The sequence below is a fragment of the Moschus berezovskii genome, chromosome 9, assembly GCF_049115385.1.
Source record: "Moschus berezovskii isolate FMDL1 chromosome 9, NW_MosBer_1.0, whole genome shotgun sequence".
In the NCBI taxonomy this organism is placed as follows: Eukaryota; Metazoa; Chordata; class Mammalia; order Artiodactyla; family Moschidae; genus Moschus; species Moschus berezovskii.
The window spans coordinates 51,153,610-51,394,078 of NC_142468.1; the positions used below are offsets into that span (position 1 = coordinate 51,153,610).

The 240,469-nt window shown below is 44.4% G+C and overlaps 1 protein-coding gene and 1 non-coding gene across 4 annotated transcripts; one reads left to right on the forward strand and one right to left on the reverse strand.

Moving 5' to 3' along the window:
- The first annotated feature begins 21,297 nt into the window (after positions 1 to 21,297).
- On the forward strand, positions 21,298 to 197,569 carry CGNL1 (cingulin like 1). 3 transcript variants are annotated; one of them, XM_055435541.2, is made up of 19 exons: positions 21,298 to 21,405; positions 83,033 to 84,625; positions 85,875 to 85,969; positions 87,773 to 87,878; positions 90,179 to 90,280; positions 91,384 to 91,532; positions 97,710 to 97,845; positions 106,152 to 106,364; positions 160,471 to 160,677; positions 161,622 to 161,726; positions 168,307 to 168,459; positions 169,362 to 169,532; positions 173,822 to 173,983; positions 177,018 to 177,107; positions 187,752 to 187,835; positions 188,769 to 188,893; positions 192,979 to 193,087; positions 193,349 to 193,512; positions 194,567 to 197,569. In XM_055435541.2, exons 2-19 carry the CDS (start codon positions 83,048 to 83,050, stop codon positions 194,700 to 194,702), a joined length of 3,885 nt encoding a protein of 1,294 aa, XP_055291516.2. In that variant the 5' UTR covers positions 21,298 to 21,405; positions 83,033 to 83,047; the 3' UTR covers positions 194,703 to 197,569. The 3 variants fall into 3 exon arrangements, with proteins under 3 accessions (XP_055291516.2, XP_088695774.1, XP_055291515.2); XM_088839648.1 differs by having other exon boundaries at positions 87,776 to 87,878; XM_055435540.2 differs by lacking the exon at positions 21,298 to 21,405 and adding an exon at positions 40,069 to 40,166.
- LOC129563664 (U6 spliceosomal RNA) lies at positions 130,516 to 130,622 on the reverse strand. Its single transcript, XR_008687404.1, has one exon. It is a non-coding gene; the product is annotated as a U6 spliceosomal RNA (small nuclear RNA).
- Positions 197,570 to 240,469: the final 42,900 nt, after the last annotated feature.

The window sequence follows — 240,469 nt, forward strand, 5'->3', positions numbered from 1 at the left end:
ACCTTGACGTACACCTTTTCCTATTTGGAACCAGTCTGTTGTTCCATGACCGGTTCTAACTGTTGCTTCCTGACCTGCATACAGGTTTCTCAAGAGGCAGGTCAGGTGGTCTGGGATTCCCATCTCTTTCAGAATGTTCCACAGTTTATTGTGATCCACACAGTCAAAGGCTTTGGCATAGTCAATGAAGCAGAAATAGATGTTTTTCTGAAACTCTCTTGCTTTCTCCATGATCCAGCGGATGTTGGCAGTTTGATCTCTGGTGCCTCTGCCTTTTCTAAAACCTGCTTGAACATCTGGGAGTTCACGGTTTACATACTGCTGAAGCCTGGCTTGGAGAATTTTGAGCATGACTTTACTAGCGTGTGAGATGAGTGCAATTGTGCGGTAGTTTGAGCATTCTTTGGCATTGCCTTTCTTTGGGATTGGAATGAAGACTGACCTTTTCCAGTCCTGTGGCCACTGCTGAGTTTTCCAAATCTGCTGGCATATTGAGTGCAGCACTTTCACAGCATCATCTTTCAAGACTTGAAATAGCTCAACTGGAATTCCATCACCTCCACTAGCTTTGTTCGTAGTGATGCTTTCTAAGGCCCACTTGACTTCACATTCCAAGATGTCTGGCTCTAGGTCGGTGATCACATTATCGTGACTATCTTGGTCGTGAAGATCTTTTTTGTACAGTTCTTCTGTGTATTCCTGCCACCTCTTCTTAATATCTTCTGCTTCTGTTAGGTCCATACCATTTCTGTCCTTTATCGAGCCCATCTTTGCATGAAAAGTTCCCTTGGAATCTCTAATTTTCTTGAAGAGGTCTCTTGTTTTTCCTATTCTGTTGTTTTCCTCTATTTCTTTGCATTGATCACTGAGGAAGGCTTTCTTATCTCTCCTTGCTATTCTTTGGAACTCTGCATTCAGATGCTTATATCTTTCCTTTTCTCCTTTGCTTTTCGCCTCTCTTCTTTTTACAGCTATTTGTAAGGCCTCCTCAGACAGCCATTTCGCTCTTTTGCATTTCTTTTCCATGGGGATGGTCTTGGTCCCTGTCTCCTGTACAATGTCACGAACCTCCGTCCAGAGTTCATCAGGCACTCTATCAATCAGATCTAGTCCCTTAAATCTATTTCTCACTTCCACTGCATAATCATAAGGGATTTGATTGAGGTCATATCTGAATGGTCTAGTGGTTTTCCCTACTTTCTTCAATTTAAGTCTGAACTTCGCAATAAGGAGTTCATGATCTGAGCCACAGTCAGCTCCTGGTCTTGTTTTCGCTAACTGTATACAGCTTCTCCATCTTTGGCTGCAAAGAATATAATCAATCTGATTTCGGTGTTGACCATCTGGTGATGTCCATGTGTATGTGTTAGTAATTCTGAAATTACCGTAGGTGTAGACTGTGTGTCCTAATTCACTAAGTTGTGTCCAACTCTTTTGTGACCCCATGGACTGTAGCCCACCGGGCTCCTTTGTCCAAGGGATTCTCCTGGCAAGAATACTGGAGCGGGTTGCCATTTCCTTCTCCAGAAGATCTTCCTGACCCAGGGATCTAATTCATGTCTCCTGCATTGGCAAGCAGATTCTTTACCACAAGGCCACCTAGGAAGCCTTGAACAGATAAGTCAATACATTATAAACAATGAGAGCCAGGTTTCTCACTGACAGAGAAGGAAATTACAAGTAAGAAAAGGGGGAGGCTAGAATGAACCCTGTGGTATTGGATTGAAATCTGGGTTATCAGTATGAATGTATTATATACATATGTGTGTCATATATATAATATACATTGTATGTATACAGACAGGTAGGTAGATCCAGGAATATGGATGTGTGTGAATGTGTGGGTTAAAATATAATATGTTCTGGTCTCTTAGAGGGCCTAGAAGCATAACACCAGTGAGATTAAGCTCACCTAGTGCTCAGATCTTCATTTCTAAATGCAGCCAGTTTTTTTGTAAGTGTGGTTGATTCCTGGTCTTGGGCAGGGAAAATATAAGAAGAGCCTAGAGCATCTTGCTTTCATGCTCAGTCACTCAGTTGTGTTGGACTCTTTTACGACCCATGGAGTAGCCCCACCAGGCTCCTCTGTTCATGGGATTTCCAGGCAAGAATACTGTAGTGGGTTGTTATTTCCTTCTCCAGCGGATCTTCCCAATCCAGGGATCAAACCCACATCTCTTGCGTCTCCTGCATTGGTAGCTGGAGTCTACCACTGTGCCACCTGTGACAGAAAGTAAGTAAATGCTCAAAAAAGATCAGGAACACATTAAAAGGGAGCAGAAGACAGCCTGAAGGAACTCCCAATGACCAAGGCGGAAACAGAGTAACAAAATAATGATAACATTAGAGTATAACACATAGAATAAAATAAATATGCATGAGTTCATACTTATAAGCAAATAAGCAAATAGATGAGAAATGACAACTCTTCTGTTGAGAGAGTTTCAATTCTTACAATAATTAATAATAAGAGAATAGCATAATACCCATAATTATTATTATTTAACTGTGAAGATAGCTGATTGCCAAAGAATTGATACTTTTGAACTGTGGTGCTGGAGAAGACTCTTGAGAGTCCCTTGGACTGCAAGGAGATCCAACCAGTCCATTCTAAAGGAGATCAGTCCTGGGTGTTCATTGGAAGGACTGATGCTAAAGCTGAAACTCCAATACTTTGGCCATCTCATGTGACGAGTTGACTCATTGGAAAAGACTCTGATGCTGGGAAGGATTGGGGGTGGGAGGAGAAGGGGACGACAGAGAATGAGACGGCTGGATGGCATCACCGACTTGATGGACATGAGTTTGAGTGAACTCCGGGAGTTGGTGTTGGACAGGGAGGCCTGGCGTGCTGTGATTCATGGGGTCGCAAAGAGTCGGACACGACTGAGCGACTGAACTGAACTGAATGAGGTGCATATAAAATCATTAGACAAACACAATAGTAAAAGTTTAGTGTAGGCATGATTCATAGAAATTAAAACTGGTGGGCAAAATTTGAAGGGAAACAACAGGTTATCTGCATAGCCTCAAAGTAGCTCCTTTAAGTTATTTATTAACTACAAAAAGAAAAATAGTAACTTTAGAGTGAAAAAGGCCAGCAGGCACCACCTTAACCAAATGGTCAGGGTTAATATCACCAGGAATGAGACATAGAAATGTCATAACCCCCTGACATGATGCATTGAGGGCCCATTTCCTTTGTACTATTGTTGGCAAAAACGGATAACTTCAGTCTAACCACCAGAAAACATCAGATAAACCCCAAATGGGGGACATTCTACACAATAACTGACTAGTATTATTCAAAAGTGTCAGGATTGTTAAGACAGGGAAAGATTGAGGATCCATCCAAGACTGGAAAAGACCAAGGAGACAAATGCAATGTGACATCCTGAAGGATCCTTAAGAGGAAAAAGGACAGTGGATAACTAGAGACACTTCATGAAAATGTAATAATGTCTGTAGATTATAGTGGTATTGTACCCATGTTAATTATCTGATTTTCATAGATGTACCATGGGTGAAGTGGGATGTTAACATTTGAGAGATTTGGGTGAGGAATTTTGGAAATTCTTCCCCCCCACCCCCAGCTTTATTGCTACAATTGACTTATTATGTATGTTTAAGGTGTACCCTATGATGATTTGATGCACTTATATATCACAAAATGATTACCACAATAGGGTGGGTAATCCATCACCTCACATAATTATGCCTTTTTTTGGGCTGGGACTTATCTACTGTCTTGCAACTTTCATGTATATAATACAGTATTGATAACTATTGTCTTCCCTGATAGCTCAGTTGGTAAAGAATCCACTTGCAATGCAGGAGACCCCAGTTCGATTCCTGGGTTGGGAAGATCTGCTGGAGAAGGGATAGGCTATCCACTCCAGTATTCTTGGGCTTCCCTTGAGGCTCAGCTGGTAAAGTTCTTCCTGCAGTGTGGGAGATCTGGGTTTGATCCCTGGGTTGGGAAGATCCCCTGGAGAAGGGAAAGGCTACCCACTCCAGTATTCTGGTCTGGAGGATTCCATGGACTGTATAGTCCATGGGGTCGCAAAGAGTTGAACATGACTGAGCAACTTAAAAAAAAAATTGATAATTATAGTCATTATGTTGTGCATCTTAGATCTCCAAAACTTATTTTCTAACTAGAAATTTATAGCCTTCAACTGACATCTCCCCCTTCCCCCAATGTCCAGCCCTTAGCAGCCACCATTCAGTTCAGTTCAGTTCAGTCGCTCAGTTGTGTCCGACTCTCCGCGACCCCATGAATCACAGCACGCCAGGCCTCCCTGTTCATCACCAGCTCCCGGAGTTCACTCAAACTCATGTCCACAGAGTCGGTGATGCCATCCAGCCATCTAATTCTTGGTCGTCCCCTTCTCCTCCCGCCCCCAACCCTTCCCAGCATCAGAGTCTTTTTCAGTGAGTCAACTCGTTGCATGAGATGGCCAAAGTATTGGAGTTTCAGCTTTAGTCCTTCCAATGAACACCCAGGATCGATCTCCCTTAGAATGGACTGGTTGGATCTCCTTGAGGTACAAGGGACTTTCAAGAGTCTTCTCCAACACCACAGTTCAAAAGCATCAATTCTTCGGCGATCAGCTTTCTTCACAGTCCAACTCTCACATCCATACATGACCACGGGAAAAACCATAGCCTTGACTAGACGGACCTTTGTTGGCAAAGTAATGTCTCTGCTTTTTAATATATTATCAAGGTTGGTCATAATTTTCCTTCCAAGGAGTAAGCGTCTTTTAATTTCATGGCTGCAATCAGCATCTGCAGTGATTTTGGAGCCCCCAAAAATAAAGTCTGACACTGTTTCCACTGTTTTTCCATCTATTTCCCATGAAGTGATGGGACCAGATGCCATGATCTTTGTTTTCTGAATGTTGCCACCATACTACCTTCTTTTTCTATGACTTTGGTTTGTTAAGATTATAGATATAAGTGAGATTGTATAGTATTTCTCTTTCTTTGTTTGACATTTCACTTCACATATTGCCCTCAGGGTCCACTCATATTATGGCAAAGGGCAAGATTTCCTTTGTTCTCATGACAGAACGATATTCCATCATGTGTGTATATACACAAACATATGTATATATACACACAAACACACAAACCATATCTTCTTTATCATTTCATCCATCAACAGACCTTTAAGTTGTTTTCCTATCTTGGCAATTGTGAATAATACTGCGATGAATGTGGGAGTTCAAATATTTCTTTGAGATCCTGATTTCATTTCCTTTAAATATATACCTAGAAGTGGAATTGCTGGCTCATATGGTAGTTCTACTTATAATTTTTTGAGGCTTCACTAATTTCCATTCCCATCAAGAGTGCACAAATATTTCCTTTTTCCTAAATCCTCTCCAAATCTTTTCTTTTTGAGCATAACCATTCTAACAGGCATGAGATGATATCTCATAGTTTGCTTTTAAAAAAAAATGCTTATTTATTTATCTGGCTGCATCGGACCTCAGGTGCAGCACATGGGATATGCACAGTGTCATGAGGGATCGTATGGACTCTAGTTGTGGTATGTGGCTTAGTTGCCCTGTGGCATGTGGGATCTAATTCACTAACCGGGGATCAAACCCACATCTCCTGAATTGTAAGGTGGATACTCAACCAGGGACGTTCTTCATACTTCAAAAAATTTTTTGTTTTTTATTGAAGTATAGTCGATTTACAACATTGTACCAATCTCTGCTGTACAACATAGTGACTTGATTATACACATATAGACATTCTTTTTTAGTGTATTCTTTTCCATTATGTTTTATTACAGAATATTGAATATAGTTCCCTCTGCTATCCAGTAGAACTTTGTTTATCCATCCTCTATATAATAGTTTGCATCTTCTATCCCCACCCTCCCACTCCATCCCTCCCCTACCCCCTCCCACTTGGCCACTGCAAGTCTGTTCTCTGTATCTGTGAGTCTGTTTCTGTTTTGTAGATAGGTTCGTTTCTGCCATATGTTAGATTCCACACATAAGTGACATCATATGGTATTTGTTTTTCTGACATACTTCACCTTAGTATGATAATCTTTAGTTGCATCCATGTTGCTGGAAATGGTATTATTTTGTTCTTTTTTATGGCTGAGCAGTATTCATTGTACATATGTGAGGGGTTTCCTGGTGGCTCAGATGGTAAAGAATCTGCCTGCAATGTCTGACTGACTTACTTCATTTAGTGTGATAATGTATAGTTGCATCCATGTTGCTGCAAATGGCATTATTTCATTCTTCTTTACAATTGAGCAGTATTACATTATATATATGTACCTCATCTTTTTAATCCATTAATTGACTTTAGATTGTTTCTGTGTTTTGACCATTGTGAATAGCGCTGCTATGAACACATGTGCGTGCATGCTAAGTCGCTTCAGTCATGTCCAACTCTTTGCGACCCTATGGACTATAGCCAGCCAGGCTCCTCTGTCCATGGTTTTCTCCAGGCAAGAATACTGGAGTGGGTTGCCATGCCCTCCTCTGGGGATCTTCTTGACCCAAGGATCGACATGCATCTCTTACATCTCCTGTGGGTTCTTTACCACTAACGCCTCCTGGGAAGCCTGCTGTGAACATAGGGGTATCATTTTGAGTTACAGTTTTGTCCGAGTAGGTGATCAAGAGTGGGACTGCTGGATCATATGGTAATTCTGTTTATAGTTTTCTGAGGAACTGCCACACTGTTTTCTGTATCTCACTGTAGCTTTGAATCGGATCTTTCTGAATATTAGTAATGTTGAGTAACTTTTTCTGTATCTGTTGGCCATTTTTATGTCTTCTTTGGGAACATGTCTGTTCAGGTCCCCTGCCCATTTTTAATTGAATTTTTTGTTTTTGTTATTGAGTTGTATGAGTTTTCAATATATCTTGGACCCCTTATCTGATATATGGCTTACAAACATTTTCTTTCATTCTGTAAGTTGCCTTTTCATTGTATTGATAGTTTCTTTTACTAGTTGGAAGTTTTTAGTTCAATACAGCTCACTTATTGATTTTTGCCTTTGTTACTTGTGATTTTGTTGTCATATCCCAAAAACATCATTGCTAAGACCCATGTTAAGGAGATTTTCACCTATATTCTGTTCTAGGACTCTCAGGTTTCAGGTCTTACTTTTAAGTATTTAATCCATTTTGACTTAATTTTTGTGAGTCATTCAGGGTAAGAGTTCAATTTCATTTTTCTGCCTGTGATTATCTAGTTTTCCTAACACTATTTATTGAAGATACTATCCTTTCCCTATTGAGTATTCTTGATTTTCTTGTCAAATATTAGATGTTGTATATTTGAAAGTTTACTTCTGGGCTCACAATTCTGTTGCATTGGTCTATGAGTTTGTTTTCATGCCACTGTTTTGGTTAATACAGTTTTCTAAAATAGTATGATATTGGGGAGTGTGGGGCCTCCAGCTTCTTTCAGAATGACTATTCAGTCTTTTGTGTTTCCACATTAACTGTAGGATTGATTTTTGTATTTCTGTAAAAAATGCCATTGATATTTTGATAGAGATTACACTGAATCCATGTATGCCTTTGGGAAGTACAGACATTTTCATTTTAACTCTTCTGATCCCTAAACCAGAGCTATTTTTCCATTTATGTGTGTCTTCATTAATTTCTTTCTTCAAACTCTTATAGTTCTTAGGAAAAAGATCTTTCACCTTCTTGGTGAAAGTTATTCCTAATCACATTATTCTTTTTTGTTGCTATTATAAATGTTTTTTCTGTATTTTCCAGGTATTTCATCATTAGTGTATAGAAACAGAACTGATTTCTGTACATTGATTTTGTATCCTGAAACTTTACTGAGTTCAATGATTAGTTCAATTCTTTTTTGGGTAGATTCTTTAGGATTTTCTATATATAAGTTCATGTCATCTATAAGCAGAGACAGTTCTACATCTTTCTTTCCAATATAAATGCTTTTTATTTCTTTTTCTTGCCTAATTGCTCTCACTAGGACTTTTAGTACTATGTTGAATAGGAATGGTGAGAGTGGTCACCCTTGTCATGTTCCTAATATTATAGGAAAAGCTTTCACTCTTCTACCATTGAGTATGATGTTAGCTGTGGGCTTTACACGTAGTTCAGCACATACCTGACCTTGTGTGCCAAGTCACTTCATTTGTGTCCAACTCTTTGTGACCCCATGGACTGTAGCCCACCAGGCTTCTCTGTCCATGGGATTCTCCAGGCAAGAATACTGGAGTGGGTTGCCATGCCCTTCTCCAGGGGATCTTCTGACGCAGGAATTGAACCCGCATCTCTTACATCTCCTGTATTGGCAGGTGGGTTCTTAACCATTAGCACTACCCTTAGCTCTCTCTGAGTTCTCAGTAGCAACTGTTATAGCTATGTTTCCATTCCATTTGGGGGTGTTGTCTTTCATTTATTTCCCTGTTTGTAGTAAAAGGGAATGTTTCAGTCTGTGCTCATTCACCCATCTTGACCTGGAAGGTCTAATTACTTTTATCATGGAAAAGAAGATACATTGTAATATAGACATTATGTATAAGACAGGCTAGTGCTATCCACATATGGTGTATCACAGAGATTAAGCTCATAGCCTCTGGAGTTGGTCTGACCTACTTTGGGATCCTAGCCCAGCCACTTGCTAGCTGTGCAGTCTTGAATAAATTGCCCTAAACTTCGCATTCCACTTTCCTTCTTGCACAAGGAGTATAACAATATTGTCTGGGTTATTGATAGGACTGAATGAAATAATGAATGTAAAGCCCTGGACAGTGCCTGACACAGAGAAGCTCTGCCCGCTGCACCTCCCAGGTCTTTACCTATTGAAACAGACAGCAGAATCAGGCAGAGAAGACGGAACTGGCATTTTTATTATTGGTGCAGTTGCTGGAGAAAGGAATATTAGGTAATAGATATCCTTCCAGAAAATTATGCCTCATGCCATCCATCCATCCCAACAAATTGTGTTATAATATCCAGGTCTATGTACAGATTGTATTATGTATCTTAATACTTCTTTGTTGAGTCCCTTCCAATAGTTCAACTGAATAGCAAACAATTTTAAAATATGTTGGTAACTTTTGGAGGGTTCATAAGATGAGTTTTGGGTTTGGGTGTTTTGAATGGTAGGGACCAGGTATAAGACTAGAGGAAAGCATGAGAAGGTGGGTCTTGAACGAGATGCTGCTGCTGCTAAGTCACTTCAGTCGTGTCTGACTCTGTGTGACCCCATAGATGGAAGCCCACCAGGCTCCCCCTTCCCTGGGATTCTCCAGGCAAGAACACTGGAGTGGGTTGCCATTTCCTTCTCCAATGTGTGAAAGTGAAAAGTGAAAGTGAAGTCGCTCAGTCGTGTCCGACCCTTAGCGACCCCATGGACTGCAGCCTACCAGGCTCCTCCATCCATGGGATTTTCTAGGTAAGAGTATTGGAGTGGCTTGCCATTGCCTTCTCTGGAACAAGATGCTAAATGTTATAAATGATTCTGTGATTCCTTTTCTTAGTATAATTAGCCTGTAATATCTTATAAAATAAGGTTCAAATTTCCTACATTTCTCAGGTGCTTTCACAAGCTCACAAGGTCTTGTGAATATGCAGCAATGTTCATATTGTACATTTCCATCAGCCAGATACGAATAACCAGAAAACTATTTTTTAATGTAAATATAATCTCTCTTCCTTTTTTCATATGTACGTATGTACACACTCACACACACACATAAAACCACAAACACAATGCTTTTGTGTTTTTTCCCTCTTGCAACCTGGACTCACGTGCTCTTTATTCTTTTTTTTTAAACTGTAATAAAATTCACAAAACAAAATTTACGTACACTATTTTTAAGTATATACAACATTTACACTGTTGTACTATCACCGCCATCCATCTGCAGAAAATTTTCACCAAAACACAATGTTTGAAAACTATCAATTTTATTAAGTACCTTTCCTTCAAATTGTAACAGCTGAAGAAAGAAATGTAGACTTTGGCAACATTGGCACTCAGTGCTACTGTATTTCAGAAGCAATAAAATATCCTTTTTCAAAAAATCTCTTCCCATTTTATCATTCCTTGCAAAGTCCATAGTAATGTTGCTTTATGAAAACAAAATTTAAAACAGGAAATAAATGCCTTGTCCCCTGCTGATATATAACAACCAAAGTTTTTAACAAGGTTAATTTATAGCCCTCCAGGCCGGTTAAAACTACAGCCTTCCTGTTGTGTTCTATCTTATGGACAGGTATGTAATTAAGATAGATGGTGTGTGATCCTAAGAGCTCCCTTACTGGAGAATGTTCTGGCCAAATTCAGTTTGTTACATTACACTGTTCTTTTTTATGTCCCTTAATGTCATACTTAGCAGTCTACAAAATATCAAGTGTAGGTCACTTCCTTCCTAAAATGTTTTCAACCTTTGTTGCATCCATTAAGGAAGTTATAATTCTAAGGTGTCTGAATTTTAGTGCTGAATGGAGAGATCTTTTTCTGATATTAAGTGTGAGTATGAAAGCGATGAAATGATTTGTGAGAGTCATCTTTCACGTCTATATTTTCTAAGAATTTTGTAATTCCAGGAAAATATCCAGGACATCTTGTTAGAGCGTGGTGTCCTAAATTCCATCCTTCTTCTTGGGGCTTAACAATGTTCTAAACTATTTTTATTTATTTATTTGGCTGCATCAGTTCTTAGTTGTGGCATGCGGGATCTAGTTCTCTGACCACGAATTGAACCCAGGCCCCCTTCATTGGGCTCTCAGAGTTTTAGCCACTGGCCCATGAGGGAAGTCCCTAGATTATTTTACAGTGGGAGTGGAGCACTCAGGATAAAGAGATGGGGAATGCACAAAATCTCTGGCATGAGTGGGTATCCCCCTATTGGGTGGTCACCAGGCAAAGGGCTGACTGTGAGGAATGGCAGCTTCACCCCCACCCAGAGGTTAGGGCAGCTGGCAAGTCCTGGGGGCAGGCTGGCGTGGAGGCTGCCTGGCTCCGAGGTGCGCCCTCAAGTCCCCAGTGGTGACCCTTACATCCATTTTTTTTTCTTATTTCTCATTGAATGGTTTCTGCACCCCGCTTCTGGTAAGTCTCCCCTCCTCCCCACCTTCCCCTCCACAAGCTAATCTAGAATATGTTTTCTAGTGTCCCAGAACAAATCCCATACATAAGCTCCATATTTCTGCACCTTTTGGTATACGCCCAGAGACTCCCAGTCCAAAGGCCTTTCAACGCCCCCACTCTGAGTTTCTTTTATCTTCTACCTTCCAGCCTGTCACATCCTACCCTGAAGACAGCAGGCAACAGGAGCTTAAAAAGGAGTTGTTGTTCAGTTGCTAAGTCGTGTCCAACTCTTTACAACACCATGGACTGCAGCACGCCAGACTTCCCTGTCTTTCACTATCCCCCAGAGTTTGCTCAAACTCATGTCCATTGAGTTGGTGATGCCATTCAACCATCTTATCCTCTGTCACCCCCTTCTCCTCCTGCCCTTGATCTTTCCCAGCATCCGGTCTTTTCCAATGAGTTGGCTCTTCGCATCAGGTGGCCAAAGTATTGGAGAGGGAGGGCTACAAAGAATAGAAGAGGGAGTGGGGTATGTGGGGCTAATATTTCAAATACATTGTCCCACTGATAGAAATAAAATATAATTCAGTTTTCTGCTTGGAAAATTGATGTGTAAAACAGTGGCCCATCTTCAGCCTCAAAGGATAGTCTCTCAGTTAAAAAAAAAAAAAAGCAATGGAGAATTTTCTATTGAGAAACTTAAGGTCCTGTGAGGAAAATATTATTAGAATGAGGATTACAATCCTGTCTGCACATTGGAATCACCTGGGAGATTTTTTTTTTTAATGCCACAAATAGAGCGTCTTGACCCGCCCCTGGAGACTTCAATTAAATTGGCCTGGAGTATGCTGCTGCTGCTGCTGCTAAGTCACTTCAGTCGTGTCCAACTCTGTGCGACCCCACAGATGGCAGCCCACCAGGCTCCCCCGTCCCTGGGATTCTCCAGGCAAGAACACTGGAGTGGGTTGCCATTTCCTTCTCCAGGCCTGGAGTATAGCTCCATGCAAAGTTCTTTAAAGTTTTTCCCAGGTACTCAGGGTAGGACAGAAACTCTCAGGATACAAACAGGGCCACCACAGTGTCTGAACATAACGATACTTTCAGGGCTCCACAAAAATGTTTACTTTCTTTTAAAGTTAGGAAAAAAAAGCAAACTTTAAGGTGGAAGAAAATGTGTTACTATATATTATCAAAATAATTTTCTTGACACCAATGCCTTCATAAAACAAAATTTTATACACATACTAGTTATATATAAAATCACGACTTTCTAGGTGGTGCAGTGGTAAAGAATCTGCCTGCTAATGCAGGAGACAAGGGTTTGATCCCTGGGTTGGGAAGATGCCTTGGAGAAAGAAATGGCAACCCACTCTAGTATTGTTGCCAGGAAAATTCCATGGACAGAGGAGCCTGGCAGGTCACAAAGAGTTGGACATGACTGAGCGACTGAGCACAGCACATATATAAAATTATGCATAAACAATATATAATATATATATAAAATGCCCAGGGCCCGTGAAAGTCAAAATGTAGCCATGTATTAACACGACCAGCATAAGGGTACCCCTCTGACTCTCCCTAGGTATAGCATTCAGTCGGCATTAAGGTAGCACACTGAAATACAGCAGTGATGTCTGCACTTTGTATTGGTAATAATGAGGCCTGTATTTCCCTTTGTCATGCCCTCTCCCTACAGATGATTCAGGGGGTCTCCATCCTATTTCCACCAGCTACTTGTAAATTTTCCTGTGTTGCCAGTGACAGTCTGAAAGTCATTCTTAAGTGTCTTCTCTTCCATCCAAACATCCACTACCTTTCTGATGTTTGATTCAAAGCTACTGACTGGGTCCCCAAGGTCAGAACCAATTGGAGGCCTCAGGGGAAAAGAAAAAAAAGAAACTTTGGCCCTGAGCCAGAGGCCTGGGCAGACTCTGGCCCCCACCCATGTAGGGCTCTCAACCTGGGTTATGTCAGCCTCTCATGCCCCAGTTCAGCTCCTGCCTGGCCCCTCCTATGGGCAGCTTCCTAAGACTGAGGGACACACACCTTGCTGCCCCCTTGCCCTGTTTCCATGTTTGAGAAAGTGATCCTCATCATGTTGGTGCAAACTCTGGAATTCTCATGGCAAGGGAAAAACCTATGGATGTCATCAGTCTCCGTGCCCTTGAATTTGATGGAAGGGGTTGGGGCACAGATCAGTGCTGGGCTCCACCGGCGCAGGGGGGCACTCAGAGGAGGCTGATACCCATGAGAGCCATGTGTGAAACTGATGCATAGAGAGAGAGAGACTTGGGGAAACAACCCATCTCAGAACTCTCTGTAGCCGTCCTGGGTGCTGAGGTCTGCCCTGACCCAGGCTTCCCACTGGGAGCTGGAGAGGAGGAAGCCAACTCTGGTCTGAAATGAGTTGAGGGTGGGATGAATCATCCCCTAGGGACTTCCTAGTCTGCAATCTGTGATTCTCCAGCAGAGCTCAAGTCCTGACAGATCCAGGAGCATGTAATGAAGAATTTGATCTTAGGCAAGTTTTGTGGCTTTTCTGAACTCCTTCATTGGTAAAATGGGGATAAGAAGATCTATCAGGTTGTTCTGACATTTAAATGTTAAATGTGAGATTGCTCAAGAATTCCGAGTTCCTGGTAATCACGGTCACCTTGATCATGGGTCTGTGGGTACCAATCTGTGGCCCTCAACCTGCTCCTTGAGTTGACCAACTCATGAGCCCTAAGATAACTCCTTACACTTAAGTTTTAGAAAAATAAATCATATCTACTTCTGCAAGATAAACTAAACTCTACTTTTCATTATTTCAAAGCCTAGCCACCAAATGGTCCCAGCTGGTTACTTTAGCTAAACACACCCAAGAAAAATGTGTTCTGGAAGAAGAAATTCCTTGTTACAAGGCATTGGCCATAGTAAATGAGCAAAAATGCAGCATTTAAAAATGTTTGATCTGGTATTTTAGGTCTTGTCTGTTGCCAAGTTGGTTTGAGAATGTGGTCTTCAAGATGGCTTAGGTCATCTCTGACCAAATAAATCGCCTCCCTCCCCCAAATGGTTAATTTGCTACAGATAAAGTGTGGCCCACAGAGTGAAAAAAGAAATTAAAAAAACATTTTTTAAAAGTTTTTTTTTAAACCTTGAAGTTTGAGCTATCCTGATTTTGGCCAAAACACAATGGAAAAGGGGAAATCATATCCTGAAGTTGTTTTAACATAGCCAGACACACTTTCAGGATTGTTGTTCAGTCACTAAGTTGTGTCCGACTTTTTGTGGTCCCATGGACTATAGCATGCCAGGCTTCTTGATACCCTGAAAGTAATATCTAATAAATGCATCTTCATTGAATTAGTATCAGCTCGTAGCTTGGGGATGACTGAGGAGACAGGGATTGTAAACTTGTCCTGTTTCTTAATTAGTCTTCCCTCTGCAGATGGACTGAGCTTTGCCGTTCCTACTTTTTTTTAAAATTTCTGCTTTATAGTGGAGTATAGTTGATTTGCAATGTTGTGATAATTTCAGGTGTACAGCAGAGTGATTCAGTTATACAATTATACATGTATCTATTCTTTTTCAAATCCTTTTCCCATTTAAGTTATTACAGAGTACTGAGCAGAACTCCCTGTGCTATACAGTAGGTCCAGGTTGGTTATGTTTTAAATATAGCAGTGTGTACATTGACATTCCTACTCTTCTTCTTCCAGACAGATAGGGCTTCTAGAAAGCCCTGCCCTGCTTGGGTACAGATAGGGCTTCTAGAAAGCCCTGCCCTGCTTGGGTCCAGCTGATCCACAAAGAGTATATAAAACACTTTGGTTATGCTGAATCCCTCTGTAGTTGCTATTTATGGTCTCTTGATTTTTTGGTTTTTATTTTGAACATGCTGTGCAGTTTGTGGAATTTTAGTTCCTTGACCAGGGATTGAACTACCTGGGCCCTTGGCAGTGAGAGTGTGGAGTCCTAACTACTGGACTGCCAGGGGATTCTCTTCACTTTAAAAAAATTTATTTTGCATGTTGGAACATCTCTGGGAAAAATCTGTGATCCTCTTAGAGCAAATGGGGAAGGGCAGCATGGAGTCAAACTCAAGCCTTGCTTGATTTTTCTTTTTTTTCTACTAAGAAGCTTCACTCCTGTATGATAGGGATATCCTACATTTAAAGTGAATAAATAAATAATAAAGGAATGCTTTATTTATTTCCCAGTCTCCCACTGAGTAAGAATATGTTAATGGCACCCTCATTACCTTACTCCATACTGTACACAAACACATTTGTTTTTCCAAAGTCTACTTAGAACCTTTAAAATAGTAATTAGGCTGTATCTTTTCGCTGTGGGGTACATGAATATCACCTCCCTTTATGAACTTTGGGATCCAGGTCATAGGGAGATTAGGTTACTAGTCCAAGGCCAAAAGCCAGTTTTTATTAGAATTCATTCAGATGGGCTGGGTCATTCCTTTGTCTGTTCACAAGACATGAGCTCAGAACTTGTTCTCTGTAACATTTCTTTTTTAAAAAAATGTATTTATTTATTTGTCTGCTCTGGGTCTTAGTTGCAGGGTGCAAGATCTTTTAGTTGTGGTATGTGAACTCTTACTAATAGCTGCAGCATGTGAGATCTAGTTCCCTGACCAGGAATTGAACCCAGGCCCCCTGGATTGGGAGTGCAGAGTCTTGGCCCCTGGACCACCGGGGAGGTCCTTCAGTGGCATTTCTTGATAGCCATGCAGGTGTGCACTGGCCAGCATATGTTCATTCATTCATTCAACCTTTACTGAACAGCTGTCTGTGCTGGCGGCTAGATCCCCAGGATCTCACCTGCTCCCTGCAGTTAAGGAGCTCCCTGTGTGGGGGGGCTGAACTACAAACAAGTAGGTGCTGTGATAGGGGCTTCCCAGGTGGCGCGGTGGTAAAGAATGCACCTGCCAATAGAGGAGACGCAAAGGACAGTGATAAAACCAAAAAGGAAGAACAGAGGAGGAAAGACGAGTTAAACCTTTAAGGATTCGAGCAAGAGGGAAGGATATTCTCAATGAAGGAGACTAAAGAGCAGCGTCAGAGTGTAGGGGTTGAGTGGGCAGGGCGTGGCCCCCATGTTGAGTTTTCTGGGTGAGCATGTGGGGCTTTCCATGTCTTGCCTGGAGTTAGTGTTTTCTATAGACAGAAAGAAGACCTGCCCAAGGACTCAAGAACTTCAAACAGAAATTGAATGGGTCTGGTGTATGAAGTCCCTTCCCCTAGCACGTGTATGCGTGAACATTTTGAGAAGTGAATAAAGACAGATTCTTAACTTTATGTGGGAAGCACAAATAATCTGAAAATGAGACTGGATATCCTCTCTCTCCTCTGCCCTGGCTCAGAGCCAGGCTTTGTGGGAAAGCGTGGTTGGGTCTCACTGGGTGTCAGAGAGCTATTGTGGTGCCAGCCCCAGAGGGACTTGCTGGAAGTCTGATCTCTGGGGTTCTGGGAAAAACTGTTCAAGGGCAGGAGGTTTCTTGCTGGAGTCACTCCACTGTGAGATGGGCAGGATGGATGGAGTGGGGAGATAGCTTTGGGAGAAGCCACGGCTACTGTGTGCTGTAGGAGGCCAGTGCTGGAGGAATGCTGTGCAAGCCAGGTGGTGGACAGGGTGAAGTTGCTGGGGCATTTCCACCCAAACTCAGTGTCACTTTATGCTGATGACTTCTCACTTCAAGTGAGCCTTGTGGCCCAGGGAGCCCTCTCAGGATGGGAGCTGGGGTGACTGGTGAGTATAGTCCTCAGGGGCAGTCCTGGCTTGAGACTTGAAAAAATAACTTCACCCCCCCTGCCCTTCAGATAGTTCATTCAGGGGGGCATTGAGCACGCTTCTCAAGGGGCCCATTGCAAGCAGCACCTGTCTCATCAGCACACCCTAACAGTGGCTTCCTCCTCCTCCTCTATTTCACTCTTCCTGCTACTTCATTTCTGCTTCCAGGGATCTCCAGTCCCATCTCAGGCTCTACTCTCAGGCCAACCCAAACCAAGGCAGCTCCTTCTAAAGGCTTGGACCAAGAGGGCTCTTGTCAAGTGCCCTCCCTCACCCCATCTTTCTTCCCAGCATAGTTTCTCCACTTCAACCAAACACACCACTCTGCTTTGACTGTTTCTTCCTGCTTCCTATCTTCTGTGAATGCCCTTCCACTCTCTCTGTCATCCACATTCACTGCATTCTCCCAGTGTGACCCCCAGGAAAATCCGTGATGCTGCTTCCCTTCTATGGCCGTTCCTGTGTTCTGCTTCTTTCCTTGTATGTCATTGACACCCCACAGCACTTCTCTTTTGCATCACGGTTCCCATGTACACAAAATCTGGGGAAAAAAGAGGTGATTTTTCTCTATTCTTCCTCCTGAATATTCTCCTTTGGCAAGTTGCTGCAGTGGGCCAAAAAGTCTCTTTCTACAGGCTCAATAACAACATCCAAGGGAGCAATAAAAATAAAGGGAGGATGCCTTTCAAAATTTCAGAAGCTTAGCTGGGGCGGGTGGGAGTTCATTTTCAGCCAAAGTTGAAATGGCTTGAACTGCAGCTTGACAGTAGAAGCCTCAAAAGCAATTCCTCTAATAAACTGATTTCTGCTCTGCATCTCTTTTTGCCCCCAATAGCTCCCCTTATTTTTGCTACCAGGAAAAACCTGCCTGAAGTCAGGGTCAGTTGCTGATTAAAACTTTTTAAACTATTAACTAATATGTATTGTCTACTAAGTACAGCTCCTTACACAGGGGTCTATGGGAGAAGTGGGTTAGTGATATTCTCTTTCATGAGCTTAGTTTTTGTGTGTGTTAGTCACTCAGTTGTGTCCGACTCTCTGCAACCCCCTGGACTGTAGCCTGCCAGGCTCCTCTGTCCATTGGATTCTCCAGGCAAGAATACTGGAGTAGGTTGCCATTCCCTTCTCCTGAGGATCTTCCTGACCCAGATCCATCAAAAGCTTCCCTGCTTCTTCCTGACAGCTCTCAGGGATCCTTCTCCTCCCTTGGTTGGTGCCTCCTGCTTCCTGAGCCCCAAGTGAGGGCATTTCACTTTCTTCTGGCACCTGATCTGGCCCTTATTCTCCTTTGCCTTCTACTTCCAGCCCCTCCTCCTGCTGCCTGTGGGGGCATTTACACTGAAAAGTGCCATCATTACCTCACAGTCCATGGAAACTTCAGCCTCTCTCATTAAAAACTCATGCCTATTTAGGGTGCTCCAAGCCACCAGCCTGGAAACCTCAGCTTTGTGTTTGCCCTTTCCACTCTCCCACTGCACACACTTGCTCCCCAAGTTCTCAGGGTCTTCTCTGGAAATTTTTTCTTTCCTATCCCTCCCTGCTGCAACTGCCCCCATCACTTGTCTGGTTCCTGGGCTGCAGGTGTCTGCCATCCCAAGTTCCCAGGGTCATCTAAGTACCCTCTGTTGGATGCAAGTTCCAATCCAAACATTTTGAGATGTCCAAGTACTGTGTGGGTAACTTGAGACCCCTCACTTTGGTATTGGGTGCCTTTTCCGCCATCTGGCCCCATCACCCTACCTAGTATTCATCCAGTGACCCCCAGCAGGCAGCCTCCATTTGGGAAAAGCTGGACCACACTCTGAACAGTGTTCACACACCCCATCCACACAAGTGTCTTCCTAGACTCACCCGCACCTGGATCCATGATTTCTAGCATAGCACAACTCCCCACTTTCTCCAAAAAGACTCTTTTGACCATGGCTGCTTCCTTTGGATAAGTAGACTCCAAATCTCCCCACCACCCCATCAATATTACTTTAAATATTTATTTATTTATTGAGGAATAATTGACCTATGGCACTTCATTAGTTTCTGGTATACAATATAATGATTCGATATTTGTATATATTGCAATATTGTCACCAAAATAAGTCTAGTTAACATCTAGTTACAAAAGTTTTTTTCCCTTGTGATGAAAACTTTTAGGATCTAATCTCTAAGCAGCTTTCAGCTATGCTGTTTTTGTTCAGTTGCTCATTCACGTCTGACTCTTTGTGACCCCATGGACTGCATGCAGCACGTCAGTCTTTCCTGTCCTTCATCATCTCCCGGAACTTGCTCAAACTCATGTCCATCGAGTCGGTGATGCCATCCAACCATCTGGTCCTCTGTCATCCCTTTCTCCTCTGGCCTTCAGTCTTTCCCAGCATCAGGGTCTTTTCCAATGAGTTTGCTCTTTGCATCAGGTGGCCAAAGTATTGGAGCTTCAGCATCAGTCCTTCCGATGAATATTCAGGGTTGATTTCCTTTAGGATGGACTGGTTTGATCTTGCAGTCCAAGAGACTCTCAAGAGCCTTCTCCAACACCACATTTCAAAAACATCAGTTCTTTGGTGCTCAAATATGTAATCCAGTATTGTTAACTATAGTCATCATGCTCTACATTACATCCCATGACTTATTTTATGACTGAAAGTTTGTACTTTTTATTCCTTTTACGCCCTTCATCCTTTTCAACCACTCCTCAGTTCTGCCACCCAGTAACCACCAATTGGTTCTCTGTATATATGAGCTTGCTTTTTAGTTTGTTTTTTAGATTCACATATTAGAGAAACCATACAGTGTTTGTTTTTCTCTGTCTTAATTTCATTTAGCATAATGCCCTCATGGAGAAGGAAATGGCAACCCACTCCAGTGTTCTTGCCTGGAGAATCCCAGGGAAGGGGGAGCCTGGTGGGCTTCCGTCTATGGGGTCACACAGAGTCGGACACGACTGAAGTGACTTAGCAGCAGTAGCAGTAGCAGCAGCATAATGCCCTCAAAGTCCATTTATGTCACTGCAAATGTCAGGATTTCCTTCTCTTTTTACAGTTGAATGATACTCCATTGTATGTTTAAACCACATTTTCTTTAGCCATTCATCCATCAAGGACATTCAGGTTCCTTCCACAGCTTGGATACTGTAAATAATTCTGCAGTGACATTGGGGGTACATAAATCTTTCAAGTTAGTGTTTTCATTTTCTTTGAATAAATACCCAGAAGTGGGATTGTTGGATTTTATGGTAGTTCAATTTTTAACTTAGGGGGAATCTCCATACTGTTTTTCATAGTGGTGGCACCAACGTACATCCCCATATCCTTACCTATACTTGTTACCTCTTAACCTTTTCACACCTATTCTGAACAGGTGTGAGGTGATAACTCATTGTGGTTTTGATTTGCATTTTCCTGATGGTTGGTGATGTTGAGTACCTTTTCACCTACCTGTTGACCATCTGTACATCTTCTACGGAAAAATGTCTATTCAGATTCTCTGCCCATTTTAAAATCAGATTGTATTTTTTCTAGAGTTGTATGGATTATTTATATATTTTATGTTGATTCCTTATCAGATATGATTTGCAAGTATTTCTTGCATTCACTATTACTTTTAAAGTTTTTTTTTATTACTTTAAATTATTGAATTTTAAAGTCTCTATTTCATTCCATGTGTCAGCATACATTACTTATTACACACAGGTGATGTGCTATTCCATTATCACAACATGGTGGAGTGGGTATCCTCCTCCTACTTCACAGATGAGAAAACTTTTTTGCTCAAACTCCCACAGCTGGTTAGCGTTATTCTGCAGTTTCCCATGGAACGGGCCTCAACAATGCACCAGAAATCTGACTGTTAATCCCAGTTCTACTGCCATCAGCTGTGTGGCCTTGGGCATCTCACTTCCCGGCCTCTCTAACAGGGACGGACATTTATTCTTGGCGACCTCTCCATCAGTATTTCTAGACTTAATAGGTGCTCAGTAAATACTTGTAGCTTTGGTTGTGGTAGGAGAAAAGTTATACACTAAAGTTTCTGTCTAGGTCGGCGAAAAAAAGCTGCCTGGAAGGGTAGGGAGAAAAGGGGCCGTGGGCAAGGGACAGAGGGGAATCGGGGGTGCGAAACAGGCAAGACTCCCAGGAATTTGGAAGTGCCGAGGCTCCAGGCGAAAAGCACGGGGGAAGGCGGAAGGGAGGTGGGGGGACATTCCGATCTGGGGAAGGGTGAGGAGAAAGCGTTGCTGGAGAGGAGTGTGAGGCCCGACGGGGTGGGGTGGGGAAGAGGTGCCGGCGGAGGGGCGGGCGCGTCCCATGCCGAGCCGAGGAGGGGCGGTGTCGGGGTGCGGGGAGACGTATCCCGAGGACCCGGGCGGATCAAGGGGAACCGCGCCAGGCGGCTGCAGAGGGCGGGCCGGGCCGGGCCGGAATCGGGCCAGGGGGCGCCGGCCCCTCCTCCCCGGGGGCGGGGCCCGGGCTCGCCCGGCCTCTAGGCGGCGCCGCGGACTCCGCACTCGAGCCGGGCTCTGCTGGAGGCGGCGGGAGCGGGACCGGGTAGGCAGCGGTAAGTGAGCCGAGAGCGGGTGCGGGGATCAGGGGCCGAGGTGTCGCCGTGGGCGGCGGAACCCTGAGGGGCTCGGGTCCGCCGTCGGAGCCCCGCGCCGCGCAGTTTGTGCAGCGTCTCCCCTGGGGCTGGAAGGTGCGCTTCAGGCTCCCGCGCGCGCGCCTGGCTGGGAGGCGTGCAGCACAGACGGTCGGGTTCCTGGGGGACCCGCGTTGGGGCCCCGGGCGAGGGAGAGTCTCTGGAACCGCCATGCAGCGAAGGGCGCCTGGCAGCCTTAGCACCCCCTGCCTCGACCCTCGGTCTTGAGTGACAGCTGCGAATGAGCTAGGGTTCCTTCCGGACCCAAACGAGCACCTCTGTCCCTGTCCGACCCTGTTTTCCCTTTATTTCGGGGCGTGCTGGTCCCAACCATCCCTGGAAAAGAAAGGGCGGGTGGGCGTCTTCTCCTTGGAGTTCCCGGTCTAGGCAGGTCGTCCTGAAAGCCCCCGCCTGGCGTATAGCACACATCCTAGCTTTCCAAGGGACTTTTCCAAGTTGCATCACTGTTTGGCCTCTTCACAGGTGCTTGGCTGTCATGCTGGAGTTAAGTTACACAGGATTTTTAAAACTTTGTATGTTTACTCGGTGTATACCCCTTCACCCCAAGGCTGCTGTACCTTTCCAACGCTGCTCGCAACGCACTGTTCAAAACACATTGGGAATTCTTTGAGGTATTGGTTCTCAAAGTTGGCTGCACATCTGGAGAGTTGAAAAATTGCGGTGCCTCCCTCCCAGCTCTAGAGATCCAGAGCTGGGGTGCAGCCTGAACAATGGCGTTTAAAGCGCCAGGTGATTCTAATGTGCTTTGGGGGCGTGCTTTTTGCACTACTAGAGGAGCTCTTCTCAGCTGCTCTTGATTCCGTCTTCTGTAAACCACCCCTCTACCTGAAGAGCCTGTGGGCTGGTGCTTTCCGACTTTAAACTGCAGATGGTGCCTTTTTCTGGAGTTCCCTTTGCTTCTGCCCCTCTGTTAACAGAAAATACTGCTAGTGCACTTTCTGCCAAGGAGATGGGAGTGTAGCGATTAAAGTCATGAAGTCCTTGCAAGAGTCAGTAGGGTTGTCTTATTCAGGGAAACTAAGTGATAGTTTGACTTGTCCTGTTTGGAAAGGATTTCAGATTAAAAGGAGGAAACATAATTTAAGAATCTGTCAGCTTTTGGAGATCCTCTGGCACAGATAATGATTCTACATAAATGTGGGGAAATCTTTTAAGAACGCAAGATCTGTATTTTGTATTTGATATGGTGTTAATATGTGTGTTAGGCTTCATTGTGTAGATTGGGTTTATTCCCAGTATGTGATTAAGCCCAGCAGATGTAAGTAATAACACAGTGTATATTTCTTGTTGATAGAATAATATCTGAGTTAGAAAATTGGTGCCTACAGTAGCATGATACATCTGAGGTGAGACCTTCACCACTTGTCGAATGATTGTAAAAATGATAGGGAAATAGGACTAAGGAAATACTGAATATATGTATACATTGACTGAATTTGATCATATGTTTTCTTAAAATGTGTTTGTTGTTGTGACAGTCTCCTGGGATCTTGGTTAATTTACTGTGGTACCTAAGTATGATGTTTGTATGAGATTCCCACCTGTCTGTGACCTGGCCACAAACCAGTGGATTTTATTTTTTTCTTAGGCACTGTCCCTCTATATTACATTTGTGTTTGTAGTGGTGTGACATCCTTTTAAGATAATGCCCTCCAGAGCTGGGGGAAAGTTTGTGTTCTAGTTTCCTAATGTGAGTCAAAAGAGCATTCATTTTGAAACATACAAACCGTAGCATTGTTTTTTCTCTTTTCCCCACCTTCTTCCACTACCATGCTCTGCTCCTGTCACTGTTCAGTTGCTGCAAGTGGGGATGCTGTGGCAGCCGGCTTAATTGTCTTGTCTTGAGAATAGAGGTTATGTGGAGTGCATAGTCTCACAGGGTGGCCCCTGACCCGAAACCTCAACCTTTGGGGGAAGAAGACCATATGGAAAGTGTTTTCCTGCTGTTGAGTTTTTTGTTTTTTGGACCAGGCCAACAAAATGAAGCCATGTTATTGACTGGTTTAACTTACTAATCTTGTCTCCATTTGTGGGGCGGGGGGTGAGTGGGGTGGGTATGTTCATTTGAGGATACTGTTGCACTCTTAGTGTCTGAAAAATTGCATCTGAACAGCAATAAACTGTGACTATAATGGTACATTCTGGAAAAAAAGAAAAAGTATATGTAAATATGGACCTAAACAGATTTATGTAAACATTTCTCCCTTTGGAGTAGCAGCTATAATATTCTAGAGATTAGAAGAAAGTAAGTGAAGAAAGAGTTTGGGAGGGTCTTCTTTATTTAGAGAAAGCATATGTGTCATTTCGGAAGAGTGATCTTTGATTTGTGTTCGGAATAGATTGCCCTATTAACTTCTTTTTTCTTTTCCCTTCAAATAGGGGCAGTTAATTTGCTTGTGCCATGGGGTAGGAGGTCGTTAAAGAATTTAATGGCCTCCTTAACTTCCTCAACTCCCCCCCCCCCGCCCCCGCCCAACCCCAACCCATTTATCTAAGAGATGCCATTGATGCTTTTAAAAAAAATGCAACTGATTTTGTGCTTTTTCTTTCTTTTCTTCCTCTGATCCTGGCACTAAAGGGCGGTGAAATGGCTGAGAGGTTGGCATCAGAGAAGAAAAACAAAGTTCAAGGGAAATTTAAAATTGGGTAATTTCCCCTGAATGTCCAAGTTCTGTTCTGTTCTGTTCTGTTCCGTCGCTCAGTCGTGTCCGACTCTATGCGACCCCGTGGACTGTAGCCTACCAGGCTTCTCCGTCCATGGGATTCTCCAGGCAAGAATACTGGAGTGGGTTACCGTTTCCTTCTCCAGGGGATCTTCCCGACCCAGGGATCGAACCCGGGTCTCCCACATTGGAGGCAGAAGCTTTAACCTCTGAGCCACCAGGGAAGCCATGTACTTAACTTTATTCTGTCACATGACATTGCTGTTATCAAGAATCAAACTATGCTGTGAAAATCCTGAAAGTGGAAAAAAAATAAAAAGGGGATTTGATGGGACCAGCACCAGTATTTCTGGTTTTCACATGGGGGAGTTTATTGGAGTTTTTAGTCAATCATCCCCGTCCAACTCCCCTTTCCCTTTTTCCTTAGCCACTGTCTTCTGTTCCTAAACCAATATCCCTGGGGGAGAGAGAGCGTCATCTTAAATTTCATATCAAATTTTTGTTTTTGTTTCATTGCTTTATTCACTCTTTTAACAAATGTAGTTCATATAAGGTCCCCACTCTTGGCATAGCTCTGTAGTGCTCGCTGGGTGCTAGGTAAACAGGGTACAGTCCATGACTTATGGAGCTTGAAATTTGGGGGAGATGTAAACCAGGGTTGATAGTGAGCTGGGAACTCTTACCCTCACGATAAGTGTGAAGAACTTTGGGGGCAGCTGGGTACCCTGGTGGCTGACACCACCAGGATAGATAGATACTTCTCAATTCACTAGCACAGCAGGCATAAGAAAAGTTTTTCTTAGGTTTAAGCTATGTTAAGTCCCTACGTCAAGTTTAACCAATTTCAGATACTTTCTGATGGACTAGAGGGAAGGGATTGTACACAGGTCATGCCAAGGGGAAGTGAAGAAAGAGGAGGCATGATTCTGGTGGATGAGATTTCCTTAAGGAGTACTTAGTTAAGCAGTGTGGGGACATGATCTGGGGTGGTGAAGCTGGTGGAGAATGTGACTGGATCCATTTTTGGCGTGTTGGTAACTGGCAGCCTAAGCTTGGTGAGCAGAGGCCACTTCTGTGCACAGAGCTGGAAGGAGTGTACAGCAGCCATTGTAAGACGTTACAGAAAAACTCGAAGGAACTTTTTGGCCAGCCTAGTACTTTGCGAGCAGGTGGTTTGCTTCTTGTCTATGGCTCTGGCCATCGTGTGGATGTTGGTTCTTTATCATGCTCTTGTTCCTCTAGCTTCTATTTCTTGGGACGGACAGGAAATGACTTCACAGTGTTCCCTTTGGGAAAGTGATTTCCAAACTGCTGACCCACGGGGCTAATAACCCCAGGGTTGAAGAGGAGTCACATTTGTTGACTGACTGCCTTTCACATGTCAGGTAGCCAGCTGGGCCCTTGGGCTCTGTCTCTAAAACCCGTATGTTCCCGAGAGGGAGGTGGCAGCACCCTCATTTTACAGATGAGGAAACTGAGGCCCAAAAAGATCCCGGGGAGCTAAGATGCTCGGAAGACATGGTAGAGCTGAGGCTCGAGAGCACCCTGTTTGCCTGAATTCAAAGCTGAGCCTTTTCACTGCTCCTTGAGCCTCTAAAGCAGAACTGACTGAGAAATTATGTTTCCTGTGCTTTGTTTTTCTAACACCACAGTCCCCTTCGATCTGGATTGATTTACTGTTTTCCTCTACGAGACGATGTGTAATATTAGACTGAAAATCACTGAAGTCTTGTCATCTCAAGGGAAATTTTATGAAATTCTATTTTTTCTGGCTTTTTAAATGGAGAGGATAGATTAGGCTGTTTAGAAATGCTCTGAATGGATCCCAAATCCTGGGTTAGAGGGACGTCATCTCCACATTTCTTCAAGTTCTGCAAACCTTTGAATTTCTGGAGATAATTGGTTGTTAGGTAAGAGATTAAAAACAAAATTCAGTGTTGAACATTCTGGAGCAAAATGAAGCTGTGGACATTCAATTCCTGTTTATGTGGTACTCGCAACAAAAACAAAACCTTGCTGCATTGTAATTACCTCAAGCTTTTAAAATTATAGGTGAGAAGGTTTTAGAGGTGCGTGGAGCTGTAATCAGGAAAGGTGAGTTGCAAACAGGGTTACTGTGTGAGTGTCCATTACTGCAGTGGGCTCTAGCTTTTTATTTCACCCTAAGAAGGATTGGTTAGGTGGAGAGGGTCGTCTTGGATTTAGTGTTTGGGATTAGAGCACAGAGCATTGGTTGTGAAGGTGGAATATTCCAGCCAGCCTGCCCGTAGTCTCTTGTTTATAGGGCAGATTCTATCCCTTGGTGCCAAACACAGGACTTTTTGCTTGCCTTTGGTAGAGTATATAATGGCTTAGGCTGTTAACTTTGTAGTTTTCTTAAGTCTATAAAGCTCCTTTATTATTTATATTTTTTCATTATTGCTTATCTCTTTTTCCAGAGGACTGAGGCAAAATTATTCAGATTTTCTAGTTTTGGCTTCAGTGATTCTTTTGAGTTTTACCTCTGACCACCGCCCCCCCCCCCCGACTTTCTTGCCCCGAATTTTGCTGCCTGTGAAACAGGCACTCTGTTTTCCCTTGCAGATTGGAGTCCATTCAGGGAAGAGGACCCTGAGACTAATACTCCTTCCACAGATCCAGCAATGTTTGTATTGTTGGTCCCGTTTTTTTCCAGGTGAGGGACCTGGTGAGTTCTGGGGTTTGCAGATTCCAGTTCAGAGTTTGAGCTGCTATAACGGCTGTCCTGTTTTGATTTTATTTCAGACGGAAAAGAAATGGTCCAGTTTTCAAAGTTATGAAGAGGTTCTAGGATATCCTATGAACTAATCTATATTCTTGAGCTTTGTTTTAGCTGTATTACAGATAGCTTTTTGTAAACAACAAAAAAAATTGCTTTGCCACTATTTTTGCCTATGAGATTTTTATCGTCCTTATTAAAACAGTGACTTACTCAGAATTCCACAGCAGCAACTGAAAAGTTGATTAGCCTCTCTCCTTGCCCTCGTCAAATATCAAAAACCTGGAAAGTTTACTGAGAGTGGTGATTACAGTAAAAGCTTTTGGAGTTGGAGAGGAACTGATAGAGAAAGAATGGAAGGAAGGAGATAAGAGAGAGTAGTTTGCAAAGGTTGGAGAAGGAAATGGCAGCCCTCTCCAGTTTTCTTGCCTGGAGAATCCCAGGGACGGGGCAGCCTGGTGGGCTGCCGTCTGTGGGGTCGCACAGAGTCGAACACGACTGAAGCGACTTAGAAGCAGCAGCAGTTTGCAAAAGGCTAGCTGGAGTTTACCAAATTTAAGATTTTTTCTGACTTCAGGGTTGGGACTTGAGCACCTTTGTCCTATAGTCAGACCAGCTCAGCCCTAGCTCGTCTCCATTGCCCTGAGCCACCTGTAAGCTGTTTTTTTTTGGTGGTGGTGGTGGTGGTGGTAGAAGGAAGTGTAAGGTTAGAGGGAGAGGGGAAATAGGGAAGAAGGGAAGATTGGAGCCTAGTTTGTCAGGTCTGGTCTGCTCAGGGTACCACCACCTCTCGCTAAGAATCTGGATAACTGCAATGAGCCCATTGTCCTGGATGTCAGGCAGCTGCTGCTGCTGAGTTGCTTCAGTCGTGTCCGACTCTGTGCGACCCCGTAGACAACAGCCCACCAGGCTCCCCCGTCCTTGGGATTCTCCAGGCAAGAATACTGGAGTGGGTTGCCATTTCCTCCTCCTTCCTCCTGGGGATCTTCCCGACTTAGGGATCAAATCTGAGTTTCTTCCTTCTGCATTGCAGGTGGGTTCTTTACCACTGTGCCACTTGGGAAGCCCGGACTTCTCAGGAGGACTGCCCAAATCAGTGATTTGCATAATAATAGTAAATGCTTCTAGAGCCTCTCCCTCCAGCCCTGTCTGAGAGTGTTCAGCCTAACTCTGTGGGATGGATGCTATCATAAACCCACTTTACAGGTGAGGGAAGAGAGGCCATGAGAAACTGGGTCACTTGTCAGATTTGTGCATCTGCCAAGTGGTTGGATCAGGGGTTCAAACTCTCCTGGCCCTGAGCTTTGCTTCTCCGGTTACTGCACAGCCTCTTCATTCATCCCCTCAAGTCACCGCTCATTCATTTCTTCACAGACTGTTGACTGCCTGCAGATACCTTTATCTCAGCAATTGGGACACGGTCAGTGCCCTTTGCCAACATGTTGGAGGAAGCACCCTCCTGCCCCCCAAAAAAGCCCTGTAAACAAATATGCAAAGAGGAGGGATCTCTTGACTGACCTTGCATCCCTGTGTGTAGCAGGAAATAGATGCTCGATAAAGTATTGTAGGAGGAGGGATGGATGTCACTCAGCCCATTGAAACGTGACGTCTTATATTTCATGTCTCTCTACCAGTATCAGTGGTTTCTAAACAGAAAAATAGATGAGGGCTAAGAAGAGTGAGATGGAGAAGGAAATGGTAACCCACTCCAGTATTCTTGCCTGGAGAATCCCATGGACGGAGAAGCCTGGTAGGCTACAGTCCACGGGGTCGCAAAGAGTCGGACACGACTGAGTGACTGAACGGAATGGAACGGAAGAAGAGTGAGAATGTGGCCGGTGGGGGGGCTGTTTCACCAAAATAATCGGGGAATTCTTGATAAAAGCATATTTTAAAAGTGTTTCAGGCTCTCATGATCAGAGATAATGCTGTTTGTGTTCATGCTTAAAGCATTTATTATTCAAAGGGCATGCCTACCCCCATGCGGATTACTTTGTGAGTCAAGGAGGCCCTTCAACCTTCCAGGCATTGCTGAGACTGTTCTTGCAAGCAGAGTGTATTTTCTTTGGAGCTGGGAGCATTCAAGCCCATGTCCATTTTCCTAGGGCAAAGCATAGTTTTAATATTTTCAATACACAAGCTGGTAGAAGATAGATCCACCTCTGGTTTTCGCGTTCTGTCTGCCTACTGTAGGGTGAGAGTGTAAAGGGTGTCTCACCTGCTTGACTTGGAAGTCACATTGTCCCTCGCAAGGAGGGTGGTGTTCTGGGCAGGTTCCTCATTCATTTTACGGCTGTTACCTCATCTGTAAGATGGGCATATAACTCTTACCTTGTAGGTCTGTGAGGGCCACATCTCTCTGACATAGTACAGTGGCTCTCAAATGCATTTGGCAGTATCTAGAGACATCCTGGTTGTCACGACCTGGGGGTAGTGGTGGCTACTGGCATCTAGGAGGTAGAGGCCAGGGTTGCTGCTAAATTCCTTACAATGTGCAGGACAGCCCCCCAGTAAATACTTCTGTGTTAGTTGTTAGTCGTACCTGACTCTTTGCAACCCCATGGACTGTATCCCATCAGCTCCTCTGTCCATGGAATTCTCCAAGCAGTTGCTATTTCCTTCTCCAGTGGATCTTCCCAACCCAGGTCTCAAACCCCAGTCTCCTGCATTGCAGGTGGATTCTTTACCATCTGAGCCACTAGGGAAGCCCCATAAAGACTTATCCAGTCCTAAAAGTCAGCAGTGGGGGTCTGAGAGCCCTGGGAGGGTGGCATCTCTAAACCCCGGTGGTAGCTTTTAACATCTCTTACCAAAGAGAGCTGTTGACCAGAGGCAGAGAGTCCTGCTTTCTTAAGTGGGGTGGAGGGAATGGAATTCAACTTTTTGTGGGTGCTTCTGGGTTACCCCACAGGTGCCCCCGAAATGTAGGAAGAGCTGCTTTTCTCTCCATTAAACTGCTCCTTAACTTCATTTGTAATTGTATGCATCTATTTATGTATAAATATACATACAGATTTACATATACATAACTTATATGTTTAAAAAAAAATATTCCTAAAAGTCTCAGAGTAGTTAAACCTGGCTCCTCAGGAAGACAACAGCGTGGGGCACGGAGTAGAAGCCAGGCGCCTGCACCCACCGTGTGGCCCGAGGTCAACTACAGACCCTCGGCAGGTTGCTTTTTTCCCCAGGAAAGGACAGGTAATTGCATCGCCCTCCTGTTTTACCACATTGTTCCAAGGACTAAGAGAATAAATCAGAATACATGAAGATAACTCTGTCCAAGTGAAGTAGTTCTACAGACATGTGATTTTGAATGTGGTTTTTCCAGAGAACTTGGTGCATAAGTGGCCACTTAGGAAATGCCACTGAAAAGGGATTACGGCTCAACAACCAAGGGATGTCAGTATTGTGGGCAAAGTGGGAAACCAGGCCCAGAAAGCATTCCGGTGGCAGAGCGTACGATTCTGACTCTGAGTTTGGGTGTAAGCTCCCTGCTGTGCTTCCTCTGGGTTCATCCTTTGGCTTTTCCCCTGTTTGCCTGCTGACCCTGGGGCAAGCTCCTGGACCTCCTTGTGCTTTGGTTTCCTCACCTGTAGCATCAGGCTAATGATAACACCACCTACCTAAAGACAGGTGTGGGGGACGTGCTGTAATCTTCAGAAGTGCTTAGCGTACTTGGGAATTTCAGCTCAAGAAATGAGTTATTAGTAAAGTAATATTATTTATTACTTTGCTTATGTATTTGCACTCAGGTGAGGAGGTGATTGCTCCTGGGTTAGGATCTGAAAGAGGGTTTTTCTGAGATTCCTGTTGTTTTCTGTTTTGTTATGGTAAAACTCATACAGTATATAACTGACCATTTTAGCCAGTTTAAAGTGTTCAGGTCAGCGACATTCAGTGCATTCACAGCATTGTGCAACCACCACCACTAACTCCAGGGCTTTTTCATCACCCGAGAGGGAAACCCTGTACCCAGTAAGCTGTCATTTCACGTTCCTATCTCCCCGCAGGCCCAGGCACCACCAGTCTACTTTTTGTCTCCGTGAAACTGCCTACCTGGCTACCTTAAATAGGATCATACAACATGTGGCCTTTTTGCCCTGGCTTCTTTCGCTCAGCATCATGTTTTCCGGGTCCATCTATGCACTGTAGTGAGCCTCAACTCTTCTTTCCTTTTATTTGGTGTCTTTGTAGAGTGACCCAAGCCTCAGTTTCATCCGACCTGTTCTACCACATCATGTCCTTATTTCAAGCTTTAGAATATCTTTCTTCGTTAATTTGGGTCCTTTTAGGCCAGCCTTAATTTTCCTACTTTTTCTGTCCAGTGATTCTAATGACCCTTGAAATGAATTTTGGAATTAACACTGTCATGCTGAGTTCTCCATGCTGCTAGGGACTAGGTCTTATTATTTTTTATTTCTGCTGAAGAATTAGCAGCCAGGGCACACACCAGCCCCAGGTGGTGCTTCATTTCCCCAGGACAGCATGGCAGATTTAAAGAAACAAGTGTCTGGAAAACCCCCACCAGGTCTTTTTCTTCCTCCCAGTAAAAAGCTTGCCACATGAGAAGTGGCCCTCAATTAAGTCATTTAATAAAAACCTCCCTCTGTTTTAAAGCTTTCTGGGGAAGTGTTTACATTTAATGCCACTGCAGGCTTCTAAATGAGGAGCTGTGGAGTGAGGGATCTTTAACCTGTGACTTTAATAATATCCTTCGCTTTAGATTTCCAGGTGGCGGCCCTGGGCCAGATTTGTAGCGTGTCATTGACCCAGACAATCTGGATTCTCTCCTCCCCCACCGGTTCAGCCACCCAAGATGGAAGATTTTAGTGAAGCCCGAAGCCCCATAGAGATGTAAAACTAGCTCCTGGAGAGAGACTAGAGTGAAAGGAGATGGTGTGTCAACGCCTGTCCCCCACCAACCCCTCACCTTTCCTGCACTTCTGAGCTTAGTAACAGGGTGGGGGCTTCAGTAAGAAGAGATTGAAGCATTTAGGAGAGCAGCTCAGGGCCCTGAGAGGCCGGGCCCTTCAGGCAAGGCCTCCAGCCAGGCTTCAGGGCATTCCTGGTTATGGCCGTGGCCCTTCACTACAGAGGAGGCTCTTCTTTTTGCTTTGTTTTTGGAGTGGTGAGCAGGCCCTGCCTAGAGGAAGCTGGATGTTGGCAGCTTTAGGGGGGGCTTACGAGCTCCTTTTGTGGGAAACACTAGAATTTATCCCAGAGGAGTGTCCAGGGAAAAGCTGTGTCTTGAAATAAAGGACATCTCTAGGATGGCCTTCCCTCTCTGCTTCTTTCCTGGGGATCGTCATCGAGCTGGCTGAGGACAGGCTGGTAGGGAAGCCCAGGGTCGCTGGCACATGTTGGGATTTGCAGAGGCTGCAGGGCCTGGAATCTGTCCCTGGACTGCTCAGGTCCACTCCTGCCTCTGGGGTTCTGTGTTGTATGAGTGAATCTGCATAGAGTGCTTGGAACAGGTCTGCATAGAGAGGGATATGCATGTATGGTCTTATTACTCTGACGCTTCCCTTTTGTGACTCCCACTTAGAATCAGGGAATGCTTCTTCTTTTCAGAGCTAATTCACCTCCATGCCCAGCAGGCTTGTGCAATCCATGGGAGAGGGTGAGATCACAGGACCCTTCAAAAAATCATGATGTGCGGATGGGGAAATCATGCCTGATGAACCTGTTACATTCTTTGAGGGAGAAAATAAATGTGGGGAGAAGGGCAAACCAGTGGATGCAATTCATTTAGATTTCCGAAAGACCTTTGAAGACTTCATGCCAAAGGTTATTAAATGTTGAGTCCCCCACACCTCTGTGTGTGGCAGTGAATGTGAGGAGTGCGGTTGACACCCATCTTCTCTGTCCTCGATAAAAGAAGAGGAAAGATGGTGAAGTCACCACATTTGCAGGTGGGGTGGAATTCTTCTGTTTATTATTTTTTAAAGTCTTTATTGAATTTGTTGCAGTATTGCTTCTATTGTTTTTTATGTTTTTGGCTGCGAGGCATGTGGGATCTTATCTCCCTGACCAGAGATCAGTCTTGCACACCTGGAATGGAAGGTGAAGTCTTAACCACTGGATTGAAGGAAAGTCCCTAGAATTCTTTTAAAAGTAAAATTGAAAGAAGGCATTGGAGTTAAACTATAGGAATTTTTTTTTATTTTTATTAAAAAAATTTTTTTAGATACTACATGGAGCTGTCAACCATAATTTTAAATAATTCTTTTGTGGTCAGTGGTACACCTTGGCAGCCAGGGGTTGGGGCTAGGAATTGTGTGCGTTGCTTCCTAGCACAGGTACCAATCATCTGTCTGGAGTATCATAGGTGCTCAGTAAACATATGTGGAGTGAATAAATGAAGATTAATAGAACAAAGGAGTTCATTAAAAATAATTCAAGTTCTTTACAAAAGAGTTTCTAGTTTCTGTCTTTAAGAATATATTTATAGAAGGAAGTAGATTTCACCATTAATATAAGTATGAGGATCAGATCCTTAAATACATAGATACTGAATTTCATCCCTCCTGTGATGTAACCCAGGGCAGTGAAGGAATGAATGAAATGAACAGAAGCTTTGTCAGCATGGACTGCTCTCCTCCAGTAGAATTTAGGAAGCTTGGGGATTTGCTACACTAAAAAGATACTTGTAGGAATGATTACTTTCGTTATTTTTCATTATGCTCAGCTTCTTGTGAGGCTACTGTGGTGCCTTACGTGTAGGAGTTCTCTGTACATGTATGAATGATGAATGAATTAAAATCTCCTTAAAATAAGAACAAATATTTTATTATTGCTTGATTACTTGGTGCCAGGCAAACTTACCATTATATTTGCTCTTAAGATGTTTGTATTAGGTTACTATATGATGTTGCTGCATAACAATCCCTGATCTCAGTGCCTTACAACCACAGGGATTTATTTTTCTACTTAGTTGATCATTTGGCTTTGAGTCTATTCCACATGTGCTTATTCTGGGGCCTAGGGTATGCTGGAGAAGGAAATGGCAACCCACTCCAGTGTTCTTGCCTGGAGAATCCCAGGGACGGGGGAGCCTGGTGGGCTTCCGTCTATGGGGTCGCACAGAGTCAGACACGACTGAAGTGACTTAGCAGCAGCCTTAGCAGCAGGGTATGCTCACCTTATGGCAAATGGCAGTAGCCTAAGAGGGCAGGTGGAAATGCATGATGCCTCTTGAGGCTTTGGCTCATAACCATTAGTCAACACAAATCACATGGCCAAGCCCAACATCAGTGCAGTGGAGAAGTATACTCAGGCCATTCTCATGGGAAGTACTGCAAAGTCACATGGCACAGAAGAGGGACATATGACCCCATTAGGTAGGGGAGTGGAGTGCAGAAAACAGTGATTGAATCCATCGCAATGATCAAGAGTGAATGAGAGGGATGAGAAAAGCATGGGCCAAACTAACCTTTCGGAAGTTTGCTCAGAATCATACACGCTTTGCCCAGGTGCCAGTCTGAGCCTTAGTAATCCCTGTGAGTGACCCTGGCAGGCACGGACTCTCGGCTGAATGTCGCCTCACTTTCACTGACCGTGATGCTGCTCCTGGGAGCTCAGCTTATCTGCGGGTGGAGTGGAAGTGGTTGGGTTTTCTTCTGGTTATTAGTCCTGGCCTGACAGGCTGCCCACAGATGGCAAGAGCGACAGGGAGAGCCGAGAGGGCTGGAGACAGGCAATCCGTCTGCCCTTGGCCTGGCCCCCTCTCAGCATAGATCTGCGGGGATCAGCCTCACTCCTGACTCTAATAGTCTGTGACAGTCTGTCACCGTCACACGCCCTGTCCCCATCTTATCCCAATAAGGACCCTGGGCCCTAGTTTAAGGTACCCTCCTTTTACATTCAAAGAATGTGGAATGGGAGGTTGGGTGACATCTCTTCAGGCAGCCAGCTCATAAGTAGCAGATCTGAACTAGGTCATCCAGGTTCCAGGCTTGGGCTGTCCTTCCACACCCTGGTGACTGTCCCAGCCTAGCAGAGTCAGGTGTGACTCTAAGGCACTGGAGAACGTACGGCCCAGGGTGACAGTGTCTGCTCTTCTGAAGGAGCAGGTGAGCCTGTGTCTCAGTGCTGTGTCACAGATGAAGCAGAATGAAATACTGGCTGTCTTCGGGTCACCTTTTTGCAGTGTGCCCTTATTTGGGGAAAGAGCTACTAGACTCTCCGAGGAAGAAAGCACTCTGGCCATTAAGAGAAAATACCCTGAGAACACATGGGGACTAAACCCCGGTGAAGCCAAGGCTGTGAGGGGACAGGTGCTTTCATATGTGCCCTGGGTGGGATTGTAAGTCCAGTGGGCTTCTTTTTAGAGAACAGCTGGGCAGTGGGAATACTTTCACTTGCAAGTAAACAAAACTCAGTTAAAAGTGGTTTAAATCGTAAGGATCTTTATTATCGCATGTAAACAAGTCCAAAGTTAGCACAGTTTTGGGGGTTCGTTAATGAAAGGCTCAGCTAAGTTTCCTCTTTGCCAGCCTCAGTGTTTGACATTTGACCTCCAGCTTGGCTCCTTGTGTTCCCAGCCACCATATCCTCGTACACAGGTGATGTGTGGTGTCCAGATGCAGGAAGAGAGGAAACCAGAGAAAACCTTTGCTGGGAGCCCCACCCGCAGAACCTCTCCTGGGCCCCATTGGCAAAACTGGGCCAGATGCCCACATCTCATCTGATGACTGGCATGGAGAGAGGAGGCTCCCATCACTTGCTTAGACCAGTCTTAGGGCCCAGCTTTCTCAAAGCAGGTAGGCACTGGTTTGCTGGCCAGAAGGAAAGGCAGTTGCTGTGAGCAGGTGGCCCCTGGTGTTGGCCACAGCGTCTATCTTCTCTCTCTTCCCCTTCCTTCCTCCTTCCAGCCCTCTCTCCTTCCTTGCTTCCCTCTCTCTTTCCCTCCCTCCTTCCCTTTCTTTATCTCTCTTTTTTTCTAACATTAGCTTTCAAAACTAAAAAGTCTATACACATTCCTGCTACAGTTAGTAGTTTATCTTACGAATATACCTGTGAAAGTGTGCTGGCAAACATGCAAAGATAGTCACTGCAGCATTGTAATAGAGTAACAGTAGAAATAACCTAAATGCCTTTCAAAGGGACTGGTTAAATGCCAGATAAGCACATTATGGAATTGGGCAAATCTGTGAGTACTGATACAGAAAAATTCATGAAACAGACTTTTTTTTTCTTAAAAAACGTGCACATTAGTTTAAGATCCCATTAAAAAAAAAAGTCTCAATTCTTGGTTTGCAAATGTAAATCTCTGGAAAAAATCCTAAGAAATGTGCGTATTTCTGGGCTGTGGGGTTGGTGGCATGGTTGGAAAGGAAATTTTCATTTCATGCCCCCCTTGACTGTTTGTATTTTATAAAAAAGCAGTATGAGTTAACCTTCATAATAATAAAACAATAGTTGTTCTCTAAGTATTCACAGAGGCTTAAGGAGAGTAAAACAAGGGCCCTAAATATGGTTGTGAGGGGATGGAAGTGCCATTTGTCTCTGTTCGGTGCGAAGGGAGGTTGTAGAAAGTAAAGAGTTCGGGAATGAAATAAGGTCATTTTTTAATCTCCCTTGGCACCTGGCATAGTGTCTTACACATAGTAGAGTCAAATACGTATTTGAAGGACGACTGTTTCGATCAAGACCCAAAGCAACTTTATGAAATGCCAAAACCTAACCAGGCAACTCACATCAGCAAGAAAGTAGACCCTGCTGGGATTTTTATTTTGCAAATAAAATATGGCTGCCATTACCTGCTTTTCCCTTGAGCTCCCAGAATGTAATTCATTGCTAGGAATCAACCTGAGTATGCAACTTTCTCCTCCTTATCTGTCTCATACTGAAGGCTGATGTGCCAAGTTCTGGATAATAAAGCTGAACAAGGTTTTTCAACTAAAGGTAGAGCATAGATAGGTGTCACAGTCACCCCTGTTGGCTGTGTCTGTGGCTTCAGTGGAGAGCTGTCTGGGTGTCCTAAAGTCTGTGACATACAGAACGAACAGTTATTTTTTAAGCAAAATGAAATTTTTTGATACCCTTGACTAGTGAATTGGAAAAGTGCTCTCAGTGGGAAGGAGGCTCAAGAAAGAAGGGATATATGTATACTTAAGGCTGATTCATGTTGTTGTACAGCAGAAACTAATGCAACACTGTAAAGCAATTATCCTCCAATTAAAAATAAATTAAAAAGATAGAAAAAGAAAATTGTTGCCTTACGTACGTCACTCTGATAATAGAGAAAAACCACAGGTAGTGAGATAGGGGTTTCGGATCTGACTGGCTAGTGTTGGTAGAAAGGTGTAAATGTGCCTACTGGTGAAGTGCGTTATATGTAGTAATCTTTTCAAGCACAGTTCTCTTCCACTTAGAAAAGCAGAATACTGTGGCTATTGAAAGGCTTTTTGTTGGGAGAGGTAGGGGGAGGGGAAGTCAAGTGCTACCCTTATGTTGTGCTGGATACTCTTCATAATTCCCTTGCTTGAGGGTTCTCTGTCTCTGTGTTTGATTCTTGCAAATCAAAGAATGAATGTTGTAACTGACATTTCCACTGAGCAGCTTTTAACTTTTATACCCTTGGGTTTTAGCATTTAGTCCTGTCATGGCCACCGGATGCCGACTCGGTTCAGACAATGATGATATCATTGAGCTGTGTTAAGATCATTTCCTTTGGAACAAAATGAAAAACTTTCTGTGCTCACAATTGGAGGAAAATGTAAGGTTTTAGTAGGTCTCCTCTGCTACAGGTTGAAAAGAGTCCATGTTTGAATATCATCCACTCAGCTGTTCAAGTGTGCTATGGAAAGATTCCAGTTTTTGAAATGTGAAAGGCAAACACGCCTTTTCAGTGTGTGTGCTTTTAATGGGCCCTTGGAAATGTTCGGAAGAAGAGTAACATTTCACACCTTTGTTGGGATTATCTTGGGATCAGAAGAACTTGGGATCATTGGCACATTCTGTTCTAGAGGGACTGAAATTACTTGTGAGAAGGAGGAGGAGTTTGGAAGGGTTGGGTGTTTGCACGCGCGTGTGTGCACATACAAACCATGAATTTTCATATTTACTTGACATGATCTTAGTACACAGCTTCCTCTGGATATTAGACAGTCTATCCTATATCTGCACAGTCTGTGATTAAGTTTCACAATTTTAGATGAATTTTGTCTCTTCATCTGAAGATTAAGAAGTGATGGTAGGAACACTTTTATAGCACTTGGTATTGCCTGGGGCTTTTATGCACTTAATATCTATTAACTCATTTACTCCTTTTAATAACCTGATTATTATCCCATTTTCCAGTTGAGGAAAATGAGGCACAGAGAGATTAAGTAACTTGCCTGAGGTGGTAGAGCTAGAAAGTGATGGGGGCTCAGTCAAGATACAGGTGCGCTCACTTTCCTTAGTTGAAAGCAAAATAGAAGTTAATGGAAGCTAAAATTCATGATATGTTGCTGCTGCTGCTAAGTCGCTTCAGTCGTGTCCGACTCTGTGCGACCCCATAGACGGCAGCCCACAAGGCTGCCCCATCCCTGGAATTCTCCAGACACGAACACTGGAGTGGGTTGCCATTTTCTTCTCCAATGCATGAAAGTGAAAAGTGAAAGTGAAGTCACTCAGTCGTGTCCTACTCTTAGTGACCCCATGGTGGCTACCAGGCTCCTCTGTCCATGGGATTTTCCAGGCAAGAGTACTGGAGTGGGATGTCATTTCTTTCTCTGCATGATATGTTGAGTCATTCCTAATCTTGGTTGATCTTCTAAATTGTAGACTATTCTCCGTTTATAGTGTTTCATTTCACTAAAACTGTCTTGTATAATCTGAGTCTCTTGCTTCATGACCAACATTTTAAATTACTTTTATACAGCAGGCCTATACTTTAAAAATTATTTTAGTTGTAAATCTGAAATATATTAAAGGGCAGTAAATTTAGCCAGTCAACATAGAAAATCCTTCAACAGAGAGTGACTTGTCTCTTCTCTTTCCTTAGGAAAGAAAGATGAGCTCTTCCAGTTCCCAGATGACTCCTCAATTTAAAATGAGTTATTCCACTGGAATAACTTTCTCCCCCTGCAGAAAGCAGCTACTACTTTCAGAAACTAAATCCATTTTTCTTTCCAGTAGTCTGTGATTAATCCTCATGTGTGCCTCCTGCCGGTTCGTTTCCTTTGAGACCTCAGCAGCAACATAACTAGTGATTCCTCCTCCTCCTCAGGACCAGTGCTTGTGGTTGATGTCCTGCACAAACCATTTCTGAAAGCCTAGCTCACAGCCTGCCCTTCTGGCCTTGGGTTGTATATAAGAACAGGACTGGGAGAGGAAGCGCGATGCCCGCCAGTGCATAGTAAGACCTAGGGGATGTTTGTCCAGCTTCTGTTGTTATGTACTGTGCACTTGCCTTGTGCTGGTGACTGTGTTAAACACTAAGTGCATCGCCTTGTTTAATTCTCATCCCGTTTACAGTTTAGAAACTGAAACTTGGAGAAGTTAAGAAATTTGCTCAAGGCCACACAGCTAGTGAGCTTCATTGGTGGTCAGTGGTAAGGAATCTGCCAGCCAATGCAGAAGACCCGAGTTTGATCCCTGGGTTGGAAAGATCCCCCGGAAAAGGAAATGGTAACCCACTCTGGTATTCTTGCTTGGGAAATCCCATGGACAGCCGATGGGGTCGCAGGAGAGTCGGACATGACTGAGCAACTGAACAACACCCAGCTAGTAAGCAGTTAGAGCTATGGTGCAAATCCAATTTCTTCTTCTTTTTTTAAAGTAGGAAGCACAGATATGAAAAATGTTTACTATCTTCCAGAAGTTTTCTCTTGCTTCCTCCCCGTCATTGTTTTTCCACAAAGATCAACGGTATCCAGTTTCTATCACCATAGGTAAATTTGACTGTTCTTGAACTTCATAAAAATGGGATCATATTCATATAGTATGTACTCTTTTAGTGTCTGGCTTTTTTCATTCAACACTGTATCTGGAATTCATCAATGGATGTGCATATAGCAATAATCTGTTCTTTCTCATTGTTAAATACATTGCTAAATTTTCATTGTGTATTTCATTGTCTTACTATTCCTTGATAACTGATATATCTGCTGTTGATGGACTTTTGAGTTGTTTATAGTGCTTGGCTGTTATTGATAGTGTCACTTTCTTTAGGTGTATATCTAAGAGTGGAGTCGCTGGGTCTTCATATATGTGGAGCTGTTGTTGATCCCAAAGTGGTTGTACCAGCTGACACTCCCGCCTGGCAGTGAGTGAGTTTCAGTGGCTCCACTGTCAACACTTGGTGTTGTGTGTCATCTTCATGTTGATCATTCTGGGGAGTATGTAGTGGGACTGTGTTGTGTCAGATAGTTTTGAATCAGCAGATGCTTATTGTAAAACATTTGGAAAATACAGAAATGTATAAGATAAAAATTAAAAGCTGTTTCCAGTTCTCCTGTTAAGATACACGATTACCACTTTGAGGTGTATTTCCTTTTTATTTTCCACTACTTATATGTATGTGTGCTAAACACACAGCTGGAGTTGTTTTGGTGCAAGTAAGGTTCTGTTAAAGGGGGAATTTTGGGTGCCTTGTAATGAAATAGGAGAGCAGTGAATGGAAGGCCCAGGAATAGTCTTAGTGGTATTGTAAGCATGCGTCACACTGCCATTTTTCTATTATATTTGGAGTGAGGAGGAAAGGGGAAAGGAAGCCAGCGTTTATTGTGTACCTGCCATGCCTAGCCCCTGCGTTGCTGGGAAGTGCTGCACGCTTCAAGAGTGGACTTGAGTCTCGTGAGAGCCGTGTAACCCACCTGGCAGCCATATAATGTACGTGCAGGATGTTTGAAATTAAGTCTTATTTCACACCTAGTAACTGAGCCTGTGAAATACTGGACTTGTGGTGTGAATGGAAGTTAATTAAACTGGCAAATTGTTTGCACAGTTTTGAAAGCTCACAAACGTCTATTGTTTCAGCTCACCTGAACACTCACACACAGAAAACAACACTCTGAATGGAGAATACTTGGTGCATACCGTCCTTATTTATAACAGTTGTCCTGTTTCCTTCAAATGCATCAAATCTAGCGGTTTGTTGATGTTCAACATGGAATCTAATCAGAATCCTAAGTATAGTTCTGTATTTGAATAATTTGCATTATTGGCTGAAATGTTGGTTCGTTAGTTTTTTGAAAAGTAGAACCTCTTTCTTTGAACTGTGCTTAAAACTCTTAAAGACCCAGGGTTGATTTTTGTTGCCAATAAAAATCCTTTGGGTGACAAATAGGAAAAAAAAAAAAAAGGAGGTACAGAGTCAATCAGTAGAGATCTCTTGCCTTTCTTGTAAAAGCAGAGTGTATGGAATCGTTCTGTTGTGGATTGCTGGACTAAGGTAAAGTTCTCAAGTTCAATTTGGATGTTTGTGGGAATTACTTTCAATATTAATGGATATTTAATCCAGTGGGTTTAAAAAATAAAAACCAGAATTCATAAGTTTTGTTCATTAAATACAGCCTAAACATATTGAGTTGGCCAAAACGTTTGTTCGGGTCTTCTGTAAGATATGGAAAACAAGGAACGGACTTTTGGGCCAAGCCAATAGATTACTTGTAGAACATTTTGGGTAATTAGATATTTTACACTAGTTCATTTTCCTGAATTTCAAAGTTTATTTTTTCAAGTGGTAAGACTAAATGTTTAGCTTTTTGCTTAAAATTTCAATAGGAACACATTTCCCTGAACTACTAAAACCTAGACATGAAATACAGTTTACCATTTCGTTCTTACTAGTCTTATTTGTCGTGTGGCGATGTGTTCAGAGGCTCTTAGTGCATAAGACTTGTTCCTATGCTTGATGGTTGTGGAAATTGCTGGGCTTCTCGTTCTGGGGACTGGTCTTTGCGACTCTTCTGCCGTCTTCTGTAACTGATGTGCTTGTTGGCTTCTGGAGCAGCTCGCCCTTTTGTGTTATTGGTTCTACTTGACTTTGGGTAGGGATTTTAGCTTTCAGCTGTGTGTGGTTGTGTGTAAAAAGAGGAGGAAGGAGGAAGTTCATGCTGAATTGTGTTCTGTGTTGGGTGCTGGATTGCCTGTTGCCCTAAACGGAAACCATGGGCTTCCCAACACCACTGTTTTGCATGTTCAAAGGACATTTCAGCTTCCATTTATATTTATTTTTTTCTTATTATTGTAATTACTTGTTTGTAATGAAAACTGAAGCACTACAGAAATGAATGACTTACATGGAAGGCACCCTATTTTATCTCCTCTAATTATAATTGCTGTTAAGGATTTGGTAAATTTTTTTTTTTAGATGTTAATATAATTTTATACATGCAAATTATTTTTTAGAAATGAGGCTATTCTCATAATATATCTCTCTATACATTGTTCTGATACCTTTAAAAACAATGTATCTTTATTTATACTTTCCAAGGCTGTGTACATAAATCATGAAAAAAAATAGTTTTCTGATATTCCATGATATGGATAATTTAGCCAAGCTCCTAATTTTTTTTAAGCATAGTTTTTGTTTTTTTAATTGAACTGTGGTTGACTTACAATATTGTATGAGTTTCAGGTGTACAGCAAAGTGATTCTTTCATATGTATGCATTCTGTTTTAGATTCTTTGCCATTGTAGGTGATTGGTAGCCAAACTCCTATGAATGGACATTTACGTTATTAGAAATACTCGGTACATGTGAAGTTATATACTTAGAAGTATGTTTGTGTAGTTGTTCTGTTCAGGGTTAATTACTAGGAGTAGAATTGCTGGATGAGGTGGTGTGGACACTTAAAACTTGGTATTGTCTGCTACAAGTGTACCAGTGTGCACTTTTGTTTCCCCACCCTTATCAAAGGCAGTTTCTGCATGTCTCCTTGTGTTTTCAAAGCACAGCCAAGAGTGTCAGGTTGTTTTTTTTTTTTTTTTTGAGTTTTACCTTCTAGACAAAAGAGATAGCTTTATTTCTTGGATGTAACGGGCAAGAAAGAGGAGAAATGGATGCTTTTCTGTCAGGAAGGGAGGCAGACAAGACCAGGAGAGAGAAGAGGAAGAATGGATGGAAGAAAGAGAGGGCCGCGGAGGAGATGCTGGTCGCTACCCCATCAGATCCCTTCTGGGTCCTCTGGTCTCTGCCTTGCCATGCCTAGCCTGAGTGTCTTCCTTTAACCGTTGTCCCCCTTCCACACTTTGGGTTATCCACTTATCCTGAGACAGATAACCTCTGGAGATCTGGAGCCCTCCCTACTTCCTTGAGGACATTAATCCTGGGCCTTTTATTTTTAGCAACAGAAACTAACCCTGATAGATCTAAGCTGCTGCTGCTAAGTCACTTGAGTAGTGTCCGACTCTGTGTGACCCCATAGACGGCAGCCCACCAGGCTCCCCCGTCCCTGGGATTCTCCAGGCAAGAACACTGGAGTGGGTTGCCATTTCCTTCTCCAGTGCATGAAAGTGACAAGTGAGAGTGAAGTCGCTCAGTCGTGTCCGACTCCTAGCGACCCCATGACCTGCAGCCTACCAGGCTCCTCTGTCCATGGGATTTTCCAGGCAAGAGTACTGGAGTGGGGTGCCATTGCAGAGACCATCTATTCAGCACCATGATGATGCAGTGAGACTCATGTGACTGGGGCGGTGGGGACCAGGCTGTGGAAATGGGCTGGAACCTAGGGAAGCCAGGTAGGTAGGACCACAGCCTGATCCCACCAGCAGCCACACTGCTGTCAGGACAGTGGTCCACCCCCACTATGGTTGGGTAGGGGCTGAGATGAGAGTTTGGCTGTTTGATTCCAACCAATTGATGGTGGAACCTGCCTTATTTGGATTCGCCTCCACTTAGTCGGGAAATCCCCAACACAGGAAACGACTGCATTCACAAAGTGTGGCTCACTGCCAGCCTCTGTTCTTTATCCCTGGCTCGTGCCTTTTACCTCCTTCCCAGGGTCTTTGAGATGTCAGAGAAGGGGGCTGTGGATGTGGATGTGTAGATGCAGATTCATGCACACGTTGTGCGTACATACTTATTTTAACCCCTCCTCGAGTTCCCTAGTGTAGGTGGTATTGAAGCACCAGGAAGCATGTGTCTCTGAATGCTGGGTCTGACTGCAGGGGTGGGGATTCAGCTGACCGTTGTACCATGTTTGCTGGTGGGTAGGTAACTATAATTTGGATGGATGGATCTAACCTGGAATCTAAGACCTCTGGGGGATGGTTGGGTGATCTTAGGGACCCTGGACGAGTCACATGATTGTTGTAAATTGTCTCCTCATGTTTGAAATGAAGATTTGGATGAAATCACTGCTTTTGAACCAGACTACCCATCGGAGGAATTACCTCAATTGCTTGTGTGTGTGTGTACAGAATTTTAGGCCTCAACTCTAAACCATCTATCACAATTTCTAAAAGTGGGGAATCTTAGGGATTTGTTTTTAAAAAGCTCTTTTGTGAGTCTGATGGAGCCACTGTTCTAGAATGCCTAAGAAACTTCCCTTTGAGCTGTAATGTTTCATGAAGTATGTTCAATTCAAAGGTGGATAGTTCTGGGAAATTGGTTTTATTACTTGTTCATAACACCTCCAACTTAGTAAAGTTTTTAGTTTCCATGAAGTATAATATCACTTGAGCCTTCAACCCTCAATACCTTTTCTTTTTTTCCTACTTCCAACTGTTAAACTTAGTAGACCTCCAGATTGGCTTATCTTCAAATTCTCTTTCTATGTGTTATGTGGCAAAGGCTGCTAATTTTACATCCAGTATCCTATCCTGCTTTCTCAGTAATCAAAAGCCTGACTTTTTGAGTACAGCAATGTGCCAAGCTAAAAGACTTTATTTCCCAGCCTCTCTTTCATCTGGCTATGGGCCAGCGACTTAAGCTTTAGTGAGTGAAAGGCGAAGTGTGATGTGTGGCTTATAAGACGGTTCCAGGGACTGACTTGTATAGACAATGCGCCCCTTTGGCTTTTTCTCTGTCCTCCAACCTACTGCTTGGAACATGGACACAGTGGCTGAAATGCAGCAGCCATTTGGGATCATGAGGTAACTGTAGTGTTGGAAACCCTGCTCTAGTTTAGCAGAGCACAAAGAAAGGAGGAGCCTGGATCCTTGATGACCTTAGAGCCATGGTACCAGCCCTGAACTGCTGCTCTCCATGCTTATTTCTGACTGAGCCAAAGTTGTTAGCTGAACCTAACCTGATTCCTCTGCTGTGTGGAGGCTTTGCAGTATGCCCTCTCCACCATCTTGAAGGTGACTTGCACATAGTAGGAGCTCTGTGTTTGACAAGTTAAATGCCCAGTGGCACTGAAGTGGGGGAGTTTTAAAGGCTCCAGCTCCTTCACCCTCTGCCCTTCCTGCTGCTGCTGCTGCTGCTGCTAAGTCACTTCAGTCGTGTCCGACTCTGTGTGACCCCATAGATGGAAGCCCACCAGGCTCCCCCGTCCCTGGGAGGTTAAATTACTCATGGGAGCCTTTTGTGTTTTCCATCCCATCCCTCAGGGAAAGTATTTCCCAACCCTCAGTGTTTAGGGCTACAGGCCCAAGTATTTTGACGAGGCAGTGGGTCTTTGAGATTCCAACTGCATGCCTGCATTAGTTTAAATGAAAATCTAAGGGTTGGGCACTTTCCTGGATCTACTCAAGAGATTGGAGGTGGTAATTCCAATGATGTCAGAAAAGGCCACCATGGAATCCTGTGCTATCATTTGGAGGCAGTTCTTTCCACTGTGCCTGCCAGGAACTTGATGTCAGAAGAGTCTTCTGAAAGTGACTCTTAAGGAACTTTGACTGCCAGCTGTTGACAAGGAGGTCTGCCTTCTCAGTGGCAGCCTCAGAGGTGGTCTTGGCCAGACCAACCTGCCCCTGACTCATGCTGAGCTCTGTCGGCCAGGCTGACACACCCCTCTTTGGGGCCCAGTACAACGTGCTGGTTTCCTGGAAGCCTTTAGGCCAAGACTGTGCTGCTAAGAAAATGATATTATTTTGCAGTATGGCCTAAAAGGAGCATGTTTAAAACCCTCCTTCCAAAGTGAGGCTCCTTTCAAAGAAATACGGGGTTAAAAAAAAACAACCAAGAAACAAAAAGCCAAACCCAAGAGGTGAATTAACACTTCACTGATGCTGAGGGGTTTATTTCAAACCAGATTTCACTGATGGTGGGGCTTTGGGGGCCCACCCTGTCGCACACCCACAGAGAGCAGGGGCAGAGGCGGACCGACACCCCGCTGTGGGAAAGTGAATTCCATGGCAAACCCTAGTGGCTCGAAAGTGTTTGCTTCTCCTGGAAATAATTATAGAAATACGCAATCCTTGAAAGGCAGCATCTGGCTGGATGGAGGCAAGCTGGCAAATACTCAGTCTAGATAGATGGGGGTGACGTTGTGCAGAAGCAACAGCCTGAGAAGATGGCCAGGGAGTGGTGGGGCCCCTGCCTTTCTTGGAGGCAGATGCCTACACAGCCCAGAGCCCTGGTACCCGCCCCTGCCCCTTCTGAGGCCCCCATGGAGGCAAGCGGTCCCCCACAGCACTGGTGGGGCCCAGAGCCCAGATGTGTTTGCTGTCCAAGGAGTGCGCTGGACCCATCTCTGCGGTCAGCCCTGACTTCTCATTGGTTTCCATTGTGCTGAGAGGTGTTGACTTAGACTGTCAGAAACACCCCTTCCCCTCGTGCTTTCTCAAGGCAGCCTGGGTGCTTGTTCTGTGCCTGGGATCTGTGCCTGGGACCTCTGAACTCTGCCGTGCTTCCAGGAAAGTGGCCTATGTCTGCACTCCCTTCTCCCTGCCGAGTTTGGAGGGCCCAGCTTTGGACCTCTTGGAACTCCAGGAAAAATCCTTTCTTTTCTCTGTCTTCATTTTTGCATCTACCAGAGCAGCATCTTTTTGGATTTATTTATGAATGTCAGAGATTTTTTTTTTCTTTTTTAATTGCACATCAGATATTTTCAAGTAAGAATGCAGTTCTAATCAATTTAATGAACCTGCCATGCGTTTTCTGAACCCAAGTTTCCATGAGAGTGATGGTAATGGCATTTTGAAAGAACTTATTGAAAAATATGAGCCCTTATAACAAGTTTTTGCAGAGGGTGCATTTTCACATAAAAATACTTTCAGCAGCAGTTTTGTTTTATACTCTGCAGCCTCTTGCTGTGGTTTTGCAGAGCCCTGAGGCAACAGTTTTAAAGGCCTGGGCTTGACTTCTATTTGGGCTTTTCAGCTTTTGGCCACCTTAGGGAGGCTTAGAGAAGGCCAGATTTCTCCCAAGTCAAGAGAGTGTGAAATAAATCTCTAGAGGAATTTGGGGTGAGGGGGGTAAGGGGTATCCTGCTTTTGAATAGTTATTTGCATTCCATGGATTAATCACTTGTAGTGGGGCCTCAAGAATCAAGTTCATTTGGAATTGAGGGAGTCTTCAGTCCTTGTAGCAGGTAGACCCTTTAAGTTCCACCTCTGCTTGTTTGCTGTGCAGTCTTGTAGAAAAGTCACTTGGCTTTTCTGAGCCTGTTTCCTTATCTGTAAAATTTTACTGCCTGCCTTACTGGCTTTTATGTGAATCAGTAAAGTCACGTTGTATTGATGCTTTAAAGTGTAAAATGCAGTGCAAGTATTAGTTACCAAAAGATGGCTCTTTCACTTCATCCATCCTGTCGTTTCCATTGTCAGTGGTGACATCAACATCATTGCTCCCATGATCTCTGGGCTGGGCCACTTTCCGTCCTGGGCAGTGTGTATTGCTCTTGACTGTGTTGCTCCAGTTTTGGGAGCTGTGACCTTTCCTTTTCCTGCCCTCAGGTAAGGTTTTCCTCTTCCAGAGATTCCTCTTCTGACTCTGCCTAGGTTTTCTGTAGCATTCTTGTTTTTTGTAGCATCGTGTTTTCTGTAGCATTTTTGGCTTTGTAAATTGCATTCTTCAGCTCTTTCCTGTCTTTCAAGGATGTGCAGTGGGCAGGGAGGAGAGGGAGCTGACTCTGGTCTCCTGGGCATGAGCTGGGGACCCCTGAGAAGGTGGTCTACTAATCTGACTACTTCTATGCTCCTTCTGTGTTCCCTTCCCCCAGCCCAGACTTAGTGTCTTTTCCCAGGGTGCTTCAGAGACAGGAAGGGTCTTGGAGACTGTGGAGCTTTATCACCCCTGTAGGGGTGCAACTTGCATGTAATGCAGATGTTGTTTACTCATTCATTCATTTAATACAAGTGTTTACCAAGAGCCCACTGTGTGCCAAGCCCTGCGTTAATCCTAATGATATGGCAATGTCCTTAGCAAAGCGCCCATTCATGGCAACTTGAATTCTAGTGACAGAGACCTAGCAGGGGAGATGCCAGTAAACACAAATAAACAAACTACAGTATATCAGCAGATGACCAGAGCCAGAAGAACAGTGCACCAAGATGAGGTGGACTATGAGGATGGCGGCAGGGGATGGTGGAAAATCCTACTTAATGGGAGTAATCTTTTCTGAGAGAGAGATTTTTTTCTATGAATTGATAACCAAGAAGTTGAGACCCAAAAGTCTGGAGCTTGGCTACATGGGGGAAGGGTATTGGGAAAAAGGACAGGGACACCAATGGCCCTAAGGCAGAAGGCACAGGGGCAGGAGGGTGTTTGGTGTGTTCCGGGATCAGCAAGGTCAGTGTCGGTGTGGCTGGAGCAGAATGAATGAAGAAAGCATGTTCTGTCAGTTGGTGGTGGGGATGGGGGACAGTGATGGACTTTGCATGTCATCTTAAGGATTGTTGTGATGGGAGCAGGAGGCCAATTGAGGGTTTGGAGAAGGGAGTAGGTGGGAAGTCCAGTTAGGAGCCCAGAACTCTGGAATTTGTTCTGCAGTTACAGCAAGGTGACCGTGGTATGGGGACGTGGAAGAGTGGGGTCAATGATGGGTCAGGGCCCTGAGGGTGGGAACAAAAGGTCTGCAGTGAGTACTTCAGGAAACAAGATGCCTGCCAGGTGTAGAGGGTGCTCCTCTCAAAAGTGTGTTTAAAGATGCCGATTAAGCACAGGAGAGCATACTAATCAGACTCACTTGAGAGTGCCGTGTAAATTTAAAAGTTATTAGTATGCATACTGAACTTGGAAGATCTCCTGGAGAAGGGAATGGCAACCCACTCCAGTATTCTTGCCTGGAGAATTCCATGGACAGAGAAGCCTGGCAGGCTACAGTCCATGTGGTCACAAAGAGTTGGACATGACAGAGCAACTAACACACTGAATACTTTCTGAAACAAGTCATTTTTTCTTACATGCATTTATTTATCAAAATACTGTTTACCGAATAGTAGTAACCCAGTGCTTACTGTACCAGTGGATAGTAAAATTTGTGATTCTTGTCATTGCTGATTGGTCCACAGTGTGCTTGGAAGGTGGGCTGTCTTTGAGACAGGAGGGAAATGGGCAGGGCACAACCTTGGAAAGAATAACATAGCCGTTAAAGATATGACATAAACCGATTAGAACCAATGAGGCCCAAGATGGCGGAAGGTTCGACTTCTGGTAGACCCCGAGCCTCATTGCACGCTCATTGTCTAAATGACACCCACAAGTGCCATGACAGTTCTGAGGCCAGAAAGTGGACGATAGCCCAAATCGTGGAAATCTCTGCCCCTTCTCCAAAATATTTGGAATAATCCTCGCATTCATTAGCCTATGGAATCACCCAGCCCATGAAAGATAACCACTCCATGTTTTGGGGCTCATGGATACGTGAGAAGTTTCAAAACATTCTGTTACAGCAGTGAGAACTAAGATTTAGTGTTTATAGGAGGTCTTGACTCACTTGCTGTAATTTACCTGATGTCTGGATCTATTTTTTTTGATTTTAGAAACTGTTAAAAGATTCCTCATCTCTTGTTTTCTGTATCACTTCTAGTCTTACCACACAAAAAATCGTCAAAAGAAGTAATTGTGAAAAACAAGACTAGAGTGGATGAGTTTTCTTATCAGAAAGCTCATTAGAATAATGTGTGGCCTTTTTGCTACTGAAAATAAAAGGTCCCTTTTGATAATATTTAAATTTTTAAGTTCAAAAAAGGGGGTTCTGACTGTTCATTCCATATCTGAAAGTATTATTATTCTATGTAGTATCTTCAAAAGACAAGGAGCTGAGAGGGTGGGGTGGAAGTTAAGTGACCTGATTACATGTCTGAGTCCTGCTGAAGTCTTAGGGCACATGGGATGCTTGGAAAGAAAACAGACCAATCCCTGAAGTCATTTCTGAAAGCAACTGAGGACGGAACACACCCTGTTAAACATTTATTTTGGTAACGGGGAAACCATTAGGTTTCCCCTGGGGCCTCAAGTGTCAGGGCTGATGAAAACATACATTCATAGGCTGAAATCATTTCCTTTGATGGAGACCTTTGTCCTGAGAGCCTCATTCAGAGATGAGTCTCCTTTCTCTAATATGGGAGCTCAGTTGTTCTCTTTGGACTCACTGAATCAAGATTATTCAGAAATGTGACTCTGAAACTTCAGAGCAGAGCTTGGGCAGCCTTCCCTGAGCTAAACTTCTGGAGCCTTTGCGCTTATCCATCAGTCAGCTTGGGGTGCGCTCTTCACATTGCCCTTTGACCCTTTGTCACATGTGCCTTCATTGAGGGTCATTGAGTACTAAACACTATAGAGATGAAGGGGCAGGCCCTCCCTCCAGGAGCCCCTGCACTGTAATGGGGAAGTAGAGAAGGAAGTGGACAGTCTCGGTCAGTGTTTGTGCTGAGAAGGGCACTGTGGTGTGTGTGTGTGGTGAGGGGAACACAAGGCAGGAAACCTGGCTGGGGACTCAGGGAAGGTGAGGTCTGAGAAGAGTCGGGGTGGCCAGGCAGGCTTACAGAAGTCACGGAGTCTGGAGCCTTTGCAGACCATTGATCCATGGTCTGTGCCTGTCAGGGGCCTGGCCTTCTATGCTGGATGAAGAAGCTTGTATTATTATCCTTAACTCAAGGGAAGTAACTGTTTGAATACTTAAGCTGAAGTGCAAATGAACAGACAAATCTGAAAAGACCACACAGGTGTGTGGACAGGGGGTTGGAGGAAGATAAGAGTGAAGGCTGCAGGACAGTTGAGGCCACCGCTGATACGTGGATGGGACACACATATGGTCCCAATTAGGGGACTGGCATGAGGATGGGAAAGAGCGGCTGAGATATTGGGGGGCAGGGTCGAACAGAAGTAACCACTAACTGGGGTCGTGCAGGAGGTGGAGAGAATCTACGATGCTTCCAGGTTGCTGAGAGGGGGTGGGGCTGACTGATGCCCCTCCCTTGGGAAGCCAGGCGTTCATAGAGAGGATCAAATGGTCGCGGGAACATTCTTGCTGTTAGACTGTGTGGATCACAATAAACTGTGGAAAATTCTGAAAGAGATGGGAATACCAGACCACCTGACCTGCCTCTTGAGAAACCTGTATGCAGGTCAGGAAGCAACAGTTAGAACTGTACATGGAACAACAGACTGGTTCCAAATAGGAAAAGGAGTACGTCAAGGTTGTATATTGTCACCTTGCTTATTTAACTTATATGCAGAGTACATCATGAGGAATGCTGGGCTGGAAGAAGTACAGGCTGGAATCAAGATTGCCGGGAGAAATATCAGTAACCTCAGATATGCAGATAACACTACCCTTATGGCAGAAAGTGAAGAGGAACTCAAAAGCCTCTTGATGAAAGTGAAAGAGGAGAGTGAAAAGGTTGGCTTGAAGCTCAACATTCAGAAAACAAAGATCATGGCATCAGGTCCCATCACTTCATGGGAAATAGATGGGGAAACAGTGGGAACAATATCAGACTTTGTTTTTCTGGGCTCCAAAATCACTGCAGATGCTGATTGCAGCCATGAAATTAAAAGACGCTTACTCCTTGGAAGGAAAGTTATGACCAACCTAGATAGCATATTAAAAAGCAGAGACATTACTTTGCCAGCCAAGGTCCGTCTAGTCAAGGCTATGGTTTTTCCAGTGGTCATGTATGGGAGAGTTGGACTATGAAGAAAGCTGATAGCCAAAGAATTGCTGCTTTTGAACCGTGGTGCTGGAGAAGACTCTTGAGAGTCCCTTGGATTGCAAGGAGATCCAACCAGTCCATTCTAAAGGAGATCAGTCCTGGGTGTTCATTGGAAGGACTGATGCTAAAGCTGAAACTCCAATACTTTGGCCACCTCATGCGACGAGTTGACTCACTGGAAAAGACTCTGATGCTGGGAGGGATTAGGGGCGGGAGGAGAAGGGGACGACAGAGAATGAGATGGCTGGATGACATCACTGACTCGATGGACGTGAGTTTGAATGAACTCCAGGAGTTGGTGATGGACAGGGAGGCCTGGCATGCTGTGATTCATGGGGTCGCTAAGAGTCGGACACGACTGAGCGACTGAACTGAACAGCAAGAATAGGTGTGGTTGTGTTGAATCCACCTGGGAAGTTGTTTTTCTTCTGAGAAAAATGTAGAGAAACAAGTCCAATAAAATATTGTTTGGTTTGAGAAACCAAACATCCAGAAGGGAGTTAGGAACAGCAAGTTCCCCGAGGACCATCTTTACTGTGTGTTGCCCGGCTTGGGCCTTGCCCTTTCCTAGGTTGACAGGGGGTGATGGCTCCCTCTGTTTTGAAAGACTCAAGGCAGGAGCCATCAGCCTAGAAGGTATTTTAGCCAAGACAGTCCAGGGTTCTGAGCAGTGTGTGCTCACCTGTTCAGGTGAGTGGAATTGCCTCCTGGTTGGGGGATTCCCTATTAGAGGCATGCAGATTGTGTGCTGAGAGTTAGCAGGGTCGGTAAAGTGGGCAAACATGGACTTGAGTGGGACAAACCTGGTGCTCTCAGAATCCCAGCTGTGTCATCTGTTAGCTTGTTCAGTTCAGTTGCTCAGTCGTGTCTGACTCTTTGCAAAACCATGAACTGCAGCACACCAGGCTTCCCTGTCCATCACCAACTCGCGGACCTTACTCAAACTCATGTCTATTCAGTCGGTGATGCCATCCACCCATCTCATCCTCTGTCGTCCCCTTCTCCTCCTGCCTTCAGTCTTTCCCAGCATCAGGGTCTTTTCTAATGAGTCAGTTCTTTGCATCAGGTGGCCAAAGTATTGGAGCTTCAGCCTCAGCTGACATCAGTCCTTCCAATGAATATTCAGGACTGATTTCCTTTAGGATGGACTGGTTGGATCTCCTTGCAGTCCAAGGGATTCTCAAGAGTCTTCTCCAACACCACAGTTCGAAAGCATCAATTCTTTAGCGCTCTGCTTTCTTTATGGTCCAACTCTCACATCCATACATGACTACTGGAAAAACCATAGCTTTGACTAGACGGAACTTTGTTGGCAAAGTAATGTCTCTGCTTTTTAATATGCTGTCTAGGTTGATCATAGCTTTTCTTCCAAGGAGCAAGTGTCTTTTAATTTCATGGCTGCAGTCACCATCTGCAGTGATTTTGGAGCCCAAGAGAATAGTTTGTCACTGTTTCCATTGTTTCCCCATCTATTTGCTATGAAGTGATGGGACTGGAGTTAGCTTGTTATATGTCTGAATTACTGAAACTCATCGTCCTTCAGTTTTCCCATTTTACTAGGTTGATAGGGAGATTAAATGTGAGCCTAGACAGGGTGCCTCAAAGAACTCCTGACCCATGGTAGCCACTCGGTAAGCTGTAGATTCTTTTCCTTAGTTAAGGTGGGAGCTGCTTATGTCACTGTTGGATGGGAATATTGGCTTTCTGCTTGTGACTAAATGATGCTTGGATCCCTGAAGAGAGAGCTGTCTTCTTTCTCCTCTTCTACTCCCTGCAGCTGGTTCGGCCAATAGTTGAAGGAGGACTTTGGGAGTCTTCCCATCACTTTTCCCCCCCTATTTTGGCTGTGCAAGCTCTTGGTTGTGATGCATGGACTTCTCCAGTTGCATAGCATGGGCTCAGTGGTTGTGACACAAGGGCTTAGTTGCTCCATGGTGTGTGGAATCTTAGTTCCCCAATGAGGAATCAAACCTATGTCCCCTGCGGTGTGAGGTGGATTCTTTAACCACTGGACAATCGAGGAAGTCCCTATTTTTTTCTTTTGAGGCAGACATTTCTGTGTGTACATGGTGCCAACGTGTGTGTGTGTGTGTGTGTGTGTGTGTGTGTGTGTGAGAGAGAGAGAATGTTGGGGCAGGTGGGGAAGTGAATGTGAGGCTCAGAATAATAATTGAAAGAGAGGAAGAAATCAATCTAAATGTATCTGTTGCTCTATTATTTGTTAAAAACCTGTAAACAGTCTTGTTAACTACTAGAGAAACTAAATAGAACCTAGCAAAACTACTTTTCCCAAGTATTAAACCTTTGCTTCCCAATTTTATCTTGGTGTATGTGCGTGCTCTTCAATTCTTGCATGGAATACGATGCACTTATGTGGCTTGTTTTTTTCTCTTTTGCTAAAAAGACAAAATGCAGCCCTTTTCTTAGCAAAGTTTATTGTATTTGAGCCTTCTCAGATTCAGAGGAGAAAATGAGATTTAATTAAAAATGGCAGGATAACATATTGGTGGACCTTATATTTTAAGAGTCTGAAAATAACCTGTGGCAGCTTAGAGAACACAGAGACCACATTAAAAAACCCAGTTTTCGAAGTTCACTGAAATTTATTAAATGTATACCATACTGAATGGTGCTATTGGCAATGTTCTTCTCAATATCAAAATATTACAGAACAGTGTCATGAGTAGGGACTCCATCTATAGACACAGAGACTTGTCTGACCAGAGCCAGTTTCTGAGTCTTCATGAGAATTTGAGTCCATCTTCTACCAGAATTGAGAGTCATCCTGAGCTATCTGGAGGCTCTCTTCATCCTCTCGAGGACTTGCTCATGGCTGGCTCAGCATTCATTCATACATCCCTCGATTTCACCCACTATACTCCCAGTGGGCAGCCCAAACCAGATCTGCTCATACTTCCACTTAAGGTGCTTCCACTTTGGCAGTTCTGACATTTCTGCTGTCTCTTCTGCTCCCGCTGGTTTTCCTCACTTTCCTCTTCAGTATGGATACTTGCATTGGGCTTTGGTTCAGCTTCTATACACAGTTTCTTCAGTTCAGTTCAGTTTCTCAGTCGTGTCCGACTCTTTGCGACCCCATGAATCACAGCACGCCAGGCCTCCCTGTCCAACACCAACTCCCGGAGTTCACTCAGACTCACGTCCATCTAGTCGATGATGCCATCCAGCCATCTCATTCTCTGTCGTCCCCTTCTCCTCCCGCCCCCAATCTCTCCCAGCATCAGAGTCTTTTCCAGTGAGTCAACTCTTCCAATGAGGTGGCCAAAGTATTGGAGTTTCAGCTTTAGCATCCAGTTCCTTAGTATCTTGTAATGACTCCCTGAGAGCCTCCAGGTGCTTTTCTACCTCTTCCTGAGTATTGAAAGGATAGATATTGTCAACCATGAGTTTCCAGTGCTTCTTGGAAAATTCCACTAGGGCTCGTGTTTTCTGTATTTTCTGTCCATTGTCCAAAAGCATTTACAGCTTTTAATGTGGCATCCCAGGTTTCCTTTGGGGCAGGCTAGAGTTAGTTGATTTCCTTCCTCTGCTGGGTGGGCAACCAGCAAATGATGATTTGGAGTTGGTGTTGGGATGAGTCTGGTGTCAGGGCTGTGTCTAGGTTGACTCATTCACTTCCGGTCCAGGCTGGAGTCCCTCAGACAGTGGGTGGCAGCCAGTGGGCCAGAGCACCTCTCCACCACCACCCCAACTGCAGGCAGGAGTAGCTGCACCCAGTCAGCAGGCTTGTTCTCAAGTCCATTCTGTACATATGAAAACCCAGGATAGGATCTGGGGAAAACCTTGTTCTCTGGTTTTCTGTTATCTTTTTCCCTCTTAAAGAGTGTGCGTGGCTGTTCTCACCACTGTGCTTCCTGTCTCTGGGATGACTGTCTGATGTTTTGTCTGATATGTAAATAGATGATTGTTAGTAAATAGGAGAGGGAGTCATTGACTCTACAGATTTGGAAGAGCCCTCCCTTGTTGATGGATTGACCCTGGAATCGCCTTTTAAACCCATCTGTGAACTGGCAGCCCTGCCCTGTTTGCATTCCTCCACTGAAGCAATGCTGTTTACCTTCAAGCATTGCTGTTAGAACACTATTCCTCCCTTCCTTTGTATTGGAATCTGTGTCCCTGGCACATCTGCTCATCGTTCCTTGTTCTGCCCTTTGGAGTCCCACACAGCAAGCTTAATCCCTTTTTCACATGACAGCCCTTCTGATATTTACATTTGGTGACAATTTATCCTGTTTGTAGCACCCCTTCTCCTGTAGCTGGTGCCTTCTCCTGGGTTCTTGTTCCTGAAGTTACCCTGGCTAAACTTTTCTGACACTAGGCTCCTGCTGATCATCCCAAGCAGAGGGAGCTTCCAAACTCACCAGGGAGGGAGATATGATGGCACCACTTAGCCGGGTTCGTTTGGCTATGGTCACTGCTGGGTAGGTGGCACGTTTGTCCTCAGGACTCCCTGCATGTTGCCCTGAGACTGCGTGCTTGGGTGAAAAGACACATTTCTGAAGTAGTTGGGGGAGTTGTTCTTAATTTCAGGGGTGTCTGCAGTATGGTTAGCTGCCCTGCCCTCCTGGATCCCTCCTGGATATGTAGTTTTCAGAGGTCGTAGCGATCTTTTGACAGTCATCTCACAGTGAATGTGTTCTCAACTATGATCTCCAAGTGTTTTTTTTAAAACAAGGTTTGCTTCTGTGCTTCGCCCATCCTGCAGTCAAATAGTTGGTTTCTTAAGGGCCTTCATTTCTCCTTGTTAAACGTGATTTGTTAAGCTTGACCGTTCAGTCCAGTCTGCTGACCTGCTCAGCTCCTTAAGTTTCCCACAGATTGTCTGTGCTTCCTGGGTGCCTGTGGTTTGGGACACGGGCTTTAAAGTGAGAGAGCCATGGGTGTAAATCTCGTGTCCACCACCTGCTGTGTGGTTTGGGGTGAGAGCTAAGTGAATCTTCTGAGACAACTGGTAGAGCAGATGAGTGGTGTCTCAAGAAATTCAAGGACAAGAGGCAGCAGGTCAGGAAAGCAGAACTGGGGAAGCTGGGGGAAAAAAATATCCTCTCATCCCTGCTTTTCTCTGAAGGGTACCCCCCACCCCTCACCTCACTGCGTGGCGTGTAGGATCTTACTCCTTGACTAGGGATTGAACCCACTCCCCCTGCATTGGAAGGCAGAGTCTTAACCACGGGACCTCCAAGGAAGTCCCATCCCTGTTTTTCTCTGAATATTAATTTTTTTTTCTGTTTTGGGGCCTGACTTTCCCTGCCCATTTAGGTGGTAGGGAGAATAATGCCTCCCCTGCCCCCAAGATGTCTGCACCCTAATTCAGGAACCTGTGCATGTGTCACCTTACACGGAGAAGGGAGTGTGACTAAATTAAGGAAGCTCAGGAGAGGGTCCTTATAGGGGAAAGAGGAAGAAGGAGAATAAGAATCAGAGGAGAGGCTGTGAGGAGGGGAACAAAGTCAGAAGATGCTGTGTTGCTGGCTTTAAAGATGGAGGAAGGGGCCGAGAGCTGAGACCTGCAGGCAGCTTCCAGCTGGAAAAGCCAAGGGAAGGGATTTTTCCATTGATGCCTCCAGAAGGAATGCTTTTAGCCTTGTGAGATTTAACCTCCATTACAGTGAAAATAAATGTGTGCTGAAGCCAGTGAGTTCACGTGCCTCCTTGACTTCACGTCTTCCCAAGGCCACCCACTCTCTTGTAGTAACGAGCTCCCCATTGCCTCTGGAGGCCTTCCCACTTCCCTCATCTGTTGTCTGCTCAGGGTCTAGCACAGACTCTTGGTGGGTTGGGGTCTTGGATATGTCTTTGACACCAAAGCTCCCAAGAGAAACCTGATGGTGCCTTTCAGAAATCCAGCCATGCGACTGTGGTTCTGTGACCTTGTAGCTTTGGCAGCCCTGCCAGAAGAGGAATAAGTCCAGTGTGCAGTGAACTCTGAGCAGGCTCGGGGGGGCTTTGTGTCCTGAGTGTTCTTTCACCATGCTTGGAATCTGCTCTCGAGCCCCTGTGTAGCAAATCTACTTTGGTTCAGAGGCTGAACTATTGCTATGTTTTTATACTTGTCAATACCAGAGGTTGGATTAAAAAAGAAATCCACAGATATATGGTTTTGATGCCTTCTACTCTATTAATGTGTGTGGTGTGTGTGTGTCAGTAGCTCAGTTGTGTCCGACTCTTTGCGACCCCATGAACTGTAGCCCTCCAAACTCCTCTGTCCATGGAATTCTCCAAGCAAGAATACTGGAGTGGGTAGCCATTCCTTTTACCAGGGGATCTTCCTGACCCAGGGATCAAACCCAGGTCTCCCACACTGTGGGTAGATTCTTTACCATCTGAGCCACCAGGGAAGCACCTACTGTTTTATACTGCAGTTGAATAAGTGCTTCCATATTCATGGTCTCAGTGAAGCCCCATGGTGGCCCCGTGGATTGGCCAACTTCTTTTCAGCTTTTTGTATGTGTGTGAGTGAGGGTGGAAGTGATGACATCCAGACTCTTTACATGGACTGGGAATCCGCCATCCCTTTTGATGGTCAGAGTCTGGGGTGGCGACATGCCCAGTCTCTCTGCATATGTGGGCAGAAGATGTTTCTGGTTCCTTTTCCCAAGGCTATTGGAACCACAGCTTACCACTCCTTTATAATTGTGAAAAACAGTCTCATTTTCCCCTTAGAATTAATTCTGCCTCCTCTCCACACTGAAGCCAGCGTCCTCACCTGACTTCCTCTGTCCCTGCTTCTTTGCATGACCAGCTGGGCCTCCGCAGGTGGTCTCCAACCGGGGAATCAGATAGTTTACTAAAGTTTATTTTGCAATTAGTCTGTTTGGAACTAGAAGGCGTCTTCCTGGGGATTCAGTGTCATAAATGGTGGCTAGATTCTAGGCCCCAGCTGACATCTGTTGCTCCTGTTACGTAGCTAAACTCTGGAGTAGTAAAGAGAAGGGGCTTTAGAGTTAGACAGGCCTGGATGGCTTGTGACTCTGTCACAGCTACCTGGGTGACTTTGGACAGGTGACTGAGCCCTCTGAGCCTCAGTTACCTCACCTGCAAAAGAGTGATAAGAAATAACTACCTGGCAGAGTTGCTGAATAATGTCTGAAAAGGGTATAACATAGTGGTTGGCACTTCGTAAATGCCCAATGATTGCTTGGTATTATTTGCTGTGTGAAGTCACTTCAGTCGTGTCCAACTCTTTGTGACCCCATGAACTGTAGCCCGCTAGGCCCCTCTGTCCATGGGATTCTCCAGGCAAGAATACTGGAGTGAGTTGCCATTTCCTTCTCCTTCTTTCCAATTCGGGGATTGAACCTGCGTCTCTTACATCTCCTGCATTGGCAGGTGAGTTCTTTACCACTAGTACCACCTGGGAAGCCCTGCTATTATTTATTACTATACTACTAATTATGTATCTGGTTTGTTTAGTAGCACCAGACTCTTCATCATTATTTATATCACCATTTCTATGGGTAAACTGACTCCCAGGTCAAACTCTGTACTAGTCACTTGGGATTTTTTTCTTTATTTTTTAAGATTAATTTTATTGGAGTATAGTTGCTTGGAGAAAGAAATCGCAACCCACTCCAGTATTCTTGCTTAGAGAATCCCATGGACAGAGGAGCCTGGTGGGCTACCATCCACAGCGTCGCACAGAGTCGGATGCAACTGAAGTGATTTAGCATGCAAGCATGCATGCATAGTTGCTTTACAATGTTAGTTTCTACTGTATGGCAAAATGAATCAGCTGTACATACCACAGTGTATTAGGTTGAGTTCCCTGTGCTCTTCAGTAAGTTCTCATTGGTTATCTACTTTATTGTTTGTTTTTAGTCACTAAGTTGTTTCTGACCCTTTTGTGATCCCATGGACTGTAACCCGCCAGGCTCCTATGTCCAGGCAAGAATACTAGAGTGGATTGCCATTTCCTTCTCCAGCCCAGGGCATTGGCAGTTGGATTCTTTACCACTGAGCCACTGGGGAATCCCCATCTGTTTTATAAGCAGTATCAACAGTATGCATGTGTCAATCCCAATCTCCCAGTCATTTGGAATTAAAATATCCTCTTTTGCTTCTGAAGGTCTCAGATTGCTTGGGGGAGGGGTGGAGAGGGATGTTTTCATCCATCCATGCATTCATTCATTTAATTCATAAACAATTGCACTATGTTAGGCATGCTGTGGAGCCCTGGGGCAAAATGATGAGAAAGCCAATAGAGTTCCTGTTCTCATGGATCTTACAGTCTGATAGGGGAGACAGACATTAATTAAAATTTTTAAAAAAATTGTAGGAATGTGGAGGTGGAGCTGCTGTGAAAGAACAGTACCTGGGGGGGTCTCAGGGGCATTACCCGGGTGTCTGGTAGGTCTGTGGGTTGGGTTGATGTCCTTGGGTGGCACACACTCACTGTCTTAACTGTTAGTTTGGGGCCTTGGCAGCATTGAAAGAAAGAAAAGAAAGTGAAGTTGCTCAGTCATGCCCGACTCTTTGCAACCCCCATGGACTGTAGCCTACCAGGCTCCTCCATTCATGGGATTTTCCAGGCAAGAGTACTGGAGTGGGTTGCCATTTCTTTCTCCAGGGGATCTTTTCAATTCAGGGATTGAACCCAGGTCTCCTGCATTGCAGGCAGACACTTAACTGTCTGAGCCACCAGGGAAGTTCCTGGTTGGCAGCATTGGGTTCAGATCAAAGCAGGGGTGGTGGTAGCCTGGGTCCAACAGGCTACAGTGTAGGGTGTCTGCAACATCTGAGACTCGGTCAGGGTCAAGAGCATCTGTAACAGAGGAGCAGCTGGGGAGCAAAGGAGCCTTCCAGCTCTTGGGTCAGGGAGTTCGTTCTTACTGGTGCTTATTAAGGGATGTTTGAAGTGGAACTTTAATTTGGTCTCTTTATATTCAACCCAAATAACACCCCATTCCATGCTTCCTGTCACTGTGACTTCCTGTGGCTAGACAAGTTGAATTAATCTTTCTCCCTATAATTGCTCCCATCTCGCTTTTTTTACTACTTCTTTCTTGCTCCCAATCCCTTTGTAATTCCTCTTTTTCCTCTTGTTTGGTTTCTCCCATTCTGCTCTGTGACTGAATCTGCTCTTCTGTTTTTTATCCAAGTAACATCCAATGTCGGAGAAGGCAATGGCAAGCCACTCCAGTACTATTGCCTAGAAAATCCCATGGATGGAGGAGCCTGGTAGGCTGCAGTCCGTGGGGTCGCTAAGGGTCGGACACGACTGAGCGACTTCACTTTCACTTTTCACTTTCCACTTTCACACATTGGAGAAGGAAATGGCAACCCACTCCAGTGTTCTTGCCTGGAGAATCCCAGGGATGGGGGAGCCTGGTGGGCTTCCGTCTATGGGGTCACACAGAGTCGGACACGACTGAAGTGACTTAGCAGTAGCAGCAGCAGCAACATCCAATGTCATTCTCTGATGTGGAAGAGGAGGGGAGTAGAGCTCTGTCTTTATGAGCAGCATTGGTGCACATGTTTTCTTTAATGCTCCCACTTAAACTCTGCTCAGATGCTACCTTCCCTGGGGAATGTGTTTCTTCTGTGTTTACCCAGTTTGCTAGTTATTTCTTTTCCCTTCCACAGCATGAGGTTTGCAAGTTTGTTAGTTAGTTCTACTCTTTGGCTTGTGGGAAACTGTCCACAGCTCATAAATTTTCACCACGTAGATCACCTTCTCACCCCACCTTGCGCAGGACTCTGAGGTCATGAACTGGCTGGATGCCTCTTTGGGTAACTGTGATGTGATGCTCTGAGTTCTCTGGGTCTTGGAGGATTGTTGGCCCTGTTCTTCCTGGCAGAGGGATGATCCAGGAGCAGTATTTTGAGACCTAACCAGGATGCTGTGCCCGGTGACCGAAGGACACTGGCCACCCAGCAGGCCAGAGGTGGAGGGTGAGTCAAGTATCCCAAGTGTTGACTCTGGAGTGAGCACACTGACCACAGCCATGAGTCAGACCAGTGGTTTTTTTTTTTTTTTTTTTACCCTTAAGTAAATTAAAACTTAAAAAAACTTTTTAGAGTAGTTTCAGTTTTATGAGAAAATTATGAAGATAGTACAGAGAGTTTTCACATACTCCCCAGTTTCTTCTGTTAATGTCATACATTTGGTCTGGCACAATTAAGAAACAGATGCTGATAAACTATTAATTAGAGTTCATACTACTACTAGTTATGCAGTAGTCATGTATGGGTGTTAGAGTTGGACCATAAAGAAGACTGAGCACTGAAGAAGAATTGAGGCTTTTGAACTGTGTTGATGGAGAAGACTCTTGAGAGTCCCTTGGACTGCAAGGAGATCCAACCAGTCAATCCTAAAGGAAATCAGTCCTGAATATTCATTGGATGGACTGATGCTGAGGCTGAAGCTCCAGTACTTTGGCCCGCTGATGGAAAGTGCTGACTCATTAGAAAAGACCCTGATGCTGGGGAAGATTGAAGGCAGGAGGAGAAGGGACGACAGAGGATGAGATGGTTGGATGGCATCACTGACTCAATGGACATGAGTTTGACCAAACTCCAGGGAGATAGTGAAGGACAGGGAAGTCTGGGGTGCTGTCGTCCATGGGGTCACAGATAGTCAGAAATGACCGAGTAACTGAACAACAACAAGAGTTCATACTTTGAGATTTGCTTAATTTTATCTAAGTTTTATCTTAGATTTTATCTGTGTTCCAGGACTCAATCCAAGAGGCCATACTACATTCAGTTGTCATGTCTTATTGGGCTGTGATAGTTTCTGAGATTTTCCTTGTTCTTGATGATTTTGACAGTTTTGAGGAGGACTTGTTGGGTATTTTATAGGATGTCACTGTATTAGAATTTGTCTTTTTTTTTCATGATTGCACTGTGGTTAAGGGTTTTCAGAGGAAGACCACAGAGGTGCAGTGCCATTTTCATCATTGTATGATGAATCTTTTTTAAAAATTTATTTATTTTTTTGGCTGTTCTGGGTCCTTATTGCTGCATGCAGGCTTTTTCTAGTTTTAGTGAGCAGGGCTTTTTCTTCATTGCAGTGCATGGGCTCTAGGCTTACAGGCTTCCATTGTTGCATCTTGCAGCAGGAGGGCTCAATAATTGTGGCGCACAGACTTAGCTTCTCTGGAGCACGTGGGATCTTCCCGTACAAGGTCTGGAACCTGGGCCCTCTGCATTGGGAGTGCAGAGTGTTAGCCACTGGAAGACGAAGGAAGTCCCTTCTGCCTATCACTATTGATCTCAGTAAAATAGGGACCTGGCTGACCAGTCATGGTTATTTATCTCTTTCTCCTTGTAAAGTTATTCTTTTTTCTCCTTTCCATACCGTTCTCTGTGGAAATTACTATGTGCAGTCTATGCATAGGGAGTGAGGAGCTTTGCTCCCCTTCCTTTAGGGCAGAGTATCTAAATCAATCATTTTGAATTCTGCATGGGAGGTTTGTCTGTCTTTCCCATTTATATCCTGGAGAAGGGAATGTCCTGAAGAACCCACTTCAGTATTCTTGCCTGGAAAATCCCATGGACAGAGGAGCCTGGTGTGCTACATCCCATGGGGTTGCAAAGAGTCAGATATGACTGAGCATGCCTGCACGTCCCATTTATGTATTTATTCAGTCACTTGTTTATATCAGTATAAGCTCAAAGATATTCATTTTTATATTTTGAATTGAAAAAAAAAAAAAATTGGCCATGCTGCACATCTTGGGGATCTCAGTTCCCCAGCCAAGAACTGAACCCGGGCTACAAAAGTGAAAGCAGCAAGTCTAACACTAGACTACCAGTGAAAGTGTTAGTCATTCAGTAGTGTCTGATTCTTTGTGACCCCATGGAGTGTAGCACACCAGGCTCTTCTGTTCATGGAATTCTTCAGGCAAGCATACTGGGGTGGGTAGCCATTCCCTTCTCCAGGGGATCTTCCTGACCCAGGGATCAAACCCGAGTCTCTTGCAGATTCTTTACTGTCTTAGCCATCAGGGAAGCCCAGACCACCAGGGAACTCTTTAATTTTTATACTTTGGATTTTAATCCAATATTGTTATTGAGTTGCTAAGTCATGTCTGACTCTTTGTGACCCCCATGGGCACACTAGGCTTGTCTGTTGTCCACTGTCTCCCATTGCTCAAACTCATGTCCATTGAGTCTGTGATGCTGTCTAACCATCTCATCCTCTGCCGCCCCCTTCTCCTTTTGCCTTCAGTCTCTCCCAGCATCAAGCTCTTTTGCAGTGAGTTGGCTCTTCGCATTAGGTGGCCAAAGTATTGTGGGAGTTTCAATATCAGTCCTTCCAATGAATACTCAGGATTGAGTTCCTTTAGGATTGACTGATTTGATCTCCTTGCAGTCCAGGGGACTCTTGAGAGTCATCTCCAGCATCATAATTCAAAGGCATCAATTCTTTGGCACTCGGCTTTCTTTTATAGTCCAACTCCGTACATGGCTACTGAAAAATCATAGCGTTGAATCCGAGACCACTTTGTTTATTTTGTTGCTCAAGGTGTTCTAGCTTTGGCCCCTAGGGACTCCAAAGTCTCTTTGACATTCCTTCATCATTGTGGCTTTTTTTTTTTTTAACTTTAAAAGCCTTTTCTACTTTTTAACACCACAAGATGCTCCAGGCTTAGCTTATATATTTCCTACCCCTGTCCTAGAATCAGCCATTTCTTTAAGGAGCTCTGGTTCCTTTAGAGGGAAAATTTATTGATGTTAGAAACCAAGATTTGGGCCCCAGGTATGCTCACTGCAATAGAAATGTTACTGCTCCTAAGCAATCTTGGCTTACAGAGCAAGGGAAAACGTGTGTATTGTGTATAAACATGTTTATAAATATGTAACCGTCTGTCTTTATTAAGCTAAACATGAGTTTATACTGATGTCTATTGTTCTAATCTCTTATCACAGGGATCATTCTAGTCTTCTCCCATTGCATGTCTGTAACTCTCCACTCCAACAGTGAGAAATGGGGCTCCAACACCTGCCATCCGTTTACTTGTTCAATTCCCGTGTATATATTTAGTGGTTTCAGAATTGCTAAACCATCCCTCTGTGGGAAGCAACTTTATTGGCAACAGTGAAATAGTATGGTATTGTTCCTTTTGCTTTTGTATTTGGAGACTCCACTCATTTCCAGAGTTTCTTTTTCCTCACATGCTTTAGTGAGGTGGTTTCATGTATTTGTAATCCAGTTAGATTCTTTTAATCTTACGACTTTTTGAAAGAGAGAAATTGGAAGATAAAGACTCGACCATCAGGGCCCTGAGTTAGAGAAAGCTTGTGAGTGGTTCATTTTCTTATATCTATTCAATGTTTGGTGGCTCCACACGACTGGATGATAGGGTTCTTATAATCTTTTCTCCCTTCTGCTTGCTTTGGTTCCTACCTGGTTGGTATGGACTGAATGTTTATGACCCTGACAAAATAAAGTGTTAAGGTCCTAATGTTTAATGGTATTTGGAGGTGGGGCTTCTGGGAAGTAATAGGATTCGATGAGGTCATGAGGGTGGGGTCCTCATTATGGGATTAGTGGCTTTAAGAGAAGAGGGAGTGAGAGATCTCTCTTCATACACACACATGTGCTGAGGTGAGGACGAAAGAGACATTCTCCATCTGCAAGAAGCCGGGAAGAGATCTCTCCTCAGGAGCTGAATTGGTCAGCACTGTGATCTTGGAATTCCCAGCCTCCAAAACTGTGAGAAATTTCTGCTAAGCCCACTTACTCCATGGTGCTTTGTTACCATAGCCTGAGCAGACCAACACACCATTATATGTAGAAATAGGAGAGGCACCCCTGGGCTGTTGAGGAACTCTTTTCTTTTAAAATTTATTTATTTTTAATTGGAAGATAATTGGTTTATAATTGTGTTGATTTCTACCATACATCAACATGAATCAGCCGAAGGTATACATATGTCCCCTCCCTCCTGAACCTCCTTCCCGTCTCCCACCCCATCCTGCCCCTCTAGGTTGTCACAGAGCGTTGGGTTTGAGCTCCCTGCGTCGTACAGCAAATTCCCACTGGCTGGCTGTTTTACATATAGTAATGTAAATGTTTCAATGCTGCTCTCCCAATTCGTCCCATCCTCTCCTTCCGCTGTTGTGTCCACCAAGTCTGTTCTCTATGTCTGCATCTCTCTTTCTTAAACCAAGTTCTGCTGATTCCCTTTCTACCTTTAAACAACAAAGGGACCTCTCTTTCTCCCAGGGCATCTGGGATAGGAGTTGGGTCCAGGTGGCTCAGATCGTAAAGCATCTGTCTGCAATGCGGGAGACCTGGGTTTGATCCCTGGGTTGGGAAGATGCCCTGGAGAAGGAAATGGCAGCCCACTCCAGTATCCTTGCCTGGAAAATCCCATGGACCACGGAGCCTGGTGGGCTACAGTCCATGGGGTTGCAAAGAGTCGGACACTGAGCGACTTCACTTTTACTTTCAAGGTTCTTAGTGGTGCTCCAGGGTAAAGCCTCTCCTGAGGATATCTGATGGGACACCTTTGACAAAAACCAGCAATAGGATCAAAGGAATACTTGTCAGGGGAAGGATTATAATTACGATCTTTGGAGGAAAGCATAACGTTTTTTCCCAAGAAGAATGAGGCCAAGTGAGAGAAGGACCTGGTTTTAAAAGCAGGAAGCTGATTCATGTCAATGTACGGCAAGAACCACTACAATATTGTAAAGAAATTAGCCTCCAATTAAGATACATTAATTAATTAAAATCAGGAAGCATGCTGAGCAGTGTTGTGGTGTGCACTCACAGATGGTTCAGAGCTGGAATCCAGTCCCAGCCACTGGGTGCAGTTGGCTGTACTGCACTGAGGGCTGCTCTGTTTGGTGGGATCAGTGGCAGGTCCTGTCTGATGAACCTGGAGGCACTTTGTCAGCCTTAACATTGCAGTGTGGATGTGAATGATGGTCCAAATTTCCAAGTTAAAAGCCTCAGCTTTCTTGAGGCAGGTTTTTCCCCCAGGATGCTGAATGTGTGTTTTTAGCTGCTTTAGACAAGTCATTGTGTCTTTGCCCTAGAACTCTCTAGTCACTTCATACAAATAGAGAAGTCATAGGAACAGTCACTAGCATAGGAAATAGAAGGAAGCCTGAAGCTTGGGAGAATGTGTCACCCTCGATTTTTTTTTTTTTAAACCCCTCAACTTCCAGGGAGGGACTTCCTTTCATTGTCCCCCAGCTGTTTCTTCCTTTTCCTCTTCATTTTTTCTCTTTTCTTTGTAGTGCCCTTTTTTTTTTTTTGGTAAACCATGTCTAGGAGTTAAAAAAAAATTACTTTTATTGCCTGTTTCATTTCACAGTTTGGCACCTGTTTTGATATGAGTGTCTGCTTCCTGCTGCCCTCAGGACAGTTGAAGGGTGCGGAGTAAATTTATGTAGGGCTTGACACCATGAATTCTACTGCTGTGACCCAGAGAGTCTCCCATTGGAGAGATCTACCCAGAAAACAAATTACACTTTGGTATTGAATGCCGAATCTTTCTAAATTGAGCCCCTAGGAAAGAATGAAAACACTCAAGTACTTTCTCTTTTTGCTGTTTTGTCCTGTGTGGTCATCATTTTAACCACCCAAGTTAAAGTGTATGTGTTAATGTTCTACATTAGGCTAATGTCTGGAGGTTCATTTTGGACGTTACCATTCAGAGTAGCTTAATGTTCAATATACAAGCATCTAGAAGAGTTCTTAGTACATAGTCCGAGTATTTAAAAATTAATTAGATCATCAGTATTTTTTAATATATATTTTTAATTTGTTTATTTGGCTGCACTAGGTCCTGGTTGTGGTATGCGGGATCTTTTTTAGTTGCAGCTTGTGAACTCTCAGGGTTTCCCTGGAGACCTGGGTGAACTCTCAGTTTCAGCGTGTGGGATCTAGTTTCCTGAGCAGGGATGGAACCTGCCCCCCACCCCCATCCCCACTTAGGGAGCAGGAAGTCTTAGCCACTGGACCACCAGGGAAGTCCCATTATTATTATTATTATTACTACAAGATAAAGAACTGCTCCCGTGGTCCATGTTGTGGGGCAGTAAGACAAAGATGGGGCTTGGGACCTAACATCAGTATTCAGTGTAGGTGGAGAAATAAACTGAAATTGCTGCTGTGTGTTACCGGCTTGTGAGATATGATGGTGGGCGTGGGAATGATCCCTGAGCAGAGATTTGGGTTCTGAAAACTTGGAACTAGGGAGCTTTGAAAGTTCTCATGTAATGAAAGTCAGGGTATATTAGATGATCTCTGAAAGCCTCTCTACCTTTAGAATGTGATTCTATGTAGCTTCCTCCCTACTTGGAGTAGAAGAAGGTGAGGCTGGGGGTGAGCACTGGGAGGTTAAGGCAGCGGCCCCCAAAGTTTTTGGCACCAGGGGCCAGTTTCATGGAAGACAGTTTTTCCATTGGGGGTGGGGCGGGGATGGTTTGGGGATGGTTCAAGTGTGTGACATTTACTGTGTACTTTATTTCTGTTATTACATTGTGATATACAATGATATACAATGAAATAAGCATACAACTCACCATAATGCAGAATCAGTGGAAGCCCTGAGCTTGTTTTCCTATAACTGAATGGTGATGGGAGACAGTGATACCCCAAGTGTGTTGTGCTTCTGTGAGAATCTAATGCTGCTGCTGATCTGACAGGAGGTAGAGCTTACGCGGTAATACGCGTGATGCGCAGTGGCTGTAAACATAGATGAAGCTTCCCTCTGCTGCTCGCCTCCTGCTATGCAGCCTGGTTTATAACAGGTCATGGACTTCTATTGGTCTGTATCCCAGGGGTTGGGGACTGCTGGGTTAAGGGATTTTGTAGAGGAGAAGGAAAAGGAGTGACTTTTTCTTCTAGGTTGGTTTCTTTTCTCAATGTATTTTCTGGCGTTCTCAGAGTAAGAGGAGTTTCCATATGCTTCTGCAATTGGTGTTAACTAAATGCAGACCATACCTCTTCAGCCCCTCTTGGCACACCCTTATAGGTTCAGCTGCAACTCGGGATAATGGGTGACTGCCAGAGGGAGGGAAAAAAGTAATATTCCATAAAATTAGGTAAGGTCTGGCTTAGAATTCTTTGAACATAAAGGCCAGGTTATCCGTTTTTATTTGCACTCTAGCCCCCTGCCCCCACTTCAAACACATCCCTGGGGAGAGGAAACCAGCACAGCAGAGATTTTGTACAGGGGTGAAAGGGAGAGAGTTGGAGGTGAGCAAGGGAGGCATCTCCATTTTCCATGACTGCCTTTTATTTTTGTGTTTTAATTTTTGTGGTAATTAGCACTCCTTGAAGGGCGATAGTGGTAAGAACTTGCCTGCCAATGCAGGAGATGCGGGTTCCATCCTTGGTTTGGGAAGATCCCCCGGAGTAGGAAATGGCAACCCACTCCAGTATTCTTGCCTGGAGAGTCCCATGGTCAGAGGAGACTGGTGGGCTACAGTCCATGGGGTCACAGAGTCAGACATGACTGAAGTGACTTGGCATGCACGCATGCACAGCACTCCTTGAAAGAGTTGACCTTACTCCATTATCTAGTTACCCACTCTGGTTGGGCTCTCTGGCCTTCCGCTCCAGTGCCGAAGTTCCTGCAAGGTCACCTTTGATCTCCATCCTGGTCTTCCTCTGTTTATCAGCAGTGTTTGGCTTATCTGAGCACTCCTTCCTTCTTGAAACATCAGCCTCTCCCAGCCTCCGGGCCACCACCCTCTCCTAGTCTCCTCCTGTCCCACTGGCTACTGCTCCTTCTCTTCTTGACTTCTTGGTGTTGGGGTGCCAAGGCCTGGACCTTCCTGTGGATCTTACTAAATGCAGGTGATGATTCAGTGGATCTGGGGTGGGATGTAGGATTTTGCATTTCTTTTTTAAAAAATTAATTTTTGGCTGCATTGGGTCTTCGTGGCTGTGCACGAATTTTCTCCCGACAAGCGGGAGCTCCTCTCTAGTTGCGGTATGCAGGTTTCTCATTGTAGTGGCTTCTCTTGTTGGAGAGCAGAGGCCACAAGAGAAGCCTGGCTTGGAATAACACCTTGACTCTTTCTGGTGAGTTTTCACCCAACTTGGGTTAAGACCCAGAGTCTTACTGAGGCCCACGGACCCTCATGGTTTGTGTCCTGCCCTCTGCTCTGCCCTCCCACCCTCCTCTGCGTATCTCCCTTGTGTTTTGCCCAGGTTTGCTGATTCTCTGAAGCGCCCAGCACATTCCTTCCTCTGTGGCTCCAACCTACCCTCTACTTGGCCCTGGCTTACCTTACAGAGATCTCTTCCTCTCTTTCAAATCAGATGTTCCTTTCTCAGAGAGACCTTGTTTGCCTGCTGTATCTGATGACGGACCTTCGCTCCCACCACCACCTTGCTTGCTCTCCTCACCCTGCTCTTATTTCTTCATGGCACGGGCCACTGTGAGTTACTTGCTATCTCTTCCCTTCCCCTCAACCCCTTGAATGTAAGTCTAAGAGGGGACTCCGGCTCTTCTCGGAACTGTTCTAGGAGAGGGTCTAGCATGGCTCTCAATAGGAACTCATTAGAGATTAAATAAAACATTAGTACCAGCATATCCTGGATGAGCTGGATGACCACTGGTCTCTATCTTTCATTCCAGTGCCTCGTTTATAATGGTTTAGGTTGCAGATTATGTTTTAATTGTTCCAATACTTTGGCCACCTCATGAGACGAGTTGACTCACTGGAAAAGACTCTGATGCTGGGAAAGGTTGGGGGCGGGAGGAGAAGGGGACGACGGAGAATGAGATGGCTGGATGGCATCACCGACTCTGTGGACATGAGTTTGAGTGTACTCCGGGAGTTGGTGATGGACAGGGAGGCCTGGCGTGCTGTGATTCATGGGGTCGCGGAGAGTCGGACACGACTGAGCGACTGAACTGAACTGAACTGAACTGAAACTCTTGGGAAAGAACTGAGGTGGACTGGGCACACAAGTGAGGCCGTTATACCACGAGAAGAACCGGTGTTTTTGTGGCAGCCTGCACAAGTGAAGGTTTCTGCCCTGCAATGGTGACTGTCTTCCTGTTCACAGCATGTATGGTGATTTAATTTCAGCAAAATTTACATTATCATGCATTTTAAATTCATGTGGTGAAGTTGGATTGTATTGGTTTTTCAAATCATATATTTAACGTGCAGATTTGTCTTGATTTTCTTGTGTCATAAGAACTAAAATAGTCTTATATTTGCATGCTAAGTGAACACGAAGGGTCTGTCAGAATTTTGTTTCTTTAAAGGCATCTGTACATTATGCAAGCATGTGAAAGACTAAATAGGAATTAATCAGTATTACAAATGTGGCTGAGGACCGGGACACCTAGGAACAGGTCTTAACTTCTCAAAGTGCTTGTGAAAAGCTATTTTTGACAAAACAAGGATAATATAGTCTCTGAGTGGGCCATTAAATTTTAGCATGCTTGCAAGAGAGAAATTTTAAAATACATTCGTATGAATTCAAAAGAATATACATACTGACAAACCCTGAAAGGCTTGAATATATAACACTTTTGTTTGTTTATATAACTGAAGCTTCAAGTTCTGATTACTGATTCAATTTCTGGCTATTGAAAAACAGTATGAATTGTGAAACTTCTTACTGGAGACATCTGTATCAAATATAGATATTTAAATATAAGATAGAGATGATGGAGTTGATAGCTTTTGCCCACCAGTGCCAGGGCCTGAGTTAGGAAGGCATGCAGGAGAAGCTCCCAGTTCTAGTTTTTCCCCAGAACTTTCTGCCATCCCCTGGCTCCTGGAACAAGAGCAGAAGGGATTCTGTACTTAGGAATGGGGCCCAAGAGGGAGACAGATTCTTGCTCTAAGGAGAGCAAGAATGATGGTTGCCCCACATGTGTTTCATTTGTGTATATGTGTTCATTTATATCCTGATCACTGATGTCATAGTCCCTTTGGGCTGCTCTAATAAAACCCCAAGGCTGGTGGCTTATAAACAACAGAAACTTATTTCTCATTCTGGAGGCTGAAGGTGGTAGCATGTGGTGTTCTGTCTTCTTGGTTCATAGCTGGTGCTCTCTTGCTGCGTCCTCATGTGGTGGAAGGGACTAGGCATCTTGGAGTGGTGTCTTTTTTAAAAGGCCACTGGTCCTATTCACAAGGGCTCCATCCTCATAATCTAAACCTCTTCCCAAGGCCCCACCTTCTAATGCCAGCATGCTAGTAGGGGGGATGTATGCGTTAGTATTTCAGCGTTTGAGATTGGATTTTGGGAGGACAGACATGCAGACCATATCAGCTTCCAGGTAGAATCTGAGGCTGTCATGTTTACAAGTGAGCCCAGTGGTGTGGAGCTGTGAAGTCACGGAGACGCGGTAGGGCAGAAGACAGCAGAATGTGAAGTCAGGGACAGGGTGGGAGTGCTTTGGGAAAGGAGAGAGGGAGCCAAGGATCGTGGCAATGTTCAGATCTGAAACTTCGGTCAGCTCTTCAGTTATCTGAGTAACTGGTGAGAACATGACGCCAGTGGTTGGGTGACTTTGAGGTCTGGGAGAGTTCCCCCCTCCGCTACCCACCCAGGACAATTCTGGGGACGAAGATTGCACTGGGGAACAAAACCCCTGGTGTCATCAAACTTTGGGATCATAACTGTCTTGAAGAATAGACAACCTGAAGTGATACATATGGGAATCTGCTAGGTTTCTATTTTATGTGTTTATATTTTGTTTTTGGTCACACATCAGGATTTCAGTTCCCTTACCAGGGATCAAATCCTGGCCATAGCAGGTGAAAGCTCTGAGTCCTAACCACTGGACTGCCAGGGAATTCCCTTAGGTTTCTAAGGCTAATTTTAGCCTTTAGAAGGCTAATTTTAATTTTATTTTTTAAATTTTGGGTGACTTCACAGTATCATCATCTTTTTGTTTTTAATAGTCATACTGTATGATATTCAGTAGGTTCCAGATGTCTGTTATTCCCAGTATAATCTTTCTGGGTTCCATGCAAACAAACGACTGTGACTGATACATTTTTGAGATTGGGTGGTTTGTGAATTGATGCCCACAGGGATGTCTCTGGACCCTTCTCTTCCAGGGTGCTCTGGATTTTGTAATCATTTGGACAAGTTTGTTCAATGATGCCATCTTCCTCAATTGTTTTCCCTGATGAGGACGAAGATGGACAGATTTTTCTGGTTTGATCTTTTTTTGAGGACCAAGAACTACTTTGCAGAGGGTGTCACATACCTTCCAGGGGAGGATGTTTAGCTTTGGAATTCACTTTGCAGAAATCGTCTTAGAAGAGGCTCCAGGAATGAGGCTTTTTACAACTGGCATTGTTGAAATTCCAGAGGGTTCCTTTACTCCCTTTAGGAGATGCTTGATAACCCCAGGACCTATTTTCTACTTTTGGAACACACACATTTTGTGAACGTGGCATCTGGAGGTGGGAAGAAAAGCCACAGTGATGCTGACAATCAGAGTTTAGTGTTTTAAACAGTGAAACACATTCCAGTTGGAGGTAGTGGGCTTGCGAAAAGGGAACGTATGGGGATTTGATATGGAAGCCCTTGACTTTATTGTTTTAATTGTTGAAGTTTTAAAAAGGGATTCAGAGCTGTTTGCATCATATATGATTTATTAATTCATCCATTCATTTATGGGTGCTGGGATATGGCGAACAGGAAGGCCATCCTGAGGAGTGACTCATCCACTGAGTTTGGATAGACAAAAGACCTCTCTGCAGTGGGACATGGTGCCGTGTTCTGGTTCACAGACATCCAGTGACCATGTCAGGATAACTACCAGATGCTGTGAAAGTGTTAGTTGCTCAGTCCTGTTCAACTCCTTGTGACCCTAGAGACTATAGCCTGTCAGGCTCCTCTGTCCATGGAATGCTCCAGGCAAAAATACTGGAGTTGCCATTTCCTTCTCTGGGGGATCTTCCCAACTGAGGGAATCAAACCCCAGGTCTCCTGCATTGCAGGCAGATTCTTTGCCATCTGAGCCATCAGGGAAGTCTACCAGATGCTGTGGGAAGCCGAAAAATGAAAATGTGGTTCCTGCTCAAGAAAGAGTGCAGGTCTTAGGGACAGAATGTCTGGGTCTTAATCCTGACACTGCCTCCATGCCAGGTATGAGACCATGGGGGCAATTACTGTCCCTCAGAGCTTATGCATCTCTAATGGGAGAAATTATCAATAGACTCCCTCACAAGTGGGGCTGCAAGGATCTGACCAGATAAGATGATGTAAGGGAGAACCTGGTGCAGTTGCAGCCTGGCTGGTCCTTGGGGTCACAAAGAGTCAGGCACGACTGAGCGACTGAGCACACACACTGATTGACGGACAGTAACTGCATATGTGTGGTGTTGAGGGGGGCTTTTGAAGTTAGATTTGGACATAAAAATGCAACGACAATGCTGTATTGATATGTTTTGTGCTCAGGCTCCATATGGAAACTGTAGCACATATGTCATGGATCTGTTATGTCTGGTTAAGAACTTGTCTGTGGACCTGGCAACATAAAGACATGCATTTATTCAGTCAATAACTATTTATTAAATTTCCACTCTGGACAGAGCACTGTGCTTTAGATTTCTCAACCCTCTGGTTTCTTAATTAGTTAATAAATTATTTCAGGATGCTGGTGGTTAATGCTGTTTGGTTAACCAGTGGGGTTTTTAGCCTCTGCCTCAGGGGTATTTAAAAACATTTATGATCAAAGTCAGCTTTCTTGTGGCCATAAATGCCACACGGCACTTCTTTTGCACTTATTATTTCCTACTTCATTTAGCATACAATCTGTGATTTAATTTTCCCAAGCACGTTGTGAAGTCACCATTAATAATCTGACTTTAGAGATAGGAAAACTCTCAGAGAAGTTAAACAACTTGTCCAGAGCTGGAATTTAATCTGAGTGCAGAGTTAGACCCGTTTCTGGCCCCTGCACCTGGCTGTTCTCTCCATTACTGGTCTTCAGAATTGCAAACTTGGTGTCTTAGCTTTGCCTTGGTGGAAGAACTTTAAAAAAAATTATTAATTTATCTTTGGCTGTGCTGGGTCTTTATTGTTGTGCAGGCTTTTTACTAGTTTTGTCAAGCGGGGGCTCCTCTCTAGTTTCATTGTTTGGACTTCTCATTGCGGTGGCTTCTCTTGAAGCTCTGCGGGCACACAGGCTTCCGTCGCTGCAGCACGTGGGCTCAGTATTTGTGGCTTGCAGTTGCTAGAGCACAGGCTCAGTGGTTGTGGTGCACTGGCTTAGTTGCTTCGTAGCATGTGGGATCTTCCCGGATCAGGGATTGAAATCCACGTCTCCTGCATTGACAGGCAGATTCTTTACCACTGAGCCACCAGGGAAGCCCTGGAAGAACTTTTAGAAATCATTTCAGGGTTCAAGAGGGGAAGAAGGATGAATAACGTTTCTGAAACATTTTTTGGATGTGAATTCTGATTTCTTTTAGACCATGTGAAGTATAAAATACCACTGAGTTTTAAAAGTAAAGTGGGGAATGTGAAAGAGGAGTGGGATCAAAACCAACAGAAGTACAGCAGAGACTGACGTGGTGGGGGACCATCCATGGGGTGGGGCACTAGAGGGCTGCACCTCAGAGGTGAGGTGAGGATCCCAGGGAGGCCAGCTTGGTGCCCATGCTCTGCCCTGACTGTGATCCGGGTAGTGAGTCCCTGTGACCCCTGATCTTAAGACCCCTGGTTGATTCTCCAAAGTCTACAACCATAATATAAAAGGAACCAGGCTTTTCTTTTCTCTTTGCCACCCTCCCTTTTGTGCAAGGTGAGTTTCAGGGGAAGTTACAGCACTCAGTATTGTAATTCCCATCACCCTCCCCACCCCAGGTAGAAAAGTTTTGGTCATCATGCTCATTTAAGGACATTCTTAAGGACATTTAAGGACATTTAAAGACATACTTAAGTCTGTAAGGTAAGACAGCCACTCTGCCATCATTTTCAAGCCTTTGAAATTGTTTTCTCAGGGAATTCTGAAGACTTGTGTGTGAGACATTTCCTTTGAAATCATATAAGTTTGGTTAGTTTCCTTTGTTCTTGTTTTTTTCCCCCTACAGAATGGATGGATAGAGGGATTGATAGATAGGAAGAAAGAAATAGAAAATAAAGCTTACTTTAGGCAAGGCTGCCTCTTTCTGTCCTATTTGGGAGTACATTGAAAGATCAGGATGCACTTTGCTTTGTCAACAAGAACAGTCAACAAGACTGTTCCCCACTCTGATTTTCACTTTTATGTTGTTGAGGGTCTAATGTGGCTACTCCTGCACACAATTCATATCTTCCCACCTGTCCTACAGGCTAGTCCTTTTGGAGTGAACATTTTGTCCACTCATAAGAAGTGTTAACTTGTATTGTCAGACTGGCAGTGACTTTCCTCTGAATGAGGCAGTCACCAAAGCCCACTCAGGGGATATTAATTTTTGGTTGGTGGCTCATTTCTTATTTTCTGGAATCAAGTTTATGACTGTACATGGGCTCGTCAGCTCCCTGTCCCTACTTTAAACAATCTCTTAAATGACTTGCATAATCAGAATTATTCATTCCAAGCTAATGTCCAAAGATAGAGTCCCTGTCCCGGTGCCAGGTGCCCTACTGGGTGCTGGGGCTTGGCTGATAGGGACTGCTATGCTCTAGATGGAGGGCAAAGCACTGTGGGGAGGTTTCTCATTGTCTGACTGCATATCTTCAGTAGCCATGCAGGCCTCTGGGATGGGCCGGAGGTGGAATGGACTGGAGGTAGCACTGGGAACTTGAGTAGGGTGGTGGGAGTTCTGGCCTAGCATTGTGACTAATCAGTCTCCAGGCTCAGCTGGTAACACGTGATGGCCCAGAGAGGAAATGTTTCTATCTGGCATATGTTCATAGTTCTGCCAAGTGCTAAGCTCTTTGTTCTTACACACACACTCATTGATCTTGCTAACTAAAGCAATTATCATCATTTAGCGGTCTTTCCCAAAAGCATTATTTCCACTCCAGAACACCTCTTTTATTTGCCAAGTGCCACAATGTTGCATCCTGGCAGTTGGTCAGCATTTACTGCCAAATTATGTAAGTCCTCGGTTGGGTTTAGTCCCTGACTGAACAAGGGGCTGTGGTAGAGTGCATTAGGAGGGTGATACAGCCTGGTGGCTGAAGACGGAGATCAGCTGTCCTTAAATCCATTCATTAATTCAGTGTTTACACTGTGATTGGGAAGGAAATCCACATTTGCTTATGACACCCGTGCCCAGCTGAGAAATGTCATTCTGTGAAAATCCCGGATTGAGGTCTGTTGTCAAGGAAATGTAAATTGTGGACATTTCTTGAAATTCACATATGCGGATTAATTTGCTAACAGGGAGCTAAGAATGTAATAAACCAAGGTGGCCTTACTCAAAGATTGAAATGTAATTAGTGTTGACTGTAGTGCAGCAGCTAATGAAAAGGACCACAAACCTTAGAAAAGAATTTTATTAATAAATATTAGGAGAAATATTTTCATAGAAAGCTCAGCCTCAGTGTAAGAGGAGATTATGGGTAAAATGACTTCATTTAGTAAATATTTTAAAAAAACATCACACTGAATAAATTTTTACAGAAGCTCTTCTGTTAAAAATAATATTTGTTATAAATTTTAATGAGTATGGACTCTACTAGAGATGCAGAATAAAACATGCCAGCACTGTTTGGAAATGAGAGGTCAAGACACACCCCTTGGTCATTGTGGTCTTGGCCTGCGTACGTTGTTTCATCTAAGCCACATTTGCTGTTCTTGTTTGTTCTAGGATTAAGTGTTTTACAGACATTATTAATTTTGTCCAGTTGGATATGCTAGAAATCCCCTTTACAAAAATCCCACTCAGGGACTTCCCTGGTGGTCCAGTGGTTAAGACTGTGTGTTGCCAGTGCAGAAGGCTTGGGTTCGATCCCTGGTCGGGGAACTAAGATCCGACATGCTATTTGGCGTGGCCAAAAGAGTGAAAAAGAAATCGCACTCAGAAGATAGTAAAGGAATAAAAATTAAACCTCCAAAGACAAAGAATGGCAGTGGAGACTTAGTGGAGGAGAGCTCTGAAGCAAGTGGAGTGGTTATTATTAACAGCAGGGTGAGAGATGGTTCATCCTGAGGTACCTGCAGTGTATAAATGAGGTGATTTGCCTGTGGAGCTGCTGAGTGGCTCAAAAGTGGAAGGCATTAGGTTACTGTGGAAGGCAGGGTTCAGGGCCAACCCGATATGTAGGCGCTTTGAGAACTGGGGCAGTTAGATTTCCAGGGTCTCCACTGTGTACTGGATATCTGGGCATCCCCTGCCCTTTCCCCCACCCCCCAGCTGCAGATTAGAACTCTGGGGAAACTGAACTGGAATGATGTTGGAAGCAGGCATCTTCAGACTGAAAACAACTGCTGAATTCACGCTGGGACCTCCATGTTGCTCCCCTGTCCTGTCCCAAAGGCCAGCAGCCAGCCCTGTTGCAGCCCCAGCAGTGGACTGGAGGATTCTTGGGAAATCAGTTGGCTCGAGAGAAAAATGACCCCAGATACTGAAATGTGCAAATCCTTTAGTGGAAAGCTCAGCACTTTCCCTTATACATAACTTGGAAGTTTGCCAGTTAATAATTCATCTCCATATATACAGATCCTCAAACCTGGTTTTACTATTATATTAATATTTCCCTCTTAAATAGGATCAGGCAGCCAAAGATCCGAGTCATATTAGGAAGGCTTTCAACATGAAAGATGGGGGCCCAAACACCAGAAAGGAGAAAACTTGCAGAAGATGGAGATGTTGCAGACAGCAGAGAAACTGCATTTTTTTGAAAAAAGTTATGGTATAATATACTATAATAAAGAGCTTCTCAGAGTGAGAAGCTGTTTTCATGTTCAAAATGCGAACAGCACTTAAGAAAGAAAAACAATTAGAGAAGAATAAAGAAATCATGGAAATTAAAAATGAAATACTTGAATTTAAAAGGATTTGAGGATGTATTTCTCAAAAAATTAGAAAAAAATGGAGCACAGGAGTAGATGAGAAAAGAAATATGAAAAATTGAAATTCAGACTAGAAGACTCAACAGTACTGATAATGCAGACACCAAGAACAGAGTAAAATGATTCTCTGAACAGTATCACAGCAAGAATGTAAGAACATGTCATAGCGCTAAAGTGAATTTCCAGATTGAAGGACTACATTAAGTGCTCATGTTTTGTAAAAGCACCAGTTGAGTAAAATCCTCATGAGGAATGTCATTTTGAAATTTTGGAACACCAAGGACAAAGAAAAGGTCCTAAAAACTTTCAGAGAAAAATAAACAGGGCATGCACAGAGGAAAGGATATGATGATAACATCAGAATTCTTAATAGCATCCTTAGAACCTAGAAGATAATGAATTAATACTTTAAAATCTGATGGGAAAGTTATTTTTAACCAGGATTCTAAATCCAGCTAGACTGTCATTCAAAAGTAAGCATAAAGTCGTTTTTCACAATACAAAGACTCAAACAATTTTTTCCTTTTCTTTAAAAGTAATTGGAAGGGATTCTCTGGTGGTCCACTGCTGAGGGCACAGGTTTGATCTCTCGTCAAGGAACTAAGATCCCACAAGCTGTGGGGTGTGGCCAAAAAAAAAAAAGTTATTGGACTTGTGCTTCATCAGGACAGTTCAGTAAACTAAGAAAGAGGAAGACATAGAACTTGGGAAACAATATAGCACAGAGGGGAGAGAGCAGCTGAATCCTAATGTTGGGGTAGAGGGTAGAAGTTTGAAAGGGAGGTCATCGTGGGAGAAGATCACCAAATAATCTGATACTTTTATCATCTGCAAATTAATACTGGAAAGCATCTAATGGATGTGATATAGCTGATGAGATTTAAGGGTAGGCATATAGAAAACAAGCAAAAACAGCAGTTACTACCTCTAGAAAAATTTAAGTTATAGGAGGAAGGAAAAATAATCCGAGTCTACAATTTGGCTCTTCAGTATAGTATTATCACAGTAATGTAAACACAATTGGCTCTTGATTTTATTGTTGGGAAGCTGACAGAATGAGAAATTCATGTGTAGTGTGTGTGTGTGGCATCCACAATATGTAAAAATGATAGATTAAGAAATTGCAGCTAGGTATTTTACTCAGCAACATGGAGGTAAGTAGTAGAAAAAAGAGCTACAATTTACAATTGGTTTCCTCTGAGGAATGTGATTAGGATTGGGGATTCTGTTCTGTTCTGTTCAATCGCTCAGTCGTGTCCGACTCTTTGCGACCCATGGACTGTAGCCTACCAGGCTTCTCTGTCCATGGGATTCTCCAGGCAAGAATACTGGAGTGGGTTACCATTTCCTTCTCCAGGGGATCTTCCCGACCCAGGGATCGAACCTGGGTCTCCCGCATTGGGGCAGACGTGTTAACCTCTGAGCCACCAGGGAAGCACCTACTTTGGTTAAAAATTAAATTATTTAAGATGTTAGTAATATCACTCTGAAAATGCGAGTAGACATTATAAACTCATTGGAATCAGTGAGATGATGAATACTGCAGGTACATGTATCTAAGCTGTTCCTGTCTGTTAAATGAGAGGTGATCTCTAACGTGGTTTACATTTAAAATAATTATCAAGCAAACTGATGGTGCTAAGCTAGTGGTAAGAGACAAATATATCCAGGAAGGCCCAAGACAAATCAAAGAGACAAATGAGGATGGCTCCCACAATGGCTCAGCAAGTAAAGAATCCACCTGTGATGCAGGAGACCCAGGTTTGATCCCTGGGTTGAGAAGATCCCCCTGGAATAGGAAATGGCAACCCACTCCAGTATTCTCACTTGAAAAATCCCATGGACAGAGGAGCCCGGCAGGCTGCAGTCCAAAAAGGATTGCAAAAAGTTGGACATGACTGAGTGGCTAAGCATGAACGCATGTGGTATAAGTGAACTAAATCATTGGTAAGGGTATATCAAATGGATATATTGCATTGGCAGGTGGGTTCTTTACCACTAGTGCCACATGGGAAGTCTATACTTTTTAAATGCCATTGCTTAAAATAGAAACCACATCCAGCACCAGTTAAACATTGACAAAAATTATCTATGTATTTTCCTACAAAAGAAATCTCAATACATTTAAAAAGAAAGAAATAATAGTGACTTCACTTTTTTTTTTTTTTTGACTGCTCCACGCAGTTTGCAAATCTTAGTTCCCCAACTGGGAACTGAACCTGTGCCTTCAGCACTGCAGTCCTAACCAGTGGAAGTCACAGGGAACTACTGTGACTTCATTTTCTGACCATAGTGCAATGCATAAGTTAACAACATAGATAAAGATCCTCCAAGCCAAAATAACACAGCAAACACACTGGATATGCAAAAACTTCCAAATTTTGTCAAAGAAATCAAAACCACGAATTAAAACTATCTAGAAAATAATAATAGAAACATTTCCATGGTGGAAACTACTGGCTGTTTTCCCAATGTCCCATTCTCTCTTTTTACCAACAGAACATTGACTTTGAGAGTGTCAATGACCAGCTTAAAAGAAACAAAACCCTATTTCCCAATCCTTTCTTGTAGGTGGGGATGACCGTAAGATTAAGTTCTCACCAATAAGGTGCAAGGGATTACAGGTTGGTGAGCCCTCCAACAAAGCTCTTTAAAAGGTTGACGCATCTGGTCTAATAAACTTGTGTGTGTGATGCTGGATCAGCTATCTTGTAATTATAAGTTGTCTAATACATGCTAAAAGTAGATGAGCAGAAAGATAAAAGAGATATTCCTCAGAAATATCCTAGCATCTATTCCAGCTCTGAACTTCCTATCTCTCTGGGGGAAAATATCCTAATTCTTAAGTTGCTATTTGGGGTCCGTTCATTAGGAACCAACACTATTCCTGACACAGTCACACATAAAAATTGTGGACTATGATAAAAGAGTGAAAAACAAATGAAGCATGCAAGTCAAGAAACTGGAGACATAACAGAATAAAGGAAAGCAGAAGGAAAGAATAATTATCAAACTAGACCTCAGTAAATTAGAAAATTAAGAAAAAAAGAAATGAATGATAAGTCTAAGCTAGTTCTTTAGGGGAACAACAATTTAAAAAAAATATGTAGACATGTATTTTACCTGCAAAAGCAAGTAATACGTGAAGAAAGCACAAATGAAACTAGAAAGTAAGAAATATAGAGGAGACGAAGTGATTTATACATTGCAAAATTCTCTGCAACTAAATTTGAAAATGTGGATCAAATAGATGATTTTCTTGGAAAATAGGCTACTAGAGTGACTCCAGAATAGAAAGAAAAAAATGCTGCTAACAGTGAAAAAAATAAGATAGCAGTTTTCTGTGACCAGTTGTTTTTGTTCTTCCTGCCTCTCCATGGCTGTCGGGCGTTTTCAGAGTGAGAGTAGTGAATTTCTGATGAGAGAACCTCTGAGTGTGGGGTGGCTGGGGTGACCTGCCTAATGATCTGTATGCAGTCTCTTGACAAGGGTGGTCACACACCAGAAGGGTGAAGACAGTGGTTCTTGGCATTAGGACCCATCGGAAAATAAAGAGACCTGAATTTTCATGTTTTAATAACATTTTTCAGGTCCTTATGTTCCTTAAACTTTTTTGTTTAAAAAAAATTATTTTTAATCATTACTCTCTGATTCCTTAAAGTAAAAAATGTTTTAAACAGTGTATCCAAATAAATAATGATAAAGCTTTCAAAGCAGCATTGTGCATAAAGAAGCTTGAAAGGGTTTTGACAGGAAAATTAAGTTTTGAGAAAAAGAGAAAAATGTAAGCATCAGAATACCTTAGCTCTTATTAATTATTTTCATGGAAAAGTATCTTGTTCTCAAATGCTGGTAAGCTGGAACACCCTACTGGTTAAAAATAAATAGATAAAGTGTGAGGAAATGAACTAAGGGAAAAAACAGGGCAACCGGCACAGCTAGAGAGAATAATTAAACTCTGCTAAAGGCGTCAGGTCATTTTGCCAGTCGTCTCTCCTAAGGCCAGGGTTCATGCTTGGTGTTGACAAACACCACGGTTACGTGGGCCCACTGGCATCCAGAAAGGCCTGTTTGAAAGAGCATTTGGTTCTGAGGTGTCCTTGCTATTATATTAAAAGTGCTTTGTTTTCCCTGAACTTTGAAAGTTTTCTCTCAAATCTTTATTTAAAGCGATGTAATTTTAACTTAACATCCTCTTTTTACCCCATCTTTTTCCCTGGCAGTGGGACCAGTGAACCATGGAGCTGTATTTTGGTGAATATCAACATGTGCAACAGGAATATGGTGTCCACCTGAGACTCTCAAATGATGAAAGCAGAAAGTCCAGGAATTCCCAGCATGCTAAGGCAGGCTCCTACGGTGTCAGTATTCGGGTCCAGGGCATTGATGGCCACCCCTACATAGTCCTCAATAACACAGAGCAGTGTCTGGCAGGCACATCTTTTTCTGAAAACGGGCCACCCTTTCCGGCTCCCATGATAAACAACCTGCCTCTCCATCCCAGCAAGGGATCTGTGGTGGAAGAGAACAGTGCAGAAGAACTGCAGCTCCCAGAAAACCCATATGCGTCACCTGGCCCAGTAAGAAACCTGAAACAGCCCTCTCTCTTTGAGGGCAAGAATGGGGCTCTAGAGCGCAAAGAGGAGCCAAGGAAGGCATCCCCTGTGCTGAACTTTCAGAGGCATCCAGAGCTTCTACAGCCCTATGATCCTGAAAAGAATGAGTTGAGCTTGAAAAATCACCAGCCTCCTGAAACCAGTTGGCTGAAAGCTTTAAGAGAAGAAGGGACCAACAATAAGAAGGCCTGGACTTGCATGCCCAAACCTAGCCATTCCCAGCCCACCAGCCCTCCCTCGGAAGACCCGACCAGGTCCAATGTAACGGCCATCCGTCTGTGCAGCTCCGTGGTCATTGACGACCCCAAGAAGCAGACCTCGGTGTGTGTGAATGTTCAGAGCTGCAGCAAGGAAAGTCTGGTAGAGGAGGCTCTTGCCCCTAGCGGGAGGCCCCTGCCCACCTCCAGCCTGCAAGCCCACCCCGAAGCCAAGAAAACCAGACCAGATGTGCTTCCCTTCCGGCGTCAGGACTCAGCCGGGCCGGTGCTGGACGGAGCCCGGTCACGGAGATCCTCCTCGTCATCCACGACTCCCACTTCGGCCAACTCTTTGTACAGATTTTTACTCGATGATCAAGAATGTGCCATCCATGCCGACAATGTGAATCGTCATGAAAACAGAAGGTACATCCCCTTCTTGCCTGGAACTGGGCGGGATATTGACACGGGGTCGATTCCTGGCGTGGATCAGTTGATTGAAAAATTTGACCAAAAACCTGGGATGCAGAGAAGAGGCAGGTCTGGGAAGAGAAACAGGATCAACCCAGAAGACAGGAAAAGGTCCCGAAGTGTGGACAGTGCCTTTCCTTTCGGTCTCCAGGGGAACTCTGAGTACCTCACGGAATTCAGCAGGAACCTGGGCAAGTCCAGCGAACACCTGCTCCGGCCATCACAGGTGTGCCCGCAGCGTGCTCAGGAGCCCCGGGGGAGGCACGGCGCAGGGCGCGCCTTCGCCAGGCTGCTGGGCGCCCAGCCCAGGCCGTCCCTGCAGAACAAAGATGGGAAAGTTCCAGAAAACAAAGGTGCTCAGGAAAGTCCGACTGGGTGCACATCCTCCCTCCCAGCACAGACTAAGAAGGAGGAGGAAATCAAAACAGCCACGGCTACGCTGATGTTACAGAATCGGGCGCTGGCGACTTCCCCTGATTCAGGGACCAAGAGGGTTTCCGTGAAGACGTTTACTTACACCTCAAACACTCAGGTAATACTGGTGGGAGTCATTTTGTTTCCCTTCTAAAGGATCTAGATCCTGCCTGTAGGAATACCTGTCTTCCATCTTGAATCAGTAATTTCATCATCTTGAGTTAGTATTATTTTTTAGAGTTTTCCCCTACAGATTATGACCTGCCAGTCATTCATTTTTCTAAACTAAGTAACCTTAGATTCCTGTTGTGTTCTTGTTTGTGAAGTAACTTATCAGACACAATTGAGAGACTCGATTTTTCTTTTCGTGTTTGTGTAAAACCTGAAAGGATGCAGAATTTGTTTTCAAAAAACAAAGAGAGGCTCCATGCTTAGATTTGTTTTTAGATGTGTTAATTTTCCCCATGACATTGAGTGACTGGATTAATTTCTGTCCTGAGAAATTCAGTTCAGTTCAGTTCAGTTCAGTTCAGTTGCTCAGTCGTGTCCAACTCTTCGCAACCCCATGAATCACAGCACGCCAGGCCTCCCTGTCCATCACCAACTCCCGGAGTTCACTCAAACTCATGTCCATCGAGTCAGTGATGCCATCCAGCCATCTCATTCTCTGTCGTCCCCGTCTCCTCCCTCCCCCAATCCCTCCCAGCATCAGAGTCTTTTCCAGTGAGTCAACTCGCATGAGGTGGCCAAAGTATTGCAGTTTCAGCTTTAGCATCAGTCCTTCCAATGAACACCCAGGATTGATCTCCTCTAGAATGGGCTGGTTGGATCTCCTTGCAGTCCAAGGGACTCTCAAGAGTCTTCTCCAGCACCACAGTTCAAAAGCATCAATTCTTCTGCGATCAGCTTTCTTCACAGTCCAACTCTCACATCCATACATGACCACGGGAAAAACCATAGAAATTAGGTTAATCCTAATTTAGGTTTATCCTGAAGTGATGGAATTTCTTTAAGTGGTACATTTAGTGTTTTGGTAGTAACAATAAAAAGATAATGATAGTGATAAAATCGATTATAAGGTTGGTAAGTGCCAGGCACTATTTGTTGTGTATTATAGGATCTCACCAACCCCGTGAAGGAAGGTGTTATTAACTTCTATTTACAGGTGAAAAATTGAGGTGAGGAAAAGTTAAGTACCTTGCCCAGGGTTACAGAGCTACTAAGTGGTGGAACCAGTTTTAATGAGCATCCTTACCTGAGGAATTCTTTCTGGAAAGTAGGAATGTGTTTGGAAGCTTCTGCTGTGGGGTGTTGCCTTCTTCCTGGAAGCTTCATCCTGTGATCTAATAACAGACATTGTGTTCCAGGCCACACCGGATCTGTTAAAAGGCCAGCAGGAGCTCACTCAGCAAACCAACGAGGAGACGGCCAAGCAGATACTTTACAATTACCTCAAAGAAGGGTTAGTGATTTTCCTTCAAGGAGCAAAGTATTGTCCTTTATGGTGGGCCTCTTACTTTTCTCTTCTGAGACCTTGTGTTTCGTGCTCCCTTCCTGCCCTGTGTGAGCCATTTCAGGGTTTGGGCTCCATGGCTGGAGTTTTCATAGCGTTTGAGACGGGGGGAGGAGGGTAAAGAAGGGGAAGGAAATGTAGGGAATGACATCATACTTTTAAAGTTCAAAATGACTGTGACTCTCTACTATTTTAGAAACAAATTCAAAGATAGGAAGACAGTCTATTCAGTTTTGAATTGAATCAGTCATTGACACGAGTTTGCCTCTGTATACACAAATGTAATCAATCGTTCCTTATAAGTTACAAATAAAAACACCTCCTTCTCTCCCCAGAGTTGACGTTGGTGGGGAGCCCCTGCTTCCATTATTTTTAAAGCATGTATATGAGTCATTTGAAAGCTGTGCTTTCCACTTACTTATCTGGGAAGGTTGAGTTTGAATAATCTGATTTTCAGTCCTTACTTAGATACCAAATAAGCTGGAATTCTAGGCCAGGAATTTGAAGTTTCTGTTCTCTCATCAGATATGATTAAAAATAAGAAAAGCTTTATACTCTGACATGACTGAAAGTCACTTGGCAAAAATACTCATTGGTATCAGAACACTTCATAGTTTTGTATTGTGGCTTACAATTTTCTGTCAGTAATGTAGAGCTGACGGAATCATTCAAAATATAAGACAGGGGCTCTTTTGAAGGAAAAAAAAGGAAAGAGATTCTTCTAAGAACTAGTTATTAGTGTCTTTCTGTGAAGGGTTTTACCATGAGAAAATTAAAGTAGAAGAACTTTTAACGTTTAAAATGGTGTCTCTACATTCTTTTGTTTTTTTGGCCCTTGATTTATTGAGAGACTGAGACAGACTTTAGTGGGAGGCACTTCTTTAAGGAAACTTATTAATGTTTCTTAAGTGTCAGGTATGTACGATAGAAGGTGCAGGGCGGGTAGCTGTTAATAGCACTTTATCTGACCATTACCTGTGAGCGTCTAGACAGAAGGCTGCCGTTTTGACAACCTTGGCTTGGGGATTTATTTTTTTAAACAAAGGCTAAAACAAATTTAATATCATTGTGGAGCATTCGTGGTGTCACACACATATAGGAGAGATTCCGTTTTGGAATAAATATTTGTCATTTAATTTAGGCAAGAAATAGATGACTAAATTTTTATTGGATGTCATCTTCAAACTTATTTAGTATGTACCTGTGTCTCTTTCACATGTCTGGAAATGAAAACCTCTCTCCCAAATCAAGTGGTAAAATAGAACCAATTATTTGGAAAAAATGCACTATCTATCCTGTTCTCCTCACATAGGTTCTGTCAAAACCTTAATTTGTTCCTCTTGCAATTTATCTTTTTTTTTTTTTGGTTAAATTTTATTTTTTATTTTTGTCTGTGCTGTGCTGGGTCTTTATTGCTGCGCGAGGGCTTTCTCTAGTTGGGGCAAGCAGGGGCTACTCACTAGTTGTGGTGCCTGGGCTTCTCTTGTTGCAGAGCATGGGCTTTAGGCATGTGAGCCTCAGTATTTGTGGCGCATGGGCTTTGTTACCCTGTGGCATGTGGAATCTTCCTGGACCAGGGACTGAACCAGCACCCCTGCATTGGCAGGCAGATTCTTAATCACTGGATCACCAAGGAAGTCCCAGTTTATCTTCTTAAAGGGCTTATTGTTTGTGTGTCATGGCACATAAAATAGTCTGAGACTAACGGTTATGCCTTCATTTTTTTTTTTTTTTCTGCTGCGTCTTTTCCAGAAGCACCGATAATGATGATGCTACTAAGAGGAAGGTCAACCTGGTGTTTGAGAAAATCCAGACTTTGAAATCTCGAGCAGCAGGGAGCACGCAAGGAAATAATCAAGTAAGGAGAAGCTTGGTGCTTTGTAGAGGGCATTTCACATGGAGTATGGCAAGCAGATTGCTTTCTTCAGTCTGTACTTTTGGTTGCAGCAGGAAGTGGGGAGTTTGCCATGTAGCAGGCAGTACCAAAGATGGAACAGCATGCTTTAACTGTTGGTAATTTGCACCCTGCCTTTTTTCTAGAAAGGTTGTAAGAAATTTTACTTTTAAAAAAATCTGTAAAATAAAATAGGACAAAGTGATAGGTGGTAAAATTTAGAAAGGGAAAAGAAGACTAGGAAAAATGAAGCATTTAGGCAGGTCTGAAAGGTTAAGTATGAATAGGCTTGGACACAAGTTCTCAAACTTCAGAGAATAAGAAATAAGAGAATCAAACTAGAGAATATGAAAGACTGATGGGCTGACCTGTGTGGGATGAAGGGAGAGGAAGGAGTGCAGTGGGCCAAAAAAATTTTTTTTTTAAGAAAAACTGCCTGTTATTTATTGTATTAGATCTGAGTTGGGACTTGGGAGATTTTTTTGGTTAAAGGAGTCGTCTCTTATTTAGTGAGCATCTACTAGATGTTGGACATACTTTGTGCCATGAAAGGAAGCAGGATTTATGAGGGGGGACTAAAATCTTGTCTCTCAATTCTGTGCCACCTTGACTTGGGCCCATTTCTTGCTTGGGCATCTTCCCTTTTCCCTTGTTGGGGGTTATTCTGCACTGGAAGGAAAGAGGAGATATCCAGAGGCAGGCAACAGGGAATATGTCTATAGGTTCTTTTTTAACTTTGGCAACATATGAATGAAGAATATTTTAAGGCATCAACTATCCTTTTTCCTCTGTTGTTCAGTATTCCCATGACTGCTGCTCTGGCATCAAATAAAAACATTTAAAAGTTGAATTGATTAATATATTACATATAACTGTTTATAGTTACAGATTTATATATTATATATTTATTTTTAATATATTCTGTTGTATATTATGTATTGAATTTGTAAATATATAAATTATATAAATGCTATATGTGTTATATAAGTTATATAAACACTGGCACACAGTTCCCACTGGGGAACCATTAAATTGTATACTATGCTGTAGGCAGGCTTTAGGAACTGAACAGTTTTTACAATTAGGTTAGAATTTTTTTGCTGAAACTTTTACGTATAAATCATCACCACGACTGTTGCTTTTCATTTACCTGCATATTCTCGTGGAGAATGCATCCTTTGGTCTTGATGTTCAGATTGTCATTGTGGTCCCAGATGAAGGGTATCCAGCCTTAACTGGGGAAGTCGGGGTAGCCCTTCTGGAGTCAATAACTCTAATGCTGCTTCAAAATATCATAGAATTCTCCCAGACAAGGGGGAAAGGCAGGGCATTCTAGGTAGAGGGAACAGCACAAAAAAACGTAAAATATGAAGAGATGTGCACTTGTCGTGTTTAGTGGACTGGAGGTAGTTTAGTGTAGCTGGAGGAGGGAGCTAGGATGTGGGGACCAGGCACCAGAAAGGAAGGACCTTGTAAATCATGTCAATTTCAGGCAGAAGGTGATAAGCTAACACTGATGGACTTTTAAATCGCCATGAGTGGTGTTGTGTTTGTAAAAATTCATTCCTTTGTAGCTTTTGGAGAGAGGTAAGATTAGAGGAAGGGAGACCAGTTAAGAAGCTGCTCCTCCTCCTTAATCAAGCCAGAGATAATGAGGCGAACATAGGCCCTTAGACTTCTGGCTCCAGTCATAGTACTGTGACTGCTTAATTGTCCACATTTTTCTACTCTCTGTGTCTCTCACTTATGAATCTGATTATTTGCTGGCAAAGGTTTTGGAATTTTATATTTTGGTGTCAGTTAAGTGACTTCCTGCAAGAGAATCCTCTCCCTTAATAGGCTGAAACCGTATTGGAAAGCAGAAAATCAGGCAGTTTTTGTTTGGAAAAGAACAACCTACAATTTTTCTCCTTGGGTTAGGTTTGTGTTTCTGAGATATACTGTTCTCATATTGCCTAAGAAAATAGGAGGGCCTCTGTTTTTGTTGATTGTTGGTTTCCGGTCTGTTTCCTAGGAGCAGATGAGGAAGTACATCATTCTAGGTTCACGCTTGGCTCACACCTGGATTTGGGTGCATGAGAGCCAAGACACTGCCTTTTCTGGTTTTCATTTCTGCTTTCCCCTCCCTTTTATCTGTAATTTTCTAACCACTTTGCTATAGGATTTTAGCCAAATCCTTTTGAGAGTGTCATCCTGTTAAATCTATGCAAGAAAAAAAAAAATAAAGCACCTTGAACATTTAATATCTTTGCAATTGATTGTAGGCTTCTAATTCTTCATCTGAAGTCAAAGATCTCTTGGAACAGAAGAACAAGTTGACCACAGAAGTGGCTGAACTTCAGACACAGCTTCAACTGGAAGTCAAGGTACCTGTGATTTTTCTTGGTACTATTTTATTCTTTTCTATCTTGATTGATAGAGTATTTTAAGTACCTTGTGTTGCCCAAGTGAAGTAAAAACAATTTTTTTCCCAAAAGAAACTTTCTTCCCATTGTTGAGCAAATTCCTGTATATTTACTTCCTGTTTTCTGAAGACTTTTTTTTTTGGTAAGTAACCTAAATCACGGCTGCAGATGGTGACTGCAGCCATGAAATTAAATGATGCTTGCTCCTTGGAAGAAAAGCTATGACCAACCTCGACAGCCTATTAAAAAGCAGAGACATTACTTTACCAACAAAGATCTGTCTAGTCAAAGCTATGGTTTTTCCAGTAGTCATGCATGGATGTGAGAGTTGGACTGTAAAGAAAGCTGAGCACCGAAGAATTGATACTTTTGAACTGTGGTGTTGGAAAAGACTCTTGAGAGTCTCTTGGACTGCAAGGAGATCCAACCAGTCCATCCTAAAGGAGATCAGTCCTGGGTATTCATTGGAAGGACTGATGTTGAAGCTGAAACTCCAATACTTTGGCTACCTGATGCAAAGAACTCATTGGAAAAGACCCTAATGCCGGGAAGGATTGAAGGCGGGAGGAGAAGGGGATGACAGAGGATGAGATGGATGGATGGCATCACCTACTTGATGGACATGAGTCTGAGTAAGCTCCTGGAGTTGGTGATGGACAGGGAAGCTGCAGTCTATGGGGTCGCAAAGAGTTGGACGCGACTGAACTGAACTGAACCAAAGCATGTAGAGAATGTTGGCTTTGACAGAGTAACAGAAATGCTGTTGGATTCAGACAGGCAAATTGGGAACTAAAAGTATATAAAATGTCTGGACTAAGTAGTAGAAATAGCAGAATGTGATTAAGATGTGCTTGTGTTTTTCTTTTAGAAGTATTACAATTCATTAATTGTTCAGTATTTTTTCTAGTTTTAAACTCCTATGCCTTAATTGCACAGTTCCATCAGGTTCTTTAATAATCTAAGTGCAGAGACATGGAGTTCATCAGAGTCCATCTGAGATTCAGGATTCAGTGGGGTGACATTAATGTACAGTGGAGGTGCTTTAACTCACACATTTGTTTTAGAATCAACAGAACATCAAAGAAGAGAGAGACAGGATGAAAGCAGACTTAGAAGTGTTGCAAAGCCAGCATGACAGCAAGGTGGAGGAGAGCACTGTGCTGCAGCGGCGGCTGGAGGAGAGTGAAGGGGCGCTCCGGAGACACCTGGAGGAGTAAGTGTGGGCCCAGAATCTGAGCCCTCCCCACCCCAGGCTCCTGAGCCAATGGAGCCAGATTCTTTCTGTCCATTTAATTCTCCGCAGCCTTCCAGATCTTCATAGGGGCTGCTGAACCTGCCTTTTCTCCCTCTTACCCTTGTAAAATTGTAAAACCAATGACATGTAGACTGGTAAGCAGAATTTAAAGATTATTTGTGCACCTCACAGGATGTTTTATAAAATTTCAGCCCTTAAAGTGGATCTCATGACAGGCAATGGCAAGCCACTCCAGTACTCTTGCCTAGAAAATCCCATGGACAGAGGAGCCTGGTGGGCTGCAGTCCATGGGGTCGCTACTAGTCGGACACGACTGAGCGACTTCACTTTCACTTTTCACTTTCACACATTGGGGAAGGAAATGGCAACCCACTCCAGTGTTCTTGCCTGGAGAATCCCTGGGACGGGGGAGCCTGGTGGGCTGCCGTCTAGGGGGTCGCACAGAGTCTGACACGACTGAAGCGACTTAGCAGCAGCAGCAGCAGCAGCATGACAGGTAAGTGAGAGCTGAGAATCCTGAGTGTTGCGTCTAGAGACAGTTTAAGAGCCTGAGTCCAGTCTCTACAAAGCAATGTCATGTGACCTCCACAGTCTTCTGGGTTCAGAGTTTTATCCTGGATGATGCTGGCTTTTGTGACCAGTGCTTATATTTCTTTTGTGTCTTTGGCAAGCAACTCCAGTACTATTGCCTAGAAAATCCCATGGATGGAGGAGCCTGGTAGGCTGCAGTCCATGGGGTCACTAAGGGTCAGACATGACTGAGCGACTTCACTTTTCACTTTCACACATTGGAGAAGGAAATGGCAACCCACTCCAGTGTTCTTGCCTGGAGAATCCCAGGGACGGGGGAGCCTGGTGGGCTTCCGTCTATGGGGTCGCACAGAGTCGGACACGACTGAAGTGACTTAGCAGCAGCAGCAGCAGCTTATATTTCTTTTGTGTCTTTAGAGAGAGAAAGTCAAGCCCAAATGGCCCTGTCATTTTGTTGTATTAAAATCTGTGGCAGTGGGCATTTTATTCATTTCAAGAGATTTGAAAGAGAAAGATTAGTAATAGATCCACCACCGTTTTTTCCCCACTTGCTCTTGTTGCACAAGTTCCCCATCATATCTAAAGAGTCTGTGTAGATGAAAACCTGTCCACATGTAGAAATCCATGAACAAGAAACCAGAGAGCCCAAAGTTATGTGATTGTTGGGATTCTAGCAGTGATTTAAGAACATACAAGTAAAATACTTGACCCAGTTGTGTGAGGAGAATGTCTAAATGAATGTGTATGTCATATGAACAAATGTGGCATATACAAAGGAATACTTTGAATACCTCATTTTGAGTGTTTTATATCTTATTAAATCTGTGTGAAATACAGAATGAACATGTATAACACATGGGACGTCTGAATGTGTGAGCTGCATCTCAATAAATTGTATTCTAATCTGAAAAAAAAAAATCTGTGACAAAAGGACTTGAAACGAAGGTCTGAAATGAATGGTGCATTGAAGTCCACTGGCCATGACAGAAGCCTTATGTGAGAGGTTAAGCAGGAGTGAAATCTAGAGGGAAATTCAAGAACAATAGGACATTATATCATAGAAGCATTTAATTACCTTTGCCATTTTGATGGTGTGGTGTGTGCTTTTAGAATATTCTTAGAGGTTAATTTCAGAAAAAAGGTTGAAAAGAAAAAACCCCGAAATTTAGAGTTTAGTAAAGACTTCACTGTGTTTGAGTGTCTGCTGAGGAGGTACAGGTCAGCAGTGGACTGCTGCAGGGGCAGGGACTCTGGGTGCAGTAGACCTGGGTATGGCATAAGCCCTCTTGGAGGAGGTCACCATTAACCCCACCATAGAGCCCCCAGAACTTACACAGGACTGGGGAAACACACTCTTGGAGGGCACAAACAGAACCTTGAGTGTACCAGGACCCAGGAGAAAGGAGCAGTGACTCACAAGAGACTGACCCAAACTTGCCCGTGAGTGTCCAGGAGCCTCTGGCAGAGGCGTGAGTGGGTGGTGGCCTGCTGCAGGGCTGGTGGCACTGACTGTAGCAGTGCCTGCATGGGAGCTTTTGAAGGAGGTCGACATTATCTTCATTACCTCCGCCATAGTTTGGCTTCAGGTCAAATTGCAGGGCGGGAACACAGCCCCACCCATCAATAGAAAGTTGGATTAAAGATTTTCTGAGCATGGCCCTGCCCATCAGAACAGGACCCAGTTTCCCCCTCAGTCAGTCTCTCCCATCAGGAAGCTTCCATAAGCCTCTTATCCTTCCCCATCAGAGGGCAGACAGAATGAAAACCACAGTCACAGAAAACTAACAAAACTGATTACATGGACCACAGCCTTGTCTAACTCAGTGACACTATGAGCCATGCTGTGTAGGGCCACCCAAGATGGACGGGTCATGGTGGAGAGTTCTGACAAAACGTGCTCCACTGGAGAAGGGAATGGCCGACCACTTCAGTATTCTTGCCTTGAGAACCCCATGAGCAGTATGAAAAGGCAAAAAGATGGGACACTGAGAGATGAACTCCCCAGGTTGGTAGGTGCCCAGTATGCTACTGGAGATCAGTGGAGAAATAACTCCAGAAAGAATGAAGGGATGGAGCCAAAGCAAAAACAACACCCAGTTGTGGATGCGACTGGAGGTGGAAGTAAAGTCCAATGCTGTAAAGAGCAATATTGCATAGGAACCTGGAATGTTAGGTTCGTGCATCAAGGCAAATTGGAAGTGGTCATACAGGATATGGCAAGAGTGAACGTTGACATTCTAGGAATCAGCAAACTAAAATGGACTGGAATGGGTGAAATTAACTCAGATGACCATTATATCTACTGCTGTGGGCAAGAATCCCTTAGAAGAAATGGAGTAGCCATCATAGTCAACAAGAGTCCAAAATGCAGTACTTGGATGCAATCTCAAAAAAGACAGAATGATTGTTCATTTCCATGGCAAACCATTCAGTATCACAGTAATCCAAGTCTATGCCCCGAGGAGTAATGCTGAAAAAGCTGAAGTTGAATGGTTCTATGAAGACCTACAAGACTTTTAGAACTAACACCCAAAAATATGTCCTTTTCATTATAGGGGACTAGAAAGCAAAAGTAGGAAGTCAAGAAACACCTGGAGTAACAGGCAAATTTGGCCTTGGAGTACAGTACGAAGCAGAGCAACGGCTAGTAGAATTTTGCCAAGAGAAGGCACTGGTCATAGCAAACGCCCTCTTCCAACAACACAAGAGAAGAATCTACACATGGATATATCACCAGATGGTCAATACTGAAATCAGATTGATTATATTCCTTGCAGCCAAAGATGGAGAAGCTCTATAGAGTCAGCAAAAACAAGACCGGAGCTGGCTGTGACTCAGATCATGAACTCCTTATTGCCAAATTCAGACTTAAATTGAAGAAAGTAGGGAAAACCACTAGACCATTCAGGTATGACCTAAATCAGATCCCTTATGATTATGCAGTGGAAGTGACAAATAAATTCAAGGGATTAGATATGATAGAGTGCCTAAAGAACTATGGACAGAGGTTTGTGACATTGTACAGGAGGCAGGGATCAAGACCATCCCCAAGAAAAAGAAATGCAAAAAGGCAAAATGGCTGTCTGAGGAGGCCTTACAAATAGTATGAAAAGAAGACAAGTGAAAGGCAAAGGAGAAAAGGAAAGATATAAGCATCTGAATGCAGAGATCCAAAGAATAGCAAGGAGAGATAAGAAAGCCTTCCTCAGCATTCATGCAAAGAAACAGGAAAACAATAGAATGGGTAAGACTAGAGATCTCTTCAAGAAAATTAGAGATACCAAGGGAACATTTCATGCAAAGATATGTTTGCATAAACATATCAATAAAGGACAGAAATGGTATGGACCTGACAGAAGCAGAAGATATTAAGAAGAGGTGGCAAGAATACACATAAGGACTATATAAAAAAGATCTTCATGATCCAGATAATCACGATGGTGTGGTCACTCACCTAGAGCCAGACATCCTGGAATGTAAAATCAAGTGGGCCTTAGGAAACATCACTGCGAACAAAGCTAGTGGAGGTGATGGAATTCCAGTTGAGCTATTTCAAATCCTAAAAGATGATGCTGTGAAAGTGCTACACTCAGTATGCCAGCAAATTTGAAAAAACTCAGCAGCGGCTACGGGACTGGAAAAGGTCAGTTTTCGTTCCAATTCCAAAGAAAGGCAATGCCACAGAATGCTCTAACTACTGCACAATTGCACTCATCTCACACGCTAGCAAATTAATGCTCAGAATTCTCCAAGCCAGGCTTCAACAGTATGTGAACTGTGAAATTCCAGATGCTCAAGCTGGATTTAGAAAAGGCAGAGGAACCAGATATCAAATTGTCAACATCCACTGGATCATTGAAAAAGCAAGAGAGTTCCAAAAAAACACCTGCTTTGGCTTTATTGACTATACCAAAGCATTTGTGTAAATCACAACAAACTGAAAAATTCTTAAAGAGATGGAAATACCAGACCACCTGACCTGCCTTCTGAGAAATCTGTATGCAGGTCAGGAAGCAACAGTTAGAACTGGACATGAAATAACAGACTGGTTCCAAATTGGGAAAGGAGTATGTCAAGGCTGTATATTGTCACCCTGCTTATTTAAATTATATGCAGTGTATATCATGAGAAATGCTGGATTCGATTTCAGCACAAGCTGAAATCAAGATTGCCAGGAAAAATATCAATAACCTCGGATATGCAGATGACACCACACTTATGGCAGAAACAGAAGTAAAGAGCCTCTTGATGAAAGTGAAAGAGGAGAGTGAAAGTAGGCTTAAAACTCAGCATTCAGAAAACTAAGATCATGTCATTCGGTCCCATCACTTCTTTGCAAATAGATGGGGGAACAGTGAAAGACTTTACTTTCTTGGGCTCCAGAATCATTGCAGACGGTGACTGCCACCATGAAATTAAAAGATGTTTGCTCCTTGGAAGAAAAGCTATGACCAACATAGACAGCATATTAAAAAGCAGAGACATTGCTTTGCCAACTAAGGTCAGTCTAGTCAAAGCTATGGTTTTTCCAGTAGTCATGTCTGGATGTGAAAATTGGACTATAAAGAAAGCTGAGTGCCAAAGAATTGATGCTTTTGAACTGTGGTGTTGAAGAAGACTCCTGAGAGTCTCTTGGACTGCAAGGAGATCTAACCAGTCCATCCTAAAGGAGATCAATCCTGAATGTTCATTGGTAGGACTGATGTTGGAAGCTGAAACTCCAATCTTTTGGCCACCTGATGCGAAGAACTGACTCATTTGAAAAGACCCTGATGCTGGGAAAGATTGGAGGCGAGAGGAGAAGGGGACGGCAGAGGATGAGATGGTTGGATGGCATCACCGACCCAATGGATATGAATTTGAGTAGGCTCCTGTAGTTGGTGATGGACAGGGAAGCCTGATGTGCTACAGTCCATGGGGTCGCAAAGAGTGGGTTACAACTGAGCGACTGAACTGAAAGACTTTACAAAATAAAAAAGGTAGAACAGCTGTGAGTTTAATTTGGAACAGAGGTTGGCAAACTTTGTCAGTCAGATAGTAAATGTTTTAGAGTTTATGGACCATACCATATGAAATTATTCATTTCTGCCATTGTATTGTGCAAATGACCATAAGCAATACATGAATGAGCGTGGTTTCGTTCCAATAAAACTTTATTTACAAAAGCAGGCAGTGGGCTAGATTGGCCCAAGGGCCATAATTTGCTGACTTTCCTCATCTGGAGTACTGAGGGTGGGGTTGGTACAGAGCCGGGTGGCTTTAGTGAAAACATTTATCATAAAAGTTGTGCTCTATGGCCTAATTCCTTATCTTCTCTATCCAAATTCTAGTACCCTGTGGTCTCCTTTTGGGGAAGAAATGTCTCTGTATAACCTTCCCCATTACATTGGCTTGAGTTCTCACTTGTGTTCTCCTTGGGCAATTAGACTGCAGGTGTAGTTCTTACCAGTGCCATTCTGGTTTGTGATATTTTGTTCAGCACAGAACAGAGAATGGGAGGTTACTTGGGGACTTAGATGACTCTGCTTGACCATCTGAAAGCAGACTGGATGAAAATAAGCAGAGACCAGGAGAATCTCTCTCATGGGTTTCCTTTTCTGCCAGGCTGTTCCAGGTGAAGATGGAACGGGAGCAGCACCAGACTGAAATCAGAGATCTCCAGGATCAACTCTCGGAAATGCATGATGAATTGGACAGTGCAAAACAATCCGAGGACAGGGAGAAGGGGGCTCTGATTGAGGTAAGCTGGGGCCAGGTGACAAGAGAGGCCCTGTCTACCTGTAGGGTATGGGATGGGTGAGGGAACTGGGAGCCATTGTCTGTTGTGTGCTTGTTCTACTTGTGAATATGGTTCCCTTTTGTGAGAGCATCATATGCAGTAGTTTGTCTTAGGAGAAAAACCGTATAGAAGAGTAGAAAGAATAATGTGTTAACTCATATAGAGTCCCAGTCCCAATCCGACAGTTGTCAACATGTTTCCGTATTTACTCCATTTTTCTTCTGTCCATCCGTTCAACTTTGTTTGTTATTTTAAAATTCATCTATCTATTCATATTGGTGAACTTTTTCAACGGAATTTACAGATAATACCACATTGCACCCCTAAGCTTTTCAGCATGCATTTAAATAGTTAATTTTCTTATAACCACAATGCTATTATCATATCCCCTTAATGGATCACAGCCTTGTCATGGCGAAGGGGCTTGAATAACTCAGTGAAGCTATGAGCCATGCCATGTAAGGCCACCTAAGATGGAAGGGTTAAAGTAAACAGTTCTGACAAATTGTCCACTGGAGGAAGGAATGGCAACCCACTCCAGTATTCTGGCCTGGGAAATCCCATGGACAGAGGAGCCTGGCGGACTGCAGTCCATGGGGTCACAAAGAGTTGCATACAACTGAGTGACTAACACATGGTTACACATGGTACACAGCAAGTGTGATATGAGCTTCAGTTTTGGTGATGTGTGGAGGCTAATAATGAAAATCTCAGGAAAGGGAAACAGCACATCTTTTCTTAAAAATGTTCCTGTTGTTGCTGGCTTTCTGGTTATTTGCTTCTTTCTTATAATGGGAGCTATATCTTCTACTGTTGCCTTTCTGCAAGATAGGTTAGGACACAGTGAGTATCTCTGTGCCAAAGTGGGTTTCTCTCCCTCTGGAAAATTGTCCTTACTGTTTTTATCAGTTTCCTTTGACATGCCAAAGACATTTAAAAAATGATCTATGGTTTTTATATCACAAATTAAATAGACCCCATCTCCTCATCACTTTCAGTTTATTCTTCATATCTTAATAAAAAGTGGCCAGGGGGAATCTGATAACAAATTATAGTTGTAGCCAACTTTTCCATTGGACTTGCTTAGAACGGACTCTTAAACTCAGCAAACATTAAACACTTCTGCTTTTGAATGCTTGGAAAAGCTTGAAGGCCCTGTATTTTTTGAGGCCTGCATAATGCACAAGATTTTTCAGGAAACATCTTTTAATACTGTGCATTCTGTTAAATGACGTTGGGCCTCTATATGGAGTCAGTATGAAAAGAGGATAGAATCATTATTTAAAAAAAAAAAAGATTAAAGGAAAGAAAGAAGAAAGGAAGACATAGTAGAAAATACCTATTCTCTTAGGATAAGCCAGATATTAATAATTGACAAAGAACAGAATGACTTTGTCATTCTTAAGTAACCAACTGATGGTTCTGAATTTCTTTTTTAGTTTAAGATACAAAAATAATTATAGCTGAAGTAGTCAGTCATTTCTTTGACCCTGAGTATGTTTTCCTTTGTTTTGGTAGTGATGGGTAAAAATGAGACCTCTCTCTAAGCTTCATGACAATGGGATTCTCTAATTACTGAAGATCATCTCTGATGGGAGCCTATAGTGTTGACAGATGGGCCAGCAGAATCCTATGGTGTTTTTTCCCTGACATTTACCAAGATGCAAGTACTTAGGTATCAGTAAAATATTATGGTTATGAAATCATTTTGGTTTAGGGGTAGACTGGTGCTTAGAAATAACATCTCTAAAATAAGTATATGCTTATTTTGAAGTGATGTTACTGAATATTATACACAGTGAAGAAAATGATGATTCTCATCAGCTCTGTTACAATTTCTAGGCCATCTTTCTGTGGAAAAATGACATAATTCTTTGTCAGCTGTACGTTTTTTTGAGTGGAGGGCACACCATATAGCCTGTGAGATCTTAGTTTCCTGACCAGGGATCAAACCCGTGCTTCCTGCAAGGAGTCCTAACCCCTGGACTGTCATGGAATTCCCATTTCTTTTCTTTCTTTTTTGTTTGATTTTTGGATTGTCAGCTGTAGTTTTGCGATATGACCTTTACTTTTCAGTGAGCAAGGGCTTCTGTGAAAGCTTTTGTGCAAAGGGTCTAGATCAGTTTTTTTTCTCCTGTTGACATGGAATACCTATGGGTAGGTGGTGTGTGAAGATGTTTTGTGGACTTGTGAGTGTCTGCTCTGGATGTTCTGGTCTGTTCTTTCTTTGGCCCTACTATCAGGACAGCCTCTGGCTGCTGTTAACAGCTAGCTCCCAGTGCATGCTTCCTTTTCTTCTAAACTTTCCTTGTCTTTTCAGGTTCTGGGCAAGTTTCTTTGCTTCAGTTTAAATAGGTAGACCTCCTTCTAGGCACTTCCAACTGGCTCCAGTACCCTTTTCATTTGCTTCTAAGAGACAGAGCACAGCCACACTGCTTGCTCCTCAGCCTCTTTTTGAGCGTGTAGTTTTGTTGTCAGGCCTGCAGAAGCTGTATGGTGAAGAGAACCAGCACTGTTATTCAATCTGGGTCCCATCTTGGTTCTATCACTTATAGCTGGGTGATCTTAGGCATGTTATTAATAGCATCTCAGAACTCCAGTTTTTTTTTTTTTAATTAACGAGAACAATAGTATTCATCTCCTATGATTTTTAGAAGTGCTTAGCATAATTCTTATTATGTAGTAAGTACCAAATAGTCAGTCTTTTTAGCCTAACCCTCCTACTCCTCCCCACCCACCCCCGAATATACATCCATACTAGGTCTTTATCTCTTGTGGCTTCATGTGAAGCTAGCCTCGACGTGTATAGGTTTTGAAGGTGCTGATTCTGTGTGCCCAGAGTTTTCCTTTGTTTTCTTTGATGGGAGTCTGCACACTGGCATGTGCATCTCTGGCGGATGTTTGGATATATTTTGAGGTTTATATGTTTTACTCTTGCATCCTTGGTGGCTCAGTGGTAAAGAATCTGCCTGCCAATGCAGGAGACACAGGTTTGATCCCTGGGTCTGGAAGATTCCCCAGAGAAGGGAATGGCAACCCACTCCAGTATTCTTGGCCTGGGAAATCCCACGGACAGAGGAGGCTGGCAGGCTACAGTCCTTGGGGTCGCAAAGAATCAGACACGACTGAGTGACTAGAAAGCAGCAATATGTTTTCTGTCACTTCTTTGGCTTGATATAATTGACAATAAAGCCTCAGAGGTGATGAAGTTTTTGAAATCTCCCTGTGCCTTTTGGTCTCTACCCTGGAAAGCTTCAAGTGCTACTCAGTGATACGGTGAGGTGTAATCTGATTGGATTTGTACAGCAGAGTCCATTTCAGCAGCAGCCCCAGTCACAGATAACAGCATGTTGGTGTAGAATGGACCATAAAAACTTGGTTTCTTGACATGCGTTGGTGGCAGTACACAAAAGGCAACATGAAACACAGATATATCCTGAAAAAGATAAGTGTGGAAAGAGGAACTGCGTTATCGTCAAAACAATTGAGAAATGTGTGAGAGTAAGAGCAGGAAACAGGAGTAGGCTCACAAGGGCTGCTGTGAAGAAGCTGGCAGGAGGCTCCAGGAAGACCTAGAGGGGTTGCCAATAGCAACAGTGGTGTGGGGGTGGTGTTTCTAATAGCCCTGAACTGGACAGTGGAAGCCACAGGGCATCTCCTTTGATAAATAGCAGAATGGGGTATATTTTCATAAAATTTGCTTATGTGTTTTGTGTTTGGTGCTTTGAAAGAGTCAGAGTTGCTCTTGTTACCTGGATGATTCTCTGGAAGTTTCTTTTGAGCTTATTAATGCCTGCTAGCTAGCTTCTTGAGGAACTAAGTCTGTGCAGTGCAGCTCCACCTTGGAATTGCAGAGGCTCCCCTGGTTTAATGGGGCTTCCCTGGTAGCTCAGCTGGTAAAGAATCTGCCTGAAATGCAGGAGACCCTGGTTCATTTTCAAGCTTGAGAAGATCCGCTGGAGAAGGAATTGGATACCCACCCCAGTATTCTGGCGTGGAGAATTCCTTGGGGTTGCAAAGAGTCGGACAGGACTGAGCAACTTTCACTTTCCCCTGATTTAATGTGTGTACATGCCCTAGAGCAATGGTCCCCAACCTTTTTCACAACTGGTTTTGTGGAAGACCGTTTTTCTACAGACCAGGGCAGGGTGGGGGGGTTGATTCAAGTGCATTACCTTTATTGTGCACTTTATTTCTATTGTTGTTACTTTGATATAATTTATAATAATTATACAACTCACCATAAGGCAGTATCAATGGGAGCCCTGAGCTCGTTTTCCTGCAACTAGATGGTCCCATCTGGGAGTTTTGATATGGGTCTGCAAGCAATAGATTTATTATGGTCTCTGTGCAGTCAAACTTCCCTGCTAATAATGTGTATTTGCAGGTGCTCCCCAGTGCTAGAATCACTGCTTCAGCTTCAGCTCAGGTCACCAGGCATTAGATTCTCATAGGGAGTGCAAGCCTAGATCCCTCACATGCACAGTTCACAGTAGGGTTCGTGTTCCTATGAGAATCTAATGCCACTGCTGATCTGACAGGAGGCGATGCTGAGGTCATAATGTGAGTGATGGGGAGCAGCTGTAAATACAAATGAAGCTTTTCTCGTTGCTCACCTCCTCCTGCTGTGCAGCCTGCTTCCTAACAGGCCACAGACCAGCATTGCTCTGTGACCTGAGGGTTGGAGACCCCTGCCCTAGAGCAAAGGAAGGAAATTCCATTGTCAGTTATTCTTAAATTGATACAAATAGTGTCACCCCTTCATCAGTGACCCACATCTTGAAGGCAAAATAGTTTTCTCTCTTGAGACCTCAGTTCTCAGGTGACAGCCCTTCCTCCAGTTCTACAGGAGCTCTGAGAGGACAGGATGTGTATTTACTCATGAACTACCAGTGAAAGAATGGATGAGTTAGAATTCTGACATCTCTGACTCTTGCTGTACTGCCCATGTTAATATATGCTCAGAACAGGCCTGCTCCCAGCTATCACTGATCCACACATCAAAAATATAAATCAGATCTGTTTTCTTTTCAAGAAGTTGGTAATCTTGTGAGTGAAAGTTGCTCAATCGTATCTGACTCTCTGCAACCCCACGGACTATACAGTCCATGGACTTCTCCAGGCCAGAATACTGGAGTGAGTAGCCTTTCCCTTCTCCAGGGGATCTTCCTGACCCAGGAATCAAACTGGGGTCTCCTGAATTGTGGGCGGATTCTTTACCAGCTGAACCACCAGGGAAGCCCAAGAATACTGGAGTGGGTAGCCCATCCCTTCTCCAGTGGATCTTCCTCACCCAGGAATCAAACTGGGGTCTCCTGACTTGCAGGCGGATTCTTTACCAGCTGAGAGAGATAAGCAAATAGAATCTAGATACAAGGACTGCAAGGTAAAAGCAGATGACACTACCCTTATGGCAGAAAGTGAAGAGGAACTCAAAAGCCTCTTGAAGAAAGTGAAAGAGGAGAGTGAAAAGGTTGGCTTGAAGCTCAACATTCAGAAAACAAAGATCATGGCATCTGGTCCCATCACTTCATGGGAAATGGAAAAACAGTGGAAACAGTGTCAGACTTTATTTTTTGGGGCTCCAAAATCACTGCGGATGCTGATTGCAGCCATGAAATTAAAAGACGCTTACTCCTTGGAAGGAAAGTTATGACCAACCTTGATAATATATTAAAAAGCAGAGACATTACTTTGCCAACCAAGGTCCGTCTAGTCAAGGCTATGGTTTTTCCCGTGGTCATGTATGGATGTGAGAGTTGGACTGTGAAGAAGGCTGATCGCTGAAAAATTGATGCTTTTGAACTGTGGTGTTGGAGAAGACTCTTGAGAGTCCCTTGTACCGCAAGGAGATCCAACCAGTCCATTCTAAGGGAGATCGATCCTGGGTGTTCATTGGAGGGACGGATGCTGAAGCTGAAACTGCAATACTTTGGCCACCTCATGCGACGAGTTGACTCACTGGAAAAGACTCTGATGCTAGGAAAGGTTGGGGGCGGGAGGAGAAGGGGACGACCGAGAATGAGATGGCTGGATGGCATCATCGACTCTGTGGACATGAGTTTGAGTGTACTCCGGGAGTTGGTGATGGACAGGGAGGCCTGGCGTGCTGTGATTCATGGGGTCGTGGAGAGTCGGACACGACTGAGCGACTGAACTGAACTGAACAGTGAGAAGCACAGCTAAAGTGAGATTGGGTATTCAGGAAGAGGATTCAAGGAAGACTTCTTGGAGTAGGTCATACAGTATCTGAGTCTTGAGAGGTTTTCTGAAAGACAGAGACAGTTGGGACCAAGAAGGGTGAAGGATGCCCCTGACAGAAGATACCTTGTGGGTGATGGCATAGACTGCAGGTGAGAAACGAGGTGGGGGAGCTGTTGGGTAGCTCGTGCAAACCACCTGGGCCAGAGGTGAGGAGAGCCTAACCCTGGAGAGGGGAGGAAAAGGATCTAAGATGTTACAGAACTATTTAGTCATGAGGGACAAGGACGAGAGGGATCAAGGTTGTTGCCAAGCTCCCGAGCCTGTGAGCTCCTGAGCAGGTGCTGTTGTCCCCGAGAGTAATGAACAAAGGAAGAGGAGAGGGAGGGACTTGAGGAATTCACTGAGAAACGTAAGCCTCCTGAATCTTAGGTGCCTGAGGGACATCCAGGTGGCCGAGTCTTGCAGGTCTGAACTCAGATAAGAGTTGGAGGTAAAGGTTTGGGAGTTATTTATGTAGAATTAATAGTTGGAAAGCAAAACAAACTAGGTGAACTTGCCAAAAAAGAGTGAAGAATGTGAAGTCACATTCTTGGGGATCATCTTAGCTTTTTAGGAAGAGGGAGGGAAAAGCCAGAAAAGATTGTCACGGAAAAAGTGGCCCAAGGGAAGAAAACAGGAGCATGGAATGAGTATCTTTGAACACTGGGTATGGATGCAGAAGATCAAAGCTTGTGTGTGTGCTCAGTTGCTCAGTCATGTCTGATTCTTTGTGGCCCCATGGACTGTGGCCCTCCAGTTTCCTCTGTCCATGGGATTTTCCTGCAAGAATACAGGAGTGGGTTACCATTTCCTCCTCCAGGGGATCTTCCCAATCCAGGGGTTGAACCTGCGGCTCCTGCATTGGCAGGCGGGTTCTTTACCACTGAGCCAGCTGGGAAGCCCCAAAGAGGATCAAAGGAGAGTAAAGAAAAGTGAAGACTGAGCAAAGGCCTTTGGATGTCGAGATGAAGAGGCCAACCTTGGAGGGAACAGTGGTAGTAGAGTAGGAGCAAAAGCCATTTGCAACAGATTAAGGTGATCAAAAAGTACACACAGTGAATAGAAATTACACTTTCAAAAGTTTGGTGGAAAGCTTGGTTTTTTGTATGTGTATTTTGTTTGTTTTTGCCCTTGACTGAGAGGATTCTTGTCCCCTGAGGAAAAGGACATAGATTCAAGGAAACAGAAAGGAATAAAATGACAGGAAAAAAGAAAAAGACAACTGATCTGTAAAGACTTGGAGCAGGCTGGTGAGGAGGAAGTGGCTGGCTGTGAAGTGTCTTGGGGCGGGGAGGAGGCCTGGCATGCAGAGGAGCTAGATGGTCAAGCCCAAGTCCTGGCTGAGTGCACAGTAGGGACGTCTGTGGAGTGGGGGAGCCTGAGCTTGAGGGTTGCTGAGCAGGTCTGACAAGGAATGGTGACCTGAGAGGAATGCCCAGCTTAGGCAGGACATAATTGTGTTGAGGGGATGCCGCTGGTAGTGGAACTTGCTGCCCCAGTTTGGTGACTTTGCTCATGAGCAGTGAGGTTGTGAGGCAGGGAAGGTGGAGAATGTGTGTTTATTATCCCTGCTCAGAATGGAGCAGAGGCATCCTGAGGTCTTGGGCTGTGGGTGCAGGGTTCCGGGGGTGAAGTAAGAGTCAGCATCTGCCCCTCCGGCCCCGCCAACGAAGCAATAGCTCATGAAGGCCACTAGCAGGGACTGCAGACCATTGCACTGAAGTGAAGTGAGATGGAAAACACAGACCCGGCACCTCAGGGCATCGAGAATGAAACCAGTTTCCCTTTTCTCCCTCAAATTAAATCTCAGGAAAGCTAAGATAGTGGACGCAAGGGGTATGGTGGCTTGTGAGAAGAGGAAAAGAAAGAGAGGGTGGGGGCTAGGCCAGTATGTAGCACGCGGGGGGAGAGAACAGGGAGGTCTGTGAGGCTGTGACCGTGAGTGTGGGGCCGAGGTGGAGGCGCCGGGCCGCGCAACAGAATGCTTGCATCCTCACCTCCCCGCTTGTGTGTTCTCTCTGCAGGAGCTCCTTCAGGCAAAGCAGGACCTTCAGCATCTGCTCATTGCCAAAGAGGAGCAGGAAGACCTCTTGAGGAAGCGGGAGCGTGAACTCACTGCGCTGAAGGGAGCCCTGAAGGAAGAGGTTTCCAGCCACGACCGGGAGATGGACAAGCTGAAGGAGCAGTATGATGCTGAGCTGCTGGCCCTGCGGGAGAGTGTGGAGGAGGCCACTAAGGTGGGTCTGGTCAGAGGGGGCAGGCAAGGCACAGAGGAGGCCCAGGACCACCTCGCCCAAACCTGTGTCCGTTGTTTGCCTTCCTTTTCATGACAGAGTGAAAAGTTTCATCCCATCATGGATCCAGAAAGTGAAAAGTGAAAGTGTTAGTCACTCAGTTGTGTCTGACTCTCTGCAGCTCCATGGACTGAAGCCCACCAGGCTCCTCTGTCCATGGGATTCTCCAGGCAAGAATACTGGCGTGGGTAGCCATTCCCTTCTCCAGGGGATCTTCCTGACCCAGGGATTGAACCTGGATTCTCCTGCACTGCAGGCAGATTCTTTACCATCTGAGCCACCAGGGAAGTCCTGTTGATCCGGACCTTGTTCACAAACAGTAAACTCAGCAGTTATGCTGTTGACCATGTCCATAAACATAAAAAATTTAAGGACACTATTTAAAATCTCTGGCACATGGTGAGATTTAGAGGCCCAGAAGTGAACCCTTGCAGGATTCCTAGGGCATTGGTGCCCTTGCTGATGGGGCAGGATTACAGACAGGATGTTTCTGGCATCCTTCCCCCACCCCGCCCCGACTCTGTTCTTTCTGACTTGTGAAGCCTTCTGTTCGACGATTCAAGTTCTTTTCTCAGCACAGTTACAAGAGGGTTAATGAGCTGAATTGCCCAAACCTTTGCAAGATAATTTTTCTCTTAATTGAATTCTTGGCTCCTACAAATGGATTCTAAATTATTTTGAGGTCTTTGGTGTGGGTCTTTGAATTGGCTGATTAAGAAAAGGGGGAAATGAAGGGGAAAATGTTTTGAAATGTCATGCCATCTTTAGGGAAAGAGGGGCATTACACAGTGTAAATTTTTTATGTTCTCTGCCATGTATAGGTTAAAGATGGTGAAGAAAGAACTCTTGATATTGTTTATTCTGTGGTGATTACAGTAACAGCTCAGAGCTGGTCAGTCCTCTCTCCCCTACACTCCAAAGTGATTCACTGATCTTCGGTTACAGCACAGTAATTGCAGATGACAAGAAGTGAAAAATGGATTTGTTTGTATAACAGTAAAACGTTTGGGAAAAATAGTCGGTTTGCATTTATTATAACTGAGGTAGTTTAAGAAAAAAGCCTCTTGTTCATTTGCCTATCTTAACTTTTTGAGATTTGGTTTCGTTTGAGGGAGAAGAGTGGAACTGATTTACTTTTCAGTGCTTTGCAGGGACATATCTGTTTTTTCCATCTCATTTTCTTTCTGTGCAGCAGCCTGGTGTCCCTGCTCTTGGCCTGTATGTGCTGCTGCTTCTTGGGGAACATGCCAACAGGCTGCTGAGTAAAATAATTTTCCTTTGGACCCTTCACGTCTTTATTATCTTCAGACCTTACATCAAAGCTTGAGTTAACATGGTTTATTCATTGAAGGGTAGTTGAGGATGATATTTGGCAGGTTTGCAGTGTTTTGACTCTAAGGAAAATTAAACTTCCAGCACACAGGATGCAGGAGACTTTACTGGAAGCTTCTAGGTCCTTTGCTGTCACATGTTATAAGCAGGGAAGGGAATGATGGTAGGTGAGGAAGTGTCTCTGTTGTATGGGAATGAGATAATCTGGAAAGATTCAGGCTCCTGACTTTTAAGCATTGCTTCACATTAGACAAAAAAGGATCACACAGACCAAATACAGGCCATCTGCAGGTTGACAGTGTGTGCCTTTTGTCCTCTTGTCTGTGCCCCTCGCACAGTGTCTGATGCGTGAAAGTGGAGTATCAGTTCCTCTCATAACTGGACTTTTCAGTCCCTAGTGTGTGGTTCCAGTTAAATTTTCTCCAGTGATGATGTGGGAGATCTTTTAGGAAACCGCTGTTTCTCTGTGAATTTCTCTGCCTTGCTTTTGCATTTCCCTGCGGTTTCTTAAAGAGGATTGTGATTGTGTTTTTACACCTCATTAGCTTGTGCTTCTGAAGGTGTTTGCTGAACAAATGTGGCAGGATCATATTTAATGGAAAAAAAAATTAGCACTGTAATGGACAGATGCTGCCTTTTTGTTATATTATGTATATGTGGGTACTATAAAATAGAATTTTAGTAGTGTTATATTAACTACTTGGAAGAGAGAGAATTCAATATAATTTTTTAATTTTGTAAAGTGTTTCTTAAATTTATACACCAGCCTTTAGACTTTCCCTGTCTTGAGGGGCGGCTCATCCACTACTGTGATTAAAAGCTGACATTTTGTTAAGGAACTGCATTGTTTTAGAAAGTTTATTTCCTTGGTAAGCCTTAGGAGGCAGCCCAACCTCCTGGCATCAGTTTTTAAATTTTTGCCACTGCCCCATGGCCAAAAATTCCTAAAGTGCTATTTTATCATTGTCAGATAGCAAATACTTCATCCTTGCCGGAGCTTGAGCACTAAAAGTTTTAAATTGCTAGAACATTTGGTGAAAACCCTCGCATTATATTAAGAATGTTTTACAGGTATTCCAAATAGATACTCTGTAAAAGTGGTTTTCGTAGACCCATAGAGCCACACCTTCTTAAGAACAGATTGATTGCTCAACAGAGGAGAATTCATGAGCTCCCTGGTGCTGGGGGCTTGTTGGGGGATGCGGGATGTCCTTGTACAGCAGAGTGGTTGGGGGCATTAGGTAAGCTGCTTCAGTTCCCTCCCCACAGAAGGAGGGGGTCTTCACGTTGTTAGAGGATTCTGTCATTCAGTCTTTAAAAGAACTGTTGAGGACTTTTAAATGTTGTTTCATAACATGCTTCTTTTTTTAATGTTGTGTTCTTTATACTCTTTTGCACTCGTTCCAGTTTTGAAAAGGAAATGTCCTCTTTGAGTTTGTGGCAGTGGCTGGGATCCACATGCAGAAAGGGACAGTCAGTGTGTGTCATCTGGGAGTGAAATGAAGACTCTCCACAGCTGTTAGCATCTTGCATGGAGGCTGAGGACACTGGGGAACTGAGTACAGCATAGGGAACACCTTGTTAGGTCGGAACGCGAGATGTGTGTCTGGGCTGGAGCCTTGTGGAGCAAGAGAAGTTAAGGTGAAGTGGAGTGAAAGTGTTTGGTGTTTAGTTATGTCCAACTCTTTGCGATCCCATGGACTGTAACCCATCAGGCTCCTCTGACCATGGGATTTTCCAGGCAGGAATACTGGAGTGGGTTGTCACTCCAGGGGATCTTACCAACCCAGGAATTGAACCCGGGTCTCTTGCACTGCAGGCAGATTCCTAACATCTGAACTGCAAGAGAATCCTTGAAATTAAGTGGTTAGACACAAAAAGAGAGTTTTAAGAGTCAGAGACCCTGATCCAAAGCATGAACTGTGTTTGGCTCTCATTTCAAGCAAACCAATTATAAAAAACCAAAAAAAAATAAAATAAAAAAGAAATCATTGGGAGCATTTAAACACTATCTCTGTATTTACTGATAGTAAGAAATAATATAAACAGAATTTTTAGGGGTGAAACAGTGTTACTGTTTTTCAAAGTCTTTATCTTTTAAAGAAACTAAAGTATTGGGTTGGCCACCAAGTTTGTTCTGGTTTATCTGTGACAGTTTACAGAAATCTCCAAACGAAATTTTTGGCCAACCTAAAATCACTGTGGATGCTGATTGCGGCCATGAAATTAAAAGACGCTTACTCCTTGGAAGGAAAGTTATGACCAACCTAGATAGTGTATTAAAAAGCGGAGACATTACTTTGCCAACAAAGGTCCGTCTAGTCAAGGCTATGGTTTTTCCCGTGGTCATGTATGGATGTGAGAGTTGGACTGTGAAGAAAGCTGAACACCGAAGAATTGCTGCTTTTGAACTCTGGTGCTGGAGAAGACTCTTGAGAGTCCCTTGTACTGCAAGGAGATCCAACCAGTCCATTCTAAAGGAGATCAATCCTGGGTGTTCATTGGAAGGACTGATGCTAAAGCTGAGACTGCAATACTTTGGCCACCTCATGCGACGAGTTGACTCACTGGAAAAGACTCTGATGCTAGGAAAGGTTGGGGGCGGGAGGAGAAGGGGACGACAGAGAATGAGATGGCTGGATGGCATCACCGACTCTGTGGACATGAGTTTGAGTGAACTCCGGGAGTTGGTGATGGACAGGGAGGCCTGGCATGCTGTGATTCATGGGGTCGCGAAGAGTCAGACACGACTGAGCGACTGAACTGAACTGAATATTATTTATGGGTGAAATAGAAGGCTATTTGGAATTTGCTTTGTTTTTGTTTTATTTTTTTAGTTGAAGTATAGTTGATATATGCTATTAGTTTGAAGTGTACAACATAGTGATTCAATATTTTTATAGATTTATGCCATTTAAAATGACTATAAATACAGGATGTATTCCCTGTGCTGTACAATGTATCCTTATAGCTTACTTATTTTATACATAGTAGTCTGTACCTCTTAATATCCCCTTGCCTCTCCCCCTGATAACCAATAGCTTGTTCTCTGTATTTGTAAGTCTGTTTCTGTGTTGTTTTATGGAATTTGCTTTAAAATACTTCACTGGGGGAAGAAAATGAATAGGGGTATGGTTGAAGCAGGATTAGCTATGTGATAAGTGTTAAAATTTGGTGATGACTCAGTTAATTATACTATTCTCTCTACTTGGGTTCAATCCCTGGGTTGGGAAGATCCCCTGGAGAAGGGCAAGGCTACCTACTCCAGTATTCTGGCCTGGAGAATTCCATGGACTGTGTAGAGTCACACGACTGAGCTACTTTCGCTTTCACTTTTCTCTGCTTTGCTAATGTTTGAAATTTTTTATAATAAAATGTTGGATTCTTTTGTAGTAATTTTTTTTAAAAAGAACAACACAAAAATTTAAAATAGAAAAGATGAGGTGGATTGAAATTGTGAGGACTGCTTGAATACCCTTATGCCATGACAGATGAGTAGGTTTTCTTTTCTTTTTTTTGTTTTGGCTGTGCTGGATCTTCATGGCTGCATAGGCTTTCTTTGGTTGTAGAGAGAGGGGGCTACTCTTCACTGCCGTGTGCAGTCTTCTCACTGCGATGGCGTCTCTTGTTGTAGAGCATAGACTCTAGGGTGTGTCGGCTTAGTGGCTCTGCAGCATGAGAAATCTTCCCGGACCAGGGATCGAACCCATGTCCCCTGCATTGGCAGGCAGATTCTTTATCACTGAGCCACCAGGGAAGTCCCAGATGAGTAGATTTGAAGTGGTGAGGGAGCACTTTGTTTTTTATTAGGGATCTGATGGGGGCGTGGTTCTATAGAGGTGTGACCAAGAAGTGGGAGAGGTTAGCAGTTGGAAGAATGAGAAGTAAGGCATGAGGAGGAATGAGCCTCAGGTCAGGGCTGACAGGAGAGACCCCACAGTGGGCCTGATGACAGGTGAGGGAGGAAGGAGAGACCAAGCCAGGTCCTGGGTGCTTGGAAGGAGGCCTTTCAGGGAACAGGAAGTTTCCAGTGGGGCCTTTGGGGGAAGGTGGGTAGTGAGAGGCAGGGCAGCCCTGTTGTGGGCAGGATGATGAGGAGTCTACGAGTGAGGGGGACTCTGCTTGGGGGCTGTGACTGGACAGAGAAGATGGGCGTAGGAGTGGAGGAGAAAAAGGAGGATGTAGATGCGGGACTTGAGGACAAGCAGCCAAGTCTGGAAATAGAACAGCAAGGGGAAGAGCATTGTGTTTGGCTTAATTAATGATACATTTGAGAAATTTCTAAAAGCAGCCTGTTTTTGTATTACATCCATTTTTGTTGTTGTTGAGGAAAAATGGTAAACTAAAAGCTTACGTACTCCTGCAGGTTAAAACTAAATGCTTCTGAACATTTTGAAAGAATTGCATAGTATTATAATCCCCCAAATCTTCCTATTAAAAAAAAAAAATTAGAAAGGTAATACAGTTGCACCTAAATTCCTTCTGTAGGACCATCAGAATGAAATCAGGGAATATGTGAATTATCAATTAAAATTATTTGTTTTTTAAAATCAGAGAGTAGCTGCTTTACAGTGTTGTATATTACATATTTATGTGTTGAGCCTGCGTGCTTTTATAGTGTTCTGCTCTTTATAGTATATTTTCTTTCTAACGTTATGTCCACATTTTATATTCTTTAACCCTTAGAGAAATTTTATTCAAATTCAGTAATGTTGAAACTACCTCCCCTTCAAAACTGCCCTTCGATTATGGCCTTATGTTTATGTTTCACTCAATGATTTGGAAATGTCACTCAAACTTATAAAAACGAATATGTGCTTCTTCCCCATAGCACATCTAGATTTTTCCTTCCCTCTTTCTTACCAATCTGTGAACAGTTTCTTTTCAAAGCGTGAGATCAGTAGAGGGTCAGATGGTAATACCAGTGCTAATCTCAGGATCAATGGAATTGCCTCCCTTAAGAGAAGGCTAATTCAGTGTAAAATCTCATTTCTGTCTTCTCCAAGGGGGAGTCAGGTTAGCGAGGGAAACTGTAGAAATCCGTATTTCCTCAGCTCTTTAACATCACATAATCAACTTACTCTGAAAGAGAGCTATTGAGAGTAGGGGATGCAAAGATGCAGAGATGTTGGGGGATGCAGCAGGTTTGTAATCAGTGCACAGGGAAAGGAAAATGTCTCTTTTCTAATGGGCCTAGAGTGAATCAGAACCCTCCATCAACAAAAATAAAACGGGAAAGATTCAAGGTTAAAAAAGTTCTCCTCCATTTCCTTTTTTTCCTCTCTCTAGTTTCCCCCTCCCCTGAACTGGCTCTTAATAATTATTATATCACTCTTCTGCATTCTGTCCTGATTAAAAAGTAGCTAAACAGGAGGCTTGGTATGGTGTCCTAGGATGTTTGCTTTGAAACTTCCATCAAAGCCCCAGACATGTCACCTCCCTGTGGCTCTGCACATGGGTCCTGGTAAGCCTCTTATGAGACTTGGTGAGCAATAAGGACATCCTGGCACTTCACTCCTGGTGTTTGACCTGAGCTGCCAAAGTCACTTGCTGTGGGTGTAGAAGACAGAGTCAGAGTCCCCGACATGCCCATTCATTTCCCATCAAATATTTGCATGTGTTTTACCACTGCCAGTCACTGAGAACACAAGTCAGGCCAACCGTGGTTTCTAGCTTCAAAGATCTTATACAGTCTTGTGGGGAGAGAATGTGCATATAAGAGGATGATGAAGTTACAGGTGCTGTGGTCGAGGCCCGCGCCGGTAGGAGATCAGGAAAGGCTTAATATTTTCAATGGCAGCCATCAGGAGAGAACCAGCACATCATTTCGCAACTTGACACCCTCCTAGTCTTTTCTGTACGAAACACTTAAGAATTAGACGTGAGAATGAAACTTCCTTTCCCAGGAACTCTCTGAGAGTTTCTGGCAGTAGCCCATCTTGAACCTGCTGGCTATGTGCCCAACTTCTTTTATTGTTAATTAAAAAAATTTTTTTTTTGCCTACACTTTGTAGTGTGTGGTATTTTAGGTCCCTGACCAGGGATTGAACCCACATTCCCTGCATCCCTGCTTTGGATGTATTCCTGTAGCTCCTGGGAAAGAGGAGGTGGAAGCAGGACTTTCAGGTCACCCCGTGCACTCGGATGACCCAGAAAATCACAGTGAATTCACGTGTGGTGTGAAAAGCAAGTGTGGAAACTTAATCAGGAAAAAGAAGTAAAAAGCCTCATTCTGGCCTTGCTTGCCTGTTTCCCATTTGGATGAAGAGTGACTAGAGGGCAAGGCATAAATAACTCAGAAGATTTGATGACCAATAGTCAGCATCATGTCCTCACCATTGGGAATGGATTGTTGATACAGTTTTGGACTCTCTATCAATAAGAAGGTCATCCATAGTCATCCATAGTTAATTAGGCAAATATTCATCGAGCATTTCATTTCTGCCAGGTAAGGTGCTGGGTTGTGGCGATAAAATGGACAGAGTGGGAGTGATAGACACAAGTGTAAATATGTGTATTGTGATAAGCGCTTTGAAATGGAGGGATGGAGGGAGGGAGCAGAAGCTTCCTTGAGCAAAATGAGGATGGAATCTGAAGGATGAATAGAAACTAACTAGGTTTCCCTGGTGCCTCCCACAGTAGAGAATCTGCCAGCAGTGTAGGAGACTCAGGTTTGATGCTTGGGTTGGGAAGATCCCCTGGAGAAAGGAATGGTTACCTACTCCAGTATTCTTGCCTGGAGAATTCCATGGACAAAGAAGTCTAGTGGGCTACAGTTCATGGTGTCCCAAAGAGTTAGACATGACTGACTGAGCTACTAAAACTTTCACTTTTTTTTTTTTTCCCAAAAAATCCTCATAGGGTATTCCAGGCAGAGGAAATGGCATGTGCAAAGGACTTGGTGGTAGGTGGGAGTATGGTCTATTCAAGGTATTGAAAGAAGGCCAGTGAGGCTGGGCTGTGAAGGACAGCCGGAAGTCTGGAGTGAGAGGAAGTGGAGAGTAGAGTACGGACCGCTTATGCAGCCTGTGTGCGTCTGAAGGATTTTCTTCTTTGCCTGAAGAGCAATGGAAGTCATGGAGAACTTTTACTTTTTCAAATTTATTTTTTTATTGAAGGATAATTGCTTTACAGAATTTTGTTGTTTTCTGTCAAACCTCAACATGAATCAGACATAGCTGTACATATATCCCCTCCCTTTTGAACCTCCCTCCCATCTCCCTCCCCATCCCACCTCTCTGGGTTGATTCAGAGCCCCTGTTTGAGCTTCCTGAGCCATACAGCAAATTCCCATTGACTGTCTATTTTACATATGGTGATGTAAGTTTCCATGTTACTCTTTCTATACATCTCACCCTCTCCTCCCCTCTCCCTGTGTCCATAAGTCTATTCTCTATGTCTGCTTCTCCATTGCTGCCCTGTAAATAATTTTTTCAGAACCATTTTTCTATATTCCGTATATGTGCGTTAGAATACAATATTTATCTTTCTCTGACTCACTTCACTCTGTATAATAGGTTCTAGGTTGTGGAGGACTTTTAAATAGGCGTGTGTGTATATGTGATGTGAGCAGATTCTTTCGGTGGTGAAGAGTCAGCTCTGGTCTTGACAAGTAAGGTATGTATTCATGCTGCCACTTTATATGGAGGCATCAGTTCTCTGGGGTCTCTTTAGCAATCCATTTCCTTTTTTAAAAGTATTTATTTATATATTTATCTGTGCTGGGTCTTAGTTACAGCATGTGTGATCTAGTTCCCTGACCAGGGATCAAACATGGGCCCCCTGCATTTGGAGCTTGGAGTCTTAGCAACTGGACCACCGGGGAAGTCCCTCCATTTCCGTTTTTAATGTAGTTATCACCAGCATCTCTCTCTGCTGAAGGGCACGCAGAAGGGGAAGGGAAATGGGAAATGGAGAGGCCCATTTTGTTTGTGATATTTTGTTCTTTGCCAGCTGTCCATTTCCTGAATTTATAAACTTTGTCCCTGAGCAAGTAGATGACGGTGAATAGGACCACAGATGATGGGAGAAGTTTGGTTTGGTATGTTGGTGGTGAGGTTTGTAGAAGGAAAGTTTTGTTTTCTAACAAGGCTGTTATAATGTCATGGTGCTAGAAATACCTTTAGACATTTATAGAAGTGTTAATAGAATAACTTAGTAAGGTACTTTTCTATCTCCATGTTCTGAGAATCATTCATGGACACCACCCAGAGTCCAAAAGTGTGGGCAAGGCAGAAACAGTGGCCACTCTCTGAGGGCCAGTAGCCAGGTGCATTTCCAGTTGCAGATGTGGTGAAGCCACAGAACTGGGCACTGTAAGCAGAGGATCTAGTTTAAATAGCAGAGATGATGGCTGTCAGTATAATATTGCAAATAGTTGCATCTTTAAAATCTCAAAGGAAAACTGCCTTAATTTTGTCATCAGAAATCCTACTCAGTCTGTGTTACACTTTTTCTGATCTTCTCTTTCTGACCTTCTAAATTCTGCTTAATGCTTATTTTTCTAAAGACTTGCCAAGATCATTAAGTAGATTTCCACTTGGTGGAAAAACTTGGCACTATTATGTGATCACTCTAAGCAGAAAATGGAGCATGTCATAAGCTCTAAATCCATTAGATAAGAAGCAGTGTGGACCCAAATATCTACAGTGTCAAAGTAAATCAGGGTAGATAGGGCATTTCTGGTAGCCAGCCTCTGAGATCCTGTGCACCCGCCACCGTGATGTATGCTTCCTGTGACTCTTCCCGTGTTGAATAGGACTGCTGTATGTGACCAGTAGGGAATGGTGGAGTCTGACTTCCAAGGCTAGATCGTAAAAGACACTCTGGCTTCCTCTTGAATCCCTTGCTCTGGGGAAAGCCAGCTGCCATGTTGTGAGGGCCCTCAAGCAGCCTGTGGAAAGTCTCATGTGATGAAGGACTGAAGCCTCCTGTCAGTAGCCATTTGAGTGCACCATCTTAGAAGTGGATCCTTAAGACCTGCTCAAGCCTTCAGATGACTACAGCCTTGGCCAGTATCTTGGGCCAGTCTCCTTAGGGACCCTGAGCCAGAACTACCAAACAAAGCACTTCTAGATTCTTTACTTTCAGAAGGTCTGTGAGATAATAAATGTTTTCTTTTATTTTAGGTCAGTGAGTTTTGGGGTAATTTGTTATGCAGCAATAGCTAACTGATACAACATTTTGACAAAGCCATCTCTTTCATGTTGTATTTCTTTATAGCCACTGACTCCAGCAGATCTGTAGCATCCTGTCACATCCTGGTCTTGTCCTTGTTTTGCTGGACTATACCAGTTAGGTGATGTGTCATTCTTCCCATTTTGAAGGAGGGACCGTCCATCAGTGCTTTGCAGAGTGCTCAGTAACTATCCTCCGTATGCTTGAATCAGAATGTGCACTAACCTGTGCACAACAGTCATATCGTTTAAGGAAAGGTCAGGATTCTCAATCTGGCTTTGCTTTTATTGACTTTATAAGAGACTCCTAGTCCTTCCTGATATTTCTTTCCTCTGTTGTAAACGGATACTATTTTTAGTATCAAAAACAAACCAAAAATGAAGCCATGTGCATATATACTTGTGTACCTATGGACTATCTCAGGAGGGACACACAGTGATGGTGAGTGCATGTGGGGACAAGGAGGGGGATGCGATGAGAGGAAAACTTTTAAAAAGAGCATATAAGACCTTTTACATTGTCTCAGTGTGTCCAATGAACAGTGAAATGGAAGTGCTGATCTGTGCCTCGCTTAGGCAGGCCTAGAGGAAGCCCCGAGTTTAGTGATGTATGTTTACTTTTTGTCCTTGGGAGCCTCTGTCTCAGCTTTGGTCCTTACTTTCCATCTGCTGCCCAGGCCTGTGGCTTCTGTGACCATGGCATCACTTCCATCCTCTGATCTCCTTTTCCATGGCCGCTGACTGGCTTCAAGCCTCACTATCTTCAGCCTGCATGGTTTCCACAGCCCTCTCCCTGCTTCCTCTCCTGGTTTGGCCTCTTGAGACCACACCCACCCTAGTGCAGGTGGGTCGCCCTCTCGTCCGCCTCTACCCCCGACAAGTTCTGATGGCCTCCCTCTAGTTACAGTCCACAGCCATGCATGAGTGTCTGCCACCTGCCTGTTCAACTCTGACCCTCACTGTCATCCATGATAAGCCTAGTGCCAGCTACACAGAAAAAGTCCCAGGCCCTGGCAGACACGTATACTCTGTCCCCCCATGCTTGCCATGTCTGGGCTTTGGCTCTGCAGTCCCCTTCCATCCGGAGCCCAGTGTGGTGCCGTAGACTGAGTAGAGGCTTGCTGTCCAAAGATGTGGGTCTTGTCTCTGCTGCTTGCTGGCAGTACTGTATTTCATTTCATTTTAGGAGTAATATTGCACATATTTTTTTAAAATTGAATTTTTATGCATGAGTTGCCAAAATACCAATTCTTCCTCCTCCTCCCAATTCCTGTGACCAGCTTGTAAGTTCTTGGGGTGACAGTCTGCCTGGTGGTTGCCATCTAGGCGTGATCCTACCCACTGTCTCTGGGGAACCTTTGGCAATGTCTGGAGACGTTTTTGGTTGTCGTAACTGGGGGGATGCTACTGGCACCTTGTGGGTGGAGGCCAAGAGTGCTGCTGAGTACTCTGCACAGGACAGTTCCCTGCCTTCTATGTGTTTTTGTTGAGAGACTGGAATGCATGTATACGAGTGTGTATATATATTTGTGTGTGTGTGTTCTTTTTATACAATGTGTGACCTTAAGCATAGTTGGTGAGCAGCAGACTGAATGACTGAATCCTGTTGGCAAAACTCACCTGTGATCCCCCAAATCTTCTCTGTTGGGAAAATAATCCTAACAGTGCCTGTCTCCCAGGGTCACACATATTCTAGCTTCAGGCTGTTATGTTCCGACTTGCGCGCGCGCGCTTGTGTGTCATTCTCTAGACTTCTCCCTTGCCTTTTGTCCTCTGTCTCTCTGATCAGATTAGCTGTCTGTTCTCTAATGTCTTTTAGCACCCCCTATACCTTTGTCTCTGCAGTTAAAGTCCTGCCTGTCCTCCAGGGCTGAGCTCAGATGCCCTCTTCTTTGTGTGGTCCAGCAGCTGCTTTCTCCACTCATTGAGCACCCCGGGGCCTTTGCCCCTCCTGTAACATTTACTGTGGTTTGCCTTGCCTGTAGTTGTTTATTCACTCAGCTCCTGCACATGGTGCGAAGCCCTGGGGTTCAGAGATGGACAAGATGGTCTCTACTGTCCCAAGACAAAGTTGATGCTTTCAGTGGGGCTGTGTATGGAGAGGTTTTTTTTTTTTTTTTAAATTTTTATTTATTTATTGACTGCACTGGGTCTTTATTGCAGTATGCAGGCTCTTCGTTGCTGTGCATGGACTTTATCTAGCTGCTGTGAGAGGGGGCTACTCTCTAGTTGTGGTCTGTGGGTTTCTCATTGAGCTGGCTTCTCTTGTTGCAGAGCATGAGTTCTAGAGCTTAGACTCAGTAGTTGCTGCTCACAGACTCTAGAGCTCAGGCTCCCTGTTGTGACACATGGGCTTATTTTTCCCCACAGTATGTGGGATCTTCTGGATCCGGGATCTAACCTGTGTCCCCTGCATTGGCAGGCAGATTTGTAACCACTGGACCACCAGGGAACTCCCTGGAGAGGCTTTTATACAGTATGTCGAACAGAAGCACAAAAAGGAGTGATTTCGCTCCATGTAGTCAGGCCAGGAAAAGTTGCTAGGAGGGACTGAGGCTTGGATTGAGTCTTGGGAGCAGTGAGAGTAGTGAGGTGATTAAGGGCGGGGAAGCACGTTCTGCTGGAAAGAACATCATAGGCTGGAGTGTGAAACCTTTGGGGTTGTTCTCTCTTGAGACTTCGAGGGTAGCCAGTTCCCTTACTCATTTTTGTACTGTCCATAGTCTTACCCTGGAAGTGTTAGTGGCTCAGTCATGTCCAACTCTCTGTGACCCCATGGACTATAGCCCACCAGGCTCCTCCGTCATTGAGATTCTCCAGGCAAGAATACTGGAGTGGATTGCCATGCCCTCCTCCAGGGAACTTTCCCGACCCAGGAGTTGAACTGGAGTCTCCTGCATTGTAGGCAGATTCTTTACCATCTGAGCCACCAGGGAAGCCCATAGACTTACCCTACACAGTTAATAGATTTGTTTGTGTGTTCATGTACTTATTCATTCAACAAATATTTTTGAGTGCTTTCCATATTGGAGGTATTGAATGGATACAAATGGGTTTAGCGTGTTAAGTTGCAGATGGACTGCAGTGGAAACCATTAGAGTAGTAGGTGGCCTCTGCAGATGTGGTTTAGTGAGCTTGGAGCTACAGATTAAGTCATGTGTTCGTGCCGAGCGCACGTTAGGATTCTGGAAATATGTGTAAGAACACTCAGTGGCAGATGTAACGGAAAGTCCTCCTGCCCCAGTGATCTCTGGGGAACAGAACTTGTGTGCGCCAGCACTATTAGGCTGGTTTCATCAAAGACAGAATAAAGGGCAAGGTGTTTGTTCTCCACGGTGATTGTGGCAGTTTTCAGGGGCATGAATAAAGCAGTGTTGTTTTGTCAGTGCTAAGTAGGAGTTGAGTGGGAGAGGGGACAAGGGAGAGGACTGTTTTTTCCTAGGACATTCCAAAGTCATGGATGGATCTTACCCTTGGGGAATTAGAGACGAAGGGGAGAAGATGGCCAAGTGTGCATATTTCTCCTTTTAACACTTCCCCTCTTTTTCTTTGTTAAGTTTCTGCACATGTGTCTCAAGTGTGTGGTCCAGAGAGAAGAAATACTGGCTGTGTCTGGATTAAGGGAAACTCTGAGTCCATTATAGTTAGAAAAAATGGGCTGGATGTGCTTCAGAGGCTTGCTGGCACAGGACTTGGGGGGATAAGTCTTGCAAATAAATGTCAATAAATCAAGCATATAAGTGACAAAGCCCAGAAGAGGTGGCAGTAGAGAGGACACGAATGTATTTGGGCAGATGTGGCATAGGAGGTTGTGAAAGCCTTGTCTTTTCCACCCCGGCATCATCCAAGAGCCTCAAGATGTCTGTTTTGCACCAGGGAAAATGTTGGCTAGAAGACAGCAGAGGGGAGACTCAGATGCCTGCACATTTACTTGAGAAACACTGAGTTCTTCTTGGTTTCAGAGCAAGAGCCAAAGCATTAATAAACTCTGAAAAGTGGGCAGCGGGATTGTCCTGTAGCATCCACATGGACAGTCTTTTGAGCCAGTTGGGTTTATAAATATGACCCTGGAACTTGAGTCCAGCCTTTGCCAAGCCCCCAGGAGCAGTGTGGTGTGCTTTCTGATCTTCGGGGTCCTCTCCACATGGTCAGGCTTTTTTCTTCCATGACGCCAAGCCTATGACCTTGTCTGAGAAGATTCCCACTGCTCCTTCCATACTTGATTTCTGAGACCTCAGGATGCCAGGAACTGACCCTGCCTGCGGGGCTTCTTTCTCCCATTCCTGTTGAGGACAATTCCTTGCAGCCTTCTCTCACTGCCACTTCCATCTCTGTCTTAGTGACCCTCAAGGCAGCAGCACAACCTGTGCTGTGTACCGTGAACTTCTGCTGCATGAACTGGGGAGAAAGCGTGGCTGGCAGGTGGTGAACTCTGCAGCTGATTCAGGCTCCATGGAGAACCGGGGTTAATAATTTACTGTAGTTCTTTGCAGGCACTGACGTTGACCTTGACGAAACTCTGGCAGAAATTAGAGCCTGGCCTGGCATTTAACTAACAGGATAATATGACAGAGAAATAACTTCTTGTTGAGAGGTTAATCCTGTCTCCGAGTTTACAGTTGACATTCACACACATCCGGTGTAGTTTGCACCCAAGTAGAGAACTGTTTGCTTACCGTATTCATGGTGTTCACTGGACAAAGATGTCACACAGGGTTGGGGGCCTGGCTGTACGTGGAGCTGCTCATCATGGCAGGAGGACAAAAGCCACATTGATGGCCCTGTAGGATGAGGCAGTGGAACCCATCTGGGCTTGGCAGGTTTGGCAGGTGAAACAGGCCCTCCACCCCACCTCCCCAGCTTTTCTTTTAAATTCATAGTCCCTTTTCTTGAGCAGTTCTGAATCTTTTACCTCTGGTGCTGGGAGAAGGTTAAACGGATTCAACCTCCTAGTGTAAAGTCTATAGCACTGTTGCTTCTAGAAGGTACTTCAGTTTGGGGAGGCGGGGGCCTCTTACTGTAATCTGTTCTCTCCCTTCCCTGAAAAGAAACCAGCCTCAGGGAGATGGAGATCGCTGGGTGAAAAGCTGTAGTTAACTATTGGATAAGCCTGGGCTATTAACAAATATGTGGTAATCCAAAGGTGGATTCTTCCTTGCCAAGGAGTTACCTAAATGCTGGTTAGGTGTGCTGTGGGGTTGCACTGTTGCTCTCTGCATGGACATGCAGTCATTTCCCCATCCAAGGGCTGCAGAGTGTGTGGGCAGTTAGTTGCCCTCTTCCATCCCTGACCCTGCTGTTCAGTCCCTAAGTCATGTCCGACTCTTTGTGATTCCCTGACTGCAGCGCACCAGGCCTCCCTGCCCCTCCCTATCTCCTGGAGTTCTTGTCCATTGAATCGGTGATGCCATTCAACCCTCTCATTCTGTGCAATGATTTCGTTAGAAATGGCGTATTCTAGCATATAGTTTCTAGGTTTCTGCTTTTTCTAGTGCATTGGCTGGCATTTTTATCTAGCCATCAAATAACAAGCTCTCTGAACAGATGTGTACTTTGGGGGAAGGCAGCTGGCCCGAGATGGAGTATGTGAAGGATGGGACCCAAAAGTTGAGCACTCCAGCAGAAGGAGAGGTAGAGAAGGAAGGGCAGGAGCTAGAAGGGAGAGGGCCGGGGCTGGAGACTGGTACCCAGCTTCAGAAGAGATCAGCCTGAGAAGCAGGCAAGAAGAACAGTTGTAGTTGGAAGTGTGATGGGCGTGGTGGGGTGCAGTGGAGGCAGGAGAGAGGAGAGACAGAAGGGGGAAGATGAGAGGGTGGGAGGTGGTCGGATAGGAAGCGGGGAAGCTGGACGCATCAGGAGAGTCTGGGGTTTGAGCCACAGATCTAGAGGGTGAAGGGAGGAAGGATGTGTTCTGAGAGGCACGAGAGGGGGACAGCAGAGGATGGGGGGTGAGCCATGAGCTATGTATGATGCCAGGGGGGATTTCTGCTCCAGGGATGTTGGCTGTCAGTTATCCTAGGTGAGAGCCTAGGAGAAGAGGAGCCAGTGTCGGTTTTATTGCAATATTATTGCAATATATTGAAATACATGATTATTAAATAAATGACTTTAAAGAAGAAGTGTGAGAAACTAGAAGAGGATCAATTAACTTTTTTGTCACCCAAGATCTGTAATCTTTATGCCTCATATTTCTAGGGACTCTCTGTCAATAGCATTGAGCATGGCTATGAATAAATGCATTGAATTTAATGTTCAAAAGAGCTACAAATGTCATTTATTTGCCTATGGAAAGTAGGACTGTAGTCCAATGAGTGGTAGCTCTCTCATCTGGTCTTTGGGCAGGAGTTTGAAGAGACTCTTGGAAAGATATCAAAAGGAGAATTGAAATGACTCAGGTCCTACCCATGAAATGAAACCAGTATTTGTTTTAAAAAATTGTTTATGCTAGCTGAAAATTTATACAGCCTTTTAAAGAGGAGACAGACATAGTCTAGGTTCCCAGTGATCCATCTGTGAGCTTGTGGTATTGCTCCCTGGGTCCAAGACCTTGTTGTTCCTACCAGCTGGCTTGGAGCCATCTTCCTTCCACTTAAAACCAACTTTCTTTAATGCGTCATTGGAGATTTCCTGTTACTCCCTCCAAATCATTCCTCGATGAACAGTACTTTAATAGACTTGTATTTATATCAAAACATTATCATATCAATCGTATGTTACTAGTTCTAGAATATTTTTTAGGGTAGTTTCCTTAGGATTTTCTATATAGACATCCATCTCATTTGTAAATAGGAATCGTTTTATTTTTTCCTTTTGGTCTGTATGCATTTTACTTCTTTTTCCTGCCTTACTGTGCTTGGTAGAACTTCCAGTACTTTATTGAATAAGACTGGTGAGAGTGGACATCTTTACCTTGTTCCTCGTCTTAGAAGAAAAGCATTCCATCTTTACCATAAATACAATGTTAGTTGTATAATTGTAGATGATCTTTGTCAAGTTGGGCTTGTTTCCCTGTAGTCATATTTTTCAGGGAGTTTTTTGTTTTCCTTTTTTAAAATTTGAATCATGAATAGGTGTTGAATTTTAGTAAATGCCTTTTTTCAGCATCCATTGATATGATCATGTGATTTTTCTTCTGATTTTCAAGTATTGAACCAGTCATGTGTCCCTGAAATTAACTCTGCTTGGTCCTAGAGTATAATTCTTTTTATATATTGTTGAATTCTGTCTCCTAATATTTTGTCAAGGATTTTTGTGTCTGTATTCAAGAGGGCTATTTGTTCTTTTTTTTTTTTTGGTACTGTCTGTGTCTCGTTTTGGTATCAGGGTAGTATTGACTTCATCAAATGAATTGAAGTGTTTGTTACTCTTCTGTTTTCTGGGGAGAAGTTGTGTAGAATTCATATTTATTCTTTAAATGCTTAGTATAATTCTTCAGTGAAACCATCTAGGCCTGGAGATTTCATTTTCAGAGTTTTAAAATTTGTGAATTCTGCTTCCTTAATGTTATGGGACTCTTCAAATGATCTATTTCTTATTCGGTAAGTTGTGGTAGTTTGCACTTTTTGAAGAATTGGTCTATTTCATCTAAGTTGTCAAGTTTATGTGTGTAGGGTTGTTTGTAGTATTCCTTCATTATCGTGTAGATGCTTGCAGGGGCTGTAGTGATAGTCTCCTATTTTATTTTGAAGGTGAAAGTCACTCAGTCATGTCCGACTCTTTGTGACCCTCATGGACTATGCAGTCCATGGAATTCTCCAGGCCAGAATAATGGAGTGGGTAGCCATTCCCTTCTCCAGGGGATCGTCTCAACCCAGCGATCGAACAGGTCTCCCTCATTGCAGGTGAATTCTTTACCAGCTGAGTCACCAGGGAAGCCTATGAATACTGGAGTGGGTAGCCTATCCCTTCTCTAGTGGATCTTCGTGACCCGGAAAGCGAACCAGGGTCTCCTGCATTGCAGGCAGGTTCTTTACCAGATGAGCCACCAGGGAAGTCCATTTTATTTTATTTTTTATATGGGTAATTAGTATTTTATCTTTTTTCTTTGTCAGTTTTGCCAGAGGTTTGTCAATTTTACTGATCTTGAATCAGCTTTTTATTTCATCTGTTTTTTTCCCCTATTTTTCTTGTTTTCAATTTCATTGATTTCTGTTTTTATCTTTATTATTTCCCTCCTTTTGCTTGTTTTGAGTTTATAATACTCTTCATTTTCCAGGTTTGGTTTTTTTGGGGAATGACGTGTTTGGATATTTTCCTGTTATCTTTCTTTTATTGATTTCTAATTGGATTCCGCTGTGGTCAGAGAACACACTATATAATTTCAGTTCTTTTAAATTTATTGAGATTTGTTCTATGGCTCAGAATATATTTTGTCATGGTAAATGTTCCCTGAGTTCTTGAAGAAAAAAAAAAAATCGGTTTTACTAGAAAAGGGTTTAAAAATGGTAAATACAGATCAATCTCATGGATAAAAATAAAGATTTTTTCATGGGCAGTAGAAAGATTGTTCCTAGTTGGGCAAGATATTTAACCATCCCCAGTCTTAGTTACATCATTTACAAAATGGTAACAAGAATGCATTCTTTTTAGTGGTTTACAAGTTCAACTTTATTTGCATGCTAAAAATAAGTAGTTAAAAAAAAAGTATCAGATTATTTGACAGTGAAGGTTTTTTTCTCCATTCAAATAATAATTGTGGATTTCTTTCTTGTGTTACATAGTTGTTTTAGTAAACAGGAATGCTGGAAAAGACTTGCTTTAAATTAATTTGGGCATTGCATAAGAGCATAAGGTAGGAGAAGATAAATATGTGTTTTGGATCATAGTTTGATAGCACATGTTTTTCCTCTTACAATATATTTGGAGCATCTTTTTAGGTGAACATGTCTGGACCATCCCCATATTCTTTGATGGCAGCAGCACAGCCCACTGGACAATGATTTAACAGGGATTCGCCCACCTGCTGTCTCTTCTGGTGTCCCAGCCTCACTGAACTCTCCTGAGAGTCTAGCATTTTCCTTCTAGAAGAATCAAAGAGCCTGCCAAAGGAACTCAGCAAACTAGGTCAGAGTCAGGAGAGCCAGGAATTCAAATTCATGAGCAACTGAGTCAGGGGACTGGAATCAGAAGTGAGGGTGTGTCAGGACCAGGGCCCAGGCTGAGGTGGTAACCTTATTGAATCAGCTGCCTTCCTGATTCTCTGGGATGGGGTTGGGCTCAACTGTGCTGAAGCCTGAAATTTTGTCTCCTACAAGGGTTGGCTACCAGACATGGCCAGGGAAGTTGGCCTAGATCAAGTTTCTCCACCTTGCCTGTACTAAGTCACCTGTCAGGAGCATGTAAAGCAAACTTTAGAGTCCCGTGGCTTTGTTTCTGTCTGTGGAAATGGGAATGGTATTGTTGCAAAGGGTCAGGAAGAAGGTAGGAAAAGGAGAGGAGAGGAAGGTGATAACAAATAGTGATGAAGAGGGAGGCACAGGCTTGGAGAGCAGGACAGACTTTGGGCTCTTACGGAAGAAGTAATCTGTTCTGATCCAAATCTGGTGGATCCTGCCTCTCAAGTAAATCTGCCTGCTTCTCCTCTGTCCCACTTCTGAGTCTCTCTTTAAACAGGAGTCTCTGCTCACAGCCATGGTTTGATTGAACGGATGAGAACAGATTGTTACGAGTGACCATCTGATACATATACCAAGTGATGGAATGAATATTGAAGACATTGAGAGATCCAGAGGAGGCTAGGTCTTGGCAGAGTGGTGAGTGGGTGAGGGCTTCCATTTTATTCACATTGAGTCTGACTGTGTTGTGTTTGAGAGGTGTTTGGGACATCCAAGGAGAGGTCTCTGGTGCAAGAGAGAGGTTGGGCTGGAGCTACCAATTTTGGTTGACCCCAGTGGGCACTGCAGTAGTTAAATTATCCTAAGGAAGAGGCTGTTTGAATTCTGCCCTAATTTTTTTAATTTAAAAAATGTTATTATTTATAGTAGATCCTGTTGGTTATCTATTTTAAAGATATCAGTGTATACATGTCAATCCCAAACTCCCAATCTACCCTTCCCTCCCTGCTAACTAGAATAGAAGGTCATTCTCTAAATTCATTCTGAGTCTGTTTCTCTTTTGTGAATAAGTTCATTTGTATAATTAAAAGAAAAAATTCTGCATGTAAGCAATATTATGACATTTGTCTTTCTGTCTGACTTCACTTAGTATGATAATCTCCAGGTCCATCCACATTCCTACAAATGACATTATTTCATTCTTTTTAATGGCTGAGTAATATTCAATAGTACATATGTACCACATCTTCTTTATCCATTCATCTATCAATAGACATTTAGGTTGCTTCCATGTCCTGGCTACTATAAAGTGCTGCAGTGAACACTGGGGTGCGGGTATCCTTTACTATATTCCCATTGAAAGGATATGTTCCAGAACTTCCAATTGATGTCACAGCAGTTGTAGGCCTGGCCCTGCCAGCCATGCTTGAGATACTGTGAATATAAATTATTTTTCCCAACCCAGTTCTGCTTGTGTTCCTGATGCAATGTAGGCTTTTATTGGAAGGAAACTTTTCAGAGAACAAATAGGCTTGAAAGTCTTTCTACGAATACTATCACACTAAACTCTAATTGCACATCAGGTAGAAAAGACCAAGATCAAATACTATTTTATGTGTGTATTTTGGGATAAGGGGGTTGACTGCAAATTCATATTTATTATAAAGATCAAGACTGCTTCTCCTTGGGGAATGAATTTTCCCAGGATGGTAAATGGGCTCTAAAATATCAACTTTTCCTTTCTCTTCTTGAGTTTCAGTTCAGTTCAGTTCAGTTCAGTCACTCAGTCGTGTCCGACTCTTAGCGACCCCATGTACCACAACACGAAAGGCCTCCCTGTCCATCACCAACTCCCGGAGTTCACTCAAACTCGTGTCCATCGAGTTGGTGATGCCATCCAGCCACCTCATTCTCTGTCGTCCCCGTCTCCTCCTACCCCCAATCGCTCCCAGCATTAGAGTCTTTTCCAGTGAGTCAACTCGTCGCATGAGGTGGCCAAAGTATTGGAGTTTCAGCTTTAACATCAGTCCTTCCAATGAACACCCAGGATTGATCTCCTCTAGAATAGACTGGTTGGATCTCCTTGCAGTCCAAGGGACTCTTGAGAGTCTTCTCCAGCACCACAGTTCAAAAGCATCAATTCTTCAGCGATCAGCTTTCTTCACAGTCCAACTCTCACATCCATACATGACCATGGGAAAAACCATAGCCTTGACCTTCTTATTTTACCTCCAGCAAACATTACTTATTTTTAGGTATGCAGAGCCAAGAAAAAGTTATTAATGAGGCAAGTTGGTTTATGTTTATTTTTCTGGTAAAAGTGATACTGGGAACATTCGGAATACTGGGACAGAATACTTTTTTTTTTCCCTCATAGTATTTTTTAGGAAATCTGAGGGTTTGGTGTTCTCTGATATTGGTAATAATGTAAATGTCACTGGATGCTACCAAATCTATGTACTTAAATTTTGTTTTTGTTCATGTTTTCTTTTTAAAAAAAGTCTCAAGTTGAGGCTGTTATCTATGTGGGACTGGATGATTAGAACTGTGTATAGTGGCTCGCTTTGTAGATAGTGCTGATTTTAGAATCTTGCCTTTCCTGTCTACTTATATAATGTGCAGGTCTAGAATGAGAAGTCATGTCTTCTGCCCAGATGCAATAGAGTTGGGTACATTGTGTTCAGATGCTGCTGGGTATGCTAGATGGAGGAAAAAGAACTTTAAGACAGCCTTTCTTGAAAAATGACTTCAGTATTCTGTAACCTTTAGATACGGTTTCAAGTATATGAAATGTACAAGTTTGTTGTCAGATGTTTTCCTTTATTTAAGATAGACTCTCTGGGTTACGTAGTAACTCTATATTTAATTGTTTGAAGAACTGACAAACTCATTTTTAAGGTGGTTGCATCCCTTTACATTCCCACCAGCAATGTGTAAGGGTCTCAGTTTCTTTGTATCCTCCCCAACACGTGTTGTGTTTTATCTTTTTGAGTATAACTATCCTGCTGGGTGTGAAATGGTATTTCATTGTGGTTTTGATTGATATTTCCCTGATGGCTAATGATATTCAGCCTTTTTGCTTGTGCTCATTGGCCTTTTGTATATCTTCTTTGGAAAACTATCTATTCAGATCCTTTGTCCATTTTTTGAAAAGGTGGATTGTCTTTTTATTATTGTTTTAACAATTCTTCATATAGTCTAGATACCAGTCTCATATCACATATATAATTTGCAAAATGTTTCTCCCATTCTCTGGTTTGCCTTTTCGCTTTCTTGGTATTGTCCTTTGAAGCACAAACATTTTAATTCTCATGATGTCCAGTTTATGTAGTTTTTCTTTTGTTACTTGTATCATATCTGAGAAACCATTGACCAAACCGGCTTCATGATGACTTACTCTTCTTCTAAGATTTCAGTAGTTTTAATATTAAGTTTTTATAGTTTTAGCTGTTACATTTAAGTCTGCGCTCTGTTTTGAGTTAAGTCTTAAGTATGGTGTGAGGTAGTGGGCCAGTTTTGTTCTTTTTGCATTTAGATATCAGTTGTCCCAGTACCATTTACTTTTTTTTTTTTTTATTGGAGGCTAATTATTTTACAATATTATATTGGTTGGTTTTGCCATACATTGACATGAATCCGCCCTGGGTGTACATGAGTTCCCCCTCCCGAACCCCCCTCCTACCTCTCTCCTCCCCTATCCTCCCTCTGGGTCATCCCCACATACCAGCCCCGAGCATCCTGTAACATGCATCGACCCTGAACTGGCGATACGTTTCACATATGATAATATACATGTTTCAATGCCATTCTCCCAAACCATCCTACTCTCACCCTCTCCCACAGAGTCCCAAAGACTGTTTTATACATCTGTGTCTCTTTTGCTATCTCGTATACAGGGTTATCATTTGCATCTTTCTAAATTCCATATATATGCGTTAGTATATTGTATTGGTGTTTTTCTTTCTGGCTTACTTCACTCTGTATAATAGGCTCTAGTTTCATCCACCTCATTAGAACTGGTTCAAATGCATTCTTTTTAATGGCTGTGTGATACTCCATTGTGTATATGTACCAAAGCTTTCTTATCCATTAGTCTGCAGATGGATATCTAGGTTGCTTCCATGTCCTGGCTATTATAAACAGTGCTGCAATGAACATTGGAGTACATGTGTCTCTTTCAATTCTGGTTTCCTCGGTGTGTATGCCCAGGAGTGCGATTGCTGGATCATATGGCAGTTCTATTTCCAGTTTTTTGAGGAATCTCCACACTGTTCTCCATAGTGGCTGTACTAGTTTGCATTCCCACCAACAGTGTAAGAGGGTTCCCTTCTCTCCACACCCTCTCCAGCACTTATTGCATGTAGACTTTTGGATAGCAGCCATTCTGACTGGTGTGAAATGGTATCTCATTGTGGTTTTGATTTGCATCTCTCTGATTATGAGGGATGTTGAGCATTTTTTCATGTGTTTTTTAGCCATCTTTATGTCTTCTTTGGAGAAATGTCTGTTCAGTTCTTTGGCCCATCTTTTGATAAAAATATGGAACGCTTCACAAATTTGCGTGTCATCCTTGCGCGGGGGCCATGCTAATCTTCTCTGTATCGTTCCAATTTTAGTATATGTGCTGCCGAAGTGAGCACCATTTACTTTTTTAAAAAGTTTATTTTATTGAAGTTTAGTTGATTTAAAATATTGTGTTGATTTCTGCTGTACAGCAAATGGATTCAGTTATACATATATAAATTGTTTTTCATATTCTTTTACATTATGGTTTGTTACACAATATTGAATGGAGTTCCCTGTACTACACGGTAGGACCTTCTTTATCCATTCTATATGTGATAGTTTGCATTTTAGAAACTTTTCTTGCCCCATTGAATGTCTTTGCACTGTTCTCTTTCTGTTCAGCTGTGCTTTCCAAGCCCCTTAACTGTCCAAGTACACCTAGACTTCAAGTTTGGTAGTGAGGTCTGGACATCAGGGAATTAAGATGCTGACCCTAAAAAGACTGTTCAAACCAGAAGGGAATGAAATACTGCTATGTGTTAAGTTCAGGTCAGGGTTACTGCTCTCCCAGGTGGGTGAGAGATTGAGAGGAAAATAAGATAGGTTGCAGAAAACAAAAAGGGTGTCATCATCCCTGAAGGTCTAGAGGTAGCATTAAACACATTTTGACCCTGCTCTGCGTGCAACTTCACTGAGGTCACTCGGCCACCTGGAGAGATTTAGAGACTTGGACTTTCGTTCAGTGGGCAACAGCAGTTACTCGAAATAGTAAGAAAAAGAAAATGAACTTAAGCAATAGAGAGCAAGGGTTCCTCGTAATGGCTCTGTTACTAAAAAGCTGTGTGACCTCAGGTACCCTGCTTCCACCGCACCTTCAGTTCTCTCCTTGTCAAAGCAGGGCTGGATTAACAGCCTCTTGGGTCCTTTCCTACATTAAAGTTCTGTGGAGCTGGTATATTTGAAGATACTGTCAACATGGTCAGGCTTCACTATTTAGAAACTGTTATAAAAAATATACCTGTAAGTGGTGTTGGAGAAGACTCTTGAGAGTCCCTTGTACTGCAAGGAGATCCAACCAGTCTACTCTAAAGGAGATCAATCCTGGGTGTTCATTGGAAGGACTGATGCTAAAGCTGAAACTGCAATACTTTGGCCACCTCATGCGACGAGTTGACTCACTGGAAAAGACTCTCATGCTGGGAGGGATTGGGGGCGGGAGAAGAAGGGGACGACAGAGAATGAGATGGCTGGATGGCATCACCAGCTCGATGGACATGAATTTGAGTGAACTCCGGGAGTTGGTGATGGACAGGGAGGCCTGGCGTGCTGTGATTCATGGGGTCGCGGAGAGTTGGACACGACTGAGCAACTGAACTAAACTGAAGTGCCAGAAAGTTAAGGAAACACTCAAATACACACATGCACACACTGGTGCAGGTATGGCTCAGGGAAACAGTTGATTGAAAGAGCTCCCAGTGGCCAAAGCTGCAACAATTTGAGCAACACAGTAAAGGAGTATTGAATTATAACCCCAAATATAAAGTAAGTACCCATGGATGCATACTGATTGTAAACAGAAGCTTGAATAAATAAAAGGGGAAAGATAGATGAGTCTCTCTTAAATAATAATTCCAAATAATTTATAAAGGTACTTTGCTTTCAAGGAGGTAGAGTTTAGCTCCCCACTTTTTAAGTGTTGGTTGTACATGGTGACTTCACAGAGTACAGTTTAGAAAGAGGGTGAAAGAATAAAACTTTAATTGGGGTCAGTGATGAAACCTGACACCACTGCCTCAGCCCGAGAATCGAGGTCAGTGTCATCAGTGATTAATCACATGGGTAGCTCAGACCCTTGATATGGTTATTGGATGGCATCACTGACTCAACAGACATGATTATGAACAAACTCTGGGAGGTGGTGAAGGACAGGGAAGCTTGGCATGCTGCAGTCCACATGGTCACAAAGAACTGGACATGACTGACCTACTGAACAGTAACAAATGATGTCATGGGAATGGTGCTTTACCTCTGTGTTCTTCTTCCTCTAAATCCACAACCCCAGTCTGATCATGAGGAAAAATATCAGAAACCTCCTAATTGAGGAATATTCAACAAAATACTTGACAAGTACACTTCAAACTGTCAAGGTCTTCAGAACCAAGGGAGGTCTGAGGAACTGTCATAGCCAAGGGGACCCTGGGGAGACAGGATGACTAAATATAGGTGGCATCCAAGCTGGAACCGAACAGAAACAGGGCATTAAAACTAAGGAAGACTAAATGAAGTATGAACTTTTGTTCATAGTAATGTATCAGTATTGGCTCATTAATTATGACAAATGTGCCATACTAATGTAAGAGGCAATAAGAGAGGAAACTGAGTGTGAAGTGTATGGGAATGTTGTATTAGCAACTTTCTTTCTATAATCTAAAACTGTTCTAAAATTTTATTTAAAAGAACCTCCCTGGTGAAATCTTCTGACACCCAATTCAGTACCTGTTCTGTAAAGTCAGCTCTGATCAACCTTCTCCCACACCACCACCTTCTCCACTGCCCATCATTTGGAGCTCTGTTACACCACACTGCCCTACTAGCCTGGGAGCTCCTTGTTCATCTTTATGCACAGCCTCTGGCATGCAGGAGGGACCGGGCATGTTTGCTGACTGATAAAATGAAGCAATGAACGTAAGAACAAGTATTTCATGGTCGCTTACGTGCATGACCTTTGTTACTGTGGTCACTATACTCAAAGATGTCTACTCTGTAGCTCAGAGGCTGAATTGTAATTGGATGATGATGCCACGATGCAGGATGAGAAAGACCTTTTCTTTCTACTTTGGAGAACAGTAAGGTTCACAGTGAAATCCTGTCAGTCAGAGTGCTCTGAATATTTGTTTGTTCCAAGTGGAATTCACATAGTACTGCTGGGATCACCTCCCTTACTCTTGAACCCTCCAGCTCTCTCCCAGGTCTTTCTAGTTAGAGACTTTATTTCTTCATTGAAGGCTTTTACACTTTGAAATCCTCAGTTATGATGACTACTCTGGAGGAGCTCAGTGTATTTATCATCTGGAGTCTTCATTTTCTCAGACTGATGAATGCAGAACCTGGGAGACTGGATAGTAAGGCAGGTACCTCTTTTTAAAATTTTTAATACAATTTTTGAAAGTTTCTTTTCATTTACAATTACTGCAAAATAAAGGCTATGTTCCCCATATTGGACAATACATCTTTGAACCTATCTTACACCTAGTAGTTTGTACCTCCCACTCCCCTCCTCCCATATTCCCCTCCTCTTTCTAACCACTGGTAGCCATTAGGTTTTTCATCTGTATCTATGAATCTGCTTTTTTTTTTCTTTTTTTCTGTATTCACTAGTTTGTCTTTAGAGAACAACAGAGTTGGTCAGAGTCTACTTATTTCACTTAACATCAGGCCCTCCGAGTCTATCCATGTTGCTTCAAATGACTAAGTTTCATTCTTTTTTATGGCTGGGTAGCATTCCATTGTACCTCTTCATGCATAAACTAGAGGAACTGACCCTCTCAGTGGTCCCAGAAAATGAGGCTCAAAAGATGAGGTGGGCCCAACTTGATTTACTTCTTCAGAGACATCATATACATTCTAAATTATACTCCACTCCTACATTATAACACAGGGCAAAGATGAAATGCGACAAAGTTCTCATTTGAGGGGCAGATTTCTGGGAGCAATAGATTTGCAGCTTTTTTTTATACTTTGACATTTTTCCCAGGAAGAATCTGAGGCAGCTTACGAGAGTATATATATAAAATAAAAATACATACAATTGTAAAAAATATTTATGGGATGTATAAATTCAAATACAGTTATTCGTGGGGCTAGTGGGGACAAAAGACAGCCCAACTGTGTAGTCCAAAGATCATGAGAGAGAATTAAAAATGTGGCCCTGAGATTTTTAGTGGTTAGACTAAAAAAGAAATATGATTGGTGTTATGATACTTGTTGTCCATAAGGGAAAAAAGCAATTTCCTCAGAGAAAGTAAAGCTTTCTTTTGACATACTGTTTTGAAAATTACACCTAAGTTTCTTTCCTAGCTTGGGGATTATAGAGATTTCCTGAGCAGAAAGAGGAGGTAGATGCTGAGATCCAGACTGGCCTGCTTTTATGCTGTCCTCAGGCTCATAGCGAAGAATAACTAAAGAGCCTCTTAATGAAAGTGAAAGAGGAGAGGGAAAAGCTGGCTTAAAACTCAACATTCAAAAAACTAAGATCATGGCATCCGGTCCCATCACTTCATGGCAAATAGATGGGGAAACAATAGAAACAGTGAGAGATTTTATTTTCTTGGGCTCCAAAACACTTCTGATGGTGACTGCAGCCATGAAATTAAAAGATACATGCTCCTTGGAAGAAAAGCTATGACCAACCCAGACAGCATATTAAAAAGCAGAAACATTACTTTGCCAACAAAGGTCTGTCTAGTCAAAGCTATGGTTTTTCCAGTAGTCATGTATGGATGTGAAAGTTGGACCATAAAGAAGGCTGAGTACTGAAGAATTGATGCTTTTGAACTGTGGTGTTGGACAAGACTCTTGAGAGTCCCTTGGACTGCAGGGAGATCCAACCAGTCCATCCTAAAGGAGATCAATCCTGAATATTCATTGGAAGGACTGATGCTAAAGCTGAAACTCCAATACTTTGGCCACCTGATGCAAAGAACTGACGCTTTGGAAAAGACCCTGATGCTGGGAAAGCTTGAGGGCAGGAGAAGGGGCCAACAGAGGATGAGATGATTGGATGGCATCACTGACTTGATGAACATGAGTTTGAGCAAGCTCTGAGAGTTGGTGATAGACAGGGAAGCCTGGCGTGCTGTAGTCCATGGGGTCCCCTAGTCGACTGAGTAACTAAACTGTACAGGCTCATGATAGAAAGCAAACAGATCATTGCCCTGGAGTCTTGAATAGCCCTGGGTTTGGGTATTTCGTTTCCTTATTGAGAATTATGGAAGCACATCTGTCCTATTGTATTGGTGGGAAAAGGGGCCTTGTCAAGATGCCCTATATAGACACATGAGTATTCATGATTCTGACATCTGGTTAGATCTCAGGAATAAACAACGTGAGGACAGCAAGAATATTGGCTGAGAACTAATGCTTTTAATAATGAGTGCATGGTTTTAAATTTGCAGTGAATAAAATTTGCTGGTGATAAAGTTCAGTCCCATTGGTTCTCTTGTCCTTCTTTAGAAAATATTAAAAGTTCAAATAAGAGCTGAAGAAAGATATGGTCCCTGGAAGTCAGGAAAAAACTCAGCATTATTCAGATCATGCTTTCTTCCTTTTGACAGGGTTACTAAGCAAGGAGATTGGGGTTACTGACTGATTTGGGAAGAATTTTCCAGTGATAGATAGCAAGACTCTTGGCCCAGTTCCGTTAACTTATTTTCCATGAAAAAAAACACAGAAAGCATACTCATCCAGTTCTATAGGTGACCCCCAGCAGGCAGAGAGAGCCCACTGCTAAATGATAGACCTGAAGTTCAAAATGGCCTCAACAGGCAGAAATACCAGTTTGAAAATCAACTTGATTAAACTGAAAAGAGATAAATGACATCTCTTTGTTTCTTTTTCTTTTATATGTTTGGAATGCAGGATCCAAGGCTGAGTAGGAATTAGGGATGACTCTAAAGTCCACAGATACACTCATGTGTATTAAGTCAACATACTGTCAAAATTCACTTGAAAAAAATTTTTTTAATTGAAGTATAGTTGATTTACAATGTTGTGTTTCTGGAGTACAGCAAAGCAATTCAGTTATATATATTGTTTCATATTCTTTTTTCCATTATGATTTATTAGAAGATATTGAATATACTTCTGTTAAACAATAGGACCTTGTTGTTTATGTTTTATATATAGTAGTTTGTATCTGCTAATCCAGAATTCCTAATTTATCCCTCTCCCACACCCTTTTGGTAACTGTAAGTTTGCTTTCTATGTCTGTGTGTCTGTTTCTGTTTTGTAAACCAGTTTGTGTTATATTTTAGATTCTGCATATAAGTTATATCTTACGATATTTGTCTTCCTCTTTCTTACTTAAGTATGGTCATCTCTGGGTCCATGCATGTTGCTGCAAATGGCATTTTTTTTTTATGGCTGAATAGTTATATATGTGTGTGTATATATATATACCCATTGTATATATGTACCACATTGTCTTTATCCATCCATTCATCTGTCAGTGGATATTTAGGTTGCTTCCATTTCTTAGCTATTGTGAATAGTGCTGCTATGAACATTGGAGTAATATGCTGTCAAACTTTAGAATCCTCCAAACTTCCATTTCATGGATTCAGAGAGATTGCACGTTCTTCAATTCTGTTCAACTGCTGTGGTTATAATAGGCACTTGATAACTTTCCCCACTCAGTGGTTTTCGGCAAACAGCAAGTATTTATTGAGCTCCAGTTGTATATAGGTCAAGGTACTGGAGCTGAGAAGGTAAATGAGACGTGATCTCCATCCCAAGAAACCCAGTCGTCTCTCCTAATTGTGTGCAGGTGGTGGATGGAGTCATCAGCCCCTGCTGTACCCCACAGTACTCAGAAGAGAAGTGCAAACGGTAACCACCCAGAGAGAAATGCCAGAATACTAATTGGGGGTATCAGCCTGAGAATCACTTAGAAAATCAGGGTCACAAGGCAAGAGAACATTGGATCTGAAGACTATCATGTTTATATGCCTGTGGTCTTGCCATTTCAAAATGCTTCATTAGTAGGCTCGTCTCGTGAGTCGTTTTAAAGGCCTGGTCATTCTATGTTTTTTGATAACTGGATAGTGTGCAAGTGAGCTGGAGGGGCTGGGAAGGACCTGTGTTCTGAACTGGAAGCTGGAAAGCTTTACTGATGATGGGAACATGGAGAATTCTCTGTCTTCTCTCCTCATCTGTAGCTCTTGCTGCAGCTCTGTTGAAATTCAGGGTGTGGAAGAGCCCACCTCTGCCACCACCCTGTCTCTTGGTCCTTTTTTCCCCTCTGCACCTGGTTTCAGCACTTAACACCCTTCCCTTGTGAGTGGCTTATAATAAACTGCTCATATACGATCAGGCCATTAAAAATAGAAAATTCAAAAGCATTAGGAAGGATGGCTTTTATTTTGGGAAAGGACACAATCCCATGAACTTTCTGTTCTTTCTGTCTGGGACTAAACGGGCCTGGTTCTTCATTTTAGACAGATTGCAGACTGGTGCACGGTACATTTTCCACCCCAGAACGACTGGAGTGTGTCTTCTCTGTTCATTCCTGAGCCCCATCAGCTTGTGAGAGTGCACAGTATTCAGCTGGTTTCCCACCCAGCAGACTGTGGCCAAGGGTGTTTCCTGGAATTGTGAGTGTCTGGGCGTGAGCCCAGGCCCTGGCAAGTTTGCCATCCCTCTGAATGTCTCCATGTGCTCTGTGCAGAACTCGCAGTGGAGCTGGAAGGGAGCTCCTCTGCTCTGGACTCAGTGGCTTTCTCTTTGCTCTTCCCTTGGGGATTTATTGCCCATTTGACAGGAATTGTGAAGAGGATTGTCATCATCTTGAAACCCCTCCAAGGCAGGGTCTTGTTTTATTTTTCCTCACATTTTTGGGGGCTTTGAAGTCTAGAGGATCTGTTCATGTAACTTGGTGATACCCTGTGGGTCAATGAACCCTGGACTTTTCCTGTAGTTTCTTCAGGAAATTTCTCCTTAGAGGTCACTGAAATAGCTCGCCTGTGTGGCCCCCTGAAATCAGCTGTCAGCAATTGATTTGCACTGTATCAGTATTCTTGTTTCCTTTTTTTTTTTTTTTTTGTGGCCTCTTTGTGCAGTATGTGGATCTTAGTACCCCAACCAGGGATCGAGTATTTGCCCCCTGCTTTGGGAACTCGGAGTCTTAACCACCAGACCATCAGGGAAGTCTGTCTTCTTGCTTTCTCAATCAGCTCATTAACCTCCAAGCCTTCCCTGTGTTGGCCTCATTACCAGCTTCCTCGTGGATTGTAAGATGCAGTGACTGAAACTTCTGCCGCTTCTCAGACCTCAAGGATGTTTTGACCTGTCTTAATGGAAGGCCTCCCTCCCTTCCATGACAAGAATTCCTCCTGCCTGTTACCTGGTGGTTTCTTTAAAATCAAGCATCATAAAACCTGAATTTCTAATTTGATATCTGTGGTGGCTCTGAAAAACAGCCTTATTTTGTCCTGTTGACTTGGGACTACCACCTAGGAGAGAGGAAAGGATGATGGTAAACATCAGCTCGAGGGGCTATCGGCTTGTCTAGGAGAATAGAGGTATAGCCACTCTCCTGTTTGGGGGCTTTGTATATGAAATTGCTTATGAACAACTTTGGGGAGTTACTTATAAACACCAAGCAGGAGCGTTAAATGAATCCACATTGTCTTCGAAAGTATAACTTGATTTGGCTGAGGACTAGCATTATTTTTCTTGGTGTAGATTGACTTTCATAAAGTATTAGTGTCCCAGTTCATTGTAACTTTGGTTGACGCCAAGTGAAGGGTGAAGATATTAAGAAGGCAGTTTGGAAGCATATAAAGTGACTAGTTGACGAGAAAAATGAAAGCATATTTCTAAAAAGCCAAGAATGCCTTAGCAATCCGGGTAAATGCTGCTTGTAAAAACAAAACTGATAACCAGGAGTGACTGTGGAATGGAGCCTTGTGAGCTCTGGGGAGTGAAGATAAGATAAATGAGTGAAAGGCGAGGAGGGAAGTGTGTGTTTCCAGGGAAAATATTTGCAAGTTTTTTGTGAAGGGCAGCTGGATGTGCTTGTGAAGAAGACGAATATGTCAAATAAAAACAAACCCAGACCACCGTGTTACCTTCTTTGTAGGCTCTTCAAACCAAAATGTGACTCTTTCTAGTAGAATTGTTCTAATTATCAGTAGACTTGTCTACTGGCCAGGTAGAGATTCATGCTTGACCTGATAACTTGGGTTGAGTACAGCCTTCCGCTGCTTAACAGGTCTCTCTTGTGAAGTAATTACCAAGACCTGTAAGAGAAAGGTGGGCTCCCTGGGCTATGGAGCTGGATAGACCCTATTTGGACCCAGCCATGTATTCGAGGCGAGTCTAAGCCTCAGTTTTCATGTCAGTAAAATGGGGATACTGACAGGGCCTCAGAGCTGAGGTGGGGGTGAAACACGATGGTTGGCAGCACAGTTGCACAGTGGAGACGTGCTGGGTGATGGTCTCAGGCCGGGAAGGAGAGAAGGGTGAGGGGCTAGGCAGAAGGACCGTTCTGGGCAGCCATCAGAGCAGAGCTGCAGAAGAGCACCTCCTACCCCTGTCCTACTGGGTTGGATGTTGGGAGGGTGGCAGTGGAAATAGAAGGTCAGGGAGTGAGATTCCCAGCTGCTGCAGGTCCCTGAGGGTGCCTGGCACATCTGGTGACTTCAAACAAAGGGCACTAGTGACCGGTCAGGCCAGTGGGAAAGGAAGTCTTGGGCAAGAGGCCTCTTTGTTTGCTCCTGTGTGCGTGTGCCTGGTTGGCCTCGGCAGACAGGAACTAAATGTTTGTTTTGTGGAACAAAGAACAGGCCTGGTTAGATTGGGGGGTGGGGGGCGGTGGTACCTGACAGGATTCCTCTTGGCTAAAACAAACTCCAGGAGAAGCGTCTGGATCTGGGTCTGGCGTGTTTCCCTGTCGCAGATGGGGAGGGGAATAAAGACACACATACCCCCGCTTCAGCTTTGATTCAGCGAAGTCAAAGCCCCAGAAAAGGGTCCTGGGTGACCCCACGCTCTTTATCTCAGCTGCTTATCCAGCCTCCCTAGGAGTGTCATTGGGGACACTCTGTGGCCAACTGCAGAGTGGGGTTAATGAGAGGCCTGTGGTTTCCAGTGATGGGGCAGTTCCGCAGGAGCGGAGGGTGAGGGTATAGGCTGGCCAGAGGGGCAGACCCCACAGGATCTGTATGTAGTGGCTTCAATGTCAAGACCATGATGCGCTGAATGTGTGGGCTGGGCAGGTGCCCTTGCATGTGGGGAAGGTGGCTCTGAGGATGACTGCCATGTAGAGAGCACAAGCGATATGCAAGGAGGTGCTCCCTTCCCAGTGAGTAGACACTTCTGCGCCCTGCCCCCGGTGCACTGCCTCTCCTGCTGGAGGGGAAAGTTGAAAAGATCTTTTCCCCTCCCTTGAGGATCACAGATGAGGGAGTTGGTCTAGTTGTACAGCAGAATCTACCCGGAAGCAAGCAGCCCTTCCAAGCTTCTGCACCTTGGCAGGTGCTGTGTTTTCTCTCTGCTCTGCCTTTCCCTTTCCTTCTCTTCTTGGCACCCAGCACTTGGCAGCTTTGCCCATCTCACCAGTTAAGAGTCCCTTGCCTCCTCTCCCAGACCCGTTGGTTTATATATCCTTTGTGGAATATATTGTATTATGCTTTCTTTTTTTCATTTTCACATAGGTTACTCATACTTTAGGTTGATTGTTTTAGTGGTGTTTGTGTGTGTGTATTTACTTTGGGCCAGACACTGTTAAACCTAGCAAGCAAAACTGGACACTTGTTCCTTGCCTTCAGAAAGTTTTCAGTCTAGTGGAAGAAGATTTAGGGGAAAAAGTCATATGAGTAAATACAAATTACTTACAAAGTTCATGTACATAATACAAAGGTTCGTGCAAGAGGGGGACTGGGATTTGACCTAGCATTCGAAGTTCAGGGACTGTTTCCTTGAGGAGGTGGTGATTGGCATGAGCAGGAGCTCATGAAGTGGAGAGGTGGAGGCAGAGTCTTTCAGGCAGATGTGCAAAGGCCCTGGGGTGTGCGGGAACATGGCATAGGAGGAAACATGAAAAGGCCAGTGGAAGGATGCCATGTTAGCCCTGTGGATGGGGGTCAGAGGTTTGTTGTTTTTGCCTTAAGAGCACAGGAAAAGCCATTGACATGTTTTAGCAAGAGTGGATGTGACCTGATTTGGAATATAGACTCCTCTCCTGCTTTAGTGTGTGGGGACTGAATTGAAGAGGGTGGGAGAGGGGAGAAGGTAGACGAGCAAGGAGGCTTTTACTGTTGTCCAGGAAGGAATGCTGGCAGCTTGGACTGGTGTGGTGGTAGCGGAGGTGGAGAATGGATGGTAGGTCTGAGATAAATTGGGAACTCTTGGGATAAAGTTAAATGGCTTTTCCTGTTACAGGACTTCTCAGAACCTCTACTGCTTAGGCTGATTGTGGATTATGACTCTCTAAGACAAGACTTGGCTTTAAGAATTCCTCAGAATTATATGACCACAAAATTATTTTTTTCAAAAGATCTTCCACAATTCTTTTGTTTTATAGAATGCTTTCTGGGAAATGCTGTGTCATATAATTCTTTTTTGCAGGATACTTTCCACAGAGGGTTCTGGATACTCTACAAAGGCCTGTAATTGGGAATGAACTTGACAGTATAAAAAGAGATCTGTTGGCCACAAAGTTTGAAGATTTGGACAAAATCAGATTGAATGCATAGATCGAAGTCAGTATAGAAAGGTTTTGGAGGCCAGACTAGGAGTTTGAATTCATTTTGTTGTTGCATGTTGGGCTTCATTCTGGACTCAGCTGAGATGGGTTGTGATGGAGGTGTCACCTTGGCCACATTGTTCTGGAGGACCTATTGTGAATGATCGAGCGGTGAGGTATGTATTAGAACTGGGTATCCTCTCTTTCTAGAACGGAATAGATGAGGCTGTGGACTTGGGTGTCAGAGTAGGAATGGGAAACGCATCTTTCAGGTCGAGAAGGAAATGTAAGATGTTTTCCTTCATACCCTTTCTCTGTGGCAGGCAGCCGCTGCCAGCAGCACAAAGCTGAGGCCAGATAAGCACAAGGAGTCCCCTGGAGCCCTTGGGTTCCCAAGCAGAGCTGGAGGAGGTGTGTGTTCGGAATTGCATTCTTATTGTCAGGGAGCAGGAGAGGCATTACTTAGGGTTAACAGATAATGTCTGATGAGGTGGTTAAATAAGTCCATCAAGTTCTCGCCACAGCTGAGATTGCACTGTATGACTTTGAACAAGTCATTTAACCTCTCCAGACCCTGGCTTGCTCATCTGGAAAATGAGTGGATAGAACATGTGTCACGTTTCCCCTAGGCTCAATAATTTCAGCTGTCTCAGGGGACTGAAAATTCATTCATTAGGACAATTATTTATCAGGTTAAGTAAGAACTTTTGCCTTCCGAGAACTAGAATTTTGTGAAAATTTGGATTGAAAATGAGGCCTTTGTTAAAAAAAAAAAGTATCCAATTGACACATTGCTTTGAAATTCAGGTATCTTTTCCAAGGCTGAGATACAGCAAAGCCAGGCTGACTTCAGGCAGGACAGCCCACTTAGCAATGCAAAGGTAAATAGCACCTAATGAAGGAACCTGTTAATTGCGGACTCAGTTTAGGAAAGGAGGGTGCTAAGAATTTATTTTTAGATAGGGTGTTTGGAAGTTGAAAGAACTTTCCCATGGAGACATTGTTCTAAATTGAGGTTAGGTTCTCAGGCCAGATAACAAAACTTGACCTGGCTCATGACACTGGAAAAGGTGTGTATTGACGATAAAATAATATCAAATAAATGTGCTGTGGGCAGTGTGTGCATTGGGTGGCTATCATTGGATAAGCATTCAGATAGACTTGGACACTTAAAAACGCATAGAGCCAATTAATTCAATAAAGTTGAATTGTGAATGTCCCGTATGACAGGTTCTGGCTGGGGCAGGGAGGGCCAATGGAGAGGCAAGTTCTGACTGTGAAGAGCTCGGTGTCTGGTGGTTGGTCTGCTGAGCTCTCAAGGCAGGTCGTCTGGGATTGTACCTGGCCCTGCCACTTACTGGCCCTGAGAATGGAGCAAGTTACTTAACCTCTTAGTGTCTCCGTTTCCTCACCTGTAAACAAAGAATTTGACAGTACCCGGGGCTTCCCTGGTGGTCCAGTGGTTAAGACTCTGCACTTCCAATGCAAGGGGTGTGAGCTCAATTCCTGGTTGGGGAGCTAAGATCCCACATGTCATGCAGTGAGGTCAAAAAAGTATAGAAACAAAAAAGCATTTCTCTTGGGAAGGGTAGGAGGGAGGGGGTAACTTAAGACTAAGTGAGATGCCCATGGGGTTGGCATAGTGCCCAGCATAGAGCGAGTGCTCAGTAGATGATGTTCTGCCTGCCTGGCCAAGAGCCTTGTCCTATGGGATGCAACTGCAGCTTCCCTGGGGCCAGTGGGTAACTGGGTCTAGTCCCCCAAGCGCAGCCCTGGAATGGGATGGGCTATGATGGGAGAGAAATGTGGGAGGAAAAAGACTTTGCCTTCTTTTTTCCTCAGAGAAGTTAAGCTCCAACTTAGCAGCAAAGAGAATGGGCTTGAGGCAACAGGGTGAGCTCCTGGAGCTATCTGAGAAATGCGTGAGAGTCAGAGGGATGTTGGGGATACTCTGGCGGCAGTGGGGAGAAGTGGAAAGGGGCTGGCAGCTGAAGAAAGGATGGGAACAGGAGGATCCCAGCCATGACCCCTATACTGTCTCCTTTGGTCCCTGCAGTATCACTCACAGGGCAGGTCCTGGGAAGGGTCTAATGGATATCTAACTCGAGGTGGCCAAAGCTTTCTTTTTTCTTTTTTTGAGTTCAGGAACCAGGTTTCCTCTGTGGTCTTCATACAGACACATCCCTGTGAGGATCTATTTTATTTACTAGGAGACTTTGTCTCGGGAGCTGGGGCACATAATAATCAAGACGACAATTGGCAAGACTCTTCCAGGAGTATTGTTTTGGTTCTGGGCCCCGCATTTAAAAAGAGTACTTGGTACTGCACACCAGTGGGTGAAGAATAACCTTTGAAAATTTAACCTAAGAAGAAAAGACAAGCTAAGATGATGTGAAGGAGGTAGGAGGGCTTTAAGTGTTTGAGCAGTTGAGATTTGGAGGAAAGACCATGCCCTTCCTGGTTTGTCCCAGTGACATTGTAGGAATGCAGATAGCAACTCAGCATGAAGGAGGTTTCCATGGCTGGGAGCTGGAGAAGACGGAAAGGCTTGTTTTGTGAGGTAGTGGGTTTCCAGCCCCAGGAAGCAGAGGCTGGATGTCTGCTTATCTATCAGCGATATGGTAGGGGTGGAGAGAGATTGGCAGGGGGTGGTATACTGGAAATTCGGATTAGAGTTTGAACCAGAGAAACTTGGTGTCCCAAATAGCACTGACATCCTACCACTCAATAAGTAAAATATGAATGAGCAAATTAATATCCAAGTCTATTTGAACTTACCTGGAGAAATACAAACTTTGGTAGGCCAGAGAGAGAAGGAAACTTTATCTGCCATGTGGATGTCATAAGTCATGTCTGACTCTTTTAGAATCCATGGCATGCAGCACACCAGGCTTCCCTGTACTTCACTATCTTTCGGAGTTTGCTCATACTCATGTCCAGTGAGTCAGTCAGGCATAGGCTAGATCTCTGCAAATTATATCCAAGGGCGCCTGTCAAACAGTGGATCATCCAGGCTGGTGCAGTTATCTCAGGGGTCTGTTTGGGGTGCCAGGTCCCCCAAAGTCCCTTGCAGAGCAGTGCTTGTGGCCCAAGAAATTGCAGCCAGTGACTTGGCTGTGGGTGGGAGAGAGGCTTCTGGTCAGATGGGCTGTAGAGGAGCCCAGGATGGAAGGCCAGTCGAGGACTGGGCCCTGCGTGTGCGTGGGGTGCGGTGTCACCTGCCCTTGGTGCCCAAGACTCGCTCAGGACCGGCAGGATAAAGGGCTTAGAGTAGAGGGAGGCTGGTAGCTCACTTCCTGAGTGGCTGCCCCTTGTGCCTGCATCCTGGTGGCGGCTCCCATGGATGCTCACACGGGGGCTTGCAGCCACCCCGAGAGTGGAGACAGCGTTAATCCCTGTTTGCACAGTGGGAAGCAGAGGCTCTAGTTCCACAGCTGGTTAGTGACTGAAGCAGGGTGAGGGTCACTGCAGTCACTGCTGCTTCTTGAGAGCCCTCTGTCTGCCTGGACACGTGCTTCACATTTCCCATTCACTCCCTGTAGCTCCCCAGCCCCACCCCCCACCCCTGCTGCTGCTTGGTGAGTGATGTGATTGCTGTTTCCAAGGGAAGTGAAGCTCAGTAAAGGGGAACTGACTGGCTCGGAGTCATGTGGCTTGTAGGTGGCTGAGTCAAGATTTGAACCCAAGGCTACCTGATGCTAGAAGCCATGATGTTTCCTTGTTACAGTCCCACCGTCTCTTTGGGATGAAGCAGTGGGAGGAGCGGATGGTGAATCACTAAGTGGCCTGCATGTGAGACATGTTACTTGCACTCACATTGCATTGGCCAGAGCTAGTTATATGGCCACATCAGACTTCAGGAAGACAGGCAAGCACTATTGTACAGATGCCTAGAGGCTCGAAGCACAAAGAGTACCCACCATGGTGATTTATGGGGCCTCAACGGTAGGTGCCCCAAATGGCCTTTAAAAAAACCACAAACAATGGGACATGGCCCTCAAGCAGTCATGGGGTAGGTCTTTGATCGGGCTTGACTTCATTCCTCCCCTCTGTCTCTCCTGGCTCTTCTGAGAGGATAGGTGATGTTTATTTCCTCCTTTATTCAGAAGCTGAGGGACTGAGTTAAAGTCCTGTCAGCAGCCATGGCTGGGAAACAATTAGTTCAAAGGGAGGGAGGCCAAAGAGTCACCATGCCTCCTCCAGGGCTTGTGCCTGGGAGGAAACCAGCAGTGCATGCTCTGTAACTTCTGGGTGGTACATACTGATTCCTTCCTGGACACCGTTTGCTGTACATACAGTGGCTAGTGTTTTGACACTCGGCACTGTCTTCTTTCATTTTTCTTAATCCATGCAGTGAATGGACCCATAACATCACCTCTGTTTTTAAAGAAAACTGAACTGTAGTTCTGAGAAACAAAGTGGCCAGGTGACCACCCCTGGATTAGGACATTGCTATCGGTATTTCTGGCTCTGTTCCCTTTGCCTGGCAGTTAGAGCTAGCTTCTAACCCCTGAAGACTGGCCTGTAGGGAAGGGGCTGGAGACCGTGTATGGGCTTTGCAAGAGACCAGTCTGCTCAGCTCTGTCACAGGAAACAACGTACATCTTTGAAGGAGGAAATAAAGGTCACCCTTATTGTATGTCTTAACCCTGAAGATGGTGGGAACCAGCCTTAAAAGCATGCTGATAGTATTGGTCCAGCCTCTTCCATTCCAAACATGAGGTCAGTCCTGATTTTCTTTCTCTAGCCCCTTTTATCGTTGTTCCTGCAGCCATGGAGGCAGAGGGAGGAAGGAAAAAGTTGACAATTCTCTGTGTGAAAGTTGGTCTTATTTGGAGTACAAAGAGGCACTAAGGAGAGGGATCATCAGATTGAGAGTTCTTGGTCTGAGAATTTCTCTTTAAATTTTTTAAATGGAATGATTTCTACCACTTAGGGTTGATTGTTTCAGCCCTAATGGAAATATGGCAGCAGCCACATGGGAAAGTTGAAGGATCTGCTTTCCCAAATAAGATTTCTGAGAAGGAAACCGCATAGACCTGTGGGTTTGATTAAGGCCTGTTGGCTTCCAGATCGAGCCTTGGTTTATCTTGGAGGGGTCCCCACAGCTCCCCAGTGGGCAGTGCCCTGGAGAACCTGCTTGTTTATCTTCTGTCTTTAGAAATCCTGTTCAACCTGTTGGAGGTGTGTCCTGACAGCTACCTGATGTTAACCATTTGTGAAGCTGTTTGGTCCGTCGGTGAGGAAGTCAATCTGTCTGGGTGTCTAACCCCTGCTTTTTCCCTGACCCCACCTCCTAGTGTTTTCCTGGTGAGGCAGAGCTCTGGACTTAACGACTTTGTCTGGGTGGAGTTCCTTCTGCTAGCCGGTGACCCTGTGAGGGGCTCATGATACTCGGGGGGAATGTTGGGTTCTATAAACAGAACTTTCATGTGCTGGTCCCAAGATTTGCATTGACTGTGACCCTCATGATGAGGGGGAGATGGTGTCTTTCAGCTGTGATCTGAGGCTGTTTTAATCTCCTGGACACCAAAACGAACCAAGGACACTGGGGAAATTTTTATAAGGGTTTTTAGGGAATGGTGTACCAAAAAAAAAAAAAAAATAGCTGAAGCATAATTAAAACTCTGTAACCTAGAACTTAGTTTCAGAGAAGCTCTTCTTTTAAAAAAGGTTTCTTGTTTTACAAATTTTTTTTATGGCTGTGCTGGGTCTTCATTGCTGCACCCAGGCTTTCTCTAGCTATGGCAAGTGGGGACTGTTCTCTAGTTGCAGTGTGTGGCCTTCTCACTGCGATGGCTTCTCTTATTGTGGAGCATGGGCTGTGGTTGCTAGAGCTTCAGTAGTTGCAGCACATAAGCTTTGTTGCCCTGCGGCATATGAGATCTTCCCAGGGCAGGGATTGAACCCGTGTCCCCTGCACTGGAAGGTGAATTCTTAACCAGTGGACCACCAGGGAAGTCCCAGAGAAGCTCTTGCAATGCGGTTTTGCTGGTGCTGAAGGATATAGCTGAAGCCCCTGGCTGGCAGGAGTGCATCTGCCTTTTCCCTTCTCTGGCTGACTATGGGGATTCCCCCTAAAGATGCTGCCCCCACTCAGAAGAAGCTGGTATCAAGTAGCGGGGATCAGAGACAGGAGTCAGAGGGCTGGGTGCAATCCTGGTTTGTGGCTTTGGTCTGCATGACCTTATATGTAGTTGTCATCGATTGTCGTCATTTTACTGTGTGCCTGAAACATTGCTACGCGCCTGGCATAAAGTCTCCATTCATTATTAGAACAATGGGGAAAACCAAGACTGAGGGGTGAAACAAGTGGGGCCAGATCAGGTCGCCGACCCCAAGGCCTGAACTCTTGTTTTGTTTTTAGCAATAACATTCACATAATGTAAAATTCACGGTTTTCAGCATTTTAAAGTGTACAGTTCACTGGTTGCGCAACCATCACCACTGTCTTAAGTCCAAAACAAGTCCATCTCCCCCAGACAAAGCCCCTTACATCCAAACTCCCTCCTTCCCTGTCTCCTGGCAACTACAAGTCTATTTCCTTTCTCTGTGGATCTGCCTGTCATAAGTGTTTCACGTTGGTGGAATCACATTTTATGTCAAGGCCTGAAATATTATTGAGCATGTTGTCTCTTGAAGAAATTACTTGACCAATTTGTGTGCAGAGTATTTTTATCCTAGGTGTTTTTACTCCAGTAGGAATATAGGTTTGTTGTGTGGCTTAAATGATAACCTTTGTCAGATGGATTCTGTGAGCAGGCATGGGACATTTTATTAGCCCAGTTTTTGACCTGAACCTCTGTCTGAATTGCAGGCCACCCTGAGAGTAAATCTTCTGGTTCCTTAACCATTTAAAGGGAAATGTATTGATTTACTTCACAAGGACATTGTGAAGAAACCAATGATATTTTTAGCCTATGTAATCACCAGGTTACTATAGAAAAAAACTGGGTATTTGAGTATTATTAAAAGGGAGTATATTTTAGGTGGCTTTGTAAGCTGGAAAATCACCATCAGGGCAACAACAAAAAAATAGGATGTAAACAAAATCTACGTTGAGCATGATAACTTTCCAGCTGAGTGAGTTCTGGCAATTTGGTGACTGTGGAGAGATCAGTGCTTAGTTCCATGGCAGGAAGCTGGTGTTCAGGTGTTGTCCTTAACTCTAGACACCATGGCAAGGACATTGGTTAAAAAAAAACCTAAAAACCATCTGAGTTAAGCTAACAGCATCAGCATTTGAAATTTAAGTTATAGGGGTAAAACCTCTGAAATTTTTCATTTCATGGTTGCCTAATACTGCCCAGTTTCTTTTGGTTCATTCTAGAATCCCAGACTTTTGAGCTGGCAGAGACACTGAAATTAGCTAGACTGACCAGTTCGTATCACAGAGGAGGAGACTGAGGGCAGATGGAAATTAAATGACTTGCCTGAAGTCATCATATAGTAAAGTATTAGCAGACTCTAACCCAGAATGCACATCTTTTAGTAAAAGGAAACCGAATACTTACTTTTGCTACTCTGGCTTTGGAATCAACTCTTCCTTGAAAATATTTAGGGTTTTGGTAATGAGCAGTCTCTCCTCCTTTTTGGTTTCCTTTGCCAAGTTTATTCCCATCTTCCTCACATACTACTCCATTGCCACTGTTGGGTCAGTTTTTCTCCCTCGGTTCTCGTCTCATTGTAGCAGAGAATTGACATGACAGACCAGGACAGCTCAAGCAGGCAGGGTTTATTAAGCAGGCAGTACATTCTCAAGCGATGAGAGCGGACCAGCCCCCATAGGAGTGGTCTCAACCGTTCTCAGTTTCCCTTTTTATATCTTTTGTTACTTCCTCTTTGGTGGTTTCTGGGGCTTGATTGGTTGTGTCCCAAACAAACGAGGCATGAGCCTGAGACCAGTCGGGGGAGGGGATATGTTTTCCCACCAGAGTCCTTCACTCTGGTCCATGATTTCTTTTATACAAATGAAGCATAAGCCCGAGACTAATCAGGGAGGGTGGGGTGAGAGGGGGAGGCCATGCAAATGAAGTATGAACTTGGGTCCAGTCAGGGAAAGGAGTGTGAGTACATTCTCCCATCACCATTTTGGACTTCCATTTTGGGCCCTGTTTCTCTATTCTAACTACTAGCACCACAAACAGGGCTTATCAATGAGGAAACTGTATAACCAGTTCTGTAGTTCTGAACTGTAGTTCAGAATCTGTAGTTCTGAACTACAGATAGGCTGGGGAAAAATGGTATTGGCATTTGGGAAATATAGTGAGAGAATTTTTGGAAACTCTGATGTAAGTCTTAGAGAAGGGGTTTTAAAAATGGTGTTTTTCAATGGCTCAATGTCCTTTCACCAAAAATGGTAAATAGGCAGTCAAAAACGAGTAAGGCAATCCCCATCACTTTATATTAATGCAGGGATCTCAGCTTTTTGAAGCTGTCATATCTCTTTTTTGGGGAGTGGTGGTTTCTGACCCGTTTAGAGCAAGTATTACCTACTATGCTTTCTTTAAGGATGTGAACTGATTTCAGGGTTTGCATAGGTCACAGTGTAAGCTGACTGCACACCTCAGTGGCACCCAAGCTACCTGACAGCCCGTCCCAGGCCCTGGAGTCATTCCAGGAAGCATAAAGGGATGTGGAGAGTGGGGACCTGAGCTGTGAATGTCTGCTGGAGAGCCTTGAGATTTCCTCAGCCTGGACCTCACTTCTCACAGTGGGACCCACAGACTAGCCTCTCTGGGACCGCCTGAGAGTTTGTTAGAAATACAGAGCCCCGGCCTGCTTTCTTCCTCAGTCGGAATGAGCATTTAAGAATTCCCCAAGTGAGTCCTGTACTACTGAAATGGGAGAAGCCCTGGCTTAGAAGCCTCATGCTGGTGAAATTCATAGATATCTAGGGAAAGAGATGAAATGAGCAGCTTCTGATTAAAATAGATGCTGTTTCTTTTCCTCAGTAGTTTGCTGTTGCTCAGGTAGGGGAAAGCTGCCACCGTAACACAGGGGACTTGGTTCTCCACACATTCAGAGTGACGAAGGGACTCATCATTTGTGACCCAAGTCCTCACTGTGGACATGAAACTGATGTCCGCAGCTGTGTTGTGGAAAGGTGGTGACCTCCCAGCAGATGACCCGGCCTCAAGGACACTTCGAGGACCCATCAGCTGAGCTCTTGCGGCCTCACTCACTGAAGTGTGGGGGTGGCTGGTGACGTGGAACCAACGAGCCAGCGTTCCAGTCTCTGGACTTGCAGCCTCCACGCTTCAGCAGTTTTCCCTTTTTCAGCAAAAAAAGGAAAACAGAAAAGAAACAAAAACTGGCTGTGGGAGAGGCCTTGTTAATTAGTAAAATCTGATGTCATGTGTTTTGGGTCTGTATTAGGACAAGCCAGGAGGGCCTTACCCAATTACTTTTTATCCATCAGGAGCGGGCCTGTCCCAGGTGTCTGGTGTGTACTTATGCCGTGCATCAGCACCTTTGGGTCAGGAAAAACACTCAGAAGTGGCTATTTGTGGTGCTGTTAGGGAGTTTTGTGCTCATCATGGATAAAAGCTTCCCCTGGCCCTAGGTGACAGTGTGAACGTTTCTAAATGTGTGTGTTAACACATGAAAATGTGCCAACTTGTATGCAAGTCATTATTTGCAATGAATGGTGGTACCAGGCAAAGACTGGGGCTTTGCTGTTTGTGTATATTTATGATAACAATTATATATTCCTCCTCCAACCACCACCACCCCCCTTTTAAATCAGTAATTAGAGCGTATGGTTAAAAGTCAACTATTTTAGAAGTAGTGGAAATTCAGCTGAATTTGCTGAGTTGCACGTTGAAACATGCTGTTTGTCTGTTTGGAAGAATTTTCTTAGTTGCCATCAGTTCGCCAGAGCATCCTTGATTGGGAAATGGGGCTAAATTTTTAATGAATTAGCCAACCAAGAAACCTGACTTGCCCTTAAAAAAAAGGGTCATGTAATTTGTGCAGTACAGTTGCACTGGAAAGACTGTTAAAAGATCTTGTTTCTCTCTTTTGAGAAATCAAGGCATGATATTGAGCTTGTTAAAATGGGCAAGTTATAGTCTGAAGCTGGGTTTGATTTTGAACCACAGTAGGTCAGCTGGACAAAGTTCTGACCTTGTGAGAAATAAATGTGGGTTTCGTTGGCTTGGTTTGCATCTTGGCAGCCACAGGAGCTATTGCTTAGTTTTACTAGCTACTTACAGTAGTGTAGGTAGGGAACCTCTTCCCTCTTTTACAAATGAGGAAACTAAGGCTCTAGGAGGCCAGACCCAGTAAAAGGGCCCAGGAAGAGACACAGCCTGGATTTGAGTCTAATCTGGTCGACTCACTGCAGAAACCTCAGCTCCATCTTGTACACTCCTACATGCACATGTTTAGAGTTAAAACTGAGCATTGCATTCTTGAGGTGATTTATGTCTGTATTATTCAGACTGAGATATGTGTGTGTGTGCTGGGTGGGGAGGAGAGTGCTTGCCATGGCTATAGGTGAGAAGTGACCCGTCTTCCTGGAACACTGAGAACACAGTGTCTCAATATAAAGAGACATGGAGTTAGAATGAAAGTCACAGTGTCAACTGCATATTGCCCATGCACTTTGGATGGAGAAGCCCACACCTCAGACACAGTTCTCTGCATCCCTCAGGTGTCTCTCATCACCCCAGGTTGGACTTCTCTGCCCTGGGGTTGCTGGGGTGGAAAATTTGGAGAAGCACTCATGTAAGTGCAAGTCCTGGGCCATGTGGGCCTTTTCCACTCTCCCAGCTATATGTGGTGAAAAGGAATTTCTTAACTATGTAAACCAGCGTGGGAGAGTTGGCACTCTGCTCTGTTTGTACAGCTGCTCCCCGGCTTCTGCTCCGCAATCTTTCATGGCCTGGAGGTATCTGAGAATTTGCTGGGAGAGGGTTTTCTGGAGGCCGGAAGAGGTGAGAACTGGACTGCCGAGGTACTTGTCCTCCAAGTGCCTATGGCCATTGTTAGTCTTTTCAACAAAAATTATATTTATTTAAACATTTAAAAATATTTCTTGAATTTCCATAGCTCACAATTTAAAAGTTATAAGAGGGTTTGCAATGGATTACCTCTCTCTGCCTTTTTTCATAGCCCCAGTTCCCTTCTTTCCAGCTAGCCAGAGTCACCAGTTTCTTGTATAACCCAGTAAATACATATTTACCCCTTATTTTTTTTTGTTCAGTAGCTAAGTCATGTCTGACTTCTTGCGACCCCATGAACTGCAGCACGCCAGGCTTCCCTGTCTTCACTATCTCTCAGAGTTTGTCCATGTCCATGTGTACGTGTGCATTAACTCATGTCCACTGAGTTGATGATGCCATCCAACCATCTCATCCTCCAATGCCCCCTTTTCCTGTTTGTAAGCATCAGTGAGTTGGCTCTTCACATCAGGTGACCAAAGTATTGGAACTTCATCTTTAACATCAGTCCTTCCAATGAATATTCCAGACTGATTTCCTTTAGGGTTGGCTGGTTTGATCTTCTTGCAGTCCAAGGGAATCTCAGGAGTCTTCTTTAAGCACACCATGTACACGAGTCTGTGCATTGTATTTTCCTTGTATAGTCTTATCCCCGCCCTCCCCCCTGTCTCCTTTTTTTTCCCCACCTGCATGAGGTATCATTGAACTGATGTAACATATAACAAGTGCCTGATTGATTGGCATTTAGTTATTTTTCAATCTGTCAGTAGTATAGTGCTGCTATTGATAATCCTGTTTATATGTCATTTTACACACCTGTAGGGTAAGTGCTAGAAGAGAAGTTGCTGGGTCAAAGCAAAGGTACGTTATATTTCTGATGGATGCTACTGAGTCACCCTCCAGGAGCTCATCTCAGTTTCTAGCCCCAGCAGCTGTGGATGAGGGAACCTGCTCCTTACACCACCACACACTGTGTTCTCCAACCTTTTGACCTTGGCTGCCTGATAGGTGAAGAAATGCGCCCAGGCAGTTTTAAGGAATGGTCCAAACTTGAAAAACAAGAGAACATCTGCTATTTTTGCCTTTGTGTTGATGACCTTGTGTAGTGTTTCCAACCTTTTGGAGTGGAATTAGAGTTGATATTTATTCACTATTTCTGACAGCTTGTCTGAATGAATAATGGGTAAGGTGTTAAAAGACAAATCCGTGTGATCTTTTTTACAAATAGATATTACGTAGAGCATATAATGTAGCTAAATGAATCGTTATAAACTGTGTGCAAGAGATGCAAGTTCAATCCCTGGTTTGGGAACATCCCTTGGAGGAGGAAATGGCAACCCACTCCAGTATTCTCGTCTGGAAAATTCTGTGGACTGAGGAGACTTGGTGGATTGCAAAAGAGTCGGACACAACTGAGCACACACACACATGATGGAACATCCTCCCTGCTTTTGCTGTGACATCCAACACTTAAGTTCAAAGAATCACAGAAACAAAGTATTGGCAATTAGTTAATTCAGTGAGGTCAGCATTGTTTGTCCCCAGGGACCTGTCAAAGTAGATCTTTACTGACTCAGGTCCTGGGAGAGTTCTCCTGCCTTTGACACAGTCATGAGATACAGACTGAAGTGTTTGGAAAAGATCTGCATAGATGAGAGTTCAGAGTTCGAAGAGCTTTTGGAGTTTCTTTGCCGGGAAGTCATGGAGAAGAACTTGCATGTATGACTTGAATAAAGGGATATGATTTTTATTCTTTCAGATTCCAGCACTGCTATAAGTGAATTAGGTTCGGTTTCAGGAAAAGCAGTCTTATCCTGTGGACTTTATATGAAATTGTGGACTGGCGGTGTGGTGGTAGGGTGGGGGCAGGAACAGGGGAGCAGCTATGAAAAGTCTTGCCAAGGGAAGTGTAAGTTAAATTTATTTGTATACATAATGTGGTTTGCCACACTACGGAGACGGAAAGCAAAACACATTATCATTTTACAAATAGTCAAAACAGGACAAAGCGCCTCCTATAGAGTCACATTTGGCCTGTGAACGTGAGAGCTGGGATTGGGGCAGACCCTGCCACCAGATGCCGAGTGATAACCTGCCTGGTCCATCCTCCCGAGATGAATGAACGGACTCAGGATGTGTCCTGCAGCTTTCAAACAGAGAAAAGACTGAAATCTAAACATCAAAGTACAGCATAGGGTCCTTTATCTAGCATGTCAGGGTGCCAGATACGCCCAAATCCAGCTTAAACCAGGTCTGGTTTTCAGTATCCTTGCTCTTCCTGAGATTTCTGAGGGAGTGGAAGATCACTGATTGCACATGTACGTGTTCTTGCCTTTACCAGAAAATTTAGGCAAATATCTTTAGTCTTTTGTTCTCACTGATATCTCAGCAGACCTCAGATCCTCCATCCCCTCCGTCCGACTCAGTCTCTAGGTTTCCTTCATCCTGTTTTTCCTCCATTTGAAAATCAGCTGTATTGAGATACTTAGCATAAAATTTGACTATTTAAACTGCAAAACCAGTGGCTTTTAGCATGTTTACAGAGTTCTGCAATCATCGCTATCATTTTACAACATTTTCATTACCCCAAAACAAAACCCTGTACTTTTAAAAAACAAATTATATGTATATAATATATATATTATTTTAAAATAGTATATGGAATCATATGCTATGTAGTATTTATCTTCCTATGTACCATATCATGACTTTTAAAAATTTTTGTTGAATTAGTGTTTTTACAATGTTGTGTTAGTTTCAGGTGTACAGTGCAGTGATTCAGTTATATTCTGTTTTAGATTCTTTTTCATTATAGGTTGTTAAAAATATTTCATATAGTTACCTGTGTTGTATAGTATGTCCCTATTGGTTATTTGTTTTATATAGTGTGTATATTTTAATTCCAAATCCTATACCCTTTAGGTGTCATCTCCCAGTCTTCTCATTGCTCTCAGGCCTAGGCAACCACTAATTTATTTTTCTATCTCTATAGAATGGCCTATTGTGGACATTTTATATAAATGTTAATATGTGGCCTTTTATGAATGACTTCTTTGACTTAGCATAATGTTTTCAAGCTTCATCCATGTTGTAGCATGTATAAGTACTTTATTCTTTTTTAGGACCAATTAATATTCCATCATATGTACAGACCATGGCTCAGCTGGTAAAGAACTGCCTGCCAATGTAGGAGACTCAAAAGACATGGGTTCGATCCTGGGTCGGGAAAATGCCGTGGAGAAACAACCCTCTCCAGTGTTCTTGCCTGGAAAATTCCATGGGCAGAGGGGCCTGGTGGGCTATATAGTTGATGGTGTTGCACAAAGTTGGCCATGGTGGAGTGAATGCACATTGTCACAGTTATGGTCACCAGTTGATGAATATTTAGGTTGTTTCCACATTTTGGCTACCATGAACAATACTATTGTGGAGTTTTTGCACAAGTTTTTATGTGACCATATGTTTTCATTTCTCTTACGTATATATAGATATAGGAGTGGAATTGTTGGGTCTTATGATAACCCTTTAAAATTTTGAGCATTTTTTGAAACTGTTTTCCAAAGTGACCACACCATTTTGCATTCTCACCACCATCATATGAGGGTTCTGATTTCTCTTTATCCTCCCCACCATTAGCTATTATCTTTTTTTTTTTTTTTTTAAAAAGCATAATTTTATTTATTTTTAGCCTCAGAGCATGACATGTAGGATCATAGTTCCCCAACTAGGGATTGAATTCCCACCCTCTGCATTGGAAGCAGAGAGTCTTAACCACTAGACCACCAGGGAAGTCCCTATTATCTGACTCTGATTATTGCCATCCTAGTGGGTGTGAAGTGACTCCTTATGGTTTTGATTTGCATTTCCCTAATAACTAATGATATTGAGGATCTTCTCATGTACTTGTTGGACTTCAGGAACTGTTGCGAAGCTTGAGAGTGGAGTGAAAATTTATGCTAGCAAATTGAAGTTCTCTTCAGAGTTATATCAGTAAACCAGAACTCAGTCTATGCCTTCCCACTAAGCATTTAAAAATAAACTTCTTTTCTTAAATGGGGGAAAGGTTTGATCCTCAAGTCGGGAAGACCCCATGGAGAAGGAAATGGCAACTCACTCCAGTATTATTGCCTGGAGAATTCCATAGACAGAGGAGCCGGGCAGGCTACAGTCCATGGGATTGCAGAGTTGGACATGACTGTGTGACTTTCATTTTTCTTTCATATATATTTGGTCATTAAAAAATTGGGTTGTGTTTTTATTGAATTGAAGATTTCTTTATGTATTTTATATATGAGTTGTTTATCAGATATATGATTTGTAAATATTTGCTCTCTTGCTGTGGATTATCTTTTCACCTTCTTGTTGTCATTAACATGAAAGTTTTTGATTTTGATAAGATCTTATTCATCTACTTTCTTTTTTTTATTACTTGCGTTCTGGTATTTATCTTAGAAGATAACTCAAGCTCGTGATATTTACTCCAGTGTTTTCTTTTAGAAGAGATTTATAGTTTTAGATCTTACGTTTAGGTATATGATCCATTTTGAGTTAATTTTTATGTGTGGTGTAAGGAAGGGATCTAACTTCATTCTTTTGCGTTTGGCTTGGCTTGTTGAGAATCAAGGGACGGGTTGATTTTTAAACTCTTAGTTTTATGCCATTGAACTACATGTTTATCCTTGCCCGAGTACCACTTGCTAACTGTATCTTTGTAGTCTCTTATCTCTTGATGGGAAAGTTAGGGCTGTTGCTGTTCAGTCGGTAAGCCTTGTCCAACTCTTTGTGACCCCGTAAACTGCAGCACTTCCTGTCCTTCACTGTCTTCCAGAGTTTGCTCAAACTCATGTCCATTGAGTCAGTGATGTCATCCAACTGTCTCATCCTTTGTCGCTCCCTTCTCCTCTTGCCCTCAGTCTTCCCCAGCGTCAGGGTCTCTAACAGTGTGTCAGCTCTTTGCATCAGGTGACCAAAGTATTGGAACACAGCTTCAGCGTCAGTTCTTCCAGTGACTGTTCAGGGTTGATTTCCTTTAGGATGGACTGGTTGGATCTCCTTGCAGTCCAAGGGACTCTCAAGAGTCTTCTCCAACACCACAGTTCAAAAGCATCAATTCTTCACTGCCCAGTCTTCTTTATGGTCCAACTCTCACATCCATACATGACTATTGGAAGACCATAGCTTTGATTATATGGATGATTGTGGCAAAGTGATGTCTCTGCTTTTTATTAAGCTATCTAGGTTTGTCATAGCTTTCTTTCCTAGGAGCAAGCATTTTTTAATTTCATGGCTTCAGTTACTGTCCACAGTGATTTTGGAGACCGAGAAAATGAAATCTGTCACTGCTTCTACTTTTTCCCTTCTGTTTGCCATGAAGTGATGGGAGTGGGTGTCATGACCTCAGTTGTTTTTTCTTAATGTTGAGTTTCAAGCCAGCTCTTTCACTCTCCTCTTTCACCTTTATCAAGAGGCTCTTTAGTTCCTCTTCACTTTTTGCCATTAGAGTGATGTTGTCTGCATATCTGAGCTTGTTGATATTTCTCCTGGCAGTCTTGATTCCAGCTTGTGAGTCATCCAGCGTGGCATTTCACATAATATACTCTGCATAGAACTTAAATAAGCAGGGCGACAGTGTATAGCCTTCTCATTCTCCTTTCCCAATTTTGAACCAGTCTGTTGTTCCATATCTGAATCTAACTGTTGCTTCTTGACTGCATATAGGTTTCTCAAGAGGCAGGTAAGGGGATCTGGTATTCCCATCTCTTGAAGAATTCTCCACAGTTTGTTGTGATCCACACAGTTAAAGACTTTAGCGTAGTCAATGAAGTGGAAGTAGATTTTTTCTGGAATTCCCTTGCCTTTTCTATGATTCAGTGAATGTTGGCAATTTGATCTCTGGTTCTTCTGCCTTTTCTAAACCCAGATTGTACATCACCAGGGTCTTGATTTATGTCCTGTTGAAGCCTAACTTGAAGGATTTTGAGCATAACCTTACTAGCATGTGAAATGAGCACAGTTGTCCAGTAGTTTGAACATTCTTTGGCACTCCCCTTCTTTGGAATTGGAATGAAAACTGATCTTTTCCATTCTTGTGACCAGTGTTGAGTGTCCCAAATTTGCTGACATGTTGAATGTAGCACTTTAACAGCGTTAACTAGGATTTGAAATAGCTCAGCTGGAATTCCATCACCTCCACTAGCTTTGTTCATAGTAATGCTTTCTAAGGCCCACTTGACTTCATACTCCAAAATGTGTGACTTTTAAGATGCTGAGCCAAAAAATAAAAGCCCATGTGATATCTGAAATTAATAGTAATCATCCTGTAATTGTTGCCATTCCTTGCAGTTATGGATTGTGACCTGCACATTCTCATTTTCAGATGGGAGTGCCTAGAGTTTCCACAATGAACTATGTCATAATTTAAGCATATTTTAATTTCCATTTTATGTTAGACATTTAAAAAAACTTAGAAGCAGAAATTGCCCTTCATCAAGAACTGTACATGATTAGAAATCAGGAACGCGAACTGATTGGTGGTTATCAGACTAGGTTCTGGATTTGTTCCGCTTGAATGTGTTTCCTCCTACATGAACTTGGACAAGTTCGTCAGTCTGCCCAAGTGCCGGTTCCTTTGTCTTTAAGAAGAGTAACCACTTGGGCTTTCCTGGTGGTCCATTGGTTAAGAATCTGCCGGCTAATGCAGGAGACATGGGTTTGACCCCTGGTCTGGGAAGATTCCACATGCTGTGGGGCAGCTAAGCCCACAAGCCAAAACTTCTGAAGCCCACATGCTCTCGAGTCTGTGCTCTGCACAACAGGAGAAGCCCCTGCAATGAGAAGCCTGCTCAGCACAACTAGAAAGTAGCCCCCATTTGCCGCAACTGGAGAAAGCCCACACACAACGAAGACCCAGTGAAGCCAAACAAAGAGAATAGTAACCACCTCCTACAGTTGTTAAAAGGTTGAAAGTCCATGTCAAGGACACTGGTATGGTTTGGCAAAACTTTTCTGTAAGCAGCTAGATAATAAATATTTTAAACTTCGGCCCCAAGTCCTGACACAGCTGTTATACCACGAAAGTGGCCATAGATAGTATGTCCCCAAATGGATGTTGCAGAGTTCCAGTAACGCTTGATTTATTTTAAAATTTTATTTGTGTATTTGGCTGCATTGGTTCTCAGTTGTAGTGTGCAGGATCTTTGTTGCAGTGCATGAGCTTTCTCTAGTTGCAGTGCTCTGGCTCTAGGGGGCACATGCTCAGTAGTGGCAGCATGGGCTTAGTTAGTTGCTTAGTTGTTCTGTGGCATGTAGGATCTTAGTTCCCCAATCAGGCATTGAAACCGCGTCCCCTGCATTAGAAGCATAGAGGCTTAACCACTGGACCGCCAGGGAAGTCCTGACACTTTAGTTTTAATAACAGGTGGTGAGCTGGACCTGGAGGCTGTAGGGTGCTGATCCCTGGCTTAGCATGGTGCCCGGAACATAGTGGGTTTTAAGAAATGTCAGCCATCCTTGAAGCTGGGGGCTGGGCCTTGACTGTAGTTCCCATGCTAACCTGTTCCATGTCTTTACCAGAACGTCGAGGTCCTGGCCAGTCGGAGCAGTACCGCAGAGCAAACCCAGGTGGGAGCAGAGATGCGTGTGAAGGCTCTGCAGGAGGAGAACGAGAAGCTGCGGGGGAGTGTGGAAGAGCTGGAGCGCACTGTGGCTCGGCTACAGAGGCAGCTTGCTGACCTTCAAGATGACGAGGCCAAAGCAAAGGAGACACTCAAGAAGTGCGAGGTGAGGCTTGCTGGGGCCCCAGCTTGGGCTTGGCAGCCACGGAACCTCCTTCCCTGTGTGAGTGACTTGAGAAGCTGAAAGGGATTTATTATCATAATCAAGTAGGAAAGGGTTAAGGTGGTTGTGATTGCCTCTCTGTAAACCATTGCTTTTGTTCCTCTGTGTGTGCTACAAATGGGAGATGGCTTTTGAAGAGGCCTGGAACAGGTCTGATGGAGTTGGCATGCGGAGCTCAGGTGCAGGCACAGGGGTCCCCGTTTGCCCAGACATCAGGTGTGCTCAACCTTTTCACACTGAGCAGAGGCCTCCAGACACCCCAAAAGGGCATCTTAACCCTACCATCAGGGCCACTGTCACTTGTGAGTGTTTTTTCTTTTTTTATCAGTTGGTTGATGGTTTTTAAGATCACACAAGTTTTACAAAACCAGTTATCTGGTTTTGCAGATCTCTAGCAGTGGGAGCCCATTAGCAAGAGACACGCACTGTTAGCTTCGAGAAATGGCAGCTGACAATAAACAGGGACAAAAGAAATGTGATGGGAGGTGTATTCTAACAGAGGTTTCCCAAATGGTCACTGTTAAGATCACCTGAAAAGCTTTTTCTCAGACTGTGTGCCTGAGTTCGTTCGATACTTGAGTATTGAGTTGATTCATACTTGAGTTCATTCACTGTTGTTGCTGACACTCCTGTGGTGAGGGTGGATATCTGTATTTTCCCCCAGATCATCTCAGATGACTGGTTTGGATGTTCATTTCTGGTTAAGAATGGCATTGCAGACAGGCACACACATCTGTTTTGTGCTATTGTGGGCCCATGACAGGTGTATGGTGACCGTTGCCCCTGCTGTGTCTGTGGATGTCCCCTGCCTGCCTTGCACGCTGCTGAGTCAGCTTCGTAGGCACAGCACCCACCTGAGTGTGCGTTAACCCCATGTTTCTTTGTAGGGAGAAACTCGGCAATTAGAAGAGGCCCTTTTGCATGCAAGAAAGGAAGAGAAAGAAGCCACGTCAGCCAAAAGGGCCCTGCAGACTGAGCTGGAAGAGGCTCAGGTAAACATTGAGGGTCCTTATCCCCCCACAGAGGAAGTGCGAGAAGGAGGGACATGTCCAGATCGCCACTGGTCCTGTCCTTCCAGGCTGCTCCTTCCATAATAACCATCATGGACTTCTGACTGTCTATATAAGCCAGTGGTTCTTTTTATTCATTTATTCATTTATTTTTGGCTGCTGGGTCTTTGTTGCTGAGGGCTATTCTCTAGTTGTGGTGAGCAGGGGCTACTCTCTAGTTGTGTCTTGTCATTGCAGTGGCTTCTCTTGTTGCGGAGCATGGGCTCTAGGACTCAAGGGCTTCAGTAGTTGTGGCTCCTGGGCTCCAGAGCAGGCTCAATAGTTGTGGAGCACAGGGCTTAGTTGCTCTGCGACATGTGGGATCTTCCAGGATCAGGGATCGAACTCATGTCTCCTATATTGGCAGGCGGATTTTTTACCATTGAGCCACCAGGGAAACCCCTAGACTGGTGTTTTTTTTTACCTGGGGGACATTTCAGCAATGTCTGGAGACATTGGTTGCCACAGATGGGGGGATGCTACTGGCATCTCGTGGGTGGAGGCCAGGGCTGCTGCTCCCTATCCTGCACAGCCCACGACACCCCCACAGCTGTGAAGCACCCAGATGTCAGTAGTGCTGGGGCTGAGAAGTCCTCCAGACATGGAAGAGCCTGACAGCTTTTCAAAGATAAAATAGGAACTGTATGAGAAGGCCAACAGAATCAGCCCCCAGGGCACTGTGGAGTCGCTCTGTGGCAGAAGCCGATTTCCTCTCTCCTCTGGGCAAATAGATGCCTCAGAGCACAGTCCTTCAAGAGGGCTATTAAACGAAGCCCGAGGAAGTCATTTCCTTGAAACTGGATAGCTATCTCTATTCAAAATCAACAGATTCTTAGAAAATTAGTTTTTCCCATTTGAAGGTTAGAAAGATTGTTTGAAGTATGTTCTTTTAAAAAAAAAAAATCTGCACTGAGGTTCTGAATAGACTTTGCACAGTGACCTCAGTGTGATCCAGGTATGTCCTTCCTTCTACCTGCTCTGGAATTTTAAAGAACCAGCAGCATCATGGATCTCTCAGGTAAGTTTCTGAGGAGGTAAAAAGCCAGTTGTTTTTGAGCAGCTGTCTTAGAGGAGTCTGTTAAAATGTTTCCTTAGGACTTGTGTGTCTGTAAAGGAGGGTGAGGCAGGGGCACATGAAAAGTGTCAGGAGCTGAGTCAGGATTCAAATTTGTAAATGCCTAGTTGCAGCTTTCCTTTCATATACAGCATCCTCTCCTCAGGGCTAGAGGAATGTGTACCAGGGTTCACTCAGGTCAGCCACAGCTCAGGAGCCCTCACCCCCAAATCTGCACCTTCTCTTTGGCTTGGGACAGAGACCTTGTTTTCGCATGCAGTAAAGTCCTGTATTTTCTTCTTTTTGGTGTCTTAGCTTTGGATTTCTTTTTCTTTATTAATCTATATCTTTGTTATGAACTCTTGTTTGGTTGATTTTGTGTGAACGGCGGTTGCCCTATGCTGCTGTTTAAGGCTTGTGGTGGCTACAACCCAGCAGTCAAAATGCAGGGTTTACATCTCTGAGCTTGTTAGGGACAGAAAGAGAGGAAAAACATTGTATTCTTCGGGGGCAAAAATCTGCAGTTTGGTGTCACATCCACACCAGGCACTGGGTACAGCTGTTACAGGCTCTGTCTTTATCATCCTTTGATCAAACCAGAAACTTTCACACAGAAGGAGGGGGTTCACCAGCTGTGAATCTGCAGCTCACAGCTAATTCTGTGGAGGGAACAGTTGATGGCCTCAAGGTCTAAAGATCTTAATGTGATCCCTGCTGGCCTCTACCTCTGGATCTCCGTCCCTGCCTTCAAAATTATCCCTGACGTGTTACTTTTGTTCAGGCCTGTTTTCCCAGTGGTGTTGAGATGGTGAGACTGCTTCAGGCAGCATGTGGCTGTGCTAACCACTGGCAACATAATCCGGCAGGAATTTTAAGAGAGTCCGGCAGTCTCACCATCATTATCTGAATTATCTTGTTTCAAAAGTAGTGCTATGGAAAACACACCATCACTCAAACTACTTTGTTTTTTCTCAATTTGGGAACCAAACAATCATTCCTTTAGTTCTTTCTGCATGCCTCTCCCAAAACTGACAATCAAACGGGAACTTAACCCTTAGAGGAAGATGAGAGAGTAACTTTTTTTTTTTCTTTTTCCCACTTAAGCATTTTATATTTCAAAATTGTTGTGCCTTTAACAATCTGCTGCATCTTCATGTATGATAAATATATTTCTTGACATTGTAGGTGAAGACCTTGTGAACTTAGGTCTGGTTTATTCTGGCTCAGTCAGACAGAGCAGGAGTTCTTAAAGGGGATACCATTCTTGGTTTACTTCAGCCCAACCACTTGGTTGAGGATTGGGCTGCCATGTAGACCTGTTTAAACTGCATTCATGACAAAGATGTCTCTGATTACCTTGAGAAATGGCTTCTGCAGATTAGGGGGCCATAGTTCTTTTCTTCAGGGAAGGATGATGATATATGTTCTGTTTGCCTGTACCTCCCTACCCTAGCAGACTTCTGTGTATTGAGCCCACAGAAGAAGAAAGCCGCCATGTTTGTCACAGTCCACGGTTAACATGTGTCAAGGGCTCCGAGATCCAGTTCTTTCTGATCAAGCCTCCCATTCCCTTAAGCCCTTCTGCTCACCTGCCACATAGTTATTGTCAATACGGACTGATGGAGGCCTTGCTCAGCCATACAGTAAAAGGCTTTGCATCTACTGAGGTAATGGTCCCCAAGCTCAAGGGCACTCACTGCACATCTACCAACCTTGTGTTCTGGATTCTCCACTCTGACAGATTTTCCTCAAATTTTGTCTCAATGTTGGTCCAGAGACTTCTATGGCTGGTCTTGGAAATGTAGTCACTGTAGCTATAGAGCATTTCACACCTAACTCCTAAATGCAAAGTTGCCAAGTTTACTGCTTTTCATGTGAATTTGGGACATATTTTCTCAGTAGTGACTTATTGGAACCTATTTCTTGAATCTCCAAAGAGGCAGAGCATTGTTTGAACAGCATTTCTAAACTTTTGAGTATATCAGAATTATCTGGGTAAAACTTTCAAAGGCAGATGTGTGGGCTCCACTCTAAGAAAAATTGTGATTCCATCAGAAAGGGCTAGATTCTGCATTTTACATAAGGAGTCTACCACCCTTGCTTGGTGATTATGATATAAGAAATCTTTAGATCACTTTTGGGGATAGGTGTTAATTTGCAACCACAGAGTTTTTTTTTTTTTTTTTAATCCTGTGCCTAATAGTGAATCTGGACTATGAGACATACTCAGATAAAAAAAATCTGTTCCTTGCCATTATAGATCTTACTGCCATGCAATAGAGCAAGCCTGCAAGAAATATTTAAAAAATGATTTAGCAAAATTATTTTTCTAGGCAAATGTATATGTGTTAAAGTTGGGACGGGATGTGTTGGCCAAGCCCAGCTCAGATTGTTTGAATCTCAGGTCTCCAGTAGCACAGGAGAGCAGAGCCTGGGCCAGGGAAGGGGTGTTGGTAGCGGAACCCATCCGGAGCCAAAGATAAAGGAGAAGAGCTCTCACCATATGGGAGCTGAATGGAGTCAAGGCTGGCTTGTCTTTTGGCCTGGAGCCCCTGAGATTTGGGATCCAAAAGGAAGAAAGAGAGGCTGGGGGATCTGTAGGGGTAGGGGTTGAGTTGGATCCTGGCAGTTCTACGGGAAGTCGACAATGTCCCTCTGTGAGTGGTGGTTTAGTCACTAAGTCATATCTGACTCTTGCAGCTTCATGGACTATAGCCCTTCAGGCTTCTCTGTCCATGGGATTCTCCAGGCAAGAACACTGGTGTGGGTTGCCATTCCCTTCACCAGGGGATGTTCTTGACCCAGGCAGGCAGACTCTTTACCACAGAGCTCCCAGGGAAGCTGGTATCCCTCTATGTTTGTTGTTTTCTAAGAATTGACATTCTGAGATACCTGTTCCTGAGAGTTTGCTCCCACACAGTGGAACCATCCCTCACTTACCTTGTCCGGTGTGCTGCCCCTTGCTCCCGACGCACTAAATCAACCACAAACATGAGTCCCAGGGTTGACCCTCCATCTGGTGTGTGCCACACTGACCGTGGTGGCTCTCAGTCCTGCTAATTGCCCCACACTGAACTCCCAACTCCCTTCCTCCTTCCGTCTGCTCTCCCCAACTGCTTTTGTTGACGTTGGTTCCTTGCAGCAATTAACTGCAGTGGCCTGGCTGTTCTGGCTTGTTTCTCTGAGTGCAGTCCTCCACAGGTGGCTTTTTGGCCCCAGGCCATATGGCTGGCCAATGGAGCTGTTCCAAAGCTTTGCAAACCTGGAGCGCCTAAAATGCTTTGTGATTTCAAAATGCCTGAGTTACTGCATGTGACTGCAGCTTATAACCTGTTAAGCACTGTACACATATAAATATTGTCCTTATACAGCCTCTGCAGTGACATAAGACTTGAGTAGGTCCCGAACAGTACCTGTACTAACTCACATTGAGCCCTCAACGCCTGATGCCATTTTTCTTGTGATCTAGCTGTGTTTGGGTTAAGCTTCGCTATTCTGAGCTGTGCCCCTTTATGATATCCTTATGCCACAGCCCTTCATTCTTAGTCGTTTAAAGAAGTTACTATAGTGTTCCTAAGATACTTTAGGATTTTTTCTTTCTTTTAGAATTGCATGGTCTTTTTTTTTACATAAAGGACATCAATCTGTATAATGTTGTGAGATGAGAGCCTCAGAGGAACCCAGGGGAAATACTGCACCCAAGATGTTACGTTTTGTAAGAAGTATTAGTATTTGGTGTGATTCACAAAGTAACCACTCATCTGTCTTTTTCCTGATGAGTGTGTCTTCCATTACATACCTCCTGTCCAGCAGGCTCATCAGCCTGTAGATTGCCAGATTCCTTCTTTTCTGTGTATGAGTCCATCTCAGGGATTGTTGATTATAACTCCCCCCACCCAAGTGGAATCTTGGCCCATGGGACAATTTCTCTTTCCTTATAGTTTCATTTTTAGCTATTTTAATTGTAAGAACCATCTCCAAGCAGAGACAATGCTAGAACATTAGGTGCGATGCTATCTATCACAGGATGTAAATTGCTGCATGGGTCGAAGTTAGTCTACTGTATAACTTCCCTGCGGTTTTTGGGCATGAGCTCTGCCAGGTTTTTGGATACTATCCTGAATCACCATCCCCAGCAGCCTTGACCGTTTTCTGTATTTCTGTAATGCATCCTTCATCTGCCCCTTCTTTTCTGCCTGTGTTTTTGGTGAAGTCAGCTTCCATTTTGGTCCCTGAATTTCAGAGCTGACGATATCCTTGTGTCTCTGTAATGGCTTTATTTGGATCCTTATCAGTGATGCAGGAGTTCTTTTTTTTTTTTTCACATAGATCATTTTTTAATTTTTTTTCTTTTATTTTTATTTTTTGATTTATTTTATTGGAGGCAAATCACCTTACATTAATATATTGGTTGGTTTTGCCATACATTGACATGAATCCGCCCCGGGTGTACATGTGTTCTATTTCTTGAACCCCCCTCCCACCTCCCTCTTCCCCATATCCTCCCTCCATGTCATCCCCGTGCACCAGCCCCAAGCATCCTGTATCATGTGTCGAACCTGGACTGGTCACTTATGATAATATACATGCTACAATGCCGTTCTCCCCAATCATCCCACCTTCGCCCTCTCCCACAGAGTCCGAAAGACTGTTCTATATGCCTGTGTCTCTTTTGCTGTCTCGTATACAGGGTTCAGGTTACCGTCTTTCTAAATTCCATATATATGCGTTAGTATACTGTATTGATGTTTTTCTTTCTGGCTTACTTCACTCTGTATAATTGGCTCCAATTTCATCCACCTCATTAAAACTGATTCAAATGCATTCTTTTTGATGGCTGAAAAATACTCCATTGTGTATATGTACCAAAGCTTTCTTATCCATTCATCTGCAGATGGACATCTAGGTTGCTTCCATGTCCTGGCTATTATAAACAGTGCTGCAGTGAACATTGGAGTACATGTGTCTCTTTCAATTCTGGTTTCCTCGGTGTGTATGCCCAGGAGTGCGATTGCTGGATCATATGGCAGTTCTATTTCCAGTTTTTTGAGGAATCTCCACACTGTTCTCCATAGTGGCTGTACTAGTTTGCAATCCCACCAACAGTGTAAGAGGGTTCCCTTCTCTCCACACCCTCTCCAGCATTTATTGCATGTAGACTTTTGGATAGCAGCCATTCTGACTGGTGTGAAATGGTATCTCATTGTGGTTTTGATTTGCATTTCTCTGATTATGAGGGATGTTGAGTATTTTTTCATGTGTTTGTTAGCCATCTGTATGTCTTCTTTGGAGAAATGTCTGTTTAGTTCTTTGGCCCATTTTTTGATTGGGTCACTTAGTTTTCTGGAATTGAGCGATGCAGCAGTTCTGATTGCTCTGTGGTGTGGCTGTGAAACTCCCTTTGCCACCCGTCCCTGCAGCTGCCCTGGCAGGTAGGTGACAGGACTGTCCTCTCCTTGCCGTCTGCAGAGAAGTCTGAGCCGGGCCACCCAGGAACAGAAGCAGTTGTCTGAGAGGCTCAAAGATGAGACCGAGCAGAAGGAGCAGTTAAGGAGACTGAAGAATGAAATGGAGAATGAACGATGGCACCTTGACAAGACCATTGAGAAACTGCAGAAGGAGGTGAGGGGCAGGGCTTGGGGAGGGCATGGGGCCCAGCCCCTTCACCCCCCGCCATGCCGGAGGGCCTGACAGAGCTGAGCAGACCTGCAGTATGTCTCAGCACAAGTGTGTCAGGGATTTGCAGATCCCCTGAAGCAGCTCTTTCAGGCCTGTTGATAATTCCAGTTACAGAGAAACTGGTTTAGAGAATGCCCCCTGGACCGTGGGCCCAGTTCCTCTTATCCCTTACCAAAGAAGCCTGGCATTGTCAGTGCAGATACCCAGATGGTACCTCAATCAGAGCCTCTGCCTTTGTGCATTATCGATGTACTTGGTCCACCTTTCTTGTCTAGGAGCGTGAAAGGCAGTTTTAAAGCCCAGTAGTCCTGGCTTCTCTGCTCACCTCTGCCCTAAAACACCCAGAAGGGGAAAGGCACAGAACCAAGTGGGCTCCCCATGTTCTAGAAGCTTCCCTGAACACTGGCCAGTTTCTGACATCTGCTGTGTGCGAGTCAGTTTGCCAGCTTATTCATATCTAAGTAGAATTCTGTCTGCATCGTTTTAATTTTGACAACAAGCCTGTCAAGGTATAGATTATGCCTTCAGTGTTTTTAATGAGCACCCTGCAGAGGCCCAGAGAGGGCGGGCAATTCCCCAGTTGTATAGCTGGTAAGTGGCAGAGCGAGAATAGGACCCAGGACCAAGAATCTAGCTCCAGAGATAGGCCTACTCATGTCTCCACGCAACTTCCACGTTAGAGGTGACTAATCTGGGCAGACCGTGATCTGTAGACTTTGGGGGGCTACAGAGGAGAGAAGAGGAGATGTGTTGAGATGGGGTGCAAGCCTAACTCCCAGGCTCCAGATGGAGCCTCATGGCAGAGGGTGGGGGTGGGGGCGCTCACACCTCTGTCACTTCTCCAGATGGCCGACATTGTCGAGGTGTCCCGCACATCAACGCTGGAGCTTCAGAACCAACTGGATGAATACAAGGAGAAAAATCGCAGGGAACTTGCGGAGATGCAAAGACAGTTGAAGGAGAAAAGTCTCGAGGCAGAAAAGTCCCGTCTGACTGCCATGAAGTTTCAGGATGAGGTAATAATGGCTGACCAGAGCAGTTCTGGTTTACCCGTGTTCAGAATCTGCTTTGAAACTCTTCCAGGAGAGGCTGGGGTAGATTCTTGTTTTCTTTTTTCCTGCTGCCTTGCCACACAGCATGTTCAATCTTAGTTCTCTGAGAGGGAATTGAACTTGTGCCCCCTACAATGGAAGCCCAGAGCTCTAACCATTGGACCGCCAGGGAATTCCCTCTGGGGTAGATTCTTAAGACAGCATTTGAGCTTGATTCTCAGGATGGTTGCATCAGGGCAGATGGCATTCTAAGACACAGAGGACTCAGGGCCTCTGATGTGAAATTGATACAACTTTAGCTTGTGTGATTAAGCCAAGATTTTCTGCCTAAAAAAGCTTAGTGGCCGTTTATGGAGCACCAGTGGTGTACCCAGCTGTGTCTAAATGATTCATATGTGTTAATGTTTTAATTTAATCCTAGAACAAAGATTAATCAGTTTTTTTTTTTTTTTTTTTGCCATTGGCTTAAAATTACGTGGACTTCCATTGCAGTAGGAGAGGTGGATAAGAGTTTCAGAAACAATAATGGAGACAGAAATCTTCAGGAATTTATGAGGACTGAAAGTAGTGCAGTGTATTCTTGGTTTTATATTTAAGAATAATAGAGCAAAGTAACCCAACTGTTAGCTCCCTCAAGTCTTGACTTCTGAAGAACTGTGAATAATAAAGGGAATGTTTTTGATTGTTTTAATGGAAAGCTGAAGGCTCTAAACTGTGTAAGCTGATTTCTACTCTGCCTCCTCGCAGCTAGATGACCTTGAGCAAGTTAATCTAGTTTTCTGAGCATCTGTTTCTACATCTTTAAAAGTATACAAAATAATAATGACTTAATTAAATGAGGTAACATGTGAGACTATATGGCGAAGGATCTGTGTATCCTGAACACTAATACTGGTTTTGTTATAATTCTAAAGCTTGCCTTTTCTTTTCTTTTCTAGCAGTACCAAGAGTACTAAGATTCCATAGGAAAACAAATTTTTCTTTAAAGAACAAACTTTGATTATCTTTGAGGATCAAAGAAAGGTCATTCATGAGTCAGTGCTGAAGCTGTGTGAAAGAACAATGGATATTTATTGCAGGCTTCTAGACTACTTCTGAAAGGACCCTGATAACAGATCTCCTCTGGTTTAGGGTCTCAGGACACAGGACTTCTAGTAAGAACTGAAATTAGCGTATTGATAGCACAGTTCTCTTTGGCATTGAAAAGCAATCATTTTTATAGCAACTGGGTGAAAGGATTCAGATATTTGCCAGAACACCAACAAATATTTGGTAAGCTGCTTGGATTTCAGAAAATCAGTGTCACAGTGACCCTTGTCCAGTGCTCCCCTTTGATTTTTGTATAATGGTTATGCTGCTAAAACCTTCAGATTGGAAGGAACCTTAGAGACCCTCTAGTTAGATAAGGAAACTGAGGTCCAGAGAGATTAGTTAGGGCCAGATGGAGAACAGTGTTGTTTGTAAAAGGGTAGTAATTCAAAAAAGAATTCCTTAAGATGAAAACAAAGACTACTTCCTTGATGTTCTCACTAGTCTAGCCTTGTGAGACAGTGTTTCCGTTTGAATGGCAGAAACAGACACTCCTCCTTCTAGAAGGAAACTACAGTCAGAAACCACCCTAAGTGCTGAAGTCATGGAGTCATTTGAAACAAAAGTGAATTAATAAGCCAGGATCTCATGGGATTTTTAAAAAACTCAAACTCAACTCTGTTCACCACCCTCCATCCCGTTTTGGTTGTACTTAGTTAAAGCTCTCAATAAATGGAAAAAACTGCAAGGGTCTTTGCACCTTGAGCGCTGTAGTACTGCCTTGTTTGCTTTGAGAGAAACAGGCCTTTTGCCTTTTTTACCTTTGACATAGAGCTAGAAAAGTTCTGATGAAGATCATTAGAGAATTAAGACTAGAGTTCACTGTTGCATTTATTTTCTAAATCCCACCTCGCCAAGGGCAGTTTTTAATTACTTTTAAAGTTGGCACTGGTAGGTTCAGAGGTTATTTGTCTGCTTCATGATTCCGGACATTGTGCTGCTGATCATCCTTGCTTGTCCTTCTCGGATACCCTCGATTATGGTAGAGCTCTTGGTGGATGTTAGGAACTGAGGGCATCAGAAGGCAGGAACGGGCTGGATGTTGGAAAAGACACCAAGAAGGAAATGTGAGCTGTACCATTACCTCTCAGTCTGACTCTAAAACCCACGTACTTTGGGCGGGGTATGACCTCGTTTGAGTCTCAGGACAGCTCATTAAGGTAGATTTATTGATATATTTATCACAATATTGCAAATCAGGACACTGAAGCACAGAAAATTTTTTAAAGACTTATTTGGAGAGTTTTTTTTTCATGTCTTGGAGCATCTCTGTATCCGGAGAATGTCTCATCATCCTTTTTCCGTGGAATGATTTTCATTTTGTGCTTTCACTCAGTCACCACTGACACCAGCCTAGTCAGGAGATGTCTTGTCAAGACTGTGCTATTCTCGCAGAAATGTCGGGTGTTCCTGTTAGCCTCCAGGAGGCAAACACAGTTCCTAGTCTTCCCTCTGGGTTTCCTAAACTAGCCTAACCTGTTGGGTCCCCAAAAAGATTGTTCTTTGAGGCTTCCCCACTTCTTTGTGAAAACCACTCCCAAAGGCTGGTATTTCTTTTCCTTTTTAATACTTAATTACAAACAGCCTCTCAGCAAAGTGTGTTTTTAAAAATAACTTTATTCATATATTTATGTATTTTGGGCAGTGCTGTGTCTTCATTGCTGCGCCTGGGCTTCAGCACTTGCGATGTGAGGGCTTCAGTAACTGTGGCTTGCAGACTCTAGAGCACAGGCTTAGTGGTTATGGCTCATGGACTTAGTTGCTCCACGCCATGTGGAATACTCCCAGACCAGAGATCGAACCGGTGTCCCCTACATTGCAAGGTGGACTCTTAACCACTGGACCACCAGGGAAGCCCCAAAGCTGTTACTCTTTATTGGAGTTTGCCATTTGCTATCTTAAAGGAAATGAACCCATATAGTCTGTTCCTGAGACTGTTTTCCACCTGTTATCCTGAACCACCTCCAGGAGGGATGCTGAGAAATAAACAGCCTTCACTGAATCAGTCCACAGAGATATTTAAGGAATACCTATTGTGTGCTGAGATGCCTAGTCCCCATGGGGAGATTTCAGAGGAGTGGAAAACACGGCAACTCTTGGGAATCAAGCTCATTGTCTCTTACACTTTCTTCAAAGCTGTCAGTTCAGTGCCACCTTGTGGAGGAACAAAACACTGTAAATTATGACAACTGATAACACATTCTTTTAGAAAGCAGTGGTTTTCTCTTAATTTGGACTGGAAAAGACTCTGATGCTGGGAAGGATTGAGGGTGGGAGGAGAAGGGGACGACAGAGAATGAGATGGCTGGATGGCATCGCTGACTCGATGGACATGAGTTTAAGTGAACTCTGGGAGTTGGTGATGGACAGGGAGGCCTGGCGTGCTGTGATTCATGGGGTCGCAAAGAGTCGGTCATGACTGAGTGACTGAACTGAACTGAATAGATTTTGTGCCTGCAGTTTGCTTTGGTGTCATGATTTTAGCTTTTATTTTCCCCTCACTTTAAACCTCTGTTGAGAGGAACCTATTACAGGTGAGCAAGATGATGCTCTGGCAAGTGCTTACTTAGTTCAGGGGCTTTCAAGTATCTTTGACCATGACCTGCCTTAAGAAGATGTCTTGCCTTGTAATGCAATAATGTATGCATCCATACAAATGAATTAGTATCTAGGAGAAATGTTTCAGAAAACAGTGTTTGCTTGTACTACTCTGATTTTTTTTTTTTCAGTTTTATGTAATGCTGGCCAACATCTACTGAACTGAATTTATAACCCATTGGGGTTTTTCTCTGTAGCTGGAAAATGGCTTCCTTTTTAAACGATTTTTTTTGAGGGAGGATGTGGACCATTTTTAAAGTCTTTATACTAAATTCGTTACAGTACTGCTTCTGTTTTATGTGTTTTTTTTTGGCCTGGAGGCATGTGGGATCTTAGCTTCCTGACCAGGGATCAAACCCACAATCCCTGCAAACCAGGGAAGTCCTCAAGGCTTCTTTTTACAGAAGAGGAAACTGAGGCCGAGAGGGAGGTGGTGCTTGCCCAGGGGTTTCTGACCTCCACATAGCGGGAGTCGCTGTATCCTCTCCGGGGTCAGCCTGCGCACTCATGAGAGCTCTGTGCTCCTGATGTGCCCAGATAAACACCTCCGGATCTCCTCATTCTAGATGCGCCTGATGGAGGAAGAGTTACGGGACTATCAGAGAGCTCAGGAAGAAGCGCTCACGAAAAGGCAGCTTCTAGAGCAGACACTCAAGGACCTGGAGTACGAGCTGGAGGCAAAGAGTCACCTCAAGGATGACCGAGGCCGACTCGTCAAGCAGATGGAGGTTTGTGGGCAGCCGGGGCCTGGGGAGATGAGCGTGGGACAGAAGGGAAGCAGCAGCCTTTTTGCACACACCGCAGCCTTTGGGAAGTCTTCAGTTTTTTATTCTCTTGCGCAGTCAGATGTTCGTAAAGTCATTTCTTTTGCTGTGCTGGGTCTTCATTGTGGCACATGGGCTTTTCTGAAGCACATGGGCTTAGCTCTCCTGAGGCATGTGGTATTTTAGTTCCCTGACCAGGGATCAAACCCAGGCAGATTGTTAACCACTCGACCACCAGGAAAGTCCCTAAAGTCACTTCTTGATTTGAAGAAGAAGCCAGGTAGTTCATAGACTCAAGATGTCAGTGCTGGAAGGAATGATGGAAATCATTTATTGTAATGTCATCATTGTCTTGAAGAGGAAGCAAAATCATCCAGAGGAGATTAGATGATTTTTTAGAAGGGCACATAGATAGGGCACAACAGATAGTCTGTTGCTTTGGGTAGTGCTTCCAACTGCAAAGGAGAAAAGGCTGCTGTGAATCTAGAGGGGCTCAGCCATGCCTTGGGTCCAAACCACCCAATACCTAGGGACACCCACATGCTCTGCTTTTGTTCCCGGGATTCTGGCCTGTTTTATTACAGAGGGTCCAGCTTTACCAAAACAAGCAGCAGACTGGCTCAGGTCACTTTTGGATAACCATGTATACATGGTCCAGGACACTCTATTAGAAAATGCTCAGCTGGGGCGATCTCTTTACAAGATGAAAACACAGCACACTAGAAAAATGTGAGTAATAGAATCCAAATTTGAACATTTTACCAAGAAAGACAGGAAGAAACTTAACATCAGTCCAGCTGAACTTACAAAATGAACTTATAGAACAAAACCCACCCCGAACCAGAAACCCCACCCCGAACCCAAACCAGAAACATCCACCCCTACTCCCACACGCAGCCCACAGCCCAGTGGAATTTAGAAAGGAAAAGAAACACTTAAAAATCAGACCTATGGGAAAAGTTAACATTGTCAAGGTTTTGATGAAAGTCAGACAGTGCTCAAGGCCAGGAAGAGATAGCTGGAATTTAAAAGCTATGGAATTCCTGATTCTACTTTGCAAATAAATAGAAATAACTTTTAAACCTCCAGGGGACTTAGTAGCAGTTTATATCTAGGAAGTGATGTTTCAACCATTAAAGATTTTATTAGATCAGCCCTTTTGGAGGCTTAGAATTACTTGGTTATGGTTTTATCTTTTTTGTTTTTTTTTCAAGATTGCAGTATATTTTCCCAGTTTCCTGGTTCTAATCTCATTAGGGGAGGTCATTTTAGCAAACTAAGGTCAACCTAGGTAACTAGGAAGTGATTATTCTGTGGCCCAAACAATCTGGTTAAACACAAGCTAAAGCTTCGTCAGTCAGTGATGTGAAAACCTTTGGTGTAGTGACCCATGTCTTGATCCCCTGAAGTCTCCTGCTGGGTTCTGTATAGCATAAATTGTAGGCAGGGAGAGAACCCTGTGAAGAGGTGCTTTTAGTCAACCATTGAGTCGTCAGAGTGTCTCCTTCTAGAGTATTCTGACTATAAAAAAACATATTTCGTTTACTAACTCAAGGTCTAGAAGCAGTGGCATAGCTAAACTTCATTTATCTCTGTGCAGTATTTTAGCTGTTTTTCCATTAAGCATGAAATGAACAGCTCTCAAGACCCTGCCAATGAGGCACACCAGAGGGTGCTTCCTCCCCTAAGAGGCCACTGGCAAGTCTGTCTTACTGTGACTAATATCTTGCTTGTTCCTTCACTAGCACTTAATAGATTAATTCTTAGACTCAAGAGCTCTCTCATTAACGAGTCTGTAAACTCAGAAACTCAGGTGCCTGTTTTCTCCTGGGAGACAGGTCTTTGGGTTCTCTGTAGGTTTTGCTCACAACAGAGAAGGCATTCACAGACATTGAGTCATTCACAAGAGTTCGGTGAGCTTTATTTTTGGTGTACATAGAGGCTTATCAGCCAACTTTGACGATCGCAGAGACAATATTTATGTACAGATGCTACAGGCTCCCATAAAAACTTAAAATGCTGATTGCTTTTAGTGTGCCTGCTGCATGAATCTGACTTAATCTGGATGTATGACACATTGGTTGGTGACAGGAGAATTGCATGGACCAACCCCACAACCTTCCTCTTTCTAGGTGGGGTGGTTTGTGTTTGAGGTCTCTTTCTCTCTCTTTTTTTTTTTTTGGTATACAAAGCTAATTTGAAGTGCTTTTCTCTTAATGTTCAGTGATGTTAAGTTAGGAGCCTGAAAGGAAGACAGAAATAACTATTTTTTTGTATGATGGGTGGTTTAGCAGAATGGGCCAACACTGTATGTTACTCTGCTGGGGACTTGGGACTGCATCGTCCTTTATGAGGTTCCTAGAAGGAAAAGGCAGATGCAAAAGCCTGCTTCAGACTCTATTCCTGTGAAGGTCTTGGAAACCCTGATCAGGAGAGAGGAAGAACATTGTCCTGATACACTCAGGGTTTCTGGCATTGTCTCAAAGTTGTCCCAGAGAAAGTTGTTGGGTATTTTGGTAATAAGCTAGAGAACTGGAAATTAGACTGGAAATAAACTCGCATACAATTGAGGGAAAAAGGAGAACATTGTCCTGAGTTTACAGTATTTAGAGAAGAGTGCCTTGGATGGTATCCTGGTTTCCACATTGTCTTTTAACAGGTAACATATGCCTGCTAGGCTTAAGTAGATCTTTGTAAAATTACTGATTCATAAAGAAAAAAAAGGCTTGAAGGAAATATAAAAAATCCTCAGTGGGGCAATATTTTTTCTCCTTTTATGTGTTTTCTAGATGCACAATTACATTATAAAAGCAATAAAACAGGTTTTAAAAGATGTACTTTGGACAGTATGAGAGAAAGACACATCCTTTTGCCAAACTCTGATTCATGGTGTTCAGCTCTGATGTCCCTGTGGTATTGTGCAAGGCGGGGCAGTCCTTGCTCCTAAAAACTTGATCAGTGCAAGTTAAGTAGGCTGTGTTTGTAACTTCTCTCTCAGGACAAGGTGTCTCAACTGGAGATGGAGCTGGAAGAAGAAAGAAACAACTCAGATTTGCTGTCTGAGAGGATCACCCGGAGCAGGGAACAGGTACTGTTCTGTCGCTGAGTGATGTGTGAATCATCCTGCATGGAAAAGGAAATGTGAGAGGTTAACCCTGAGGATTTGCCTGGTGGAGGGGGAGAAAGTCCATGGCTTATGGAAATGATGGGAGATGGGGCGAGCCACTACAAAGGAGGTGAAATATACACCATAAAGTGTGTAGAATGAAAGTTTCCAGAGCGGGTACGGACAACAGTCTCTTAGTCACAACAGGCAAAGTGCTTTTAGAGCTGAGGCTCGAAGAATCATGAGTTCAGCAAGCAATTGTATGAAATTTGGTGGCTCCCACTGTAATTAGTGCCATTGGAAGTAAATGATACGATGCAGTCTGTTCCTTTAAGAACTTTGCCAGCGGGTTAGCAGTGCATACATCTGTGAGGCGTTCATAGCACAGTAACAGTGCCATGCAAGTGAGTGATTTTTGCAGTTTTCAATCGGCAGGAGTTGCATTGATACCTGATCCTTACAGGAAGGAACACTGGGAGGCAGCCAGGAACAGTTCGCACTTTCCTCACACTGTAGATAATGGATCTGATTTTCCGAACTACACTTGGTATGATCCCAAGGTTTTTGGGGTTTGTTTCCATTTTTTAAATTAAGGTTCAGAGTGCCACAGTCATATCCTGGGGATGGGGTGTCACATCACTAGGAAGTGGTAGGTCTAGGAGTATGTCATCCCATCATTATTTGTTGTTGGTGGTCAGTGTCTCAGTTGTGTCCAACTCTTTGTGACCCCCTGGACTGTAGCATGCCAGGCTCCTCTGTCCTCCACTGTCTTCTGAAGTTTGCTCAGATTCATGTCACCAGGCACTTAAAACAGCCTTGTAGCCCCCAAATATCAGACAGACTGAACCAGAGGTGGTTGCCTCCCTTAAGGAAGTTCCTCACTCAAATCCATTTATTTTAGCCTCTCCTCTTTCCTCCCAGTATGGTTCATGGAGAATGGAACTGCTCTCTGTGATCTGGTCAAAGTTGAAAGTATTTTCCCTGAACTGAGAACCTAAAGCAAGCCTGGGGAGGACGTAGAGGGAACCTACTTGTTTTATGGAAACGAGTCCCTGTCCAGCCTCCTGCACTGACCTCATGTAGCTGTAAGGAAGCCCCAGCCTGTCTGAGTGAAACTTCTAAGATCTAGACAAATGAGTCTGTTTGTCCAGGGGATTTCTGAAGTCTTTTCTGAATTCTGACATTGAAATGCTGTGAGAGGATTTTATAAAATTGTCTGAGTCACCCTTTAACTCTTTTCTTCTCTCCCCGGGTCTGTGTTTATGTCCCTGTAAAGATGGGTTTCACAGATTTCTCTAGTCTTTTTGCAATATTTGTTCTATTTTCCTCGTCATTTTTCTGTGTTCTCACTGTCCTCTCTGGGGTAGGGAGGGTAAAGCCTGGTGTCTGTTAAAAGTGGAGAAACTGAGCATTGTGTTCAAACTGATGTAGGAATTACTGAAACAATAAACAAACCCCTGAGATAAGTGAGGCCTCCTGATGGGAGTTCTCTCCTGGCCTCTGTTGCCTTTGGATTTGTGAGGAAGGGTAGAGAATGGGTTGATCAAAGATACTTGCCTTTCAGGAGAGCATTTACTTCTCTCTCAAAGTCAAGGTGAGAATCTGAGCCTTGCTTCTTGCCTCTTTTAAAGGTCCAAGGAAGGGCTCTGGGTGTAGATGAGGGGCCTTGATTCTGAAACCATTTCAGTCCACTTTGGTTAAATTCTAGGAATGTGCTGGTGCCTTCCTGCCAGAATTTGAGAAATGGGAAACTTCTAAACCTAAGACCCCTTCTCCTCTGCCCCCTCAAATGCAGCTCTGTGACAGCTCCTTCACAGGAAGTGTCCCCTAAAGAACAGGGAATGGCCCCTGTCTGTTGTCTCCAACCTGACTTATGTAGCATTGGCTTGGGATGCTCCGCAACAGTCCTGAAACAGGAAGGTCTGGGGAACTTTGTTTTGGATCTTGGTCTCCTTAAAATTAAAAAGTCAAAGATTGAACTTCTTCCCTCTACTTAATCTCTGCCTGTTCACAAGCGCCTCTTCTAAATCTTTGCTTCCTCTGAACATCTCCCATTATTTTTCCTCATCTTAGTTATAAGGCTTAAGTGGAAAAGCTAGAAAGAGATTTTCCCAGCAATTATAGTGAGTGGCCTACCCCATTTATGTTGTGGCTGTCTGAGGGCAGGTTGGAAAAGAGTTTCAGACACAGAGCATTTCAGAAGGGAGTGAGTTTATTAAGAACAAACAGCAGAAATAATAAGGGTGCTGCAAGCACAGTGGGCCAACTCCTAACAGGCCAGGGAGAGTTGACACGATGCTGTTAGAGCAGTGTAGCCAGTGTATATAGCCTCAGGACAAAGAATTCCTGCTAGGAGGGTGGTATTAGGTGTTCGTTAAGGTGCCATAGGGCGAGTACTAGGGTGAGCATTTTTGCCTAATTTAGGGTCAGGAAGCCTGCTGGTGACGATGTGGGGGCTTTTGGCAATGGTTACAGATGGGCGCAGTCAGGTTCACAGGTGACCTTGGTTCTGGGCTCTGCTTCTGTGGCCTTGGGGCAGGACTCCAGAATTTGCAGAATCTTTGACCTGACAATGACCTCCCAGGTTCATTTCCCCAGACTTTCTGTGTAATAGAGAGGCAAGGCCCAGAGTTACCTGTGGTCTAGCTAGGGCACATGGCTGACTCCCAGGGCCGAGTTCTGTCTATCTGTGTGGGCAGAATGGGGATGGACACCCACTGTCTGCATAGCCCTGAGGTCAGGTTCCAGGATTGTTGAGAGTAGGTAGCCTCTATCCTTGAGCTGCTGGGGTTTGAGGAGGAGAGGACTGCCTAAACAATGGAAAATCATCAAGAAAAAGCAGCAGATAACTATACGCCAAGGGAAGGGGTCAGGCAGCTAAGGAGGGAAAGACCATCATAGCTCAGGTGACTGTGGGAGTTCTTAGAGGAAGGCTGCCCAAGACCTGGCTTTGAAGACAGGGTAGGTTTTGGACCAACTACCGCAGGAATGGGAAATGAATTCTAGATAGAATGGAGTGGATGAATATAGATTCAGTGGTAGGATCTGTTTTGAGGGGCACCAGATGGACTGCTGTGTTTGGTTAGGTTTCTGGTGTCTGTAAGGCAGTAACAGGAGAGACAGGGTGAAGAGTTTGAAAGGACAGTATATCCTGAAGGCAGAGGGGAGCCTTGGAAGGTTGTTGAGCAGAACAGTGAAGCACACAGTACGTGCTCCAAGCGGGTGGGAGATTGGGCAGGGGCCCGGGAGCCTGAATGCAGAAGCCTCAACTGGGCTGTTCCCAGGGAAGGAGGACAGGAAAGGTGGCTGTGAGACCAAACATTCTATCCTTCTCATCTTTTTGTTTCCAGTTTCTCGTGCTTACATCAGATGCTCAGTAAATGCTGGCAACATTATTTGTAAGTTCCCAGGCCTTCTGAAGCCTTCCTTTTCAATAGTGCTCAGGATATTCTTAAAGTTGAAGGAAATTTGAATATAGTAGTGGGTGCTTTACTGGTTTTTGGTCTGTTTAAATCCAGAAAAATCTCTTTTCCTCTCCTTCCTCCAAAACCTTGTTTCTGTTTATGACATTTTCCGTCCTGATGGAGGGTTCCTCGGGTGCTGGGCACTGAGCCTGGGACTTGCATGCTTTCTCTTGTTTTCAGGGCTTACAAGGTTAAGTGGCTGCATAGGGACTCGAGACCTTTAAAAAGGTGTGGAGCCACGACTTGATTTCAAAGCCCGCTCCCTCCCACCTGTTGCCATCATCCCGACAGTGGGTGGGTGAGGGAGGTATAGAAACACCCCAAATGTTTGGGTCTCTATTCCCAAGTGAAAAATAACGTTGCGCTGTCTCTTAATATGAGTGAGGATTTATGTTCACCTGGTCCTCTCCTGTGTCCAGGAACGAGGTGGCCCAGCTTGGTGTTTTCAAGATGACCCAGAAGCTGATATTCTGGCTCCTCAGGCACTGCCGTGTGGTTACTGGGGGCTGAGTGCAACAGTTAACAGTAGAGCTGGGCCTAGATAGAAAAGTGTTCTCTAGGCCTTGGAGACCAAGATAACCCAGCCTAGTGGAAAGAGCATTTGTTCAACCCAGGTGGCCAGCAGGCAAGTGGAAGAGCACCAGCTTGAGGGCTGCCTGTTGCCTTGGCAACTGCAGGATAAGTCCTGGTAGATAAAGGCGTGGGCTTCTGCAGTCATGTTCGGGAACTGCTCCTGAGTGGCCAGTTCGCACCTGCTCCTCTGTCTGCACCAGGGGGGTGTGTCCCTGGAATATGGGCCTGGGAAATACGGCTCCTTTGCAGTCAGCGAGTGAAAGATCAGAATGGGATTTCTTTCTTTCTTTTTTCCTTTAATTAAAATGATCCTGGTCTCAGAACTACCTCCTATTGTAGAGGCTGCTCAAAACCCACTGTGTGCAGTTGCTTAATAATAATTTTCCTTTCTCGTGATTGAGTATCATTTTTAGTACTAGGTAAGAGTGTGTGCACCAAGCCCTTTACAGCCCAAAGATAAACACAGGTGATAGGGTTAAATATTATTATTAGCCATCATAAGTGTCTCTGGCTTTTCATTAACCCAGAAGGCAGCTGCTTCTAATCCTGAGAGCTGGCTCAGGTCACGAGTGCCTCTGACACAAACCCATTGGAATCTGACACTGTTACTTCCGACAAACGTGCTCAGGGTTTAGCTTTCTTCCAGTCCAGCTGTGATAAACTGTTGCCTTCAGCTCCTGTTCTGTTTTTGATTTCACTGGAAAGTTTTGTTCAGTGTATTTAATATGATTGAAGGGTAGACAGCACATAAAGCGCTAAGCTTAGATAGAGAAATGTTTTCCCAGCCTCTGATTCACTTCCCTGTTCCAAAGGAGGAAGCAGGCTAAGCCAGAGGCCATTTCTCTCTTTCGGGCTTGGGACTTACCCAGTGACTTAGTAGTAAAGAATCTGCCTGCAGTGCAGGAGGGGCGAGTTCGATCCCTGGAGAAGGGAATAGCAACCTACTCCAGTATTGTTGCCTGAAAAATTCCATGGACAGAGGAGCCTGGTGGGCTACCATCCATGGGGCTGCAAAGAGTTGGACAGGACCGAGCAAAGAGCACAGTGTGGGTTCAGGGTAGGAAGGATCTGATTTAGAACATTCAGGAGTCACAGGTCCTGTCCTGGTGATCACTGTAGTGAGGACCACGGCCAAAACACTTGTGGTTTATGGTGAAACCTGTCCTTGGGAGTGTTGTCTGTAACATCACGAGGTGTTCATTGTGTGGGGCTCTGCGCGGTATGTTTATTTTAGAGTTTAGTGTCCGGCGCTTCTTTATGAAGAACTGAAGGGAGCCTATCATGTTTGCCAAAAGCCTTGATTTCCAAAAGATGGAAGGAAAATTGACTGTCTTGTGACAGTAACTGTTTTACAGCTTCAAATCTGTTCCTTCCTACTCTTCACTCTATTTTGCACTTTTATTTGAACAGCCATCTTTTGAGGGGATGTCGTGGAGTCTGAATAATAGCTATTTTGTTTTTCCTTCGGAGAGTCACATTTGCCTGGGGCACTCCAGGGAGGTCTTGACCTGTGGGGAACCTCCAGGATGCTGGTGGTTCCTGAGTGCCCATCTGTACCAGAAGGCCTTGTTTCCTGCAGAGTCCAGAATTTCCAGTCAGTAGCACTGAGGGAGCAAGACTTTGGCCAGTGGCTGCTGCTTGAAGTTGTGGCGTTTGTCCTGAAGCCCAGTCTGGGCCCGTGCTATGGACCCCTCGGCAATCTTTCAATCCCTCCTCGGCGCTTCTCTACCTCACACCGCACGAGGGGCTTCTTCCTTTTAGGCTCCGAAGGACCCCACCCCAGCCCCCGAACTCTTCCTCCTTCTAGATTTTGTCCTTCACTGAGGGGCCTGGTCCTACAGGCTTTCAGCCCCAAACTGCTCCCACCAGTCCTGAACTTCCCATTTGGGAAATGGGGGTGGTAACATCTGCCTCTGAGGTCAGGGACTGTCTTTTTGTCATGATGTCCAGCCTGAATGAGCAGATGGACCCACCCCATCATTCCAAGACCACCCCTCCACCACAACTGCTCACAACTGTGTGTGTGACACACAGTTCCCTCTCACCTTGATAGAATGAGTCTTTTCTGGGGACACTCCCAAAGGTCTGGAGAGATGGGCTGGCTTCTGGAGCTGAAGGATGGAGGTGGGGCCTGAGCCCCCAAGCACCCCATAGTGGGATAGGGGCCCCAAACATGCTTTCAGGCTAGCAGAGGCCAGCTCCAAAGGCCTTATAGGCCGTCTTGTTCAGCTTCCGTGGTTAGAAATGTGGAGTCCACATCCCAGAGGTGAGATGACCAAAGTCACATGTAGGTGGATGCAGAGCCAGGAGAGAAGCTGGGCCACTGCAGCCTGTCTGTGTAATCACTTCCCGTTGCAGTGAAAGTTTAACCATGTCCTCACTGAGGTCCTGGCCTCTGCCCAGCGGGCGTGAACAGAACAGGTTCCCCCAGGAGGCACATCGCCGTCCCGTGGTCCAGCCATGCTGACGACCTCCGCGGCGGTACTGGCTGGTTCACAGCCTTGCTGCGGGGCGGGGGTGCTGTGAGGCTGCATCCATTACCTGCGGACGTGGTGCTCAGAGAGCAATGACTGGAGTCTCCGGGTGTTCTCCACAGCATGTGATTCCCGAGTGCCCTGGGGCCAGGCAGGGCTCTTGGGTCCAAGGGAGGAGTCTCCGTGCACTGACTGCTGACCTGTGCATGGCTGGCATTTTTCCCCCCACTGTATTTGAGGATGCCTTGTGAGAACAAGTGCCTCCGGGGCCTTGGTTTTATATGAAAGCAGTATCTAAACCCTAAGTCCGCTTGATGCCTTTTCACTGCGTTAGTCCAGAGAGCCTGAGCAGGTGGGGTTAGGGGGCTGTGAGTAGGTGCCGCCTGGGTTCTTGCCCTGCTCCTTCTGTTGCATGGATGATGGCAGTGGACTTCGGTGTTCTCTGCTGTAAAGTTCTGAACCCCTGTGACTTAGAAACCTGACAGTCAAAAATGCAAAATATGCGAACTTTTGGACCCTGTGGGCAGGGTCCCAGTTTCCTGCAGTGGTACAAGCTCTCCACTCCCCAGTCCTGCCCATCACCAGCCTCCTTCTTATCGGTGCGTCACCCACTCTGGGCCAGCCGCAACACTGCTTGTCGTTCCTGCATGCTCCATGGTCGGGACAGAGGGAGCTACAAGCCCAGCCTATCATGGTGGCACCTCCCCTCCTTATTCCCGGGACCCCCTGGTCTTGCCCTCCTGGTGGATGGCAGGGAAGGGGTTCGCTTATCTCTAGGGTGTTTGTACAGGAGGTGAAAATCCAAGTCAAAGCCAGGTGGAGTGGGGCTGTTACAGGTGCTCCTCAGCCCTCTGGGGATTCCTGTGTGCACACCTCTTACCTGGGCCAGCCTTAAGATGGAAAGTGTGAAAGTGTCACTTGCTCAGTCCTGATTGATTCCTTGTGATCCTGTCCCACCAGGCTTCTCTGTCCATGAATTTTCCAGGCAAGAATACTGGAGTGGATTGCATTTCTTTCTCCAGGGGATCTTCCCAACCCAGGGATCAAACCTGTGTCTCCTGCATTGGCAGATAAATTCTTTACTGCTGAGCCACCAGAGAAGCCCTAAGAAGGAACAGTTCAGTTGCTCAGTCATGTCCGACTCTTTGTGACCCCATGGACTGCAGCACGTCAGGCTTCACTGTCCATCACCAACTCCTGGAGCTTGCTTAAATTCAACTTTAGCATTAGTGCTTCCAATGAATATTCAGGACTGATTTCCTTTAGGACGGACTGGTTGGATCTCCTCGCACTCCAAGGGACTCTCAAGAGTCTTCTCTAACACCACAGTTCAAAAGCATCAATTCTTTGGCGCTCAGCTTTCTTTATAGTCCAACTCTCACATTCATACATGACTACTGGAAGAACCATAGCTTTGACTAGATGGACATTTGTTGGCAAAGTAATGTCTCTGCTTTTTAATATGCTGTCTAGGTTATTCATAGCTTTTCTTGCAAGGAGCAAGTGTCTTTTAACTTCATGGCTGCAGTCACCATCTGCAGTGATTTTGGAGCCTGAAAAAATACAGTCTGTCACTGTTCCCATTGTTTCCCCATCTGTTTGCCATGAAGTGGTGGGACCAGATGTCATGATCTTAGTTTTCTGAATGTTGAGTTTTAAGCCATCTTTTTCACTCTCCTCTTTCACATTCATCAAGCGGCTCTTTAGTTCTTCGCTTTCTGCCATAAGGCGGGTGTTATCTGCATATCTGATATTTCTCCTGGCAATCTTGATTCCAGCTTAAGCTTAATCCAGCCCGGCATTTTGCGTGATGTACTCTAAACATAAGTTAAATAAGCAGAGTAACAGTATACAGCCTTGATGTACTCCTTTACTGATTTGGAACCAGTCTATTGCTTCATGTCCATTTTTAACTTGCTTCTTGACCTGCATACAGATTTCTCAGGCAGGTCAGGTGGTCTTATATATTCCCATCTTTTGAAGAATTTTCCAGTTTGTTGTGATCCACACAGTCAAAGGCTTTAGTGTAGTCAATAAAGCAGAAATAGATGTTTTTCTGGAACCCTCTTGCTTTTTTAATGATCCAGCGGATGTTGCCAATTTGATCTTTGGTTCCTCTGCCTTATCTAAATCCAGCTTGAACATCTGGAAGTTCACAGTTCATGTACTGTTGAAGCCTGGCTTGGAGGATTTTAAGCATTACTTTGCTAGCATGTGAGATGAGTGCAATTGTGTGGTAGTTTGAACATTTTTTGGCATTGTCCTTCTTTGGGATTGGAATGAAAACTGACATTTTCTGGTCCTGTGGCCACTGCTGAGTTTTCCAAATTTGCTGGCATATTGAGTGCAGCACTTTCACCTTTTAAGATTTGAAATAACTCAACTGGAATTCCATCACCTCCACTGACTTTGTTCTTAGTGATGCTTTCCTAAGGCCCACTTGATTTTGCATTCCAGGATGTCTGGCTTTAGGTGAGTGATCACACCATCGTGATTATCTGGGTCATGAAGATCTTTTTTGTATAGTTCTTCTGTGTATTCTTGCCACCTCTTTTTAATGTCTTCTGCTTCTGTTAGGTCCATACCATTTCTTTCCTTTATTGTGCCCATCTTTGCATGAAATGTTCCCTTTGTATTTCTGATTTTCTTGAAGAGATCTCTAGTGGTTCCCATTCTTGTGTTTTCCTTTATTTCTTTGCATTGATCACTGAGGAAGGCTTTCTTATCTCTCCTTGCTGTTCTTTGGAATTCTGCATTCAAATGGGTATATCTTTCCTTTTCTCCTTTGCCTTGAACCTAAAGGCAAAGAAGGAAGAGTTTTATATTCCTGGCTGTTTCTTAGTTCTCTGGGCTTCTCCATTCCGCCCTCTGCTGGACGGTACTGGGAACAGGATATGGGGCCTGTGCCTCTGAAGAGCACTTTTCACTGTTGCTGAAGGCATTCTGGGGGTGGGGCATGGAGACACTCACAGGCAGGCAATGGGATTTCTTTCCAGATGCTGCTCAGCAAGGTTCATTTCCTGTTAATATAGGAGAAATCCTCTGGAAGGCTTAGCCTTTGCCAGGGCACCTGGAGTGTTCTTGCTGACCTCTGATCCTGGCGTTAAGAAGGGAGAAATCTTGCAGTGTCTGAGACATGCTGGCTATGGAAGCCTCTGCTGAAGCTTGAACTTGTAGTGCAGCAGTCAGGAGGTCAGGGCAATCCTGGCTCCCTGTTAGTGGTTGTGTTGATCCCTGGTAACCTGGGTGACTGACTCGCCCCAGTTTGCCTGGAACTCCCCCGGTTTTAGCATTCAAAGTCACATGTCCTGAGCATATCCTCAGCCCTGGGCAAGCCGGGGTGGTTGGTCACCGTCCAAGTTGCTTAGCTTCTGTCTAAGCCCTGATGTCCTGAGCAGAGATGCCTGTATGTACGTCGTAGGGTTGTGGTGGGAATATCATAGGATAAGTGTGCTTGTAGTGCTGAGCAGGGGTAGCAGCTCTCAAGGGCTACTGTATCCAAGTACCGTAAAGTAAGTGGCCTGGAACAACAAAAATGTATTTTCTCAAGTTCTGGAGGCCAGAAGTCTGAGGCCGTATTCCCTCCGGACCTGTAGGAGAGCACTTTGGTGCTCCTTGACTGTAGACGCCTCACTCCAATCCTCCATCTTCACATGGCATCCTCCCTGCGTCTCTGTCTTACCCCTGTGCATGTCTGTCTCTGCATTCAAATTTCCCCTTTTAACAAGGACGTGGGTTATACTTGATTAGAGGTCACTCTAATGACCTCAGTTTTTAACTTGATTACTTCTGTGAAGATCCTACTTCTAACTGAGGTAGCATCTGAGGTTCTTGGGGTTAGGACTTTAATATATCTTTTTTGGAGGGGACACAATTCAACCCATAATGGCAGGATTAACTGTAACTATTATTATTATTTGTATCATTATCATTGCAATCATTGAGAACTCAAGAATATCTAAGAAACAGCTCCAGTATTCAAGAGGAGAAGACAGGGGACCCCTGTCACAAAAAAGAGCCGAGCTGGTTGTTGGAATTCATACCTGGGAACCATTTCGGCACAAAAGCTATAGGAACCACCCTGCTGACCTCTGGGCTTTTGCTCTCTGGTGTAGATGGAGCAGATGCGGAACGAGCTACTTCAGGAGCGAGCCACGAAGCAAGACTTGGAGTGTGACAAGATTTCCCTGGAGAGACAGGTGAGGGCAGCTGGCCCCATGAGCCCCCGGCCCTCCTCGTGGCTTTGGACTAGAGCCCCGTGGTTGAGCCTTCTTTGCACAGCACGCCCAAGAACTCTGGAGCATGACTCATCTGAGAGGTAGAGGTTTTTCTGAAGCCTTTTCCAGAAAGGTTGTTCCCAGTAATTTTAAATGTGCTTGTAAGTTTAGCAGCTGCGGAGAAGTAGAATTGCAAGTGTTTTCTTGAGCCTAAAGAAGGCTAAATCAAATGAAAAGAGAAGAATAAAGTGTTGAGACTTCCCCAGCAATCCAGTGGCTAAGATGCCTCACTCCCAATGCAAGGGTCCCGGGTTCGATCCCTGGTTAGGGAACTAGATCCTGTATGCTGGAACTAAGAGTTTGCATGCTGCAACTAAAGATCAAAGATCCTGCGTGCTGCAACTAAACTAAGACCTGTCGTAGCCAAATAAATTTTAAAAGCCAAAAACTAAAAACCAGTGTCCTTTTGTTTTTTGTCCAAAAAACAGAAACTATGTCCAATGCACGTGTTGGTAACAAATCTTACATGAATCATTGTATCTTTAACATGCCATTCTTGTAAGTTCTTCACTGAATATGACATATGATATTTCTGAAGGAGCCTATTTCTCTTGTCCCACACCAATAGGTTTGTAAAAGGCCAAGGTCAGGATCGTTTGTCTGTTATCCAGGAGTCTTAGGATGTGCCAGAGATTTCACTCAGGCTTATAAGGAATGTGGTAGAACCTCTTCTTTCGGCTTGTCAGGACACTAGTGCAAATCTTTTTCCTGGAAACATTCCCAGGTCTCCCAGCACCACCCATCTGAAGATGGAAAGCAGGCTTACCCGTCACTGACCACACACTGGCCCGCCCTCTGCTCCGCACAGAGGGTGTGGTAGACACAGCCCCTCATGGTCTCCCTGTCTGATTCCAGAACAAGGACTTAAAGAGCCGGATTATCCACCTGGAAGGTTCCTACAGGTCCAGCAAAGAGGGCCTGGTGGTGCAGATGGAGGCCAGGATCGCCGAGCTGGAGGACCGTCTGGAGGGCGAGGAAAGGTGAGCCAGCTCCAGCCCTGATGCACAGGCCCTGCTGGGCACTGGGCATCATATTACAAAGTGCTTTTACCCCTGTATCTCTGCTCATCCTCCTAAACCTGTGAGGAAGGCAGCGCAAATACAACCTTGCTGGAAAATAGTTTATATTTTGTAGATGAGATAGTTGAGGCCCACCAAGTAACTAACTTGAAGAAGGCAGCCTGGAAGGATATTGTTGCCACAGGACCAAGACTTGGGACCCCCACTGCTCAAGGCTTAGCTGCTCCTTTCTCCACGCCTTAATAGGGCCGGCCGCCTCATAAGTTCATGACTTTGAGCTGAATTAGATGAGAGGGGGCTGACTGTGCTCCAGGGGATGGGTGTATTCAATCTCTCAGAGATGGACACGTGGGTGGGAGGGCCACAGGAATGACCGTACCCTTTCCTGCACCGTGATTATCTGCAGCTTGTCCTTGGACCACGGCCCAAGGGCCAGCTCCTCCATTCTTACTAATGGCCCCTCACCTTCCTAGAAGTTGTGTGTGTCTCTGTGTGTATGTGTGTGTAGAGCACGTTACATTCTCCATTTTCAGTGAGGCTTTAGGGACTGGGTCAGGGCAGTTCAGTTCAGTTCAGTCGCTCAGTCGTGTCCGACTCTTAGTGACCCCATGAACCACAGCACGCCAGGCCTCCCTGTCTATCACCAACTCCCGGAGTTCACTCAAACTCATGTCCATCGAGTCGATGATGCCATCCAGCCATCTCATTCTCTGTCGTCCCCTTCTCCTCCTACCCCCAATCGCTCCCAGCATCAGAGTCTTTTCCAGTGAGTCAACTCGTCGCATGAGGTGGCCAAAGTATTGGAGTTTCAGCTTTAGCATCAGTCCTTCCAATGAACACCCAGGATTGATCTCCTCTAGAATGGACTGGTTGGATCTCCTTGCAGTCCAAGGGACTCTCAAGAGTCTTCTCCAGCACCACAGTTCAAAAGCATCAATTCTTTGGCGATCAGCTTTCTTCACAGTCCAACTCTCACATCCATACATGACCACGGGAAAAGCCATAGCCTTGACTAGACGGACCTTGGTTGGCAAAGTAATGTCTATGCTTTTTAATATATTATCAAGGTTGGTCATAACTTTCCTTCCAAGGAGTAAGCGTCTTTTAATTTCATGGCTGCAATCAGCATCTGCAGTGATTTTGGAGCCCCAAAAAATAAAGTCTGACACTGGTTTCCACTGTTTTCCCATCTATTTCCCATGAAGTGATGGGACCAGATGCCATGATCTTTGTTTTCTGAATGTTGAGCTTCAAGCCAACCTTTTCACTCTCCTCTTTCACTTTCATCAAGAGGCTTTTGAGTTCCTCTTCACTTTCTGCCATAAGGGTGGTGTCATCTGCTTATCTGAGGTTATTGATATTTCTCCCGACAATCTTGATTCCAGCTTGTGCTTCTTCCAGCCCAGCGTTCCTCATGATGTACTCTGCATATAAGTTAAATAAGCAGGGTGACAATATACAACCTTGACGTACTCCTTTTCCTATTTGGAACCAGTCTGTTGTTCCATGTCCAGTTCTCACTGTTGCTTCCTGACCTGCATACAGGTTTCTCAAGAGGCAGGTAAGGTGGTCTGGGATTCCCATCTCTTTCAGAATTTTCCACAGTTTATTGTGATACACACAGTCAAAGGCCTTGGCATAGTCAATGAAGCAGAAATAGATGTTTTTCTGGAACTCTCTTGCTTTCTCCATAATCCAGCGGATGTTGGCAATTTGATCTCTAGTGCCTCTGCCTTTTCTAAAACCTGCCTGAACATCTGGAAGTTCACGATTCACATATTGCTGAAGCCTAGCTTGGAGAATTTTGAGCATGACTTTACTAGCGTGTGAGATGAGTAAAATTGTTTGGTAGTTTGAGCATTCTTTGGCATTGCCTTTCTTTGGGATTGGAATGAAGACTGATCTTTTCCAGTCCTGTGGCCATTGCTGAGTTTTCCAAATTTGCTGGCATATTGAGTGCAGCACTTTCACAGCATCATCTTTCAGGATTTGAAATAGCTCAACTGGAATTCCATCACCTCCACTAGCTTTGTTTGTAGTGATGCTCTCTAAGGCCCACTTGACTTCACATTCCAAGATGTCTGGTTCCAGGTGAGTGATCACGCCATCGTGATTATCTTCATCGTGAAGATCTTTTTTGTACAGTTCTTCTGTGTATTCTTGTCACCTCTTCTTAATATCTTCTGCTTCTGTTAGGTCCATACCATTTCTGTCCTTTATGGAGCCCATCTTTGCATGAAATGTTCCCTTGATATCTCTAATTTTCTTGAAAAGATCTCTTGTTTTTCCTATTCTGTTGTTTTCCTCTATTTCTTTGCATTGATCGCTGAAGAAGGCTTTCTTATCTCTCCTTGCTATTCTTTGGAACTCTGCATTCAGATGCTTATATCTTTCCTTTCCTCCTTTACTTTTCGCTTCTCTTCTTTTCACAGCTATTTGTAAGGCCTCCTCAGACAGCCATTTTGCTTTTTTGCATTTCTTTTCCACGGGGATGGTCTTGGTCCCTGTCTCCTGTACAATGTCACGAACCTCCGTCCAGAGTTCATCAGGCACTGTATCTATCAGATCTAGTCCCTTAAATCTATTCCTCACTTCCACTGTATAATCATAAGGGATTTGATTTAGGTCATATCTGAATGGTCTAGTGGTTTTCCCTACTTTCTTTAATTTAAGTCTGAATTTGGCAATAAGGAGTTCATGATCTGAGCCACAGTCAGCTTCTGGTCTTGTTTTTGCTAACTGTATACAGCTTCTCCATCTTTGGCTGCAAAGAATATAATCAATCTGATTTCGGTGTTGACCATCTGGTGATGTCCATGTGTAGAGTCTTCTCTTGTGTTGTTGGAAGAGGGTGTTTGCTATGACCAGTGCATTCTCTTCACAAAACTCTATTAGCCTTTGCCCTGCTTCATTCCGTGCTCCAAGGCCAAATTTGCCTGTTACTCCAGGTGTTTCTTGACTTCCTACTTTTGCATTCCAGTCCCCTATAATGAAAAGGACATCTTTTTGGGGTGTTAGTTCTAAAAGATCTTGTAGGTCTTCATAGAACTGTTCAACTTCGGCTTCTTCAGCATTACTGGTTGGGGCATAGACTTGAATTACTGTAGTATTGAATGGTTTGCCTTGGAAACGAACAGAAATCATTCTGTCATTTTTAAGATTGCATCCAAGTACTGCATTTCGGACTCTTTTGTTGACCATGATGGCTACTCCATTTCTTCTAAGGGATTCCTGCCCACAGTAGTAGATATAATGGTCATCTGAGTTAAATTCACCCATTCCAGTCCATTTTAGTTCACTGATTCCTAGAATGTCGACGTTCACTCTTGCCATCTCCTGTTTGGCCACTTCCAATTTGCCTTGATTCATGGACCTAACATTCCAGGTTCCTATGCAATATTGCTCTTTACAGCATCGGACCTTGCTTCTAGCATCAGTCACATCCATAACTGGGTATTTGTTTTGCTTTGGCTCCATCCCTTCATTCTTTCTGGAGTTATTTCTCCACTGATCTCCAGTAGCATACTGGGCACCTACTGACCTAGGGAATTCCTCATTCACTATCCTATCATTTCGCCTTTTGATACTGTTCATGGGGTTCTCAAGGCAAGTATACTGAAGTGGTTTGCCATTCCCTTCTCCAGTGGACCACATCCTGTCAGACCTCTCCACCATGACCCGTCCGTCTTGGGTGGCCCCACACGGCATGGCTTAGCTTCATTGAGTTAGAAAGGACTGGGTCAGGGCAGTACACCCCAAACACTGACAACCTGGCAGTCTGTGAACCTCTCTGCCTTACCAAGTGAAGCCTGGTACTGGGAGAACTCAGGGCGGGTCTGACCCCAGCTCGGCCTCTCTCTGGCTCTGCAGCCTCAGGCAAAGTCACTCCCCTTCTCACAGCCCCCGTTTCCTCGTCTGTCCACTGAGCAGCGCTTTCCTCCTGTACGGTTGTGAATCTCCCTGACCCTAAGCCCACATCTACAGGCAGCCCGGGGCTGGCTGCCTGTGGGACTGGGACGAGACTGTCTTCTGCTCTGCCCTTCCAGGGACCGGGCCAGCCTCCAACTGAGCAACCGCCGGCTGGAGCGGAAGGTGAAGGAGCTGGTGATGCAGGTGGACGATGAGCACCTGTCGCTGACTGATCAGAAGGACCAGGTGGGGGACCCTCTGCGAGTTCTTTTGAGATTTAGCGTGGGTTGGGGAAGCCAGACGTAGGGGAGAGCTTTGAAAAAGTGGGATTTTTCTGTCTTAAGAGTCTTACCTCCACTTTCTCATGAGGCCTGTTTCCCACTGTGTTGTATCTTGTTGCTTGGAGAGAAGGGGTCTGGACCACTGGCCTTTTCTTGCTGGACTGGGCGACCCGCCAGCTCACAGCCTGCCCTTCCTCCCACTCTGCCCCCCACCCCACCCCTGCAGTTGAGCTTGCGCTTGAAGGCAATGAAGCGACAGGTGGAGGAGGCCGAGGAGGAAATCGACAGGCTGGAAAGTTCTAAGAAGAAGCTGCAGAGGGAGCTGGAGGAGCAGATGGACGTGAATGAGCAGCTGCAGGGCCAACTCAACTCCATGAAGAAAGACTTAAGGTGGGCAAGTGCATGAGGGGCTGTGACAGCCCTGATGTTTGAGGGGAGCACGATGCTTTCAGAGCCTCTCCTGTTGTCTCCAGCCACCGTGGCCACTTTGGGGTCATCCCTTCCTAGAGATGACAGTGGCTGCATCTACTCCATTCACCCCGTCTGCTCAGCAGGCATCACATGTGTCAACCTCATGCCGTTCCCTGGTGTCAGCAGGGCAGGTATTATCCTTGTCATCCGAAAGGGAAAACTGAGGCTCAGGAGCAGGTCAGACTGGCTCACACCTCCCTATAGAGAGGAGTTCCTGGGCCATCCCTCAGGTTTCCTGGGTTAGGGAGAAAGGAGATGAAGTTGTGGGTTCCTGTTTTCAGGAGGACTAGGATATCCCAAGCCTGGTTTCTGGAAGGAGCTGCTCTCTCAAGCTCCCTGGGCACAGCAGAAGGATAGGGGAGTAATGGGGTGGGGGGACGTTGCTTTCCTTGCCTCAGGGTCATAGCTTAGGGCATTGGAGTGAGGGGTGAGTTTATGTTCATCCTTGTTCATAAAGCTGGGCTTTTCCTGGAGGCTGATGGTGACCGGAGGCTTGATGCCAGCTGCCCAGGCACTTCTTTCATAAATGCACAGAAGAGCCTGTTGAGAATCCTGTAAACACGGCATGTCCATTGAGAATCCAACCCCAGGTTGGCATTAGGAGGCAATATATAAGGGGGCACCAAAAATCTCAATCAAAATGCAATATTAAAAAAATTAGTGCAAACCACCCATGCTGCACCAGAGGATAAAATTTCACATTAAGATGGGATTTACGGCGGGACCCTGCCAAGCCACATGGGAGCCTGAGGCAGGAGGGAAAATCGGACTACTGACCTTGACCCAGCCCTGCCCAGCTCTCCGTCAGCAGCAGCCTCCCGTGCTACCAGGTGGGCAGTTTGCTCCCTGTTGCTGTCCATGCTCATGTGCCACCCATTAGGGTGGAGAGACAGGCACCGTGAACCCCTTCATCTCCAGATCGGAAGTCAGCCCCAGCTCAGGGCCAGGAAACATACCTCCTGTTGTTTTACAGACTTAAGAAGCTGCCAAGCAAAGTGCTGGACGACGTGGACGATGACGATGACCTCAGCACGGATGGAGGGAGCCTCTATGAGGCGCCACTGAGCTACACCTTCCCCAAGGACAGCACTGTCGTCAGCCAGATCTGAGCCCACTTCCAGGGGCTGCAGTGGGAGGCGTGAGAGGGAGCGCCGTCGCCTCCTCTTTGCACACCAGGCATCTCCTCTTGATGTCACGTCCTCCTAGGATCTCTATGGTAGCACAGCTCTGGTGGCTTGGCCAGCAGCTCTTGCAGGGTATGCGTTGAGATGCCCACGGCCACTTGGCAGGATGGAGCCCCATTCTGCACAGCTGTCTGCCACGCCATCCGCATTGCTGCTCCTCCTTCCACGTCCCCCTGTCAAGAGAAAGGGTCCAAAGGCTGGTTCCTATTCAGTAGCCCTGGAGCGGGGGAGGGGATGATGTGTAGACTGTATATATTTTAAGTCAGACCTTCTCCTTGACTGCTGCTGTTCCATTTTGGAATGTTGCAGAGGCTTCATGGGGTGGCTTGTTTGTAAAGTTCACATCTGTTTATTGAGTATTATTTTTAAAAATACAAAGCTACTAGATTTTTAAATATTATGGAGCCAGAGGCAAGAAGGAGAAGGTAGAATAAAGACCACTCTGAAAAAAAAAAGAAAAAGACCACTCTGGACCTCAGAGTTGGAAAAAGGAATTGCTGAGGGGATGAGGGACAGTTAATCCTGAGAAAAGAAGTTGGTCTTAGTGAAGAACTCCCTGAAGGACGGAGGGGAGAGTAAGCCTGAGGTCACTTGTATCTATGGTCCTTGGTTGCTTATTTTATCTAGAATTTTGTTATGATTTCTGAACCACACTGAGTCAGTTCTGGTCACTAATTGCAATTTCTTTTGTACAGGTAGAGTGGGGAGACTTGTATGTAAGGTTTTTCTACAAATGATGTGGTTTCTGGAGGCTGGAGCCTTCCTGTCATTTCTTATTGGGTCCTTCCTTTCCCTTCTCAGAGCAGGTCTGCAGTCTATACTCTCGAGGCCCCTGGACCAGTTGTTGGTGGGTGGGCACTGGGGGGTTTGGGGAGCAGGTTCATGGACTTAGACTCGAGGAAGAGACAGGTGATGGGGAGGGAGGAAAGGCAGGGAGATGAGCAGGTGTGTGGGGCTGTAGGTAGGAAGGAGGAGGGGGAGAAGTTCCTGAAAGCTGGGGGATGTGTAGAGAAGAGGCGGGTTGAGCAGGATCCCAGGTTTATGTCAGGAGAGGGAGAGAAGAAGCAGAAGTCAGAGAAATGTCTGTACAAACTGGAAGAATCCTCACTTCTGGGACGAGGGATAGGGGCCCACCGAGGCAGGCGTAACGGACTGGGTAGGTCTGGGTGAGGCCAGGCCCCTGGGATGGAATTTTAGGAAGGCATTGGGAGTCTGCAGGGTATCTGGCACTTCCTCCCGGGCTTCCTGTGGCGGTCCCCAGGCGCACCCAGAGGCCAGGTCCCATCACAGCTGGTCAGGCGCATGGCCAGGGAGGGAACCCTGCAAGTTGTATGCGTGTGAGAGTTCGGCTGCCTCACAGTGTCTCGACGCATCCTAGAACGTGAGAAGCCTGTGAGCCCGGCACGCCCTGACAGTAGCCGTGGGGAGCAGGGAATCTCAGTGCCCTACCTACCCCAGGTCACAGAACCCACCCATGAGGATTCAGAGCGGTCAACCCCGTTCGTGGGTAGGTGTCGTCACCCCGTGTGGGTGAAGCCTCCAGAGCAGAATGCGATGCCTTGCTCTCCCTCTGCTGGGAGGGGTGCCTCTTGCCTCTGCTTACTTATTTGGGGTATGGAGATATACCTCCCTTTAACCATTCATTCATTTAGCAAATACTTATTGGACATCTGTGATACCCCAGCTTCCAGCATTGGGAACACAGCAGGGAATACAGAGGCTCACAATCCCTACCTTCCTGGAGTGCTGTCGGGGAGAGGGTGACAGACAGCAGCCACACTGATGAACACAGGCAGAGCCTGTCCGAACGCATCCCAGAGCCTCTCCACCCTCTTGGGGACGCAGCAAGCCTGTGGTTGGTGGACTGGCTCATGGGAGCCCAGCGAAGTCCTTCGACGCTCACACGTTGTTGAGTTCCCCGCTGCTTCCACCACCATTAGGTATTTGCCAAGAAGCCTGCCCAGCAGTGTTTCCATCCCTCATTCCTATGGATTGGAGATGGAAAAGGTTGGGGCCCAAGAACCTTGGGAGCGCATCAGCTTGTGTCTTGGTTTGTGAGGAAGTTACTGCCTCTCATTCTGGCCGGTTCCTTCCGGTAGCCACGAGGCAGTCTGCAAGAAGCACATTGTCTGTGAAACGAGAACAGGGTTCACCTTTCAGAAGTCCTGCATCTTTACCCTAGAGGGGCGACATTACCCACATCGACCAACTCGCCCTTCTGCGCTGTGACAGGGCTGGCAGTGAGCCGGATGCATACAGTGTGCTGAGCTGGAAGGAACACCAGGCTCGGAGCTGAGATAGATGTCTTCAAGTCCCGGCTCATCTTAGCCCAGTGACCTTGATGGGATGACCTTGAGAGACGTGTGTTCAGAGCAACAAACTATGCGGATGAATTGAGGACCAGGGCTCAAGGTCCTTGCCAACTCTGACTTGCTATCCTTCTTTGATTTTATGTACACATATATGTTTTTTCTGTTTGTTAAGAACTAACTCTACTCAAGAATATTTCCTTTAGCTAGTTTAAAAAGAAAAATATTTTATTTAATAAACAAGTATGTGGCCAAATGCTGTGCTGAAGAGACAATCATCGTATAGCTTTATAATTTTCTTCCTGCTTCTGAGTGTCATCCGACGATGCCAGTAGGCTTATTGTGTTGGGTTTCTGCTTGCGGGTCTGGCTTGATTGCCTTGGTTTGTGACACGGAGGAAATTATCTTGGCAGCTGCCTCCTGTAAGTGAACCCCTGGAGAAAGTGAGTTTGCCTTTCAATAAACGATATCGCCCAACAGGAACCTTGACTCTCCCGTTATTTCAACTCCCTTGTTTTCTCCAGATCTTGGCTCCCTGTCTGCCAAGAAACAGCCCAGCTGAATGGCCGGAAAATACTCAAGGTGGAGGAACTTGGGGCATTCCAGGCTGGGAGTTGGGTGGGAGGGGGTGAGGGGGGAGCACAGAGGAGTGTGGTGATGGTCTGAGAAATCCAGACGGCCCATTTCCAGAAAATGGCGAAAGGGGAAGCGTGTTGATAACTGGGGATGAACAGGCACCCGCTGTTCGTTCCTCGTTCCTGAACTGCGGTGGGTTCTCCTGCGATCGCTGTGTGTCCGTCGTCTCATTTGATCTACAGCAGGCTAACAGCACATCCCACGGTCGCCCTTTTATATGAAACAGAAGTCCCTTCTGCGTGGAAGGGACCTGCACTGCTTCTCCTCTGCTCTCAGAGCTGTGCTCTGCCCTGTCCTCTGGAGGCTGAGCCCTGCAGGCCCTAGGGCTCCCCCCCGGGGGTCAGCTGGGGAAACAAGTGAAGGTCAGTGTTGCTCTGCTTGTCACTCCCTGCTCCGTGCAGTGTTTCTGGCTGTGGTGCTTGTCAGGTGACTATCCCTCCTCCAGTTCCCAAAGTGATCAGGGCTGCCCTCTGCTGTTCCTCTGGGCCCTTCAGCAGGCCTGGCGGGTTCTGGCACTTCTTTTCCCTGGGATGTTTCTTCAATAAACTCTTTGTGCCGCCACAGGCAACTGCTGCTTCCTGCCCAGAGCTGTGCCCTCTGCCCCCTCAGCACCCCCCAGTGATGCCTGTCCATCCATCTATCCTGAAGCCCTTGACTCTCCGTTCTGACTAAACAGAGCATCTCAGATATTAATGGGGATTTCTAATTTTAAAAAGTCCTTGAAGTTTTTGAATAAATTGTTTGCTTTTTTTTTTTTTAAGCATAAGAATTAGTGGGGTATAGTTTCGTTATTTATAGACAGGTAAAAGACAACTGAACTGAACTGAAAAGACACCCTTTTGGCACTAGTTGCTTTTGAAACTGTAATCTCTCTGGCTTCTCTGCTAGGGTCCTCCTGGCGGGAATAAGAGACTCTGAGAGGTTGCCTGTTAGGTTAGACCTGTGGGAGGGGTGTGTGTGACTCAGGCCCTCAGAGCCAAAGAGAGGAAGTCCTTTCAGGCTCGCAGCTCCTTCCCCTACATTCTCAATATTCCTTTGAACTTGTGGATGGCTACAGCGGTTCTGTCTTCAGGAAGAAGGTCATCAACCAGAAAGCTTTCTGCTCTCAACTTTCAAAGAACAGGAGAAAATGCCTCGACAGCAAGTTCCTATCAGCAGCCAAACAGCCCCAAATCCAGAAATTCCAGGCTTGGTGGAGGGATCAGCAGCTTGGTCTGCTCTCAGACCTGCACTGAAAATCATGGTGGACATGCACGTGTCTGACCTGAGGCCCGACCTGTCTCATCAGCAGAGCACGAGCTGAGTGTGTGCCCCATGCTGGGTTCGTTAAAGCTGGAAAGACTGGCAGTGCCCTTCCAAGAGACATTCAACAAGAATACCTATTCTGTGGGGGAAGTTTGCAAGTTTCCTACTGTGAGCAATCTCACTGAATCTCACAACAGATTGTCAACAGCTCCTCCCGGATGGGGAGCGTGGTTCCAGAGGTTTTCTGGGTAAATAAACGCTTTTATGAGAAAGGCAAAAGTATTGGCAGGGAAGGGATCTGAGGCTTGGTGGGGCTGGAACATTTTCAGAGGTAGCGTCTGAATTAAGTACGACCTGCCAGTGTGGGCCAGGTGCTGCTGCAGATACAAGGTTTAAGGTACAGTCTAGGACCTTTATGTGCTTACAGTTTGATTACAAAATGATTGTTAATCTAAGTGGAAATTAGATACAAATATTAAGTCCTTCGTATATATATGGAACACCAAATTTGTCTTCTCTTGGGCTTTGCCAGCCCTTTTCTCTAGTTAGTTCTGCCATATCCCCCTGGTTTTCCACATAAAATTCAATAGCTAAGTGTGTTGAGCACTTACCTGCAATGTATCGGGTAAACCCGTTACGTTTATTGACTCCTTGATCCTTCTGACCACCCCCTGGGCTCAGGGGGCTGGTGGAAGAGCCAGGAGTGGAGTCTGAGTGTGTGTTGAAGTTCACATTCGTTGCTAGCAAGCTCTGATGCCTCCCACCCACACCCCCCTCCCCGGAGGACAAAGATCTTCCGTGTGTTCCTGGGTTAGGGCCTCCTGAGGCCTATTGATCATCTTCTTTCAGATCTCCCCTTCGTTTGTGAGTCTGTGCAGCTCAACAGCCTGCTGTCTGCTGCTACTCTGAGTGCTGCCATCAAAGGGCAACCTCTTTGAGAAGTCAAAGTCAACCTCTGAAGCCACAGACTTGATGGATGAGCCTAGTCACAGATCTCAGCTGCTCTTCTAGCAGCCTTAGGGGTGCCGCTTCCTACTTTGATCTTTGGATCTCTTGTTTTTGCCACTGATGGTTTTTTGGTGCTGTACTAACGTAACTTGTCTGGTCCTAACCTGGTGGGGGTGCTGGGTGGTCATTGGGCCTCCCCACCATCTTGCTGTGTGCAAGGTGGTCTTTAACACCAGAAAATCCCTGGGTTTGGGTGTGTCTCAGAGAATGTTGACCTTCCTGATCCCCAGATGACTTTGGGATGAGAACCTTCTAGAATGGTACGTAACAATAATAGTCTTCTTGCATTATGTACCTTTCATATTCGTTTTACATTCAAGACTGCACTTGCCACCTGAAATCAGCAGGTTGTCCTAGATGGGATACTATCAATTGTGGTCACTAGTGAAGCCCCTCACCCCAGAGCAGCTCCTTAAACGATACGGGGTGGCTGGGCTGAAATCTGGGAACCTTTGACAGCAGTGGGCTGCCCTCTGGAGGTAGCCTGTGGTTTCTACTAGGCTGGTTGGGAGCCTAGAGGGAGGGAGGCAGTCTGCTGGGCACAGAAAGCTTCAGGACTGGGCACAGGGCCTTCACAAAGGTCATCGTGAAGGAAGGGAACCCCTCTGTCCAGCCAGTCCCAGGAGTGGTTGGACTCCAGCTGTGGAAGCTGACTCCCTGCCTCCTTAACTTGGTGTGTCAACTGGGGTGGGGGTGATGTGTGCCGGGTGGAAGAGGTGGTGGGCACCTGCCTTGCCATCCACTCAAGATAGAGGGCCTCCCTCCTGAGCCCCGCCCGGGATAGGCAGGTTTGCCCTATGGATGGACCTTACTTTGGGGCAGTGGGAAGGATTCTTGACATCTGAAATCACTCAACAGGGTAGAAGCTGCACTTGGGCAGACTGCTGTGGGCAGGAATCTTTATCTGATTGAATTTGCAGCCTGCAAGGTAGGTGGTGTTACCCCCTTTCACACGTTAGGGAACATGTGCAGAACAAGAAGTCACTTGGCCTAAACCACCAACTTGTCAGTGGTGGGGGTTGGGACGAAGCCCCTGCCAGCTGCTCTTACCAGTCAGACTTGCCTCACACCTCGGCCCTTCTCCCTTGCTGCCCCTCTGAACAGCCACTGCTGACTCGGCTGACTGCGGGCAGTTAGGTGCAAGGGCTAGGAGTTTGTTGGTGGTCACAGTACCTGGCCTCTGAGTTGCAAATTTGCACGTGGACTATGAGGCCTGGGTGAAAGGAAAGCAGCCGTCTACTCCTCTCTGCAAGCCCCCTCCTGCCATCTGCTGGCTGCCAGCCTGGCTAACCTTGTCCCAACCACCTTGCCTCTTTGCCCTTCCAGGACTGTCTTGTTTTCCAGGAAAGAACTTAGAAAATAAGATAAACCAGGTGTATCCGGTTGGACACCCTCCTGCCCCTGAGGGAGCTGGTGCGCCTGCCAGTCCAGCTCCTTGGTGTAGCTGGTCTGTCTCTGGCCTGCTTGCCTTCTGTCGGGTGCCCGTGGTTCCCGGCCTGTCACTGGTCATGGATTATGGGGCTCCCTGCAGAGCTAGGCAAGGAAACGAGATCTGAAGATGAGGGACAGGGTCCTCTGGGGCTCCTGGCATTGGAGGCAGTTGTGTCCCTGTGCACTCTCCCTGGGTAGACGTCTCCTGGCATTCAGATAATGAAGAACTAGGAAACAGAACTGGCCCCCCTCTCACCCTGTCTGCAGTCTCCTTGTACAACCCAGGTATTGTTCCCGATTCGCACTTGGCTTCCTAAGCCAGCTTCATTTTCTGAAACAAATAGCTCACCCTACTATCACCACCTCTTCGTAGCAGTTAAAAAATTTTTTTGTTTGTCTGTTTCATTGCTGCTGGATTCTAAAATCAAGCTGCAAAATGCTCATGGGCTTAATAAACTCATGTGGCCTTCCAGTCTAGGCCCCATGGAAAGGTTGTTGCTGCTGCTGCTAGGTCACGTCAGTCGTGTCCGACTCTGTGCGATCCCATAGATGGCAGCCCAAAATAACTAGCTTAGTCCACCCCAGTGATGGGCAGAGACATGTAGGCAGGAGGCATCGCGCTCCCCCTGCTGGTCATCACCTGGTCATTACATTGGAGGACTGCCAGTGTGTATCCAGAGCTTTTTTCTAGATGTTAAGAGGCCATGTGTGGAGTTAGTCCCTGTGACTTGGCTACCAACATCAGCAGTGAAGATACTTAGGGAGTATCAAATATGGTGAAGACAGAAATAGGCAAGATAAAGCAGCATGGCACCGGGTCTCAGAATTTCCATTTGATGACTTCTGCTTTATCTTGCTGAGAAAGTTGTGTTCCCACAACCAAGAATTAATAGTGGTTAAATTTTTTGGGCTCTAAAATCACTGCAGATGCTGATTTCAGCCAGGAAATTAAAAGACGCTTACTCCTTGGAAGGAAAGTTATGACCAAACTAGATAGCATATTAAAAAGCAGAGACATTACTTTGCCAACCAAGGTCCATTTAGTCAAGCCTATGGTTTTTCCTGTGGTCATGTATGGATGTGAGAGTTGGACTGTGAAGAAAGCTGATCGCCGAAGAATTGATGCTTTTGAACTGCAGTGCTGGAGAAGACTTGAGAGTCCCTTGGACTGCAAGGAGATCCAACCAGTCCATTCTAGAGGAGATCAATCCTGGGTGTTCATTGGAAGGACTGATGCTAAAGCTGAAACTCCAATCTTTGGCCACCTCATGCGACGAGTTGACTCACTGGAAAAGAGTCTGATGCTAGGAGGGATTGAGGGTGGGAGGAGAAGGGGACGACGGAGAATGAGATGGCTGGATGGCATCACCAACTCGATGGACATGAGTTTGAGTGAACTCCGGGAGTTGGTGATGGACAGGGAGGCCTGGCGTGCTGTGATTCATGGGGTCGCAAAGAGTCAGACACGACTGAGCGACTGAACTGAACTGAATACTTGGTCATATCTTATTCACATTTTAAATAAGAGAAAAGCTTCCCCTTTGACCCTCACTTCCTGCATAATTCCTTTTGCTCTCTGCCAGAGGCAAGCATGATTCTGAGACTCAGTTACATTAGCATCTAGGACAAACGAAGTTGAAGAATGGCTGGAGATGAGACCGTTAGAATTGTTTTAAACAAATGCTTTATGGTGGGAAGTCAGGACCTTAGTAGTTGCTTGGGGAGGGATGAAATCCCCAAAGAAAACATAATTGGGTAATGGTTTGAAGACTAAGCTATTCCTAAAGGTGAACCCAGGTAGGGGTAAAGCCTTGGCTTGGTCAAACTGGGATATCCAGGTTCGTGAGTCCTGAGCTTACTTCCCTCCATGGTGGAGAGGAGATCTTATGCTGCTCTGGAGATACTCTTTCCCCTTCCTTATCCCCCATTTGCTGAACGAATATTGAAGAGTATTGATCTGAGGGATCACCTAGTTATTTGCCTGTTTGGAAAGTGTCATTTTGAGTTGCCTGTGGTTCTGGTTTGTATAGTTCAAGGCTCACAGAGACTGGCCCTCACTGGCTCCCTCTGCTGGACAACAAAGAGCACAGCATCCTCCGTCATCCCTGAGAACACCCAATTTGAGCCTGGAATGGGCATTTGTTCCATGGCTGCTGCTTGTATGGATTCTTGTGCTTGCAACTTCATGGGTGGTCACGGGGGTGAGGAAGAAGGCTGTGAACCTCACTCAGGGCCAACTTGGTGCTGGTGGCAGTGTTTGTTTTGCCATGTTCTGTTTGAACCCTTGATGATCAGAATGTGAGCATCATTTGGTAAACTTTCCTCTTTTTGGATTTTATTTTAAGAGTTTAGTGACATGGATCTTACTTCATGAGATGGAGTAAAGCACAAGTCATGGAAATTTTAAAGTTTGGGTAAACTTTGCTTTTAACTTCAACTTTCCAGGAGATGGAATCCTTACATACCAGGAGCAGCTCTTTGAACGCTTTGTCAACAGAGGCTTGCTTTATGGTGTTTGTTCTTCCTTAGCTGTACATTTCCTAGCCAGAAGTTTCTAAAAATAAGATCACACCTCAGCTTGCCTAGAGGCCTCATGTGTTCTCCTGCTTGGCAAGTACAGAGAGTGAAAGATATCCTTTCTTTACATATTTATTTTTCCATATAAAACAGAGCAACTGTATTAACAAAAAGTTAGAAAATAACCCTACCAGCCTAATGTGGTCATCATGAGAATTTTATTTATTTTTACTGGAGTATGGTTACTTTACAATGTTATATTAGTTTCTGCTGTATAGCAGAGTGAGTCAGCCACCCATATACATATATTCCTCTTTTCTAGATTTCCTTCCCATTTAGGTCACCACAGAGCACTGAGTAGAGTTCCCTGTACTATTCTGTTGGTTCTCATTAGTCATCTATTTTATACATCAGTTCAGTTCAGTTGCTTAGTCATGTCCTACTCTTTGCGACCACATGGACTGCAGCACACCAGGCTTTCCTGTACATCGCCAACTCCCAGAGCCTGCTCAAATTCATGTCCATTGAGTCGGTGATGCCATCCAACTATCTCATCCTCTATTGTCCCCTTCTCCTCCTCCCTTCAGTCTTTCCCAGCATCAGGGTCTTTTCCAATGACTCAGTTCTTCACAACAGGTGGCCAAAGTATTGGAGTTTCAGTTTCAGCATCAGTCCTTCCAGTGAATATTCAGGACTAATTTCCTTTAGGATTGACTGGTTGAATCTCCTTGCAGTCCAAGGGACTCTCAAGAGTCTTCTCCAACACCACAGTTCAAAAGCATCAATTCTTCAGTGATCAGCTTTCTTTATAGTCCAACTCTCACATCCATACATGACTACTGGAAAAGTCATAGCCCTGACTAGACGGACCTTTGTTGGCAAAGTAACATCTCTGCTTTTTACTATGCTGTCTAGTTTTGTCATAGCATTTCTTCCAAGGAGCAAGCGTCTTTTAATTTAATGGCTGCAGTCAGCATCTGCAGTGATTTTGAAGCCCCCCAAATAAAGCCTCTCACTATTTCCATTGTTTCGCCATCTATTTGCTGTGAATGATGAGACCAGAGGCCATCATCTTAGTTTTCGGAATGTTAAGTTTTAAGCCACCTTTTTCACTCTCCTCTTTAACCCTCATCAAGAGGCTCTTTAGTTCTTTGCTTTCTGCCATAAGGGTGGTGTCATCTGCGTATCTGAGGTTATTGATACTTCTCTCTGAAGTCTTGATTCCAGCTTGTGCTTCTTCCAGCCCAGCGTTCCTCATGATGTACTCTGCATATAAGTTAAATAAGCAGGGTGACAATATACAACCTTGACGTACTCCTTTCCCTATTTGAAACCAGTCTGTTTTTCCATGTCCAGTTCTAACTGTTGCTTCCTGACCTGCGTCCAGGTTTCTCAGGAGGCAGGTAAGGTGATCTGGTATTCCCATCTCTTTCAGAATTTTCCAACAACAGTTTATTGTGATCCACACAGTCAAAGGCTTTGGCATAGTCAATAAAGCAGAAAGATGTTTTTCTGGAACTCTCTTGCTTTTTTGATGATCCAGCGAATGTTGGCAATTTGATCTCTGGTTCCTCTGCCTTTTCTAAATCCAGTTTGAGCATCTGGAAATTCACAGTTCATATACTGTTGAAGCCTGGCTTGGAGGATTTTGAGCATTACTTTGCTAGTCTGTGAGATGAGTGCAATTGTGTGGTAGTTTGAACATTCTTTGTCATTGCCCTTTTTTGGGATTGGAATGAAAACTGAACTTTTCCAGTCCTGTGGCCACTGCTGAGTTTTCCAAATTTGCTGGTATATTGAGTGCAACACTTTCACAGAATTATCTTTTAGGATTTGAAATAGCTCAACTGGAATTCCATCACCTCCACTAGCTTTGTTCATAGTAATGCTTCTTAAGGCCCACTTGACTTCGAATTCTAGGATGTCTGGCTCTAGGTGAGTGATCACACCATTGTGATTTTCTGGGTCATGAAGATCTTTTTTGTATAGTTCTTCTGTGTATTCTTGCCACCTCTTCTTAGTATCTTCTGCTTCTGTTAGGTCCATACAATTTCTGTCCTTTATTGTGCCTATCTTTGTATGAAATGTTCCCTTGGTATCTCTAATTTTCTTGAAGAGATCTCTAGTCTTTCCCATTCTATTGTTTTCCTTTATTTCTTTGCACCGATCACTGAGGAAGGCTTTCCTATCTCTCCTTGCTATTCTTTAGAACTCTGCATTCAACTGGGTATATCTTTCCTTTTCTCCTTTGTCTTTCGCTTCTCTTCTTTTCTCAGCTATTTGTAAGGCCTCCTCAGACAGCCATTTTGCCTTTTTGCATTTCTTTTTTGGAGGATGGTCTTGATCACTGCATCCTGTACAATGTCACGAACCTCCGTCCATAGTTCTTCAGGCACTCTATCAGATCTAAACCCTTGAATCTATTTGTCACTTCTACTGTATAATAGTAAGGGATTTGATTTAGGTCATACCTGAATGGTCTAGTGGCTTTCCCTACTTTCATCAGTTTAAGCCTGAATTTGGCAATAATATATCTCAATCCTATTCTCCCACCCTGCCTTCTGTCCTTGGTGTCCATACATTTGTTCTGTACATCTTGAGTCTCTATTTCTGCTTTGCAAGTAAGTTCACCTATACCATTTTTCTAGATTCTACATATATGCATTAATACAGTGGTCCCCAACATTTTTGGCACTAGGGACTGGTTTGGTAGAAGACAGTGTTTCCACCGGGATGGGGAGGATGTGGTTCCTGGATGATTCTCGTAAGGAGGATACATCCTAGATCCCTCGCATGTACAGTTCACAGCAGGGTTCATGCTCCTGAGAGAATCTGATGCCGCTGCTGACCTGATAGGAGGTGGATCTCGGGTGGCAATGCAAGCAATGGGGAGTGGCTGTCAGTACAGATGAAGCTTCACTTGCTCGCCCACCACCCACCTCCTGCTGAGTGGCCCAGTTCCTAACAGGCCACAGACCAGTCTATGGCCTGGGGTTTGGGGACCCCTGTGTTAATATACGATATTTGTTTTTCCCTTGCTGACTTACTTCAGTCTGTATGACAGTCTCTAGGTCTTTTCACATCTCTGCAAATGGCAGTTTTGTGTCTTTTTTGTGGCTGAATAATATCCCTTGTGCATCATGAGCATTTTCCCTTACTTCCAACCAATCTTTCTTCCCATGTGTTTTTTAAAATTTATTTATTTTTAATTGAAGGATAATTTCTTTACTGAATTCTGTTTTTTTTTTTCCCTGTTAAACTGCGACATGAATCAGTCACAGGTATACAGATGTCCTACACAGTTTTTAAAGTATAACTATACCCGCAGTGTTGATGTGTGTTTATATCTGCTTTGCTGTGACTTAACATTAGAATAAACATATTTCCTGATAATAGATAATGTTTATCACTTTGGAAGATGCTGAACAGCAGGCATTGCATGAATCCCATCACTCACTTACCGTCCCTAAATTATCAGATGTCTAAGGTTCTAAATTTTGCCTTCATACAATGAATATTTTCTATCTATTTTTTTCCATACTAAAATTATTTGCTTTGGTTCAGTTCAGTCTCTCAGTGTTGTCCAACTCTTTGCAACCCCATGAACCGCAGCATGCCAGGCCTCCCTGTCCATCACCAACTTCCGGAGTCCACCCAAACCCATGTCCATTGAGTTGGTAATGTCATCCAACCATCTTATCCTCTGTCGTCCCCTTCTCCTCCTGCCCTCAATCTTTCTCAGCATCAGGGTCTTTTCCAATGAGTCAGCTCATCGCATCAGGTGGCCAAAGTATTGGAGTTTCAGCTTCAACATCAGTCCTTCCAATGAACACCCAGGACTGATCTCCTTTAGGATGGACTGGTTGGATCTCCTTGCAGTCCAAGGGACTCTCAAGAGTCTTCTCCAGCACCACAGTTCAAAAGCATCAATTCTTCGGTGCTCAGCCTTCTTTATAGTCCAACTCTCACATCCATACATGACCACTGGAAAAACCATAGCCTTGACTAGACGGACCTTTGTTGACAAAGTAATGTCTCTGCTTTTTAATTTGCTTTGGTTAAATAACCAGAAATTGAATTACTGAGATAGCAAGTGAAAAAGAAATCTTAATGTCAGGCTCCTCTGTCCATGGAATTTTCCAGGGAAGAATACTGGAGTGGGTTGCCATTTCCTACCCCAGGAGATCTTCTCTACCCAGGGTTTGAACCCATGTTTCCTGCACTGGCAGGCAGATTCTTTACCACTCTGCCACCTGGCTAGCCCATTATGTCTCTATGAAAGTGCTGGTTACTCAGTCATGTCCGACTCTTTGTGACCCCACAGACTGTAGCCCTCTGGGCGCCTCTGTCCATGGAATTCTCTAGGCAAGAATACCTTAGTGGGTTGCCATTCCCTTCTCCCTGACCCAGGGATAGAACCCAGGTCTCCTGCATTACAGACAGATTCTTTGCATCTGAGCTACCAGGGAATACTTGTGTCTCTATACATGTTGCCAAATTGCTCTTCGGAAGGGTTTACTAATTTGTATAGACACCAACAATATACAGATGTGACCATTCCCCTTTGTCCCCCACCCCTTGGCTAATTAACCTCTCTTCCTGAATAATAGGATAACCTCATTCATCAGGTTAATCTCATTCTGTATTGTTTTATAAGTTTATCTTATAAGATATCCTTCTGTGACTTGTCTATTCTTATCCTTTTAATTGTTACCTATTAAGGTTAGTGTACCAGTCCATTCTAAGGGAAATCAATCCTGGGTGTTCATTGGAAGAACTGATGCTAAAGCTGAAACTCCAATACTTTGGCCACCTCATGTGACGAGTTGACTCACTGGAAAAGACTCTGATGCTGGGAAGGACTGGGGGCGGGAGGAGAAGGGGACGACAGAGAATGAGATGGCTGGATGGCATCACCGACTCTATGGACATGAGTTTGGGTGAACTCCGGGAGTTGGTGCTGGACAGGGAGGCCTGGCGTGCTGTGATTCATGGGGTCGCAAAGAGTCAGACACGACTGAGCAACTGAACTGAACTGATAGCATCAAATATGTGAGGGAGCTTCAACATAAGAGGCTGGGTCTGTCTGAAAAGGTCCAGGCCTTCTTGAGGGAGCCAGAACCTGAATTCCTGTGTCTGGATGCAACCAGCACTTTATACACTCAAGTCCCAGGCAGCGACCGTGTCAGCCCTAGACTGCTGCACGGACCATCCTTTCCCGTTTGCCCACCGTGGCCTCACTGTCTCTTGTTCTCTGTTCTGGTGATCGTTTTCTGCTTCTCACCCGCTGTTCCCTGAGGATCCTTGATTCTTTATTCTCTGACTACCTTCTGTCTCAGGTCCTCTTTCAAAGGGACTCTTCCCCAGCTCCAGTGTCAGGCCTGATGGTATCTCTCCCTTAGCAAGTCCACATGGTCAAAACTATAAATGTAGGGACATTTATTGGGGGAGGGCAGAGAGGATAGGGGCCACTGGGGCAAGTTGCCTGAGAGGAGAGAGATTACAGGATCGACCCTGGCTTCCTGAGATGGCAACAAGGGATTTGGATGAAAGGCCCAGGGTCTGCTGGAGGCAGCATTCCCAACCAGATATCAGTGGTGGCTGCAGCACTGGAGTTCTCCCATGGACCCGGGGTTCTCAGGTGTGCTCCTTAAGGGGCTGAGGCTGATGAGATGGAAGGCTTTATGGGGCTACCTGCAGTAAGCCCCAGCATGACCACGGTGGTGGCCAGCAGGGGGCGTTGGTGGCTACTTCTGGCTCTGATGTGGTAGATTAGTGGGTGCTGGGTATCTAGGGCCCCACCTGCCAGTGGTAGAGTCCCAAAGAGGACTTTGGACAACAGCAAGGTTTATCTTCCCAGCTTTGCCCAGGTCACCTGGGTCTCCACAGTTACCTTTATGTTGCCCTTTTTGCATCATGCTGATTTTAATTCCAACATTTGTTGTGAGCTGTTTTTTTGAGTTATTTAGTTGCACCTTTCAAAGAGTATTTACTGTACACCTACAGGCCAATAAAGTGGAGCAGTGATTGGAGATGAGGCTGGAAAAGAAATTTGGGACCATATTTTTGGAGAACTCTGAGAGCCACTCCCAGAAATAGGAAAGCAGTGGATGTTTTTAAGGAAGAGATTCTGGATAAAATGCAGAGGAGTTAGGTTTTATGCCTCATTATCCTTTCTGAGAAGGAGATGAATAATTTTTTAAAAGTGACTGGTGAACTTCAGTTCTTATAAAAGGTATGATGCTTGATCATAAAAATGGAGAATTAGCTACTCTCAATTGGAAAATCTCTGATTATCCGTTTCATGCATCTCAGGATGCAAATCACTTAGTCTAAACCAGTGCTTCTCAAACCTGAGTGTGCATCAGAATAATCTGGGGGGGGGGCTTGTTAAAACAGCGACTGCTCCTTTTATTCCGAGAATTTCTGGGACCACCAAGAATTTGCTGCTGATGCCACTGGTCCGGGTACCACACTGAGAACCTCTGGATAAACTTCTTACCCGACCTTTCTCAGTAGATCCACTGGGTGGCAGCAGAGAGCACCACGGTCAGCACACTGGCCCAAGCTGGAGTCCTCAGGCAGGGGCTGCTAGGGGCTGCTTCTGTGAGCGGTGAATGCAAGGCTTAGCTACTGAGTAACCACACAAAACAACCATGACATGCAGCTCTCCAACATGCAAGGACACCTTAGAGAAGGGAATGCTGGGTGACTTGGATCTCGTTCCTTCTCCAGGGTTTCCCTACCCTAAACACTCTGTCGATCCCCGGAACTCTTCTCAACTAGTCCCTCCCTGAGCAGAATATATGTGATAATGTTCAACGTCACTTCCATAAAGTTTCTGTCTGAGGATAAGGGGAAGTGGAGCTTGGAAAGGGAACCGTGGGGTCCAGAATGGATAGATTAGACTGTGGCCACAGGCTCACCTGATGTCCTCAAATCAGGGGGCTCTCTGCCCACTGTGTCAGCAGAGAGCACTCCACCCAGACCCAAGGCTGGAGGTAGCTAGGTGCCATCCCAACACGCCCTCCAGATGTCTGATGAACCTGGAGCCTTGCTAGGTTACCCTGTGAATCACTGAGAGAGAATCCACCCTGTTCTGGTCAGAGGTGGCAAGTGGAGTGAACTGTAATCAACAAAGGACAGGAAGTCAAACATGCCTTCTGTAATGGCTCTTTATTTTCCCTGTTAATATTTTTCTCTAGTTCTTTATAGTCTAGTTTGCTTTCAGCATTTATCTTCTTCTGTTTTATGTTTGAGCTCACATACCAGCTATTTTTATCCTAGTCAATTTATTTAGTATCAATAACATTCTGTAGTATCTTAAAGCATTATTCTAGTGTTTTTGAACATTTTTGAACATCCAATGTTTTGAACATCATGAATCTTTTAAAATCACTATTTTTCTACCATGTATAGAAAGTATACTTATAGACATTATTTTCTTTGGTATTTAGCATCATTTTCTTGAAATAATATCCCAAAATAGGAGTTATTATGTCAAATGCCATTTTTCCATTCAAGTGGAATTTTAATTAACTTTTAAATTTATGCAAATAATTTATGCTCTTTATTTATGCTCATTTACCTATACAGATAGGTAAATGATAATATAAATATGAAGGAGGAGAAAGAAGGGGAGAAGGGAAGTCACCCTTGGTTTCAATGTCTACAAATAATATTTTTTGTATATTTGTCTAGGCTTTTTCTCTATGCATGTTTATTTTAAAGTTTGGAATCATACTTCTTTGTATTGTTACCTAACCTGCTTTTCCAATTATCACAAATTTTTCCCTGTGTAAAAATGTATTTCCTCAATACTGTTTTAATGGCTACATAGTAGCAGTAGCAGTAGCAGTATTCCATGGAGAAGGAAATGGCAACCCACTCCAGTATTCTTGCCTGGAAAATTCCATGGGCAGAGGAGCCTGGTAGGCTGTAGTCCATGGGATCGCAAAGAGTTGGACATGACTGAGCAACTTCACTAGTATTCCATGGAATCATAATAACAGTTACCATTTATTTTGTACTCACCATATGCCAGGAAGTTACATACCTAAGCTTGTTTGAATTCTCACACTATGAGACAGGTGTAATGACATACTCCACTTTAGCAAAAAGAAAGATTCAGTCATAGTGAGGTCAGATATCTTGTCTAATTTTAGAGATCTCACATATGCGTACAAATCAGTAGTCTGCTGTAGGACAGTTAAGTCGTGTTATTCTGGTTGCTGTCATAGGTGATGTTGCTATTAATTCATTAAACAAATAGTCACTGTGTTCCCATATATGCTGGGTGTTTTGCTAGAGCCTGTGCCCACAGGGGTAAAATATCAGCAGAAGGTAGGGTTGGAGGGGAAGAGCTGAATGGCTCTTGTCATCGGACTGGGTTTTCTCCCTCCTCTTTGTTCACGTAGCTGAGGGGACTCAGCTCTGTGACAGAAGCCTCTGGCTGGCTATGGTTCTGCCTCTTCCATCAGCGCCAGCGTTTCCTGGTTTCTCTTCCTGCTCACCTACCAGGGTGGGGCCTCATGGAGTTGGCCGCCTTCCTTCCTGAAGCAGCCAACCAAAGCCGGAGGAGGTAGCCTGGGGGCTGGTCCCGCACCTCTGATTCTGTTGTTCTTTCTATACAGTGCATTCAATGATCATGAAAATGCCTCGACATGTTCCTTGTCAGCTATTAAAGAAGAATGGCCCTGGCTGCTTCAGTTCAGAAAAGTCTCCCATGGACGCTGCGATGCCCTCCTAGATCTCTGCCATTTCTTGCACACTGTTTGCTGATACATATATGGTGTCTTGGGAGGGAGGTTAAGACCTTTCTAATTTTATACTTTTATTACCCCTAAAAGAAACCCCATTTCTTGTAATTACTCCTCATTTCTCGCTCCTTCCTGGCCATGACAATCACTAATGAGCTTTCTGTCTCTATGGATTTGCCTACTTGGGACATTTTATATAATTAAAAGCATAGAGTATGTAGTCGTTTGTGTCTGACTTCAATTTAAAAGGATGTAGCCAAGGTTTGTCCATGCTGTAGCATGTATCAGTACTTCATTTTTTTTTCTTATGGATGATACTATTCCATTGTGTGAATGTACCACATTTTGTTTGTATACTCATCAGTTCATGGGCATTTGAGCTGTCTCTGTTTGGCTATGATGAATAATGCTGCTATGGGCATTGTGTTTGAACATATGTTTTCAATTCCCTTGGGCGGAATTCTCTCAGGCGGAATTCTCTCTCGGAGTGGAATTCCTGGGTCATAAGTTATCTCTGTGTTTACCTTTTTGAGGAACTGCCAAGCTGTTGGCCCAAGTGGCTACATCATCTACCATCACACCAGGCTTGGAGGAGAGTATCATGCATTTTTCATTGCAGTTACCATGACAATCTCTAAAATCCAGGCAAGTCACAAGCCAACTGGCCTTGTGGCTCCCCAGCTCACAATTCCACATGCAGAAAATGCTCAACTCGACTGTGACCCTCTTATCTTTCTGCAGGACAGGTTGACAGGTGTATCAGGTCTCCAAGTCTCATGGTTGGGTATGTTCTTTAGACAATTGGACCTGGTGACTCATAGTTTCCCTCCCAGTACCTGCCTTTGATTGGCACTGGTGACCTTTGAGGCCAGTGACTTCAGTGCAGAGGCTCTGTCACACTTTAACCTAGAATTCCTTTGCTTTGGACCAATAATAACATTTTCGTCATACAGTTCTTTGTTGTTGACAAAGTACTGACCACTTTCCCTGTTTCAGGGCCTTGTGCTCTGTTTTCAAAGGTATTAGCTTTATTTAAAGCACAGAAATCCCTCTGGGGTGTGTTAATGGCCAGTAAGATGTTGACCTTTCATCAGGACTCACCAAGTCCTCATAATTTTCTTGTATGAAAGATTCTCTAATGGTGAGAATGGAGTAGCTTTGGAAGCCCTCTCAGACCTGGCCCTTCTATGTGAGGGTCATAAGCTTGGCATTGCTGTAGGAAGGTAGGGCCGTGTTCAAGTTGAAGTTTTCTAGGTTTTTCCTCTTATACAAAGATCATTGTTGAAAAAGTTAAGATGGGTGGCAGGATTTCAAGGAAGTTTTCTTTTTGTTTATGTTATTTTAATTTTCTGAAACATTGCGTATGTAATAACTGAAAAATTTAAAAGAAGCTAAAGAGTGATGTGAGGCCCAGGATCTGGGGTTGACAGTTTTTCCACAAGTACGATTCCTATTTATGCACACTCCTTCCTTCTTGTCCATGAGCCGCTTCTCCATGCCTGAGAGAACATTTCTGACAACCATGGTTTCTTTAAAAGGAGAGCTTTTGCAAAAGACTCTTGTCAAAGGTTTTTTTATTAACTATAAATTACATACAGGATGGACTTAGGGACTGTTGTACAGAATGAAGTCAGAAAGAGAAAAGCAGATACTGCATATGAACACATATATGTGGAATCTAGAAAAGTGGTGTATAGATGAGGAAGAAGAGGCCTATAAACACGAAGTATTTCACCCAGATGACACCATGAGACTTCCGGTTAAATGTGGTAGGCTGAACACAGTGAGCCACTCCTCCTTCCTGAAATTCTCTAAAATATCACATTTAAGTGATACTGTTCTTATGGCTGGAAAACAGCAATCATAGAGGGCAGCAAATAATAAAATCTGGAAAGCTGGAAAGAGATGGACATGTATCAATTTAACAGACCAGAGAATGGTATATTGTGGCAGACAGTGAAGGAAGCTTGAAGTATGAAGGAAGCTTGAAGTATGAAGGATCCTCTGAAAATGGTACAAATGGGGCTAAATATAGGATTTGTTGAAAACTTGCACAGATCATCCTTCATCCGAGCAGAAGACTGTAGACGTGGCCCCCCTGGAGCTGTTGGCTTTGGGCAGCGGTATAGCTGAGGACAGGGCGCTGCGCCATGCTGGGGACTGAGCCACGCACAGTCTGTGCACTGAATGGTGAGACCTCGGTCCCTCCACTACCCTGCTCCAAGAGCACTGGCAGCCAGATCGCCACCCTCCAGACAGGATCCTGGAGGGTTCCCTTCTGGGGGAGATGACTGGCTCGGGGCACAGGACTTAAAGATGCTGAGGGTCAAGAATGGCAATGAGAATGGCACTGAACTTCTCAAGAAAAACAAAATAAACTAGAAACTTAGAGTCACACCTTCAAATTTCAGAGAGAGAATTACTTCTCCATACCTGGGATTCTGTACGTATCCAAAACACTAAGACAGTTTCAGAAATGCAAAGTCTTGAAAGCATTTTAATTCCTGTTTACCCTTGAGTGTGCTTCCAAAATTAGATTATCTAAGAAAAGGGGATGACATAAGATGAAGGAAGTTGGTGACCCATCCCTGGAAACACACCTGGAGAATCCTCAGGATGAAAGGAAGAGAAGCCCCAGGGTAGCGCTGTAGGGCTGGCATGGAGAACCACCAGTCTGGGCAGGTGCGGGAGTGTGGAGAGCTCTACCGGGAAGTGGGGGTGGGGGACGCTTCCAGAAAATGCTGCATTGATACCAGACCACATGAATTGTTTTGCATTGAGAGGCTGCTGCTACTTTTGAAGGAAAGCTATTGAAGAGTTAGTAATAAGTACATAGCAAGTTAAATGGAAAAAAGCGACAGTTGTTAACTCCAGGAAAAGCAAAGTTATCTAAGAAAGAAGATAATACTATACACAGTATACTTCATGGCTAAGAGTTGGACCCAACTGAGTGACTTGCACTCTCACTTTGCACTTTCACTTTTTGTGGCCTATTAATCACATGATTATAGGGTGTAAGCACTGAATATTAATTTAACCAAACATGGCTCTATTCAGAGAATGGAGGAGGGGAAGTGGGCAGGGAGATTTAAGAGACCAAAATCTCAGCTTCTGTTTGAAAGTTGATAAATAAGATCTAAAATCTAAATAAAATCTAGGTATAGCTGCATAAGTATATTGTTTGAATATATAGATATAAATATCAGAATAAGTAGCTAAACGTGATTGTGTCTAGATGGTGGGAACCAGGGTGTAGGAGATGGAGCAGAAGAATGCCCATTTTCATTGTAAAGCCTGTAGAACCACTGGACTTCTGAAATCATGAATATGTATAACTTTGATTTCTTTTTTAATAAAATTAGTAGCAGGTAGTTGCAGAATCACTATTTGAACCGATTCAGTCTGAAGCCAATCCCACTTTTCCCTCTCAAGATAAATTCTTTGTATTTATTTGCCTCTAGACTTTGACGTTCTTTAGTTTGTTTGTACAATTGATCCAATAATCTGCAAGCTCCAGGAGCGTATGGCCTGTGGTAATCCTGTGGGGATTACCGCGAGTGATAAAGAGAACTTGTTCTGGGGTTGGAGGGATGTCTCACACAACCCGAGGCAGGGAACTTGAATGAGGGACTGGGGCACCATGGGGAATGCTGAAAGTTCTCTCTGTTTCTATATGTTCCCCCATGCCTATGTCTGCTTTATTTGATCCCTGGTTCACAAGGTAGGAAATAGCCACGAGTTTGCACCTGAATAGAGTCCTTGGGAGGGGATGTGTGTCTGTATGCATGCATAGTTGCTCAGTCATGTCCGACTCTGTGTGACCCCATGGACTGTAGCTTGCTAGGTTCTTCTGTCCATGGGATTTTCCAGGCAAGAATACCGGGATGGGTAGCCATACCTTCCTCCAGGGAATCTTCCCAACTCAGGGATCAAACCTGGGTCTGCTGCACTGCAGGCGGATTCTCTACCAGCGAGCCACCTGGGGAGCTCTGGGAGGGGATGTGGTAAACCCAGATTGAGTGCCAAGTCCTGGAAAGTCAGAAGGGAGCTCCCAGTGGGAAACACATGTTCATTTTGGAGTTCGAAAGGGGGTCATCTAATGAATGGGCTTTAGGACCCTGGACCCTGTCTTCTCCAAGCAGCCTGCTGATGCTGGGGTGTCCCTGTGGGCCCTCGGCTGCATCAGCAGGCAGTCACACCCTACATGAATGGCTGGACTAGGGGAGCTGTAGGAGCATCTGGAGAGAAGTCATTTACTTGTGTTGGAACAAACATGGCTTAATAGCAGGAATGGCACTGACTTGGGCCCTGAGGTAGGCTCCCTAGTTCATGCTCCTCTTCTTATTAGCTGTGTAGCCACTAGCCCTGTGGGGCTGTTGAGAGTTTGAAGTGTAGCTAGTCTGAGAGCTTGAAATGTGCTCTGAGTGTAAAATACACACTGTATTTTGAAGACTTAGTATCCTCAAATACAAAATATCTCAGTGCTATTTTTAATAGTGACACTAAAATGAATGCCAAAATGGTAATATTTTGGATATATTGGCTTCAATAAAATATATTATTAAAATGAATTTCACCTGCTTCCTTTTACTCTTGGAAAATGCGACTTGGAAAAATTAAAAATACATTTCTATTGGATATTACCAGTCTAGATTCTAGACCTAAGTCATTGCCTTTATTGAAAAGAACGAAGTCACTTAGGCTTGGCATCACTCTAGAAAGTTGGGGAGAGGTATTTGTACAATCCCAATGCCTTAGCATTCATTTAGTGTTAAACAGCACCTTGTCTTTCAGGGACCCAAGCCCCTGTAAAATCCACAGCTGCCCCTCCTCTGCTCTGCCTGTAACAAGCCAGCCCTCTAATGGAGGACCTGTGTACCCTTCAGTTCAGCTCAGTTCAGTCACTCAGTTGTGTCCGACTCTTTGCGACCCCATGAATCACAGCACTCCCTTAGGGGCCCAGAGAAGATCTCAGGGGACCTGCAGGCTGTTTCACTCCTCTGGAAAGCTTGACAGAAAGAAATTCTACAACTTCCCAAGTACTGCTGCCCTGGCCAGTGAGATCAGTGCTTCTTGGCTTGAGGCTTCTAGCAACCCAGTGAGACAAGGTTGGTGGTCTCAACTACCAGCAGCTCAAACTGGTGGTTGTAAATCTCTCTTACTAATGAAAATGTTGAAAGGTCAACTATTCGTTAAGATATAGCTGGATAGACAAGATCTTTCCAAATGTGCATTCTTAGAGAACATTATTAAAAGATGCTTCTGGCGATGGAAAGTTTGGGAAGCACCAACAGAAGTCATTGTCTCCTCCAGGATCCTGGTCCTTACATGTTTTGTTTCCACATTTGATCGGGAAGTGATGGAGTTTCCTTCAACTTTCCCCCAGGGATATATCGTTGACATGTACATCCCTTGGAACTTAATAGAATTTTGAGGTTTGGACAACTTCAGTCATTTCTCCATCTGGGATGATGAGCAACCTGTCATCACTGTCAGAGCCCCACGACCAGCCCCCATGATCAGCCCTGCTTACGCTGCACCATGGAATGTGCCAAGCTTTAAATTATCTTCTCACCGAGAACTCAGAGTTGTAACTACAAATTCCTTAGTTTGTGCTGCAGCTCTGCACGTCACTGTCATGCTCAAAGAACCAGTTCTTCACGCTCCTTAAGACGACAGGCACCTGGACCCTCCCAGCACAGTAACATCCCACTCTCCATGATCTTCACCCTTGGGGAAGGCGGCATTGATTGGGAATTAAGTGCCCGTGCTCAGGGGCAGCCTGCCCAGGCTGTGTACACACACCCTCCTTACAGCCTGTGAGACTGTGGGTAAGTGATTTTATCTTTCTGGTTCACATTTCCTTACCTGTAAGCTGGGATTTCTGAGAGCACCTACCATTGGGGAAGATGTGATATATAATTATGTATGGGCATATACATGTGATGAGATAACGCGGGTCAAGCTTTCTATAGTGCTTGGTTTATGGATGCTCTCAGCAACTATTAACTGACCTTAGCTTTTTTTTAAAAAGCATGATCTGTGTTTATTTCACATAATCTTTCAATACATAATTGACAGAACTTTTAAATTGACAGAAATACAAAAGTATAGCTTAAATCTATATAACCTCAAATGTATAAAGCAAAACTTGTGAATTTACTAGAGAAAGAAAACAAGTTCCCAGTCATGAACTTGTGGTGAACTTTTTTTTTAACTTTTTTTTATATGTTGGGGTGTAGCCTATTAGCAATATTATGATGGTTTCAGGTGGACAGCAAAGAGACTCAGCCATGCTTATACATGTATCCATTCTGCCCCCAACTCCTTTTCCATCCAGGTTGCCCATTAGCTCTCCTTAGTTTTTTCCCTTTTGTTTTCTTTTTAGCTCTCTTTAGTTTTTATTGGTTCTGTCGTTTCACCTGCTTTCTCCAATGGCCACTGGGGCTGCTTAGAGAAAGCTTGAGAATCAGACTGATTGTCTCTGCTACAGAATTACAATCGCTCCCCCCGCAACTGTCCCTCCCCACGGCTTGGCCATCAGTAAGTGTGTGTGTGTGTGTGTATAAAAGTTTTGTCCATAAATATGTGTGTCAGTGTGTATTTTTTGGTAACAACTTTTTAAAGACATAATTCACATACCATACAATTTACCACCTTTAAAATGTACTATTCAGTGGTATATTCAGAGTGACACAGCCAATTTAGAACATTTTCATGACTTCCTCAAGACATCCCCATATCCTTTGTAGTCAATCTCCATTTTCTTCCAAGCCCCTCCAGCCCCAGGCAACCACCAATCTGCTTTTCTTCTTCTCTGTATCTTGCCTTCTTTTTAAAGACAATTGATACACAGCATTATATCGGTTTCAGGTGTACATGATTTGCTGTTTGATATGTTACAAAATGATTATGACAGTAAGTTGAGTTAACTTCAGTTTAGTTCAGTCGCTCAGTCGTGTCCGACTCTTTGCGACCCCATGAGTCACAGCACGCCAGGCCTCCCTGTCCATCACCAACTCCTGGAGTTCACTCAAACTCATGTCCATCGAGTCGGTGATGCCATCCAACCATCTCATTCTCTGTCGTCCCCTTCTCCTCCTGCCCCCGGTCCCTCCCAGCATCAGAGTCTTTTCCAGTGAGTCAACTCGTTGCATGAGGTGGCCAAAGTATTGGAGTTTCAGCTTTAGCATCAGTCCTTCCAATGAACACCCAGGATTGATCTCCTTTAGAATGGACTGGTTGGATCTCCTTGCAGTCCAAGGGACTCTCAAGAGTCTTCTCCAACACCACAGTTCAAAAGCATCAATTATTCGGTGACCAGTCTTCTTCACAATCCAGCTCTCACATGACCACTGGAAAAACCATAGCCTTGACTAGATGGACCTTTGTTGGCAAAGTAATGTCTCTGTTTTTAATATGCTATCTAGGTTGGTCATAACTTTCCTTCCAAGGAGTAAGAGTTTTTTAATTTCGTGGCTGCAATCACCATCTGCAGTGATTTTAGAGCCCCCAAAATAAAGTCTGCCATGTTTCCACTGTTTCCCCATCTATTTCCCATGAAGTGATGGGACCAGATGCCATGATCTTAGTTTTCTGAATGTTGATCTTTAAGCCAACTTAACCATATATAGTTATAGAGTTTTTTCTTGTGATGATTTATTAGCAACTCTCAAACAAGCAATACAGTGTTATTACCTGTAGTTGCCACGCTGTACATTACATCCCCATGACTTTTATAACTGGAAGTTTGTACTTTCTGACCCCCCTTCACCCATTTTGCCCATCCCCCAACCCCTTCCTCTAGCAACCATTTATCTGTTCTCTGTGTCTGTGAGCTTGGTTTTGTTCTGCTTTTTGGGCTTTTCATGTGAATAAGATAATTTGTCTTTCTGTGTCTGACTTATATCACCTCACCTAATGCCCTCAAGGTCCATGCACATTTTGCAAATGGCAAGATTTTGTTCTTGTGGCTGAATTCTATTCCATTGTGTGTCTGTGTGTATGTCTGTCACATCTTCTTCTTTTATCTGATGATAGACACTTAGGTTGTTTCTATGTTTTGGCTATTGTTGATAACATTGCTATGAACATAGTGGTGCATTTATCTTTTCATGTTAGTGTTTTCACTTTTTTGGATAAACACCCAGAAGTGGTATTGCTGGGTCATATGGTAGTTCTCTCTTTAATTTCTTGAGGAAACCTCCATACTGTTTTCCATAGTGGATTCACCCTTTTTTCTCTTCAGATCTGCCTATTCTAGATATTTCCCATAAACAGAACCATATAACATGTGGTCTTTTGAGAGGAGGATTTAAATCAGCCTAATATTTTCAAAAGTCATCCATGTTTTTAGCATCTGTTAGCACTTCATTTCTTTCTGTGGCCAAATAGTATTCCACTGCATGAATGTATTACATTTTGTTTATTGATTTATCAGTTGGTGGATATTTGAGTTGTTCTACTTTTTGGATATTGTGACTAATGCTGCTATGAATACTTGTGAACCCATCTGTGAATGGCCACAGTTTTCATTTTCCTTGCCTACATACCTAGGAGTGGAATTGCTTGGTCTTATGTTCAGTTCAGTTCAGTTCAGTTCAGTCGGTCAGTCGTGTCCGACTCTTTGTGACCCCATGAATCACAGCACGCCAGGCCTCCCTGTCCATCACCAACTCCCGGAGTTCACTCAAACTCATGTCCACAGAGTCGGTGATGCCATCCAGCCATCTCATTCTCTGTCGTCCCCTTCTCCTCCCGCCCCCAATCCCTCCCAGCATCAGAGTCTTTTCCAGCGAGTCAACTCGTCGCATGAGGTGGCCAAAGTATTGCAGTTTCAGCTTTAGCATCAGTCCTTCCAATGAACACCCAGGATTGATCTCCTTTAGAATGGATTGGTTGGATCTTCTTGCAGTACAAGGGACTCTCAAGAGTCTTCTCCAACACCACAGTTCAAAAGCATCAGTTGTTCGGCAATCAGCTTTCTTCACAGTTAGGTCTATGTTTAACCTATTGAGGAACTGCAACATTGTTTTGCGAAGTGGCTGCACCATTTTACATTCCCATCAACAATGGAGGAGTGTTTCAGTTTCTTCATATCCCTGCCAACGCTTGTTATTATCTGTTTGATTATAGCCATTCTAGTGTATGTGAAGTGGTATCTTATTATGGTTTTTATTTGCATTTTCCTGATGGCTAATGATGTTGAGTAGCCTGGCAATCATCTTATCTAATATTTGCTCATTATCTCTTAGATTCTCATTGTGGTATTCCAACCAATTCCCAAACTTCGCAAGGTCCTAATTCCTTTATTTCCAGAGATCACATCGCTTTTGCTATTCTTAACCATCTCCATGTACTGATTCATTCTTCAACAAAATAGTTATTGAGCTTCTTTTACATGGCACATGCTAATGGCGGGGGATATACAGCTGAGGGGCCACTTATAGTCTGATGGCAACATGTCACCATGGGGCTCCTCTGCTTAAAATGCTTCAGTGTCATTTTAAAGTTTAGGATAAAATTTATTAGCAAAATCCATAGCAACCAGGGTTCAGTGTATAAAGAGTGTTAGGCCAGCCCCGTCACCTTCCTTGCTATTCTCCCTGCCTCATACCTTCTGGTGACATCTTAGGCACCAAATGAATAATACTTTCATGCAGCCTGGCCCTGTCCTCCACTGCCCCTTCTAGATGGTAAGCTTCTCCAGGGCAGGCGAGGATTCTAATTCATCCTTGCATTTCCCACAACACTAGGACAGTACCTGGCAACTTGAAAGTACTGAATACAAAACTATATGATGTACTTGATACATTTACCACTTTAATTAGTAAATGAATAGATGGCTAAATAAGGGAATGAATGAAAATATCTCCTTCTGCTAGGTGGCGCAAGATATTTTAGTTTTTAGTTGGCAGAAGTTGCGCTCTATTCATTCGTTTTAAACTAGCCTGAATGATATCCAGGCCTGCTGAACTGAGGGTGGCTTTATTTTAGTTGAATATTTATAACTGTTAGTGATGGTCTAAGAAGTTTTAAGTCATGGCGTGTTCAGATTTGCTTGTGCCCTATAGGGTTTTAAGAAAAATGAAATAAAACGGCCTAGCATAACATAAAATACTCACAGTGTGAATGTCTACGTGCTGAACAGAGTCATGTTTGGGGGCCTGTGTGGAACTTTCCGTGGAAATCTGAAGAGTAAAATGTGTGCAGTTGTGGTGCACCTCCCCTTTCACGCTCATACAGGCAGGACAAAGGTCTCTCTCCACCCATGGCAGAACATGCTTCTTTCCTGAAAGTTTTGTTGAGGAAGGGATGGAGGGGGCGGAAGTGAGCTTCTCCTGGGGGTATCCAGCCAGGCCTGGCCCCATGGGACACAGGATATGGGCCAGTCAGGCCCTCCAGCCACCCCCCCCCACCGACCCCAACCAAGCTGTTTCCTATTTTCAGAGGTCTGTAGGTTGGCTCACAGGAGGCAACAGTGATAAGCACATTGTCCTAAAATGTAAACTGAGGAGGGAGGAAGCGCCTGGCATGGGTGATACGTCTGTCTGCTTATTCACTGAGCATGTTGTTTGGGGGACAGAACGTACACTGTGGAGATGGTGTTTTCTGAGATGTTTGGAAAGATGATGTCCAGATGAAGGGCTAAGACATTGATGACATCTGAAGTAGGACACAGGTCTCATAGCCAGTCTAAGCTTGCCCTGGGTCTTCCCTCAATTCCTTCCTCTATTTCAGGGTCCCCAGGGGTCCATGCTCTGACCACCACATCCCCAGCCTCTGATGTTATTCTTTCCCCCATGCCTTCTCCAGGATCCCTTCTCATGCTCACAGCTGCCTGCAGCTCCTCCTCCTCTGAGCCCTTCTCTCCATTTCCCTCCTAAAACTAAATAATTAGATGTTCGCTAATAGGGCAGGCTACAGTTAGTGGGGTCGCAAAGAGTCGGACATGAATGAGCAACTAATAGAATAGGGCAGTAGAAAAGGCTATAGCACGCAGCTGTCTCTGCTACTTTATTAAGTACTTTTCATGTGCCGGGTGTTTTACTTATATTATTCACTTAATCCTTACAACCTAAAAGACAATGATAATTACTGTTTTCCCCAGTTTAGAGTTGAGAAACTGAGGTTCAGGGAAGAAAACTGATAGCCCTGGAATCTGAATAATGGAGAGCTCTGTAGTTTGCACTTATAGTCTGATGCAGAGACCTCACCTTATCCATTATATTATATTTCCTTCCTGCTACCTGCCAGGCACGCCGTGACCAGGCACGCCGTGACTATCTGGTGCAACAGAGATGCATTAGGCAGCCTTACCCTTGAGCAATAGGGTTGCAAAGAATGATGAATGGAGAAGCACTGCAAGAGCAGTGCTGAAGAGGAGAAGCTGGGGAGATTGGGAAAGGGGGGAGAAGCATGAGCAAAGGCACTGTGGTGGAGGCTGCAGGCTGCTGACCCCTGCTCTCTCACTCCCCCGGCTGCAGGGAGCAGTGGATGCTGATGGCTGAACGGAATTGCCCTTGGCTAGAAGGAGCCACTTTGCCCAGTCTTAGGCCCCATCCTCAGGGGAAGCCTGAATCCAGGGACTGGTCAATCAGTTCAGTTCAGTCCAGTCGCTCAGTCGTGTCCGACTCTTTGTGACCCCATGAACCACAGCACGCCAGGCCTCCCTGTCCATCACCAACTCCCGGAGTTCACTCAAACTCATGTCCATCGAGTCGGTGATGCCATCCAGCCATCTCATTCTCTGTCGTCCCCTTCTCCTTCCACCCCCAATCCCTCCTAGGGACTGGTCAATAGGTGAGTACAAAGATTTGGTCCCCTTGCCTCAGTTGAGCACAACTCTGAAAGGCCATCCCAGCTGCAGAGGATCCAGCTCCATGGGCTCAGTCAAGCCCTCTCAGATCAGACCCTTCCTCTACCAGTCCTGCTCCCATCACTCCAGGACATGTGTGTGTTGACTAAAAAGATGTACAACGTGCAAGTTAACTTTTATTTGGGAAAAATGAGGACTTCAGCCCAGGAGATAACACATCAGATAGCTCTGAGAGACTGCTTCAAACAGGCAGTGGGGGAAGATCAACATGTGAGATTTTAGTGAAGAGGGAGTTCAATACAGTCAAGTGCTTACTTTCCAAGAGGTTTTCTGCTAGTCATGAGGAGCTGTGTCACCGTGAAGGAATTCAGTGCTTTTCTAAATATAAAGAGATGCAAGGACTGGGATCATGAAAGCAGTTCCTGAGAATATCTGTCTAAAGACCTGTTCCACCAATTTTCCTGGAGCACAGAGTGCCTCAGTCTCCACTCTGAACTTCCCTCAGGGGCTGTTGAAAGTTGGTAGCTGCAGCAACACAGGATTCAATCTCCGCAGAGGTGGATGGCAGATATCCCTGTTGTTGTTCAGTCACTGGCAAGAGCTCTTGGAAAGTGCCAATTTGTAGTTGACACATGTACCCCTAAAGACCTTCTGCACACAAGCCTACCTCAGAGTGTGTGTCCCAGGGAACCAAGACACATGGAGGCACAGAGGTATAAAGTTACCTAGCATGTTCCAGAAAGGGAAAATAGCCCAAGGCAGCTGCAGTATAGAATGTGGAGGGTGTAGGATTACTATGTAGATGGTTCCTCCTGCACTGATTTAATACTTATTTATTTATTTGGCTGCATCGGGTCTGAGTTGTGATACTTGAAATCTTTGCTGCGTCATCCTGGATCTTTTGTTGTGCTGAACGGGCTCTCTAGATGTGGTGTGTGGGCTCAGTAGTTGTGGTACGTGGGCTTAGTTCTCCACTGAATGTAGGATCTTAGTTCCCCGACCAGGGATCAGACTCACATCCCCTGCGTTGCAAGGTGAATCCTTAACCACTGGACCAGCAGGGCAGCCCCTCCGCCTGCACTGTGCTCTGAACATTCAGAGATGGACACATAGCTCCTTTTCTCAGGAATCTAGCCTGCAACTCTGCCCCACAGAGGCCTGACCTATTATAAGGTTAAACTGCTTACAGCTTAGGAGAAATGGCAGTTTCTAAGCCGAAGGAATAACAACAAAGAAATGTTTGGCAATCATTTTATTGATGCTTTTGGAATGTCAAAGCTTACCAGTGACCTTAGAACACATTCAGTCCAGAAACCTTTAGTTACCACATAGACGTGAAGCCCCAGGGAGGTTCCATGACTGCAGGTGAACGCAGATCGAGTCAGGGCCACCACTGGAACCCAGGTCTCCTGGTCTCCTGTCCATTGGCCTGTCTACCTCTCCTCGGAGATCAAACCAGTCAATCCTAAAGGAAATCAGTCCTGAATATTCATTGGAAGGATTGATGCCGAAGCTGAAACTCCAACACTTTACCCACCTGATGTGAAGAACTGACTCATTTGAAAAGACCCTGATGCTGGGAAAGACTGAAGGCAGGAGGAGAAGGGGACAACAGAGGATGAGATGGTTGGATGGCATCACCGACTCCATGGACATGAGTTTGAGCAAGCTCCGGGAGTTGGTGATGGACAGGGAGGCCTGGTGTGCTGCACTCCATGGGGTTGCAAAGAGTCAGACATGACTGAGTGACTGAAGTGACTGACTTCTCCTCAGGTGGGTTTATACCTAATAACGAACAAGAACTTAAAGGGTTTGCTCAGGGGCTATACTGACAGTGACTTGTCCATGGGAGGGCAAATTGCCCTTGAAGAAGATGGTCACCCAGCTTCCTCCAGGGGCTCCCACAGTCCTCCACAAGGCTCCCCACAGTGAGCCTGCTTTGCTGGTGCCAGGCACATCAGTTCCAGAACCCACTGTACTTCCTTACTCCTTGTCAGATCACATCCAGCTGCTTTTCTCCAGCCATGGTCAAGGTGAATGTAGAAGCTGTAGAGCACTGTCAGGGGGCACTCTGTCTGTCAGGCACCTGCTCGGGATTTAGTCCTGGCTTCTTTCTCTTCACCTCACTCCCATGCTTAGATGGGCCCCTCCCTTCTCTGGGGAAAGGGTTATCGGATAAGCTGACTTCCAGCTAGGGCACTGGTTAGGACCATTAACAGTCCTTAACCTCAGCACATTAACCTCTGATAAATGGGTGATTCCAACCCAGCACTGTATAGGATAACACAGTGGTCAACTTCCGCTGTCCTGTCCTTTCCTGTGACTTTGCCCTTTGACCTGCCTCTCAGAGCCTGACAATTATTAACCCGAGCAATCAGGCTCTGTGTGAACTTCTCTTTCCAGATGAGGCACCTTTCTTAAAAAGTTGCCTCCAGCAGGGTCTCCCCAGCTAGGGGTTGTGGTTTGCTGGCTTCCTGTGAGCTCCTTGTATTAGTGATTCCAGTGTGCAGGGAGGGTCCTTGGTCAGGTAAGCTGGAGAAGCACGGCGCAGTTTGTTATTTTTGGAAGATGCTCCGTTTACTTGAGGGCAATAAGTCCTACCTTCAATCTGCCTACTTTCATTGAACCTAGATCTTCCCAATTTCACTGAACTGCAGAAAAATTTTTAAATAGAATACGCTTTAACCTCCGTGAGGGAACTTAGCCTCACCTCTTTCTGAGCTCAATTTCTGTCATCCGTCCTGCGTTTTACAACTGGGTTTCCTGTCTGGGTCACTCTCCTGGCGTCGCTGTTCTGTGTCTCCGCTGTGTCCCTTCTGCACACTGGGGTGTGGCCTTGCTCCCTGCTTCTTGTTCTGGTTTGCCTGGGAATAAGGGGGTTTCCTAAGACAAGGAACTTACAGTACTAAAGCCAAAGAAGATCCCCGGCGCCCTGGGACATGTTGGTCTTCTGTTCTGAGCCCTGTTTCTTGCCTGCAGCCCTGGGCCTCTCCTGGGATTCCCTGTCCCTGGCTTCAGCCTACCTGGGGCTGTGACTACAAGGTGCTTACATGCCCAGCCTCTTCCTCTCTCTCAGTTAAACCCCATCTCCTCATCAGCACCCACAGGGGGAGTAAGTTCCCCTCTTAGAAGACCCTTAGTGATGCCCCTCTGAGCAGACCCTGTCTTACCTCATCTTATCCACCCCAGATAGACTTGGAAAACGCTAGTACCCCACCCGTTCCTCCCCAGGCTCATGGCTCTGACGGCACAAGAGTGGCTGAGTGGCTCTCAGGAGGGGTCATAGTGATTTTGCCACAACTGAGAGAGCGGACGGGGCAGGGGCTACCCTGACGTTGTGTGTGGAAGGCCAAGAACCAGCCTGTCCAGGAAAGAGAAGCTGCAGCCTCCCAGGACCCCCCTGTTCCTCTCTGCTCTACTGCCAGTTGCAAGGTTGGGGGGATTGGTACTATGTTCATCTCTGGACCACAGATGCCCACTCTGATGAGTGAGTAGTCTCTGCCATCAGGGTTCACTCATAGAGGAGCAGGGTGATGGAGACACAGGGCTGAGTGAGTGCAAGCAATTGTTAAGTTGTGTCGCATTATAACCAACGGAGCGTTTAATTTGTCCCTTGTTTTTACTGCTGCAAATATTTTTCCATTTCTACCAGTCTTTCCCCAAGCCTTTCTATTTCCTTGTTCCAGGGCCTTTTGTATAGGTCCAGATCAGGAGTTCTTTTGTTCATTAAAGCCCTGACTTATTGGAAGACTGGTGACATTTGCTTTTGAAGGGGAGGGGAGGAGGTGACCTGCAGAGGGCAGGCAGAAATAGCCATATCACATGGAGGTTTGGACCAGCAAGTAGATATTTTCCCAGGTCTGGTGAGCAATGGATCTCAACAGTATCCCTGTCCGAGGTGCTGGGATGTGGGATGGACTGATATGAACATGCTGCATCCCTGGGACCACAGCAAAAACCACTCAACCTATAGAATAATCCTACTTTGTGTCTCTTCTGTGCCAGGCACTGTTGTAGATGCTGGGATTAGAGGAGTGAACAAAGCAGATGGAAATCCTTGCCCTTGTAGACCCTGGATCTTAGGGGAGCTAGACAAAAACCAAATGCTCAAGACTTGGGCTTTTATCGTGAAGAGCCATGAAGCCATTGGAAGGGTCTGTACAGAGAGGAGTGTAGATTTAAAAGGATCATGGTAGCCTCTGTGTTATGGATGGAATGACTGTAGGGGGACAGAGGTAGAAAGACCAGTTCAGAGGCTATTTCAAGGGTAGAGGTGATGGTGGCTTAAATGTTGCTGATGAAAAGGCTGATGGGAGATGCTTTGGAGGTAAAGCCAGATAGATAAAATGTGAGCTATGAGATTAAAAGGAGAAATCATGAATGACTCCAGGGATTTTGGCCTGAGTAGCTAGAAATATAGTCTTCATTAACTGAACTGGGAAAGGCCGTGGCAGGAATAACGTTTTTTTGCAGAGGGGAGGGATCTCACACAGAGAGAGCAGAGCCTGCATGTCCGTAACCCCGCCTCCTCGCTCCTCCCCCCCCCCCCCCCCCGCCCCCGATTTTCAGGCAAGACCACACTGGCCTGCGTGGCTGTGTGTGGATCAGAAATGGCATCTCTTTTAGTTAGGGAGTTTGGAATAGACATGTACACACTGCCATGTTTAAAATGGATAACCAACAGGGCCCTACTGTATGGCACATGGAACTCTGCTCAATGTTATGTGGCAGCCTGGATGGGAGTGGAGTTTGGGGGAGAATGGATACATGCATATGTATGGCTGAGTCCTTCACTGTTCATCTGAAACTATCACAACGTTGTTAATCGGTTATTCCCCAAGACTAAATAAAAAAAAGTTTAAAAACCTTAAAAAGTTTTATTGGAGATTTTTAAAAAAAGAAAGAAGTGGCAACGCTCCCTCTATCGGACAGCACTGTGTTGAGGACTCGCTCGGCTTTTCAAGGGGAACAGCTCCTCTTGCAGCCTGAATGCCTGTTGCTGTAAACAGCCTTCAGGATCACACCCGGAAGCCCTGCCTGGAGTGACTAGCAGTGTGTCAGAAAGACCGTTCCAGCAGGATGGGGCCAGATGGATAACTGGAGCAGCGTCAACTGAGCTTAAAGAAATAACTGTTCATGTCCCTATGTCATGTTTTAAAGTAAATTGTGTGCTTGCCTCAGCAGCTACAGTGAGTGGAGGCCTACTTGCATGGGTTCATCAGAGGTATAAAGGCAGAAAACAAAATTAAGGAGTAATGTTGGTCTTCTTAGGATTAAAAATAATGAATGCTGTTCTGTTTTGAAGTTATGTGATCCTCTTTTATTACATGCTAAGAGTAGATAAGTTCTCTATATTAATCTCTCTCTGTTTTTTTCAGAGAAGAGTATTCCAGGCAATCTTGAAGGAAGCATTAATCCTGACTGTTCATTTAATTTATTTATTTTTAATTTATTTTTTTTTATTTTACAATATTATATTGGTTGGTTTTGCCATACACTGACATAAATTCGCCCCAGGTGTACATGAGTTCCCCCTCCTGAACCCCCCTCTCACCTCCCTCCTCCCTTTATCCTCCCTCTGGGTCATCCCCGCACACCAGCCCCGAGTATCCTGTAACATGCATTGACCCTGTGTTCATTTTAAATATTTATTTATATTTGCTTATTTTGGCTGTGCCAAGTCTTAGTTGGGGCATTCAAACTCTTAGTTGCAGTGTGTGGGATCTAGTTCCTTGACCAGGGATTGAACCTGGGCCCCATGCATTAGGAACGGGGAGTCCTAGCCACTGGACCTCCAGGGAGTTCCCTACATTAATCTCTCATAATATAGCAAATCAAATATAGGGAAGGAATGACTTTTCCAAAGGTCTTATGTTAGCACCGATATGGAACACTCAACATACTAGCTTTGAAGAAGTTGTTTCAAATCTAAAGGAGTGTTTCATCTTTTACACTCAGCATTGACCTCAAAATGACCAGGGAATTCGTGGTTTTCTTTAGTTTAAGGGACTTTGTGACACATTATAGTCATATCATTTATATTTTACACTCTCATTCAAGCCTCCCAATGACTCTAAGAGGTGGTACAGTTATCTCCCATTTTACAGGAGAGAAGATTAAGGCTTGGAGAATGGAGATGACATGCCTGGGACTCATCAGCTAATGTGTGGCAGAGCCTTAACAGACACTCAGGTTAGTTTGGCTCCAGAGTTCTGTCTATTAAACAATGTTCCCCTGACTTTCCTGATGTGAAGTTCAGAATTCCACAACCCCAGGGTCACAGATTTCTGGAATTTGAAGGGAATAATGTATGCCCCCTTCCCCACCTGAAGCCTGAATTCTCTCTAGTCATCTTGATGAGATGTCTTCCCCCTGGTCCTTGTAGAAATGCTGGGTGATGGCATAAGAAAAAGTTTGAGAAGCTTATTAGGATGTGAATTTCTGGGTGTCATCTCAGATCCATGAAATCAAGAGTGTCCTTGGGTCAGGACCCAGAAATATATTGTTATCAAGACCCCAGGTGGCGCTAGTCAGCAGCTAGGCTTGGAGACCACACTGTAGTCATGGGGAATGCCCTGCCTGCCTCACAAATTGGTCCTACCTGTCATTTCCACCCAGAGCCATTTCTTTCCTTTATCCCCTCTTCTTGTCTAGCTCTGGCTATTACAGTATTCCTTCAGTTCAGTTCAGTCGCTCAGTCGTGTCCGATTCTTTGCGACCCCATGAATCACAGCATGCCAGGCCTCCCTGTCCATCACCAACTCCCAGAGTTCACTCAAACTCATGTCCATCGAGTCGGTGATGCCATCCAGCCATCTCATTCTCTGTTGTCCCCTTCTCCTCCCTCCCCCAGTCCCTCCCAGCATCAGAGTCTTTTCCAGTGAGTCAACTTGTCGCATGAGGTGGCCAAAGTATTGCAGTTTCAGCTTTAGCATCAGTCCTTCCAATGAACACCCAGGATTGATCTCCTTTAGAATGGACTGGTTGGATCTCCTTGCAGTCCAAGGGACTCTCAAGAGTCTTCTCCAACACCACAGTTCAAAAGCATCAATTCTTCAGAGATCAGCTTTCTTCACAGTCCAACTCTCACATCCATACATGACCACGGGAAAAACCATAGCCTTGACTAGACAGACCTTGGTTGCAAAGTAATGTCTCTGCTTTTTAATATACTGTCTAGGTTGGTCATAACTTTCCTTCCAAGGAGTAAGCGTCTTTTAATTTCATGGCTGCAATCAGCATCTGCAGTGATTTTGGAGCCCAAAAAAATAAAGTCTGATACTGTTTCCACTGTTTCCCCATCTATTTCCCATGAAGTGATGGGACCAGATGCCATGATCTTTGTTTTCTGAATGTTGAGCTTCAAGCCAACCTTTTCACTCTCCTCTTTCACTTTCATCAAGAGGCTTTTGAGTTCCTCTTCACTTCCTGCCATAAGGGTGGTGTCATCTGCATATCTGAGGTTATCGATATTTCTCCTGGCAATCTTGATTCCAGCTTGTGCTTCATCCAGCCCAGCATTCCTCATGATGTACTCTGCATATAAGTTAAATAAGCAGGGTGACAATATACACCCTTGACATACTCCTTTTCCTATTTGGAAGCAGTCTGTTGTTCCATGTCCAGTTCTAACTGTTGCTTCCTGACCTGCATACAGGTTTCTCAAGAGGCAGGTCAGGTGGTCTGGTATTCCCATCTCTTTCAGAATTTTCCACAGTTTATTGTGATCCACACAGTCAAAGTGTTGAACTGCATCTCCCTGTAGCTTTTATCTACTGGGCCCCATTTTGGGTTATACAGAACAAGTTTAACCACTCTGCCACTTGACTGTACCTCAAGAATTGAAGTCATCAAACCCCACCCTCTCCTAGAGGGTCAGTTTTCCCAAGTCTGGCACCTACATCTCTCATTATAGAATGTCAAGTTCTTATATCATCTGTGTCATGCTCTTCTGAAATCATTTGGGCACTCCTTGTTCATTTAAACTGAGGCACCAGAACCAAAGGCCACTTCCCAGGAGCCAGCATAGTAAGAAATTTTGCTTTCCTGATTCCAATCCCTGCCTTCCTCTAAAGGGATCTTGAAATTAGATGACAGGTACTGGGTCTCCAAGGGCTGGGCCTCTGTGGAGCTACTGAGTTGCGCAGATGACCTTAGCCCATGACGCTGCTGAGCCTGGTCTCCCGTGCCCTGTGTTGGTGCAGCTGTTGATTTGGGACACCACGTGAGGACCGTGGATGTATTCTTGCTGCATCTTGTCAGATTCTGCTCCTTGTTCCAGCCTCTTGAATTTTGAGATCCTGCCTCTTCCATCAGTAGATTGAATGTTTCTTCCTCTGATTCTTTCAGACTGTCTGTATTATTCACCCTGTTTTCTACCAGACTCAGGTTTAAGATTATTGTTGTTCCAGAGATCTTTACCCAGAGTAGTGACGTATTGTATACCCCTCGGTATCTCTGTGTGTGTGTGTGTGTATGCATATTTTATATAGCTAGAGTGACACAGCTGCTGCTCACCCGAATCTTCTCAGTGACCCTTTACCAGCTCCGTGTGTCAGTTTCCCAGCTTTTGTGTAGCTTTGGTGGCAGTATTCTGTGCCTATTAGGGACATAGACGTTTCTTGCCCCTATGGAGTGCCACAAGCGTCTGTGAGTTATTTTCTCCCTCTGTCCTCCAGCCCGTGTACCAGAAAATTACCAGCTAGCATAGGAGTAAGAAAGTCCAGCTCTTTGGTCTGGAGACAGGGCTAACTGAGGTTCAGTTTACATTCCAGAGCTGTCCATGGGATCAAGGTCTGGACTTTACCTAAGAGGGTGCCCTTGCTGACTCCTTCCCCTTTCTGAGAACCTACTCCCTTCCTGGTTGCTCCTGAAGGCACCTCCTCAATAATCCCCTCCACAGGGATCCTTGGTTCAGAGTCTGCTTCTGGGAGAAGCTGACCTAAGATGGTGTTCATAGCATAAACAGATGCATCAGCTGTTCCACATGAGTGTACATATAAACATTTCAAGACTTTTAAATTTTGTTTATTTATTTTTTAAAACATTTATTTATTTGGCTGTACCGGGTCTTAATTGAGTCATTGAGGATATTTCATTGCAGCACAGGGACGCTCTTGTTTTGGTGCTTGGGCTCAGTAGTTGGTCCAAGGCATGTGGGATCTTAGTTCCCCAACCAGGGATTGAACCTGTGTCCCCTGCATTGCAAGGTGGATTCTTAACCACTGGGCCACCAGGGAAGTTCCAGGGCTTTTTAATTTTTTTAAAAAAATCCTTTTTGTAGATTAGCTATTTTTAGTATAGAGTCAAATACAGGTATAACTCATATATTACCTGGTCCAAATAGGATCTACTGACCAGTCACCACCAAGTCAGTGTCTTTTGCAGCAAAACTCCTTAATTGCTCAGGGAAGCATGAGAGTGGCGGAAGGAGGCATTCTTTGTACCACATGCTGGGAAAGGCTCCTCATTCCTTTAACATCTCTCACTGCATTTACTCCTTCCCTTCTGTGATTTTTTTTTTTTCCCTAGACATTAGGTGGAGCCTGCTTCCTCTTAAAGATAGTCATTAGGCTGTCTTCAAAAAAAATAAATACATAAGATTTCTGCCTTCGCACCTGCGAGTTTCCTACTACAAGCCCACGGGGCTACTTGGACAAGCCAGGAGGGTGTCTTCCTCTAGGTGTCCAGGTTTGTTCCTTGGAGTTTAATGCTTGGCAAAGTCCCAGGGCTAAGAAAGGAATCACTTTTCCTTTATGCATCCATTTTATTTACTGATTCCCCTCCCCTAGGTATCTATGGCACTATTGATTGACTACTCACTAGGATAACATAGGATTAACATAAGTCCTCCAACTTGTGATTGGTCAGTAAGTTTTGTTTGATTTTCTGCTTTTTGAATCCATCCTTTCCTTTCTATCACTGCTGGGTCCTCCATTTCAGAGGACCTTTTTCTCTTATCAGTACTATTCCCTATTGCTTGTTGGCCTTTTGGCTAAGATCAAGTGTAATATTTACTATTCCCAGGGAGTTCCCTGGTGGTCCAGTGGTAGGAATTGGGGCCTCACTGCCAAGGGCTTGGGTTTGATTCCTGATCAGGGTACTAAGATCTCAAAAGCCATGTGGTGCAGCCAAAAATTTACAAAAAGAAGATTGAAAAATAATATTATTCCCATAGATCCAAAAGCACTTGTCCTGTGGTCTCTGCCTTCCAGGCATAATATTCTCTCTGCTGCCCCTCGTGTCACTGCTCTGCTTGTACACCTTCACTTGCCCCCCTGTCACCTGCAGATTGAGTCTCAACTTTATTCAAGATTTTTACAGTCTAATCCCAATCTACTTTGTCTTGAGCCATTGCCTCCTGTTCTGAGGTTCAAGCTGGAGAGCCAAGCACACAATTCCCAGACCCTCTGATCTCACTGTGTCCTCTGGCCCCCAGTCCAGAATGTCCTGACATTTTCTTCCTCCTTCTGTAGGGCCAGCTCTCATGCTGCCTTCTCAGAGGAGCCTTCCTGCTCTCTCCAGCTCAGTGCCTTGAATTCCTTTGTCCTCTGCCCACTGCAGTGCTTTGGACATGCCTCAAGTCTGGCTCCTCTCCCAGTTTGAGAGGTGAACTGTCAAGGACATGGGCTTCCCTGGTGGCTTAGTGGTAAAGAATCTGATACCAATGCAAGAGATGCAGGAGACGTGGGTTCGATCCCTGGGTTGGGAAGATCCCCTGGAGGAGGAAATGGCAACCCACTCCAGTATTCTTGCCTGGGAAATTTCATGGATGGGGGAGCCTGGTGGGCTACAGTCCATGGGTCGCATACAGTCAGACATGACTTAATGGCTGAGCGGGAATGCACCTCCAGGACATAGAGTCTGAAGCTGTCTTGCCTGGGACTGAAGCTCAGCTCCACCACTTACTAGCATTGTTACCAGTGCTAGTCACTTCCCTCCTTGTGATGTAATTTCCTCATCTGCAAAATAGGGGACATAATAACACCTTCCTCACTGAGGTGCTGGGAAGTTTCAATGAGACAATGCATTTTAAGCTTCTGAACACAGTCAGTGCTGTATAAGTGTTGTCTAAATTCACGTCCCTCTTCACAGATTGATTGTGAGTTCCCAGAAAGCAGTGGCTGTCTTACTTCTCTCTGTGTCCCCTGTGCCTGGTATATCGTAGGTGCTTGGTACATATTTGTCCAATGGATTGGCTTCTTACTAGTCAATGAATTGGGCATTTGTCTGTGAATTAACAGGTAAGCACAGGATTGTTTTCTATGAGTTTTATTCCCCAGAGTGGGTGTGCGGCAGGTTCCATCCCCTGTGTCTAGACAGGTTTATAAATTCTGTGTATCTGGGTGATGTGGCTGAGGTATTGGGTTCCTCTCAGTCTGCTTTCTTTATCTTTAGACCCTGTTCTCTGATTCTCAGACATTCAGTGAATATGGGCTATTTCTTGTTCTACTTTATCCAAAGGAGCTTTGTAATTCAATACCCTTATCCTTGGATTGAAAATGCGTCCTTTTTGTATTGTGAAAAGTTGGTCTCTGTTCGGCATTCAGAATGGGAATATGCCAGGACCTTGAGGTGTTGTGATACCTGAATAGAAGGGGGTAAAAAAAGGGAAGCCTCAAAGACAGAAGAGTGAAGAGAGCAAAAATACCAGGAAGCCAGGCATCACCTGGGCTCACCTCCTGTGTGTCCTGTTGAGCGATGCCACTCCTGATGGGTTCTGCCAAGAAATATAGGTTGTCTTTGCCACTCAGGACTTTGCTGGATAAGTGGGTCCCATCAGAGCTCCTCAGCTAGAGATGCCGATAGAGAGTTTGGAGAGAGTTCAGAAGACAGCATCGCAGATAATTCAGAAAGCAGTCGTTCAGTCGCTAAGTCATGTCCGACTCTTTGTGACCCCATGGACTGCAGCACACCAGGCTTCCCTGTCCATCACTATCTCCCAGAGCTTGCTCAAATTGACGTCCATTGAGTCAGTGATGCCATCCAACCATCTCATTCTCTGTCGCCTCCTTCTCTTCCTGCTATCAGTCTTTCCCAGGATCAGGGCCTTTTTTCAGTGTGTCAGCTCTTTGCATCAGGTGGCCAAAGTATTGGAGCTTCAGCCCTTCCAATGAGCATTCATTGGAATCAAATCCAGTGTTGATTTCCTTTAGGATTGACTGGTTTGACCTCCTTGCAGTCCAGGGAACTGTCAATAGTCTTATCTAGCACCACAATTCAAAAGCGTCAATTTTTTGGCACTCAGCCTTCTTTATGGTTCAACTCTCACATCCATTCATGACTACTGGAAAAACCATGTGCTTAATCGCTTAGTCGTGTCTGACTCTTTGTGACCCCATGAACAGTAGCTCTCCAGGCTCCTCTGTCCATGGGGATTTTCCAGGCAAGACTACTGGAGTGGTTTGCCATGCCTTTCTCCAGGGAATTTTTCCAACCCAGGGACTGAACCCAGGTCTCCTGCATTGCAGGCAGATTCTTTACTGTCTGAGCCACCAGGGAAGCCCTGGATAAACCATAGCTTTGACTCTATGGACCTTTGTTGACAAAGTGATGTCTCTGCTTTTTACTACTTTGTCTAGGTTTGTCACCACTTTCCTTCTTTTAATTTCATGGCTGCAGTCACCGTCCACAGTGATTTTGGAGCCCAAGAAAAAGAAAATCTGCCACTGTTTCCATTTTTTCCCCATCTATTTGCCATGAAATGATGGGACCAGATACCATGATCTTAGTCTTTTGAACTCTTTCACTCTCATCAAGAGGCTCTCTAGTTCCTCTTCACTTTCTGCCATTAGGTTGGTGTCATCTGCATTTCTGAGGCTGTTGATATTTCTCCTGGCAATCTTGACTCCAGTTTGTGATTCATCCAGTCTGGCATTTCTCATGATGTACTCTGCATATAAGTTAAATAAGCAGGGTGACAATATGCAGCCTTGACATACTCAGAAAGCAGAGGCTGGAGAAAATGAGAGAGTAGTCCAGGAGCTGGGATGGGAGAAGGAGGTACAATCCAGTGACTGATTTCAAGAAAATGGAAGTTGTGTTCATGCAGACATCTAAAATTTTCTACAAACCTGTGCGTCAGCAGAGAAATTTAGGGCAGGTTTTAGTCATGTGGCTATTACTGTGGATGGGAAGGTGTGGCAGCTAAAGAGTTGTGTTATAGTGACTGTTCCTTCCAGTTCAGTGGCACTCCTCCATCACCAGTGCTCAGGAAGGGCCTGGAGGAGGCCGGACCGGTGCTGAAAGGGAGCAAGGTGACCGTCTGCACCAGAGCCTTTGTCCCTATCCTCACCCCTCCCTCCCAACGTCTTCTGGCTGGGCAGAAGCCCTCGTTCCTGGACTGTGATTTCATTCTGGAGTTTTCCCTTCTCTGACAGCTCCGTCTTTCCATCGGCTGCTCAGTCCCTACCTGTCTTCCTATTAATGTTTCCCTCCTCCTCCTCCTTTCCCACTTTGGGCTCTCCAGTCCCCACTCATGCAGTTCCTTAGGTGTTGGCCTGGCATGGAGTGGCCGTAGCATAAGCCAGAGCCTGGCATCTGCCCACCCACAGCCCCTGCAGCCCTTAGTGACAGCCGGTGTGGGGAACTTTCCTGGCTGGGACAGTCTTGGAGACAATCCTGGGGCTCTGGCTGCTTCAGCTGACAAACTGCTTGGAGGCTCTCATCTCCATTAGAAGCTGGATGAGAAAGGAGCTTAGTCTTAGTTTTGCTTGACTATGAGTGAGCTGAAGGATTGCTCTGTAATAGCCTTTCTTTCTTTTTTTTTTCTATTTCTTTATGTGGCTGCGCTGCGTGACTTGCGAGATATTATTTCCCAGGTCGGGGTTGAACCCAGATCTCAGCTATGAAAATCCCAAGTCCCAACCCCTAGACCACCAGGGGACTCCCTGCAATATCATTTCTTCGTTCATCCAACATTTGCTGTGCACTCTCAACATACCAATTACTCTGTACGATTTCTTCGCTCACTCAGTTTATTGCACACTTACTACGTGCCAGTTACTCTGTGATATCATTTCCTCACCCATTCATTATTTATTGTGCATTTACTACATGCCAATTACTGCTCTAGGCACCAGACAGGCTTGGATGTAAGCAAGATCAAGTTTCCACCAAGAGGTCACGGGTGAATACGAACTCTGCTGCTTTTGTAATGAACTATAATGCAGTACAAAAAGTATTAACAATATGAAGAAGACTTGGATAGATGGAGGAGAAATGAATCCAGAGCCCACCCTTCCTCTCAAATGCTGACTCCATCTTGAGTGATCACTTGGGTGGTTGCCTTAATATAAATAAACACTGAGGCCAGGTTATCTTGGGTCTGTCTGAACAGCAGCCCATTTCCTTTCTCCTCAAGGCAACATAACAACAACATTCACTAGTCTCTTTCTCCTGAGGTAATCATGCAGCTATCTCTAACCCCTATTGACTTTCAACAGCCATATTTTGACCACTTCTTTTGGTTTATTTTTTATTTTTTTTTTTATCAAAGTGCTATACCTCTGGAGCTAACACAACATTGACCACTTTTTATTGGAAGGCAGACCCATTTTTTACTCTCTTTTTTAGAAGGGTGGGTGGATAGAAGGATGCAGGAAGGGTGTAGTAAAAAAAAAAAAAAAGGGACCCTGGAGTTAGAAGACTACAGGTCTAATCCCAGCTATTCACCATTTAACCTAATACCCTTAGGTCTCAGTTCCCTCATTGGTAAAATGGAGGTGATAATAGTATCCATGTTTTTGGTTATAGTGAGATTTTGATGAGAAAAGGCATATGCAGCAGGGAGAATGCAGACAGAGCTGGGGTGATGATGATGATGATAGAGACGGTAAAACACAAGCTGTGTGACATTGGGAAAGCCTGTGTGACATCAGTTAGATTCTCTGGTCTCAGTTTCCTCATCTGCAGAAGGAGCAACTCTTACAGGAGCATTTGGAATTTTGTTCAGCAACATTTCTTATATTCCTTGAGCATCTTCTGTGTTGGTGCCACACTGGGAATTCAGAATAGGGTGAGTCTGGGCCCTCACCCTCTGGAAGCTCACCACTGGGAAGGGGACAGACACACATATTGATGACTCTAAAGAAGACACGGTCTCAAAAAGCATTGAGATTCATGAGTGTAAGTGTTCAGGGCAGGAGGGTCCTGGAGAGCTTGGTAGGAATGGAGGGTTTGGGCTTTAAAGGGTGCTTAGAGAGGGAAGACTTCCCCTATTGAGATACATTTGTCCTCAGGATAAATGCCAAACTCTTCAACTAAGCACACCAGGTTCTTCATGATCTGGCCCAGTGCCCTTCTGCGCTTTTCTACTATTTGCCCCTTGCACTGTGGTATTTTCAGTTTCTAAAAATTCTACCAAACCTTATCTTGCCTTTTGCCATCTTTCCACGTGTTTGTTTTGGCCTGTAATTCCCTCCTCTCTATGCTAGGGGGCAGCAGAGAGGACAAGCAAGGCACTAGGATTAGACTGTGGCGTCCATCACAACTTTGCCACTTTCCAGGCAGTGGGGCATCTGCTCTGTTACTTAATCTCTTGGTGAGTCAGCGTCCTCATCTGCAAAATTGGGATACAGGACAATAATAGTGCCTATTCAAAGGGTGGTTGTGAGGATTAAATGAGTTAATATAAGCAAACTACTTCCCAGTCAGGGTCGCAGTAACTATTAATCAAACATGAGCAGGTGTAATGAACACTATGCCTGGCTTGCTTCTGCGTGTATTTCAGGTCTTACGTTAGTCATCACATCCTCTGGGAAGACTTTTCCTGCACAGGCTAATTCCTAAGGCCACATTGTGAGCTCCTGTGTGTATCATCTTTTCTACCACAGCACCGACACCTGTCATTTCTCAGTATTCCCACCAGATTGCCAACTCCACAGGATTAGGGGATTGGTGGATTGGTAGATTGTGTTGACTGCTGGGAGGCAGTCATGGTAGGCACTTAGTCCTGTCCTAGGACTGACC

Coding starts and splice junctions, on each gene's coding strand:
- CGNL1 (XM_055435541.2), top strand. CDS start 83,048: ATGGAGCTGTATTTTGGTGAATATCAACATGTGCAACAGGAATATGGT. Junction 97,846..106,151: donor AGAAGGGGGCTCTGATTGAG/GTAAGCTGGGGC, acceptor TTCTCTCTGCAG/GAGCTCCTTCAGGCAAAGCA. Junction 193,513..194,566: donor TCCATGAAGAAAGACTTAAG/GTGGGCAAGTGC, acceptor GTTGTTTTACAG/ACTTAAGAAGCTGCCAAGCA.